General features: G+C 38.5%; 2 protein-coding genes across 2 annotated transcripts; one reads left to right on the top strand and one right to left on the bottom strand.

Annotated features, from left to right (window-relative positions):
- Window positions 1-13,143: 13,143 nt before the first annotated feature.
- Window positions 13,144-131,157, bottom strand: PREX2 (phosphatidylinositol-3,4,5-trisphosphate dependent Rac exchange factor 2). Its single transcript, XM_053468318.1, has 40 exons — window positions 130,691-131,157; window positions 110,199-110,270; window positions 109,437-109,559; window positions 106,121-106,225; window positions 105,365-105,466; window positions 103,003-103,164; window positions 96,960-97,093; window positions 95,249-95,352; window positions 94,047-94,196; window positions 90,791-90,935; window positions 90,529-90,629; window positions 86,782-86,885; window positions 85,917-85,966; window positions 84,307-84,382; window positions 83,618-83,690; window positions 82,904-83,046; window positions 80,427-80,519; window positions 79,394-79,542; window positions 72,415-72,500; window positions 70,357-70,493; window positions 69,333-69,453; window positions 67,448-67,632; window positions 67,153-67,314; window positions 64,228-64,450; window positions 61,315-61,522; window positions 58,423-58,599; window positions 58,063-58,157; window positions 57,069-57,151; window positions 55,980-56,070; window positions 55,098-55,226; window positions 51,655-51,696; window positions 49,563-49,780; window positions 47,045-47,147; window positions 46,220-46,363; window positions 43,343-43,457; window positions 32,279-32,345; window positions 31,540-31,730; window positions 20,519-20,621; window positions 18,375-18,442; window positions 13,144-14,163 (listed from the first exon to the last, which is right to left on the bottom strand). The coding sequence occupies exons 1-40, from the start codon at window positions 130,829-130,831 to the stop codon at window positions 14,118-14,120; spliced, it is 4,821 nt and encodes a 1,606-aa protein (XP_053324293.1). The 5' UTR covers window positions 130,832-131,157; the 3' UTR covers window positions 13,144-14,117.
- A 33,828-nt stretch (window positions 131,158-164,985) lies between these two features.
- On the top strand, window positions 164,986-207,312 carry CPA6 (carboxypeptidase A6). Its single transcript, XM_053468321.1, has 11 exons — window positions 164,986-165,285; window positions 186,721-186,796; window positions 190,751-190,875; window positions 191,176-191,290; window positions 191,816-191,917; window positions 192,330-192,431; window positions 194,828-194,938; window positions 198,416-198,506; window positions 205,091-205,293; window positions 206,160-206,244; window positions 207,055-207,312. Exons 1-11 carry the CDS (start codon window positions 165,191-165,193, stop codon window positions 207,240-207,242), a joined length of 1,293 nt encoding a protein of 430 aa, XP_053324296.1. The 5' UTR covers window positions 164,986-165,190; the 3' UTR covers window positions 207,243-207,312.
- The last annotated feature ends 442 nt before the right edge of the window (window positions 207,313-207,754 follow it).

Genomic DNA, 207,754 nt, shown 5'->3' with positions numbered 1-207,754 from the left:
GAGATGGGGAAAGATAGTGAGAAATAGGGCAGATAGTAAGAAATGAAGAGATAAAGAGAGGTGTATATGGTAGAGATAATAAGAAGTAGAGAGAGAAAGAGGAGGGAAAGATTGAAGGAGATAATGAGGAAGAGGAGAGGTGGGGAGAGATAGCGAGAACAGAGAGATAATAAGAAAGAAGAGTAATAGGAAGAAAGGGGAGCGGTAGGAAAATGATGAAGATAATGGGAAAGAAGAGCAATGAGAAGAAAGGGGAGAAAATGGGAAATATGTTAGATGAGGAAAAGGAGATAATGAGAAAGGTGAGAGATAGTGAGAAAGAAGAGGGGTAAAGAGAAAAGGCAGAGATGAGATAAAGAGAAAAGAGAGATAATGAAGAAGAGGAGAGGTGGGGAGAGATAGTGAGAACGGGAGATAATAAGAAAGAAGAGTGATAGGAAGAAAGGGGATAGATAGTGAAATGATGGAGATAATGGGAAAGACGAGCCATGGGAAGTAAGGGGAGATAATGGGAAATATGAGAGATTGGGAAAAGGGGGAGATAATGAGAAAGGTGAGAGATAGTGAGAAAGAAGAAAAGGCAGATATGAGATAAAGAGAGAGATAAGAGATGGGGAGAAAGGGGATATAACATTAAAAGAACAGAGATAATGAGATCCAGGCAGCAGAATGTCTTGGGCCACCCTGTGCCCAAAGCATCTGCATCTTTGAGCCCGCAACAACACCTGGCAGGATCACAGCATTCATTTTCTATGCGATCAGAGACTGAATGTGCCCCCAAACTTCTTGGCTGAACCGAATTGCAGGGAACAAAATGTGTTGCCTGGAAATGAATGAGCCAAAAAAAATGATTAGACATTTGCCACCTGCGACATACAGTGATCCTTTTTCAGCTTACCTTCATCCATTGCTTGTGATCTAGAAGTTGGAATTTTCTTTCTTTCTATATAAAGTAATTGATTTGTGGATCCAGGGACAATATGCCCCAAATACTTTGATAGTTGTTAAACATTTATATATTCAATATATATTTAAAAAATCAAGTTACTATAATAAGGATATGGTGGTATAGAAGTCGAGTGGGAAACCTAAAATACTCCATGATGGTAGAAATTGAATTCAACTTCATTAATGGGTTATTTTTTACAAGATGTATAAAGGAGAGGTCAACTATAAAAACACTCTCGCCATGTGCTAAAAACGTTGAACATGAGTGATTATATTAAAAGCTTTATTAAAAAAGAATATTTTACTTAACGTATAATGTTAATTCACTTAGTGCATGTACATGGGTTTGTACAGTATATACATTTAATTAGAGTTTACTGTCCTTGACAGTGTCCTGGGTACTAATATGCATTCTTCAACCCCCACCCCCCAAAAATATATATATATATATAAAGGATTTTTCCTATGGTAGAAGCTCCTCTGTTGTCCATTGATTGGCAGGACAAATGTTGCCATTGAAACAAGTAGGATCCCCTGTCCGCAGAGTTTGATCCGCATTGAAATGTGTTCGGCAGGGCACATCTCTTGGTCATCAAAGGGCTGGGGGTGGGGACAGGTGCAAATGCATTTGGGGGAATTCTGACGAATCCTCCCATGCATCTGCAAGGGGGACACCATGAAAATGTAGAGGACCCATTTAGCCTTCATATGCATTAAATCTTGTGATGTACACTTATTTTTATTGCTGCTAGTTGCCATCCTCCAACATTCTAATCAAGTTTGGTTAAAATAATAAGAACCCTAGGAACTGCATTATATGGACAAAAGTATTGGGACACCTGACCAATACACCAACAGGGATTTTTACGACATTGCATTCTAAATACATAGACATTCATATGTAGTTGGTCCCCCATTACAACTGTTACAGCTTCCATTGTTCTGGGAAGGCTTTCCATAATATTTTCTCACAAATTTAATAGCATGGTTGCAGCCCCCACCAGCTCCACACTAAACACACAGTGATGTGCTCTGGAAACTAGAGCAACAGGTCTAAGGGCTGAAATTCCATCACACAAAACTCGGAGGTGCGGATTGCCCTCTTGGGTGGACAGGCGCCTGGGTGTGGCGCTGCTCAATGGACTGGTTACAAGGGAGATCTCTGTTCTCTCCATCTGGCCCATTTACACTATGGAAGACTGTGTCAAGTCAGTATAGCCTCTATAGGATGCATTGAAAGGCACAGTGCTGTTTGGTGAGGGCAACGGCCACAGAAGGAGTGGCAGGATTGGCTGCCCTGGATCAGGCCTAGGCCAGAGCAATGTATATATACCACTGCCTACATACAGTATATGTGGGTCAATCCCTGTAAGTACTGCATATATGATCTAGCTAAAAAAAGTATATTTCTTTTAAAGAGGCATATGCTTAGTTGTATTGCTAGGAGGCCAGGTTCATAACGTTCATGGGTCAACAATTCCATTAAATATTCTATTTCACCTACTCTGCTAAACGTAACACTTTCATAAATAAATGCAGCATTAGAAACCTAGTTTGTAGTGTTACTGAATGTCTATTGACTGAATGTATATTTACTCAATATGTTAGTAAATGGGACAGCACTTTAAACCATAAAAATCACAGAGCAACAACGGAAGACGTACACAACATGCGTCTGTTTAATTTGAATAGTGATCAAACAAAAGTCATATCATGGGCAGACAGGAAGAATTTGCAAATGGAGCTCATAAACCAAAGGGTCTCTTATATGTTACGGATGTAGATTCAAACAATATGATGTTCCATACACAGGGCATCCAAAAACAAACCAAGCAGCCAGCCACAAGACAGAATTGATTCCTTGCTCATACAAAGAGGAATGAAGGGAGATCCTGGAATTGGCAATGATGCATGGATTCTTAGTGTCTCTACCTTGTTTGTTTCAATATTGTATCAGGTTCTGTATCATTTGTCTAGACTGGAGCTCTGGCACTGGACTGCATACTAATGAACCTAACGAACCCTTTGGGAATTAAGTATGAAGAGTAATATAGGTACAAGACCATATAATTAATTGCAGTGGCGACTACACCACATCTAGAAAAACAGCTCTTTGTGAGGTGGCATTGCAGATGTTGACTTACAGCTAGAACTCGACCAGAAGTCGTAGGTAACGGTGGAAGTTGACCTTATAGTTTCATTTTAAAACCAAGGTTAAACATGGCTAGGTCTTATAACACTTTCAATGATTCACTTGAGAAGCATGTTATGGTATTAATTCTTTCGTATACCTGTATAACCTTCTGACCAAAATCTTATCTCCGTTGTAAGAATACTAATAAGAAACACAAAAAGAATGCTATTCTTCAATAAATTCAGGATGCAGTGACTCATAATAGGATAGCATTTTGTCCTTAGAAGAAAAACCAATATATAATATAGGATGACAAGACATGGCAAGGTTGTTGGGTTTATGTTCCAAATATTCGCAAGTTGTCAGTAAATGACTAACATTATTCTGATTTAAAGTATTTTTGTTTCACAGTGTCATAGGGAATTGCATTTATTTATGCAACAGATCTGATAGACAGTGAAGTAAGGCGTAGCCCTGTCATTGAAATGAGGCGAACAGATCAAATTGTATCGCCCCCCCAACAGCTATGAATTATCCTCCAAAGGGGGAATTATGGTTCCCCCTTTGGAGCTGTTCTGGGAAGGTTTTCCACGAGATTTTGCAGCGTTTCTGTGGAAATGTTTGCCCATCCATCCAGTAGAGCATTTGTGAGGTCAGGCACTGATTTTGGACGAGGAGGCCTGTCTCGCAATTTCCATTCCAGTTTATCCCAAAGGTGTTCTATGTGGTTGATGTCAGGATTCTGTGCAGCCGGTCAAGTTCTTCTGCACCCAACTCATCCAACCATGTCTTTATGGAGCAATAGAAAAGGGTCTTCCCCTAATTGTTTCCACAAAGCTTGAAGCATAGCATTGTCTAAAATGTCTTAGTATGCTGAAGGGGACATTATGGAAAATGCTAACCTTCCAAATGGGAACCATTTGGGAAGGACATTTCTATTCCAGCATAGGTGTGCCCTATATAATGTATATAACACATATGGGATCTGGTGATGACAATATGGCTTCAAAACTTGCAGATAAGACAATCTATTGGAACATTTCACACATTATAAACAGGATGTGGTACAAATATATCAAGCAACTTGGAAGGCAAGCAGTGTAGCTATCTTTTGATTATTTTTTTCCAAGTTACAAAGAATATATGAACACTGTTCCCTGCAGCAGTATTTCGAGAACCTACCTGATAAGCAGCCGTAGATAATTAGACTGTTTTTTATTTTGAGTAGAATAGGATTTTCTTTGTTCTTCTTCCCAAGTATTATCTTGTCATTGCAACTATTTTATGATTTGTGCAACTTGAAGTAAGTTTGGGTAATTTATCTCTAATACAAACATGTGTCTGAAGAGATGAACGATACTTAAGAAAGATAGGATTAATAGAAGAGGTGGTAGTGAGTGTTTTATTTGCTAAACGCCATTCACTGACATATATAAGAGATGAGTTAGGGGATGGGCATTCCTATATTAAAGCTCTTTGGGTAGAAAATAATACATTGTTTTCATTGGGAATTTATTATAAGACACCTATAGTGAGCATACCTGGGAACGCCGAGGGGTCTACGGGTGAAGCCCTGCTTCCCCTGAGCCTTTGAGTCATTTTCTTTTTCTCCAAGTAGAGGAGCATTTTATGGCCATGGCTACTCCTCACCCACATTCTGCCTACTCCTTACTCACTTTCTCCTGGTTTCCAACATGTATGTGTCATTAGCCCTTTATAATGGGATGTCACAAATAGTTTCAATTACTTTTTTGTATACAAGCTGTACTGGATAGAAAGCTCACAGAGTAACAATTCTTATAAATGTAGATATTTTAAAATAGTGATAATAATATTTTCAGTTGGCAATTACAATTATTACATAACTAAAATTAGAATATACAGCTAATGTTCAGTTATTCATGCTATTTGTGGTATATTAACACATGTATTAAGATTATTATTTATTGTGGTCATTATTTCTTCTGTGAATATTTTTAAGCTGTGGTGCAGCTGTCCTTTAACCCTATTCCTGCAGCAAAACCTTATTGGGGATAAGTCTTTATAATGCATAGGGAAGAGAAGGAGCTGAAAGCATAACACTTCTGCAAAATATTCCGCCAACCTTCCCTTTAGTGAATAAAACCATGCAAAAAGATGCTTGCTGATAACCACTTTGCAGACAGAGGCCACATCATTTTCTTTACCATATCAGCACTCAAGTGGATCTTCATTTTTTCATAAACAGACAGCTGCCCTCCAAATCACCAGGATTTCCTTCCTTAAAGTATGAACTATAAACCTGAAAACCTTGAGCAAACCCTCTAAGTCACCACCACCAAAGCTGGTAGATGGATATACATGTCATATACAATGTTTGGCCTTAGGTGTTTGAGGCAGGTGCTCACAGGTATCAATAATCATGATCTACACCTTCAGAAATCATGTTTAAGCCACCAATTTAATTCACCAATTGGCATACATTCGTAAAGTTGTCTGCATTTTTACTCACATATACTGTATATATCTTTTATAAAACTAGATGTTTGTTGGAATATGAAGCATATGGGATTCAAGGGAATATTTGGATTGGTGAACCAAAACAAGGAACAAGTTAGGTGGATAAACATTACAAACATACTGTAAGTTCCTGGTAAATTTGTTTAAATCAGTTATAATATGGCAATGATTTATATGTGTTTAACTATATATTTAAAAAAGGCGATCACAAAAGCCACATTAGGATAAAAATGTTTCCAAAATGGGATTCAGCTGAAAGCATGAGATTTTATTGGTGCAATACATCAGAAAGCATCACTAGCTGTAAAGAAACTGCTTTGCGTGCTTTGAAATGCATGAGATCTGAGAGATAATCCACATGACAGAGTTTATAGAACTACATATTTCTTTCTTTGAGGTTATAAATAATTTAGGAGTAGCAGATTCAGAAAGGACACATTCATGTGCATAACCATTCATTCAAGATCATTGAGTGAACAGACTCCAAGGGTTCTATGATATCAGAGCAAAAGATGATTTTAGATATCAAAACCCCTGAGAATCTACTATTCAAGAGACTTGTTTGTTACTTCAAACTGTTTTAAATAGAGTCACGTTGTCGAATTAAAATGGTCCTCTGATGTTATTGATTTCAAAACCGCAAACAAGGATGCAATTTTTTTTGCTTGCTTCTGCTGTAACTTTCATGAATGTTGCAACATATTCAAGTTTGACCTGACCCAGGACAGCACCCCCAGCTGTGGCACCCCTACCGCTAATCGATAAAGCTGCCCATGTTTATATCCTTGATACCAATTGTGGAACCTTCACCTGTAGCATTCTAAGGACAGCTCCCCCAGCTGCCCCTTCCACAGCTTCCATCCTATTTGCAGAGCTTGTGATGTCATATCCCAGCACAACGTGTCTTAAAGGCATGCAGCACCTTTTAATGTATCCTTTGCAGATTGTGACCACTCAGCATAGTTCTTCAAAGTGTTCAAGGGCCAGCTGATGATTTCAGCAATATACCTTGTAAGTATACCTTGTAAGCAACCCAGGCCCTACCCTTGTGGGACATGGCCAGGACTGCTCACTGACGTCAGTGGGCCCACTGACCTCGGGGGCATTCCCACTGATGTCAGTGGGTGTTCACGCTGATATCCCAGGAAACACCCCTATTTAATGAGGAAATGGGTGGGGAGCGGGCCGTGGCATGCCCTACTCCCCGCCCAATTTTCCTCCAAAAATAGCATATGTTCTACCAAGTCAGCACCACCCAGTGACGTCAATAGGAGCATCCATGTCAGCGGGTCCTCTTTCCCGCATTCTGCAAGGGGGCTCCTGGTAGCTGGAACAAGAGATTTCTAAGGCATGCATAGGACTTGCCCAAGAACCCAGATTGCAGCCACAGGACCTATCCAGCACTCAGGTTGGACACGTAGGACAGCCTGCCCATGGCATATTTGCCCCCCCCACTTACACATCTATGCTATCACACACACATACAGCCATACATAAATACATACACATTCACACATACTACTTCATTCACACATACTACTTCATTCACACATACTACTTCATTCACACATACTCGCTCCTGCACCCCATTAGTTCACCTGCAGATTTCTCTCTGGCCATTGCACATTGTGCAAGCAACTACTCTTTTACTTCCCAGGAGGAAAGTAGCAGGGTTTTGATCAGCATTAAAGATGGCCCTGTCAATAGAGGGAGGAGACAGGCAGAAGCCGCAACACTTTACTACCTGTATGGTACATGATACACTGGGGAACATGTTTTTTCTGGGAACATGTTTTTTCTGGGAACATTTAATGTTTTGGAAGCTATATGAGATAAGTATAATAAAAAGTTAAGTTTCTTTAAAACACGAGAATAATTCTCCACAAAGAAATGTTACAGTACACAAAGCCATTGTTAACGCCAAAATGACATTTAAATGTCAAATACTTTTCCTTTAAATAACAACTTGCTGACTAAAATTGATTTTCACCCGCAAAATGGCACACAACACATCCATTTAGAAGGTAGTTACCGTAATTTACATTGTAGAAATTATCAACAAAATAGATAAACCATGGAAAAACACACAGAAACCTTTAATGTGAAATGAGGTGCATTAGGGTGAAGTCATTAAGTGTACTTTAGCCGGTCTCTATTAAATTCAATTCTAAAAAGTGATGATAAAATGTAACAAGCGCATGCAACTGATTCCTGGCTACAACACCAGCAGTTTGAAAGATAAACACGATAAAATTCAGAATGCATTCAGCTGCAACATGTATATATATATATATATATATATATATATATAGTGATTAACCGCAACTATTTTTAAGACATCATGAATACTAATACTTATACCTGGAAACTTTTGCTAGCCGGTGCCAGAAAGTTCTCAGGCATGCTAATACTAATAGGTACATATTAAGATACATATTAAATAAGAAGATTATTAAATATAACTGAGTAGTTATAATACCTAGGTGTGTGAGATTATCAATGGATTCACCTGTGGATTATGTGTGTGTATTTTTCAGCAATTCATATGCATACTATACTGTACATGATGATTGTTTTAGTTAGAATACTTTTACTGCTGTTTGCATTAAACTTATATGATTTATGTCACGCAAAATAAATAATACGAAAACAAGTTCAGCGGTATTAACACTTTACAATATTGTGTTTTCTCAATAAAAAACATAAAAATGATATTTTACTTCAAATAAGCTCAGTAGGGTTCAGTTATTATCATAGCCCCTTGTGTGAGCCAATCTGACTAGAAGTGATGTACAAAGCACCATTAGAACAAAGATCCGAGGGGCTCAGGCCTCCTTTACACTGCCAATCTTTTGAAAATGATTTCTTTCAAGATGTAGATACAATATCTGATCATACATTCCTTTTTGTTTTCGGGGATGAGAACATACAAGCTTAATAATGTAACAGTCTAAAGGCTTAAGAAAAATGACTGAAAGAGATTATAGTATAAAAAGTGTCATCATGTCCATTTTCTCCGAGTATACTCTTTACATCTGTAGTTTACGCAGTGTGAAGTTTAAAAGACTGAGACTTGGAAAAGGTTCTATAAGAGTCAGAGATGAGCTCTCAAGCATGCCTTCTTTCCTACAGCTGTCTTTCATAGATTAAACCATTTTCCTATTCTATTTTATACATTACATGTTTACCAACACCTAGGTTATCTTCACTTGGATACCCAAACATAGGTCCATAAACATGAAGTTGGCGCTGTTGTGATGCTCTCTTTAAATGCAAAATTAGAGCCTGATTTGGCTATAGTGCATCTAATCGCAGAGAATCAGGACATGGGTAAGGACAGCAAACAGCCGCCATGGACTGTCCCAACCAGCCAAGTGGGTCATCCTTTATAAATATACATTAAAATACCTTGGGTAGGAGTTGCAGCTCCAAGGCTGCAGCTCCCATCCTCCATTCTGGTCTGACGATTCAGGCTGTTGAAATCAATGGGAGCGCTTGACACACATGTGTTTCGTTAGAGCCCCTGCAATCTTCTCAGTGCTAGTGCTATCATGTGCTAGGAGATGCTTTCAGCTGAAGCATTTTCCAGAATATATATATATATATATATGTATATATATATATATATTGTATATAGGTTTTTAAGGGCTTGACTACTTATTCTTTAACAACCCAGTTGTTGATGAAACGCTGTCTGGTATACAGCCAGCTCAAAGCTCAGCCAACAACAGCTTCAGGTCCATGAGATGTCACATCCTGGTCAATTTTTCAATATTATTGATTGGAATGTGTTTGCTTCTCTTGGAACATGGAAATGTTTGGAAAGCACATATCAGGATAGGAGGTGATTGGGATTTCACAGCTGATAGTAGCCCACACTGAAACAGAGTTTTTTTTTCTCATCTCTAGAAAGAGACAACTCTAGAATAGATTGTAGTACAGCAAAACTAAGATCAGAGTAAACATTAAAGAATACTCAATCAATGAATTGACTTGCTTATCTGCAGAAAATACAGCCCTAATGTGAACAAAACGTACATAGCTTATTATAAAGTATCTTGTTAAGTTCTTTTTCTGTCTTAAGTTCTCTGGAACAGTATTTGGAAAAAACACATCTTTGGGTACTTGTGAACAACCATCGGGCTAATACTTGCTGCTTTGACCCATAGTGTGTTCTGTTGAAATCCTTTTGCCAGATGTTATAGCACAGAACAATATGACATATTATATCCACCATCCTACACCATTAGACCACACCCAGAATGCATTACCTGAAACAAAGTATTATTAAACATATAGAACATAGAAACCAGCTTACTATCCCCTAAAGAGGCAGTCATACCAAATTCTGTTTTTGGTTCACTGTCCCTACTTAAATAAAATCCAAACACCATGTCAGCGGAAAAGACTCCTCATTCATTTGCCCTGTAGGTGCTTTGGTGTAAAGATGCTGTACCAAGAGTGCTGGTTGTCTATTAACGTGTGTGTGTGTGTGTGCGCCCACATATGCACCTTTGCCAGCACTGGGATGTGTATACACACACTGCCACTATACTGCCCCCTTGCTGTTTAGTTTAGTACTGAAACAGATTGCAGTGCAGAGGTCAGTTATAGGAACCGGAATGTATAGTGTTTTTCATAGAAACATTTCTAGCCATAAACTATACTAGAGGGATTATTATTAGTTTGAAAGTAAAATGTAGTATTAACATGACATATTGATGGGAATGTCATTACTGTTACCAGTTTTGAATATTGCCAAGAAGACATCATCCATCTGAAGAAAATATGTTACAGTTAACAATTTAATTTACCATAGTGAGTAATAGTATAAGCATCACAACAGAAAGCCCTGGTCATGTCTTGGGATGATTATGTCTGGGCCCCAAGTACTGTAATATATATTGTAACTTGAACCCTCGAGAAGTAATACAGGGAGGACCTAAATATTTGCAAAGAATTGTTTGCCCCTCAAAATGTCTGCATGTTCTATGTAAGCTTTACTTTAAATATAAGTAAGATTAATCGTTTTCGTAGGTTTAAAATGCTTTATTTACACTGAAAGATTAAAAAATTTTAAAAGTGGGTATATAAAACAAAATAATCAGAGAAGAGAAAATGTCTGTTTCACAGGTAAAAAATAGAGCATTAATATTCTACCGCAAATCTCGCTTCATGAGAAGAATTCTAGAATAGGTTATGTTATTAATACTAAAATGTTATTAAGTAGAGTTCCAATTAAAACAAACTACAGACGAAAACCATTTACAAGCGCTAATCTGAAGATTTGTTTATGGCTACAGACGATCTCAGAATGTAAATTAATTGCAGCAGTCTCTATGGAATGATCTAAAATATATAGTATAGCAGTAGTGATGAATATTATATCCACTGATTGAATTCTAGAAGAAAAAATAATCTAAAACTACATTTATTGTCAAAAATATTGTGTTACTAAATGTTATTGTTTCAAATCTGGGCCGACCTGGGGAGTGTGTTTTGACTTTTGAAAGGTTTAAAGCTGGGGGTTAGATTGAAGTGAGGTTCAGAAGTATGGGTCGTCACGAGCAAAGTCTTGTAAACATGAACAGGAAAAGGTGATAAGAGACAGGGATAGCCTTAGTACACGGGAAGAACATAAAAAATGGGTAGGGGAGAATTTTGTTATGAGGGCAGAAATATACAGGGCAGTAGTATTTTGGAGGGCTTTGTATGTAAGCATAAGGATTTTGATCAGATTTAATAAAATGTAATTCTTGAGGTAATTGGAAACAAGTAGGAAAGCAGAAAAAGAGCATTGTGTAAGGAAAATATGCCTAGCAGCAGCATTTTGTACAGATTGCAGAGGACAGTTGAGTCGAGATAGAGGACAAATAGCAAACATGGAATTGAGACAAGATGAGGAGAAGACAGGTAGATTTGGGTACCATCTACACTTAGGTGATAAGTGAAGCCAAACGAGTTGATTTGTTTGCTGGGAGAGGATGTGTAAAGAGAGAGAGAAGAGCAAAGGGCCAAGAACAAATCCCTAAGGGACACCAACAACAGTGTAAGAGGTGACAATGCCAGAGAAAGAACACTTGGATAGATATGATGAGATCCAGGAGAGCGTTCTACCTATAGAAGAAGGTAGTGATCAACAGTATCATAAGCAGTAGAGAGATCCAGGAGTATTAGCAGGGAGGAGCTCTGTTTCAATAGAATTAAGGGATCTGAAACTAGAACAAAGAGCTTCAAGGAGGGAAATGAGGAGACAAGGTTAGTTAAGCAATTGCATACTTACTCAAGCAACTTGAAGGCAAAAGGATGGGGGGGTAGGGTAAAGAGGACAGGTTGTTGGGTGTGAAGAAGAAATTAGAACGACAAGTTATTCATTTGTAGGGGAAACCATTTAGTGTATGTGTATTTCTATGATTAGTTAATCAGACTACAGCCTTCTCTAAACTACATGGCATTACCACTTATCACTAGCCAGTAGACTTGTGCATTCAGTCTGTAGCAACAGCAAAGGTTCAGGAGGGTAAGATGTGGCAGAATTCAAGGCAGGACACAATCAGAACCATAACAGAACTTTCTACAGCATAGATAACGGGCTAATTGCCAATGAATTGGAACTCTGCAGTAAGGTATTCATCCAAAGATTCACTGTATACCACTGCCTCCAGACCTGACCTACTACAAACTACTACTCTTGAGTTTTCATGAAAACCCAAAACCATTAAGAAACTCTAAAAGGAGGGTGGGTAGAACCACATTCTCACAAAAGGGTGGAGCCAAGGAGACAGCCTTTGCCACGTTCCACCAATCAGGGGAGAGGGTGTGCCTTTTTCACCAGGAGGCCATGTCTAGTTGTTCACTGAGAACGGGACAAAGAAAGAACAATTTTTGGAGAAAGATGACAGAAGAAGATGCAAGAGAAGAAGGGGGAGCTGCATGTGAAAGAGATAGGGACACAGCAGCGGTCGACCGAGAAGGTTGGGAGACGTACAAAGAGTGACAACAAATTTCTTTCTATAATCTTTGGAGAATCATTAAAGTGTTTTTATGGCAGTCTCATATCCAGCCCCACATATTCCACTTGAACTGCACCAATCTCTGCTAGTGTCCTATAGCAATTTGCACTATACCGTATCCAGACCCGTATTTCTGTACTCAACAGGGTGTTTGGCAACTTAAGCTTCCTCTAAGTATTGGCCTGATTGATACCATGATTTGGGTTGAGTAGATTTTGGTATATTTTTTTATCTTAATATCCTATTTAAGCCAATTTACCACTCGTGTGTCTGGAGTGTAAATGTTTCTTTGGGTTTTTTTGTGTTTGAATAAATTCGAAAATGAACTTAGAGATTGTAAACTCATTAGCTTCATGGGTCCCTTTGGCACCTGGAACCATTCAGAAGGCTAAGCAATCACAGCTCCACAGAGTAGTCCAATTAAGAGAAAACGTAGGTTTTCCAGTTAAACAGTTTCCGCATTTAAGTTCTGGGACAAAAAACGACTTAAGTCACCGTGTATGTGCTGCCAACTTGGTAACCAGAAGAATTAGAGCAAGGCTGGGCAGATAAGAAGTGTTCACAACGCAACATGGTTAACTTTATTCCAACAATATAACAGAGAAAACACAAGGTTATGCAGACAGACATCTATAATAATCACAACTGTACAACACAGAATGAGGACTAAAGATAAATACGATTCTAACAATTTTAAAGACAAACTTATGTTAACATGTGTAAGAAGATTGAGCATTGTATTTACTGTAAAATCCCACATCTAATACTCACATTGTCTTTTCTTTTAGGACACTAACAGAGAGCTGCATTATGTACAGGTACAAACAATATGACCTCTATATAAAAGACTTCTTAACGAGCAATGCCTATCACACATTGGTGCATATTATACATGAGGATGATAAAACACGTATACCGGTATGTTTTTTATACATTCAGTGGGTTAATGTTTGCCCAAGTAGAAAAGTAGTTAAACTTTTATCCATTCTCAAAGCATAAAAATATATTTTTGTACATATTCTGCAATCTAAGAGTACATTATATAGAGTTAAAAATGTGAGGACTTTCAGCATGATCCTAAAATGGTTTTTTTTAAGTATAATTGAATTATGGATATTCTGTAATTTATAATAATAATAAAAAAAAGAGAAATCATTACAAATAGCCTCTGTTTCCAAATAAAAGAACAACTTACAAAAATAGTGTTATATATATATATTTATATTTCCAGCTTTTTGTGAGTGTGATATATATATATTTTTACTGCATTCCTCATATTCAATGTCCCTGTTGGATATTTCCAACACTAAGTGCTTTATCATGCACTGAAATTCCAGTGTAAAAGTCCAAAACATATGCCATGTTCTCAGTTCCCAGCTGTCCCATGTGGATGATTTAGTTACTGGCCTTTCCGATTCAGTTTCTATGTATTTAACAGACAGGTTTACCAAAATACTCAGAAATCCATGTTGATCTTCAGTTTGCAGCAAGGCATCGTCTGAATGATCCCGAGGTGGATATTTTTATGGCTCTCCATCGGCAGGGGGTGGCTGACATAGCTTGTACAACCTACCAGAAATCATACAATACATGTGGGTTTAATGTACATAAGGAACACCCGAAACATAATTCATTAAAGATCACCAAATGGTATTAAAACGACCTGATGAAGCATTTTACTAAACATAAATACAACCATGTGTATGTAAAAAAACATATATATATATATATTTATATATATACACATACATATATAAACCAGCTATCCACTACTCCTGCTCAAATGATTGGATTAATAGTACTTATTTATGTGTATGGGGTCCCCTTCAATATGACTAAAAAATCTTATATTATATGTATGAATCTATCTGAAGATTGTTTTACACACCAGTCATATCTTATTAGAAATGAAAATAAATGTCAAACACTCCCCCCCACCCATTTAAATGAGGGTGTCCTGTGACATCAGCGGGAACACACACTGACGACGATCAGCGGGAACGTCAGCTCTCCCCAGGCAGGTAGTCCTGGCCTCGTCACGCAAGGGTAGCCTCTAGGTAGCCAGAGCCCAAAAGTTTCCAGGTATGCTGATTAGTTTAACATAATTTGCTGTGGAATTCAGGTCTTGAAGGAAAACTCTAATAACTAGAGGTGGGCAAAACAGCTATGCAGGTGCAAAACCCGGGACTGAGCGTGGCTCGCCCATATCCTATCTCTTTACTCAGGAGCAAAAAGTAAAATGGGAAGACCCATATCTCAGTCTTCATGTGCTTCCCACTAGAGGACTGCATTTGGAGGCGGGTCCCAAAACAGTTGCGGGCGGTCTTGCTGGGGTTGCGGGCGGGAGTGGGCGGTCAGACACTGTACCTGCGGGTCCCGGTAATCCGCGCAGTCCCGCAAGGCTGCCTTCTCACTGCTCCCTTACAGTGTCTCCTCTCTTGCTCCGCCCAGTAAGAAAACGGAATCACGTGATGTGACGTCACTTCCCGTGACTCCGCCTTGTTCCTGGGCGGAGCAAGAGAAGAAACGCTGTGAGGGAGCAACTCGAGGGCAGCCTTGCGGGACTGCGCGGGAAATCTGCAGTTCAGGTAAGGAGGTGGGCTTGGTTGGCCACAAATGTGGCGGGAGCGGGTGGGATTGGCCACAAATGTGGAGGGAGCGGGTAGGATTGGCCACAAATGTGGAGGGAGTGGAACACCCCCATTGCGGGAGCAGGTGGGATTGGGCACAAAATCGGCGGGAGCGGGATTAACCCCTTCAATCCCCTATAGACGTACCGGGACGTCCAAAAAACGCCTATAAAGAAAACCCTATGGACGTCTCGGTACATCCAGCCATTCTTGCAGCATCAGGGACACATCCCTGCCGCTGCACAGGAGACCAGGCTGTCGTTTGACAGCCTGGACTCCCCACTGACAGCAGAAGCCAGCATCTGCTGTCCGATCTGCTGTAACAGCTTCCGGCATTCCCTTCCGGGTTGCGTCACTGCTGACATAACCCGAAAGGTCATCGGAGGACAGGATATCCCCTGTAGGGGATATCCTGTCCTCCGATGAGGCGCAGACGCTGCGATCTCTGTGCAGGTCTGTAAGGACCTGCATAGAGATCACAGTGTGATCGGTGCAGGGGGATTGCGGGGAGGGGAGTGAGAAACCATGTCTCTCACTCCCCCTCCCGTCCTGAAACAGAAAAGCTGGAAAAAAAAAGTTTATTCATTTAAAAATACCGTATTGGCTCGGATATAGGCCGCCCCCGTATATAGGCCGCACCCTAAAAGTTTGGTGCTTTTTTTAAAGAAAAAGTTTTTTTCTTTAAAAAAAGCACCAAAAAACATCCTGCCACTCTGTCCTCTCCCCCCCAAGATACGCTGCCACTCTGTCCTCCCCCCCTCCCCGAGATACGCTGCCACTCTGTCCTCCCCCCCTCCCCGAGATACGCTGCCACTCTGTCCTCCCCCCCTCCCCGAGATACGCTGCCACTCTGTCCTCCCCCCCTCCCCGAGATATGCTGCCACTCTGTCATCCCCCCCCCTCGAGATACGCTGCCACTCTGTCCTCCCCCCCCCTCGAGATACGCTGCCACTCTGTCCTCTCCCCCCCGAGATATGCTGCCACTCTGTCCCCCCCCGAGATATGCTGCCACTCTGCCCCCCCCCTCGAGATACGCTGCCACTCTGTCCTCCCCGCGATATGCTGCCACTCTGTTCCCCCCCCACCCCCCGACTTACCAGAGCAGACTCCCGGGTGTCTTACGGAGCCGGAGGGGGACATCTATGCACATCGTGTATACAACTCCCGGTACCGGCACTCAGCGGAAGTGCCGGCACTCAGCGGAAGTGCCGGCACCGGAAGTTGTATTGCGTAGATGTCTTCCGCCGGCCCTGCAAGACACCCGGGAGTCTGCCCTGGTAAGTCCAGGGGGTTCGAATGCATCGTGCGCACGTTCACCGGCAACGGCGCATCGCCGCTGCCGGTGAACGCCCGTGCGATGCACTGGGAAGTGCTGGCACGGGAGGCTGTCTGAGCGTATCAGACAGTAGGATACAGGTCCCCTGCACCGCTGCGGGGGATCTGTATCCTAACCCCGCTGCCTGCCCGGCGCCCGGACTTAAAGTGGGGGAAAAAAGTGCGGCCTATATTCGGGCCAATACGGTAAAAGTAAAAAATCATTAAAATAATAATATAAATAATAATAAAAAAAATAATAATGTGAGCTGTGATGTCATTGTGACATCACTGGCATGTTCAGGAGATCTCTAAGAGGACCTCTAACCTTTTTTGTGTAAAAAAATTATATAAAAAATACAAAAAAAATAAAAATAAAATAAAAAAATATATAAAAAAAGATAATAAAAAAATAATTAAAAAACCTTACGTCCCATTGCCCTAGCATAACATCTAGCCAGTATAACCCTCCTGCCCCCGTTCACAACCCCCAAACGCGTTAAGCCATAGGCATAAAGATTATACAAAAAATGTACACCTTATAGTATGCTCCCAGGTGCTGGGAAAGTATGGAAAATCTATATAAATTAGTTATTTCTGAAATCAGGACACCTGAATTGATAAATTTGGAGGGGATTTTCCATCACTTTACCTAATTATTTCATAATTTTGTGAGGATTCAGAGGGAAAATGTAAAAAAAAATCAGTTTTTTTTCTAATTTTCTCTAGTTTTTACTAAATTTCTCATTCTAAATTTTCAGCTAATCATCCAACTATGGTATCAAACGAAAGCTCTATCTCTCCTTGAAAAAACAATATATAGTTTACATGGGTACACTATTCACAGGAAAAGAGAATAATCTCTGAACCGACATAGCGCAAAAATGGCAAAATTGCTCCGGGCTTTGAGGTACCAAAAACCCCTGGGATTGAAGGGGTTAAAAAAGCAGTCCCGCGCAGGGCTCTACTTCCCACGGAGTGTTATCCTTGTGCCATTACAGACGTGTCCATGTTTATTTTGTTACATCACAATCCACCAGTGCTGAATCTTTATTTGGCTAAATGGATTGCCCTGTTTTTGTAGGACATGCTTCCTTTACTACAATGTATATGTTTACCCAAAAACTATTCCTTAACTACAGAGCTTTGCCCATCATTTTGTCCAACAAACCTTGTACATGCTTAATGTTTATAATACTGTTTATAATTATGTGCAGAGGGTATAAATGGTACAGTTTAGATGTTTGTTTCTTTCGTTTGGGGTTTCTTTTCAATTCAGGTTAAAAAAAACAAAAAACATTGAAGTTTGCAGTAACAAACATATCTCATATATCCTTAGACAATATGAACCCGTAATACATTCATTCTTACTATTAGTCAGTTTTTTCTACACAGCAGCTGGCGCTGCTGGATATGCCTGCTGTTTTATTACATTGTTGTTTTCCATTTGTTTAAAAAATATATTGAGATACTGCACATTTATTACATATAATGCAATAGTCTATATATCATTGTCTTCAATATTTCATAAAGACCAACATAATCACAAAAGTGGCTGAATCTTTCTGAAAAAATGGAAAAACATGGTTCATATCTTCTAAAGGAATCATTATTTGTTCACCGCAGCTAAATGGAGCCAGACCAAAACATCCATTCAATCAGATGAACTACGTGATGCAGAAATAATAAACTATTAATAAATGAAGAATAAAAATTCTGGGTTCGATGTATCAGATTTCCTTGTAAAATATGGTCTACCCCTCTAAAGCCCAAGCAAGGTATATCGCAATTTATTATCGGTTTGTCTTAACACGGTTCTTTAGTCTCATACCGTACCTTGGAGCAGAGGCTGGGGTTCTGTCCCTCACGCCAAGATTCTTTGCTGTATTTTGAACCCTTGCTCCCTATAACAGACGGAAGGGAAAAAGAAGAACATGTAAAATGTGTAAGTTTGTAAAACCTATTTTAATCATGTAGTCGAAAACCAAATAAACCTTTTTAACAGATCCTGAATTGAGAAAACCATTTTCCCCACATTTAGCATAACATTAACATCACATCAAAGCGTATTAGACAGCTGAGCGTATAAACATTACGCTCGCACAAAGGACGTGTTTGCAAATGTGTATTAAACATAAAACATGCCCGGCTTATAGTAGTAAATTTGCTACCGTTTGTGCCAATTGACCAGGACAAGTAACTAAAAATTATTGTTAGATTAATATACCTCAAGTCACTCGAACGACAAGCGAATTGGAAACAAATGCTAAAAACGTAAAGAATGGCATGCCACAAAGAGCAGCGTGAATCAATTTTAAATCAGTAGCTATTATAGCTCTATTGCAATGTAGAGGAAAATGAGTATTTAATATGTAAACACTTTTACACAGGTTTATTTAGTATACAGAATTGCAAAATGTATTATTTTGGGGAAAGTGGCTGAATTAATACCTTTGGGATAATGGGTTTCCTAAACCTGATGCACTGTACACATTTAGTTTTAGAATTAAACGGTATGCTTCATGGTAAAACAATAGGTTAAGCTTCAGTCAATCCTATATACAATCCAAATCCAAATAATACATGGTAAATAAAATAAAAAAGTGCTATATTTTAACTGGTGGAGATACTTTATATGTTACGGTCACACATGGTATAGTACCCTAAATACCAATGCATAGGAAAAGAGACAATAGGCCTTTTTAAATGTGGTTAAATTCTGGCTAAATGGGGTGGAAACATGAAGGGCTCATCTTGGTGGATTAACATGATGAGCTGTAAAGTTAGTACTTGTTCTGAATATTATGGTCCTTTTTTTTAATCCATTCAGCTTCCATGAGTGATATGCCAGACCACAAAATGTTCTTTGACTTTACTGGCAGGACTTTGCCATACAATGAAACTATAGGATCCTTTAGAAGGTCTTGTTTCTACATCAGGCCCTTTATTTTCTATTTTTCTTTATAAACATTTAGAGAATGGCTATTAACCAAAACAAATATTTATCACACCGATCAACTCTTAGTGACTACAAAACCATTTTGTCAAATATATTCAGCAGCGCTTTAATTAAGCTGCTGTAGGTTGCTTCAACCATATAAGTATCTGAAATAAATAAAATATTTAGTATGATTTGTAGGAAAAATAAATACAAAAAATAATTCAAGGCCTTAGTTTTGGGGTGAAATTACAGTTTCTCAATTAATCAGCTCTCCAGTAATAGCAATCAAATCACAATAATAAATTACTTTCTTCCTGAATATTCCATGATTGCAGGGATTTAAACAAGCACTCCGTTGTTGCTTTAAAGTAATTTGGTTTGTACATTCGAATTCAATAGCTTGAATCACATTCTAATAAAATTCATACAATTATACAAAAAGCATTTTTAGCATTCCAAAGATTTATGCCTTAGGATTACTTTGCTTAAAAAAAAAAAAAAGATCAAGCCAAGACTATTGATTAAGCCATCAGTGCTAACAGATATTGCCAAAACTACATTCATGACATATCCATTTCAATAAATGCTGATGCCAATAAACTTTTTTTTCGTGAACCGGTTTCCTTCCATTTATTTCAAATTTCTAATTACATTTGCATGCCAGGATAGCACTGGAACTGTAATAAAAGGGGGGCAATGAGTATGATGACAAATGTTTAAACCACGCCTGGCAATGGCAAGGAAGATCAGAATGCAGGTAACTGTAACACATGGAAAAAAATACTATACTGAAGGCTTCCCTGCAATGGTAGAGGTTAATACAGTAAATGATTTTAAACATGCATGGGGCAGGCATATGGTTATTCCGAATCTAATGAGACCAAGGTGTTTGTGTTTACATCAGGAAAAACGGGCAGACTCTTCTGAAAAATTCAGGAGGAATTAACTATGTTTATGCAATACTAAGAAAAAAATATGTAAAATGTAAATTATGAGCTGTTGGACTATAAAATGAGATATAATTCTGAGATTAGGTTACCTGTTTTCTCATGACATCTGTTGCTTGCATGATGTAACGTGGAGGCAGGCCATGACTTCGAGCAAGAATAAGAGCTTGTTCAAGAGTAACACTCAGTGTGGACCTACAATGGAGGAAAACCACAGCCATCAGTGCAAAAAGGCAGTCGGGAATGTCAGTGGATTATGGTGTAAAAAGCACAGATACACTGTATGGAAACTACCCTGGTACTTCAATCAAACGGACTCTATACCACTATGACGGTTCCTCATACAGGATTTGTGTTGTATGGTGCTGTTCCACCTTCTCGGTCGTTATCATTAAATATCATTCCTAGTTCTGTTTGATACACAAAGCCTTCCTTGAAATATGTTTGGCCTTATTGAAAAAGTTGGCTCCATTTATAATTTTTGGGGAATAGTTAACGGTCATGGGAAACAGTTTCAGGCACTGAGAGGTTGTTGATGCAGAAACTGAACAAAACTCTTAAAAGATTCTGGCTTAACATGCCTGAAGATTCAATTAATGTTTTGTTCAACACCACCTTGGATATCAACCTGGTTGTCCAGTCTCACAGTGCTTGCAATAAATTAAGTAAAGGAGTCATTTTAATCCTGCGACGGACTCATCTTTTTTTTATGAGGGTTTATTCCAGCAGCAGTCATCCTTCCATCTATTTTTACTTGGAAAATCCATATTATAGTAATTGGAGGAGGGCAGAAGTAAAAGGCATTATACGTTTATCACATCTGATTGAATCTATCCTTCCATATAAATCATCACAGTGGGGTGGATTTTACTACCAGTTAAAATGAATTACTGAATTTGATGTTGTTCTTAAAACCATTGGTGAATCTGTAGCTATGGTTGTGGTACATATGTACTCCAGTCTAGCCCTAAGGGGGATTAATTCACAGACATGCCAATAGAAAGGGTGCTAATCGTACCCCGTGTCATTATAGGCTTTCAAACATAAAGTTTTAGGTTCCCCATAATGAGGTTGGCACACAAACAGAGTCATTACTAACAGCATGTGAGCATCTCAACAGCCGCACAATGGATTGAAGAAGAATGTCCTCATTAGTGCCTGTAATGAAGGCTCTGCAGTACTTCAGCCAAAAAAACACAAATCAGCAAATAATCAGGTGAGATGTATCGTTGGTATTACACTTTATCACATTTTATGGAAAACTAAGTAGACGGAAATCAATACCCCTCTCCATTTTTGCACAGGTCATGCAATTTTCCACCGTTCATCTCACTCCTCCATGGTAATATTCGTCCATTATGCCCAGCATTACTAATTAACTATCAAACAAATAATTCAGATAATAATTCAAGTTCTGATGTACAGCTGATCGGCTTGTCTGGGAGAAAATATATTACTAAAAACAAACAACAAAGCCTTGCCGCGTGAAATATTATTTGAAGCTGGTTGATTCAGCAATTCCCTATAATCCAGTATTCCCTGGCTACTAAAAAGTGTCCCCTGATCCACGTTTTGCACTTTGGATTCAAAAATAATATTAATTAATAGTTTTATCACAGTTGTGCAGCAACAGAGAAGCAAAACATCAAAAGAAATTATCTTGCTCACAAATATACGATCCCTGGATACTCTCCTGGACTGTACCTTCCTTTGGCCTGCTTACCCTTGCTTTGAATGCTGTATAGGGAGCCTGACCAGAGATCTGAAGTAAGAGAACCCCTCTCTCTCCCTGCTACTAAAGCCTCCCGCTATACAACCCAGCACCCTGCTTGCTTTTTCCAACGTTTTATTACATCTCCAAAAAATATGTTGTAAATATTTCAGATGTAATACACACATATATAGTATGCATTCTTTATTTCAGGCTTATGTTACAATAAAATGTACGTATATATTGTATGTATATATTGTTAGTATTTACATCTGGAGAATAGGAATCCACTCGTTCACCCCTAGTTTTCTAAAATTAGGGAAAAAATGAATTATACATGATATAACATTAACTATACAGTACACAATTTTGTCATCTGCAAAAAAAATAATGTTCTTCTTTAATTGTCAATTAAATATTTAATGAAATATATCAAACATATCTCAGAAGATGCTACACATGTAAAAGTAAATTATGTAAAAGTAATTACACCAATAGTTATTTTGTATGTAATTTTTATTTAATGAAATAGTGCCACGCTGATGATATCTACAGTACTAAAGGTCAGATGATTATTAGTTGTACCTAAAGTCATGCATATAACCACATCTCGACCTCCTGCGCATCTTAAGAACTTTATTGCTGAGGTTAAAGCGAGATCAGTGCATTTCTGATTTTTTTTTTTATTGCCTGCATGTCACAATAACAAATCGATACAACATAAACCTTACACCCTGTTAACGATCAGAATAAATTACCGCGTATTTAACATCACCTATTTCAACGAGTGCTGTTTTAGATATAATATCACTGTATCACTTTTGTTCTAATGATTTGAGGTGGAAAACTAATGATAATTTTTTATTAGTGTTAGTTTTACAGTGTTGTTCAGTGGGCCTGATAGATGAAGATAATAAAGGGCCCTATTTAAAACATACGTAACTAATCTATTTAACCATAATGAATGGCATCCATATACTTAGATTTCCATGTGTTTCTTTATAATATATATGGCCCTCTGAGAGTACTGGCTGTAGGCCTTTAATCATTTTGCATATTTTCTCCAGAGTTGGGTTGTAGGTAACTACCAGAGGGATCCTGCTTGTGTTTTCCTTTTCTTTATACTGTAAAAGCCTTACCCTTAATTTTTTTTAGATATAGTTTTTTCCCCTGTAGCCCTTCCTCTGCCACTACGCTTAGGTGTTTGTCTCTGTCCTTGATGTCAGAGCTGATAGCTTGGCTGTAGATAACACCTTGTTTTGTGTGATTGGGATGGAAGCTTGTGGAGGTAGCTGTACCTGCCATCGGTGAGAGTTATGGCGCAGTCCAGGAAGCTCACACTATGTTTTAAGAAATTGAGGTTTTTTTTGATGGGTAGAATGAATTGAAAGATTCATGGAAGTTTGAAAGGTTTTCTTCTTTTGTCCATATTATGAAAATGTCATCGATATAACGATAATATTTGGTTTGTGGGGGTGAGTGGTTAGAAATCTCTATTCTAGGTCGGCCATGAAAAGATTAGTGTACTGTGGTGACATTTTAGTGCCCATGGCTGTCCCAGTCATTGGTAGGGAGTTGTTGAAATCGAAATGGTTGTAAGTATAAATTCTGTAAGCTTGGCGATAGTTTCATTATCATATTGCGTGTGACATTGTGGGAGGGGAAGAATTTGATGCCTCAATACCATCTTTATGGGGGATGTTACTATATAAAGACTCCACATCCACCTGCTGAAAATTAAAGTACTCAAAGGGAATTTTAAAGACTCCCAGGGAAAAAAAAAACATTTGAGATAAAGGAGGGACTTAATGTGGATTCTGGTTTCCTGACACACTACCAGAACTTCATATGAACATTCATCTTAATGTCCAATGCGTGTCTAATTGTTAGAATTGTCTCTGATGAGTTAATATGTATATTGGTTTTCCTATGTATTTTTTCTGTCCTCTCAACCACTCTTAGGCCCATCATTTATGACACCCCACTAAACCCCACTCCCCTTCCCTAACACCATCACTTGTTTGAAGTGGTAACCTCTGTCATGCTGATCAGTATTGCTTCAGAACTGATGAAGAGATGATAAATCTCAAAAGCTTGTCTTTTAAATATTATGTTAGTCCAATAAAAAAGGTATCACTGCATACTCTGCAATACTCTGTTTTCTGTATTTTTGGTGTCGTGTCTAGCTATTTTTCATGCAAGAATTTGTTTTATTTTTTTTTTTAGAGTTTTTGTAACATAAACCGTACTTTTTATAGACATTTGTTATTTGTAGTAAATTTTGTTATTTGTAGTAAATTTTGTTATTTGTAGTAAATATGCCACAGGGCAGGCTCATTGCCACAGACAGCTAAATAAGATCAAAGCTTGCCATTTTTCATGGTGACAGAATGTACTTATATGAATACATTCTGCTGAGACTTCAGCACAGAAATGTATACATTTACTTTCAAAAATGTTACAAATACAGCATTTTGCTTTCTGCAATCCACTTTTCTGTTTCTTTTTTTAAAATTTCTTTAAATGAACTATATGAGCCATTCCGAATAGTCTTCTATTCATCCAAGTACAAATTCAGACACTGACCAGAAAAATATGCAGGAAAATACAATATATATATGTATAGATTTCTGTTCCACCCATCCTGGCTGATGTAAGAAGCTGGGAATACTAATTGTTATCTGTGTGCAGTGTTTAAATAAGCAAAGCATGTCCTGACTTAAATAAATATGAATATATTTTTAAATCAACCATTTTATAGGCAATAAATAACTATGAATACATTTTTAAATCAACCATTTTATAGGCAATACATAAATATGAATATATTTTTAAATCAACCATTTTATAGGCAAATGGAAAATTATTCAACTCTGCAAGTCTTTGTTGCCTAAAAAAACTGTAGTTTTTAGAAGAGAGTAGGAAAAAGTTAAAGCCAAGAGGAGCACTAACCGTAAGGGAAGTAAGTAGGGATTAAGAGTCAATTAACTCTGTCCTGAATCCATGGATTAGCAGGAAGCCAAAGAGTTTGGGAGTGGTTGGCAAACTAGAGCGGACTTCCAAGAAACACAAGGCCTTCAATAAGTCATCAAATAACAAAAAAAAACAGACGAGGGTTTAAAATAAAATATGTCCAAGGGCACCTGGCTCATGCAATGTTTGAAAATGATCTCATAGTTACAGTTGAAGGGTAATGTCTCTGTCAACACAGGAAATAGAAATGTAATTAATTCGAGGCTCTGTGCCCTTCTAAGAAAGTCAGAAGAGCAGCATCTGGTCGGATGGGGACAATATTTAACCATCCACAGCTAATGACGGGAGTCAGGACTGAGCAGAATTGGGGTAGAGAGATTATCCCAGAAAAAAACAGCCACAGAGTGATTTCTTTGAATTTGTGTTTGATGAAACATAACATACTCGTGGCAATGTTATATATATATATATATATACAGTATGCTGGTAATCAGCAATGTACTGTATGTTATACTAAATATGTTGGTAGGATTATAGGCACCGACTATTTTTATTATCAGCAGCATTGCCCAAGTTTGGACATTTTTCTTAACATATCTTTAAAAAGAACCAATTGAAACAATTCATACATTTCATTACAGTGGAAGTTCATATGCCATTAATAAAGTGAAGGAGCTTAAGCTCTCTTGGTTGGGCAGGGTTAATGCCTTAAAAATGACAGCCCTCCCGAAACTGTTTTATGTGCTCCGGACGGTCCCGGTTAAACCCCCGCGGGGGCTCTTAGGTTCTATTCAGAAATTTTTTGTTTCCTTCACTTGCATCAGAAGCAGGTCCAGAGTGGCGAATCGTACCCGGTTTGTGCCTCGGCTGCAGTGGGGTTTGGGTGTTCCCCATATAGAATCTTATCATGAGGCTTGCATTCTAGGCAAACTCTCCCTTTTCTTTCGCCCATTCGCCCTCCTACTTGGACGGCTCAAGAAAATAGCGTTATTTCTCCTCTTACTGTTGACCAGCTCTTGTAGCTACCCCGCTCTAAACGCCCGCGCCTTCTGCCTCTGCCCCTGACAACTAAGCACACTATTGACATATGGGATAAGGCGGCCAAACGTTTCCCTATTCTACATTGCCTTACACGTATTACTCCCTTACGGGTTTTGGAGTTGCTCATTCCTGATTTTTCTATTTCCCATTGGGTTCGCCCAGGTCTCTCCTCACTGGGGGATCTCTTTGAGGACGGGATTTTGCGTCCTTTTTCGCACTTCACATCTACACACAACATTCCATGACAAGACTTTTTTCGGTACCTCCAGGTCCGTCATCTCCTGGGCTCTTTGCCCTCGTCGGTGTGTCACTCTACCCCGCTCCTCCGCCAGGTGGCCGCCCTATGCGACTCAGCTCCCAGGTTTCAAGGGGGTATTTCTATTTGGTACTCGGTGTTACTGGCCCGTTTCTCTGCCCATAAGCTGCCTCATATGCTTGCCTGGGAGAGGGAGCTGGGAAAGGAATTCCCACTAGATACATGGCTGGAAGCGGAGGAGGCGATGCGGGGGGTTACTCATTGCACCAATCACATAGAGCGCCAAAAGAAGCTCAGTTGTCGCTGGTATCTTACCCCGGCTCGTCTTTCTCGCATGTGGCCAACCCAATCCAAACTTTGCTGGAGGGGCTGTGGCCACTCTGGTTCTATGCTTCATATATGGTGGAGCTGTCCAGTTCTGAAGCCGCTTTGGTTGGAGATATTTGCCCTGCTACATCGCATTTTTCACTGCCCATTTGATTTTCTTCCGGAATTTGCTTTACTCCATGTGTTCCCCGATCCTATCCCCTCCTCGACACGCAAGCTTCTCATACACATTCTCCTAGCCACTAAATTATGTATTGCCAGACACTAGAAGGCGCCTTTCCCTCCTACCGTCGCTGAAATAATTTCCACCACTGAGAGGCATAGGGTCTTGGAGAAAATGTCCCACGATTCGTCTTGCACCTCACATCTATACATGAAAGTCTGGACTCCCTGGCTTGCTAGCCAAGTCCTCTCTGATTATTGTTGATCGCTCGCCTTCGACCACACCCGGCCGGCACTCCGTTGTTCTGGTAGGACGCCGCGTGTTCTTATTGCGCCCTCTGTTCTGCGGCCTCGGCTGTCTGATGTATCACTGATTCGCTTTTGTTTTGGTTCATTTATGTTACATTTATTTTGTTTTTGTGACCATTTGCGCTACATAAGTCCACTCATCAAACGCCATTTATAACACACTGTATTGCATGTGGTCCTGTTGCTTCCACGTCATGGTTAATGTATGTTTTGAGTAAAACTGAAAAATTTTCATCGGTATCGTTTTCTTTTACGAGTCCGACTGATGCGAACTGTCGTTCCTCTGGGCATTATCTTAATTGCTATTTTACGGTTTGTCTTTTCGATCGCCGTGATGTTTGCCTGTTACAGTCCCGTCCTGCGTGACGGATGTTATTTGTCGTGGGTCCTGCGCGACTCTCTATTTGTTACCCGTTTTCCGATGAATAATAAAAAAATGTAAATTCAAAAAAAAAAATAAAGTGAAGGAGCTAAGCAGAAGGGTCCCCAATGCATGAATCTATAAATGCTCTCCAACCTCTGAAACTTCATTAGCTTGTATGTCCTATTTGCCTTCTCCCACAGGTTTGGGAGATGATGGAGGAGTCGATGATGGAGGAGTCGATGATGGAGGAGTCAATGATGGAGGAGTCAGTGATGGAGGAGTCAGTGATGGAGGAGTCAGTGATGGTGGAGTCACTGATGGTGGAGTCACTGATGGTGGAGAGGTATGATGTCATTTTGTTGGAATTTACAACTTTAGATTTAGTTAAAAGATGCATTGCTGTTAATCCATTGCCAAGTACATAGAAAAGTTTTTGCGCTCAGGAAGGGCATCAAGAGAGGAAAGAGGACACTTGAGGTTTGGTTACTTTTTAGGTGAGTTGAGAAACCATGACAGATCTTTCTGAAGGGTCAGAGACCCCCATAAAATATTTGCTCAGGGATCTACTAATATTAAACATGGCTGATGGTATGAGCCTAATAATACAATTCTGAAATAATCTACATAGAAGTAATGTATTACTACTTATGGATATGATATTACATTCACTTTATCTTCAATTTGACATACAATTAGTCTCCAAAGAAATAATTACAGCTGGCATAATTAGTATTTTTTTTAACATTCTTTATTAATTCATAATTAGCTTTTAAATCTATTTTCCTATGGCCTTAAATATTTCATATCCTTTTTTTGTTACATAAGATTTAGACCTTCAAATTGTGATTATGTGAAGGTTTTAATTAATGTGTCCAATCAGTATTGGTAGATTTTGATATGCTGATATGTTTCACGTACATATTCTTATTGGCACAATGAACTGATTTACACATTAGGAGATAATGATATGCCAAAAGACAGGGCTAGTCCTAACGGCTAGTAATCTACAGTATGAATAATCTACTACTTCTACAATAGAACTAGAGATCCCAATAATAGACTGTAAATAAAGTTTGTTATAGTGACACAATTCAGCAAAATAACCAAAATAACCAAAATAAAATTTTGTTGTTATGACCATCATGGAAACACACAAACCCAAACCGGTCCCTCCATACGTTAAGAAATTAAATATTTACATTTCAGCGATTATAAAAATAAGTATGCAATTGCTGGGGAAAACGACTAAAAAGTTACCATCTCTCATGCGGATAGTTCCTTTGCTAAAAAAAATGGTCTTTTGTCTAACAAAACACAACTCTGTATTGCAATGTGTCTCACTCACATTATAATTTTAAATGATTTACATTATGATCGCTGCTACTAATAATCACTATTTATTATAGCAGCGAAAATTGAACTATTTCTACACATAACTAATATGACACATTTGTGTTGAGTTACACTATTTTTGTATTTAAGGTTTTCATAAGATTAAGAGTTGCTATGGCAGCATTTCCTTATGTCATATGAATGATAATGACCATTTTGATAAGTTTAAAAACTGTGTTCAGCTCATAAAAAAAGAGAACAGGTTAAAAGGCTGATCACATGATTAGTACTGCTTTGCCTTAATTCCCCAACGAGGCACAGTCGTGCATGTTTAGTAACATGGCACTAGAACGTCTGGCTACTGTAGTTTCACCTATCCTTTTCAGTGATGATGTTGACATGAAACCCTAATGGCTCGCTAACATATTTAATTAGCGAGGGGAACCCACAACCTAAAAAGCATAAAAGGCATATACATTCAGATTCCTGGGTTACTGCTAGAATAATAATGACCAATAGTTACACAAAACAAAGGACTAATTCAGTGCATACCCAGCGAATGCCAAAACCACCTATCTAAAGCATAAATATTGGGGATTCTGTCACACTATATGGCTATATATTGGTTAGCCCGCCACTATGTCAAAGTACCCCAAGTTTGGCGAGTCCTATCTAATTTTACATGGCTATATTGCTTACCAGGCAGCTGAATCAGTGGGACTGCACTGGATGTTATCTCAACTAGAATTTAAAATCCTTCTCTGGACACCATTCATGAGGCACCTCCATGGCAGGAGGGGTGTTCAACTAGGGGAGCGTGCAACCTAAAATGCGGTTCTAGTGTTGCATGTCTATATCCCAGCCTGCTATATGGTGTGTATCATATACAGATGCAAGTAGTAAGTTGCACTCATATACAAAGATTACAGGGTAAAAAGGTTAGCCTTTTTTGTATGTATAGTATATAATCTCCAATGTATAACATGTATACTGGCCTCTTCAGTGTTTTAATGCTTTGACCGTCTCCTCTAAAAGCTTCAAGTTTACCGATACCAATACTATTCCAAGACCAAAAGATCCAAAGGCTACTAATACATTTTAATAATGAAACCAAACAAAAAAGTGAGCCCCCTCCAAACCCAAAAAGTATTTAAAAAAAAAAAAAAAAAAAGGGACCACAGCAATAACATACACCTCTAAACAACATCTGTAGTGGATCTGGACTAAAGAGTGCACTTGGATCTCCACATGTATATTTATTCCTTTAACAGTGGGTTTCATTTGTGATAATATTGTATTAAGTTTGGTTTAATAAAACGTAACTTTGTTATTGTTTATTGTCAACTGCAGGTTGGCTCGCAGGGATTATACTGCGGTTAAGCTGTCTCTGGTGTATTATTATTATTATTATATACATTTGTGTTGAGATAGATATCACAAACGTGAAGGACGTGAGTGATCACCTTCTGAAATTCAATCACAGGGTTAAACATGCAGATTCCTACCCATTAGTTCTGTTGATGAAAGGCTCGGCTGCTACAGTCAGATGGTAAACCCGCACGTTAATTGGCAGAAATGTTGTTACCAGCACACCAAAGGCTAAGCATTATTACAGCTAATGGCAAGAAACAAACACTTACAAAATATTTCAGCCTAGTTTAAAAGGCTCATTTCGGAGATCAGTACAGTTTCCAAACTATCATAATTACTGTATTTTACTGTAATAGCAAGAAAGGCAGCGCTTGGCACTCAGCTGCCGCGGACATCAACTCTCATCATGCTGTCCCAACACGGCTTAGCATGTCTTGTTGGCTGAATATATTTCATTAAGATGCAAAGACTGCATCATCGCTGCTGTATATACAACAAACAGGGGCAATTCTTGTTTATGTTGGGGATTTGTATAGAATTTGTAAGAAGAATGTTGTATTTGTTCTTTTTATATTATCATTTACGGGAAGAAGAGATATGGTTCATAATATAATGTCGTTCATTTGTAATTCTGTATCATACTTGTAATGTATGCATTAGTCTGGAAATAATGTATTCTGTCCTTTCAAGAACTCCATCCAACATCCATTAGCTGCTGTGGTTCTCGGTTTGCCACGTGCGGTGAACAAATAACATATATAGAAGCACATAAAAAAGAAACTAGTTCAGTGGTTTAAACATTTTCATTAAAACTGAAGTATCACATAAGGGAAGAGAGGGGTGGATGTAGGGGAACACACCCTGACCTGCTCAGGAGTAAACATTTTGGGCCACTAACTGAAACTTTCTGTTTTAAGCTTGCAATTCCACATGTCTCCACTGGGCTGCCTAGGGTTACAAAAACGTAAGGCAGCATTTAGATCCGGACTGGATCTCTTCAGTGCTCCTTTCTGGCTTTTCCTTTGCTGGTTTTCAATGCATATATTTCTGTAAATGTGTTTTAGACAGGACTGGATATTGCATATTGAGTGTGTTGTTGCTGGCCACTTGGCTGCATGCCCAATCTTCTGGCTATGACTCTGGTGGTATTCAACCATAATCTATTTAGCAGAGTTGATGGAGCAGCCGTCTGTACCGTCTGATGAAGTTCAATATTACATACACTAAAGGTTAAGTGCTTCAGGCCGGGAAAAAAGGATGTACCTACCTGTGGACCCCGCTATTGCACATTATAACATGGCACGCTCCAAGACGGTTGCAGAGTTCTGAAGCCACTGAAAGCAGTCCAACTCCGGAGGCACCGCACGCAGTGTTGGCGCAGGCTGCTGTGCGCTTAGAATGAATAAATGAATCCAGTAACCGATACAGTTCATCCAAAGCATTGAGTGGCCTCATCAGCTACAAGGGATATCAAACAAAGATATTCATGCAAAGCTGTTCATTGGTCTAGATTAGAATAAAACTATTAAGAAGCATATGGATCTCAGCATCTTCAAGGCAGTAGTACTATAATACCTGCAGCCTAGCTTTCTTCTGCTACAAAGCCACTATAACAGTGAAACATTGACATCAACCCCATATGAGCACCTTTTTTTCTTATTTGTTGCTTCTGCATTTCTGTTTACATCAATCTAATATTAGTTGGGGTTCAACAGTTTATCTAGAATGCCAAATGGTTTTCAAATGTTTCCGTGTAGTGAGAGATGCACTAAAATAAGTGACACTCGTTAGCTTATGCCTTAACGCAAGACCTTTTACACATCTCCCATCATTATCCTCCCACAGGTGCTAAATAAACATCCTGACACTAGCATGGAAGAGTCATTAAAGTGCACCTTTCAATAATTATTTCAGGGACCAAACTGGAATAACCCATAAGATTAGACGATTTTTATGAATCTTTAATTATTCTTTAAAATCCACGTTGTATTGAATGCAAAATTTACCTTATCAATGAATGCAGCTTTAGATGTTGTATTTGGGGGAAGGTTTGACTTATCCAAGTAAATGGCCCTAGAGAAGAAAGAAATAGCAATCAATCTAATGCAGGAATCATGGCAGTTCATTGTCAAGTAAGAACAATGGAACCAGCTACAATGAAAATCTATAGCAATAAAATATCCATCTCATTAATGATAAACTAAAGGAATGGCAGTGTCTATTTATACATGTATTGATAATAGAGACCACAATATTATAGAATTATAATTATAATATAGATTATTATAGAAAATCGTCTTTCTTTTTCAATGAATGTAAAATTTAATCTGATTTAATTTCATAGAACAGTGTGTCTTCTACAGGCACACCGATACTACTTGTTGCATGTGCATAATACATCATAATGCTTATTTGATTTGTAACCAACGGTTCTGCTGTTTCCTTGTCCATTTCATTCTTTCTAGCCATCATCATGCTGCTCCAGTACCTTTGAAACTGAGTTCCACATAACCTCATATCATCCTTCCAGCTGTCATCATCTTCAACTATCATAGCAACTATATCCACATATCTGACAAACCTTGCCCTTCTCCTCTACACTACTCCCCCATAATCGTGAGCGTTGCCACCCCATCTTTATCAGTTTGTGAGTAGTGTTTTTTGCATACATTATTACTTTTGTGCCCCAGCACTTTTTTGTGCTTGTCCTAAACTGTTTAAAGGTGCTGTACCACTCAAACAAAATATTAACTGCACTGATTTTTTTTTCTATGATCTTACCATATTTTTATATTACCCTTAACATATCATTTACATTCTTGGTAGAAGTGCATGGAAAAACATTACAAACATAGAAAACAATCTAGCGAAGGCTGTATTGCTCATTAGTTCATTAAGTAATAATTCAGATAAAGCAAACAGAATGTTGGCTTGTAGATTTATTAATATCAGAGAGAGGTAGCAATGTCGCTCTGGATTAACAGGAGTTTCCTCTATCCAGAGACCCATAACTAAAGAGCGGAATGCCCCTTTAGCATGGGAAACAGAGTCCAGAATACATTTGCCAGAAATACATGAAAACTATTTTAATTAGATACAATTTTTAAATTCAACAAATCAAACATATATGGCATTTTTCAGAGACGTATGTCCTGGTTTGAAGTTATAAATCAAACAATGTACAGAAGTTGTAGAGTGAATTACTGGAAAATCACTGGAAAGCCAAGCAGATGTGGGAAAGAGGGCTGAAAAGCAGCATTGGTAGGTATAACATAGCTTTTATTTTTTATTATAGAATGTCCCTATACATTCAAGTATTCAGACTTCCCATAGCTGCCCCCATGTTCCCACCTTGTTGGCTCTGGTGAGAAGAAAGCCTTTATTTTCTGCTATGAAATGTCCCTATAGCCCCTAGTACCCATACAAGTGGCGCTGCCCTAATACCCTCTTCAGATCTCCACAGATCGGCCAAGGGCGCTGTAAAATCAACGGAGGTCTATAATGCTCCAGCACAGACATTAACTGTAGGTCCCACTAGCTGGTGACACAGAGTGCCGCAGGATGGCTATTCAGGTATGGCGGACAGGTGTCCATGCCCCGCCTACTTTCACACCCAACTCCACCCCTGCCTAACTCTGGCCACACCTTTAACACGGAGGTCCCAATTTGGACAACTGAAATGTTGGGGGATATGAAGTACTGCCCAGATCCCTTGAAGCTAAAGAATCTCATTAAACCCGAGCATTACATGTGGAACCCATGAGACACTTAGTGGGTGGGCAAGGCACAATGGTAAATGTAAAAATGAAACTGCCACCAATTCTCTCCTATAAGTAAAAAGTCCATACATTACATGACCCAAAGCCCACACACCGCTAATTGGAATTAGGACAAAGGTTTCTCAATGCTACCTGCATTTTCAGTATCACTTTTAACAGTTTCTCTGTAACCAAAGACAACATAGGTCGTCACTATAAAAACCCCCAACTTTATTTTAATTAAGCGCTGGGCCTGTTGGTGATCTTGTTTGAAAGCATTTTGGATTTTCTACTTTTTCACTTATCATACTGTTCTCTTGGTAAAACCTGATAAATCACATGATCATAACATTAAAAACATTAAAAATTGAACACATAATCTTAGAATGCATACAGAAGACTGATAAAACAATGCTGTCAGGTGTTGGAAGCATTCTCGGATTCCTTTTCTTTCCTAGACATGAAATATAGCCTTTACGCTATAACCAATTATATGTTGAATATTTTAGAACATGACAAACTGTAGACATCCTATACATTTCTAAAGCACTTCACTTAATTACTAAAAGCAGGTTTGGCTACTTAATCAAATTGTGTGCGAATATCCTAATGGGAATGTTGGCTGCAGGCCACTATTGACCAATATCCGGCTCAGTAAATGAATGAAGTCTTGGTGGTTTCCAGAATAGCAGAGCAACAACTCTTCATAAATAACACTGGCATCCTCTGCTAAGTTTAATGTAACATCTTATCATGCAGAAAGAGTGAGAAGGAATGACTTCTGTTTTCTCTCCAGTGTGTCATTTAATGAGCACCTTCATATCTGCAGAGAAAGCATATCAAAGCATCTTAATCATGAAAAACCAAGGTCAAGTGGTGGGGTCCTGTCACTAATGTGGAGCCTTCTATGTATCTTAACATTTGCAGAGCAGCTTATGTCAAACTGTGTTAGTGATGAATATGCCCCTCTTAGCTCTATCATTGTTTTAAGCATTGACATTAACATGGTTCTTTGTCTTCCCTTGGCTTGGCCCAGGGCTACTTAATGGCCTCCACCCTCACTCTGACTCGGCACAGCCTCCATTGTTTAAAAAGGCCATTTGGGGAGATCTGAAATGTCCTTCATAACCGGCCCATTAAGCAGTGATACACCAGGGGGCCTGATGCCCAAAAAGGGTTTTGCCCCCCCTACCGATTTTAAAACAAAAGGGTGCCAAACTCCTTGGATCTGTTTCTTTTGGTTTCCATTCCATCTGAGATGGAATCTGAGATCATGTGATATCACATATTGGGCATATTGGCACTTCATATGGGTGAAAGCCTATGACGGGGAGACAAAGGCCTCGGAGCTGCAAATGGACAGGTTACAAGGCAGATATTTAACCTTCCCAACCAGACCATAAAGCCGTGTCACACTGCAGAACCTAATCACCCAACAGCGTAAAGCGGCAGAGTGCCTGCTGGTTTTATGGTCTAATGTACTAATTTGATTTCAAAATTCATGGTTCGCTTGAGTACAAAATTTGTAGATTTGACACAAATATTTATGTAGGTAGAGAGCTATCCTGTATCCGGAAATGAAATACATCTTTCAATTAATACACCAACACCCATGACATCAATGTGACATTATATTTAATTTATTTTCCAATGCACCAGCAGCTCATTTGCAAAGGAGTGCTTCCTTAGCTGGACACATAGGTTATTTTATACATTTGTTTAAATAATGTACATACCTTAAGCTTAAATAAACATATTCCACAAAAACCCACCATGGAACAATATTTGTCTACAACAGAACGATACATTACACATGCTTAAGGATTTAAATGATTTTATGAATGTTGTAAAATAAAAGTTTTTGGGTGTCTGAACTAAACCAAAACAAACACAAATTTAGTGGCTTTAATTAATTTGTGGTAATACAGATATTTTATTTAGTTTATTGTATAATATTGGCTGCCAAAATTGGCCATTTTATCGAATTAACTAACAGCTCAGCAGAAAATGAATTCTTCCAGAGACATATTGACCCTGTAAATGCTGCTTCAGCGAGATTTGTGACACCAATTAAGTTGATACATGCTATAAACATGTGTGCCAAACTCATTAAAACTGCATATATTTATTTTTTTTGGGTTGGCCCAAGAAAGGCAATTATATTGACACAAAGAGCAGCTCTCTTTCCCTTTTAGCTTGCAGCATTTGTTGAGAAAGTGTGATCAGGTTCAGAGGAGTAAGCAATGCTTTACTCTATAATGAGGATACTAGCTTAAAGGTGCGTTATGTTGGTCAGGACACTAGTTACAGTTTAATGGATTTACCAATCAAAGCTCTATGTCAGTTGCTTATCAGCTTAGTATAATGCATTAATCATTCCGTTAAAAATGGTCATGTCATTGATGGTCATGAGGGACAGTGTGTTCCTCTTCTAAGAATGTTCAATTTAGTCCTTTAAGGTAAATAGTTAAATATTTGATTAATTTTCCCATATCTTACCGTTTATATTTTGGTGCACTAAATATTAACTGTTATTAAATGATGCCTAAGTATACAAAATAAGCAAAATTTATGTGTTACCTTTAAAGGTACAGTTTACAGTCCAATACAAGCAACACATCTACTTTATTATGCTCCACTTTTAGCTGCTTGAAGCAGGAAAGTGCTCACATTGGAGCTCTCGCCTGAACCAGCGCTGGAGGTGAGTATACTGAGAGTGCAGGACATACACTCACTGGCCCCTTTATTAGGTAGACCTGGTCAATTGCTTGTTAACACAAATTTCTAATCATCCAATCACATGGCAGCAACTCAATGCATTTAGGCATGTAGATATAGTCAAGACAACTTGCTAAAGTTCAAACCGAGCTGGGCTGAGTATTTCAGAAACTGCTGATCTACTGGGATTTTCACGCACAACATCTCTAGGGTCTACAGAGAATGGTCCGAAAAGGGAAAAAATCCAGTGAGCGGCAGTTGTGTGGCCGAAAATGCCTTGTTGATGTCAGAGGTCAGAGGAATGGACAGACTGGTTCCAGATGACAGAAAGGCAACAGTAACTCAAATAACCACTCGTTACAACCAAGGTATACAGAATACCAGCTCTGAACGCACAACACGCTGAACCTTGAAGCAGATCGGCTACAGCAGCAGAAGACCACTCCAGGTGTCACTCCTGTCAGCTAAGAACAGGAAACTGAAGCTACGATTCACACAGGCTCACCAAAATTGGATAATGAAACACTGGAAGAACGTTGCCTGGCCTGACAAGTCTCGATTCAGATGGCAGGGTCAGACTTTGGCGTAAACAACATGAAAGCATGAATCAATGAATCAAGCCTTGTATCAATGGTTCAGGCTTGTGGTGGTGGTGTAATGGTTTGGGGGACATTTTCTTGGCTCACTTTGAGCCCCTTAGTACCAATTGAGCATTGATTAAACACCACAGCCTACCTGAGTATTGTTGCAGAGTCCCTTCATGCACTTGCAAGGGAAAGAAAACTATTTTAAAGGGACACAGCTGTCATATGAATTAAAGAGAACACAATGGCTTGCATGTCCCTTTAAATTTTGGTTGCTGGGTTCAGCACGCCATGTACTTATCTGTCCTCTATTGTTCGGTTTCATTGTTTCATTTGTTCAGGTGGTCTTTGTAAGAGTTGGGTGGGTACAATCAAAAGCATGGGTTTTCAGAGATAAAAGGGTTATCAAATCAATTTGATAAACAAAAAGACCAGGAGACCAGTCCTTCATAATGCAGAAAAAGAAATGGCAAACGTCAAGATTGTTTTTCAGGGGTCTCATCACATTGTACATTTTTTTCACTATTTTATACTTGTAATATATTTGAAATTAGATCTCCAAATAGACTATATAACTTAATTCTTAATTCATTAAACAAATTAGTTTGCAGAGCAAATAGTAACATTTTATTTCACTCAAGCTTTTAATTTGGAACCGTTATTTATATTGTCTTAAACAAAGAAAATGTTCATTTGTCTTGCAACAGTTCAGTAAATCAAAAGAGCAGAATGCGTGACAAGCATTTATAGGACCTCTAGGGTATAGTTTAGAAAGAGAGGAAACAGTCGGCACACAGATAAAATCCAAAACCACAGGAGGACAGTCTTTAGAAGGACAGCTTTATTTTTTTATTTAGACAATGGTACACATTCTTATATTTGAGCTGATACTTAGTCCGCATCCAATTACTAAATAATCATTACTTATGTGTGGTCTACTTTGTAACTTGTTTCAGGTAGGAAGCCCTACTTCTAAATTCCAACTATTTAATTGACACCTTTGTTCTTTTATTAGTTGTACTCTATGGCTCTGAGACCGTTAGTTAGTTAGACCAAGTATAGGCAGCAAATGCCTCATATACAATACATAGTGGTACATTCTGGCCTATGCTCACTGCGCATATGACGACAATTTCAGGAGGGTGACTCTCTGTGCATAACTGGGGAGCACACCACCCTTTTGGATGATCAAGTTCCCTCGTGCACCTCTGCTCCATGGGCCGGTTGCAGAGATCAGAGATCTCCATTGTAACCGGCCCATATACACTTTGGAGGACTGTCCCTAGCCATAGTGGCCTTAGTTTGCACCATACCTCTTCGAATATAACGTCATTTCCCGGCATTCAACATATAGGATAGCGGACGCAGAGGTAAGTCGTGGGAGATGGCTGTCCGGCCAAGATCGGTCAGTGCAATAATAACGTGTACAAACCTTGCAACGAACTCTGGTGTCCTTATACATACACTTTCCTTATGCCTGTATGAGACCTGCCTCGAATATGAAGGGACTGCATACTTTTAAAATAGCAAAATGCATTTTTGTTCAGAAATTTCTTCTGCTGTAAAAGTGCTTTGCTAAATGTCTGCCCTGGGTTTGCAATATATGTTTTAATCAACAAAGGAACCTCAGCAATCATTATGTTCATGCTGTTTTATTTCTTAAATCATGAAAACGGTGATAGCTGGCGAGGGAATGTAAGCGTGGATTGGATAGGTATATGGCTATCCTCAATATAAGTCCAAGGACCAAATGAGGTTTGACGTTTTAACAGCAGGCTAGATGGAACTAATGGTTCTTATCTGAAGTCAAATTATATGTTTTCAATACCCTATGTTTCTTTTTGTAAAGCAATGCCTACAATGATAAGGGGCTCTAACTTCATATATTAGTGCATTTATCAGTAATACCAACAGGTTTGGAGAAAGGAACAGGTGCCATGGGATGCAATCCATGTTAGTACAGATGATTCATGTTTTATGAACTTAATAATGATGAAAAGTGTTGGATGTTACAGCTGTTATTAGTACTATATGCACATGGGAGATCGTGACTACAGTGAAAAAAGTACATGCTAAATGAATTCTTATTTTCAATGCAAAACTATGCCAATAGACAATAACTTACAATTAAAGACTGCAGAAGAAAGGTTTGGTCTAATCACCATTTTTATTAGCTAACTGGACACATTTACTAACAAACCATGAAGTCATTTTTATAATGAAAAAGATTATTAAGTGAAATCAGATGCATATATTCTTATATTTCAATGGCTAAATTTCAATTATTAAATAATAGGGACTGATTGAATTTTTGTTTAAAATTTGGCGTGCCAGTGATTTTGTGTGCTATGGTACCTGAAAATCAAACTGTGTATATGTATATGGTACCTTCCTTCCAAACACCTTAATGTCCCTGGAAGAAGAAATCATATTAAAGTACTCTGTAAACACTTTAATATGCATTCTTTAAAATGATTAAAACAACTTGCCGTATGTGGTCACTTCGTCTGTGGTCCTTGTTAGACCCACTTTGCAACTGGGGCTGGAAGTGATTTCAGGGACCACAGGAGGATACATCTGGGTGATCTCTGGGAGTTACTACGGCTGTCTTGGTGAACCTGTTACATTGGTGGCAGTGGTGGATCCTCCTTGCAAATGCCCCAGTGGAGTACCAGACGGTATACCAGTCGTGAGCTACGTGAATGCCTGGATGGAGGCTCTCAGAGTGGACCAGGGTGTCCGGGGAATGGTCCTCCCATCCTACAAGGAATGGTACGTGCCACAACTAGATTGGCGAATGCCGTACCTGGGAGAGCAGCCCCAAGAGGACTTAGTGGCTGAGTTGGAGAAGTTGCTTCCACTTGAAATTACTGTGGATACCGGGCCCTGTATTGGCAGGCTGCACAATGGTGTCCTGAGCTGAAGGATGACTACCTGCGAGAGGGCAATGACTTCTGCGGCCCGGGATTGACAATGGAAAGCCTACAGGAGGACCGAGAATTTGGGAGCCCATGGAAGTATCAGTGCAAGGAGATCCGGGAGTTCAGTGAAGGGATTCTCGCAGATGTGCCCTGTTACCTGCCTGTGGGCTGATTTAGATTATTTGGTGTTCCAAGAATGGATCCAGGAGCAGGCCTACCCAGACCTCTTTGACCGTGCTCAGCAGCGTGCCCCAGAGGAGGTGGATCCTGTAATGTGCCCCCACCAGAAGCACAAACAGCTTGGCAGAGCGCAGCTGGACTCTGCCCGCTTCCTTCCCTCACCCCAGACACTTTGCCCCATTCCCCTCAATATGGCCCAGATACTGACCAAGATGCTGGCATCGAGGCAGAGAGCTGCTGGCCTCATCCCTTCCCCTTGTTCCCAAGCCTGACCACAGCAACCAAGGAGGGTCCGCTCATGAAGCCCCAGAGTTGGTGGTGCCCCTGGATTTTACAAATGCAGCTGAAGGGCTGCCATCGGGGCAGAGTGCCGCTGGCCTCTGCCCGCTCCCTCCTGTGACCCCAATAATGTTGCCTAGAGGGGGTGATTTCTATGGATCCTGTAACCCCAGTAGAAGTGTTGGCAATGGGAGAGAGGCAGGTCGACATATCTCCCCAGTAGATGGAGTATACAGGAGGGGGTGCATGGACTACGGTCGCCACTTGTGGTCCCCAGAGGTGCCAGCCAGTCAGCTCAGAACCCCATATGAAAGGGACCCCAGCCTCTCTGTCTTCTCCCCAGTGGCTTTGAGGACTCCAGTGAGAGGGCGCATTTAACCCTTCTTCCCAGCAGCCTTTACGTTATTTGGGGGAAGCAAAGTGCGGCTGGGTGAGTACTGCTTTTTTTGTTGAAAAATTGTTTTGGGGAGTACCAATTCATGGCTGGCAGTGGTGGTCCAGATCTACAGGCTGAGTTTGGAGTCAAACCGTCCGACATCAGTCTCCCCCCAGAAAAAGGAGATACGTGACCAGGGCCGGCCCTGCTATGGAGCAGAGTGGGGCAATTGCCTCAGACGGCACCTTTGAAGAGGCGGCACTTTGCAGTGAAGCACTGCGGCAGAGCAGGGAGACTCTCGCCTCAGGAACAAGGGGGGGATAGGGTATATAATAGAGAGGGGGGGTAGATTGTGAGAAGGAAGGGAGGGAGAGGGGGTAGATATATTGAAAAGGATAAAGAGTGAGAATACATAAATTAGTGTGTGGATGAATTGTCTGAATGAGGGAGTATGAATTAATGTGTGGATGAATTGTCTGAATGAGGAAGAGTATGAATTAATGTGCGGATGAATTGTCTGAATGAGGGAGATAATTAATGAATTTGTGAGAATGCATTGATGAATATGTGTAAATGATTTGTGTGAGTGAGAGAATAAACGATTATGTGAATGAAAGTGTGAATTAGTGAGTGACTGTAAAAGTGTATCATAGATGGATTTGTGGAAGATGGCACAGGCAGGGTGTTTCTGTGACAAAGATGGCACAGGCCGGGCTGTTTGGGGACAAAGATGGCAGGTCCTATGTGTGTTATCTGGGTGCTTGTCAGGTTCTATGTGGGCAGGGCTGGCAACCCGTGATCTGTGCCTCTAATTTAGGGGGTTTTACCTTTATTGCTGAGTTTTTATGCAAATTCAAATTGATCTGTACCTGCAAAGCTGGGTTTGTGTGTTTATTTGATCTATACCATCAGTGCTGTGTTTACATGTGATTTCCAGTTGATCTATCAATGCTATGTTTCCATACATTATTATTGTATACCTGCAAATACAGGATTTGTTTGTCGGATTCTATGCCTTCAGTGCTGAGTTCACATGTGAATTTCAATTGATCTGTACATGCAAAGCTGGGTTTGTGTGTTAATGTGTTGATCTATCCCTGCTATGCTATGTTTCCATACATTATTTTGTATGTATTTATGTAGGTTTGTGTCTTATTCAGTTGATCTATACATGCATGTGCTGTTTTATGTGTTGTTTATTTGATCTATACCTATTTTGTGGTGCTGGAACGGAGGGGGTGATTGCATGCTAAGGAGCGTGAAGCGGGGCCCAAGGAAATGCTTGCGTAGGGTCCAATTTTTTCACTATAATTATCTGTATTAGCAGCAAGGTCTAATATATATATATACACACACATCTGACAGATATTTGATCTGTGATCTCCGTGGGTGAGCTCTTACACTTTGAAAAAAATATTATTATATTATTTAACTGAGTTGGGTTAATTCCAGGTTGAGCCTGGACATAATAATGTTATATTTCACCTTTCTTTTCACCCCATGGGACTTTTTGCAGCACTTTTTTTCCGGGGCGGGGGGGGGGTCGTAGTCCAGCATTTCACACTTCGCCCCAGGCAGCACAATGTCTTGGGTCGGCCCTGTATGTGACGGAGTGTGTGATGGAACTGTCCGTCACTGGGGCCCCTGGAGAGGACTGAAAGCAAGCCTGCTACCCACAGATAATGGACCCCGTCTCCCTGCCCTGGTGAGTGGGACTGTTGTCCTCACCTGGGACCTGAACTCCCCAGTCTTCAAGTGCACCGCAGTTCTGGTGCAGCTCTCTTTTTGAACCCGTTACAGGGGGGATTCTGCAGAATTTCCCCAATGCATTTACAAGGGGATACCATGTAAATTTAAAGAGACCACTCAGCTTGCATATGCATTAAAGTGCCCCCTTGAGATATCTCATTGTGTAACACCACACTTTTCTTACAGCTTTGATTTTCATTTATGATTCTTAAGCCATAACAGCTTAGGGGTGTGCTGTGGGTCTACTGGTAAGGGTTAAGAACTTATCTTACGGAGAACAGATGGGCCAGTCATAAAGCAGTCTTTGAGCTGATAACAAATGCCTTTGAGACATGGATTTTATACCAGTATATCCTGCAATCTGCTACATACACCTGAATTACAAGCCTTCTTTTTATTTACCAGTTAGCAATGCTGAAATGTCTCTGATTAGCAGAAAAGCATGAGCTGATATAAACTGACAGCCGAGCTATTGAAGATGAGTAAAGATAATTGGGGAACATACCTTAGTTTCTGATTATATTGTTTAACTTTTTCAAGTGAAGCAGCATTAATCTGGGCTTGAAATTCTTCTATAGAAACATTGTCCTTGTAATAATAGCCATCCATGCTCTCCAAGGCTGAAACGAGAAAAATACACTTGTACTTGCTTTTGAAAAGCCGAACATTCTCATGCTATTGTGATTTAATAGTCTCGCTGTGATACAGAGAAACACCGGTGAGCAACCATGAAATACAAGTGCTTTTAAAAATAGGCATAGCAAGAAAATCTATCACCTGGCAGCTCCATATTAGTGATAGACATCCTAAATCTGGAATGATATTTCACCTCCAATATAAACAGCTGTCACTTCCATTTACTGTCTAAAGATCCCTGTTACATTAAAAGAAATCAGTGGTAACAATACGTGATTTAAAGATACAGCCATTTGAAAGAATACTTTAGTACACTATACAAAATGTTATAGTAGTTATATATATATATATATATATATAAATATATATATATATATATATATATAAACTATGGGAGTAGCCGTCTTTCATTTCACATTCTTTGTATGGTTATACCTCCTCATTGGGTTATTGCTGCCATTAAATTAAAGATTTTCTGGAGTAAAATTAAATATCTCTGGAATAATTGCATTGATTAACACAAATTAGCTGAAGTGGGCTTTAATAAAGGATCTTAGTTAGGCTAAAAGCTGTGATGGTGATAGGGTCCCTTTAAATGAGCTTTGAAACTTAATACTCATACATTCAAATGTTGATCTTAATTCTAATTACATTACAAATCACAGGGAATGCATGACAAAATTGGAAAGTTCATATTCCAAACAATAAGTCACATAATGTTTTGTAAAACCATAATATCACCAGACTGCCTAGAAGTGGAGTAGCAAGGGCGAGTGAAGGAGGGAAATCTCATTTAGATAAAAGATCATTTCGCATGGAAACAGTCTCCATCTATTACTTGCCTGTGCCAGACATACTTCATCAAAAATAACAGAATTAACATCAAAAATGTGAGGAATATATGTAATTAACTAATTAGAGAAGATGAATGTACAGTATGTGTTATTTTATGTATAAATATTTCATTTTGCAACAATTTAATAACCTTCGTGTTGCCGCTGAACACGAGGATGGAGCAGAATCTTAAGAAATGTCACGTGTGCATTATTTTCTAAGATGATTATGAAATGCTAGCTTCCTTCTGACTAATACCTTCTTATAACATTACGATAGGAATGGGAAATGCAGAGCCAATCTCGTATTTATGAAACAGATTAAAGAAAGGTAGTCTTCTAGTGGTTTCTTTTGCAAAACATGTTTGTGAAACATACTTAAAAGTTTGCCAAGTCAGTTCTATGCAAACCTCAAAAACAAAATTACATAAAAAAAAGCATATACCGTATTGGCCCGAATATAGGCCGCACTTTTTTCCCCCACTTTAAGTCTTTAAAGTGGGGGTGCGGCCTATATTCGGGGTCTAGCGCCCGACGCCCGGGACATGCAGTCCCGGGCGCCGGGCAGGCAGCAGGGTTAGGATACAGATCCCCCGCAGCGGTGCAGGGGACCTGCATCCTACTGTCTGATACGCTAAGCGCATTGTCTAAGCGCATGGCACGGACGTTCACCAGCAGCGGCGATGCGCCGTTGCCGGTGAACATGCGCACGATGCATTCTAACCCCCCGACTTACCAGGGCAGACTCCCGGGTGTCTTGCAGGGCCGGCGGAAGACATCTACGCAATACGCGTATACAACTCCCGTAAGACACCCGGGAGTCTGCTCTGGTAAGTCGGGGGGGGGGGGGGAGGACAGAGTGGCAGCATATCGCGGGGAGGGGGAGAGGACAGAGTGGCAGCATATCTCGGAGGGGGAGGACAGAGTGGCAGCATATATCGGGGGGGAGAGGACAGAGTGGCAGCATGTTTTTTGGTGCTTTTTTAAAGAAAAAAACTTTTTCTTTAAAAAAGCACCAAACTTTTAGGGTGCGGCCTATATACGGGGGTGGCCTATATCCGAGCCAATACGGTAACTTCTTTGTTAATACCCTCACTATAATCAATTGGTGCATCGTCTGCACATGTGCAATTGGGAGGTTTCTAGACACCACCTGAAACTGGAGGTGACTAGTGGTGATTACGCAATGTGGGCACAGGTAGCGATAAATGCAGTTGGCTGTTCACATCTCTTGCAAGCAAGGGGGGCAGGCTAAAATTGAAATACATGATCATATGCTAACGATGGCTATATTGTCCTTTTAAGGTTCAGGAAGTATAGGTTAAGAAAACTTTACATAGAAAAAGGCTAATAAAGCTCTAAAGCTCAGTTGCTGGTACCTTATGCTCAAGTACAGTTTCATAGGTCTTCCAGTAGCATAAGTTTAGCCTTTTTTTAATTTAGTTTTTTTTTTTTTTTAAATGTTTGCCAAAAGCAATTTGAGAGCTTTTTGCCCTTTTCTTTTCTTAAAATCTTTGGTTTGATAACTCGCTCAACTAATTTCTGATGATTTATTACTTGGATGATTCTTTGCTGTTTTTTTTTATCTTTTTGGTAGTTGCTCTATAATATTATCTATTATTATAAGTGCTAAACAAGACATGTTGAGCCAAGCTGATACTATTATTTTAAGACAAAACATGTCCAATCTACCTTTGCAAAATGAGTTTTCTTTCATACATTTCCCCTAATCATGAAATTCAATTTTCGCCACAAAAGCCAACTTTATATATTTTCTTCTTTTGTGTTTTTCTTTCCAGACTAGACACAAATTGATAAATATTTTAGTGGTTTACATAGGCAGAATGCATTGAAATGTTTCCAGTTTATGAGCGTGTCCTTAAATAAAAACAGAAAATAAATAAGCAGTTCACCTTGCGAAAATAGGACAGGGTGAATTTTAAAGCCTCCTCCGTTCTTCAGCCTTTGAGGAAGGTGTTCAAAATGATAACTATCAACACAGAAATAAATTTTCAAAGCTTGTCGGCTTCCTTCTGCTTGATATGTTATGGGGACATCTAAGAAGACAAATAAATAGAAAGTTATAGTAGCAACACATTTTATTTTTTAGTTCTCTTTTTATTGTGCACAAGTGATATAAAAATGTCAGACACATGTGCATTTTAATCATAAGGAAAAGAAAATATAAGAGAAAATAAAAATTGACTCCAAGGTGAAATATATCATGGATAGGATTATGGAGGATGTAGTTTGATCAGGGCTGCAGGATGGAGTTTCATTACCTCTGGAGGTCTAGTTTTGTGTCGCTCTAACCCATTTAATTCCCTTGGGTTTAATAAATGTCAGAAGGTTCTCTTAGATGTTCTAAATCTAAATGTATGGGGCGTAAACAATTAAAAAAAAGGCAATAGATTGACCTCTGGAGAATCTTAAACCCATTTTATCTCTAGTATCTACAGGGAAACCTGGATCAGCACCAGGCCAAGAGATTTGCTTAACTATTAAAAGTAGTTTGTTTAGAGCTGTCTACGTGACAGTCTTTTGATAAGGTATGCTTAGTTAATGTCAGTTTATGCCGCAATGACCCAGTAGTGAGAGAAACATAAAACATGTAAAATGTAACATTTGGAAAATAGTAATAACGATGTGTCACATAAACATTTTTAATGTTTACTGATTCAATAAATACAATGATTGAATGAATACAATGTTTGTAGGCATTTCATTCTGGCACTTACTTGGAACTAGTGGACCTTGCTCTGACTGTCTGAAATAAAACATGACCTTTTCCAAGTCATGCAGGGCAACAAGCGAGTCCTCCAACATGGCTTGTTCATCTACCTAAAAAAAATATTTAGGAAACCACAGATTAAATCAGAATAACCCAAAGTCATAAGGGTTTAACTGCTAGGATTTAGCATTTGCAGGTAGGAATCATTAGCCTGCAGGGTATAAAGCACAGCACCTGGAAACATTCATTGTTGAGATTTGGGGGAGAGAAATAAAGTGGTCCGCATTAAATCCTCAGGCACTGGGGAAAAGTACCGCTTCACAACTGCAATATGCTGTGTTTGATTAATATGTGTTGGTTACTGGGAACCAGAGTCATTGGCCATTTGGATTAATGAGGGTAAATCACAATTTAGTTAATCTACAAAGTCGCTGATTTATTTGTTATTTAGGTAAAAGCAATCGTTAACTTGTTCACAGCAACCTGTTATACTTCTGGCTATTTCTTCCATATGGAGTTGTGAAAAACTTGGTAACCCTGCCACAGCATATTTTATGTATGTCAGTATGCAAATGATTTTCTTTTAATATATATGATATCTGATGTTCTGTCTCCCTTTACGATGGTGTGATATGATCACAGCCCCACACTAACACCTTATCTGATGCCAAACAAGCAGAACGATCCGCTGTATTCATTAAGAATAATGAAAGCAAGATAAACAATAACAACTAAAGTATAACAATTATTCACGTACACTTTTAGGGTTGGGTGCCATTTAGGTACCTTCATCTACGGTCTTGTGTCCCGTATTGGAGATCTAGTCTCCAAAAGTCTAATAAGTCTAATAAATTAGAGTTAGATCAATATGGAGATCTTTGCAGAAGTGTTTTTTATGTATTATTCCAAAATTAATGGAATTAAAAGGCATTATTTAAATCAATATTTTTTTTTAGATATACATTTTGAATGTCTCATTAAATTCCCTCACTATACTGACTACCATTGTGTTGCATGGTGGTTGGTGATGTCAACACATTAACATTAAACTATCACCTCCTCTCCAAGAATAAATTAAGGGAAGTAAGGCAAATCAATGTTAATTTTTTTTATAAATGGATACAGCAATGCACAAGTGTGAACTTGTTTCAAAGATGGAGAAATCGCGAGTGGATGTGAAAATAAATACTGATTTTAATTAAAAAAAATATTTAGTCTAATCTTTTATATAAAAATAATAACATTATTTTTTACTCTAGACATTAAACAAAGAGAAATAATAAAATCAGCCGCTACTATCATTAAAAATGCAAATCCTAAGCTTCTTTGTTTACACTGATTTTCAACACTCAGGGGCACTCAATGCTTCTGCATTTTTTAAGTCATTTTAAATATTCCTTGGCTCTATCTGAATGTAGGAGTCTTTTTTCTCTTTTTTTGAAGCTATTAATGAATACAGTACATTTCAGTTAAGTGACATAACATCCACTTAGTGTGTATCTGCCCTGGTCGAAGCAAGAATGATTATGCAATCCTGCAAACATAATGAAACATTGGAAGTTAAGTGCAAAGAAAGATGAAGAATTATCCCAAACCTGAAAGGACTATTTGAAAAAATAGATTATACAATAAAAGAGACTGTGTTTAACATTCTCCCGGTGTAAGGGAACACAGTCCAGACCCCTTCAATAATATAACAGAAGAGAATATGGAGTTACTAAAGCAAGGTGAAGGAACGTTCAATAATGTATCTCTTCCTGGAAACACCTGAATTATACTTCTATATCAAACTATAGAAATAGTTTCACAGGATGGATGTGAATTAATAATTAAAAAATTATAACAAATTATATAACTCTGGAAATGATGGTTTTGGCTGGGAAACGTTTAGACGCGGTCTGAAAACTAAGCAGAGTATTCTGTGAAATAACATTATGTCAATGCTTTATCTTTCCAAACATAATAATTGCTTACATGCTGTAGCACTTAATCAACTACTTGGAGAGATTGTACCACTTATATTAGTTATGTTATCACTCTTTAATCTAAAATTACACAAAAAAAGGTTGGGATAAAACTTATAACAGAAAAAAAAATCTATCAGACATCTGTCATATGCATTAAAGTGCATTATAATGGCTGGAGTGTCCATTTAATCCTTTTTCGTGTTAAGTAAACATAACTGGTTAATTTAACATAGGTTACGGGGTGCTGCTGTTAATAAATGTATTCCATCTAAAAAAAAAAAGGCCTCTTAGGTCCAAAAAGCTAATGTAACTTTCCATATTTTTCTGTGTTGGCCCAATAAAAAGTATCAACTAAAGACTCCTACATCTGTGAGTGATTTCTTTTTGTTTGCACTTGTTTATTCTAGACTATGCTGAATTAATATTGTATATAAACATAGAAAAATAAATGATTAATTATTAATCTGTATTCAAGCTATTCTCAAGCAGGACACGTGAAAACTATTTCTTTGCTATTACAGAATACATCATTCTTTTTTTATAGGAGAATTTACTTACCAGATTGGGTGACAGGAGGGACTGGAAGTGGAAAAGGACTCCGGCGCTCGCTATCTGTTCTAGCCACTTTCTGCTGGCCTCCCGGGTCTCCATTTCAAACTCTCTGTTACTGTCAAACACCTTGTTTAAAGCAGCCAGCAGTTGTTCAGAGAAGGCACAGACGGTGGCCACTAGACTCTGACTAAAAACCATATCTCGTCTTAGCTGTATTTCACTGTCTACAATGCAGGAGTAAAAAAAAATTAAGATTAACTAAACATATATAATATCCGTTACAGTCAATTTCCATGAATATATTATTTCTGTTGGCACAATCCAATCTAACACTTGCCCAGCTACTATGTATTAATCTTATAATTATGGTGACCTAAAGACTATCATAAACAAATGTATTTTTAGGCAAATCAATAAACACTAAAATAGATTAAGGTGATCTAGACATGGTAGTAGAGAACATTAATAACCCTTTAGAGTGTTAGGAAGATTGCTTATATAACTATGGTGTGCATTCATTAACCTAGCAGACTGCAGGAGAGTTGAACATTACCCAAGATGACTTGACTATCTATTATAAATGGATTAGCCCCAGTGAAGAAGAGCTGGTCTGGTGTAATCCATAAGTAAAACAGTTAAACACATTAAGAAATCTTCCCAGATAAACATTATGCAGTTCCTATCAACCCCCGAGAGAAGCTCCCTGGGTTTGCCACTCATAAAGCATAGTGTAGGGAGTCGAAATGTTCATCACAAAATTCTGGGTCAGTGAATACATCCCTCGCCTTGAATGGTTATAAGGAAAACATTGTTTCTGACATTGTTGTGTTCATTGTGATATGAGGATACCCAGGAGCTGTCTGAGTCAGATACTATTTGTCATATGTGTTTAGGATGATATTTCAAAATGTCTCTCCTTATGTTTTAAAAATGATTAATTATTATAATACTTCTCTACATGCAGTATTTTTTTTTTAAATGACTTTGGGTCAACTTTAATATCTCTATATGTTTTTTGACATCTTTATAACTGTTGGAGAATTCTACCAGCAGTAGGGTTGCTGGTTGTTTTCACACGATTCACCGGTGATCTTATAACCACACGATGGTATTACTGATAGAAGCAGAGATTTATTGACGGGAGATGGAGGAGATACAGAGTCAGACTATGAATCCATACACCATGGGAAAGTTAATTCCGTGAATGCAGCAGTAAAGGGCACGTTATATTGTGTAGTTTGGTATCTAAATCACATTTTTCATATTGTCAGAAAGTACATTTATAAAAAAAAAGCAACCGCATGGGTACATGTACTAACAGAAGTTTTCATAAACGATGATGGTTAAAAAGACAATATAGAAGACCTAGATAAATTAAAATAACAAAAACAAAATTACTATTCCAAAACTAACACTAGCGCAGAAAATTATTGATTTTTGCATTGGTTTAAAATGTATACAGAAAGGGTTTCTATTTTATACTATGTGTATTTCTAATTGCTTTCTTGCTATTGGATTGAGAGCTGGATGTTGGGTATAAATAGTAAATACACACTCAATCCAGTAACAGTTTATTCCTAAATATTTGTCTAAGTGGACTGAATTACAAAATGTATTTTTCTATGGTAACTTCACAATAAAAGAAGCCGTTCTGCTGGTTAAATGGAAAAGTGTGATGTTTTCCTTTAAAAAGACAAACAATGATGTATGCGTTTGCTTACTATTTTGTCATAGATGCTTATAATAGTTTGTTGTCATAAACACTTATAATACATAAGAGCCCATTCACATAGATTACAATGAGTTAACACGTTTAATTTCTTTATAGCCCATGAATTATTGGCTGCAGTAATATTAAAACTAATATTTATCTTGTAATCAAGCAAAAATAAAAACACCATGTGCATATTTGGATAAAAATATTAATTTCATAATAATGAAAACACTGGTTTACGTATTATATAATATGTTAAATATACTGAAATGTATTAGAAAAAATTATAGTTTTGTGTGTGCACACAAAAAGGAGTGGTAAATTTGAAAACAACATGTAACCGTCCAAAAGGGAAAATGTGTTCGTTCTTGTTTAAAATATTACCTGTATACTCAAGTAATGCCAACAGTATCCGAGTTTTCACTTCTAAAAATAATAAAAAATACATAAAATAACAATTTGGTCATAAAACCTACGTATAAACATTTCATTTATTGTAAATTATATTTTATTAATTGGTGTTTAAGCCATGAATTATCCTTAAAATGTAGATGATTGTCAAACATTAGCTTTTTGCATTTTTGCAACAAATTGCTCTGGTTATCCAAGGACAAAAAATATATAAATACATTACCAACGAAGGTAAATGTGTTTAATAATTTCTTCCCAAATTAAAAAATACAAATATATATATATAATATATATTGTGTATATAGTACATATACTACATTATATTTTTTTGTAAAAAACGAATACAATTGTTAAAAATCTACTAAGTTTTTAATCAAATAAAGGCAATTTCCCCCCAAAATGTAAGTACTTTAAACTGGAGTGCGTGAGTTTCATTAAGGGACATCACACTGTAGAAAGAAGATAACAGCTGCTTTAATCTGCACTGGATCCAGTAAAATAAACATTCCCATAAATCTTTAGAAAAATCATTCCATCACCATCAAAATACATTAGGTTATGTGCTGACCCAGCATTCTGCCTGACCATGTCCTACTAATATATAGAGATTACTTTTGCTTACCGAAGAGTAATAGTTGTAGAGAGTTTATCGTATTTTAATTCCACCAATAGTCTGTCTGACCATAAAGAATGCTTCAAAGATCTATCATGTCATATTCATTTCAAATGAATAAATTAAAAGAATACAATCTTATCAATCAAAGTGGTATGTCGCCAGTATGTTTCAGCCGATAAGGCGCCGAACTATCTGCTGGAATTCTCCTGTATTCCCCATCTCTGTTTATATGCACTACATCTGTTATGTCCCTCAAACATTCTTTACTCTCCTAAATTCCATCTTGTTGAGATAAGATTAAACATTTTATCTCATTTTAATAACTCATTGGGAGGTCAACTCATTTTCTGGCAGGAAGGACCAAGATGGCGGTCAGGGACAGGCAAAGTGTCCGTACCAGTGTCTGTGGCAAGGTTTGTGAGGGTCTATAGAACCCTCGTTGAGTTGTCCACAGACCCCAGTAAATGTCCACCATGAGCAATGCTGGTGCCAATCCCATAAATCGGTATAAGTAAGTATTATCTTAATACACAAACAGGTTACAGGTAGGGCTTTAATCATCTCATTGAAATTTAAGTCTAAATGAAAAATAAAAACAGAACATTTAGTACACAAGAACCGAGATATGGAATTACGACTAGCTGTTCATGCTGCGTTATTGTGTTTCTTTATATAGAAATCCTGTTTCATTTATAGTTCATGACAGATGGTGACACCTACACTGATATATAGTGTGGCCAAAAACGTCAGTTTCTAAGTGATAGTGTGATGTTAGCCCCTTTCTATCAAAGTACAAACATATATAAGATCTATTAAGGTCAACTTAATTATAGCTTTGTTAGGGACTTTAGGCCTAGTGACCCTACATATAGGAGGTTGTTCATCTACCCAAATCACCACCAGGAGACTCTGTGGTTGGTGTAATCTCTGTCCCCAAATGTCCCTGTCATAACTAATGACATGGACATAGTTACATAGTTACATAGTTACATAGGCTGAAAAAAGACATGCGTCCATCAAGTTCAGCCTTTCCTATAGCTGTTAATTTGTTGCTGTTTGATCCAAAAGAAGGCAAAAAACCCCGGCTTTGCTCTTTCCAATTTTGCACTAACCAGGGAAAAAAATTCCTTCTTGACCCCAAAATGGCAGTCAGATTTCTCCTTGGATCAATAAGCTGTTTGATCCAAGGAGAAATCTGACTGCCATTTTGGGGTCAAGAAGGAATTTTTTTCCCTGGTTAGTGCAAATGTCCCTGAAAACATAACCAATAGGTTTCTTTATAAAAATAAAGGCACAGTTCACATTTCAACATAAAACTTGTAATATGCCATAATATTTCATGATTTTACATAATCATAGTAAAGGTTTTAAGTTTTCTTTCAAATTATCATGAAATCATCATTAGTTGAGAGTAAGCAGATGATTCATTATTTATATGAGCCAAATAAATTAATTTAATGGCACCGAAAATGGCATAGGCACAGATACACACCAGTGCCAAGAAAGATAAATGTAATTAAAACCAATACTCTTTCAGCTTATAATTGTGTGCGTAATGTTTCTCCTTAGTATTTGTGTTAGATATCACTTTTTACCGTTTTGTTATATTAAATATATATATCTGTTATATATCTGTTATATATGTACTAATAGAATGTGTCCCTGCCCTCCTATACCAGTTTAATGTTACATATACTATGATTGTGGTTAAAATCTTGCTTTTGATTACTGGAATTATCCTGTTTAGAATCACCAGACACCACTAACCTCCCCTTTAGACAGAGTTAATAATATTTATCTTCTTAGTTCTACAAATGATCTGCTCTTAACTTTTTTCATCTCTTGAGCCTGGAAGTTTTCATCTACTTTTCTTTTATGTGAGGTGTTAGTTAAATATATAACGGTCAGGGAATACCCCGAGACCGTGTGTTGCAGTATATAAATGTTTTTGGCACAGTAATCTTACTTTGTAGCGCTCGAGGGCATCATTTATTTATCATGAAATAAAGTATTGGATTTCAGATAAAAGTGTTTAACCCATCTGGCTGCCCATTCCTTATCCACAATTCTCATTAATTCTTGATTTTATTCTCCAAAATTGAAAGCCATGATACAAATTCCCAGTGATTCTTGAACACCTCTACCATAATAATCTCTTTCTCTTCCAGTAGAATCTGAAGGTAAGGAGGACATTTTTAAGGTTATGCCCTGCTTTACTGGAAGCCAGAGTACCAATTTTAGTGTAGGGATAAATAGCAGAGATAGGGAGAGCTGGGGAGAGATATGGGAAGCAGGAAGGCCGGTAGAAAATTTAAGTTTAATTAATTGGCTAAATATAAGTATAGATTACCTACTTTCAAACGGTCAGAAGAAATGTTTTGTATTAAGAAGCTACCCCCCAGCTATTTAACCCAACTCGTGTTTTTGTGCTTCTCCCGAGGCAATATATAAAATATAACTAACATTTTCTGTAAAATAGTTATTTACATGTATGCTATTGTATTGTATTATTGTATTGTATAATTGTATAATTTAACCTTCAAATGTCTGTATGATGAGGCTACTATCGCCTGGACCGGTCCAGTGGCCCCATGGGAGTGGTATCACCAACTATGGTAAGCACTGGTCTATAGCATTACCTTTCCTATAGGAGACATTAGTTGGGCACTTATAGTTTTCCACTAATTCTATTTTAATTGTGAAAGTGATATGAATGATTTTTATTTAACTCAACCAAACCCCTTTTGTTTCTGTGTATTTTCTGTATCTCGGAGTGGATACAATGATGAGTTTTGCTTACCTTCTACAAATTTTTTAATGTTCTGAGCAAGAACGCGAACGCTGTTGGGTAGATTCCAAGGATCTTGCTTAATATGAAGTCTCAACCGCTTTGGACAACTTAATTTAGGCTCCATTTCCTGTTGAAATTCTGCACACAACGTGAATAAAGTGACAGTTAAAGACACTCACATCTGGAATTACTCATTTTCATATACTGTAGGAATAAGATCAAATTAAATACTGCGAGGAATCCTGATTAATTGTCACTTGACGCTGTGTAATAACTTAGAAGTGACAGGCTTTTCATTGAGAGATTTGTTCCTGTTTCTCTTTTTTTATTTTTATTTTAGTAGTACTGAACATGTCTGAGGCTGTCTGAGCCTGGCGGGCTTGTTAGATGCAGCCATGAATTGGGTTCACAAGCCCTCAGGGAGGCGGTGGCAAGGAGGGCAAATGTCCCTGGGCTGCTATGATTGAAGTATTTAGGGTCACTTTCCGATTGGATAAAGTGGATAATGTACATTCAGCACAAAGTCTGCCAAATGTGTTTTGGGCTGCTTTATTACAGGGCAACTCAGATTGATATGACCCCCTGGGCCGAATAGTTAATGCCCCAATTCCACACAGCAATCAAAAACTCATTACAAAAGCAGTACACAACACATTGACTTAGTTCATACAACATGGCGCATAAAAATATAGCTCTGTCACTTTAAGATGATTAAGTTGATATATCAAGACCTGTTCTAAGTTGTTTTATTTCATGTAAGGTGCCATTATATGTCAGCTTGTTTATAACCTCAAAGTACTACACAGAGCTGCTACCGGACTTTCAGCCTCTTTGATGTTTTATGTTGCCATGTTTACAGGACGAGGGAAAAATATGTTATATATAAATAACCTTGTAAACTTCTCCTTGATGTGAAATATTTGGTCTGTTTAAAGGCCTTGGAGACAGCTGGACCCCTCAGAAGATTGGTAATAGACTCCACCTGATCAAATGAAGAAGCAGATGAAAACAAAACAATTAAAATAAGGCAGTTGTGAACCACATTGTAACATAAATCCTGGCAAGCTTTATTTATTAATGGGCGCTACAATTCCATAGATTCCATTAAGTCGCAGAGTAGCCACTGATCATGCCGGCAGATTAAGGATATTGGGAAACATTAAGTCAAGGACAATGGAACAATGGCAATTTCAGTCACCAATATGACACAAACTCCATCGCCGGGTGGTCTGTGGTTCCTAGACTGGGCTTGTTACACCCATGGCTAACTTCCATTGTGTATATCTACCATGATAGGTAGCACAGCTTGTGTTATCACACCATGGTCATTCCATGGTGGCTTAGCTTTATCTTTGCCATCCTGGAATGTACAGAAATTGTCAGATATTCCATAATATAGAGCATTCTATATGTTCTATGTTAATAATAACAGCTGGGTATCAGAACCTTATTTCTGAGGTCTCATTCTTTTTTTATGAGTTCTCTACATTTCTATTTATACTAAACAGTCTACAAGACAAAGGGTGCATTTCCTTAGCTGCGTGCCTTATGAAGGATTGAACCCATTGAGCTTCTGCTGTAGGAACTGCTGGCTCTGTATAAAGTATAGATAAACCAGTGAGATTTTTTCAGTTTCTTCACCCATTGAACTATACATTATACAGGACCAGCGCATCCCTTCTCGCTGAATAATCCTGCCAGTCCTTAACAACCACAGCTCTCCTTCGCATTCTCCTGCCCCCTCTCCCTTAGTGAATAAATCGCCTATGGGGCCCTGTTTCCTAATATTTTAATACTTTTCTTTACTTTACTTTAATACTACAATTCAAATAAAAAATATAGTACTGCATTTTATCTGTTTCCTCAATATATATTCATACACCGAACAACATACACTACATACAAATATGATCTTATAAACAAAAGTATATTGTGACACATACAGTGCATACATACGTAATGGATTTTACTATGACATACCTGGCTGAAAAGGTGTTCTAAGCAGCTATGTAACTTATCTTGCTTGTCATGTGAAATGCGCACACCCAGAGGAAGTTCATCACCTGCAATTAAAATTGCATTTTTATTGTTTCATTTTAGAAAAAGAAACTACTGAAGTTGGTTGTTTTATCCGAAGTGCAAACAAATTGAACCTTTCTTTAATAGCAGGTATATAAAGGAAGAGCTTTACAGCTTTAGTCACTTGGTGCACCAGAAGAACAAAATGTTGATACATTTGTGAAAATGTGCCTTTTTATCTAAACTGTGTTTCTTTGGTATCATTGAGTGCTTTTTCTGTGTACCTTCCCTGCCCAATGCTGTGTGCTGTAGCTTCCAAAAGCTACAAAATAACCTATAAATTGGGAGGATATCTGTAATCTGGATTGGCAGAGGAAAAGTTTTGGTGGTTTTTTTGTGTGCTTAAACATAACCTGCACAAAAAATACTAACAGCGCCAATGTGTTTTTAATTAAAAAACAAAATCACCAAAAATAAATAATAACTCACTTAGCAGAGGTTGGTGGCCATATGGCTGCCTGACATCTTCCTGGTGAAATACTTTCCGAAAATATAAACTATGTGGGTTATTTATGATTACCTTTATAAACCAGTATACTAACTGTAAAAATAATCCAATACTTTTAAACAGCAATGTATACCTTTTAGTATTTGTACTATAATTGCTACAAAGAGATAATATTCTATACATATAAGGAATTTATATTAATATATTTTGGCGGTATTTCGGCTAACTCAGCTATGACCAATATCATATATATATATATATATATATATATATATATATATATATATATGAAATGTATAATGGGATGTATACTGTTTATATGGATTATTTACAGTGTATTGTGGTTGATGTCAGCATTTCTTCATTAGTCGTATACAATATACAGTTGAAGGCAATATGGCCTCAATCTTGTATGTACCTAAAACAGTAGCCAACATTAAGACTCACCGGAGTCCATTTCGTCGCTGTGCAGGTATGAGCTGCATTGGCTGCTGCAGATACTCGTAAACGAAGCAATGGAATTTCTATTGCTGTTGCAATCACTAAACAATAAAACACATATAAACCCATTATACACATTTTTAGATTAGAATGCCTTGCAGCGCTAGAGGAAAACCGCAATTTCAACAACTGACATCTTAAAACTATTTACAGGAAACAAAATAAAAATGACTGTATACGGCAGTTTAAAATGAAAAATAGAATAGACTGAACAAAATAATGGATTTCTGGGGACTTTTGGATCTCGGACGTTAACTTTAATAACTGCATTTTACAAATTGTATGGAAAAAAATCATTAAAATCACCTATAGGAATCCCTGTTGCTGATGGTATCGTGACCCGAATCCTCCTGTTCATCACCCGCCACATTGAAGCAGACCCTCTTGCCGTTCCTCTCTCCTTTATCGTTGTCACTGTCCGAGGTGATCAAAGTCTCTGCTTTACGTTCCGTTTTTGGAGAACATGTTATTGATGACAATAGGCTAAAAAAACATAAGTAATGATAAATAAACATGGTGATATATTTATCAATTTAATAACAAAAATGTAATTTTGGTCTGTGCAGTAGAGACATTTTAAGATGTAAGAATAGTATCACATACATGATATGTCACATATGTCACATACAAGAATAGTATCCATGTAAATTTCCAACACATATTTTTCCAACATAGCTACTAGAAAATATAAGAGATGTGAAAAGGAAACTTGGGTAACTATTCTGTTAAGCAGTAAAACCTTGCATGCAGAATAGAGTTTTGTATTCTTAATGCGTTGTATAGCACACCCAGTATACACTCCAGTATATAAAAAAACGATGTATCTTTAAAAAATCCAGAATTAAGTGACAGAGATGTTGACTGACACTGTTGCTTGGATAAAATAAGGAAGACTACCATTGACTTGCATGCCATCAGACCTTCACATCTATCATTGAGACATTAATCCTACGTATAGTCCCTGTTCTCATGATTTGCGTAATTATTCCTCTGCATTCCCCTTTGGTGGAACTGATTGTCTCCGACAGCCTTTGTAAAGGTTGGGTGAGAGCTAGAGAGAGAACTTTAGGACAGGCTATGTTTGCCACAGTTTCCCTAATGTAAAGCAAACTCATTTCCACCAAGTCTTCAAACCTCCATCGACACTATCACTTCACAAGCTACATGTGTTTTAATCTAATGATGGTAAAAGCTATGCATTTTTCTATAATTATTGAATTAGAGAAAATAATCTTGATTAGAGCTCTCCAGATTTGGATGCTAGATCATTGCCAGCCCTTGAAGCTCTGCTCATTCACATCCTCTGAACAATAGGTGCTAAATCAACAGTTCACACACCCTGTCTTTGGTAACCTCAGCCTTCCTGTTTTCCCCTGCAGATCCTATAACAGAGACCCTTTGGGGGTTTTAGTTTCCTGAGCAAAATTTGCTGCAACATAATTGCCATACGGGAATAACCCACAAGGAATAAGAAGCCTGACGCTGTCGACACGCTTGCACAGCCTGCCAGGTATTGTTTTTCAATAAGTGGCATTAGCAATTAGTATGATTTATAAGCATGAATTCACCAGGTCCCACGGTGATACAGTATGGTTTATAAAGTAGAAGCAAGGCATAAAATATACTACACATTACATACAAAGATAGGGCATTGATCATCGTAGGGAATACACCAGCCTGCCGACCGAGGTCCCTTGATGGGGACTCTTCTGCAGAGGAGGTCCCTGTTATGGTTTGTTCAAGCTGATTTCTGATGTACTATCCTTACCATAATGCAGAGTAAGGCATCAAATGTTGTCCAGTTTTAAGTACCCCAATTAAGGTCCCTCCTCATTTTCGGATTAAATTAGATTAATAAAATAGGCAAGTGCATTTAGAATTAAAATTTGTACGGATCTCAAATCTAATCTGGACTAAAAAATACCAAAAGCATTTCTAACAGTTTGAAACATAGGGAATATTCTTCTGTGAATTAACTAACACGTTATAAAAATACACTTAATCAAGCAAAACATGCACATAACCACATTGAAACATACACATATGTAAATTTTGACACATCTGTATGGCTTCAGTGATTTTTGACAGCATTACATTTATGAAGTCTCTCTGATGCCCATTTTCCAAACGTGGGACCCAAGTCATCGTACCACCCTTACATGGGTTCTAGGGGTGGAATAGCACCTAGGAGAGGAATCAGAGTACCATCTCCTTTCAAGGAAGCCTGGAAACTGATCCTAAAGAATATAATGAATACACTGGGGATTATGCATAAAGAGAACATCTGGTGCAACAAATCATCTGTAACATTTCATTGGTTGCTACACTGATTGCATGACTTTTACCCCATCAATTCTTTTTTATGCATAACCCCCACCATGCACCTATCAAATAATTGTCTAATCCTACATTTATAATGATAGAAATGATTAGAAAGAGATAGCGAAGATAAACCGCATCTAAAATCATGGAAAAGCATACAAAAAGTAAGAGACAAAGTTGAAGAGAAAAGGCCTGTTTGGTAGGAATTACAATCACTGAAACTAAGGGAATAATGTGCTTTTGTTCTACTCTTTTGTCCTTTTCTTATCTTCAGATCCAGAGCTAACAATAAATCACTAAATCCAATACTGAATATAGAATCCATGCAGAAGGCATGCCAAGATTGACATCACCCTCATCAATAGGTAAACTTTCAACAACAAAACAACGCACGAAATTACAGCACAAAATCAAGCAAATATATTAGGGGTAATCTAAAACAAAGGCAAGTAATTGAAAACGTCAGAACATACCCAGACCTAAGTTGTGTTCGTTACTAATTAAATGCCACAGTAAAAGGCTGACTAGTAAATTAAATTGCATACAGGAAAGTGTTTAGACTAATTAAAATTTCACATATATGCAGATTAAATGGACATCATTATGAAAACAAAATGCACACAAATGATGTAAACCATATAGCTGTTCAATGTTTTTTTTATTATTATAATATTACTATCATTATTATTATTATTGTTTCTTTTATACTACAAACCAGTTGTGTTACCTGAGTAATAACTCCCAAGTACAGGCTCATGACATGGAACAAAATGAGATAAAACCAAGTTTACCGAACAATTTTATGCTTAAGGAGAAACTCATAAATTAAAAGAGCAATAAACCATTTCATCTAGTGATAATGGCAAGAACGCTTACTCATCAATTTGAGAGACGCAGGTTTCCACCTCTGCCAGTGCTGACTGGAGCTTGCACAATAACTTGTGGTAGATATCTTGGGTTTCCAAGTCTTCATCCTTAAGTAGATAGCGTAAGCCATGGTTATCTTGCTGACCGAGAGAGTGTCCAGATGGTGCGGCCATAGTCGTTATTGTATGCTGCACATATACCATTGGGTTCAATTTACCTAAACAATGTCCGAGACAAAGACGTTTATTAGACAAAGACTGTTCTTAAGAACTGGCTTTAAGGATAATACTAAAGCTGGCCTGTCTTCAAATACAATACACATGTTGTATTAAATAGTTCATTTGTTTTCAATAATTGATAAATATATTTTAACATACCTGCTGTAGGGTTCACTTCTAGTCTAATAAATCTCTCCTATTTTTTTCCACCAGTTATTACATTTAAAAAGAATTGAGAAGAAAATTTACCGTATATGGTTGAGAAGAGGATCCCTGTACAGTTTTTCAAAAAATATCTTAGACAGGAGGATCCAGGTCCCCTGAAGCAGCCTGGGAGTGTTAAATGGGGTGCATAAGGCATTTCTGGAGGCAGAGTGCTCTGTGAAATGCCTTTTAACCCCCTTAATGCCACTCTGCCTCCAGAAATGCCTTTTTAACCATCTATATGCCACTCTGCCTCCTGAATGCCTTAAACCTCCCCATATGCCACTCTTCCCCATAATATGCCTTTTAACCCTCTAAATGCCAGAGTGGCATTTGGGGTATAAGGCATTTCTGGAGGCAGAGTGGCATTTAGAGGGTTAAAAGGAATATCATGGGGCACAATGGCATATAGGGTTAAAAGGCATATCATGGGGCACAGTGGCATTTAGAGGGTTAAAAGGCATATCATGGGGCACAGTGGCATATAGGGGGTATAAGGCATTTCTGGGGCAGATGTGCATAACTAGGGGGCAGGTTGGAAAATAGAAGGAAATAAAACCAAAATATTTTTCTCAATCATAGCTTTTATTTAAAAAAAAAAATAGTTTAGATGAATTAACATTTACTGGTAAAACTTTTTCCCTATAGGGTCGTCTTATATTCAGGCTTTTTCTTTTTTTTCCTAAATTAATATTCAGATTTGGGGGGTCGTCTTATAATCGAGCAAATACAGTATTTCTGTGCAGGGTTTGGGTATTCAACATTAGTCACTAATTTATTAAGGGGTTTCTTAAAATAAAATACAAAATAAAAAAATAAAACATTAATTAAAACATAAGCTATTTTGGAAGTTCAGTGGGTCTTTAACTCAAGATAAAGATGATTAAAGTAGGTTTGTTCATCTTGTTAGAGAAATGTATTATGATTTGTGTCATCATAGAACCAGTCTCTTTTACAGATTAATTAACTGGCTAGTATTGCCCACTGTACAGCTCTGTAGAATATGATGGTGCTATATAAATCAATAATAATAATAATAATAATAATAATAAATATACACCCCCCCCGTTTGATTTGGCTAACTATTTCTGCATCCTTTGATAATATAAAACTGACCAAGCTGTATTGAACCAAATTTTCATTCAGTCTTTAATTAACATAGAACATTCAGGAGTAGCTTAAATAATCACATGCCATATGTTGGCTACATCCATGAACACTGGTATACTGATATAATTATCAAATCTATAATTAGAGAGCAGATGGCATCTAATAGTAAGTACCACTTGTGAAAATGAACAATTTGATTCTGACATTTCAAAATGTGTGATGAACATATATAAATATATTTCTTTATTTAAAACATTTCAGGCATTGGATAAGACCTCTTGGGTGTGAGCTTTCAATCAGGACATTGCTTATCTTAGAGTTGTTAGAGTTTATCAAGTTCTACTGAATAACGAGCTGTGTATACAGTTAGAACTACATAAATACATGATACTAATGCCGTAAAGGGATCGTTGTATCTTTATTTATGGCAGTATAGGCGTACCAGAAGTCATATTATATTGGTAAGTGTCAAGCTGATGTATTGAGAGGTTGTTACAAATTCCACATGCATCGTATGTTCAACTATGAAGTCTAGTACATCTACCTTGATCTTCTCAATTTCACTGAGAAACTCAGATGCCCAGAATACAGTGCTGAGTCTATAAAGGAAACAGTTCAGCTAAGACTGGTAGTTAAAATGCAGTTGCTAGCATGGTGGACCCTACATCCTCATTTTGTTACAAACCTTCAAGGGACTTGGCACATAATAAACTCTGTGATCCGTCACTTGCATGATCAGTATGAGCACACCCAACATGAAGGGGTTTACCTAAGCCTAGGGTAGCATATTGAGAGGTAGGGCTGGACTGGAGATTAAAATCAGCCTTCTCACTTTAAGGCCAGCAGCCGATAAATGACGTACTTGTTGTTGCCTGCATGAATCCAGCTGGCACATGCATACGAAGGGATCAGCCAAACAAGGAACAATGAAGGTTTGTGCGGGGCACCATCAGGCACTGGTGCACTAGTGATTTGCCAGGTTAGCTTGATGACCAGTTGAGAATGTAGGATACCTACACCTGCCATGCACCATGGGGGGATCAGTGCTAATCAGGGACAGATCTTTGTCCCTTGCTCCCTTAGGCACCTGCACTAAGCCTATCTACACAGCATGGCCGCTACAGGGCCATCTCTGCAAGAAGAGGCACAAATCTCTAAACCCGGACCACTACAAAACAGCCCATGTGTGCAATGTAAATGTAAAAAAAAAAAGATCATCATGGAATCGGGGTGGGATGTAATTTACCTTTAGCTAACCCTTATGGTTCAGTGAACAGATGTTGTGATTGGGAGCTGTCATGTTACAACTAGGAACAGAGTGGTATCAGAAACTATAACAACAGTGTTTTAGAAAGATATCCCATCAATAAAATGTTCAGAAAAGTCTCACCTTGTTCTGCAGTTCTATTTTCCTTGTCGTGTGATGTTTGCTTTCTACTGTCCAGCTGAACTCCAAAAGCACTACCGAGAGATGTCAAGGTCTTTGGATAAGAAACCTCCATTACGTTGATGTGGCAGTTTGTGGGACAAAAGTCACTGCTATGAAGAGGTGATATCTTTGACTTGGCTTGTTTGAAGGTAGGCCATGCTCTGTTTTTCAAAACCCTTGAAAACTGTTTAATTCAAAGAATGTGTTTTTATTGAGTAAATATTCTTAAAAAAAGAAACTATTCTGCACAAAGGTTTTAGATGCACAGGGCTCAATTGAGCCGTTATCCAGATCATCACTGTGAGATCTTTTGCGTTGTACTGGGTTATTATCCTTAAGGGATAAAGTTTTTATCGACTAGAACTTAAAGCAGACCCGTCACACGTTTAAGTATACCGGTAACTAAATTTACTAATTAAAACCATATTCTTGCATATACTGTATATATATAGAAAAAAAGGGACACATTTTATTGCCTGAATTCTCTTTATAGCCAAGGCATTAAGTTAATTTAACATTTAAAAAGATATTGTCGCAATAGGGTACAGAGCAGTATACGAGCCCACCGCATCTCATTGGTTGGAATTATGTTACTGTTTCATTCCTTTATAGCACAGCGGATTCTGTAGCACTATTACAGTAGGGAGACAGTAAGAAGTAAGAATTCAAATTGACAAAGAACAGTTTGACAATAAGATTAGCACATGCCAAGACTTACTGGTACAAAAGGAGAAGAGTTCCCTGCTTTTGTGAGCTTTTGTCAGGTGGAAAGAAATAAGACAGAAGGAAAGGGAATCCATACATCTAAGTTTAATTTGACTGGTGAGAATCCTGTAATCATATCACTGTTATTACTATCCCTTCCGGGCTCCCTTATATGTTCATGCAATCTTAATCGACAATGCTGCTTACAAACTAAACCAATGTTGACCGTAGCTGAAGTACCGAGCACACATTCATTAAATGTCAGCATAAAATTGCTTGCGCGTCAGAAGCAGCATTATTGTGCTGCACACAGCAGTAATTTGTCTACTGGATGATGGCATCCATCAGGTGTCCATATTGGGAAAATATCAGTATATGCTGTTGTCAAGCTTTTATTGTTTTTTATGTAAGTTCTAGAATACTATTGGGTTATGACGACTGGAAGATTGATGCCCATACAAAGTCACACCACGTTGATGATCTCTTCCAGTCGCCCTTCCGACGCAGCTGCTTTCCGAAAGGAAATTCATTTTGGCATAAACAACATCTTAACAAGAAAACCCATCTGAAGTTACGCTTAAATTGTTGTAACTATTGAAATGCTGGAATCGATTGTTTTCCGTCATACTAAAGCGCAATGATCTTCAAAAGATCATCACGGCACCAAAGGAATCTTATAACGTTAAAATGATGAAAAAGACAGATAAAGGGTGAAAATACAAAAAAGAAAAATACAAATTTAACTCCTTGAGCACCAGAGCGGTGAGTATTACCTCTCTGGCACTGAATGAATTAAAGAGATTATGGCCAACGCATACGTTGAATGGAGGTAAATCATGAAAGTAATCAGATTACCGTATGTCTAGATCCCACTGACGTTCCATTTCTGTGCATTAACCTTCTATTTAACATAACTTCCAAATAACTCAAATAACCATTGGCTGGAAGAACAATATACTCACCCCATGGCACTGAAGGAGTTACTATCTGGGATAACGTGGCATGGATGGGCAGAAACACACATTAAATTGAAAGTATTCTCAGAGAGAGTAATGTGAGATATATTAGAAAGAGACTGTGAAGACTCTTTACTCCCAATAGAACAGACTTAATATTTTGGTCTCCCGCACATCACACGCCAGCGAGACTAAACTCTGCACAGTAATTTAATCAAGTTATATTTAGGAAACACTGAGGATTTTCAGAGATTGGCCTGCAAACATCTGGGAATTTTCAGATGATACCAAACATCGATGAAGAACACAATGTGCAGATAGAACATACCACAGACGACCAATGACCTATTTTTAGAACTTAACGTCTTCATACAAACTAATCTGTGCAAGAGTGCAATTTTAGTTACTATGGTAACACAGTACCTCTCCGCGGAAAGGACATATGAGTATGATTCTTGGAACAAAAGTACTCCTGAACACAGGAATGTGTTTATATTTAGACTTAATTATTCAAGAAAAATATTAAAAGCTAACTAACCTTTTCAACAAAGTTTCCATTAATTCTATTTTTTGCCCATTAATAAACAGTAAACATAAATACATTGCTCGGAGTATAATACTACCACAGCTTACATAGAAAAAATCACTTTTTTTCCACAATGTATGCATTGGTCAGCCCTACCATATAGCTAAACTTGGTGACAGCCTGAGCTCTGAGCTGGTAGGAGCATCGACATGGTGGAAACCCAAGTGGAAACCACTGCCACTCCCATCACCTTAAGCAAGAGACTAGGCACTGGAAGCTGTTGAGTGACCCAAATACACACGAAGAAGAGTATATGTAAAAGTGGTGCTTAAATTATAAACTGTATATTGCATATAACAGACATGCCTTTATATCTTTTAATGTTTTGGAAGAAATCGTATTTTTGAATCAAAATACAAATTGGTGGCTTGCAAGGAATATGAAGTACTTTAAAATGCGGTTGACTCATGGATGCTGAAGACAGAAATAATTTGAACTAATTATGTTTTTGGGAATATAAGTACAGTATAGTATCAGCCTACTGTGAAAACGAATAGCAAAGTCCAAAATGTTGTAAATAAAGCAGCGGACTAGCATTATATACAATACTTTGGGCCATGGTGCTGAAGACCGCTTTCATTTTAGAGACCTGGAGGTTAAACACGCATTCATCCATGTGGAAGACCTGAACGTACATACCTTCCTGTAACTAGTGATTCGCCTGTAGATGTGTTCAATTTTCTCTCTGCAAATGACACTGAATTTACTTTGAAGGTCTACAGGAACGATTTCTTGTAAAGATTGCAAGTTGTTGCAGTTTTGGATAAATTGCTCATCGCTTTTGGCGAGGGCTTCCAGAATCTACAGCGGAATGAACAATAAAAGGATATTTTCAAACACAACCTTCCCTGTAACAAATGAAAGTAAAAAAGAACAAAACCTAAAAAAAAAAAAAGTGTTTGTAAGCTAATGATTAAGTATATCAATATCCTACCTTAGAACTTAAGCTAAAGAAGCCTTTTGGTTCCACCATCTTCTCCACGACATGGCACTTGATTCCGGCAGTGCTATCATACTCATAAATAACGCCGTATTCCAGGTGGACATTATCAACCGTCAGGCTCACATGGTCTTTCTTTCCCTCAATTATAGCCATGGTACTGAATTTATCAATTACCTCTGGAAAAGACATGTACCACTGTTAGTACTGAAACTACAATTGTCTAATGGGGTGTTTGCTTACCAGCAGGCAAGGTATAATGTAAGCTAATTATTATAATAGTTAATATAATTCATATTTTTAGTGATTTCACCGTACATTATTAGGGGTCAACCCGAATGAGCATTCTATAAAATGTAATGTTACTGATTTATCTATGCATTATGTAGAGCTCTTGCAGGACGAACCCGAGGGTTACCGATTACGCTACCATAAAGAACGGACTATGCTAGAGGCATAATAAAATATATGTGCTGCCTTTTAAGCTTTGTCTTGGTTTTGATACTGTCATTTTGCACTAATTACGTCAGTGTATATTAAAATGCAGAATGATCTATAAATTCAAGAACATCGGAATCCTTCTGTTTTTATTGCATTTTAAATAAACGTCTCCTTTCTTGCATTTTTTGTGCTTATCACAAGAATATTTATATTTGTATTATAGTTTAATTGTACGAATGTAGTAATGTAGTTACAGGAAGCTACATGTGTAAGCAATTATATTTCCTAAATGTATATTAATCTAGAATTCTTATTTATAGGGATACAGTTTAGATTTAACAAAAACAGACCAAAAATCTTGGCTATTCTGTGTGTGCATTCAAAAGTATTTTGGGGCATTTCAGATTACCCCTGATCCTAATTCTTACAACAATATATAAACGTAATAATCATGCTTTTCCTCTTTTCACTCAAGAAATATATTTCAAATATGAGCTGTAGGTAAGAGCTGCAATCACGTCCTAAACGCTGCTTCACCCTAAGGTTTTTTTGTGATAATAGCTTTACAGAACAAGTCCATATTTCCAAATAACTGCTGACACGAGAGGCTAGCGTGCAGTTTGCTAAAACAACGAGGTTGAGTCCATGATGTGCATTATAACTTCCGTGGATCAGCTGAAAGTGTGTCTTTAATGAATTATGGGTTAATCACCCCAAACTCTGGAACCTTTGGTTTCTTATAACCCACAAGCTGTTTACGTATGGAAAGCGGACAACTGACAAGATTCCCTTTAAGCGCCTTTACATCCACTGCAGATGTCACCAGTACAATCTAAATTCTAACAGTCCTCATTAATCTTATGTTTTATGTATTTTTTTATGCTATTGCAATCCTTCCAACACTGAGATAAAGCGATGGCAGAAAGATTGCATTCAAATGACAAAGAGACAGCAATATTTTCTAAGGTATAGCATATATCTCCCAAATGTTCTGCAAAAACATAAAATACTATGACATATATGCTAAAAACCTTTTAAAAATCTTACGATTGTAAGGTACATGGAATAGTTTGTAGAGTAATATTTATAAACACAGATTAACATTAGGAATAGTGGACTTTCGGCAAGTACGCCCCCCAATAATGTATATATCACATACTGCCGGCAGTAATGTCACATTCCAAGAGCAAACGTTCATCAAAGCAATGGCGGCAAAAAACATCTGGTCAACCAGTCAGTAATGGCAGATTTGCAGGGCCCAGTGCCACTGGTTCAATCTCATCTGCGTCTCTAAGACCACTGTTTTAACTACACATCAATCAAATACCCAGGGGGCTATGGAAATCCACTGGCAACCCTATAAAAAATTCAGGTATTTTTCCTGTCCCAATGCATCACTTTTGATGACATCCAAACAGATAAAAAGAGAAAGGCTTACCTTCTACTTTACAATCAAAACCATCTCCGCCATTATCTCCCGACGGCTTGGTATGAGTCGCTTTCATTGTATCTTCCTTGGCACTTTCAATGCTGTCGTATATCCACTGTATGGAATCTTGCTAAACAAAAGGAACACAAAGTTATAACAAAGTAACTTAATGTTCACAAATGGAGGGTTCCTTCAAACCCCACACAGACCCCCGTCCTCAACATGCCACTAGGAATCGTATGTCCTTCTCTGAATATATTCATTCTACAACATTCACAAAAAAGCTTATTTTAAATATAACTTGTTTCACACTTTCAATATATAAAACTATGTATTAAGAAACCAATTTTCTGCCTAGAGCCGAACAGACTTTATTAAGGTGCAAGGCAATAAAGATGTTGAAATAGCTATTGTTGTTTCATGGGGATGAGTCTACCAGCATAATAATGCAGCTATATTGACCTAGGTCCCAAATAAGCGCACCAGCGTTCATGTACTACTCAGTAATTTTATTGGTAGTGTTGCCACTATTATTGGTGATAATCCTATTGTATACTTATTTGCAATTTGCAACACTCAAGACTAACTACATCAAATGTTTTTTGTTTTTTTTTTATTTGTACCTTGCACATCAGGGTAGCCACATGATAGCCCCATTATACTATGTTCCATGGGTATATCACATTTGGGCCTGCTTCATAAATCACTTAGAAGACCTATGTAGCTTTCTACATGAAAGCATAACCAACGTATCATGATGGGGAAAACGGAAAATATCCATCATTCCCTATATATATATATATATATATATATAATATGCATGCAGATCTTATAGCCTTGTCTGCTTCATCATATGTCAGGGTTAAATTTCAAATTCCACTCTACTTAATTACATAATTCTCGCCAATGACAATGGGCTTTAATGCATGGGGCCAGGATTTCTTTTTATGTCATTTGAACTTCGCAATATAATGTAATTGACCAATTTTACAGAGTGATTATGAGAATATAGAGCATAGGACAGCTTGCCTACCTGCATTGGGCGCCTGTACTTTCTGCAGGCTGTTACATGGGCAATAACACTAGCATGGGTCTCCTTGCTGACATTAATACCATTAACTTTGATGATGCACTGTCCGGGATGGAGACCAGCTGCTGCTGCCACCGTCCCTGCAATAAGAAACATGAGAAATATCAAATTACAAATTGAAATGACAATTCTGTGTCTGATTTACAGTCCACTTGCTGATTAAGTTGAACGCATCGCTTTTAAGCTGAGAAAAGCTAATTTGAAGGGATGACATTCTGAGATATATCAATTTGAGCACTTAGGAGAAATCTTCTACACCAGTGTAAGGTCAGACCGGCAGCAATGACTGTTTTGCAACCCAGATGACATTGAGTAATAGGATTATTTTACCAAAAGCAAGCTTAATTTAGTAGCAACTGTCTTGTGTGCAGGTCCAGAAATCCTCCAATTTGTCATCTGCAACAAACTATTACTATAAATATTATTTCTGCAAGGTACATGATTTAACAACTGGTTGTGTTATTAGAAAGACGATACTTCCCAGGGAGGACCCCTCAAAATCAAGAAACATCATCAAAGCATTACATTTTATAAGGTACAGACGAGAGTGTGCCAGACTGCCGTCCTTTGTTTTGTAATTAAGTTTATGGAAGAACGTTTATGTTTTTATACTCCACTCGTCCGTGCACTTTTTCCTGTGTAATGTTTCTTATCCCTAATAAGAGGAGCCCCGGTCTTTAAAAAACACTTTTGAAATCCTTATGGAAGTTTTGTGAATTCCCTTGTTGATTCGTGTATGCTGTTTTTTGCCTCAGAACTATTCTTTATTCATGTTACACAAAAAGAGTTAGATATAAGGCCAGTCAATTCTGGTACAAAATGGCTGACCTAACCATGAAGATCGCCACCCTATGTGGAGAAGACCATGGTCAGATTTCTACCCACATCACATTTATATTGTTAGTATTCAACGAATCATACTTTGTTAAAACAACATCTGTTGATGAACACGTCCCAGAGAATCGCTTCTATCAGAACTGAATACATTTGTATAAAATTAAAATTATTTTAGACCCTTCCTCCTGTCAGTATTTCCAGTTTGTAAAATCCAATTACTTTATGATTGATCAAAGAAGGCTTATTCCTAAGCATTAGCTCCTCTGTTTTCTGTGATGGGCAGAAGCATATTTGTTGGCACACAGTGTTATATGTTAGTAACAAGTTTATCAGATTATTTCTAATCTTTCTTCTACCCGTGCCTAAAATTGATGTTATTGACTTGCAGGCATTACTCGAAATGTCTTAAATCACTCATTTAAAGCTATGAGATCATCACTGCTTTGATAGGCTTCCTGCTTTTTATGGATTTTATTTTCGGATTTAACAGGTAATGGCATTTAGACAAGAAAGTCTCTTAATTAGAGCTTTAGACGAACCAATTTAATATTAATGAATATAAATAATACTAACATCTGAATTATATAAAACACATCACGGTATTGTAAACATATCTCTGCATAAAAAAATCCAATTAGTGTTAAATAAAGAAAGCAATGTACCCACTTAAACCTAACGAGTCTATTCCACTGACAGCTAAGCACACGCATGTTTAATTAGAAGTATGTGACAAACAATCCCTTGAAGCCAGTTTCAGAGAGGAATGAGCCTTCCTTCTGATGTAAGGGAAAATGTTAATGGATTTCCAAGAGCTGGAGAACTACATTCATCATGAATTTAATTTTATGATTAGGAAAATCATTTAAAAACACACTGCTCAAATCATACAAAATATTAATTGACCTCCCTAGTATGTTAAGCCAATAAACCTTACAACGTCTGTAATTGTTTCCTCCGAGAGTTTATTCACTTAAAAACAACACAAACGCTGTTATGAAGCTTCGTCATTTGCCATTTAACAACCTATGAGTGCTTGCTTCTGTGTCATATACCAAGTGTTCCCAAAAAATAAGAAATGGAACACATTTCACATGAGTAAGGAATTATTTCTGCGATATTAATATAAAGTAGGTGGAACAGCTTAGTATTCAATATGTCTCTTACCTCTCCCTACAGCATGGACAACAGATGGACCAAAACCTCTGATTTGGAAGCCCAGTCCTTCAGGAGAATCTGGAATCTTCACAGTCCTAAAAGTAAGTATAGGTACATGCTGTAAAAATCTCGGACAACATATAGGATGAAACAATGACTTTGTCTATTTGTTATATATCTTTTAAACGTCCACGCTGGTTGATTAAACCTTATAAATGAGGTCACGTAGTGTAACATAGTATATGGGGTTCTTGGGGTGGCCAGAGTTTGTCACCTTCTATTCATCCACCGTCATCCCTTTGGCACTGCAGGATGGGGAAAAGATGGGGGCCCCAGTTTGGAATGCCAAGTTCCAAATTTCTACACTACAAATACAAGCATACCCATTGTACATCACTGCGGAATATAAAACAATACATACTAGTAATACAGAAAAATATTCTCTATACTATAAGATAACTCTATAGAATGGAGAAGTCATTTATTCACCCATTTTATTTTATTGCAAGCAACCTTCACCCATTAATTGGTAGTATGGTTACTAAAGTAAAGGACAGACTCTTTCATTTCATTTAATATATATTAATAATACTAATATTTCTAATGAAGAGATATTTTTAAAACATCTATTAATGTGGAAATACACCAAGCAATGATTCATTGGAGAGATTTGTGTAAAGTGATATTTAAAGAGCATCATATCCAAGCAAATATGGTTTACAACAATAAGAAATCAGTTTGTCCATAACTTTGTAAATCTTTGTAAAGCCGACAGGATTTTAGTGAAAGAAACCTGTCAATTATTTTTGGACAACAAAAATAACCAATAAAGTTATATCTACTTTATAACCTAAATAACCCAAAGTCTAGAGAGGCTTCACATTTTACACATAAGATAATTACTCCAATGCTTGGTCAAGTGATGTCCTGATGTCATATCACTTGACCAAGCACTTGCCTTTAAATCCTTTTCTCTGATAGGAAAGAAATAAAACATTAGTAAATAAGCATGTTATGAGCTATGACCTGCAACTGCAGCCCTTCATATACAAGGCCCTGATCCGAGCAAAGAGCTGGACTCCAGTTGGACAGACATAAGAACGTTAAAGGATGAATTATTACATACGCTGTTGTGTAAGATGTAGATATATATGTTTGTGTGTCCAAAGTCTTCCACTTAAAGGAAAAGTAAATTAAAGGCATTCTTATGTTCCAAAAGCAGCCACACACTGTCGGGAAATCACACCGATTGAAATCCACAGGAGGACTTTGTGAGCATGTGTGCAGGGTCTCGTTGAGCTAGCACTCAAGCTAGCGGGAGGTGCGTATCTTGTATATGCGCACTTCTGAGCAGGAGATGCCTCTTATGAAACGCATCTCCTGCAACGCAAATAGCCTGGGACGGGGAAACTGCCCAAATGTATACAAAGGTCTGGAGAGTACCTTAAATTTGCTAAAAACTTGCCCAGGTGCTATTTAAACTCACATCAAACCAAGAAGGAGAGAGCACACATTAGGGCTTATATAAATAATGTAATTCTTACTTTCTTCAAATGAAATTAAATGGAACTTTCACCAGAGCCTCCGTGATATAGAACACAGAGCAAGATACACAGATGTTTCACGTTTCTTCAGAAAGCTTTTCTGCAGACATTATAATGTATTTTTGGCAGGGTTCCAGAAGTCCATTTGCTAGGAGATAGCATTCTGTCTTCTTTTTGTGGTGAAGATTAGTCCGTGCCATTGAAGTTTAGATAATTGCAATGTGGTTTTAAGTACCCTGTTAGTGACAGGGTGCTGCGAGCTTCTGAAGCCTTTGGAGACACAGCTTCTCCTAACTTTTTTATTTTAAATGGATGAAATAATACAAAATGAAGTAACAAGACGGTTACAATAATAGGTAGCAGTGCCAAATGCACAAATAATACATTATTTACATCAAGTATGCCTGTTCTATCCTTTAGAAGGCATGGTTATGCTTTTTAAGATTCTGGTTCAGATGTCATATTTAATTCTTCACTGGACTGTAGTTTATTGCCTAATCATTTTAGTCTATATGCATTGCCCATTTAACCAAGATTAGCTACCTATTTCTTTTTCAGATTTTCTCTGGTCATTACATAACTTCTATTTCTATAGCACCCCCAGATTCCATAGTACCGGTACATCAGGGTACAAAGAGAGTAAAAAAGGAGAAGAGGGCCCTACTCTACAATCTATTTGGTCTTTGAGGGGGAAGAGAGACAATAGGAGAGGACTGCGTGCGTGAGGATGGTTTGATTGTAGTGAGGAGAACTGTGTTGATCTTGCAGGTCATTATCAAGATGAAATAGCTAAGCTTCTACCAGACACAAACGCCATTCCATGCTCACCTTGCATGTTGACACAACACCCTGACGCCAAGATGGTGGAATTTGGACAATAGGACTACAAGCAAGGACTTTTATCATGAATGTCACTGCTCATAATCACTATACAATTAAAAATGGTGGCACATTTTACATGACTACCCAACATGGTAAGATTTGCAAAATCAAGATAGATTACCTACAATTACTAGTAACACCTATTGGGCAAATTAGGTCAATATATAGTACAGTGTTGTTGAAAATAGGTGAGCATGAACGCTAAAAATATTTTCTACCGTTATAACCTTTGGATCTTACACACAAAGCTTTCAAAAAGGAAATAACTTTACAGGTGGAAATCGAATTACACAAAACTACTGCAGAATCAATTAGTAGCTAAAGCCAAGACATCTAAGAAGCCAATGGAAAACAGAAATTTGGACCATTAAAGGGAACAATGTGGATATGTCTGGAATATTAATGTAATGAAGGAAAGTACAGCAGAAAATTACTTTGCAGGATTGAAAATATTTTAAACTCTTTAAGTGCAAAATACATTTTTCTTGTTGAAGCATTTTTTTAATAAATCTAAAGTTCGACTGCTCTAAGTATCATGAAGAACTCTGAAAGTAAATTAGTAGACAGAATAAGAGCAGAAAGAAGAATGTGAAATTTTAATAAAAACAGTTAGTTCCCGGTCCATGGAACATCCCAGAACACTCCACATCAGGGGTTCCCGAGTTAATTCTATAAATCAGTTATAGACGTACTAACAAAAACACAGTTGGTGACATTGATTTGTAGAATGTTGGTGAACATTTGATGAGTCCTTGGGAACCTTTGCTATAGCTAATGACATAACTACTTAACTAGATAATCAAATTCTAGGCATATCTGAGAACTTTAGCTAGCCTCGGGAGTCTTCCTTTACCTTTTTATTACCCATCATAAAGATTTGTGGTAATACCTTATACAATATAATGTAATTATAATAATTGATGTTATGCATACCATTACCAGTTAGGGTGTAATGGTATGCTGAACAGTCACCCTCCGGTGTTCAGCATACCATTACACGGCAGCGGTGCGGGGAACTCTGATCTCTGACAGCCGGAAAAGGTCTGCGCGATGGACGCAGACAACCCCCGCTGCTAACCGCACCTCCTTCCGGCTTCAAGAAGTTGCCTACGCGAATCGCGTGGACGTCAACCCGCTGCCCCGGCTACACAGCAGGGAGTCATAAGCACCAGTGAGTTTTTTTGGGGGGAGGGTGTATTATATGGGGGGCATAAGACAGGAGGAATCGAGCAAATATTTACCCCATAACACTTAATGGTACACCTGAAACACAGAGGGTCCAAGTGGGGCATGACCTTGGGGGGGCTTAATAATCTGAGAATGCATATTGATAGGCCCACAGGAACAAGTTTTGGCATTAGCAGCTGACAGGTTATGCTGATATAATAATGGACTTCATGGCCAACAACAGAGAGGCAAACATCAATGAACAGATTCAGCCCCAAAGTCACCTGCTAAAGCCAAGACAGATTGTATAAGAAAGGGAGATAGGTAGTAAGCGTGCAAGACCCTGGCCTTCTTATGCATATGTACCAGTATGCCTTAATGTTTGTAAATTACTGTCAAGTTACTGTTAATTTTCACTGTCCCCCTAGTCTAATAGTGCTATGGAATCTGCCGGCGCTCTATAAATAAATATACCGTATTTGCTCGATTATAAGACGAGGTTTTTTCCAGAGCAAATGCTCTGAAAAATACCCCTCGTCTTATAATCGGGGTCGTCTTCTAATCAGACCCCAAAAAAATGGCTGGGGCCATGCTGCTTACCGGTCGCGAGCAGCGTCTCTTCCGTTAGAAGCAGGAGGACAGGAAGCTTGTAACTTCCTCACAGAACTCTATCTCCCCCTCCCTCCTCTGGGGGCGGGGCCAGAGAAGTTGCTGGTACAGCCGGTCCCCTGCAGAAGTCTTCGAGTGAGAGATCTGCAGTTCAGGTAAGGGGGTGGGGGAGGGTTTTTGGGTAAGTATGTGTGATTAATGTGTGAAGTATGTGTGATTAATGGAATGAATGAGTATTTAAATGTTTGTGAATGTGTGTTTGTGTGTGATAGCATGGATGTGTAAGGGGGGTGGGGGTTGTAGCATGGCATAGGGAGGCTGTAATCCCACTACTATCATCCCCAGGTTCCAGCATGTACTGGCTGCCTTGGCTTGATAGGAGTGTGATTGCTGTTAGCAGCAGTCACACTCCTACCAAGCCAAGGCAGCCAGTACATGCTGGGTTAAAAGGCATATCATGGGGCTGAGTGGCATATAGGGGGTTAAAATGCATTTCTGGACCTCCAGAAATGCATTTTAACCCCCTATATGCCACTCAGCCCCATGATATGCATATATACCTCCAGAAATGCATTTTAACCCCCTATATGCCACTCAGCCCCATGATATGCCTTTTAACCCCCTATATGCCAGAGTGGCATATAGGGGTATAAGGCATATCATGGGGCAGAGTGGCAAATAGGGGGGGTATAAAGCATTTCTGGGGGCAGAGTGGCATAACTGGGGGGGGCAGGTTGGCAAATAAAAGGAAATTTAAAAAATATATTTACATGAATTAATATTTACTGGTAAAACTTTTTTTCCTATAGGGTCGTCTTATATTCAGGCTTTTTGTTTTTTTCCTAAATTAATATTTTGATTTTGGGGGGTCGTCTTATAATCGGGGTCGTCTTATAATCGAGCAAATACGGTAATATAATGTAAGGTAATATGATAGATAGATAGATAGATAGATAGATAGATAGATAGATACACAAACACATGCACATTATGCATTTAAAGGAGGATATTAGTGTACCTGTAAGTATTCCTGTATGTATCCAGTGTAATCCATATTCTAAGTTACATAACACACACTTGTAAATTTGCTTAAAAATAATACTATTTTAACATAAAAAAAAACATGCATGCCAAATCATACGCTGCTATCCGGCACACATTAGTCTGTAGCTGTATCGCTTGCCAGTAACTGATTGTCTCCTGCCAAATTCTACTCCCTGAAGCATGGAAAGACTGCGTCCAATTATGATACACTGTGGGAAACAATGTCAGACCCTCAGTACAGGAGTTTTTCCTGCTTAGCTTAAAACCAGGCAAAATTATTTTATGTTTCCCACTTCATACCGTTGCTACCTTTGCCAGTGGTTGCTTAACCACATTTGAAGCTTCAGACATTATTTTAACAATAAGTTAGATTATATATATATTTAATAAAATGTAAAACCTCATTCTCAACACAATGTTTGCTACTTCATTTGTAAAACAAACACACCCTGCGTTAATATACACACCACAACGCACATTCACATAACAAACACTTACACATACAGACAATAACACATATACTTGTGCGAGCAGCCACACTTTTACCTTGAAGTCGCGAAATATCATGTTATGTCACCACCACTGCATTCCAGCCTCCGCAAGTGGGGTGAACCAAATTGCATGAGTCCTATTTGAAGAATTTCAGACCGGCCCTATGTATTTGTACATGCAAAGGTAATGACCCATGTTGTGTAGCTCCAAACAGTTCAGAGGGACACTCGGTTGAAGTTGAAGTTGTGGTTAGAGGTGCAACTATGGGGCATGGCTATAAAGATATTTCGTATGACTTTGCAACAAGTTCAGTAGCAGAAAGATTGAAGTAATTTAATTTACAAACCTATTTGCATAACCTATACACATTATTGTTGACTTGAGGGCTGTTCAGAACACTGTGATACAGTTACAGCATATCCAGCAAACATTCCGAGCTCTTACAAAAGAAGGGCATTGCGGGACAAAGGTGACATTTTCTATTCCAGAGTGGGACACTTGGGAGATCTGATGTTAGTTTCTTTTGTCACACAAACCAGATGAGCAGTTCAGCAAAGAATGGGAAGTTTCTTTAAGCAACAGAACCATCAACAATGTATCAGTATCAATCCAAACCATATCAATACATAATGATACTTACTTATACTACCCCAACATTTCACCCCAACTGGAACAACTTTATTGGGTCGTGTGGCCAAAGGTGTGAAGGAATGAGACTGCCTGACTGCCTTCCCTGTAGAGGCACCTTGTAACACTCAACTTCAGAACTTAATGAGGGGAGCGTGTGGGAGCCATGATGGAGGTTTGTGATCAGCACAGAGCTCCATCAATTGTACAGCTGCATGAGCTGGTCAAAGGGGCCTGAAAAGCTGAACTGTGCAGCAGAGAACGGGCTGGTTGGAAGGTATGTTTACTAAAATAACCATCTCAAAAATCCAGTATATACAATGCAATTTAAATGAAAGCTTCACATTAAAATCTTATTCAACAGCACAAACAATTCATTTTGCATTTATAACAGATGACATAGACACAAGATTTGTAGCAAATAAATTCCAATTAACAGGAAAAAATGTAATTCTAATTTGGCATATCACTTCCATATATCATTTAAAAAAATAGGCAATACTAACTAAACACAATAAAAACGGAAGCAGGACGACACCACACACTGTGCGGAGGCAGCTATACGTGACTTTGTTCATGGGCGTCCTTTATCTTTTATAAGGAATGGAACAGAGGTGACTTACTCTCTGGGTTTCGTGCTCATAAGTATCCTCAGAGGTTTTCTGCTGTTTAAGCAAGTCTTTAGGAAACAATCCACATCGTGAAAAGGTCTCAGGAAAACTAGGTCACCATTTACAGCATAGATTTTTTTTCCAACTTCCAGTCCTGACAACTGAGTAAAATAACAGATATAACTGATATGGCTTTCTTTTTAAAGTACTTCACCGCCAAAATCATTTTATTCAATGACAAAAAACAATACAAGGTCAGTCAAGGTTAATGGTTCTGCAAGTAGTGATAATGTCATAGTGTAAGGAGGTAATGTTTTTCTGTAATGCTGCATGCTATTATTATAATGATGCACAGCTATCAATTTACTGGATAAGCATGATAGGATTTGCACTCTACAAGAGTAGTTGGTACCTGGCTGGGTGCCAAGGCAACTATGCATATCACAGCAGAATTAGCTAAAACACACTTATAAATTAATTATGGCATTTACTGATGTGAACGTTGGATTGTGTGTTGATTTCATACTTCCGAATGAGATTTTGGATTTACTGGTGGGATTTACTTTTCTTTCATCACCATTGTTATTGTTTGGCTGAGTCTTGTTCTGCTTCGCAGTGGAGTAATTAGTAAATATTACCGTGATCCCCTTAGTCTGCGCCACCAGGGAGTAAACAGATTCTGTACACATTGGAAATTGAGGTTCCTATCTATTCATAGAGTGTATTCGACAAGCTCAATGAGTTCTAATTTCAGAAAATAGAAAATGTAGATGACATTTCATGGACCGCTGGCCGGATACTCGTTGGGGTAGGATCAGGGTCGTAACATTGCCTTACATGCCCCTTTTTATTCATATTTTATATATACGGCTCAGATATATTGCTTAAAAACCTGGATACACTTTAATTTTTTTTTTGTTTCATCAGCAAATATTTGTGTGCATTGCTACCGTTATTTATAACTATTTCGTTATTTAATTTCCATACAAAATATGTGCCATATGCAACAAATAAAAGAACCATTAAATATTTAATAAGTACTTACTTCAGCATTAGAACCTCGCTCAAGGAATTTGACAATTGGCACTTTATTTTTATCCTCCAGGGCAAAGCCATAGCTGCCTTCGCTAGGTTTTATCTGAAAATAAATGTCAAATACATTTATGGTAAACATGTTTTAACTTCAAATAAATTGGGTACACCATACAAGATATACTGTAAAGATTCAGGTCATTAGTTATAAAAGAAATGCATGAGTTCTATGACATGTAGACAAAAAATTGAGAATAATCAGAGCTGAAGACAATCTGTGGGTTTACCTATGCCAGGCTTAAACGTGTTTTGATAACTTGTTGGCATCAGACTTGATGAAGACAGTACCCACCAAAGGCCAAGTCGCAGCTGCAGCTGGGTGATTTATGGACCAGAAAGGTGTACAGGTGCTCTACACCCATCTTGGCCACAAATATTAGATCTAGCATTCACCTGCTTTTATCTTCAAGAAATAAGGACATCACACCTGTACTTTCTGTATCAGGATTATAAATGAGGCCTTGTGCCCAGGATGCCATGATGACAAACAATGGGACAATTGAGTGCATGCTGGGTAAAGTAAAACTAAAACTTCTGCTAAGGGGATACAGAAGTCCCGGCATTGTTAAGAGTTCTTTTATCAGCCTCCTCATGGAAATTTCATTATATACAAATATATATGTATTATGAGGCTGTAAACCCCAAAAGGTGCTTAGTGTAGCATTTGGGTACAGATGCTATGCAGATCATACATATGGGTCCCTGGGGTGCAGCAATTGGAAAGCAGGGTGGGCCAATGCTCCGTTCCCCCATTCTGTGGAAAATCCATGCCGGCTTTTCCAAGAGGCTAGAAGTCTGCAGGATCCGGTCCGGGATTCCTATCATCAGGCACAGGTGCTGGGCATTAAAAAAACCCTGGAGCTTGATAAGTTTCCCTGTGCTCCCAGGGCAAGGACAGGCCCTGAAGAAGACAATCCATGAGCCAAGTGAGGCAATACCTGCCTGGACCTTTTGTGTGCCGTCTGGGGGAGGTCAAGTTAGTGGGTGATTAGGATGGTCAGTCTGGGCCAGCATAGTTTAGTTAGAGAGGGCTCCAAATAGGAGCTAGGTTTTTCTTTTTATGATTTGGTTTTGGGGTTTGGGGTTTGAGCAGTTAAAAATAAAATGCCGTTTTTGCTACGAGCTGGTGTTCCTGACTCTGACTGCCGTAGAGGACTGTGCTTAAGACCCCTAACTGTGGCATTTATGGCCCTCGTGCTACAGGGTTTGTCACAATATATATATACACATTATATATATATATATATATATATATATATATACAGTAAAGGATTTTAGAAAACTAAAAAGTTACATTAGCTTTGGATACAATATCAGTGAATTATTTTAATTATTATTTTAATTCTATGGAATGTAATTAGGATGTTATATGCTCTTCTTATTACCAGTTACACGGAAAAAGAAACTAACAAAAAACTATAAGAATGAAATGGCATACTTATCAAACAATGTTTTAAAAATGAACTGTAGTAATGGTGTGGTATCCGTTAAATCATGACATGACCCAAGGCAAGTATACCCCTGGTTATTAATAATAAAACTCTAACCTGAAATAGGACTTTAATCCTGTTTTATTCTAAACATTTTAAGGAGATATAGGCAACCCAAAATGAGCTGACATTTCTCAGAGCAGCTCAGCTGTGGGGCTTCAAGGCAGGATTAAAGAAAGTCAAAGTTTTGTGGTTGGTAGGGGATTGTTGTGACTCTTTGCCTAGAGTGATGGATCAATTCATACTATAATAAAAGATGATATTCACTATTTGTGCTGTTAGTTAAAAAATTTTAGCTAATCTAGTAATACCAGAAACATCTGCATCTCGGTTCTATTTGAAGCAGATATTGCTGGACTACTCCTAAAAAAGGAGGCTCATGTGACTGCCTCTTGTTCTGGGCTGGGCCATTCAAATATAAGAAAAACTTTTCTAAATAACACAATAAGTAACTCACTATTCACTAGACAGATGTGATATCTCCCCAATTCACCAAAGCTATAGCTCTTACTGGCTTTGAAACTTGAGTACAAGTATTGGCTTTGTAGGAGATTTGCAAACCACTAAAATAAGAACACTAAAATGCCCCAAGGTTTTAGAGAAATTAAATATAATTCTTGTCATTTTCAATGAAAATTATTATTATTACAGAAACCTAAGTATATACCACATACCATTTGCATGCTGGGTTTTGGTTACTGCTTTCTTCTTGAGCTTCCTTTTAAGCTTTAATTCCTTTAAACCATAATCAATTGTTTTATTTTTGTAAACATTTGACTCTAATCTTTCTCTAAATCCTTGGGATCTATGCCGTTCCTTCTTATTGATCCTGTGTGTCTAATCTTGCAGTCTTGCCAATTAATTGTATCAAGTCTCTATGAATATATATTTATATATACATATATATATATTTTACAAATAAACTAATAAAAAGACTTACCACTAAAGACTTTGCAATTACATTCTCAACAATTTTCAAGTCATGCTTCATGAGTCTGTGCTTCATATTTGATCCTTCCATTTCTTCGTCGGAAAAGAATCGAAAAAGGAGGGGTTCGTCTTTGAATTCACTTTTTTCCAAAACTGTATCATATCAGCAAAAAGGAGACAGACAAAGAAAGGTATAGGTAAACCATTAAAAAGTGCCATAACAGAAATAGGAATAAAGGGTGGTACTAGGGTGTTTAGGGTGCGTCTAAGGGAAGCTTCTAGGTCCAAAAAAATATTCTTTTTGCTACATTTTGAAATTATTATTGGCTGTAAACTACACCCAACCTGAACTAACTTCTTGCGGCATCTGATGTATATTTATTAAGTAACCTTCCTTTCCCTATGAATGGCCCTGAGGGAACAAGATAGAAAAAATAGGAATGACCAATTAGGATAGAGAGGACAGGTGCATGCTGGGAAATGTTATAATATAGAGAGCATGCCATGTTCTGTAGCCTAAAGAGGCTACAGGTTGGTTTTACAAAATATTTTATTAAAGGTATCATAAACAAAACTGCTGAATCGGTGACAGGTGCCCTTTATAAGTAGTGGTTCTTATACTTATTCTTGGTCAAAAAATTAATCGGTCAAAAGATTGATTTTTTTTAAGCGGATAACAATGGTAAATAATGGTAATTGCCCTGAAAACAGAGTTTGCTCTTACCATGGTGCATGAATCCATTGTCACATAATGCTACGCCCAATATTATGGCCTCCTCCCGAGTCCGGCAGTCACCCTGTTATTGATTTAAGACAATGATATAACATTATTGGACATATCCAAGAAGCATGCTCTAGCAGAAGAAATATTGGTTATAACAAGAAGACACAATGTTGGCTTTGTGTTTTATCTTTCTGTAAAAACAAAAAAAAGTATGGTTTCTTTGGTGGATTAGTAGACATTGGCAAGATGAGGGCATAGTGCTATAGCATCCAGTGATAGAAGTCCCGTGGGGCTTATGAATACGTGTTCTTATGGTTTCTTGTTAGGCATGTGGACTGGTAGGCTAAGTCACAGGCCCAATGCAGCAACACACATTGATACAAGTCACACATGGTACCATAGAACTTATAAGAAGCGACATCTTGCCACCATACCTAGGAACTTCCCGAGGTGGCTTTGAGAAGGAGAGAGGCTAGCAGCACATGGGCATGGTTAGTCTTGTGTGGGGATGGTGGCTTTAACGGTTGGGAACTGGCAGGGATTAAGCAGAACATGGTCAGGGAGTGGGCATGACCAAGCGCCACTCGCCTATCCAGAGAAAGAAGAAACCCGGAAAGGTTCCAGGTATGCTTATCACTATAAAAATCAATTTTAATGCAAATGGTATATTAACTTGAATACTCCCTTACCTGGGCAATAAGCCAGTCTATGAGTTTGTTTGCCATGACCACAGATTTATATGTTCTGAGATGGTAATCTTTGTCTCTGAAAAATAAAAGATGCAAGTTAGGTTTAAAATAATTTAACAAAATGCTTTCAGGACAAAATAATAATGCTTTCAGGATAAAATCAATAATAATTAGTGTATCTGTCAGCTTTAATTTCACCCAGTTTGCAGCTCAGGGATGCCGTCAATTAACATTTACAGTTTCTCCTAAGTATGGCCACTCTATCTCAGAAGAGATGAACTTCACCAAAACAAATAAAAAATACATTAATAATAGGAGTTATTTTCATTTTAACTAGGCCTTAGTGAAAAAGTTCAATGTGCATTATAAAAAGTTTGTTAAGAAACAGAGTTTGGTTTTTCCCACCTGCTCTTTTTTGCTATTTATATAACCCCCAAAAATAGATTTCATTTCGCTCAATGATACAAAAAAATCACAGCTCATGTACATTTTACCCCCAGGAATTGCAAAATATCTGCTTGAATCTTGAGATTCAAGAAAACCCAGAGGAATTACGGGTCATGGTTTACAGACTCATCACTTTCCAGTTACAGCTTACCCGCTTGACTTGAGACATAACACCGACGGGACATCATTTGTGGCAACAGAATGTTGCTTTAAGCAGACCACAATGAACTCTTCTTCTGATCAACCTATGTGCATTGCAAGACAGAGCGCTCTCTCTGTTGGTGTCTGAGACGTGCTTCGGGTCAACAGCACACTCTGACACTGCCGGCACACTCACATTCTTAACACTTTTGGTGGTCCAAACAAATTAACTAACTTACAAACATTTACTGCAAACCATCTCAAGGGGATCCTAAAAGCTGCCCACAGCTCAGGCACCAGTCTGCCCCAAGGCAGAAAACTATAATGTAGTCAACATTTACTGCTGTGCACTGCTTATTATTGAGTGTCTGGGTTTGCTTACTGTTCATCAAAGAGAACTTTTTAAAATACTTTGTACAATGGTCTAGTTTTGCATGTTAAAGACTTAGATGTATATCAAACTATATATATATATATATATATATATATATATATGTGTGTGTGTGTGTGTGTGTGTGTGTGTGTGTGTTGATGCTTATATGTGCATTATATATATATATATATATATGTATCTCTCAATTTGGTTGCATTTTCAGAATGTATTAAGTAAAATTAATACAAAGGATCAGAACACTGCATTACTTAATTAAACAGTATGTCTTTACATAATTAATAATTATTATAAATGTACATATTGAATGTTTATGTCAATCCATTGTTCCATCCACACATGTTATTATCTGTTTAAGAATACCGTTAATTGATGCACTGATGCAGAATAACCACTCTGTATTGCTTTAATTCTATGGCTGTTTTTCAGTCTCCTCTGATTAATGTATTCATTGTTCATCATTTGTGGTGCTCAATTTTGGTTAATAAATGATTTAAGGCTTTGCTGTTGGGGAGCAGGCAAGCATGCAGATATAATGCTTTTTGGATCAAAACTGGATTGGCCAAGATAATATAAAATGTCAAATATCAAGATCATCTGTTTAGCACAGAGCTATGGCTCAAAATCTTACCTAATGACTGGAGTAAAGAGACTATGAAGACGGCAGTACAGTCTCACACCCTGTAGAAATGGGAAAACATTTCTCTGTTACACTATTGCACTGGAACTACAATATGCAAGCGGATGTGTGAGTATACAAGCTTTTAGTAAGTAAGAGTTAGTAAGCTGTGAGTCTTTGCAGCAGATAAAATTAGCAGTCTAGACGTGCTGAGTGGTTGTAATAACATGTCAAATTCTAGGTTTATATCAATTTACAAGTGCTATTTTGTATTTGTTTTTGTATATATATATATATATATATATATATATATATATATATATATATATATATATATATATATATATGTATAAAGTGGATATAGAGGCAAAGGTGATAATTGTTAACCTTGTTTGCATGTGCCTACCCAGAATCCCTTGTGGTTTTGAAAGCACCATGAGATTTCTGAGGAAAAAGCAAGCCTTCTGGCTTGTCTGGTGTGTGTAGATGAGTGTTTAACAATACTTCTACTACCCCTGATATATATATATATATATACACATACATATATAATCTGCCAGATGTCTGAGATTAAAAAAATGTCTATACAGATGCAGATGGAAAATAGTGTTTATACAACATTTCAGTAGACATAATTCACACATACACAAATGTGGGTCAAAAACAAATATTCTGAAGCAAAATATTAATATTAATGTTAAATATTTATTTGTATTACAATAGTAACCAACCATAATAACAATCTTTTAACTCAATATTAATACAAAACATATAGTCACTTCAACTATTGAAAAAGATATATAAGGTCATAATTTCAATGTTATTACAGAGGCAAATACATAGGACCAACTACACAATGTAAAATTGAAGTGGTTACCTTGGAAATGACATCTTGCATTTCATTTCTTGGGTAGTACGTTCCATCGTCATATCGGAACCTGTACAACATCTGCTCCGACTTAAACTGATGCTTATCTGTAACTAAAATAACATAGTGATATTAGCGTATTTTTCCATAGGGCAAAGGAAATCTAAAACAACTCAAGGGTTTGGAGATAATTTAACAAGACTTACTGACCTATTGGTAAGAAGCCCTAAAGGCATTGTCTTAAGGAAAGCGGTTACTACGTACAATGTTGGAATTACCCAAAGCAGCTGTTTGCTGTCATGTTTAAGATACTTATCAGCAGTCTATGAATGAGCACATCATCTCAAAGCTGGACCTTAGTCTTCTTCTTAGTTTTCTTCTTTTAGCCATAAACTCATTCTCATGTTCTCTACTGAAACAATCCCAGGGCCAGACTTTGAAAACCTTTTCCTATAAATGATATCTATCTATCTATCTATCTATCTATCTATCTATCTATCTATCTATCTATCTATCTATCTATCTATCTATCTATCTATCTATCTATCTAGCTAGCTATACAGATAGATAGATAGATAGATAGATAGATAGATAGATAGATAGATAGATAGATAGATAGATAGATAGATAGATAGATAGATAGATAGATAGATAGATAGATAGATAGATAATGTGCTCTGTACAATGCATAAACATTACAGTCAGTTTTTCTTTGAACTAATTCAGTATAGACATACACATTTTTAAATGTCTAATGACTAATTAAATACCACTCTAGCATTATACCTTATTCAAAAGTACGAAATGCTTTGTTTCTTGTATCAGGCTCCTTGTCTTGCTCCTCACAATTACTCAATTTATCTTACCCAGGTTTTATCTGACTGCCCAGAGGAGCTACATCAACTGAATGGCTCAATCCCTTCACTGAATATTTTGTTGGGTACTAAAAATATCTAAGCATATACATTAAACTGAAATATAACAAATGCCATCATGTAGCAATTACATGACATCACCGCTGCCATTGGGAGGCCAATAATAAGCTGGAACTCTCACTGGAGAAAACCTATTCTGGAACTAAAAACTATGGTAGTTAAAGGCACGGTTTTAGGTAGACACCTTCCCCAATTTCCTAAATACTTAACATTATTATGTACGACTCTTGTATAAATGTTAACTTGTTTTCTGCAGTAGGGCCACTCTTATGCCCTCTGCACTGCTCTGTCCTGGCTGCCTGCCAATCTCTGATCACAGAAGGGGCATTTGCTTTAAGGATTATTAGTCTGAAGGGGACTGGGAGTGCTTGTAGGAGGACAGACTGCTATGATGCAATACATAGGTGAGGGTTTTGGAAGAATGACGGGACTCAACTCTACTATCTCATTAAACCTTTTAATGGAGTGGCAAGGAACATTGAAGACAAAAGTAAAATGGCAGGCAGGTTTCTTTTGGTTCTCTTTGCAGGTAGAACAGCACCTTTAACATGCTAGCTGTATAAATATAACCAATATGTATCTACAGTGTGGGTTCTTAACACCAGTTGAGCACAGATAGTATTCTGTTAAGATGCATTTTAAGAAAAGAATGAAGCAGACAGATGGTTCATTTTCATTTACTTGAAGTATTCTGTTTTCCAAGCATGACAGCTGCACACACTTGTTAATAAAAATTGTTTAGCATACACATCCACTCTTGTGAAATTACCGTTTCCTTTACGAGTTCAGTTAATTATTTTGTTTTAGTAGTGAATCAATAAAACAATTCCAAATCAGTGCTATGCAACATGGTGAAATGCAAAATACAAGCATTATGTTAGTAAGGTGTCATATGGAGCTAGTCGGGCTGGCAGCTTTGAGTCTTGATGGCCCAATAACATGAATATACAAAAAGAGTAGATCGAGATACATTGGCCCTCCCTGTACAATACCCTTCATCTCTTGGACGGCAGCGCAAAGCCCCCATAGTGACCACAGAAAGTATTCAGGCAGGTTAGAAACGACAATGAATCATCATTTCTGATTTTGTTACAACTCTGTCCAGAAGTTTAAACCAAAGACCTGGATAAGGTTTCCCCTTAAAGACAACCAGATTTCCCTCTTAACATTTTAACGGGGAGGCATATATTATTGGGGAACATAAACAAGGCTGAGAGGACAGATCCAATTTATTGATTATCTGCAGAAAATATAAATAAAACCTTATTAATTTCTGGTTTCGGGAACGCCTGGCTCCTCTTTATTTTCTAACTGGCAATGCTAAACCAAGCCACACGCTGCAGCACCCGATCTGCCGCTGGAAGGGGAATTTGCCCAGGGTGCCAGATGGCCAGTCCGGGCCTGTATGCCATACATTCCAAGTGTCCCTTTTTAGTAGTCCTTCTTTGAAATTCAAATCCCTACGTGCATCTTTCCTTCCCTGACATCCCTGTTTCTTTGAAGCTTAAAATGTTTTTAGTCCTAAAAGTTACAACAACGAGTACATAAACAGCAGGAAATATGTTTACAAATGAAATACATTTTTTTAAAAATAAAAATGCCTTACTCAGTTACGTAAATAGCTGCCAGTACTTTACAAAGTCACATGATAAGCTCTACCCACTACAATATGGAATTGTTCCTTTTTGGACAGTAAAGGTGTTGAGATGTAATTGTATGCCAATACGTGTGCATACGTACATTTATTTAGGCGGGATATAGAAGATTCCCATGGAACACATTTTAGCAAGAAGAGACAGTGAAGCAAAACCTGATCTGCTTCACTGGTCATTGAAAAATGCGTGGCTCACTGCCCCTGTAATTGCAGTTTTGGACAACTGTACCTTAAGGGGGTATAAATCTTGCCTAAATCACATTAACCTAAAATAATAATTTCATTATTTCAATCTTATTGAATTAACGTTTCACGGTGGAAATGGGGGGCAAATAAAACCATCTACTTTTATATATAAAAGACAAACTCGTTTTTACATAGATGATAGACTGTCTTCCGTCCCTTAAACAAAAGGACTTTAAAAACCTAGAGAAATGAAAGCCTCTATGTATTAATAACATTTAATGCATTAGTCATGCAGAATAGCAGATAAAAATAAATGGCATCAATTAAAGGATTTGTGAGACTGATTAGAGCTGCTTTTAGTTCCAGTTCAGCAGTGTGTATAAAACTGATGATTATGCCCATTATTATAGTATTAGATATTAGTAATCATTAGTAGCAATAATAATAACAATATGTTACTACGTGTATCCAATATTAACCCCTACTTTACTGAGGGTGTTTTGTGCCTAAAACCTTGAGACCTTTTCCAACATTTTTATACTGTTTCCTTTACCATGATTTTCCTTTTATCTTTTATGATAAAAAGATACAATTTTTAGATGTATAGTCTAACATTTAGTATGAAAAATATTTTTTGCTCTAATATTTAACTATGAAAATGGTCCCCAAACCAGCTCAGTTGACCAAAATACCACAAAATAAGTTAATATAAGTGTCTTTTTGGAAGTCACGGGGCACAAAATGGAACATTACCATTCCCTTTCCCAAACTTGACATTTTTTTATTTTATTTTGTAATGCCTATGTCTCATCTCAGAGGAATATGTATATAGGAAGGTCCACACGGCTTTAGGGCCACAAAGATTAACTAAGTTGTGTCACCATTATTAACTTATCAACATTATAACATCAAAGTATTCGTACAAGCTGACAGGATCTCAACAATTGTACAGCAAATGTGTTATAAGTAATAACGTCTTACCATGATGAATAATGCCATTCTCCAGTAACCCTTGGCCAAGGTTAACCCCTTCTTCTGGCTTCTGGATTTCTCCAATATCTAGCAACCAATCCACAAATTCACTACAGAAAGACAGAGATATATATGACTTATCAATTACAATACATAGATGAGAAAAGGGGAACAGGAAAATCTGGCATTAAGGGGACACAGAGAGAAACAACACAAGAACTTAACAAATAACATGTGTACATAAAACACACTATAAAATAATGTAGATTACCTTCCAAAGAAACATTTCGGAAATGTAGTGAGTTTCTTTTTTCTGTCCTTAATAAGGTTTCCTTGTTTGCACATCATCTTGTACAGCCTTTCTCCTTGTTCTGATATCATCATCCAGGTATCTTGCTCCATACCTAGAGTCAGACCTGCAATATTGGCAGTGTTACTATTTCACTATTTATAATATGACATAGAATATTTGCTTTTAATGGAGTAATATCCAAAATATTTTTCTGCGTCTGTCACAGCGTAGCTTGTAAACTGTTTCAGTGTATAGAGATCGCCATCAAAAAGACCATGTCGCAATTAACCAGATTTAAGGAAGGCGGAAGTACACAGACAACAGAGAGTGGTCAGATGCAAGTTGAGGTCAAGATGGCACACGTACAGAATCAGCAACCATCAAATGGCAATCAGGAAGAATCCAGAAGTTAAGTAAGGAACCACTCAGAGTCAGCAAACCGAATATGGCAAGACACAAAGAGTGTGCAGGCAACAGGGTACCTTAGTACCTACTAAGTGTACCCAGAAAGGTAGTGATAGTGTCCAGTCTATCTGCCGTGTCAACACAACCATGACAAGGAAGTCATGGGAGTGTGCCTGCAATAGCAGATGACTACCACTAGACACCACACAGCAACCTTACTGGTGACTGGGGAGGATGTCCAAGGCATGGGACATGCTGGCCAGGTACATGACTGCCCATGTACCTAATTAATTACCCAAAGGTAATAACCCCATACCTCTTCATTGTAGACTCACAAAAGTGTGTCATACAGGAGACCCACATTCAATAATGTGGGTCTTTGTTTTATTTTACTATAAAGCCTGAATTTGTGGACCATCTAAATTTTGAGACAAATTACTGTCCTACCTCCTTGTATGTTTTTAGTTGCCCTAGAACAGTTTCTGTTTCATTGTCTAACTGTGCTCAAAATATTCTTCATATAATTCAAGCATAAGCCAGAACACATCGGCCATACTGGTTTCGATAAAAGGTAGGGTATTTCATGGAAAATCTAACTACAGCTTTCAATCCATACGGATTTGTCCTAATCATTTAAAAATGTCACACTCTTACCATGGAAGAAATCACATTTTACTTGAATTTTCCAATATGAACATACTAGGGTGAGGGTAAAACAGTAGATGTGTTAATGGTATTTTTTATTTTTTTTTACACCAATCAATGAAAGGAGTTTCAAGCTTTTATAATTGTTGTGCAAACTAGAAATTTAATTTATGTTTGCTATATATTTTTATAGGCATAGTACATTATTGCATATAGATCTGCATTGGTGTGAGTGCCATTGTACAGCGGTGCAGAATATGAGCTATATAAATCAAAAAATAATAATGATAATAATATGTTAGGTGGGCATATGTCTACTCAATACAAGTAATACATTCACTGATACTTTAATGAACAATCATTTCCTGTATTTCCACAATGTCTATTCTGCAAAAGAGTAAATAAACCAAAATCCCCACACTGGCTGAGCCAACGATTAAATTGTAACCAAAAGACAGACTAGGTTAAGCGTCTGGAGGAGTGTGAGCTGCGTTGTCTTGAATGTCACAGGAAAGACTGGCTAATGACACCGAGTGTGGCCTGTCTGTTTTGTCTGCTTTTTATTGCTTTATTGAGCGAGGTTCTATTTGTATCTCAATGTTTATCATAAAGACGACTTTGCATGTCTGAGGTTTAGCAGTGCGCTGTGTGCTAGATGGAATAATATACGGTATATAAAGAATATCTAATTTGGGCAGAATGTTTACAGCTGCTATGGTATTTATACAAGTGGTTTGTTTAGCTATGAGTCACTTTGCATCCTGTGCTGAATGAAATGAATTCTTCGAAAAGAGCCCTTACATTGAAATTACAGGAACCCTGCACAAACATCGTACATCACATTGATCTGGCCAAGTGGGACCTATCCCAGAAACCACCTAACAATGGTTTCCAGCCTAATTCTTAAAGTTAAACTGGCACAGCTTTTAGAATAAAACCATATTTAGTTGGTGCTTTTCGGCCTAATTGCTTTGGAGGTATTTCATTTAACCGTTCACCTTGTGGAAGGTTATACTTGAGTTAGTGCGTGGCAGGGTCAACATTGCCAGTCACCTGGCCTGAAGTTCTATTCCTTCTCCTAACCTACCCTTGCAAAAGGCTGACTCAACCTATGAAGAACATTCAGATTTATGTCCTGTTACCAAATATGTTACCAGTATTAAAAAAGTTTGCTTTCATTACATTGGATGGTATTGCAAATAATATTGTGTTTAAAACGCTGAGTAAAATCAATTTAGTTAACTTCTTCACAAAACAATAAGGTCATGATTTCCCTATGCAGGAATGTTTTACAAGTCATCCATACTCAATGAGATTTTGGTCCATATCAGTGGCCCATACCATAATGCTATCTTTCAATCATTCAGAATAACTTTCCAAAAATCAATACAGTTGTCCCAGAAATACTTGAATATCCTACTTATGGAGATCATTATAATTGCTTTCACTACACTTTTACTTAAACTATTATACAGCAACAGCATCTCTTATTGTAAGAGTATATTATATATAATAAGCGTCTAAACAACTAAATTGCATGTATTCATTGGCAAATGGGACTGGAATAACAAATTAAATGGTTACAAATACTACCTCTGCCTATCGAAGCCCATCCATGAACGCCATTATTATTCTGTCGTGGTTTTAGGGTTTCTCTAATTAACAAGCTATCAACAAATTAGCCTAGGGAATCACATGTTAGGGGATTATGTCACATTGTTTAGGACAAAGGGTTTCCTATGTGATGCTTATCATGGATCTAAATATGCAAATCAGCTATTACGCGCTGCAGGAGATAATTTGCATATGATGTTGCTATGGTAGGACTTGGAATTCTACTATCAAAACATACATAATTTTCTTTATGTCATGCCTAATTATAGTCATAGACTGTCCCTTTGATTTCTATTAAGAAAACCGCATCAGTCTGCAACCATTAGGTGCCAGATAGTCCGCACTTCCTAATTAAGACATTGGCGGAGCCACCTTAGAACTGCAAGGGTTAAAGTAGAATATTAATCAAAAATCTCCTACAGCCATGGAATCAATAGCCCAACAGCGGTATGGATTTTTCTTTGAACGCGGTATTACAAAAATCTTCATCTCTGGCACACAAGTTGCATTTTCCATACTATTATTTTTCAGCCTATTCTACAAGGTGGGTAACAGTCAGTGATAAACTTACTTTTCCTCCTCTCTCGTTCTGTTAAGATAGCTTCCAGCCACTGCTGCTTCTCCTCAGGTGTCTTGGCCATGCAGACAAACCACTTGTTTTTTGCTGTGTTATGTATCTTCCATCCATTGTTCACAATGTTTCCACTGCTGTGGAAATCAGCTAAGTGGGTGACAGAAATCAGAGAATAATAAATGACGTGACAATAATCTGCCCAGAAGGAAACATGGGAAGAGAGGTAATATCTCAGAAGAGAAATGAAGACTTTAGTAGAAAGCAATACATCATGGAAACAAGATATAGATTGCATTATACCATGTGTATGATTTTGAATTGGTCCACAATTTCAGTGTGGTCTGCAGCTCTCATAATCCTCAAAACATGGATTATACTGACTCTTTTACATATTCACGTAGATTCGCGAAGATTATAGAGCTGCTTGTGGCCCCCATTGGGACTGTTTGGCTTTAACATGATCCTTGGGAGGTATGGCATTGCATAAAAAGAGAAGAGTCTAGGGCTGAAATAGCATGAAACATGGAAATTGAATGAGTAAGGATGAGCTGGTGTTGCCCCTTTATTTTAAACCACGTGCTACACACACATGTAGGAATGGATAAAATTAGATCATATGGCATATAAGAGCTAATGGAAATGTAGCTTTTTCAGCATCAGAAAAGCTATAATTTGCACAGTCCTCCGGCACTGAAATAGTTACACAAGGAAGAAGCAAGATAAGCATTGTATGAATAGGGTGGGAAATAGCAACAGACCCAAGAATGTATTATTTAGTCCACCAGGAAGCAGATGACTAAATATTCCCTTTCAATGCTATCCCACAGTTCCCAGGCAGATGTTTGGATGTTTCCAGGGAGCTAAATGCACAACTCCGTCTCTCCTATTGTGCAACCGCAACTTGTAAGGAAGTTACAGCATCTGCCACATTTACTTTACAGGTGACAACCAAGGCCTTTTACGAACATGACAGATATAGAGTGAGAAATACTTAATGGAAGTGCAGCCTATGACTGTGAACAATTTTAAGCACGTATCCTTCTTGGCAATCATGGTGCAGCACCCAGTTTGGCTTGGCAATGGCAAATATACATCAGGCTACATCTGCCATTTAGGACTCATGGTGGTCCTAGAATACAGTAGGTAAACCCAGGCACTCAGAAGGCTAAGTAACAGACATTCAGTATAGTTTTACCAACCTGTTCCATCATCAACATTTTCAACTTCCATCACTTCAGTGTTGATTCTACCACGGAACAGATAGCGGTGTCCATCTGTGGATCCTTTGCTATTCTTCAAACGCCTTAAAATTCATACAAAATGTACATTCAGTGGAAATATTGTATACATCTTTATCTATCCATGAGCACCATAAAAGATCTTACTTGCAGGTTACAAAACAATATAAGACATTTTTCTTGAAATTTATATGCAATTAACTAAAGTTTTGAAAAAATGCCATCAGATCCGATTCCAGCAAGCTCTTGGATAGAAAGATGTGGCAATCAATGGAACAATCTTATGACAATGTGGTCACGGCTTAATTAATATAATGCCCATACCCCATAACTCAACTATGGTTGGTTTCCTGAATGTTCAGGAAACCTGTCCCCATCCAACTGTCTCCTTTCAGTGACAAGCTAAGTAACACTTTTCATGGAGATTTCCCATCTTCTTGGTTACATGTAAATCAGAGTTACAGCCTTCTATACTGTCTAAAAACTATTGTCAGCAAGTCCTGTTGTTATCAATATCCCTTGTTTCCCTAAGGAAATGTAAGAATGCACAAGATTATTTATCTAAAGAGAAGCAGGGGGCGAAATACACAATTCAAACAATTTACATAACTCTAGGAAACTTCCATTCAACTTCCTTAACACGAGATCTAAAGATATCACAAATAGAAAATGTTACACCGACCAGAAAATCTTAGCTGAAGAATCCAAGAGCCGTACCCAGCCTGCATTTTAATGCGCTGATCTAAATACATAATGTACATTTGGTTTGATTTCTCCCCGCAGTACAGACACATACCTTGGGTGTCTTTATAAGTAAATTCATGCTGAGACTTTTTAAAAAACCGTTAAACCTTTTACGATCCATCACAAACATACTATTGTAGCAACTCACTAATGGTGGCAAAGGAATGTTTCTAATAATGACCCTTATTAAAACCATAATTTGTCAGGAAGTAAATATATTGTTAATTCAATAGTCTGTATTTAACAAAAATGTCTACTATAAGGTACCAACGAGAAAAGAAAAAATATTGGATCTGAAGTAATTAAATCAAAGCAAAATATAAAAGAATCAGCTACAGGCGATGTGATTCTGGCCGTTCCCCATGAGACTGGGGCAAAACCATGAGACTCAGAGCAAATATATTTAAGCGGTCTGGGGTATGTCCCAGTGTTTCAATATCGGAACATTGGCTCAAGTACTGTCTTCAAAGCTGACCTGCAAAAACACTGTCTGCTCAATATGACTCCCATATCTGCCTGACTCAGAACAGTCAAAAAGAAAAGAGTAATGAGAGTTTCTTTGTCATTGTCAGATATCCAATAACAGATATCCAGGTCCTATTTTCTTCTCCATTTTTTTCAATGCCACAAGATGTTGTGGCTAAATGTTACCCCCCCCCCCCCCGCCCCCCGACCAGACAGCTGAGATGGGAATTTGACTCTGACTTCATTAGCCAAAGGGCTGTGGCATTAAGAGAGCTTATGGTTTTGATTTAATAACTTGATACATTTAGTATTGGTGTATAGAGTCACCCACACAAGTAACTGAATCCATGCCAAAGCCAGCAACCAGCGTTTTCCCAATTAACTTGTAATAACCACTTCACTCAGACTTTTACATCACAAAACCAGTACAATGAGGAAGAAAAAAACAACTAATACAACATACCTGTGCTTTCTTTTGCAATACACCAAGAGGTTATCAAAGAGAAAAAATATCCGCTCCTGAATATTTCCTGATGAAATTTTTAACAGGACCCCGTGCATGAGCATTTCAGTGCATGTATCTGTTACGCTGGATCCCTAACAAAGAAAAAAGAATAGACAAACATGTCAACTAGTCCGAGAATGAAGAACATTTATGTTTTGCTATTGCAACCAGTGATATTATAGGCTAATCAGCATACTTGGGAGCTTCCCAGGGTAGGTTACCCGAGCTCTCCCTCTTCTGGGGCAATGACGTTGTGTGGAAGTATGACGAGCTTTGTGACAGGCAGGGCTAGCCTGTATTGACTCACGGCTAGAAATAGAGGGGCTAGCCCCAAATAGCCTTAAAATGGATGGTGATAGGAGAAGTGGGTGGAGTAATGAGCATGAGAAGTAATGCACCCCTGCCCGTAGCAAGAGGAAAGTGTCCTAGAGAATCAGGACTTCACCCAGAAACTCCAGGTCAAGCCAGAGCGTTCCCAGGTATGCCAATAAACTAAAAAGTTTCCCCCAACATTCCATTTGCTCTTGTTACAGTGTCATCCAGCATCCTAACTAGGACTAGGCCTAGAGAAGCCCAATACAGTTACTTAACATTACATTACATTAACATTACATTGATAACATTACATTGGATAACATTACATTGGAACATTACATTGGGGGATGGATACCCTCCCCCGGCCTATCCATTTTTACTGCTGCCTTCAGTCCTTCAAAAAAAACAACACCCACATGTTTAAGGACACCTACAACCTTACACTTTAACAATTTTCCTCCCATATTCCTTAGCCTACACTTCCCAGTCCCTCTCCTGTCTTCTGATAATACTTATACTAGTGTGGCACTTTGACCTCTTGTGTAATACACCCTATCTCCCTTTAGATTGTAAGCTTCTTTGAGCAGGGCCCTCCTCACCTGCTATTTCTCTAAGTCGTATTATTATATGCTACTTGTCATGCCCTGTCTACCCGTTCTACAGCGCTATGGAATATGATGGCACTATATAAAATAACAAATAATAGCAACTGACATCATTAAAGCACTGATGTAGACACTGTATATGCAATCTAAAAAAAAAAGGGGAGTTATTGATGATGATATTTTGATGTAATAATTCTAAATTGAATGCTCAGATCATAGGTTTCTGTTCAATCCACGCTATGCGGTTCCGCGGGCAGCCATGCTGGCATGAAACTGGTGAAAGCGTTCACCAAGAATTCCTTTTATTTAGAAAAGAATGAAGACGTACGCTGTGTTTGCTGGGCAGTGAGTTATTACCTACATCAGTCTTCCTATACACATAGAGCCTATACACTTTGTATGGCATGGGAATTTAAGCCACGCTTTGATCTCAACTGATTCTAAAAATACCTTTTTTATTATTATTCTTTACAAAGCCAAGCCTTCTGTTAAATGTTTCCTTCTGGTAGGAAATCGCTTTGTATCTGTATTCCTAAGGTTCAGCTGAAAACCAGATGTTTATTTAATGAAGCCAACAGTGGTACTATACTTTGTTTTATGGGGAACAACCTAACGTTTGTTAGGTTTCATGAAAGGTTGCGTCTTAAAGTATTATGCCCGACCCTTTTTGTTACAGACCTGTCTTCAGAATACGTTTATTCTCAGACTTAAAGGCACTATTTAAATAAAAAAAAATAGTAAAAGAAAAATGGACAATATAATGGATTAGGCTCTTTGCCATCTGTTTGTGAGGCCTGCTTCCATTGTGTGTTCTACTACACCCCATTTGTTGTGTTTTGTGAATTATTTTCTGATAAAGTCGGAGAAGTGGACCCACCTCCCTGAACACTGTATGGTTATACACTGATTGAATGAACATGAGCGAGTACTTCTCGTAACATATGTGCTCCAATATCAGTTTTTACAACATGAGAAGCATGTCATACATTGCCAACGTTTAAGGTGAGACTGGAGCCTCTCCTTGTTACTCCTCTGGCTACATATCTGACATTACCGCAAGTTATCTCCTTTTTTCGTTTTGCTGTGTTGTTTTTATTTTCTCTGTTCTTTCGTATTATTAAAATGTAATACAATGAGGGAATTTAAACATACATGGGAGAGACATAAAGCTATCCTGAATCTAAGACAAGACCAGAGACTGAATAAGGGCTGAGTCTTTACATCGGGGGGAAATGGGCAGACTCGATGGCTTGTATCTGCCGTCACATTCTTTGTGTGTCGGTACAACAGTTGGGGCACATGAAATGTAGGTGTGGTCATATCTTCTCATATGCGGTTAACATTAGGACTGGGTTTTACTCATCAGATGTTCCAATGCACACAAAAAACATGTTGCACAATATTAAACAGTTCTGTATATAATTTGATACACAGAGTTAATGGAAATCCAAATGTTTGCCACATTATCTTGGTCATTCAGGATGAATTGGGTTATTTATTTCCTGTACAAATGCTTAACATGCTCTTGATGTATAAATCAAAGTGTTTCAGAAACCTCCCACTGGATGCTTCCACATGTAAATGCTGTGGGTTTAACTTAATCTCACACGCATACCGTGTTTCCCCGATAGTAAGACACCCCCGATTGTAAGACGTATCGGGGGTTTCAGAGGGGTCGGCTAATATAAGCCGTACCCCGAAAGTAAGACATATGTCTTACTTTCGGGGAAACACGGGGGATTTGCCGGGTCCGCCACTCTAAGGGGCCGGGAAGTCCCCACCAAGGCCGGCCTTACGTGTCTGCGGCCGCACAGGATTTAAATTAAAACATCGGGGTTTTTTTTTAACTTTATTTAACATCCTCCATGTTAAATAAAGTTTTTTTTAACTTTATTTAACATGGAGGATGTTAAATAAAGTTGAAAAAAACCCCCGATGTTTTTATTTAAACCCTGTGCGGCCGCAGACCCCTAAGGCCGGCCCCTTAGAGCAGGGCCGACCTTTGGGGTGTGCGACCGCACAGGGCGCCACACTCCAGGGGGTGCCAACCTGCGGCACCCGGCACCCCTCCAGAGACGGACAGTAATGTCCGCCGCTGGAGGAGCAGGCTCGCAAGGGAGCGGTATCGGAGGTCTTTAACAGACCTCCGGCTCCCTTGAGTGATTTTAAGCCGGGTTCAACCCGGCTTAAAATCACTCAAGGGAGCCGGAGGTCTGTTAATGACCTCCGATACCGCTCCCTTGTGATCTGCACGGCAACAGCTGTTGTGCGCCGGGGTTTCTTGTCAGATCCCGGCGCACAACACTGAAGCCGCGCCCACCGCTGTCCGTGCCCTCTGAACCAGGAAGAAGACAGAACTGAAGAAGAGGAGCGAAGAGGAGGAAAAGAAGCTGAAAGAAGAAAGGAAAGGTAGGAAAGCATTAAGTGAGAGTGGATTGGTGTATATGTGTGTGTGGATTGGTGTATGTGTGTGTGGATTGGTGTATATGTGTGTGGATTGGTGTATATGTGTGTGGATTGGTATATGTGTGTGGATTAGTGTATATGTGTGTGGATTTGTGTATACGTGTGGATTGGTGTATATGTGTGTGGATTGGTATACGTGTGGATTGGTAGGTGTGTTGATTGGTAAGTGTGTGAGAGTGATGGGTGTTATGCTGTACCATTTCCAATGTCTTTTTCATGATCTAATTATGCTCTAAAAGTACATCATAACTCCCATCACTCTCAATTTTTTCCCAATATAAGACATACCCCGAAAGTAAGACATAGTGGGGCTTTTAGGGATAAAAAGAAAGTAAGACACTGTCTTACTTTCGGGGAAACACGGTAGCTTGCAAATTAGAATGTTTTTAAAGGCCACCCAGGAAAAGTTCTGTGATGTCATCAGCTAAGGAATGTAAAAGTGACAAAATATGTCCCAGGTAACCGTTGGGTCCAAGATGAAACGATGTAGGAAAGAAGCATTTTTAACATAATCTACATATCTGAAGCAATGCTTTTTAAATGTTATACATTAAGAGAAATGTATCTGGCTCATAAAGGCCCCTGTCTTCTACTTTCTGATGGGGCCCTATATACCAATGGGGGCCCTAAGCAGCTGCTTTATCTGTTCATATTGTAGCCCCATGTTATGATGAAGGATTACATAGTATTAGTGGTATTAAGGCATTGGTTTAGGACAGTTGGTTGGTGTCCCTGTACGTTTTCATTCTGTTTTCCAGATTCAGCAGACGTCTGGGTTGATGCAGAAATATTGCTCAAGAATATTATTTGAGTGTATTTAAAGATTATATGTAAGACTCCCCCATTTCCTTTTATTTATAGCAGCGATGAAATAAATGCATTCCAAGTTACTGAAGACAGGATATGCGGACTTGACCATATTGACTTATTTAAAATAATACGTGCTGGGATTTTTGAGCAACAGTAAAACCAAAGCATACATGGTATAAATCTCTTTACACAGCGGTATTTTTAAGATGTTAACATACATAATATATATAAAATAAGGGAAGAGGGAATTGTGAGACAAATAGACTTGCGTGTTCATAACAGAACATAACATGGCTGAACACAAAAAGTAACCCTGATTCAGGCTAAACACAGATTTCCCTGGAATGATTAATGGGTGATTAATTGAATTACTTATGCTGGCAAGAGGGCCTGCACTATTGGGGGCCTTGATGAACATGAGAATATGGGGACAATTGATCTAATCCGAATTATCCCATTCATAAAGCCTGGGCAGCCATAGTTCTCATTGTATGGGTAAATGGAGATCAGTGAGCAGATCACATTGTTCGTTTATGATATTATGAGGATAAGGGGACCTCTCAATGGACCGATATGAGAAAATGTGTGATAAACCGAGCAACTCCCACCTAGGAAAGCCTGTGTGGGAACAACATTATCCTAAAACAAATGTTAAAGCACTAAGTTTTAATTAAAAGATGGAGGGATCTGAATACGACCCCCATATTTTATTCTTGTGTTAGAGGCAATCAACAGGTATCAAGTTCATATTTCTTTAAGTATCTATCTTCCGGAAGCTGTTTAGTATTATGTTCTACTGCTGACACGCACCATCCAGTAGGCTAATGATACATGGCATGTAGCATGTGGAATATGTAGAAATAGAGAATATCAATCGAAACTGTGAGTATTGTGTTATGATGGGGGCATAGGACAGGTAGGATTTAGCTGGAAAATGATGTCTCTTGAACACCTTATTTTTTAAATGTAAATTGTAGATGATAGATGATAACCAGGTGAAGCGACCCTGTGCTAATTACATTGCCAGGCATCACTTACTCTATCTGGAAAAATAGTATTTCATCAAAAAAAGATGTTGGTACTTGGTATCATAAAATTAAAATTGTTATTCTATCCTATTTTACTGCTTTGTATGGTATGTATGTTGCTTTTTCTTTATCAATGGTTGTACTTACTGCTTGAATAAGGAACAAGAAGTGATTTTTTTTTTTTTAAAGAAAATGCTAATTATTTTCATAGACTGGGAAGAAGAGAATGAAACATGACGTCCTGCAGAACAAAGCTTCATAGTGTCTGATGTGTAAATCAAGAGAGCAGGATACGTAAAGGGAAGAAACATTTTCTGAATCAATAATTTGCATGACGGCGATGAGGAAGGCACTTTAGAAATAAATATATACCAAAGTTAAAAAAAAAACATATTCAACTAAAGTAATACCATAGAAATGCATTCTATAAAAAGTTAAAAGAACTGAAATGTCACATCAGCTGAAATAAAACTGCATACAGCCACCTTGCTCTGCTTGACTTCCCCTTTATATCCAGCAGGAAATCGCTTATACATAATATGGACAAAGTCACAGTTAGTACAAGAAATGTAATGACTTATTTCCATTCTCTCTGTTACTTTGCACGTACGAACACTCGGAGCAGCTCGTTTTGTTTACTTTCTTACACTACTAAAGCATCCGTTACTGTGGAAAAATGATTCCTCTAATAACACCCTAAGTGCTGTATGTGTCAGCACATAACATAGGAAAATATATCATGGATACAAGGACATTGTGAGCTTGGTGACACGATACCTCCCAGCCTTCTATGTGGCTCTGCCATTCCTCGAGGACTTCTAATTTCTCCATCTGCCTCTTAGCCTCGTTAATGTTGGAACACACAGCTTTCATGGCTTGCAGAGCTTCCACTACATGGGCATGGTCGCCGTGCTTCCTTGGAGTCCTCTTCAGTAGCTCCTATTAAGACATTGTGGAAGTTAGCATGAGATTAGAAAAAGCATAGAACATTTTAAAAATTATGGAATAAAATGCTTTTCAATCAAAGCATGTTGACATGGGTCATTTGGGTGAATGGTACACAGGGAAGAACATTGTTGCCACAAACTGGCTGACTATACACAAGACAGTGACTACATTTACACATGAAGGTGCATTGTACAGTGCTGTGGAATATGACAGCAGTATATAAATCAAAAAATAATAATTACTTAGAGGTTTCATTTTTTTGAGTCTTGGTCGTTAGTCTTTTTAGCTTATCTGCTTTCTGGTTTGCATGACATGCATTGGAATTCTTAGGTGGTGCAGGCGGCTGCATCCATAACTCTTCCCTGCTCCTTCATGTAATTATTCTATGCACGAGGGATGTTGGTTGTCATTTATAACAAAAACAACTCCGTCCTGAAGAAGTTTTACGGGATGCAACAGTGACCAGATCTTTTTTATTTCTACCTGCCATTCTTGATCAGAATTATTGGGATCCATGTAATGGCTTAGATCTTCTTTTCTTGATGGCCCTAATTCTCATTTACAGTTCATCATAAATATAATGCCACCTAAAGGATCCCAAAGGGCTGTGCCTTCCCACTAAGCCACCATGGCTAAGAAAAAACAAAACAAGGACGGCAAAACATTTTGTCTCAGAACCGTTCACAACTTGGTTCCATATCTAATGATATCTATAGTATTTTGGCCTGTTTATCTGAAGCACAATAGTTTTTGAAGTTTTGGAAATGTCTAATTCTGTTTTCCTAAGAGGCTTGGGAGTTTCTTCATTTAGCTACAAAACACCCCACCAAAACGCTTTCCATTATTAAACTTATTGCCCCTGAATGGATACATTTCACATTTTCTGCATGTTAAGAATGTTAAATATTATCTTTTGAGCGTGGTCGTGCCAAATTTTAAAAGTGATGAGATAATAAAAATGAATTATGCATAGCATACTTTCTCTTTTTATTCTTTTTTAATCAGCCACTGATATTACCTACAAGTTATTAAATGAAAATACACATAATCTTATGAAATGTTCTGAATACTACATTTTATAAACCTATTGTAGCCACAAGATCCAGATCTGCTTTCATATTACAATGAATTAAAAAAACATGCGTTATATTGATTTCTTCACTTTCAGACCTACACTGTTACTTTGTTACAATATTTATTTCTGCCACCATTATTGGCGATAGCAGCTGCATTCTTATATAGCTGCACAAACTAATAAGCAGTGGAGAAATGTAGACAACAGTTACTGTAACTAGATAGTATGTGTATAGAATCCTAAGCAGGTAGCCACTTGCAGAGCTTCAACAGATGAAGGAGAGCCAGTGAGGACAATAAAGGTATGGAATTCACTGCCAAGGGAGGTGGTGTTATCCAATACATTAGATGCCTTCAAAAGGGGTCTGGATATTTTTTTTAGAAATGTATGACATACAGGGATATAAATAGAATTAATATTTTCGAGCTTCTTGATCCAAGGAGAAATCCAATTGCCTTTTGGAGTCAAGAAAGAATTTTTCTGCCTAATGGCAGAATTCTAAGTAGCTTAATTAGGGTTTTTTTTGCCTTCTTTTGGATCAAGAGTAGGAAGGTTAGTTAGAAGGGTTGAACTTGATGGACCTAGGTCTTTTTTCAACCTTATGTGCTATGTAACTATGGACACCAATTGCCTAGTGCTTTACTTCTGGAGTGGATCAGATGCATTGGGTTTTTATGACAAAGAAATTATGCGCTTAATTTACTTTGTACTTCAGTAAGTCATGTACTACGTTATTATAAAAACCTGGTTTGTCTATTTGGGCAGACCTGCTTTTATTGCTATGCAACTTAAATAGCGCCAGCCGATTCTGTATTGCCGTTACAATACCAAGCTTCCAACCTACTAAAAGCTTTATAAAGGGCTTAATGTTATAAATATATGGCACATATTTTGCATGTATGAAAAAACATAATGTATCTACTGTTCCTGCTAGGAACTTACACCATGTGTGCTGCAAGATACTGTGTCCTTTGTGCCAAATTTGGTCTCCATAATAGAATCCCTTTTAAAGGGAGACCAAGGAAAGGGAAGTGATTGTATGAAAGAGATTTAAATACATTTAAAAGCATGTTTTAAACCTCTAATAAAATCCCCTAGCAACCAGCGCATACTTACTCGCAGGAGAAGTGGGTACTTGCAAATTCTCTGTATTGGTGCAACCAGATAGCTTTCCAGCGGAACATCTGTGTTCTTCCTCCCACCCAGTAACATGCAGTTCTACGAAACAAACAAATCCAGCTTCGAGACACGATAACATAAGCATTTACACCATACGGCTTTAGAAATATAAACTATTTACATGTTAAATATGTTATTTTAATACTTTTCATAGTTTAAGTTCATAGTTTCACCCTGTACATGCAATTTGTGATGCAATCGGAACCATAAATAAACTGGTTGCTATGTAACCGTACCGCTTTTACCATGTTGAGCCAGAATTGATCGTCATACATGAACCCCATTGACTCACGAGACAGTGTCATTTTCGATTTAGAATGTTGTCACTGATATACGCTTTTTTTGGTCAGCATCATGAGTGCCATGAACTGCATAAAGGCTGAAAGCACCAAATTTCAGCAAACTGCTGTTATGTTGATCAGTCAGTCAATGGGTTAATTAACGAAAGAAATCCAAAAATCCAGTTTAGCGCGGTTACAGCCCTCGGTAATCAAGTTTCACATCTCTAGCTCTGCAGCATGTGCCGTGCCAGCCGCTTCTACATCCACATGATGTGAAAAAGCATAAAGCACGGTGAATATGGCACAAACCCAAGAATACTGTATGTATCCACTATAAAAAGAAATGTAATCTTCCAGTGACTGACTCAATCCATAATTCAGCAAAATATGTTACAGAAGCATCATTTCTTACCAGTAAAAACGTCCTCACTGTTCTGATTTTGTTAAGCTCGAGCAGTAGTTTCTGAGCTTTTTCATGGTTCCTGCAGTACTCATCATAAATTGCAAAGCGATCCTTCTGCGGGTATAAATATACAGTATGCTTAAAAAAATATTACCATCATTTAGACTTCATCATTTATTTGCTGTATTTAACCACTGCGTTAACCAACTTTCCCTACCTTTTCCCATCTGCACCTTCATATCCATAAGTTAATAAAAAACCAATAAAATGTGTAAATGACCAAGTACCTTTATTAAAATCTTACGCAGTCAGGCGTAAGTAAATTTATCTTTTGAAGTTACCCATAGCTTGTGCGTTTTGTTTGTTAAACAATGTAATTGGTCTGTAATTTGATATCAGTGGCAGCCCATGGCAAGGATAGCATTATCGAATTAATTTCATGTTCTTAGATTCTCTGCCTTCTTCTTGCCCATCAAATACAGCAACTTAATGGCAGGGCAGAGAATAGTTAACATACGAGTAATGCAGACCCAGAGAAAAAAAGGTGGGGGTACCACCCCCATGGTGTACATATAGAATAGGTTTTTATTATAAGTATATATTGACTGTTTTAATCTTATATTCATTTTTTAGTGTATAATATAGGATTTGGGGAAAACTTTTTGCAGGTACTAGGTATTAGCGGACTACAACTCTCATCATACCATAGTCTTTTTAATTATTTATTTTCTGGTAATTTGTTTTTTTCTTATTTACTGTATATTGCAGAGGGTAACATTTATTTTACTACATTTGTTTACTTTTACAATATATCCCTAATTCCTTTGATCCAGATGAAAGCAAAAAAAAAAATTTAAAATTGTTCTCATTTTGTTCAAAAGGAGAAAAAAAATAATTAATAAATCCATGGGTAGTCAGAATAATATCTGCATCAACAACCTTTAAAATACTATAAATAGTATGCCCTTGATGGTACTTGTGATTGCCACATAGGTAGTGGATTCTATATCTTTACCATCCTTACTGTGGAAGGCATCACATACTATGTATTAAAACAATATACCGTATTTATCAGCGTATAACACGCACTTTTTTTAACTAAAATATGAAGTTGAAACCCTACCTGCGTGTTATACGCCGATAAATCCTAGAGCTGCACAATCTTCCCCTGCACAGCTCTCTCGCACGCCCTCTCTGATGCCGGGAGCCGGGTGATGACGTCACTCCGGCCCCGGCATCAGCACAAAAAGTAAAATGCTGGAAGATAAAGAGGACCCATACCAGATCTCCCAAACGGTAGGGAGTAATATATAATTTTAATGTGTGTGTCTGTCTGAGTGTGTGTGTATGTCTGAGTGTGTTTGTGTGTCTCTGAGTGTGTGTGTGTGTGTCTCTGAGTGTGTTTGTGTGTGTGTGTCTAAGTGTGTGTCTGGCTGCATGTGTGTCTGAGTGTGTGTGTCTTCATGTGTGTGTGTGGCTTAGTGTGTGTGTGTGTGTGTCTGAGTGTGTGTGTGTGTCTTAGTGTGTGTGTGTGTCTTAGTGTGTGTGTGTGTCTCAGTGTGTGTGTGTCTGCGTGTGTCTTACTGTGTGTGTGTGTTTTTTGTGCTTTTTCTTTATTCTTTATTTCTTTTATTACATTATAATAAATGTTATAATGTTATAAACATTATTCCAACATTAAGTTCATAGCTTCCAAGTTTAAATTTATTTTTGCTTACTCAAATTTCCTTGTTAAAATGGGGGTGCGTGTTATACACCAGCGCGTGTTATACGCCGATAAATACGGTATATCACAGAGAACAGATGGAGGAATATTATAAGACTGTAATATTTCCCTCTTTAGGAGTGAATTGTCTTTTCGATTGCTAGTTGAATGATGTTGAAAGCATGCTACCTTTGCCCACCTGCTATACGCTGAGCTTTGTGGAGCGGTCGTTATTTGGCAGGACACTGAAAGCAACTGGTGAGCCTCCAGTGCCAGACCCAACAGACATTATTTTGCATTTTTCCTGTAAAAGGAAATGTGCCTCTTGTCTTCATGAAACATGGAAATCTATCCAGAACAAGTAATTAGTGAATTCACACTGCAAATCAGAACTGGAGTGTTTGCCAGACCAAAGACACAGCAATTATTCTTTCCATGGGTTCACAGCTTGTTCATCCAATGGTGGAGGAAATTATATGGAGCCATATTGCTATACTAGCAAAGTAATCAAGGACAAAAAAATAAAAACTGGAAGCCAAAGAGATACCAGCACCAAGTAAACATAAAGGAGGAGATATTAGCCGGAGTGACTCTCCTTTTGTTTGCAGATTTCACATTAGATACCTCTAAGTTTTTTTTTATTAAGGTCCATTATGCATTCGGTCCAAACCTCAAATTACTATATTTAATAAACATTAAGGTGTAGTCTGTTCATTCTGTTTTTGGCTGTTTCTGATATTTTGGGGGCGCATTAAATCCATCTTTTGGCACTCCAAAAACCTGCCAGCATCATCTTCACCCAATTGCATGATGGGAAATCTAAATTCTCACTGGATAATATAACTAATTATTATTATTTATTGTTTTATATCAGATTCCGCAGCGCTGTGCTAATGAAGAATAACAGGCATCCACAGTCTTGAAAAACACGCAGGTTCAAGAGCATGACGCAGAATATACCATGACCTTAGACAAACTTATCATAGCACATCAAATCTTAGATGTTTTAATCAATGGTTCTGCAAGTAGCATAAATAACTAATAAAAATGCCGTATATCATTTAACACACTTGTAGGTGTTAAATTTAAATGGGATTCTTTTACCCAGACACTAGGTGAGAAAAAACCATGATTCAGTAATGTCTCTTAGTTGTAAATGGGACAAAAATATGAAACACCTCTCATTTATTTTGTGTACTGCACATGCATTTCTTATTCGGCTAGAGGCAGGGTTCATGGTTGATTTGTCCTGCACAATGGTAAGATAGCCCGCTAAGCATGCTAATGGGCAATCAAGCCAAAGAGGACAGAGCTATGTTGCTCTACTGAGTGTTTCACACAGATACACTCTACATACCAAAAGAAGACCTCTGAGACTGGCAGACGACAGGGAACAGTAATGTCAGACATTTTTTTCCAAACCTTATGCTTTAAAGGTATGCAGAGGTTTTGGGAACTCTTTAACTGTCCCCATAGACTTTATATGCGACGACTGTGTGCTTGCCTGTTCTGGCCACCCTCTAGCCACGTCTAACATGTCGCTGCTTTGCTGACACTCTCAACCCTCTGTACCCATCACCTCTAACTCTCCTCCACTAAAACACAGAGAAAAAAACTTACAAATTCCAGGAAACAGGTTCCAACCTCCTGGTGGGCATTGGGCTCTGGCTGCAAAGATTCTTCAATAAGAGCCAAAAAGTCCTTATGCACTGCAAGTATGTCTTCAATATTAGAAAATAATGTCTACAAAAAAAAAGATAGCAGAATTGCATTATGATATCACATGTCTATATACTGTATGCATTTGGAGAATGCAATTTGTAAAATAGTTTGAAGTTTAAAGTCTATGACACCTGAGAACTCCTTAAAAGAAAATAATACAGATCAAGAGTAACCAACAATTCATGTCTACAAAGAGACATCTAATCTGAATTAGCCTACCTAGAACAATGTCCTAAAGTTACAATGTGGTTTCCACCACATATATGTACATGTGCACACTGAAAATAAAACCAGTATACTACACAAACTGTATGAAACAACGTCATTAGCGGACTTCTCTTGAAGTTGACTGTTTTGCCTTTCTTAGAGCAGCATTAATAGTTTTTCAGCGTAATATGTGTTTCAAGAGGAAACTGCCACCACTTGATCATAAATTTGAATTACAGAATTGTGTCGGTATTTTATTACTAATTTACTAATTGAAGCTTCTAAAAAGTAACTATAATTTTAGCAAGCCATCAAGCTGGTCTAATTTGTTAATTAACACCACTGCCCCGACTTCTTCCACGTTTTCCACATATTGTTTATTGGCCAGCTGGAAATATACAGCAGCGCTTATATCCAAAGGAGAAAACAACCATCATCTGTTTCGAGACTCACCTTAACTGTGTCCTCTGTGACACTTTTATCATCTTTGGAAGCAGCATACTGCATCATTCGATGAAGAAACGCCTAAGAGAAAAAAAGATGTATGAGGGCGATACATAAGGCAGACAATGCAATAAGGGTAAACATTCCTGGCATTAATAAAATATATCTTATCATTTATCATGTATAGTTATACGATGATATATATATTTAGTTTTGGGTAAATCAGGAATGGCTTTCATTTATTTGCATCTCAGGAGATGTAGCGACTAACTCCTGGTTGTATTGCATAAAAATTGTACTAAAATCTTACTTATTTCTCATGAGAGGAAAAGGTTGGACACAGAAGGAATTATCTAAAATGATTTAGTGCGCATCCCTAAGATACAGTCATGTATTATCCCAGAAAAACAATTGAATTTAGTGCCTCCAAATATCATATGTAAAATGATAAAATATCTCATTCACTATAATAGGAAAAATATTAAAGTGACACTTTGACACACATGCAAAGACATAAAAGTGTAATACCAAAATGTTATATCAGTGACCAAAATGTTATATTAGTGGGAAGTATGACAGCAGGAACTGGTCTAAAGTACCAGATACACTTCTTAAAGTTTTATATGGAGAATATATGTTTGTATTGGCCTTGTGCTTAGTCTTTAGACCTGGGTCAACTTCCTCTATGATTACGCAGCATTCAGATCTCACTTTATGACTTTGCTACAGCAGATATTTTACAGGAGTTTATTACGACTATACATCAGAAAATAACTCCAAAGGAACAGACCATATTATTTCTGGGATTCGTTTTGTAATTAGGATACATTTTATAATGAAACTTACAAATGAGAGTTAACTTAAGCAAATACTATACTCAATGAATATGTTGTTGCTTTATAAGTAAATAATAGAGACATGTAAGTAATAACCTGTATTAAAGGGTTACTGGATAGAGAAGGATTTATAGGCATTATGTATAGTAAGACAAGCTGGATGCTAACGAAGAGAAAGTACTCTCACAATAACAGTCATTCATTTTACTCAATATAGTGAATATTGTAATAAATGTGATTTCCAATTACGTGAAACTTCACACTTAAATGTCACCAGGGCAAATAATACAATTCACTTTCTTGCATATTTCTTATTTCTTCAGGAAGAGTGCTCGCGACACACTAACACATTTCCTTTGAAATGTATTCTGCCGAAAACACTTTTTTGTATTCTGCTCAAATGCTAGATGAACTGTTCATTTAAAGTGTTTTTTTTTGTTTTTTTTTAATTATTCAGCGAACTAATTAGAGAAATCCATGAAACGATAGATGCTTCATCGTGTAGTTTGTCACAGCGGTAAGGCCTCTTACCAAATACTTTGTAATTTAGGAACAAAACAAAAGGTCATTAATTTTCTTAACACTTTAAGGATGAACTGTTAACTTTAGGGTTTTGTTACAATAACAGTAATTTATAAAAATTACTCAATAGCCTGTGCTTTTTATTTTGCCATCAATGCAATGGTTTTGAAGATATTTAGTTTAAAATTAAGGGACTTACTTTACATTATGGAAGTCAAGATTTGTGGTAAGAAGGTGTCAGATCTATCATATCTAATATATTTTCTACCTTGGAAATGTCTCCCTTCTCCTTACCCCACTCTTACAAAGGCTATCTGAACCAATCAACAACAATCAGAAAGTTATGGAAGAGATAAATTAATGTTGAGAAATAATCATGCAGAAATAAGAAGTTAAATTGACTGCTCCCATATCCACTTCCACATATTATGTATATAAGAGGGGAGCTAATGCATCTATACAATGTTTACTTAATCTGTTAATACAAATATATAATTTTATTTAATGTATTTAACTGTAAAATATACAATGTAGAAAAAAATATTTAATGTAAAACAAGTACCGTTGTGACATCATGACCTTCACTTGATGTAAGGAAAATATTTTGGTGAGACCCTACACTAGTTTGATTTCAATTTTAAGTTGTTTATGATTACTCTGTGCAAGTTTTTAATTGTCACAAAATCACAAAGTTTTCAATTGTGATAAAGAAGACTTTTGCTTTACAAGATGAAAGCCAAGCTGTGAACTGTGTGTAGGTACTTTCCACTGCTAGGTGACATAAAGCAATAAGGAATCTAAAATGTCTAGAATTGGTGATATGTGAACAGTTACTCCCAAAGTAAGAGAATAAGACAGAAGTGCTAATCATTTCTCATAACATAAAACCATAAAGCCAAACTGAAGACAACACAGCTTGTGGACAGGGTTATGTTTTGAGCACCACGTTTCTTCCACCCTTATTCTTATAGGGCAAAGGTCATGGAGCTCTTTGAAGTTTTGTCCATATTCATTTCTTGAGATGGAGAGAAGGTCAGAGGAAGGCTCAGATGCTGCACAAACTACATTGAAGTTCTTAGGTTTGAGCAGACAGCGGATGTCTGAGCACTAGAAGCAGCAGGAGATGTAGTTATATGGGTCTCTTGGGGTGGAAGAAGAACAACATAGTGAAGTCTTGACAGTTTTAGGTTGCATTTTCAGATATCCTGCAACATATGTCTTAATATAAAACAAAAATTGCTGAAGAACTACATCCAGGTTGTTAAGCAAATACATCCACAAAGGACCTTTGCTTGTGCTCTTCTTGCACCAGGGCAGCGATGGATCTAAGTCAGGTTAACTTTCCCTAGTTTGAGTGTAGGTCCCTCAGGTCACTGGTTTGCCCTTCCGTCACTTACTTTAGGACACTGCACTAGTCATTCTTTTACTGCTTCTGCAGCCATAAGGCAGTGACAGGTGGTGTGCCCCAATGGGCCATCATAAAGTCCCAGAAACAAGGCAGTAATTTCAGTTTAGGTGTATAATGGCTTTCCATAGAACATTAAAGCACATCCACAATGTCATATTCTTTGATTTAGTTTTCAACTTATTGGTGCTCTGCTTGACATCTTGGAGTTGCGTGCTTCAATTCATGTACGCTTCTGTAAATTTTTACGAAAGATGTGTTATATGAAACATGTTTGCCGCATTCCATACCTCATCCTGAAAACCAAAAAGACCTTTCCTTCATCTATAGAATTTTTTTTCTTAAATTTTGTTTTGTGTGAGTGATCCGGTTTCTCTATAGATAAGTGCAAACACAGATCTGTATCTTGTATTGAGTGCAGCATGAATAAAAATGGTCTGAATTCCAGTAAATATTCTCCTCCAACTACTCAAGCTCTTTGGCCAGTATTTGACAAACGCTTACAGAGGTTGAAGAGATTCATTGGTCAGAAACAGCTGACAGAGAGTAGACTGTTGGCTACATCTGCATTAGCCCATTGCAGGTGCCCTTGCTGCTTTATACTTGCTCGGTTTGTGGCAGTTCTGAAAATGGTAGTAGATGAGTGTGGACCTAACACAGCTCCCAAGTAATAAATCTATTTATCATTTCTCAGACTTGAGTGTCTATTTAGAACTGAAAATCGGTTTGCCTCTAGCCACGGAACACTGGCTCCTAGAACTGGCAACACCGCCACAATGTCTGAAGGGTTACATTATAGCAACTTAGACCAGCCCATCACACAAGCAGACTTCAGAGAACTGGAAAGTAGACATCCATAACCCCTGCAGCTAGGCCTGGTGTGAGCTGCTTCATTGTGTTTCCAGACTCCCTTTTTAAGTGCCATAAATAGTTTAAAAATGAAATTTCAAGAATTACTTTGGCAGTATTTATCCACTAAGTTTCCTAACGCTTCATAAGACTATTTGCGCTGGCATTAAAAGACATTAGAAAAGAGGGAAATCAGCAACTAATGTATTTTACATGTAGTTTTGTTTCTTCCCACCACACAGTAGAAACATTTTCTTGTTACGTATTAAACAAAGAATTCTTATTCTGAGAACATAATCCCAGAGCACATCATAGAGAGGATATCCAGGCCTTTAGTCTTTTAGTAGTGAATTGTCACCATGTCCCCAATTCCTGTCTCCCTCTGATCCTGAATCCAAGTGATTGAACTGCTTGTAAAATAGTTGGAGGGAGTTAAGAAGAGTTGGAGATGGAGTGTGAGCTAGAGAATATATTGGCGGACCCACAAGCACAGTTTTGCTTAGGCCCCATTAATAACAAAGGTTACCATTGGCTCATTGGACCTTATGATGTTATGGGGACACTACAGCCATCATATGCAATTTAATGTGTATAATAGCTGAGTATCTTCTTTAAGTTACAGCTTTCTCCATTTGCAAATGCAGACTGACTTGCGCAGGAGTTCCACAGGGTCTAACGAGACCCCCTGCATGCATACAGGCTGGTTCAATGAGGCAAATGTGGTGTAAAAATAGGACCACAGAGGGAACTGCTCATTCTCCTAAAAGTTATTGACTTTTTTCTATCTACAGTTACAGTACTTGCAAAGAACTTTAATGTGCATTCTTTGTTGGTGGGTCTGCATGGGACAGTAACCAGGCCTTTTAACACAATATGCTGATTAAAATTCTGCCAGAGCGCTACATGGTTTATTTGTCTTTTGACTGCCTCGTAGGTTGTAAGCTTGACCCTCATACTCAGGGCCGGCCCAAGGCAAAATGCCGCCTGGGACGAATTTTAAAATGCCGCCCCCCCCTTATCTACCCTTCCTCTCCCTCCGTCCCTCCACCCCCCTTCCCATCCCTTGTACTTACCTTTCAGCAGTCTTGCGGCGAGTCTCCCTGTTCGGTCTCGGTGCCGGCTTGTAATGCTGAGCGCCGGAAATCTTCCGGCACTCAGCATTACAAGCCGGCACCGAGACAGAACAGGGAGACTCGCCGCGGAGGAGAGAGAGAGGGGCGCCGAGCGGGTACTGACCACTCGCCGCCCCTTTCTCTCTCTTTCGCTTTAAAAAAATAAAAAAAAAAGGGCCTGGAGCGGTTGCCCCACTCGGCTCCATTGTCGGGCCGGCCCTGCTCATGCTGTAAAAGCAGGCAGGTCAGGGACTCCCTATTCCTGCAGATCTCATTCACGCCACACAAGCCACTTTCCTGTTGAGTATCCTGCTGGGTTTGAGCCAATAAATGTCGTGCTTAAATGAAAAATCAATATGTGTCTCCAGTGAGTAGGTCACTTTCAGCACTGTTGCACCTACTCGGTTAGCCAAGCCAATTGTTTAGACAATGCAGCCAAGAACATGGTGTTCTTGAGAGCAATTAATAAAAAAAATATAAATTTATGTTACAGAGAAAACTACTTTTGTACTTTTTACAATATAATTAATATGCTTATATATTAAATATAGTTACAATTAAGTATACCCCAACCTTTTATTCACAAATATATTGTTTTGGGTTTTTTTTACAACATTTCAATCATTCTTCATAGAAATATGAAGGACAACAACTCTATGGCTCCTAAAATAAAGCAAGTGCAAAGGACGAGTATCCAAATATACCTGCATTCTTGAAGGTTTTAGCTCTCTTTATGCATTGTAAGTTTTTAAAAGTTGTTGACCTCTTACTTTACTACACTGATGTGATAGGTCTATATAATGCCACTAGAGGGTAAAAAGAACAAGCTAATCGATCTAATCCTCTTTAGAAGCCCCAATGGAAAGGTAAAAACTATGAAATAAGGAAGTCAATATACATAGAATGTAGAATAAGTTGATAAGAGAGAGTTGACCCTTCATTACGCATAATGGAATTGGTGAGCTGAATTCTCAACTCTCATGGAGGCTGTCCAACAAACACCTGCTTTAGTAAATCAGCCACTATCCGTCAAAAGTATAGACTGTTCCCCTCTAACTATAGAAAGAAAGAGGGAGAGAAATAAGACTACTTTGTCCTCTCTTAAACACTGAGACACTTCAACATTGACCACCAGCGCGCACAGGTGCGTTTCTTTCCATCTGTAGCTTGACAATGCTTTTTCCATCTGCTTGACCAAAACTAGTAAGTTATTTTCTATTCATGTAAGGATGTTGAGCAACAGAAAAAAGATAAGTATTTGTCACCTTTCGGTCCCAACAGTGTATGACTCGATTCATAGTTTATCTGTTTTTTACTCCACAAAAGTCAACACAGATTAATGGTGGCTTCATAGTGATATTAGGGTATTAAAAAGTCATTCTGTACATAATTCTGAAAATGGTCATATTGCCAAAAACAATGGAATGGCCCAAACACTCACTTTTGCTACCTTGTGCTTATGCTCTGCAACCGGTAGTATGTATGTGCGATGATCCCCATCTGTGGCTAATAAAGGTATTTGGCCTAATTAGCCATGGTAGTTAAATTATTTAGTGAAGACGCCCCTTGGATTACTACTAGTAACTGCATTTAACAACAGAGAATTAAAAAAAAACACTTTAAAACTGCATATTTATTGGCATTTTATTTCAATTGTGTTACCAGCAGTAATTCAAAAGATTGTTTAATTTTAATTTTATATAAATCTTTGAGTAACAACAATGCTGTGTCGAAAAGGATACAATCCAGACAAGGGTCAAAGGTTACTGACTCAGGAAATCAACCAGTTTCTCCTACTACCATATAAAATTGTTCTTTAAAAAAACTCCCTATGTACAATCAACAAAGTTTGTGCTTCTGCCAGAAAACATTATCCCGTAGCCTTCAATGTCTGTTTGTTTGTACATCAAGAGTGCCAAATATTTTGTTTTGGTAGTTAAGAATTGTTAAACAAATATTTGGTTTTGAGAAAAAACACCAATTGGAACTTAATCAATATGGCCATTTTCTGTTTCCTCAAATACACAAGAAGCACATCTCAGGGTGATTTTGTTCAAAATGTACAAGAGTAATCACCTGCTATATCCGAAGCTATATTTGAAGCCATCAAAGGCCTGCACTATTTGGCTCCTAGAAGTGTTTGATGCATAAATGTAATTATTTTCCAAAATTCAAAATACAACATATCCATTAGCCAACATGACTGCGTGCCCGGTCAAGAAAATTACTTTGGCAAGCCGAAAGCTCCAATAAGCTAAGTATAATGCTATGCAATTATCTGAAATGGTGTGTTTTTCACTTGATTATATATATATATATATATATATATATATATATATATATATATATACACACACACACACACACACACACACCAGTGTATATATGTATATATATATATTTTTTTTTTATTATTTTTTTTTATTAGGATTATTTTTATTATTATTATTATTATTATTTATTTATTTATTAATTTTAATTGTCCAAGCCTCTCAGGTGGAAAAATGTGCCCTCAGCCCCGGCACTCAAAGGGTCCTGGGTAACCTGTATTTAAAGTTTTACAATTAAAATATCTGACTTTATCTCATGATATTTAACTGCCGGAATCGAGCTAAATAAAATAGACTCCGCACAGAGAAAAATGTATAAAAGATTATACTGCTTTCCAGACGGTATTTCCAACATACTTCCCAAAGCGATTCTAGGCTTTTAAAATGACAGACAATATGCTTTTGTGCTTCTCACAGTTTGCTATACACTTTTCATTATTTATTACAGCATAAAAATCCAGCAGAAAATGTGATTTTCTAGTAGATCTGGACATCTGAAACAAAAGAGATCAAAAGAAAACCTGAGAAGGGCTCTGTTTTAATCAGGCATATCTGATTACATTATTTTTACAGACATTGGGAGTCAGGACAACTAACACGGGGGAAGCAGGCAGGCTGGCAAAATAAGCATACAATAAAGAAAAAAAGTGTTTATTATCTTTTCTTAGAATGTCAAATAAAAAAAAACAATGTGGCTGGATTACCTTTTTTGTTATTTTGAGTATTTTTCTTATTTTACTTTTTTTTTTACATTATTGCAAAAGTTATTTTGTAAAATATATCCTATTTTTTTCAACTCTCTCTATTTATTTATTTATATATATATATATATATATATATATATATATGTGTGTGTGTGTGTGTGTGTGTCTTTTGTTTATTCAGTTATTTTCTTCTTCTCCCAATTTCTTTATTTATTGGTATCTCTACGAATTGAGTTTCATGGTTTTTTTATATATTTTACCATGAATTTTTATAATATCTGTTTATTTTCAGTGTATTGTTGCTGTTATAGTCTACTTTAATATAAATATGTATTGTCTTAAAATCTTCTATTACATATACATATTGTATATAGTCCAACAGAACAGGACATTTTTTCCACGGGGAAAAAAACAGTAGAAGGTTCTAGCCACAGACAAGAATGTTTAAAAAATCTAAAATAAAATAACATCTTGCAATTTCATTTTATGAAGAATTTAAAACCTGTTAGCAATTGAATGTCATATGAGAGTAGACGCTTCAATAAAGGTCCCCACTGAGTCATTAGCTTTAAAAGCTCTACGTGCATCAGGCATATGTTCACAAACAGAGGTAGGAATTCATAAGTATTTTATTTTATTGTTTTGTGATAAATTTTACCTTGATCCACAAATGAATTATATCAAATATCTAGAAAAGTATTAGCACTTGAGTTGCACTTAGAAATTAGTTGGAGCAGGTTTGCAAAAACACCGGATTAACTTGCAAAAAGTCACTAAGTTGCCTATATTTTTTTCTTCTGACTACTCATAAAATGGCGACCGACATTAAAACAGAAGAAAAAGTGTACGAGCAATGCCGGTCTGTCGTTGCTTGTTAGCGGCGTAAAGAATGGCTTGTCTAGATTTCCCACTTGTTACACTCCTGTCACACATTGTAAACTGAATAGAGCCCATTCTGACATTGTATAGTAATTGTGTTCGCACTTCCTCTTGACTCCTTCTGACGTCCACAGCCCTTTTTACAGAGCAAAGGAAAAGGAAATCGCAGAGCCTTATCGTTAATTACAGCCAGCCAAAGCCCTTCCCTTCTATTCACCGGCACGCTCTGAAATTCACAGTTATTCCCGAGCTCCTGTTACAGAGCCAGTAACGTATACAGAACCTTATGGAACGTTTATTTCATTTGGACCGGGATGGCATTTGGTCGGAGGGTTATTTGGCCGGTAGAACATATCCTATTTTGGTTACTGTGTCATCACGTTACTGGAGACGCCAGGATAGGACATGGGAATAGGGACAATTAAGAGCGTTGGCAGGAAGTTCTGGAACTAGAGGGCATTGGAAGTCTTGTTGATGAAGAGTCTTTAGAAACTGAACAGAGTTTTCGTCGCCGTCTTTATTTACACATCATTCATTGGTCTTACTTAACTAGCGGGAAGGGGGGGGAGGAAAAGAAAATAGTTGTTTTTCACATATTTTAATTGGACGCTGTAAAACTAGGCATGGCCCCTGGAGCGGGCTGGGCGTTTTGGGAGAAATATATGTTTTTTATCATTGTATGAAAATAAATTCTACAGAATGAAATACTTTATCTAGTGACCAGGCGCCCTATTTTCGGTTATCACGTGATGCTTTGGTGCCACCACCTGCTGAGAAACCTTACTGTACTAAGCACTTTATGGCTGGATGTAAGCGCCGCTTTTTTTTTTTAGGATGAGCGGTATTCCTTTTGGTTCCAAATTCTCAGTCCCTTTTTTTTTGGTGATGATCCACTTTTCTAGAATTCTGAGCGCATCTCATTGTTCTGCAGCCATGTGAATCACAATAATGTGCACAGTGGCAACAGTAGAGTTGTTTGTAAATTAAAATATATTATTCCTCTTCTAAATGCTTTATTCAGTTATATGAATAACCATCGCGAGACAAAGTCCCATGGAGATCTTTGGTAACTCCGTGCCCCCTAGCCATGCCCCTTAAATCAAATGTAAGGAGCTACTTTAATACAATGTCACCACGACCGTCATAAACACATGAATAACGAGTAACAACCAAGTAAAGTTTATCCGCACACGCTGGGTGATACACTTCGTGTCAGTTTAACACATGTGTACATCAGCCTGAATCCCGTTCATGCCATTTCTGGGGTTTATTCACTAAAGAGAGAGCTGGCAGGGGAGTCTGCGTGAGATTTGTTCCTCTAGTAAGAATGTCTGAGCTGTCCCTGTATAATGTATAATTCAATGGGTAAATTCTTGCTGAATTAACTATACATTATACAGGGTCTGCCATGCTCTACCTACCACAGAAGCTCACTGGGGTCGGTCCTTCATTATGTATAGCGTATAGTAAAGACGCTGAACGTACAGCTCTCTGTTCCCAGACAAGGATCTTACATAATGACAGGTATGCATTTTTAACCCTATGAATGCCAGTGAGTCTACAAAGCTTTAATTAACCCTTTGGCAGTTAAATGGTCTGTTAACTAATATGAAATAAAAACACAGAGGAATTTTCCCTTTTCCATGGCGGTATACAAATTACAGGCCCGGGAGGACCGTGATAGAATACACTAGCCGGGTATCATTTTTCAAAGCCTAACAAAAGTCTGGCATACTTGTGCACAAGCACGCGTTCTGACATCTGCCCAATTTCACTGCTGCGTCTTTATTACAAACAAATCTACATTAGCAGACCTCTTTTATTTTTGTTGGCAAATTCTCTATGCAGGAAAACCACGATATCCGGGGTCAAGGAAAAAGAAGTAGGTCTTTAGATGAGCTACCATGTGTTTTCCAGATGCCAAATGTTATAATAAATGTATCATGAACTAATCTTATACTATAAATTATTTCAAGTCAAAGAGTATTCGTATGAGTGGAATCAACGTGACGATCCTGCTTCAGGGTGACTTTGGGGGTCTTTTAAAACTAAATTTGCCTGTATTTAATTGAAATCTTGGGAGGCATAGTTCACGCTCCTTTTCCAAGTGATCCAAGTTAAATTTACACAGAAAAAAATAAATAAATAATATAAAATAATAATAGTGGTTATCTCTCGTTCTAGAACTGCATTCAGCTGTCTCATTCGAAAGGGTTAGATGTGAAGAACAATGCAAAGGTGATATAATGACATTATAATGTAGCGGTGGGCATTTGACATTTTGTGACATCTTAATGTTGTATAAATTATCTTGCAGATAATTTATACAACATTAAGATGTTGTATAAATTATCTGCAAGATAATTTATACAACATTAAGAATATATTATGAATGTATATGCAGTCAGAAAACTGCAAGAGAGTTAAGGAGCATGCCCAAAATACCCATAGAATAAACAAAAACATCCTCATTCCTCTAGATTGTAAGCTCCTTTGAGCAGGGCCACCGTCACCTCTTGTTTCTGTAAGTCAAATTGTTATGTCCTGTTTACCCATTGTACAGCGCTGTGGAATATGATGGCGCTATATAAAACAAATAACAATTTACTTAACCAATGGCTACATACTGACAACAGGAAGGCAGCAGTGTATATATATATATATATATATATATATATATATAAGTGAACCTTCTGGAGTCCGAGCAATGCCATCATCATACCCGATCTACAGACTGACATTGGGAAGAACACAAACTGTAGTGTTTCTCATAAAAAATATATCCTTTTCTATAAGAAAAGGTTCCAATATTTTAATGTAAATGTATAGATAACTGTAAAAAGTTAGCTGCAACTATCCCTTTTAAAACGTCTGAACCATTGAAAGTTGTTAACACAACATACGGACTGATTTTCAGATCTGTCGGTTCTTTTGGGTGTCTGCTTTACAGCACAATACGGCACAACCTGCATTCATCCCATTAACTCAATGTTCAAAAGAAAAGCACTGAGAAAATGTCACACAAGCGCTGGCAACGTACCCGGCTAGCAGGGAGAGGACAACGGAGGCCTAATTAGTGGGAACGACTGTTAGCGAAAAAGGGCCACAATCTAACTACAGCGCAATATTCATTTATCCCTCTTACCGGCTAGCAGTACAAACGGAGGATGATGGGAATTGAAGTCTGACATTGTATAAAAGGATGCAGCTCCCCAATCACGCTTTACAATGGTTTTCATGTTTTAAGATGTTCATATGTGCTAATTTATTTTGACATAACACAAATCAGGAGTACTCTGACTGTTATATATATATATATATTTATATACTCAGTATACGCATAGAAATATAAGGGCCATTTGGCCCATCTACTGAGCCCATTATGGGACCCAGACCTTAATCAGTCCTTGTGTTTTCTTATATTCATGTCTATCCCATCCACGTTTAAGTTTCCCTACTGTTTTAGCCTCTACTATTTCTGCTGGGGGGCTGTTCCACTTATCAACCACCCTCAATAAAGTAAAACGTCCTTACAGCTTAACCTCTGACCCTCTAATATATTAGGGGTTAACAGGGGTATATGCTTCATGTAACACATTACTGAGCTTGCAAGACAAGTTCAGGAAAAGCAAAGCAGCAATTACCTAATCCGATGTGCTATTTATCCTGGGCATTTATGAGCCCTCCATACAGTCAGCCACACAGAAGTGGGATATATCGGTGAAGAATATAAATTTTGATGTGTACAGTACGGCTGCGTTTCACAGAGCTTCTCATGATTGTGATCGGGCAGTCGGAGTCCGGGCCATTGGCGCACTAATCAGTAGACCGACTGCTGCGCAGGTATGCGAGTGCTTTGCCCCCCATAGAGGATATAAAATCTGACCACAATAACCACAGATTTGGGCCACAAAAAGTGGTTAAAAGTAAATGTTTCATTTGGCTGGTGTATACAGTATATACCGTAACATATTTAGATTGGGCACTGCAGCCTCATAAGGACGCACCTCGCCAGGTACTATTTGTGCCAGCTAGGCACAGCAATCCCTAATTTAAATGGGCTGGTGGGGAAGACCAGGGATCTCCTTTGTAAGTGGCCCACCGAGCAGTAGGGCACCAGACAGTCCTGATTTGCCCCGAGTTTATAGGAGAGGCTACTGCCCCCCCCCAACCTGCTGCCATCTAATTCCTAGAATGCTTAGAAAATTTAACACTTTTTGAATTAAGAGTGGTTTTAGACATGCCCATATAGCCAAAAGTGCGTCTTATTTTGCCAAAAGCTTACTGGATCAGCCATTCTCAGATTTACTAAACCAATAGAATAGGAGCCCTAATTAGTTAAAACGTACAGTTTAATTATTTGTAGTATAAGCACCCCCGGAAGGGGTTAAATGGATAACCCTTACATAATCCTAGCTACAATTTAAAAGTATGGTATGTGCAGATAATTAATCTCCCACAGAATGCTACAAACTAACTAAAGTCTGAACCCTGTTAGCAGCTATGACTAAAAAAACTATTAAATAAAAAACAATTTGTGGATGAACAATAACTAATGTTTTATTTGTTTTTTTTTAGCATTTAGTCGTACCTGCTAGCCGGTCCCAGATACCGGTTACTCCCTGCTTTATTAATACTTTATCCGGGATGGAGCTCGGGGTAGATTGGTGCAGGAGACAGGGTTATTCCGCCCCGGTTATGGACAGCCGATACTCCCAGCTAGAATTATTTCATTCAGAATTTAGTTAGGGAACTACTAGTGGACAGGAGATGGTTGTTAACCCTTAAGGCTAACAGGGCTCAGACTTTAGGTAGTTCGTAGCATTCTGAGGGCGATTAAGTATCTGCACAGACTTTTTAATTGTAGATAGGATAATTTAAGGGTTATCTATTTAACCCCTTCCAGGGGTGTTTATTTAAACTACAAATAATGAGTTAAAGGTTATGTTTTAACTAATTAGGGCTCCTATTCTATTGTTTAAGTGTTTGATGAGGGTGCTCCCTTTGTTGTTTGAATAAGACAGATAGAGACTTTCTCTTATTAAAGGAGGTCTTTTTATTCTCAGGTTTGGCTAGATCTGTTCCTATGCTGCAAAAAGAAGTGACCCCAAACTTTTGAATGATAGTGTATATACTGCTATGTTGAGAATTGCGGCTTGCGTCATAGTTGTGTCACAGAACTGAGACTTTCATCTCCGTAGCGAAATCATTCCACCTAATCACACCTTGGCGTACTTCCTTCCATAATTTCCAACGAGGGGGAGCTAGTTCATTAGTGGGGAACGATTTTGTAGAGTCAGGTTTATTATTGCGATGAACGAGACTCGACGAGTCTGAATTGAGCTGCGGCAAGCTTCTACGGCTCGTTTTCCAAGACAGATTAAGAGGCGCAATTTCCATGCGCTGCCGTGTCCTAGAATTTGATGCTTTCAGTAACATCTGCCTTACTTTTTCAATAAGCAAAGTCCGGCAGAGTCCTTTTCATCGGGTGGGCTGTTTTCTAAACGCATTGGTCAAACTCATTCAAAGAGAAGGGGGCCACGGGACTTGAATACAGATGAGATTTAACAAGGGATAAATTCTTTGCACATTTTCAAAAGAGTTTGCAGTTCAGTGAAAGGGGGGGCTGGTAATTTAGAGGAAAAATGCTTTTTATTGTCTTAAAAAAAATGACTAGTAATTCTGCAACAGAAGGAATATGGGATATTGTCGTGAAAATGATCCTCGCATCCGCTGAAGGATTTTACGATGTGTGCACATTTATAAGTCCTAATAAGAATATAATTATTAACTTTCTAAAAGCCCTTGTGGAACTAGAACGGAATATTGTAGCAAACATTGGTAAGTTTATAAAAGGCAGAAGCCCAGTCAGGAAGTCGGATCCCTTGGGGGGTAGAGAAGGAGGCTGCAATTCATTATTGTGTGTTACTGGAGAGGAACACTTCATAGACAATGTCTTTTTTTAAGATACAGCAAATCATTTCCTACTCTGACCTCTATCTTTCATGGTACAAGCTCCAGGCGCACTTTGCTGTAGATCTGTCACGTTACTCAGTGTCTGCAAAATCCCACTGAACTTTAACTTGGTTTCTCTAAAACGTTGTGCAAACTTATATAGGACGGCAGAGACCGATACACATACCTGGGAACTCGGGACTTTTGGACTAGTCTCAGGATGATGGGGCATATTCTTATTGCCCTTCCTATTCTAAGCTGCCGTGGTCATAGCTAAGACTCTCAATTTTTTCCACATACTACTGTTTGCTCCTGGGCATATCCAGCCGCTGGCCACACGCTGCACACGCTGCAGCACCTGATCTGATGCCGGAGCAGCAGATCAGGTGAGTATGTGGTGATGTCGGCCAGTAGCCCACCGGGCATTGCCCAGTGTGCCAGATGCCCAGTCCGGGCCTAGTCACTGTTAGGCTATTAGGTTATTATTTCAAGAGTCTCAGGGTCAGCTCATTTAGAAAGTATCAGGTATGCTGATACATAGCAAAAAACCTTATAATAATATGATAAATAAGCATTTTAAGCTCCTGCTGGGTGAGCATGGCTCTGTGAAACGGCATTAAAATACATTTCAGCGGGCCCATGTTTATTGTATCATGGTACAGAATAAGAACACTGGAACTAACTCTTAAGAGAAGAGTATAAGGTACTTCAAAATGTTTGCAGGCCTACAATTTGTATGTTAAACAGTTTTGGTGTGACTTTCTATAAACGATGCTCCTCTTATTGTAGGAGGCATTCAGTTGCCCTCATCTCACTTAACATGGTCCATGGTTACTGAGAAGTTACACAATCCAATAAAGAAGTAAGAGGTGTCACGGGACCCCAAAACACAGGGCTGCTCTCTATTAAAGCCTATGCATGGAAGCTTGTTTGAGCCGGGCTCGCCTCACCTGTTGTTCTGTGAAATTGTTATGTTATATACTACTTGTTATGTCCTGTCTACCCATTGTACAGCGCTATGGAATATAATAGCGCTATATAAAACTATAAATAATGATGTAAAGTTAGCTGCAGTGAAAGTATATATATAAGTAGAAAGAAAGAATAGCTAGCTTGCCAGATCCACAGGGTAAGTCTCATAAAATTACCAACATTTTAAAAATGAAAGCACATGCTTCATTTCACAGCTGAGCCTGCTTGAACATGTCCATATAGGTTGTTTTTGTTATATAATAATCATACATATTATAAACCGATACATTAGGTAAAGTCAGTCCCGCTCTCATGCTTACAGTCTAGAGAAAATGGGGTTTTGTGAAACGTACGGTTTGGAGAAAGGGGATGGATAGTGCCACAGATAAATGTGAGTTAGTAACAACAAGTTACATTGTTAAGCCTGATCTCTAAGGGTTTTTAAAACTAAAAAAGAAAAAAATCTGGGTTTTTTCCATCCAAATTCCTAAAGTAGAACGTGAAGCAAGTCAAACATCTACCACTAAACACCAACAAACTGTCAAACTGAGAAACAGCAAAGCGCTGCTTCCGGGATGCTTTCCTTATTGCTTGGAATGCAAGCGAAAAATGGAAGTGCTAAGTACAGGCGAACCCTTGAAGAAAACCTGCTTTAGCCAGAGGATATTGGGAAGGAAATTCTCATTTCAGCAAAACAATGACCCAAAGCACAGGCCAAAGCCACACAGCAGCGGCTGGACAAGGAGTGAATTAATACTGTTGAGTGGTCCAGACAAATTCCTGAACTGAATCCAAACAAAACTTTAGGGCCGGGCTGGAAGTTTTATAGTGCTTTGTGAGGGAACATAAAGATTGCAGCACATCGAAGATCTCCAACACACTTATCAGAACACAAGAACATTTCCAACTGAGAATAGTTTTAAAAAAAAAAAGAGCGAGAAAGAACATGTTCCATTTAAACAGCACACCAATTAAAAAGAACTACAAAAATGACTGCTATTAGCAACAAAACAATGGCTCTGTGAGTTCGACCAATAATACTAGCTATATATTCTTTACAATGTCTGCCTATCCCCTAAAATGTTTCCTTATAACCACTACTGGAATATATGAATATCTTATTGCAATGAGTATCCTCTCCTTTGGTGGAAGAATGCTCTGCTAATCACAGCGCTGATTTCCTATTGGCTGGAGTGTTTCACATTTCACCAATATGAACGCCAATATCACTGCTCAAGAGGAATATATATATATATATATATATATATATAATGTGTGTGTGTGTGTATATATATATATATATATATATATATATATATATATATATAATGTGTGTATATATAAGTATTATTTTTCCCAGGTGTGCCGCTATAAAATATGTTGTAACATCGATGTACATATAAACAAGAACGTGTATATGTAGGGGATGTTTGTAGTGTTAGTCATGTCTAAAAATGACTTGTCAGTTGGACGTAAATACCACAAATTTATAAATAGCACTGTATTCTAAATGTGTTTGGACCAAATCAATTGCAAAGGAATCTGGGGAGCATATTGATTAATATGGTTTGAGCCATAGCATTTTCCTTTTAAATGTAATTTATATTTGGTTTTAACTGCTATTATATTGTTGGCACTCAAACCTAATTCTTTATAACTGATCACCAGGACTGGATTTCCTATTAGGCAGAGTAAGGATGTGCGGAGAGTTCAATTTTTAGTGCCTTCCAACTGTCCCAATCCCCCCCCCCCAGATTCTCCGATGTCCCAGAATTTACATGATCGTGTGCATGCACTGTAAGCACTGGGGGAGGAGCTTCAGGGGTAAGCGCTACTGCGCATGCGCACATGTACAGTAGCACATAAATATCAAGCCACACCCCCTGGCATCCCGATTCGCTGGGGGGAATGGTTGGGAGGTATGGTTTTTATACACCCAGTATTCCTTGGGTTTACGTTATTACAAACTATTCCATGGCCAAAGCTTGCCCATCATGTCCAAAAGAGCCATAACTTTAAATCTGAGGCCGGGTCAGAGGTTCTGTCCTCTGCTGAAATCCATACCCGCAAGCACTCTGGATTTGACCCTTTGTCTTGGGGTTTTTACTCCAATCTCAGTGTCTCAGTGTGAAGGGGTAAAATCTCAGGGTCACACAGTCTGGAGCTGACTCATTCATACTCTACGGTAATCTGATGATCTCTATGACTCCTAGTTAGGGTTTTTGCTACCAATATGTCACAGCTGACATCCCTCCTTGAATGCAGGTGACTCAATTAAGTGTATTTAAAATAATGACATAATAATAATAATAAAGTCAGGGTTGCACATTTGATTTGATGCTACATAGAATCTTAATGGTGGGCTGTTAAAGGGTTGGTATTTAAAGAATCTCAGGGTCAGCTCATTTAGACATTTTCCAGGTATGCTGAAATCTTATCCATCCTAGAAGGTGGCACAGGGGCATTGCCACAGATCAGCTCAATGCAGCTGCCCTCCAAAGTTTCTATGAAGTTAAAACAAAGTGATAACTCTTTCCAATCTCCTACTATTACCCCCTAACTTTCTTTTTCTTCTTCATTCAATTTCATTATAATTCTCATTATTTCTCATTATCCTATGATCCGTAAGCCTTATATTTCCAAATACAAATGGGTGGAGTAGTCCATTCTCAGGCTTTACCTAACCCACGACGCTCTGGGACAATGTGTCAGAGCTATATTGGCTGCTCCCCATTATGGTCGCTACTGCCTGTGGACACCAATATTTATCGATGACTCCATATGACTGATCCACATATCTTTTTCAGGTTTTTTTTTTTTTTTTATCTGTCATTTCTTTAGTAAAGTTTCTGCTTCTAGCTTTTAAAATTTCTCCAAGTAGCAGTAACGTGCTATTCTCTATTTTTATTTTTCAAGGAAGAAACAGGAAGCAACTAGGATTTGCTGTTTCAGCAGCATATATTGTCCCGCAGGGCCAGATTTCAACACCTTCTGACCCCCTTCCTGTTCCCTTCATATCTTTTGTATTAGGAAGGGTATATGTCAAAAAATAGCATGTCTTAGCGAGTCACCCAATGCCACTGCCTATCTTGGCCTTATGGACGGCCTGGCCCCGGACGGTGGTGGTCTCAGTGGTGTCACACACCTCTTTTTATCAGTACATCAAAAACACTCTGCATACCACGCAGCCAGAACTCTATTGATTAAAGTTGTCACCTTTACAGATAAAAAATAATGGCCACAGCATAATAAAGGTTATTAAAGGTAACCCAACCCAACCTGCCATAAAATACCAGCCAGGTCGCAACATTCCTAGAGATCCACCATCGAACATCCAATTAGAAACAAGTGAACAAACTGAACAAATTGCATAATAAATATAGTTGCCATGATGTCATTATAAGCTCCAGCAAGTACAATCAATGGCAAGAATAATCAAAACTAGTAAAATGTCAATCTGTATGTTCTGTAGCATAATAATTTTCTTTTACAATAAAAAAAAGTTTATTTTGGGAAAGTTTGCACATCTCCTTTCTAGAAGAGAGTGGACGGTGGTGGTGCTACCAGATTAAGCAACTGAGTAGGTCCCCCACTGATCTAGGGGCTCCATACAGTGCAAAGGGGATACACCTATGCAAAGCTGTAACTGATACCATGTTAATCACTGTGATGTGTTTTTATATAAAATACATTTGTTATCATTAATACTCTGTCCTTTAGTTTTGTACGTAATTATTATTATTTGTATTACTTGTGTTACAGGTTGGGGTCTCAATAAGTCTTTTTGCTTAAGGCCCCCAAAAACCTACAGCCATCCCTGGACAATAAACTAGCCATGTGTACTTTGTTTAGAGCTGTGCAAGCCACCTACAGCTTTATTGCTCTATAACTCTCAGCACCCTTAGCCATTATTACAAGAAACTTTATTTTATAGTACAAGTCCCATATTTGATGTGAAGAAATTTTATGGACAGTGTGTGAATTAGACTCCGACAAAGAGATTTACAGTAAGATGATTTGAATGCATTGTAGGATCCATCTATATTATGGAGATATTAAACCTATACACTGCAAACTTTTTCAGGATGTGCTAATTTTATTTACATCTCTTGTAGCCTCTTATACAGAATGCATCTTCCTCCATGCATGTCCCAAAAGAATCACACTGTTTCTTTATGCTGCTCAGTACAATTGGGCACTGTTCCCTTTGTGTTACATGGGAACATGGCATCAAAACACATTCACATGGATCACAAAACAAGTAAACTAAGACATAACCCAGGGGTGAATACCAAATGCCTCTAATGCTAACCAGCTGCAAGAGTCCGCACAGGTCTGCCCTGAAACCAGTTTTCCTTTATGATAAGGATTAAAAACTCCACTTCCCTACAATTGTGAATTCAATGCATTGCTAAATGATTACATAACCAGCAATCTCACAACCCTACCAAAATTCCTAAAAGTTAGTAAATAGTTCGTAAAATGTAAACTAAGCCATATGACACCTCCTGATGATTTTATATAAAAGGATGGGGGGCACCAATAGTGTAAAAATGTAGGAGATGTTTAAAGAGCTGGTTACTTAAACCAAAGCTGTTCCAGTTTTGAGGCAATTATATGATTTCTGCAAATATATCCAAAATAAAGACTTTATAGGTTCTGGTGAGTGTTTTAGAAAACATGCTGATATATGCAGCTGTCATAATCTAGCCTTAAACATGTGTAGTAAATAGTAGTATCTATTTTCACCTTACAAATAAACATCTGCTCCTTCTTTACACACTAAGAAATAATTCTCACCAGCTCTGATTCAATGCTGTCACCCTTTGTGGGGACTGTTTTTTTTTTGGGGGGGGGGTCAGTAATCCAGTTACTTTGGTTGGCTAAACATTTATAGAAGATGTCCCCAGCACCCTGACCCCATCATAAATACTCACCGACACAAGGAACTCCAAGGTCCCCACATAATCCCTCTCGGTCTTCAGGAGCTCACTTAGGACACACACTCTCAGCCGAAGCTGTCTCTCCAGATCTTTCCCACTTTCTCCTTTACTGTCAGGTTTATTTTCCTCTGTCATCTTAATGTCTTCTTCGATAATACACCATCACCTGGTACCCACCAAAGTCTAAAAGATCCTATGGAATGTTGGAGATGTCCAAAGGAAAGTCCAGAAAGTTAGCAGATCTTCCAGGTTAAAGTGTTTTCCTCCTCTTCAAAGAAAATGCCATGCTTTGGAATCCCACAAACAATTGGTAGGTTTCCAAAATGAATTAGTAACAAAAAAGTTTTTTTTTTGTTTTAATATTTTGTGTTAAACAAAAAAAAACCACAAGTTTCCACCAGCCTGCAGATCCCCAGTCAGTAGTTTCACAGCACAGCTAGTCATTTGAACATTAATCAAAAGATTGTGTCCATGTGACTCCAGCCCCTTCATCCTGAAACCAGCCTCTTTCCCCATCACCCACCCTCTACATTGTTATTCCCTCCTTCATCCCCTCCAATGAATGTCAGGAAAAGGAAGAAAAAAAAAACTAACCTTGGGAATGATTTGCGTGCTAGTCCTGCAGGATTCAAACAATCACAGATCAAGATAGCCCAGGACTCTAGAGGGGACATCCAAGTCAAAAGGATGCCCTGACTCTCTAATCTGCAAACACCGGTTCAGATATAGGACAGGATCCTAGACCTGATCTTAAACTTTGTCTTCAAGAAAGATGCCTACATTTCCCTATAGATACTATTCTTTCCTCCTCTGAGAACTTACTTTCTCATATTAATCAGTCCACCAGTCCTATCCCTGGAAATGTAATTTAAGCAAAACACAGGGGGGAAAAAAAGTAATTCAAAATAAATTCAACTTTGCCATGCTTTAAATCATGGAATTTGTTAAATGCTAGCAGATGTCTGCCCAGTAACACTGTATTGGAGACTAAGTTTTATTTGTATTTAGTACATTAAGGACTTGTAGAAGTAACAGAGTATCAAAATAAACCAACAATTATCTTCACTTTTTGTATATTTAGCAAAGATTTTAATTTTTATTCTGCTTTATGAAAGTATGTATGCTTTTTGATTCTGAAATGTTAACACCAGGCTTTACAGTGTGGTGTTTAACAAAATATTAATTATATAGCTCCAAATATTGTTTATAAAAAATCATTTAAAAATCTCTTTACTACAATACAACATTCTGCTGTAATGACAGATATGTGTGTATTGTTTTCTCAAAGTACCATAAAATAATACATTTTCAGACATTCCTGCATATGTGGATTTAACTCTTTAATTAGGGAGTCACATACTGCATGCTAGTGATATCTTTTCTCATGGACTTTCAGTCCAAGTGCCCTGTTTAGTATATTTTTTGTTTTCAACACTAGACGTCTAAGTCACCTTGTGATGGCTGTAATATGTCTTTTAAGGCAGGGCATGTGGTTTCTTTTGAAGTCAGTTTTGTGGGATAAACCAAAAACCAGATGCTTCAAAGGAGGACAGGACGCCTGCTATGAGCTTAGTGCAGAGGTCAGTGTGATTCTGTGTAACATATATTGTCAACCTATACCTTGCCAGATTTTCATATACTAAATAATGCTGCAGCTATAGGTAACGGGTTTGATGTCTATATTTATATCCGAATACCTGGACTCTAGAATAGATTTGATACATCAATATTGACAATATTGCTGGAATTCCATGGGTTTCTGGTTCAACGTATTACCGGTATTCCATATTTTGGTATGTTAGTACCACAATACTATTACTAGTATGCCTAAAAATTCAAGATGAAAAAGTTCAAGATGATTTTTTAAGTTCTACAGTTTTCTAGCATATCCCAAAACTGCCCATTGATCTGATTCCCGAAAGCCAGCTTCACTGCGAGCATGTGTGGCCGCATTTTCTCTCTTTTATCACTCATATAACCTGTGACGTACAGAAGGGGTATAATTTGAGTAGTATGGCAATATATTTAATTGAAATGCCACATGGGGCACATAAATGTTGGAAGGAGATGCACGTTATTATTCGATTCACTTTTTCTTGTAAAAAGGGAATTCATGTTTATTTAGCACATTAATGAGTATTTTTGAGTTGAAATCATTTACCCCCACCCCCATCTGCCTCTATTGAAAACAGGAAGCATACTTTAGTACACTCCTTGCACAGGCTTAGTAGAACTCCTATTCCAGGCAATGGGAGATGAGCTCTCACAGTGTTTTGAGTACTTCTTTATTGTCTTTATAATCTTTTGTACAGCACTACAGAAGCTGTTTGCACATAATAATAAAAGCCTTTTCCTCACAGGCCAGTTTGAAACTCAGTGCACCTCTGAAGTAACAATATGGGAATTTCCACATAGGGTGTTGATTGACCAAGGGGAATCTCGAACCTACTAGCAGCAGCACTTGCACCCAGTTCATTGAAAAGTCAATTGACAGCTACCATGAGCAGATGGAGTTCATGGTCACAAAAATGCTCCTTGCATGAACCTCTGTTTTCCACCAATGAGACTTGTTTTCCATGTTAACATTTTTTTGGTACACCGTGAACAAATATGTAACCTACCTGTCGTTTTAGAAAATGTTCTCTATTTTTATCACGGCACATCTTGCCTCTTCCTTCTATGCACTACGATACCCCCTCACTTCATTTAATTACCATTGCACCATTCAATTACCATTGTAAAGCTACAACTTGAATCACCGTATGCCAAACTTTAACCATTCCACGGTAGCTCAATTTGATACTTGGCTAACTGTCATATAATGGATTGCAAGCTTTGGAGACCATCTAGGTCTCTTCTTCAGGGATATTATCGTTTGTTTTCTTAACGGGCAGAATTATATGAACATGGCTGGGCAGAGGTGATTTGAGTTTTATCTAAACGGCTGCAATCTTTTCTACATAGGGACTATGGAAAATCATTGGGGAGGCCAAGTGCAAACCTCCTTGAAACTAATACTTTAATCCGGGTTATTGCTCTGCCCCTCTGATTGCCAGAATAAAACTGAGCTTCTGTTTGTTTTTTGTAATTGTTGCTAACTTGTCATGTTATGCACTACTTGCAATGTCCTGTATACCCATTGTGCAGCGCTATAGAATAGGATGGAGCTATATCTAATCAATAAATGATATAGTCCTTATTATATGAATAATATAAAGAAATAATGATACATAATACAGTGCCTTTTTCTGCAACCCAGCCAGAGATTCATACCTGTTCCTAATCAGTAAGCATCTTTTTTTTCTCTATATGTGCAGGGAACCAAATCATATCCAGAGTCAAGACCAAAATTCAGATTTAGTTTTAAAAAAACAGCCCTGATCTCGCTCTAAGCTCCTGAATGCACTAAATGCGGCATTCAAATATTGAACAGCGCAATTTGCATGCAAATTCTTTCTTGAATTCTATCTGTATCTAGAATACATGAGAGGGCAGATGATTGTTTGCTAATCACCCCCATTTGTTTAGTCTTTGCAGGCTCTGGCATTTTGTCCCCTTTTATGTTTTGTGATCTATGTTATCACACTTTGAGATATCTCCTTTACTGCATGTTAACTGTTTAAATGAGGCTATATAGACTGTTTAGTCTGATAACAGTTTCATCTGGTGCCATAACATGGGTGCATACAGACTAGATTAAAATGCAGCCTAAAAGACTAGTCATTGTAGAGTTCCCCTTCATGCTAACAAGCCGCTTTCATCTGCTTTGGGATTGAAGCGGGGTAATTGGTGGACAAAAGTAAATATATTACATATAATGGACAAACACCGTTTGACCCTGGGTTGGCCTTGACAGCGCTGTGTAAATGGAAACTATAATAGAAAATCCAGAATTATACTAAAATATTTGCCAATAATGATGTTTCTGGCAGGAATATATTACAGATTTTTTTTTGTGTAAACACACATTATATATGCTTTATATATATATATATATATATATATATATCTTTTTTCTCAGAAATCAGAGTGAGTAAATAAGCAATTACATATTTAACTAATAAATATATTATGGGACAAAAATCATGCATATTTAGGTGCTCGTGTACCTTACATGGATAAAAGACTTTGCATTGGGCACGATGTCCATACAGCAAGTTGGCTCAGGATGTGGAAGCGCTTGATAAGGCATGTCAGTGTCTGGTCGCAGTTCTGCATGAGTGGTACCATGGCTGGTTTGTTCGCCCCTACGTGCTAGGATTTAACGCAAGTAGCACGCTAGGCAACACATCTGTCACCCTATATTGGCTGTTACTCTGATAAAGAAACTCAATGGCGAATGGAGAATAAATGGAGCGCTAGTAAACCTTTAGGACTGGCTCGTAGTAACTGCTCCCTTACAAAGACATTAAAGACTTTGTAGAAATGGCATGAAGGGTCATAGGTGATCATGATACCTAATGTATTCACAGTGACCTGAGCAGCAGGAAAGTAAAGGGTAGCTGTGAATGAATAATGTCTTCAAAGGTTGACTGTCCAACAATAGGTTGCCTGGAGCATGTGTAGGGGCAGTAGGCGGCTTATCGGGTGGATTGCTAGCAGCAGGGTGCTTGTGGAATAAGATGTGTTTAAACCATCAGAGTGCTGTGGAGTGCAATCTGGCAATCAGATTGTAATATTACTAGCCACTTAAAATACAGTGAATTGCTCTGATGCTGTAGTTTTCTAAATGGCTAAAGGGATCACATTCACAGTCACTACTCTTAGAATCCTGTATTTTACGTTTAGCAAAACCTTGTAACCGATGTTTTTTTTAATAATGCATAAACATATCAAATGGACACACTAAATTTATTGCACATAAAATATTTCAAATAAATTGCTTGATCTACGTAAAAAAAAGAGGCTGCAGCTTATTAAAAGTATGCATACAGTAAGATAATCCTGCCATGGGAACCTTGCATTGATCAATGTAATATGGAAGTACTCCAGCATTACCTAATATGTTAAGTTATATGCTTATTATTACAAATGTAGTAAACATTACAGTAAAATACCCTCCTCCTTGCACAGATCTGTTATCATACAAGTGTAACCACATCAGCCGCTTGTTTGTACTAGGACACATACTGTATGTACTTCACTGTACATTGTACATTGTTCCCCTCCAGTCAGCGACGTATGTACATACTGTACCTGGGAACTTTTGGCCTCCGGCTACCTGAAGCCTTACCTTGTCGGACGCAGCCAGGACCGCCCACTAATGGCGGTCCAGCTGACATTGGGGGTGTTCCTGCTGACATTTCGGGAAACACCCCATTTAAAGGGGAAATGGGTGGGGAGTGGGGTGTGTCAAGATTCTGGCCAAATTCAGAGAATTTCCAGGTATGTGTAGGTATCGTCAGTGCTGTCCTACGCATGATCTAGGGCAGTGTCTTCTGCAGCTAATGTTGTTACTGCATAGTGCCTGATATGATAGACACATCATAAGGACATGCAGTTCCAGGGAACTGTAGTTATGGGAGCTATGCTGGCCAGCCATTGTCTCCTATAGTGTAAATGGGCTGTTGTGGAGATCAGAGATATTACCGTATTTCCCCATGTATTAGAAAAATTTGGGGTCTAAAAATCGGGTGCGTCTTATACAGTGGTGGTAGATTTAAAAAAAAAAATGTTTTACTAAAAAGGGGACATGCTGCTTACCTGTTTTGATCAGCAGCGTCTCTTGATCCGTCGCAGCTGCACAGGAACCCAGTGGAGTCACGTGAATGCACATCACATCACATGACTCCGCTCAGTTCCTGTTCCTGCTCGAGCAACGCAGGGAAACAGCGGCCCCCACGGAAGTCTGCAAGCGGCAGCAGAAGATCTGCAGTTCAGGTAAGGTGGGGGACTAAATGAATGTGTGTGTGTTAGCATGGATCTGTGTGTAGGGGGGACAGGGAGGGGGCACAGGGAGGCTGAAAGTGAGGTGCATGTACTGGCTCCCTGAGCATTATAGGAGTGCGATTGCTAGCAATTGCTAGCAGCTAACATCAATCACACTCATATCATGCCCAGGCAGCCAGTACAATAACTTTATGTAATATATATATTTTTTAATTTCGTCCCCCAAAATTAAGGTGCGTCTTATACAAGGGAGCGTCTTATACTTGGGGAAATACGGTACTTGAAACTGACCCAGCAACCAGCGGCCCCCCGGGAAGCCTGATTGTCCACAGAGTGACCTGCTCCTGGTTTGGTTGTAAAGAGAAGATGCCTAGTAAACCTAGCAGAATACACCACTGCTTGCAGTATGCATGAAGCATAAACTCCCCACGTAAGAACTGTATTGTACATTTCCTGGTTTATATTTTGCTAATTGTTACTACTAGGTCCCTCCTAGTGCTGCTACGTGCAGGCGGCACTCATCCTAGGGGCTGCAATAATGTTTATTACGTCTGCAATCTTATAAAATGGTGATTGTACTTCTACTAACTCCATAAAATTCCAGATTTATTAAGTGCCTTGTGTCCTGAAGGAGAAAGGATGTGCAGGTCTAGTAGCTAGTTAGTAATTAACTCTTACAACCACCCACCCACCTTACTAATTAAGGAGTTACAGCCTTCTTGATAATAGCAAAATACTAGCAAAGTATATAAATCTGTCATCTGCAAAAGCATTGCTTTGAACAAAAAAAATCAGCAACCTCATATCAAAAAGAATACAAATAATTATGACAATAAAATGAAAGTAAAATCAGTCAGCCTAACAAGAACATGGTGACAACGGGTAGAGAAAAAAAAGAAACATATAGAGAGATAATGAAGAAGAGAAGGAAAGGGGCAAGATACATGTGTGCAATCTTGGTGCTGAGGCAAGTCCGATGAGTGCATTTGGGTGCTGGGCAAGTCCTGTGGATGTAATCTGGGTGCCAGTGCTGGTCTTTGGGGTGTGTGACCTGTGATCTATGCCTGTGAATACTAATGTCAATTTGTCACTTGATATTCTGTTTTGTTTTTCTAATTCTAACTTTGTTTCCATCATACAAATTGAATTTGTTGATCTGTGATGAATGAGTGTTCATATTCTTAATTGTGACTTCTGATGGGCCAACCTTTTATAGTTCTTCCTGCATTCATGGTGTAGCTGGTCCTTTCATATATTTAAATTGGATTGCTTGTTTTACCTACCTTACATAACTACTTTTAGGTTGAAGATATGAACTGGAGTAGGGACAAGAGTAGATGAAAGAGGCTGAGTAAGAAGGGATTGGATCAAGGGAACATGTGGTTGGACAACAGGAAAGAAGAAGAGCATGAACCTCCTCTTAAGTGACAAAAGAGAATTGGTGTCAGGATTCCAGCCTGAACTCTGCATTTAGTTATAGGTGTCATATCTGTGGCAGCCTCTAGAGGCTGCCTGTTTGATCACAATAGAGGGGCAGTTTTTCGGGAGTTGCGGGCGGTCAGACTATGTACCTGCGGGTCCCGGTAACCCTGCGCATCCCTGCCGTGTGCCCCGCCGCGTGTCCAGTGCCCCGCCGTGTGTTCGGTGCCCTCTCTGAGGATCTTCTAGCCATGTGTCCGAGGCCCTGTGCCCTATCCGTGTTCCTGCTGTGTTAACATTCCAGCCACAGACAGATATTTCATATCTGATAGTTTCAATTTTATTGAAGTATGTGGGAAAAGTCATTAAGGTTAGTGGAAGGGGTAGTTATAATTGGTCAAAGAAGGAAATTGAAAGTACTGAAGAGGCTTTTAGGGTTATAAGACAGGGAGGAGATGAAGGAGGTGAGGTAGGTTTACCTTAGCAATGGTGAGAGCAGAGTAGTAGTAACTTCTCAAAATAACCTCTGTTAAAATATAGTGGGGGGGGTGCAATCTCTGTTATTGCCTCGGGAGCAAAAGAAGCTAGCTACCGCTTTTGCCCCTCTTGCTTGGCGTCACTGATAAGCTGCTTGGGGCAAAGTTGGCACAGTGGGAAGTGAGTGACATGCTACACATGGCGAGATCGGGGAGCCCAAAGAGGTGGCGTGGTCACCATAGAAAACGAGAGGAGTTATGGTTAGAGGAGTTATGTTAAGGGGAGGGGTTAGCAATATAGCCACACCCACCTGAAAACAATTTTTAGGCCAGGCATCAGTGACCCTAGGCTCGGCCCTGTAGCAATATACCAGTGTGTTAAACGTTAATGTAAAGGATAGCTGCTGTGTGCAGTCCTTGGACTAGGTGTTGGTGAGTAGCTACTATGGCATTACTTCTTTGGTATGATATAAAACATTTTCTTATATTCTAAATATCTAAAATTCCTGGCTTGTCTACTCATTTTGCTTATGTTTACAGCTCTGATAAACTGTTGATAGTTCAGTGTTAATGATTTTCTAAATGTTTTCCTTTCTTTTTGGTTCATTCAAAGATGACTGCTGCTTGTAGTTATGTTTTCCTAAATCTCTTTAGTCTAATCGCTGCCAGTTCCCAGAGTAATTTTAAGCCAACAGCTTCTGTACACCAAATGTATTGATATGAGACAGACTGAAAAAGTACAGTATTACCTTATATGGATTGATTGTGTAAACATATCATTCTGTTCACTATCTGCCAATTGGAATTTTCTCAGTGAAAATAATGAATAAAATACAACCCGTGACTTTTACTTCTGTTAAACTTTGGGACCAATCTATGTTGCGTGTTCAGACTTATTTCCTTTATAGAACTTGGGTAAGTTCATTATATTGTGCATTACAAATATGGTGAATTCAACTGATTCAACTATGCAATACGAAGGGTCAGATTGGTCCATCGTGCAAGACAAACTCACCATGTTTGGAATTTATGATATAATATGGATGTATCAGGGTCAGGCTGGTGATGTTGAGGCAGTCCTTGTACTTTATGGTCAGCGGCCGCCTCATGATGTAATTTTCTTCCTACCAGAGTTGCTGCAGCTATAGCTCAGTTTTACCCCATTCGTGCACTAGGTAGGCAGTTTTTTAACCAAAACCTCTCATTAATATTATGTTTATATATTTGTTGCCAACTTTATTAGGGTAAGAAGCGCAGACAGTTTTTGTTTTTTGTATGAAATCTAGCTTGTTTTTTCCCTTTTTTTTCATTTTTTAGTATTAACACATTTAGTGCTTTTGTAACATGTTTACCTCAGAAATACCGGTATTAAACCAAAAATTCCTCTATACCCTGAATCCAGAAAGATCACAAAATGTGAAAGTGCCTTCTTTTTCCGAATGAAAAGCCAGGGCAAAAGGAAAGATCACCGGACAGGTGGTCATGGAGCAGACAGAAATTGTAATGCATCTTCTGTCTACATTCCAAGCATAAATTCACAACGTCCCCAGACTGGCCAGTATTCCTTATACACGGGTAGACTTTTAACAATAGAATGGTCCTTTTCAGGAGACAGGCATTCAGCGAAGTCACGTAATGACATGTTACATGACCCTGCACAAGTAGCATATAAACAAGGAATTTCATGGCAGATAAGAACCGACTACTCTGTCCATCTTTTACCTGCTATAAGAACCTCAAACTTTATTCAGCAGTTGGTCTTATCTACAGGTCTTGTCTACTACAACAAAGAAAGAAAAATAATTCTAAACTAAAATGTAAACTTTTAAAATTACTAAAAATGTGGGGAAAATGTATCCAGTTCCCAAGGTAGGGCAGGATATCTTAATAGTAATATGAGCTAAGTGCTGTGTAGTAATCCGATACTAGGACACATCTCAGAAGTCTATCCTAAATTGCTACCAGTGGTGGAACATCCAGGGTCGCAGGGGTCGCGACTGCCCTGGAGTTCTGCCAGTCAGGAGGGGGGCCAAGGGGTGCCGAGCGGTCGTTTTCAGCATCCTTCTGTCTCCTCTGCTCCCGTCCACAACCTGCCTCAGCGCTGCCCCGACTGCAGTGGTGGGAGTGTGAGGCGTCTGTCTTGGTGACGGCGCTTCACGCTAAGCAGTGAAGCCGCACGCACCGTGGCAGAGCAGCGAGACAGAGGCCTCGCGCTCCCACCACAGGACTGCGCGGTAAGTGACATACAAAGGGGGCTAGGGAGAGGGTATATAGTGAGAAGGGAGGGGGGTAGGGAGAGGGTAGATAGTAAGAAGGGAGAGGGTAGATAGTGAGAAGGGAGGGGTAGGGAGAGGGTAGATAGCGTGACAAGGGGGTGAGAGGGGGTAGATAGTATGACAAGGAGGTGAGAGGGGGTAGATAGTATGACAAGGGGGTGAGAGGGGGTAGATAGTGTGACAAGGGGGGAAAGGTTTAGATAGTGTGAGAAGGGGGAGAGGGGTAGATAGTGTGAGAAGGGGGTAGATAGTGTGAGAAGGGGGAGAGGGAAGATAGTGTGGGGATAGGGGTAGAACATCACTCTATCTTAACCTAACTTAACCTAACACGCCTAGAATCACTTTCAGTGGTGGAAGCACCACAAGATTTGGTTTTTCTGGTGGTTGCAGATTTGTGTCTGATAAAGCCTCTGCGACCCCTTTTTAAGTGGAGAGGTTTTTCATCACTTTTACCCCACCACAACTCATGTTGTGTAAACTCTTCAATGAGGTGTTACAAATGAAAAGTGGACTGTGAATTTGTATTAACACACAGTTAAAGGGACACCTCAATGTCAAATTAATGGGTGTCATTTCTATGCATGTGTGCATGGGTCTTGTTAACACCTCCCTTGCTGAGCCAGCTGGTGATTTCTTTACCTCAGCAGCCACCCCCCTCCACTCCCCCCCCATGGACGGCATTCCTAACACAATAAAAGGCGCTGTACACCTTTAAGAAACGGAGCACTGGGATATGAAGTGAATGTCATTACATGATCTCTCATGGAACTGGCCCATTGTGCAGCAGGACACCAGAGCTGACTGGCGGCGAGTTCCCAACGAGGGTGCAGTCTGCAAATATAGGAGATGAGGGACGGGTAAAGAGACAAATACATATGTAGGGATACTGCAGAATCATATGAAAATTTAAGGGGGGGGGCAAAGTGACAGATCCACTTTACATTCTCACTGCAATGATCCATCTTGACACTTTCAAATTACATATAAACATCCTATGATAGAAACATCCTATGATAGAAACAATCTGCAATGATGACCAGGCTATCTGGAATAAGGGGGCCCTTGAAAATATAAAAGACTAAATAGAATACCGCTTAGTTACTGGGAAATAACACCCCCAGAGGAGATCAAGCACACAACACAACAATTCTGCCAATGCAGGTATAGAATATATTCATTCTGGGTTTACCATTAAGGTTTTCCCTTTGAAATAGACATGCATAGTACGGTAATGTAAATTTTATGTATCCCATTTAGCCTGACAGTGACCAAATAAACTTATATAGAATGTACTGCTGATGAAAAAAAACATGATCATGGTAAATTCCATGGTGGAAATGTGTTCTCCTAGATTTCTTTCGATGCTTTCTCCCTGGGAAACCAAACAATAATATATAATCATAGTGTCATGCTATTTTGTCACAGGTCAGTGAAGCAGACATTGTTTGCTGCACTGATGCCCATCTTTTATGGTAACAAGAAGTGGTTCCCTAATTCATCCAACAAGAACTGTTAAAAGTCCTAGATTGCACCACCTGTTTTGTCCAACAAGTTCTTAGCTCAAGAAAGATACCGCTATAAATGTGATAAACAAAAAATATCAAATATACCAACCACAGCTTTTTAAACATATTGTCTTTATGAATAAAGAGCTGCCATCAAATAGATTTTAATTTTGTAAAAAATTGCAATAGAGAACAGTATTTAAAATAGTGTAACAAATAATATATTAAGTGATTAAATGTAAATGCAGCATTTAATTTTCATACCATATTTCAGCCTTTCTGAACTGATTGACTAAAATTGTAACTCGTGCTTCTTGTTTTGTAATCATTGTAATTTATTTTGAAGATATTAGTCTACATTATGTGGCCAAAGGTGTCAGAACTGGCATATTAAATATTACTCTTGAAAGTAGCTTTCCTCATCCAAGCCTTTACATAGAAAGAATAGGTGAAAAGAACTATATGACATAGAATAATCATGCTATTCATTTGAACAGGCAGTCAAGAGATCCCATGACGTGCGTAAGTTGAGTGATATACATGAGTGCGTGTGTATATGATATATGCAGGGCTTGATAAATTTGGTTTGCATCTAGCAGTCATCCCAAAAATAAGACATTTTACATTTTTTCCCCCACCAATCATGGTTTTATTTTCTGAAGTTGAGTATCTCCCTTCTCCTTTCTAAGGTGACGTTCCTCCATCATATGTTCACCTAATATTATACATATATATAATAACTTAGAAAAATGCTAAATATAGCTATGTCTATACCAAGCAGTTCTGATTTTCTTTGGACCAGAGAAATACAAAATTAAGAACTAGCACAACAAATTATAAGATCCTAACAAGTTAATTTATTGTGAACTACAAGGGTTCAAACCACCTAACATTTAGAAGTTGGACGTTGAAATTAAGTTGAAATCAAGCAAGAGATCGTCCCATGTGATAAGGAGGGCGAAGCTTGGGCCTCTGGGTTCCTATTGGAGATGACATCCCAAATACAGTAGGACCGGTGGCTTCCACAGACTCTGCAGGAAAACTAAAGGTTTTCTGCAGGAATTCACCAGGGCGACGGAGCTTCGGCCGCTGATATCCAGTGGGAGCTGGTCTCTGAAATATCGCAGGACCGATGGTTTTCTCCATGACGGCTTTGGTTTCTGCTTGCTCCTGATACAGAAGCCTTAGTTGTTCTTCCAGCCCTGAGTATGAGTTTGTCATGTCCCTAAAATTCTTCTCTAAAGCTTGTAACTCAGCTTTTTTCTCATTCACCTCCTCATATAGTGAGCATGCCGCTTTGAACCATCCGGTCAGCTCCCTCTCTTTTGAGAGAAGGCGGGCATACACTCTGTCCGCTTCATTCCTCAGCTCTTCTGGATCCTCTTCAACTAGTTCAAAAAATAATTTCTGGACTATATCTTGGCTGCTGCCTACCACGGTTCGGCACTGTGGACAAGTTTGTCTTGCAGCCGCGTAAAACCATTGCTGCACGCACTCCTGATGGAAAAGGTGTCCGCAGCGAAGGGCCGTCACATTGCAGGTGTTATTAAAAGTGACGCGACAAATACTGCACAGTGCCCGAATGGACATGGTTGCACTTCACTCCTCTCGATACCGTCACCTCTACACTACAAGGAAGATGTTTACACGCATCTCTCTGATCCCTACTCTGAGTGTTCTAATGCTTGTGATGTCAAATAGCAACTGCTGTGTTTACCGTGACGGGGATGTAAACACTGCTCCTAAGACTCAATAGCATATTTTCTGCGTTTATATTTATTTATGTATTTATTGTTATCTGTCTATAAAATAAAAAAAAAACACTGAAATTGTCAGGCTTGTTGTAATGCAAGTTATATTCAAAATATGTAATCGCTAATAGATGGTGTCATGATGATAACAGCACCACTTCTATGTGATATCAGAACAGGATTAAGACATTACCCAGCTAACATGGGAACATTAATGCACATGATAATCTAACCCCAAACTATCTCCCTGATGCAAAATTATCTTCAACTTCCCAAATCCATTCATTTACGTGAATGAGTATTACTACCACATACTGTAAATGGATGTTTTCAAATAATGAAATTTAATCATAATCATGTCCCAAAAATGGTTGAATAATTCACCTTAATTTAAACAACAACAAACACCACGTTGATATTATCAATTGTCATTTGGTTTATAAATGTAGAAAATGAGTAAAAAATAAGGTGCAGGCCCTAATGGTTTTGTAACATATCATCTGAATGCAATTAACTAATATATCATCAACAATCGCTGCCCATGTGTGTGATCATAACTATTAAATACATTTAGTATTTAAGTGGTACAGTATACCTATACCACATATTTGACAGATTAACCAGCAGTAAAAAGGGAGTGATCTTCTGCATTAACATGCACTTACAGGGGTATTAACATTTACAATTCCTAGTCTTTAGAAAGATAGTGCAGATAGCAATATAGGACTGAGAGCAAGGGATAAGAAGATGTCTTAGTATTGGATTACTACATAGCACTTAGCTCCCATTACTATTAAGAATTCCTATTAAGATGTCTTTTTAGTAATTTTATCAGTTATAAATAAATATAGAATTTTAGTTTTAGAATTCTTTTTTTATAGTATTCTGAGATGCTCAGTAGCACTCATATGTAACTCATGAAGCATGTATACTAGTAGAACATCAATGTTCAGATAGTTACATGTGATTGGCCGACTGCATTTACCTAATTTTAGACGACTTGCGGATGAAAATTGAGGACTGCCCTGGGTCTGGCCTAGTGCAGCTTTCCAACCACTCCTGCACCCATCTGTCCATCAAACACCAGTATATGGCCCATCACATGTTTATACACTATTACTATTTAATGAGGATTTTTGTGAATATCAACAGAGGTGATATGGTAGAGGTGAAAGTGTCACGATTTTTCTATTTCTGTAAACATACTGCACATTTCTTAAAAGATTTCTTGTGGATACGAAAGTGCTACTTTTCTCACATTTATGAATACGGGTGGGAATTTTCATCTAGCTTTAATATTGACCTACTACCCCTTATTTGATAAACCTCTTTGGCTTCAATGATTTGATTTTTAGGATTGAAATAAATAACCCCAAGTATATCTTTCTATCATACCAAAATAAGCATGTTTTAGAAAAAAGAATTACCATATACTTGCTTTCACTAAAAAATACATAAAAAATGTAATAACTAATTTCATCCCTGGGCCATGGTGATGTTTTCATATGAAAACTAAATGTCCTTTTTTCAACCTAATTTTAAGCCACCCACCATTGGAGTTTAAAAGATAAATTCCAAGGAACTGTGCTCTCCAGCGACATACTGTACCTAAATACTTTCGAGAGAGGAAGCAAGTCATTATTGTCAGTAACTTTTTTTTTCTTAAGTGAATTGAGGTTTGCATAGCAAACATTGTTTAAATTATTCACTAAGCAGCTTGGACAAGCAAATCCATAAACATTATTATTTTTAACTTTGTCCATTCAAAATCATTGGACTATATCCAAATTCAGCAGTATGTTAATCAGATAATATATCCGGCATTCACTTACAGTAATTTCTTGGCCCTAAACTAATGTTCTCTAATCACAAAGTTTATTCACAAATTGTATAATCTAGGTTTTGTGTCTCTCGGGTCCCACTTTAAGCTCTCGTCTGCTTACCAGTCGCCCTTCTTTGCTAATTTTAATAGATTTTAAATCTAAAAAACGTGTATACAATCTGTGTATATAATCTTAGAGTGTAAGCTCACAAGAACAGGCCTTAATGTTAACACATGTTAATATTATAGCCAGATGGCTTATGAAAAGTTTAAATTGTTAATTCTCACTGTCCATCTACTGTAAAAGCACTATGGAATCTGCGGGCGCTCCATAAATTACTTGTAACAAAATGTAGCAATATCTACCAAAGACTGAGCGGGAGGGTAGAAGACCAGGGGATAAGAAGATGTCTTAGTCATCTTTGGGAAGATGCAAGTAAATCTTTTCTTCAGCTGCCTGCTAATGAAGTTTGATGTCTGCTGTATGAACTGGAAACAGAGTGATGTTGGAATAGTAGCGGCAGGACACGTGGATCTCAAAAACAAACTGAACTCTATTTGGATCATGAAGGCCAAAAAGGAAAAGGACCCAGACCTCAAAATGCAGACTTTGCATATGAAAACAAGCTCAACCGTCCAGACAGATTCCAGAACTACAACCATCCAAATAATAAAACAAAGCCGCTTGAGTAATAATTTAATAATACCTATAAATGTATTGTGTTATCCTATTGTACAACACGGTGGGATAGCTAGACACTATATAAATTAATAAATAATAATTATGTTGTGTTGATCAACGTAACTCAGAATGATATACATTTTGGGGTCTATATAACTGTTGACATTAACAAAAGTAGAGAGAGGAGAAGTCTCTATGTCCTCTTGTGCTCCTTGTGCAGGTTGGACATTTCAGTGCTTCATCCAGAGCTCTTAATTCCAATATCTCAGCCAACAATTTCTGGTATATATATCTATTTAGGGTGTTTCCTACCCTATTCCTCAAGGACACCAACTGTCCAGTATTTTTTACATCTCCATATTGGAATAGAATGTGGCAGTAACCAAATCACTGCACTGTTACTGTACCTTTGATGCACGGGTTGGGTGCTACTGCAATGATCTTCAGACTGCTAAGCTGAAGATGATTTCTACTATTTTTTTTTCAACAGTCATCAAAAAACCTTTGGCAACCGTTGGGAAGAAGGCCAATTTTATGGCTGAAAAAGATTGGTCTTCGCAAAGGAAAAACTTTGGAATTTTGGCTTGCTTTGTTATTTTAGTACCTCTGAGCAGGATGAAATTTGACATTAAAGTGGGTAGATATTCATGTGGGATTCCCCTTAAAAAGGTCAATGTTGCTATGCACAGAGCTCACGCACATACTGTTTCCTGTGATGTGTATTCCATCAGAGGACAGACAGGGCAGGACAGCATAAAGTAAGGTCTAATGTAGAATGTAGAACCAGGTCAGACTTCACAGCAGGTAACAAACTAGATTAGGTTATTGAAGTTTAAATCTACTGATGTCTGATGTAGTGATAAATAAGTATCATTGCTTCAGAACTGATGTTTTCAAACCACTGCATGTGAAGAAAACAGTTTTCCCAGGTTTATAACTCATGACCTGGTGGCTTTGGGCTTATGCCTTCATTCCATTACTCATGAGGGAGATTGCTGCTATATTATTGCATTAAAGCCTGATTGCTGATGTGATTCACACCTGCAGGATATTTTTCATTTGGACTGATTGTTGGACCTATACATACACCTGCCTCACTCAGTTCATTGTGTGGTTTAGCATTCCTGGCGTCTCTTTGTTAACAAGTCTAGTGTCTGCAACTCTGCTCTGGGGTGTCCTGACTACTTGTCTCTTTCTTCAGTGATTGACCTTGGTTAGTTTCACATTCATACGCTTCTCCATTCTCTCTGTTTTATCACCGTGGCTTTCTTCTGACCATGGTCCATTTAATTTCTTCTTCCGTCGGGTTTCTCTTGGACCATGCAAAATGATGTAACATGCTGACTCTGCCCTATCATGTTTTGCCTCACACATTTTATTTGGTAAAGAATACGCAGCTTACCTCTTTCATCTTTTCTCTCATGTTTGATCACCAATTAGCTTTTTTCCCCAGCTGGAGATAGTGTCGTGCTGCTTGTTTTATTGTGTCATTCAACTTAACTCTGTTCATCTTATTTAACAGTTACTATTTGCACTTTCGAGAACATTGTGCTGACATTTCTTTGTACTCTTGAACCCTTAAGCACTGGTACTAAAACCAATTTTGGGTACTAGTAAATACTAAAAAGGTTAACTTACCTGCTTATTGACCTTTGTCCGAGATTGACGTCAGCATTTCAGATTAGGGTCTACGTAGCCTCGTGAAGTATATGCCCTAAAATGGGACTGCATGCAAATTGCCATAAAATATGACTTTGAAGCCAACTCACAAATTCACTAAAGCCAACTTGCATTTGTACTTTGCTTACTTGCCAGGTCTGACCAGGAGTCTCAGGGTACAGCTTCCCCAGGACACCAATCTCCAGCAGGTAACAGGTAGAAAACAACCAAGAATGACAATATTTGAGAAAAAAATAAATTATATTGTTTTGAATGTTTTCCCTTTTTCTATTATACATTATAAAGTTGTGTGAAAATAACTGTAGGTACCTGATAACTAAATATATTAATCATAATTAGAATACTTGTTTGAAGTTTCATGTATATCATTTTAGATTTTCAATTACATTTTTCTGTGAATCACAGATTATCGTTTTTCAAGCTGTTTCCATGGAGCGCCAAGAGTGTTTGTATTACAGAGTGAGTATTTTATGTCACATATCATAAGGGAGTCAGGGCACATGGTAACAGCTCTCCCTACATTGTAAAAGTTAATGAAGTGTATTCATCATTCTGCTTTTGAAATCGCAAATCTTTTTTTACGGGCCTAAAGAAGAAGGCTTGCTTGGCAGCAGCAGCAGAGATATATTGCCTAATTCTATTCAGGTAAATATGTTAACGGAGTAGAAATCTAAACAGCACAGTGGTTCTACCACACAACATGATGAAAGGTTGCATATATTTTGCTGAGTGTTATATACCTCCCAGATGACCATTTCACCAAAGCTATTGCCTCTTCTTGCAAATTAAATGTGTCTGTAACTGGTCAATAGAACACTCTTATGTTATAAATTTCACAGATGGAATGTAACTATTTAAATTTGTCTAATCTAGATTCATGGATAAGAATTGTAAAATGTTTGTTAATGTGCTCAATGAACTAAAGTACACAAAAAAACCCACGCTATTGGAATTTAGAAACATAGAAAGTGACGGCAGATAAGAACCATTCGGCCCATCCAGTCTGCCCAACCTCTGAATACTTTCCTTAGTCCTTGGCCTTATCTTATATCTAGCTTAGCTAGAAGGCTTTTCCATGCATTCACTACCCTTTCAGTAAAGTACTATTTCCTGATGATACTTTTAAACCTTTGCCCCTCCAGGTTAAGACTGGTTATGTCCTCTCGTTGTGGTAGTATTTGTCCTTTGAAATAAACGTTCTTCATTTATCATGTTGACTCCCTTTAAATGTTTCTATCATATCCCCCCGTGACATCTTTTTTCCAGGCTATATATATTAAGATCCCTTAACCTTTCCTGGTAAGGTTTATCCTGTAATCTGTGAACCATTTTAGTAGGCCTTCTCTGAACTTTCTCCAACATTTCTATATCCTTCTGGAGATACGGTCTCCAGTACTGTACACAATACACCAGTGCTCTGTACAACGGCACGAGTACTTCCCTCTTTCTACTGCTGATACCTCTCTCCCTATACAACCAAGCATTCTGCTAGCATTACCTGCTGCTCTACTGCATTGTCTGTCTACCTTTAAATCCTCAGAAATAATTACCCCTAAATCCCTTTCCTCACACGTTGAGGTTAGGACACTATCAAATACTCTATACTCTGCCCTTGGGTTTTTATGCCCCAGATGCATTACTTTGCATTTATCTGCATTAAATGCCAGTTGCCACCACTCCGACCATTTTTCCAGTTAACTTAAATCATTTGCCATTTGGCTTCTTCCTCCAGGAACATCAACCCTGTTGCAAGTTTTTGTGTCGTCAGCAAATAAACATACCTTTCCATCAAGACCATCTGCAATATCACTAATAAAAATATTAAAGAGAATGGGTCCAAGTACAGATCCCTGAGGTATCCCACTGATAACAAGACCTTGTTCTGAATATACGCCATTGACTACAACCCTCTGTTGTCTGTCACTCAGCCACTCCTTAATCCATTCAACAACATTGGGATCTAAACCCAGAGGATTGCAGTTTATTTATAAGTCTGCTATGTGGGACAGTGTCAAAGGCCTTACTGAAATCCAGATACGCAATGTCTACTGCACCACCTTGATCAATTACTTTAGTCACCCAATCAAAAAAATCAATAAGATTCTTTGGCTGATCTTCCTGAGGAAAACCCATGTTGTTTCTGATCTTGAGACCCATGTGACTTCAGATGTTCAACAATCCTATACTTTAACATAATTTTCACTAATTTCCCCACTACAGATGTAAGACTAACTGGCCTCCCTAACTCCCTACTGCCTTTCTTGTGAGTGGACACAACATTCGCTAATTTCCAATCCCCTGGGACAACTACCGTTAATGATAACAATAAATAAATAAATCCGTTAACGGTTTTACTAGTACGCCACCCAGTTCTTTTAATAACTTAGGGTGTATTCCATCAGGCCCCATCCATTTATTTGTCTTTACCTTAGACACCTGAAGTAGAACATTTTGGTGTGTTACTAACTTTTTTTAAGGAGGGGGGTCATTTTCGGTTTTGGTTCGGTTTCAGCCAAGTGAATCCAGAATTTTCAGTTTCGGTCCAGAATTTTAATTTCGGTGCATCCCTTAAAAAATGTTTTATCTCCCTTTTTTCCCTTTTTCTGTGTGGTTTGGCAGCTCTTATGACGTTCTTTGCTTGTTTCTGCCTAATCTTATTGTATTTACTATTCTGGCCACTTCTACAACAGTGGTTTCTTTAATGTTTTGTCTTCAATAATTAAATTTTTAAATAATCCCATTTCTCCTGGACTGCATTGAAATGGTCCCAGTCTGATTTATCCTTAACACGTAGTCTCATTTTAGAAAAGTCAGTTTTTCTGATATCTAAAACTTTTGTTTGTGTGGTGTGACTCAGTGACTGCTTGTATATTAACCCACACAGACTGATGATCACTAGATCCCAAACTTTCACCTACAGAAATATCCGTTGAGGACATCTCTACTCAACTACTTGTTTTAAAGATAATCCCAGTGGTGAGTTTAGAAGATCTGCACTCTTGGAGCAACCAGCTACTTTGATTTTCCAATTCACATCCGAAAGATTAAAGTCACTCAGGATTAAAACTTCCCCCTTCGCTGTCATTTTAGTCCTTAATTAATAGATTATCTAGCTAACTGTAATGTAACTCAAACTGACTCAAAGGGTCTATGTTAGTATGTGCGTTAGTTCCAGGGGACCACTAACCCTAGGGTCATACCTGTGTCTCCAGATCATTTTCCTAGAAAAAGCAGTGAATAATTTGGAGAGGAGATCAAGGAACAGTCAAAAAACACGAAATGACTGTTACTTTAAAAGGCGAATCTGCTGTCCCTATTATGAAGTCCCTAATCAAAATAATGAGAAGGAACTGAAATGGAGGAAATGACCCAGGCATCAACAATAACTTGCATACATTGTATAAAGTGCTACCATTTGTAGATGAATTGCTTCTACTGTGGATTATTCTTTGCAATTTCCCTTTTCCTTCCTAAATGCCAGCATTCCTTACCCTGCACTTATGAAAAACAAACACATCACCATTAGTTTTCATATGCCAAATCTTAGCATTTGTAATTGTATGTAATCTGGTACCACTATGTTCTAGAATACACGTACCTATAAATCTTGGTTACTCAAATGAGTTAATTAATTTAAAAACCTGTACATGTTGGATATTCTGCTATTTGGAATAGTAATGTGTATCTGATTTTAAGTAGTTTCAGAACATATTCTCATGTAAAATTTTAAGCTTCTTCTATTAAAAGCAATTGAGAGAGAGGCATGAGGACTGTGAATGGATTGGACGGTGAACATTTTCAGTATGGTTCTCCCTCAGTAGGCCAGTTGCTTCTAGAGACAGACTAGGTGTGGAAAAGTATGCCCCATCCTGCCCCAAATTCACAACAATTTGCAATATTATTAATATCCAGAGTGTATAATAACGTTTAAAAACAAATAAAAAAACCTTTAACTTTAATAATCAGTGACCTAAATGTGTCAGTAATAATTGATCAGGTTTTTATTCATAATTTGTATTTTACCTTTCTTTACCTTGGACAGCTGTCACTTATGGGAGGGGACATCAAATGATCTAATCATCATCAACTCACTTCTGATTGGCTCTACAGCAGTTTAAACTGCTGCAGAGTCTAACTGACTGCAATTGACCTGGAAGCACCTTTAGTTCCAGGTCATTGCTGCTAAGGACTTTTTTTTTTTTTTTTTTTTACTCTTTCAGTGCTAGTGTTGTATGGGAGCACAGCATGGTCTGTGATTTGGTCCCCACAAGCTTATTGGGACTGAAGACACAGAACTTTAACCCTTAAAATGCCTCAATATTGAAGGGGTTAATGCTGCATGGACACTATCATGGAGCTGGTATTTGTCACTGAGCTGCATCACATACCGCTGCCCCCAGGAGCAGCTGCTACATTTTAATACAGCATGCATATATAAATTGCATGGTCCTCAGACACCTTGATGTCTGGTGGGCCGCATGTTTGATGCACCGATATAGATAATAAATCAGAATAAATGTAGATATACAAATTACAAATAATAAAATAGTTTTTGAGTTCTGCATATTTCCTCTGCCCATCATTTCATTCTTTTACCCCCTCCCTTGCCATAGTATTTTAAATTATCTGCACATCATTGGGTATGTATCCTCTGATCCAGTGTGATTTAAACATGGTTGTGATGTTATTAAATTAATTATGAAATGTTTTATATGGGATGTGTACATTTGCAAATATAAACGGGTGACTAAAGCTAATCCATAGGAGGTAATTCACTAAACTCGGCGGTAACACGTGAGTTTGTAGGAGAGTTTCAGTTTCAACTCTGCTGCTTTACGTGTGCTGATATTTTTAATACTATTGTGTATTTCAATGAATGTAAGTTTATTCTTGTTGTTTTTTGTATCATTGTGTGCATACTGAATATTGTATAGAAAAACAGAAACATAGACTTTGACTGCAGATAAGAATTGTTTGGCCCGTCTAGTCTGCCCAGTTTTCCTGTTGTAGAGACTCACTTCTTAATCAGTCCTTGGTCTTCAAAAAACCAAAACCTTCTACATAGTGGGCAGTTTATACTGCTACCAAAACCTTATTAATGTGTTAGGGGAGGTGCAATTAAACCTCCTCCCAATTAACCCCTGGACAGCAAACTGCAACCAGACTGATAAGGAGCCAACAACCTCAAATATGTACAAACAGGGAAAAGAAAAAATGTTGGTGCGCTAAGCTAATCTCAGGCTCAAATAACAGAAATGTATAAAACGAGGCCTACCACCCTCTAAGGAAAAGTAAAACTTACATTACATCAAAACCTTAATTTCCTGTATGTTGGTAGATCTCTAAGTATTTAAATGTTTCTATCTAATCGCCTCTCTCTTTTTTACTCTAAGCTATACATATTGAAGTATTGCTGACCATTATTCTGCTTTGTATCTCAAGTGCACCATGGTCCCTCGTGAGAACTCTCTGTTCATGACCCTCAGGTTTGAGTCCACAAATACTTCAATGAAGACTCGGCTCAGGGGCTCTATTCAAAAGGGCTATTGAGGCATAGTGCTACTGATGGATGAGGAACAGCTAAATTTAGTTCTTGGTTTGGCCAGAGTTTGCTCACATATTATATAAGCTTACAAATTTGTAAAATTAAGCCCATGATACAGCCCTGGATGGTAAATGATAAATGTTTTGTGTACGGCCACTTAATGTTAATTAAACAGCATTGTTTGCAAAAAGGTCAGCTTGCAATGATTATTTAGTAACCTTTTTTCTTTAGTATTTTGTGTACCTATCTGTATTTGTATGTGCCTGACATTTATTTGAAGAACTAGTTAAGTCATGATTAAACACTGCCCCCTAGTGGATAAGTAATGCAAGCGCTACACAGTTCTCTTGTACTGTACATCTCAAAGACAAATGCTGTTTAATTTTGTATTGTTATTGGTCAGGTGCTGAGTATCTTTCAGCCTCTTATCTTATTCAGATGGGCATACCATGCAGTCCTAAACTAAATCACCAAAACTGTCTATCATTGATCAACACAAAGAAACAGGAACTAGTGAATTTATTCACTAAAAGCAGAGTTGTTTCAACTCCTTGACTTCTCTATAGGTTATGAAGGGACAACCTAAGATAGCTTGTGTTTTAGGAAGAGAATGGCAGGCCCTGAATGATGCATAGTTAAACCAATGATATCTGTCCTCAGCCATTGTATTATACATTAATTAGGGCCAACTCGGTTTTTGCCTGTAGTTAATAATCCACTATGAGTGTCAAGCTTAAACTGAGCCAAACCTTGACTGAGGGTCAGAGCCTTAAATGTCATGTAAGAAAGTTTTACTTTACTGAAAGGATGGTGAATATGTGAATCAGCTTCCCAGCAGCAGTGGGGACTAATACAATGAGGGAATTTAAACGTGCATAGGTTAGGCATAAAGCTATCCTGAATCTAAGACAAGACCAAGGACTGATTAGGATCCGATTCTCTAAATCAGGAAGAATATGAAGACTAGATGAGCTAAATGGTTCTTATATGCCAGAGGCATCCAATTTGTTTCTGCAGTGGGCCATTTCATCAGAAATGGATGTGTACATGGGCCTCATTAATTTTTTATCGAGATAAATATGGCCCAAAATTCACAACAATTTGCAGTGTTTTTAATATGCATAGTGTATATAAAAAAAGAAAAATCACTTGTATGTGACAGGTTTAGGCTGCTGTCATTGATCGGTGAGAGCGATCAATAATCACTGACCTAAAGTGTCACTAATAATTGATCAGGTTGCAATAATTATGTATTTAAAAAATTAATTGTTTGGGGGTTTTTTATTCATCATTGGAGTGTGTTTTTTTTCTCTTTACTTTGGATGACCACCCTCTCTGTAACAGCTGTCTATCACACACACACACTCATTCACAAACATTTAAATACTCATTCATTCCATTAATCACACATACACACACACTCAAACACCCCACTCCCCCACCCCCTTACCTGAACTGCAGATCTCCCACTCGCAGACTTCTGCAGGGGCCCGGCTGTGCGAGCAACTTCTCTGGCCCCGCCCCCAGAGGAAGGAGGGGGGGTAGAGTTATGTGAGGACTGTGCTAGCTTCCTGTTCTCCTGCTGCTAATAGCAGAGACGCTGCTCGCGACCAAAGCCCGGTAAGCAGCACGTGCCCAGCAGAATGAGGTCTGATTAGAAGACGACCTCGATTATAAGGCGAGGGGTATTTTTCAGAGCATTTGCTCTGGAAAAACCTCGTCTTATAATCGAGCAAATACGGTATTTAAATCCTTAAGCTAATCACTTTAACAAATGCTAATTTGCTGGAGTCAGGTGTGAACAAATCCTGAGTCCAATCGATGAATAATACTCAAACATTTTGTTTTTGCTATTCTCAAGAAGCATCTGCTGATGTGAACCATGCCTCCGAAAAATTAAAATTCAGAAGACCTACAGTACAATCAAGAATTGTTGATTTCCATAATGTTGGAACGGGTTACAAAGTAATCTCAAAGAGTTTACATATTCATCAGTCCACAGCTATACAAATTGTTTATAAATAAAGATTATTTAGTACTGTGGCTACTTTCCCTAGAAGCGGGAGCCAAGGAAAATGACTCCAAGGATACAACACAGAATGCTGAATATGGTAAAAAAAAACAAAAAAGGACCCCAGTGCAACAGCTAAAGACTTGAAGTAATCATTGGAACATCTCTGATCATGAGTCCACTAAATGCAAAACATTGAACAGGCAAAACTTTTTCCACCAGCACTGCAAATGTTTAATGGGTGTCTTCAAGACATGAACGATTAATATTGTTTGGATGTTATTAGCTTAAGCACATTGTGTTTGCCTCTACTTGTGACTTATATGTAGATCAGATCACTTTTTATGAAAAATTACTGCAGAAAATAAGAATTCCAAACAATACTTTTTCTTGCCACTGTATATTAGATTCACGGATCATTCGGACATTGCTAGATATAGACACTGGATTTAAACAGGTTTATAGTGTTGATGGGCACGGTAAGACCATTAAAATGCATTATTAGATTTTTTTCATACTACTAAACAAAGTGTGCAGTATTTGGAGCTGTCTTATTTTAAGTCACTGGTCCTTTCCTGTCCAATACCAAGATATTTTGTTAGTAGGTAAAGGTTGGGGTGGTACCATTGGAACATTTACATGCATGGACTTGTTATACTCTGTATAACCAAAAGTATGTGGACACCCCTCCTAATTGTTGAATGTAGGTGTTTCCGCCACACCCATTGCTGACAGGTGTATAAAATACATTTTGGTAGCATTCCCAGAAAATGTGGCCAAGGCTCAAAGTGGGTCCAATACATGTAGCAGGTGCTGCTTATTACATATTAACAAATTCAGCAAAGACTGTATTACAGGAGTGTCCAAGTTTTTTCTGCAGTGGGCCACTTCATCAGAACTGTATACGTGCGCGGGCCGCACTCATTTTTCACTGCGTGAAAATATGGCCTTTAATAAAATATGCAGATTAAAATAAAGTAAATGACACAAAACCTTTACTTTTCCTCTCACTGATCTCTGGGCCTAGAAAGTTTTGTGACTACAAATTCAGGATTCTGGATAAGTTAAAATGAAATAGTTCTATTTATTTTAGGGATACACCGAAATGAAAATTCTGGAGCAAAACCGAAAATTCAGGGTTCACTTAGCCAAAACTGAAAATGACCCCCCCACACACACACACACTTTTAATAAAAGTAAGTTGCACACCAAAATTGTACAAAAAAAATTATATATTATGATTGTTAACAGCAATCTCAGGCATACCCAGATTCCAGTATGTACTGGTTGGCTGGGCATTGTACCAGTAATTTTTGTCCAATGTAACCACACTTTTATTAAAAGTAACATACCACAATTGGACAAAAATTCAGCAATCACAGCATAAACAGTGAAAGGGGCAGCGAGCAGTGGGCAAATATCCTGAAGAGTAAAACACAAAGGACATCCCCCACCTTGGTTTTATAGTGATATTTTTATTACTCACTTCAACAACACACATGGGCAGATCCAGGGGCATGCTTCATGAGTGGGGATAAAGAGGTAAGTCCCAAGTCCTGGACTTACTTCTTTATGTCCCTAATTTCAAGAAGAAGGCAGGGTTGTGTTTTATGACCCCACAAGAATAGTGCAGCAGCTTGTGCTGTGTGTGTGTATGCAAGCTGCACTGAAGTGTCTGGTTATGTAAGTGTGTGGGGGTATGTTAGTGTGTCTGTGTCTAGGTAAGTGTGTGTCTGGGTGCATGTGTGTCAGTGCGATTGTCTGGTTGTGTCACTGTGTGTTAGTGTGAGTGTCTGATTTTGTTATCCTGCCTGGTCCCATTTGGACAAGATAACCCTGAGGCAGATTCTCCCAGTTTTCAAGATTCCTGGCCAATTTATATCAGATTATAAACATATAGCTTGTTAAAATAGTTTATCAATCTTGCATGTGCAAAATATAAGCTGATTGAAGGTACAGATGTGGTACAAATGTCGCATTTCCACCTATTGCCTCCAGCCACCAGAAACTATATATGACACGTTTTGCCAGAGGGTCAGCATGTACATTACTATGAATTGTCTATGTACCACGTGTGTGTATAACAGATCATTTATGATTTTTCTGTTCTATGAAATCATAACATGACAGAATCATTATACTAAATGCTATTTAGTATAAACAGCTTTTTATGAATCAGCAGATGGTTAGCATGGAGGATGATGGGTCTTATACTGGTCTGAGATAATTATGGATGGACTTATGCACTTTGTCATATTTCATGTTTGAAGTAAAATGTATACTGAAACATAAAGCACTCAGAACTTGCCATTTAAACCGTTGTAATGCTTTTTAGTGCCAAAAGATAATTTAAATGGACACTCAATTTGTGTCCATTCGTTTTTGTTTGTTTTTAAATTGCTCGGCATTCAGCTATTATACATTTGATTGGCAGCCGCCATTGGCAGGTGGAGGAGCAAGTGGAATTTTTAACTTATTAAAAAGATTGCATGCAACAATTTACCTGTAGTGAAATCTAATATGCATTTTATCTAAAAGTAGGATTGGAGTATTAATTTAAGGAAATTAACCTTAACCCAAAGGAAAACACAGTAGATAAATCAATATCAAAATTATAAACGCTAACAGTCATGCAGTCTTTATCCTGGCTAAAGTATTTAAAATTAGTGTGTACTATTGGCAATGATTTTATGTATTCTGAATAAGATTCATTTAAAAACACCCACACACTGTCAGGGTTCCTCCCTGCTTGCCGGAATCTTGTCTATTTCATACATTCTGTCATGCCTACCTGCAGCCACTAGTGGCCACCCTTCCCTCTCAGGAGCACCCGTTACTTATTATTCTGGACAACTAAGCCATGTTACCTAGGCATTAGCCCTGCCTTTAAATATCTGCTCTACCCTCCGGTCTGGGGCTTAGCATTGTGGTGCATACAGCTCTGCTGTTTCTCTGCATCCTGGCTCTGTGTTGTTTTTAGCATTGTTCTCTTGGATTATACCCGTTTTTACCTGGCTTGTCCTGATTTTGCTCTTAGCTTCTGATTTGGCTCTTGTTCCTCTGATCTTCTGATTCTAACCCAGCTTGCTTGACCATGTGTGCCCTGCCTGAGGGTTCCCTGCCGTGTGCCCTGTCAGAGGAGTTCTAGCCTTGTGCCCTGCCAGAAGAATTCCAGCCTTGTGCCCTGCTGGAGGCCTTTAGCCAAGTTCCAGTTTGTGTGGGCTATTCAGCCGCATGGACTTTCCTAGCTCTGCCTGTGCCAAGTTCCCTATGCGCTCCGAGATCTGTATCCTCTCTGCTCCAAGATCCGTGTCCGAAGTCTGTATGCTCACGTGCCACTGTCTGTTCATTAGCCCTAAAGTGTAAACCAGTTCTGTTCGTATTTACCTGATCTGCCAGCACACTCCAATATAGACTGTTAACTATGTATGCAAACAGGGAAAAGAAAAAATGTCGGTGCGCTAAGCTTGTCTCAGGCTCAAATAATACAAATGTGTAATACGAGGCCTACCAAACAGGTGTAAGCATGCTGCAAGAAACAGTGTATTGGCTGTACAATGTATACAAAAAAACAAAAACTGTCTGCGCTTCTTACCCTAATAAAGTTGGCAACAAATATATAAACATAATATAAATGAGAGGTTTTGGTTATATGAATTGGCCAAAGCATAATTAAGCTCACCCGCCACGTCAAGGTTTATATGTTTGTTGCCAACCTGCTTACACCTGTTTGGTAGGCCTCGTATTACACATTTGTATTATTTGAGCCTGAGACAAGCTTAGCGCACCGACATTTTTTCTTTTCCCTGTTTGCACATATTTGAGGTTGTTGGCTCCTCATCAGTCTGGTTGCAGCTTGCTGTCCAGGGGTTAATGGGGAGGAGGTTTAATTGCACCTCCCCCAACACATTAATAAGGTTTTGGTAGCAGTATAAACTGCTTTGTGTGCCCACTATGTAGGAGGTGAGAGTAGGTTCTCACCCTATTGAGAGTGTGCCTTGACGTGGCGGGTGAGCTTAATTATGCTTTGGCCAATTCATATAACCAAAACCTCTCATTTATATTATGTTTATATATTTGTTGCCAACTTTATTAGGGTAAGAAGCACAGACAGTTTTTGTTTTTTGTTAACTATATATATCCAGCAGAATGCATTTTCTGTTTGCCTGTCCATACCTACCTACCATTCATTATGCAGACAGAGCCCCTGATATCCCCTGCAACTGAGCTCCTACATGACCTGCTTACTTGAGTCCTGACACGTACTCACCCTCTAACTCACTTTTACTCATGCTCTCTCACGCTCTATCACTCTCTACCTTTTTCTGTTGACCACTTCCGTATGCATAGGGGGTGGGAGATATTGAGAGAAAAAGGAATTTCCAGGAGACTTGGGACCTCTGTGTGACAGTGTGGCACCCCCCTGATAAGTGGCACCCGGGCGCACTACCCCTCTAGCCAGCGTAGCCTCCATATCTAAATATCTATCTATCTATCATATAGTAGATATTTGGAGGGTGATTATATTTTATAGGTTGGGGCATTTACCAATTCTTTTAATCATACACTTGGTTTGTAAACCCAATCCTTTCGTCTAGGACAAACAGCAGCTTAGCCACAAAGTGGTGGACCACGGACAATCATAAAGTGGGGCCCTCGAGTGCTGAAGCGTGTAGCATGTAATATTGCCTGCCCTCTGTAGCATCTTTCACTATAAAATTCTAAACTGCATCTGCAAGCAACAACAGCACAAGCACTTGAAGACAAAGATAACTATGAGCAATGACAAGCGACAGCTGGAGTGGATTAAAGCACACCGCCACTTTGGACAATGCTATACTTCCAACTTTGTGGGAACAGTATGGGGAAGGGCCTTTTTTATTCCAGCATGGCTGTGCCCCAGTGCACAAAGCAAGATTCATAAAGACATGGTTTGGTGAGTTTGATGTGGAAAAACTTGAGTGGCCCGCACAGAGCCCTCACCTTAACCCTATCGAGCACCTTTGGGATGATGTGGTACGCTGGGTTGTGAGTTAGGCCTTCTTGTCCTGTAAGAAATTATGACCCTCTTACAGGGTTATTCTTTTAGGGAATGTGTGACGAATAAAGCACAAATACAAGTGTATAGAAAAATGTATATTGATATTGCATTAGATCACTGTTACAGGTTATAAAACATATAACATACAGAATACATTTGATAATAATACAAAACAAAAGGGATACTCAAGCACGTTCTTGGGAAACCTCTCTCAGATTACAGGCTTCTTCCAGATGCCATCTTGCGCAACTTCCTTCTGAGTCTCCTGACCTAGAACACTTCTGTTCACTGTGCTCTCTTTTCTTTGACTGTTCATTGCAGCTCCTAACTAGTCATTCCAGAATTTCTTGTACCTCCTAGAAAGTAGTTCACCCGACCCCTTATTTCCTGTATGACCCAGTTTTGGAGGAGATAGGCAGTGAAAATACACACGGCTATCTTAAAATATATCTCCTGCTTGAGTTGTCTGACCCCCTGGGGTATCCCACCTCTGTTGGAGCCTTTGTTCCAAACCCTTTTGTAGTGCATTACTATGCAAATGACCTTACATTGTAAAACCAGATATCTTACCTTACAGAAACCCAAATCTTCCCAAAAACATTATGTATAAAATGTAATATCACATTTAAAAGGCACCCTTCATTTCTTACAGTCCAACATCAGTTCCCGACCTCACACATTTTAATTTGATTGAATTGAGCACAAATTCCCACAGACGCACCAAAGACCAAAGTCTCGTGGAAAGCCTTCCTAGAACAGAGGAGGATTTTATATCAGCAGAGGGAAGGTGCAAACCCATATTAATGTCCAGTGGGATGTACAATAAGCTCATATGATGTGATTGGTTGAACAGACACTTCCTGTGGTTTCATAATCAGAAAAAAATAAGAAAAACAAAATGTCATCTCAAAGTTTTATTTTCTACCTTCTCAACCCACTCTGTAGGGGATAGCATATAACTGACTGCCAACTCAGTTCACTTGACCTTTAGTGAAATAACCACATTCTGTTTTATTGAAAAAGATTGCAATTATTACATTGTATTGCTAGAGTGCCAGCAGATTACAATGTACAACAGATAATGTTCTTAATGATGCATACAGAACCTGTGAACTAAAAGTTAATTTATGATTACTAACAATTCCTTGAAGGAAAAGCAAGCTGTATCTTCCACAGCTTGCCTTTCCACGGACCAGTGATTTGATGGGAATTATTTCTACCCTGCTTTGGAATATCAAGCTTGATTAATTCACCATATGCTTGCATGGCAGCAACATGTTCCATCATACGGCCTAACAGCATTAAAAGGCAATAGCATAAGCCAATGCAGGCTAATCCTCACTATGAAACACCATTTGAACAAAGTAATTTTAAAATTCTACAACAGAAACAGGTTTTGTCATCTCAAGAGGGATTTAATGCTGAGCAGAACACTTACAGAGGTAAGCATAATATATATATATATATATATATATATATATATATATAGCATCTCATAGTGTACACCTCACATTTTTGCAAATATTTTATTATATCTTTTCATGTAACAACACTGAAGAAATGACACTCTGCTACAATGTAAAGTAGTGGCTTGTAGAAAGGCTAGCTAAGACAGAGTTACAATAGTCATGGTGGGAGGTAATGCGGGCATAAACAAGAGCCTTAGTAGCATCTTGTGAATCCTGGCAATGTGCCAGAGACAAGTGTGGTAAAAAGCCAGTGAGCATGAGGAGACAGGGAGATGATTGCACCACTGATTGAGGGACCTGTTAAAGGAATGTTAGCATTGGAGGAAGAGAAGACGTTTGGTTATGGAGAGATTGAGTTTTAGGAAGCCTGCAGGCATCCAGTTAGAAACAGTAGCAAGGCAGTTAGTTACATTAGAGAGAGCGAGCGAGCAGGGAGGCTGTGCTTTAGGTGACCCTGCGATAGTAGAGACACTGGTGTTAAAGGAGACCCCACCAGCTCTATCAACCTCCCCTGACATACCACTAGGTCAGCGTTGCAGACTCTGCCTCTTCAGGCCCAAAACACAGAGCCTGAACTTTGGAATATGATCTCATTTCCCGGCACTCAAATGTAGCATGTTAGGACCTTACTCCCTTCTGAGTTAAAAAAGTAGGTTGTTTGTATGCAAGTGTAAATAAGTGTGTTAGTGTAAGTATGTTGCTGTATGTGTGTATGTTAGTATGTGTACGCATGTGTATGTTGTAAACATGATACTGTGTGTAGGTATGTTAGTTCATGTGTGTATGGTTAAGTATGTTAGCATGTCACTGTGTCTGTAAGTATGCTAGAGTGTGTGAAAATATGTTACGGTATGCGTATGTAAGCAGGGCCGGCCGAAGACTTAACGCCGCCTGGGGCGAAGTTTAAAATGCCGCCCCCCCCCGCGTCGGGCGGCATTTTAAACTTCGACGACGCCATTTTTTACCCCCCCCCCTGGTACTTACCTTTAAAGAGTCCTGCGGCGAGTCTCCCTGCTCTGCCACGGTGCCGGCTTGTAATGCTGAGCGCCGGAAATTGACGCCACTTCCGGCGCCCAGCATTACAAGCCGGCACCGAGACCGAACAGGGAGACTCGCCGCAGAGGAGAGAGAGAGGGGGGCGCCGAGCGGGTAAGCGAAACCCACTCGGCGCCCCTCTCTCTCTCCTCCGCTTCAAAACGAGCAACAAAAAAAACGCTTGGGGCGGCAAAGTGCCGCCCCTTCTAAAGTGCCGCCTGGGGCAATTGCCCCAGTCGGGTCCATTGTAGGGCCGGCCCTGTATGTAAGTATGTTAGTATGTTACTGTGTGTGTAAGTACATAAGTTAGTTTGTGTGTGTTTAAGTATGTTAGTGTCTGTAAACGTGTGACTGTGTGCGTTCGTAGGAGGAGCTTAGAAGTCCTAACGGTACATCTTGCAGAGGGGACCTGGCATTTTTAGTTACACCACTGAGTAGAGAGGTAGCAGGGTGGCAGCTGCAAGCTGCATGGGAGACAGATAAGATAAGAATGCCGCAAGATTTCTGATTGATGGATGTGAACCAAGAGAGAGCAGAGTCACGGAGACCAAGATTGTGAAGAGATTGAATTGTGATCTACAGTGTCAAAAGCAGCAGAAAGGTCCAGTAGGATTAGCATAGAGTAGTGGGCCTTGGATTAAGGAGTGAGTAGGTCATTAGTAACTTTAATAAGGGCGGTCTCAGTAGAATGTCATAAGCGGAATCCAGATTGAAGATTTGGAGTCAAGTAACAAGTTGGGTGTACACACAAGAAGCTTGGAGGTGAGAGGAAGTAGACAGATGGGACGGTTAGTTGGACAGGGAGGGCTTTTACAAATTTGGAGTTATGGTGGCATGCTTTAAGAGAATGGATAGTATCAATGGGACATGTGGTTGGACAAGAAGAAAGAAAAAGACCACAAACCTCATTCTCAGTGTATAGGAGGGGGCAGAGTAAGAGGGAGCATATGGGCAGAAGGGCACGGTACAAATATTTCACATTTCATGGTTTGAATTTTATTGTTAAAGTATGTGGCAAAGTCAGAGGCAGTGGGGTAGTTATGATTGGGCGAAGAAGGGAATTCAAAGAACTGAAGAGGCATTTAGGGTTATGAGAGACATGGGAGATAAAGTAGGTTTCCTTAGCAAGGGTGAGAGTAGAGTAGTAGGAATGTAGCAAAAGGAAGGAAAGATGCTACCTTAATCGCAACAATGGAGCATTGAAATGTGCTGTTTATCCAGATAAAGATGCCACAAGTACAATATGTGGGACAATAACTGACAGGGGAGGTGACTTGCAAATTGTGAATTCTAAGGCATTTAGAAGAAGGGCTGTAGAGCACTAGGAAACACTCCTAACCAGCGATCAGGCTAGAAAACAAGGGGACTGTCCTTCCTAAATAGGGACACTTGAGTGGTATGTTATAGCACAATGGGAAACCTAAGTTCTAAAATGTAAGGAATTTTCTGTAAATGTAAATACATTTTTTGAACTAGGTGCCAAATTTCCAAGAACCACACTGTACTCTATGAGCATTAGCTATGCCACTGCTGCTGAAGAAGTGGGAACTATCACACAGACCCTACTATTGAATTGCATAAACTTCCAGGTAGTGGAGGGGTCCTGCAGGGGGGCGTGTCCTCCCTGAGGTCACATGTCATCGTGCCCCTCCCCTGTGTGAGTTGCGTTAAGACTGGCTCAGACCTTTCGCTTAAGTCCAGATTTTCTTACAAGCTGGCATCTTCTGCTCCTGTGGAAGTCCTAGATCGATCTATTGCATGTATAACCCAGACTCCAGTCACCAGAACAACCTCCAGCAGCTGTCGCAGCCCTTCCTATAGCATGGTATAGCATGTGGATGTATAACACAGCTGTCTCATTCATCTAGCCCCACGGAGCCCCTCTCTGTGACCATGGAGTGCACATGGAGAGCTTCTCAGATATTTCTGCTGTGTCTTCACACTTGGCTGTCTGGGGATTGCCACTCGTACAGCAATCGCTATGCTGGGTAAGATGCTCTTATTACACATGATTACTTCGCAATTCTTTTGTCTGCCGTTACTGTGATTCACATCTTTGTTCTGTATAAGTCTTTGTAAGTCTTTGCTGCTTGTCCTCATTTACACCATGAAACTTCAGTTATAACCACTATATAATCACTATTACTACATTGTCTATAAGTATATTTCTGCTACTTCTAATTCATATATATATATATATACCGGTGTGTGTATATATATATATATATGACTATACATGTGCAGACACATACATAAGGACCTAAATTGAATACAATATATATATATATATATTATAATATATGAATAGTATTTGATCATTAATAGCTTTAATTTGTAATCATAGAAGACAATTTAGAGATGTTTCTATTTAGTTGGGATGCCTTTGTGGCAATCTGTCTTATAGAAATCATATTGCCAAAGGCAACCAGAGTTGACAAGATTCAAAACAAATGTTCTCACAAAAGTTTGTTATTTTATGCTGAAGCAACACAGAAGGCCACCAGTTTTATGCGACTGAGAATTGTGGGAGTTGATGCTTGAGAATAGCTATAACATTCAGCTCATCCTTCCTCTATATTCACACTGCCAGCTGTAAACTTTTGTTGTACTGTCCAGCCATGCTGTTTATTAAGTTAATTTACTATATTCAATCATCCACAGTTAGGAGGTAGTGTTCCTCATGTACCCATCACTTAGATCTTGTTTAGTTACCAACAACACAGATGCTGCTGGGCAGAGGTATGATGTCACAACACTGTTACGTGACATCACAACAACATGTTGTTTTGCAAAGTATAATCATTAAATAAGGCATTACACACACCCAGCTGTTAGCAGGAGGAATGGCATCCACTACAAAGATCTGTCAATACTGGCTCCACAAATCCAGTACTTCTGATTGCTATAGATCTTACTTAACTGATTCCTGTAAGATTAAATGTGATAGATTATTGCCAACTCATTAAAGTAGAAAACCCAAATCAAATACAAATGTCACCCTATAACATGATTATGTTTCTAATCTGAGAGCTCTCTGCGTTTTTTTGCCCTCCAATGTCAGGACAAATGGACAACTTTTCAGGGTCCAGTAGTCTGGGGCTAACTTCTTTACATTCTGCTCTGAATAAATTATATCTGAAGATCCTATTAGCGATCACAGCTAAAATCCCTGCTTGAGTGGAATTTATTGAGACTTTATTGAGAATATCTGTGTTGAAACCTTTTAGAGTAGTATTGGATATTTTCCAGATCATGCTAATGCAAACGTTTTATCGTGCACCTGCCATGAAATATGATGAATTGGCACTTTTTAAAGCAGTAAAGTAAATCTATAGACAGTGCCTTAACTATTTTTCTAGAAAATATTTTGATGAAATTTTATACTGACCTATTTTATGTTTGCATCCTCAGGCAACTCATCAGTCCCAATCACAGAATGTAACACATGCGGCCACTAACTGGTATAAAAAGCAAACCGCAACATATAGATTGCGTTTTACACCTAGATAAGTATCATGTCTGCGGGTGACCAGTCCGCCATACATCATAGTTGTGACTAATAGAAAACACAGCACTAGTGAGCTCTGGTGGCATACTATTTGTTACTTTGTATTTGCTGGCACTGGGGAGGCACATACTTACCAATGATGCTGCTCCAGTGTGCTGAGCCACCTAGACATCCCCAGTCTGGCCCTGGACACCAACATATAATTAAGCCAGAGCCGACAGTGCCTCTGGACCATGGTGGGAACCATTTGGTCCCTTCACGGTTCACAGACCTATAGAGGTCTGTATGTGAATTGTGTTTCTTAAGTAGATCTGTAACGTTTCCAACTTCTACATTGTATAGTTTTGTTTATTTAGTAAACCTGTATAAGAATGGTTATAGATTCAAATAGGCAATGTATAGGCATTAAAAGAAAGCCCACATAACACTTAACACCCTGTTCTCAATGATCTGTATGTTGAATCATCCTCATTAAATTACTCTTCCGGTTTGGTGGAAGATGATTGGTTTAGAAAACCTTTGCAGGGGCTGTGAATAGTATGAATAAGAATACAAAGCATCAACCTAGTTATCCATCTCGAAAACAGTTACACTGATTAAGAAATAGTCAAAAAACCTGACTGTAGGCAGTTTTGTACAAAAAATTTAATGATGGTAAAAGTTACGTGACTCACAGATCTGATATAATAGTTTAGGTATGGAACCCTGTTGCTAATTAAAATATGACATGTTAATTAATAAAGCATGCAAAAAGTCCAGAAGATGAGAGCAACATGCCTCATGAGTAAGATTTTCTTTTTTGGGGTGAACTTTTTAAGAAACTAACATCTTGTTTATCAATGAAGAACTCTCGCATGGAATGCGGTGGCTTTTCTGGCTGGACGGCCAGATCATATGCTTAGCTAAGATCTGATGTTAAGTACAGTGTTCAAAGACCCTGTAGTTCTGATGGAATTAACACGGTGACCTAAATCCTTAATCTAATATATTATGCAGAATGGCATCTTTAAAATATAGATCAAGGTTCTACTGAATCAGCACAAGCTTGGGCTGGTTGAACGCAGATAATATAGAAGGTTTTCTATCGTAAAAAAAATAAATGTGCTATTGTTTATTAGTGGATAGTAGAAGCAAGTTTTACAGATATAGTTTTATATTAAATATTGCAGGACATGAAGCAGAATACATAACCCTGTAAAGAGAACATGTCTCTAAAATCTATTTGGCTACAGTTGGTGGTCGGTTTAAAGAGCATTTTCAGAACTGTAGTCTACCTAAACGTCATAGGAATTAAAGTCTACAACAGCTTGAATAATGAAGGGTTAGTGATTACTGTTGTTGGTCACTGTCACTCAAATGATATATCCATTATCTTATCCATAGGTTCAAATGTGATATGTTTTTGTAACCTCAGGTCCTAAAATTTTATGGGAAGCACCATAATGAAAGCAGAACAAGTTTGCTGTAGATAAGGGACAAAAGCACACTTGCATTATTATTCCTTAATTTCTATAGTATGGTGCACTGTAGGTATCATATGTCCATCTTTATGAGGGACATCCCCTCTTTGGGATCTAAATGACTCTGGCATGAAGCTTGTGCTGTTGGAAGAGGCATCATTTTCTTGGATCCTTGGACAAGCAACATAAAAAGTGCTCATGACATCAAAACAGGTTACATTAGGTCATAAGTCGTGCCCAGAACCTGAAGGGGTAGAGAGCAGACTTGGCCAGTGGAGGGGAGGACAAAGAGACACACGGCTTTGCCTATGAGTGGTTTAAATAAGCCTTAAATGAGGAAGCTGCAAAATGTAAGTTATGGTCCTGCTGCCAAGGTCCTGAAGCCTGGAAGCTCTAGCTAACAATGTCTTCCATACCTTATGTCTCAGTTCATTTAAATAGGTATAGCCCATATTGCAAAGCTCTGCAGAACATACTGGTTTAATGAATTAAAAAATCTAAGTACATTACGTGTTCTGTATTGCTTGACCAATAGAGCAGTATCAGCTGGTAAGAAACCAATGTTGGGCAATAACTGTTTCCATCCGAGGCACATAAATTCCTCCTGTTTTGCAGATAAACAGCTGCCCCAGCAAGCTTTTCCGAAGGTCTCTGTGGGGTTACTTAGGTCATTCTTTGTAAATTACCATGATTTATTACTTACTGGATTTTACTAGGGATATTTTGTACAGCTTGTTACAAGATAAAATGGAACCTCCTGTGTGGCATATCTCTCCAGCTTCCTTAAAAGGGAATCTAAATACATGTCCATCCAATCTGACTGCAATAAAAATAAAACAAAAAATGGCAATAAAAGGCAACATATCATTTTACTCCTTAATTGGTGGTCAGGGCTGATTTTTTCCTGTGGGTGACAGGCCCAATTTTTATGGTTTGGCTATAGTTGGATTTAGGTGACTTTACCTGGGAAAACCTACACAGCATCAAACCTAAATAACAACACCTAGGAACCCTCCGGATCTGGAGTCATTCAAAAAGGGAAATCAACCTTGACATACTGTTAGCAAATTAGTAGTTGTAGGTAGTATCAGATCAACGTAGAATATGAATGAGTCAGCTCCAGACTATGTGACCTTGAGATTTTGCGCCTTCACCCTGAGATTGGAGGAGAACTCCTGGAGAAGGGCCGGAACAGAACCCCACACACACACACGTCAGCAGGACTGCCCACCAATGCCAGTGGACAGTCCTGATCGCGTCCTGCAACGGTAGGCTCTGGGTAGCTGAAGCCCACAAGTTCCCAGGTATGCTTATGTAGCTGACACTCTTAAGGATTAGAGTTATTGCGTTTGTTATATGCATTCTTTGTTGAGAAGATTAGGGCCCTCCCTTTCAGGTAACAGATGTATTTTAATGGGGTAGAAGCACAGACCTCCATTGATTTTACAGCTCCCTGGGTTAATTAGGGCAGGTCAGTAGATCTCCCCAACTAGCATATTATCCCCACTGCCTAAAGAAGCAGGGAAAAGGGGCAGCTACTCAGGACAGTGGAGGAAGATTGAGACTTCCCTATGCAAACTAGGACACTTGGTAAGTCTAGGAATCTGCAGGTGTCAGCCTACTTGTTTAATAAATATTTTTAACGCTAAGATCTAGAAAAGTTTCTGTTAATACATAGATAAGACATGACTAGTTGTTTCTCACTGATAACAAAGAGATTACAATCAATCAACATATGGTAAAATTTAGACATGGGCTAAATTGCACATATATTTGTCATAAGTGCCCACGAGAGATCAAAGCTCATTTGTCTATTTCTGTATTCTGGCTAAATGAGGCCTAATCAACTATATGATCACTTACATGTAGATAAAGTGTCCTAATATTTAGGGGTGACTGTTGCTGTCGCAGTCTCTAACACTAAAGTAAACTAAGTATATTTATTAAATCTACCTAAAGCGTTGTACATTTTTGTTAATGAATATAATTGCATAGTAACATAATAATTTAGGGTAAAAAGAAAATGTCCATCAAAGTTCAACCTTGTTATTTGTCCAGAAGAAGGGGAAAAAGCCCACAATGAAGCAATTTCTAACTACACCATTTCCTGATTCCAAAATGGTGATCTGATTTCTTATTGGATGAACAAGCTATAATTAATCATGCACTTATGAACCGCCTCGTGACCTTAGGACATACTATTACGTCCTATAAAACAGGCCCTAGATGACCGAGGATGTAATAGTACGTCTCCTCCGTCTGCATGAGCTAGCATCCCTAGTTTCCTGCTGGTCGTTCCCTTGTAACAGTGCTCAGTGGAATAATTGAGAACCTGCCGTATGTGTCAGTACTGACCCAGATGGAAACAACATAAAAATTGAAGAGGTTCCCTAAAAGTCTATCCAGACTCTCATGAAATCTCTGATGAGCTCCTCCTGCTGGCTGATCACGGGTGCTCAAATGCCTCTTACCCCCTATTAGAAATATACATTTAAAATAACCCCTTCTTTGACCCCTGCCCAAAGTTAAAAATTAAGTAAAAATAATGTAGTATGTAAGTGAGCATTTTGCTCCCTTATAAAATTAAAATCCTATGCATGTGGGATATTATTCTACTCAAGAGGTTGCCAGACCTGAATTGGGGTATTTTTATCAGTGGCACTTAATTTGTGGATGAAAATCTTAAGTAAAAATGGAGAGATACAGGTAATCATAGAGCAGTTTGTATTGTCTCCTTATATTGTCTTTTTAGCAGGGCCTTTCTCACCTTTTGCTTCTGTAAGTCCAAATTGTTGTGTGATGCTCTGCTGTGACCTGTTTACCTATAATACAATGCTGTAGAATGTGACGGCATTATATAAATATTAGTAATGTCATATCCTCTCTAAGAGGTACTTTTTCTAGCATGAAGAAATGCTACTTTTCTACCCCCTCTCTCCCCCTTAGTTATGTTGTAGCCATCAAATTTATGCTTTGGACCGGCAAAAATGTAATTGTCAGCACATTTTTCAGTATTTACGCAATAAATGCCTACATAAAAAGGTCATACTTTTATACATGTTAGGCATCTTTTTATTGCTTTCTCAAAGAACAGGAACTTTAAAAAAAATTGTAGAATTTATTAACCATATATAATAAACTGCACACAATTTTACACATTAAAATGGTGTAAATATATTCTTGAAAATCAAATATTAATAATAAAGTAAATTATAAACCTTGTTTCAAAAACAGTCCCATTGCCAAATGTGTCCAAAAAAACATCTTCCCGGTGCCAACCTTGTCCCATAAAAACAGCTTCCCAGTGCCAACCTTGTCCCCTAGCAGCTTCCCAGTGCCAACCTTGTCCCAAAAAAAGTTTCCCATTGCCAACCTTGTCCCCAAACAGCTTCCCAGTACTAACTTTACCTCAAAAAACAGCTTCTCATTGCCAACCCTGTTACCATAACAGCTTCTCAGTGCCAACCTTGCCCCCAAAAAGAGCTTCTCATTGCCAGCCTCGTCCCTTAACAGCGTCCTAGTACTAACTTTGTTACAAAAACAGCTTTCTATTGCCAACATTGCCCCTAAAAATATAGATTCCCATTGTTAACATTATCCCAAAGATCAGCTTCCGATTGCCAACCTTGTTAAAAAAAAACAGCTTCCCAGTGCCAACCTTGTCCACTAATAGCTTCCCAGTGCCAACCTTGACCCAACAAACAGCTTCCTAGTGCCAACCTTGTCCCAAACATAGCTTCCCAGTGCCAACCTTGTCCTAAAAAATAGCTTCTCGGTGCCAACCTTGTCCCAAAAAACAGCTTCCCATTGCCACCCTTGTCTCCTAACAGCTTCCCAGTACTAGCTTTACCCCAAAACAGCTTCTCATTGCCAACCCTGTTACCATAACAGCTTCTTAGTGCCAACCTTGTCCCAAACCACAGCGTCCCGTTGCCAACCTTGTCCCTTAACAGTGTCCTAGTACTAACTTTGTTACAAAAATAGCTTCCCAATGCCAACCTTGTCCCAAAAAACAGCTTCCCATTGCCAAGCTTGTCCCCTAACAGCTTCCCAGTACTAACTTTAACCCAAAAAAAATGATTCTCATTGACAACCCTGTCCCCAAAACAGCTTCTCAGTGACAACTTAGTCCCAAAAAGAGCTTTCCGTTGCCACAGATTCTGCAGCGCTGTTACAATCAGAAGAACAATTTCACATACAAAAACACATACAATAACAAACTGGTACAAAGGAGAGGAGGGCCCTGCTCTTGCGAGTTTAAAATCTAGTCGGTGGTTGAGGGGGAAGTGAGACAATAGGAGAGGACTGTTTGGATGGGGATGAGTTGATCTGGTTGCGATGATGTGTTGTAGCCGCTTTCTGCAGTGGTACCTGGGATGTCGTTTCCCTCCCGTTTAACTCCAGTGTAACTCTGAAATAGCCACTTACGATGAGGGCACAGCGGCTACATTTCCAAGCAAAGGAAATGTACTAACTTTGTTACAAAAACAGCTTCCTATTACCAAGATTGCCCCTAAAAATCAGCTTCCCATTGCCAACCTTGTCCTAAAGATCAGCTTCCCATTAATTACCTTGTTAAAAAAAAAACAGCTTCCCAGTACTAACTTTGTCACAAAACATCTCCCCATTGCCAACATTGTCCAAAAAACATGTTCCCATTGCCAACATTTCCCCCAAAAAAACAGCTTCCCATTGCTAATCTTGTCCTAAAAAACAGCTTCCCATTGCCAACCTTGTCTAAACCCCAGTTTGCCAGCTTGTTTGGCTGAAGACTTCAGGAGACTGAGCCTCGCTGTGGACTCACCTATATTGGAGTACTTTGGCGTAGTGGTGGGCTAAGCCCAAATGGCCATATAATGTGACTAAATCTCCAATTTTGTTATCTTGTTTTTAAACTATAGTTTTGAGAGTTTGCAACCTGTTTGATGTGTGCTGAGATGTTTGGACTGTGAACAGAAATATGGATGTCATGATACTGTAACTAAATTGTCTAAATTATGTTATAATAAGCTAATGTATATAGTATAGATAAAATGGAAATATGGCTGTTGAGTTGGTTGCATGTGAATGTATGTTTTCTCAAAATGCTTGCTGTGATGTCATGGCTTACATGTAGCATATCCTTATTTATCAATGCTGTCATCACGCCAGTAAAAGCTGCACACTGATATCACAAGGGCTTTGCATTGTATTTTTCTTTTTTTATAAATTCTAGTTATTTATAGGTTTTCATAGGCCAAGGGATATTACAAAACATAGGTACAAAACGTAATAGCCCAAAGCAAACTTAAGGCACAATACAAAGCTGAATATAGAGATTATCCCTTACAAAAGAGTAGGCTCCATTGTAAAGATAGGTACGAGAAACCAATATCATCATGAAACATGTTGAGATTTGTTTCTGAACAATGGAAGACCAGAGAAAGAAAGAAAGAAAGAAAGAAAAAAAGAAAGAAAGAAAGAAAGAAAGAAAAAAGTGGGGAAGAAACAGGGCAGACCAGGAGGAGGGAAAATAAGTACCCAACAATAGACCTTACAGAGAAAAGGCCAACCATGGGGACCAGACTTTCTTGACTGCTCAGAGGAAAGGGATGTCTGGCTTGTTCCACACTCCGTCCCGGGCTGTCCGAGTCGCCAGTGCCATCCTAGCAATGAGGGTGTTTTCCGGCTTTGTAATTATAACTATTGGTTTAGATAGTAACATTGTTGAAGGAGATAGTGGCAGCAGCCTTATAGAGTGCGCAAGATAAAATAATTCACCCTGGATCGGAAGGTTTGTACTTTGGGACAGGGCCACCAGACTTGGTAGTAGGAACCAGGAGAACCGCTGCCGTTTCAACAGGTTGGCGATGTGGACATCCCCATATGATATAACTTTTGTAAGCCTGCTCCTTATGGGAGATGCAGGAGACCTTTGTAGTCTCCCAAATCCTCCCCATCTAATGTTTCTCCAATCTTGTTTTCCCACTTCTTGGTGTATTTAAGGGCAACGTTATCTTTACTGACTAGGAGAAAGATAAATCTGTGAGATTAGTCCGCTAGTGTACTGTGCCAGGGAGCATCGGCTCTCTAACCACGTGAGGGGTCCGCAAGCAGCAGCCTTGATCTCAGAGGAGGACAGAAAGGCACATAGTTGTAAAAGTCTGGGGTATCGAAAGAGTATGGCTTTAGTTCATTACATTTCAGAGTAAACCTGAGTAAACCTGGATACATAAGCCTCTCTTTTAGTTTGGGGAATGGTGTGGCAGTTACACGCTTTCCAATATCCTTTAATAGATATGAAAAGAACTGGACAACCATCTGTTTTGATCATTTCTGCTACTCGCTTCCAATCAAACATTATTAAACTTGCTCGTATGAAATAGTAAGCTCTTTATGTAAATAGCATGTAGTATTTACTATGTGTACTGTGTTTAATTTACTAAACTCTATAAATGATATTTCATGATTCCTGCAAACATTTACAGGACCATTCTACGCCACATAAAAAGAAGCGACCCCTTAGGGAAGAAAATGCTCAGAAACTCATTTTTATGTCTATGGTAAATCCTGACAGCGGTTGTTAAACTAAAGCAGATGTGATTATTATTTTTCACTCCCAATGTCTCAATTTACAGATTGTGATCTCTGCATCAGGAATCAGTAGCTCAACGTGTTTTACACAAATCTTGCTTCGGGCTCTTATTAATCCTTTAATCTACAGGTGTCAAGGGACGTTTTTGTAGTTGTTCTATAGATAGGATTACATGCCAAGCAAAACCTATTTTTATTTACACTCAGGACAAGGTAAAGAGTTTATAGATAAGGCAACCGTGCATCTGATCACATGATATAGTGGTAGAAACACACAAAAAGCTTAAATTTCCCCTATTATTTACCTATAAATTCTAAACTAAATTGTAAAAGTAACCCATTAGTAATGCATCCAATAGATGTGGCTATACATACCGTTATCAGGCCCTAAGCCCTGCTCCCACTTGGGGGGTCTCCTACCTGCTTGTGGCCACGATGGTGGCGCACGCTCACGGGGTAGGTTCCATCACTGGCCTCGCATTCCACCAGCAAAGGTTTGTTTGCCTCCTGATTGGTGGTTCAGCACTGATGCCTCTATTGGATGGTCGGCCTCTAGACTGCCCCGGCTACCACCTACCCCAAGACCTCAGCTTGTCTGACCTTAGTGAACCTGCGATCCCTGCCCTGACCACTGGACCCTCCGATTACATGTGTGCTCATCCCCTGGCTGTCTGTTGGTCATGCCTCACACTCCCAGTCGTGCTCCTGACATCCATGTGGGTGAAAACAGGGTAGACATACATCAAAAGGTGTTAAATTCTACAATGATGCTAAAAATATACGTCTACGAGTGAAAAATATACATGTCTACGAGTGACATGTCTCTGCTGCACTCGCTTTTGAAGGTGGAGGGTGATGGAAGTTCTACTCCACACAAGCTCATTGGTCCATTTTTTAAGTAAAGAAAAAATTATTTTTATGTCATCCTCTATTTTTATATGTCTTTTTAATGAGGGAAGGAGGGTTTGGATGGTGGGAGTGCATCTGAGGTGTCAGAGTACCTGATCCCGTCTGTGCTGATTCATGTAACGCATTTCTTTATTCTGTATCTTTTTATGCTATGAGTGCACATCAATTTCTTTTGGCAATAAATGGAATAAACGTGATTTGTATGGACAGGTAGCTAAATTTCAATAATTTCCATGCCTTGACTGTCATTCTTCCATAGTAGGTTTATACTTCCATCGACTGAAAGGCCTTTCCTACTAGTGTTGACAGGGATGGAATGTTTGAAGTTCCATTTGAAAATTGTTGCATCAGTGCAAACATGTTGGGTTTATTGTGTTTGACAGAATTGTAGCCTGGAGTAATAAATACAGTTGAAAGATTTTTTTTGTTCCTTTCTTCTGCTAACCTTGGGTGATCTAGATGATATCACCAAGATTGTTTCCGTAAGCTGTGACATTTACATGTATATCAACAGTGCCATAGAGAGTTTTGGGGCCAGTGTTAAGTTTAAACCTGCTGGATTGTACATTTATACAAATCCTTATCCATTGATTTTATATATACCGGTACATCATTTGCAACGCCTCCAAGTTGAACTTATAAGAAACAGTGTTGCCTGTTCTGGGTTGAACTTGTCTAATTTCTTTATGTTATAGATGGACGCTTATATATGTTCATTCATAACAGTGCCAGGCTGGTGATGACGACCAAGGGCTGCGTATGCATGGTCAATCGCTACGTTTGAATGCTAATGTAACATGTGGCCAGGTATATCCAGACAATGGTCACATAATGCAGCACCTGATCTGCCGCTGGAGAAGAGTCTAGGTGCTCTTGGCCAGCGAAATGTGCCAGATGGCCAGTCCGGGCCTGATTCATAATATAAAACCAACTTACAGCCTCTTTTATTGATTGCTTGAGATTTTAGATCAAATATGCCTTTGTTGACTTTGTCCAGGAGGAAAGGTAATGGAAGAAATGGCAAGTAAACAATAAACCAAAAATTGGCGCACAGGCTTTCCATTAGGAACAATCTATACTGGCCGTAACTTTACATAAAGAAACTCAACACAGAGCCTGGATAAAGATATCCATTAGTAATTTGTTGGCAGAACCAACCCAATTATTCCAGGTACCCCTCACTAGTTCTATTTGGCACGAAATGATCACTTTAATTTTAAATTGAGGGTACAATTTGCTTTTAGCTCACTCTGTCTTCCCATTATTGGAAGATTGATTTGCACAAATAGCAGAATTATAAACAGAGTTTTGCTGTTCTGCATTACGTGATTCTCACCTCCCTGCCTTTTAACTTTCCATTCCTGTCTTTGTGATCAAACAAATCACTGATCTAAAAATAATGATATGCAACTGTGGAATAATGCTCCTTTTACATTTATTTCTCTTGATTTATTTTATCACGATTCATTGAAATGGAAAGTGTAATTTAAGATTTTGAGTGCCAGGCGATTTTTTCTTAATCCTAGATTCCAATTTAAAACATAGTTTCCATCCTTCATATTGTTAGAGAATGGAATAATGTGTATTCGAATAAATAACAAAGTGTCTTTTTTAAGCCTCTCTGAGTTATTTTGGTTAACCATCCTTCAGATAGTTAACTGACGGTAGCGCAGATTAGCACTTCTATTGTAAAAGTCAGATGGTTTTCACTGAAATTATATTTTTTGGCCAGCAAGACAGATCTCGATAAACCTTTGGCTTCTACATGCAATGAATAAACCCTAAGCTATGCAGTATTTCCACTTGGTGCAGATTTAATTCGCAAATACAATTGACATCTACCAAGGAGCTGACATCCAAGGCTTATGATTCCATAGTATAACCACATGAAAAGTAATTGGTTTCAGACACAAAATGAGACTGGTGACAGGCCAGCGTTCCGTCCATGTGCTTACTAGCTGTATGAAAAATCAGCTAAAGATACCAGTATTTAAGATGCAAAAACAATAGCAAAGTAACATCTACATGGTTACATAGAAACAAAAAGTGACCACAATATTCCACTAGTTGGGGGAGTAATGATTGCCCAGCATTCCTTTGAACTTTCTGGCTCTGGCTCCCTGGAGCTCACCCTTGGGGGATGCGGGTAGGTGGTCCCGTTGACTTCGGTGCATGGCCCGCCGATGTTGTGAAGAGCCTCATTGATGTCAGTGAGCTGTCCTGCTAATGTAAGTAAGATGTCCCACAGACACTGCAAGCAATCTAGCTAATGTCAGTGTGGGACACACAGAATTGTTGGAGGGGAAGTGGGTGGGAGTGGGGCATGCTGCAATGCTACTCCCACCAATCAGAGATTTCCTGCAGTGACCCAGAAAAGTGGTTATTCACCTGGAGTCTCCAGGCAAAACCAGAGAGTTCCCAGGTTTGTTGCCACAATGGCATTAGCAAAATGAACATTAAATCCATATTTAAATATGCGCTGGTACTCCTCTACTACTACATGCCGCTCGTTATTTGCTTAAGGGTGCTGTTCTCCTTAGACAAAACCTTAATTGCTCTCTTGTGTTAAGTACAAAACCTTCGCAGACCTGACGTTTTTTTTATTGCACCGAAGATTTAATCACATAAAAACAACAGAAGTGATTTTTAGAAGCATTCTTATTTTCTAGAGCAGTACATGCTTTTTGCGTCACAGAGTATCTCTCAAATTATTTTATTATTCTGTGTTTTAGCTTTGGTTTGGCCAAACTTTGCTTGAAATAAATATATCTAATAAAACTTGTATCCAATACATAGCTATTGCGGTATGTCTTCTGTTAATAATATATAATTTAGGACCCTGCATTGATTTCCAATGGTAAATTGTGGTATAAAAATGGTATTCATAATGATATATGGCTCAACTCTTACTCAATCACCCCATAGATTCTAGACTAACAAAAGAAGGGCTTCTCCTTCAATACCAGATGTGCTAATGTTATTGCCCCCTTCATTTACAGTAATTGTCTTCAGATTCATAGTTTTTCTACAGACTTGGAATGTCAATAACAGTGAGAAGGAAATGTTGTTTACTTTGGGAATTCCCACAACCCTGAGCCCTTTAATCTTATATTCAGTATCTCAAAAAGAAGCGGTGAGAGAACATAACATGTAGGGTAATTAGAAAAATGTAAAAAAAAAAACATCTGCCAAGTAAAAATCACCTTCTGATGAGAACAGACATATAATTGGAGAAAGCTGCCTCGCATTGTAACATTAGAGTTCATATATAGACTCACAGAATTAGTAATTCAGTATGAAGGGGAAAGATAAGTCGCCTCTAAAGGTTCTTTGGTATCTGCCTGGGAACGACGAACCAGAGCAGGAACTCGTCAAGGTCCAGAGACAAGTGAAAGACGTGCCCAGGTTCAGTACAGGCAGTGCAATTTCAGAGATCAGATTGTTGTTGAAGTTAAGTCAGGGTTCAGTAGACATGACAGGCAACAAATGAAATAGTGTGAAGTAAAGTGCACCCAGACCAGTGTCAGAGGGTTTCGGTGTGCTGAAGTTCTACTAGAGATTGCTGCAAACCACCTCCCTCGATTTTATATCAAAAAGTTTAGTTCACTTTTCACATTTTTGTAGCCAGGTTAATGCCTGGCTTAATGCCTGATGGGCCACTAGCTGATATCACTTCATACTACAGCGGCTGCAGCGTGCGGCCACTGAGTGGATATTAGTAGTCACACACACGCTGTACAAGCATAAGAATGTAGTGCGCAGCATGTCATATACAGCCGTTGGTTCTACTTATGTTATTGGTAGACTCCGGCCTTAAAGTGTCAGAACCACCTTGTCATCCAAAGCCCAGACCTGCCTGTAGCTAACAGAATATGGGTATTGTAACAGATGCTGGACCCCTTTTTAAGGAAGATTACCGTATTTGCTCGATTATAAGACAAGGTTTTTTTCAGAGCAAATGCTCTGAAAAATACCCCTCGTCTTATAATCGGGGTCGTCTTCTAATCAGACCTCAAATAGAGGTCTGATTAGGAGACTAAGATCCAGATCCCCCGCACCGCTGCAGGGGACCTGGATCCTCCTGTCGTCGCCCCCCCCCCACACACACACACACTTACCGGTGCTTCCGGAGGTGAAGTTGGCAGCGGGGGTTTGTATGCGTCCGTCGCAAATACCTTCCCCGACTGTCAGAGATGAGAGTTCCAGAGTTCCTGATCTCTGACAGCCGGGGAAGGTATTTGCGACGGACGCATACAAACCCCCGCTGCCAACTCCACCTCCTTCCGGCTGCCGCGGAATGAGACGTCAACCCGCTGCCCCGGCAATACAGCAGGAAATTGGAAGCACCGGTAAGTAAGTGTGTGTGTGTGTGTGTGTGTGTGTGTGTGTGTGTGTGTGTGTAGGGCATTTCTGGAATGCCTTACACCCCTATATGCCACTCTGGCACTTAGGGGGTTAAAAGGCATATTATGGGGCAGAGTGGCATATAGGGAGGTATAAGGCATTTCAGGAGGCAGAGTGGCGTTAAGGGGGCATTTAATAGAGCACTCTGCCTCCTGAAATGCCTTATACCTCCCTATATGCCACTCTGCCCCATAATATGCCTTTTAACCCCCTAAATGCCAGAGTGGCATATAGGGGTATAAGGCATTTCTGGAGGCAGAGTGCTCTATATAATGCCTTTTAACTCCCTTAATGCCACTCTGCCTCCTGGAATGCCTTATACCTCCCTATATGCCACTCTGCCCCATAATATGCATTTTAACCCCCTAAATGCCAGAATGGGATATAGGGGTATAAGGCATTTCTGGAGGCAGAGTGGCACATAGGGGGTCAAAAGGCATACCATGGGGCACAGTGGCATATAGAGGGTTAAAAGGCATATCATGGGCCACAGTGCCATATTGGTGTGGCAAGCCTGGGGGCAGATGTGCGTAACTGGGGGACAGGTTGGAAAATACAAGAAATAAAAACAAAAAAAAAATATTTTTCTCAATCATAGCTTTTATTAAAAAAAATAGTTTACATGAATTAACATTTACTGGTAAAACTTTTTTCCTTTAGGGTCGTCTTATATGCAGGCTTTTTCTTTTTTTCCTAAGTTAATATTCAGATTTTGGGGGGTCGTCTTATAATCAGGGTCGTCTTATAATCGAGCAAATACGGTATTGGGACCGCAATTTTACATTAAATTGTATTTTGTGTTGTCGTCCTCTTGAGGTTATCTGGTGCTGTTCTTGTCTATGTAATCTGTTCCCATTGTGTTATGCGCTAATTATGTTCATCTGTTCCTGTTTCCGATTGTATGTCAACTCCCTTTCCCCTTGCAATGTGGCTTTATAAATCATGTCCGATGTTCTTTTGGATCTTTTGGATACCTGTGTTATTACTGATGGTATGGTTCTTTGGGTGACCTTTCCTTGGAAGAGGACTTTTACTCCAAGAACTGAAACCTTTACCTATCTTGTAACCGGCTTTCACTGTAGAAAAGTGGCAGCGATGGCCAGGGTCCCTTGACCATTTACCTTGAGCATTAAATTAAGTGCTTTATACAGTAATTCAATTTGGCTTTGAAAAAAAAGTGTTTTTTATTTGAATGAAGATACCAAAGATGGAGCACATATACATACGACTAATATGTATCTGTCTAAAACGTTATGTGAAACTAGAATTGTTTTAAAACAGAAGTGAATAAAAAAAATGTTTTTAATGAAAATTCAATTTTGAGTATTTATTTACTACCCATGTATAAAATCCTATAATTTTCTACTTCATGCAGTTATAGAGGAATTTATTAAGGGTTTAAGTAAAACAGTTGATTTTGCTATCACCTTAATAAATAAAAAACACCCTACTGTCTTCAACTGACTTTTGAATTTTCCCGATTGGAAACAATGAAAACTTGAGGTCATTTGGTGTCAGTACAGTCAGGATTCAGTATCATTGTGCAGTTATTCAAGATCTCTGTCCATTTTTTATAGATGATTTTCCACCTATTTTATCCCTGTTCTTTCCATTGCGATTTATTTATAAGGGATGGTAATTTATTGTCTTTTCAGGAAGTCACGGTGATCAGTGGGAGGCTATATCTGAAATGTGTCTGCTTCATCCTTCTTTTGTACATCTGTGAAAGTAAAGATATGAATATTAGGGTGGTATCAGTTAAATATACTGATCCTCAGCCAGATACAGATCAATATATTTCTGCCTAACAAACACGACCTCAAGAGTCATGGTGTAGCATTCATCTTCGAATGAAACCATGAAATAACCATACCTGGGGACTTACTAAATTGACTGCAATTGGAGATCTCCTCCTTCATGTGCATCATGAACACGTTATGCTGAAATACATAAAAAATGAAAAACCACACCAAAATCCTGCTAAACTAGTGGATCTGGGAATTAAATCCCTATTCTAATTCTCAAAAGAAGAGAAAATAAATTGATAATAAAACATAACTAATTATTAATATGTATTGTAAGTACACCCTTAAGAATGAAATTCTAACTGAGATATTGTGTATCCTGTATACACTGTCCTTCTACTCATAGCTTTCTTGATCTCCTAATAACTCCACAGGGCCAAGAAAGGTGAAGGAGCCTTAATACTATAATTGAAACATTTTTAGAATGAAAGAGTGTAGGAATTTTCGTTTGGTAACTGGAAGGATAGAATAGGGCTTATACCACCTTATTTTAGACATTCATAGATTTCCCTTTATTAAGAGTTGTAATGCATATTAGTAAAAGTTAAGCTTTATTACAAATTTAATATATGTTGAGTGAACTAGTAGCAATGCTCGTACACCCTTTAATGCTTCTGGAAGAGGATCTTTATCGGCGCCTTAAGATTACTCGTCTAGGACCTGCTACAGGTCCTTCACAAGTATCTTAATAAACATTTATAGGTGTTGATTGTGGAAGTGGAGCGAAATGATTTGCACTGCATGCGATATATATATATATGTATATATAGATGTATATATACATACAGTATACTATTATAATTATTATTGTTGGTCATTTGTATTCAATTATAATGCTCCCATCACCCTATCTTGCTGGGCTCTCTGCTCCTCTGCTCTGCTAGTTGTAGACTCTAATCATTTCATGCTAATATAACACTCTTTATTCTCTTTATCAGAAGTTTGAAACTTTATAAAGAGTTAATGTTTTTTCGTTTCACCAGTTGTTGCCATGTCGAAGTTGTCTACATTTCAATATCATTTTTCCTTAGACAATTTGATTATAAAGTCTCAAACCAGCCATTTAACTTATATAAATATTATTTATGATCACTTTGTCCTGTGCACGAAATCCAACCTATGTTTCCAGAAATATACAAAACCTGTCATTTTTTTAAAGATATTCTCATTTGCTGAGTAACAATTTCCATATTTTACAGATTATTATCAAAACCGCTGTGCTGAAAACCATTTAACCACAGACAGGACACAATTATGTGCAGTTTCATTATGTACTTTCTTCATGTACACTTCCTATAGTAATCCAAACAGTCTCTCAATATTTTTAAGCTCGTTTGAGCAGGGCCCTCCTCACCTCATAATAATAATAATAGTAATATGTTTTCCCATATCCATTTAGAGTATGTAACTAATACATTTCACCTCTAGGTGGCGCTGATACCTAAATTTAACTTTATATTTAAAAACGCCCTTTTTTTATCCTGTTGCCTTTGAATCCAACTTTGTAATATTATTCTATATTATGTTTGTCTTTGGAAGCAAAATCAATTATGGTAATGTACAACAATGTTTAGCAAAGGCATAAAAAGGATAGAAGGATGGGGGAAACGAAAAAATAATACTGTGTTGAAACATGATAATAAAAATACCAAAATGTTATTTTTTAAGGGACATTCTGGTGTCACAGGGAGGCCCTGAGCAATTAATGTTTATGCATTGCTTCTTAAAGTACCTATAGTCAAGTGGGTCGGACAAAAATAGCACTGACCAACTAAAACAAGTAGGTAAATTGGACCCTGCTTGCAAGCTTACAATGTAGAGTGTTTTAAAGCCTTTAACAGCTGTTTCATTCACAAAGGGAACTTGTCAGTAATATACCGTACAAAGGTCTTAATGCTGAGCAATCAGAGCTTTGGCCAAGCCCAGAACCTCCCCTAACCGAGTGCAGTCTAATTCTTAACTAATAATCTTATTTTTTGGAGTGCCAGAAATAATAAATTTTAGATTTATTTTTCCAACCCTAATAGTATCACAATTGAAGTACTTGTCACAGTTACACTTTTAAGTATCTCCCTTTCAATAAGCTGGTTGTGGATGACAGTCCATCATGGAGGAGACGGCTGATGGTGAATAATGTGTATAAAAAAAAATGACCAAAAAGTAACGACATCACTTTTAGAAGTTCATTTTCTGCCAGAGTGAACAGTGTGCTTCCTGCACAGTTAGTGGAAATATATGTTTAATTAAACGTTAAACATATCACTCAGTATACTTTTTACTGTGTAAAAAGCTGTTTGGCTGCCTTGATAGTTTTAATTAAATGCTAGCGTATGTAACGATGTTAATAGGTGGCAGAGAGTGTTGTATCTACATTGTATGATGACTCAGAAGTTGTTACATTGAGAGTGAAAGTAACAAAGCAAGCCCGTCACCGGCAGATAACCGGCCTACGCATTAATCGTTCACATAATTGCTGCCCTGCGTCTGTCGGCGCCTACTCAACCTGATAGTTCTGCAATCTAATGCCAATGTAAGTCCGGTGCATTTACATATAGGATTGTTCTTTCATATTCTGTTCCATAGAACATTTTTATAAATTCTGTATCCAATGATAATTTAAAGGCTGTAACTTTACTGATTGAAAGCAGAGATCCTCATGTTCTTTTTCCTCTCTTGTTATCCCTCAATGAATTTTTTTTTGCTGTTTATTAGAGTATCACAGTGTGTATCACGGTGTGTATCACGGTGTGTATCACGGTGTGTATCACGGTGTGTATCACGGTGCGTATCACGGTCTATTACTTTGTATAGAAAAGCATTTGTGGACAAAAAAGGCCATATTTGAAATATGGGGTGGTGCATTCTGAGTTACTAGGTTAGAGTGTTTTGTATTGTTTCAGAACAGTACATCTCCTTTACAGATAATATGAGTGGCCCCATTCCATTCCTATCCATAATGTGTTTGCCATAATCTATTTTTTTTTTACCCGGGGAAGTCAGCAGATATTAACCAGTTTTTGAGGCAAATAGTGTTGGATTTTATGTAATCAGCTCCATTAGAGATTCATATGTGTTTCTTAGCATGCGCCATGTGTGAAGAAGTAGATGCGTACTAATTGATTGACCTCAGAAGGAAAAATGGCTGAGTTGACCTGACCCTGGCAGGATTTGAACCTGCGAACTTAACATTTGAACGGGCTCTGTAGTCAGGGCATGTCACCAACTGAGCTATCTAATTTTATATTAATAAAGTTATTACTTAATTTATACGTCAGTGTCATGATGTCATGACGTCAGTGTGTGATGTTTTCCTGCTCTCCAGCTACTTTGGCTTGCAGGAGATGTGTTTGATCAAAGTCATCTCCTTCTCAGCAGTGGACTAATGCTACTAAGCTCCAGCTGGCTACAGCGCTGGCTCGCGGGAGATTTCCAGGGGATCTAAAGAGACAGGGAAAAGAAAAAATGTCGGTGCGCTAAGCTAGTCACAGGCTCAAATAATACAAATGTATAATACGAGGCCTACCAAACAGGTGTAAGCATGCTGCAAGAAACAGTGTATTGGCTGTACAATGTATACAAGAAACAAAAACTGTCTGCGCTTCTTACCCTAATAAAGTTGGCAACAAATACATAAAAATAATATAAATGAGAGGTTTTGGTTATATGAATTGGCCAAAGCATAATTAAGCTCACCCGCCACGTCAAGGCACACTCTCAATAGGGTGAGAACCTACTCTCACCTCCTACATAGTGGGCACACAAAGCAGTTTATACTGCTACCAAAACCTTATTAATGTGTTGGGGGAGGTGCAATTAAACCTCCTCCCTATTAACCCCTGGACAGCAAGCTGCAACCAGACTGATGAGGAGCCAACAACCTCAAATATGTGCAAACAGGGAAAAGAAAAAATGTCGGTGCGCTAAGCTAGTCACAGGCTCAAATAATACAAATGTATAATACGAGGCCTACCAAACAGGTGTAAGCATGCTGCAAGAAAAAGTGTATTGGCTGTACAATGTATACAAGAAACAAAAACTGTCTGCGCTTCTTACCCTAATAAAGTTGGCAACAAATACATAAACATAATATAAATGAGAGGTGCCTTGACGTGGCGGGTGAGCTTAATTATGCTTTGGCCAATTCATATAACCAAAACCTCTCATTTATATTATGTTTATGTATTTGTTGCCAACTTTATTAGGGTAAGAAGCGCAGACAGTTTTTGTTTCTTGATCTAAAGAGACACCCTGAGTACAGGTGCTTGTGGCGCTTCCAGACAGTCATTGGCTGCATCTAGACATCACATTTTTTACTAGCAGATTCCTTAATATCTTTACAATATGGTTCACTGATAATTAACAATAACATTAAAATTGACTATTTTACAATAAGATTGGTGTATGTTAACACATTCTGGTGCAGAGGCAAAAGAGGACCCTGCTCTTTTGAGCTTACAATCTTTTAGGAGGTTGAGAAGAATAACATGGAAGGAGAGGGCAGCAAAAACTAGCAGGAATTACAATGAGTTGAGTTATGTTTCAGCTCTGACTCTACACAAAGCAGAAATGCACATTAATGTTCGTACTGAGTAATTTATTATACATTCATGATATGTGAGGCTGTTTGGAGAAGAATATGTTCAGTAAATGGACTTCATAAGATAATGTAACATTTGGATAAATATATCTCTCTCACAATAGAAAGGGCCCTACTATCACATTTGATTTTTATTCATTTTCTTGAACTATTTATTTGTTTTACAGAGATAAAGTAATAAGGATTGTGCCTAAGAACGACGTAGAAGCTCAGGAACTGAAGAATCTCTATCGCCAGCTTCAGGTATGATCCTAGAAATACTGTTATGTTTGAGAAATGTATTTCAAACCAATTCAGTGTATGTATTCATATACCGATTATTTATGTGTTTAGGTTATATATTATCAATCAAAACATTTGATTTGGTCTAAATAATCATCAGACTTTAGTACTTTAGTTTTAAATGGTAAAAGTGGTCATTCTGATAACAGATATCCTAAGAGAGGTAAGAAAAGAAGCACCAAAGCGGGATATATCCAGCCCAATTGACTACCTGCAATGAGAAGTGTTTAAACCTTGATCACCAATACCAATTACTCCTTCATTAAGGATTTCAGGGCAAATAGATAAGGTTACTACAAGTTTCTGTTCCAGGGGACAATTGATTGGAAGGTCGTTAAGGTCTTAATTTCGTGATTGTGACTATTCACAGCCAAAATTCACAAGGACACCCAGTGTTCGAAATTACTTAAATATATATAATATTCAATTAGGATTGTCAATTAAATTGTGAGTTTTGGCTACTGAATTTAATAGCTACAACTACATCTTAAGGGCAGCACAAGTTCACTACGAGGTCAGTAGCAGAGTCAGCCTAACTTATTTGGGTTGAATACCCTTCTTGTATTTGAGACTCTGTTTAGTTCACATGGACTCAAGTAGCGCTCGTTACTTCCAAGTAAGCAGAGGCTTCTCCAGTGTTAGTTTGTTTGCAGCAACTGTCGGTTAACACTGAACCCAGCTGGGTCTCATATGTATTTGAAGTATATATATAGACCTATTCTAGGAATGATGTATTCAGATTTTCCATTATGATTATTTTGGTTTTATGTTTACATGAAAGGGGTATAGTTTCTGATGGTATTATATGGTTTAGTAAATAAAGCACCTGCATTCTCAGCCCTTTCCATTAACTTACCCGCTTCTTTTAACTATATTTCCTAATAGCGACCCACTTAAATACAGTAAGGCTATGTTTCTTGCAGAAATACAATTTATGCGATGTGACAAAACGTACATTTTGTTCTATTCCGTCCTGCTATTTCTGTGCCCATTTTGCAAATAACCACAGCAATCTTCTTATATATGAGTGCATTGACAAAGAATTTCTTTGCTTTGGTTTCCTGAATGCAAACTACCTTTGCTCAGCAATGTCCTTTTTTTTGCAGCTGTCCTAAAAGTCATTTCAGGTTTACTGTTAACATATGTTGTTTGATGTTGATGGTTATACTGGCAAAGCCTTACATTTCTCGAAATTTTAATAAAACTAATTAACTATTTCTGTTGTTCTGAACCTGTCTATTTTAAGAGATATTATTTAAGCAAGATAATGGAAAGATTGCTTTTTGTAAGCATATCTATGTAAATAGATACGATTTTCTTTGTTAATTTGTTAATAACAATAACTACATCAATGTAAAAAATTCAAGTCTCTTGGCCGCAGTCTGTGTTCTCTCTCTTTAATGTGGTTTTACTAATTGAGAACCACTACATTTCCGGCACGATGCCCATAAGGCTAGGTTTCCACTTGGGTTTTTGTCCGGCGTTTTTTTCTTGATGAAAAACGCCAGGAAAACTGCCAAGAAAACTGCCACTGCATTTACCTGCGTTTTGGCGTTTTTTCTGCAGTTTTTTCTGGCGTTTTAGCCTTTCTGTGGAAATTGCTTTTTTTGACCTTAGGCAGTTTTTCCAGCCTTTACAAGTTAGAAGTTTCACCCAGCTAAAAGGGATTAGGATAAATGGCAAGTATCTGCCCTCTCCTGATGTCATTTACTTGGTAGACCCTTTTGTCTCTTTTCTGTGGTTTGTAAGGCATGCTTTATTTCGAATGTCTGCTCCTCTGGGAAGATTGGCCCCAAATGATGGTGCAAATTGTTTGCTGTTGCTTTTGGCACGCAGGATCCGGTCGCGTATGTTTGTTTGTAATGGCATGTTTGTTCCAAATGGTGTAAAATTCAATATGAACCAGTCCAGGACTTTGTTTTGTGTGAAACTGTTTGTTTTCAGCCTATTTCTCGTAGGACACACAGATACTGGGTCCATCCTCTGCATTGTAACTGTGGAAAAAAACGCCATAAAAAACGCCAAGGCAATAAACCCACATGGCTTTTTCAGGCTAGGTTTCCACTTGGGTTTTTTTAGCTAAAAACGCCTATAAAAACGCCAATAGCGCCACCTGGCGTTTTTTTGTGAAAAACGCATGCAGCCAGATGTTAGCTGTAATTCAATGGGAAATCGCAAAATGCCATTTCCACCTGGCGTTTTTCTGTTTGGCGTTTTTTCAGTCCTCTTTGGCGTTTTTCTGCTTTTTTGGGCTCTGTGGCAGTTTTTCAAAACTGCAGCATGTTGACACTCTGGCGTTTTTTGCAAGAAATCTTGGCTTTTTTTCTCCAATAGAAGTCTATGGGAGAGAAAAAACGCCATGAAAAAGCCATGTGGGTTTATTGCCTTGGCGTTTTTTATGGCGTTTTTTCCACAGTTACAATGCAGAGGATGGACCCAGTATCTGTGTGTCCTACGAGAAATAGGCTGAAAACAAACAGTTTCACACAAAACAAAGTCCTGGACTGGTTCATATTGAATTTTACACCATTTGGAACAAACATGCCATTACAAACAAACATACGCGACCGGATCCTGCGTGCCAAAAGCAACAGCAAACAATTTGCACCATCATTTGGGGCCAATCTTCCCAGAGGAGCAGACATTCGGAATAAAGCATGCCTTACAAACCACAGAAAAGAGACAAAAGGGTCTACCAAGTAAATGACATCAGGAGAGGGCAGATACTTGCCATTTATCCTAATCCCTTTTAGCTGGGTGAAACTTCTAACTTGTAAAGGCTGGAAAAACTGCCTAAGGTCAAAAAAAGCAATTTCCACAGAAAGGCTAAAACGCCAGAAAAAACTGCAGAAAAAACGCCAAAACGCAGGTAAATGCAGCGGCAGTTTTCTTGGCAGTTTTCCTGGCGTTTTTCATCAAGAAAAAAACGCCGGACAAAAACCCAAGTGGAAACCTAGCCTCATGGCGTTTTTTCTCTCCCATAGACTTCTATTGGAGAAAAAAAGCCAAGATTTCTTGCAAAAAACGCCAGAGTGTCAACATGCTGCAGTTTTGAAAAACTGCCACAGAGCCCAAAAAAGCAGAAAAACGCCAAAGAGGACTGAAAAAACGCCAAACAGAAAAACGCCAAGTGGAAATGGCATTTTGCGATTTCCCATTGAATTACAGCTAACATCTGGCTGCAGCCGTTTTTCACAAAAAAACGCCAGGTGGCGCTATTGGCGTTTTTATAGGCGTTTTTAGCATAAAAAACCCAAATGGAAACCTAGCTTAAATGGAACTATTTGCCGCAAAATCACAAGTAGTAGGTACACAAAAAAATGCTTCCTATGGGCTAGAAGTACAGAAATTATAAGCTATTGCGAAGAATAAGGAATGGCAATTACCAGTTATTATTCAGGGCCAGCTCTGCCCTTTTTCCAGGAGAAACCTGATCAGGGATGGTCCTTCATACTGCACAAAGAATCTAAAGAGATACAAATGCCACTTTAGTGACCAAGACCTCACACTTATGTTATATTTCAATTACCTTTAATAATGAAAATATTGCATCTATGCCATTTCATAGAACATATTTCTGTTATTCTGTTTCTTTGTAGAGGGGAATTAACAATAATGACTATGAGAAATTGATACCTAGTGATCACATGTACATTTTCTGGTTCACTGAAACTTACACTCTGGGATAATTAAACATGATTTGCGAATGATCCTGTCCCCACACTATATTTTGTGTTAGTAAAATCAAACTTGCTACATTTTATTGTTAGATTCTAATTTAACAGACTCAGCAATAGATAAGCATGAGCATATCAATTCCCCCATAATAAGGTTATAGTTTAGGTAGTGTAGAGAAGCGATTACTGATGTGTTATCATTGCCCTCTTCAGATGAATGTGTATTACTGGTTGGCAGGTGGATTTGTGGCATCCGAGCAGCATCAGCTCCATCTGGACAGACACGTTAACCGATGTGCACGTTTCAAGAAACAGCTCCCAAGTCCTGCTCACCTACCTGAGAAATGCCAATGTACAGCATGAGTAAGAATCATCTCCTTCAGGCATACTATACATCCATGTAACATATGCCAGCAAGGCATGCTTTAAGGATCAATGGGGACACAAACATTAATTGCATTTTTCTTACGTGCAACAATATGAGTGGTATCTATGAGCTATCTAGTCAACAGTAGACTGTGTACTGTAACTCTTGGAACGGGGACCTTCACCCGTTGGTGTTCTTTAGTGGGGCTGTCAGAGAGAAGAAACAGTCTTGGTAAGTGCCATACCATATATACATGTCTAATGATCCTTCTCCTTCTTCTTCTTTCTGTCCTTTAGGATTCTTGTAGATAATATACAGAAGGTACTTGAAAAGCAAAGTGTTTCTAGAGCACCCAGAAATCGGAGATCATTGTCAAGATATAATTATGAAGTATACCATTCACTGGATGAGGTATACAAAAATAACATTTAGTTGTTTTTTTGTCTTCAGGAGACTGGTAAGAATAGTGTCCGTGGAAACATATAATTTTTGCATTGCCCATTTGAACTACACTATATTGACAAAAGTATTGGGACACCTGACCATCACACCAACAGGGACATGTATGACATTGTATTCTAAATACATAGACATTGATATGTAGTTGGTCTTTTTTTATTTTTGTCCATTTATCCAGTAGAGCATTTGTGTGGTCAGGCATGATTTAATCACAAACATATTAGAATTTACCTCTGGCCAACAATACCACATGTAAGCATAAAAAAGTAGCATGCACATGTACGGCCGTTGGCCACACTTATGTCATCAGACTGCCTTAAAGTGCAACAACGGCCCCTGTCATTTAATGGCAGTCCTGTGTGTGATAATACTGAGCTATATTTGAATTATAATGTAAAATCATGAAACTATAAAAATCACATGTAGAATGTATTGGCTTCTTATATTCAATATAATATTGGTATTCTATTTTTCTAGATTGAAAGCTGGATGCATTACATGAATCATACTCATCCTCATCTTATTTCTATGTTCTCTGTTGGGAAATCATATGAAGGCAAACCCTTGCATGTGCTAAAGGTAATGATTATGAAAAGACTAGTTAAGCAAACAGACAAACATAAAAAACAAAGTTTAAATAACACTCCGTATGACTGTTTTTTCCTTTGCATTTTAATAAATTTGCACATCTGAAGATATACAAAGATACACATTATGTTATTATGTGAAACCAAAATCAAAAAGCTTTGTTACAAAAAAAGTATTGACTTTGGAATATCTTACCAAACATGGAAAATGTATTGATGGTGATACACTTCTCTGAAAGCAGTAAAATCAGCTATTGTGTCACTGATGTGATGTTTTGCATTAAGTAGATTACATTTCTCCTTCCCATTGCTATCATCCCCATGATCTATTCTGTGCAACAATAAGCGCGTTTTAGCTTTTGCATGTAAAATAAGTGATAAGATTATTTTTCATTATTTTATAGTTGGGGAAAAATGGTACAAAGAAGAAAGCAATTTGGATAGATTGCGGTATTCATGCAAGAGAATGGATAGGACCTGCATTTTGTCAGTGGTTTGTGAAAGAGGTACTGTTTGTGTAATTACGGTACATGTCTGTAGTCAAGTCCATGCCTGTTTATGTATGTGAGTATTTGTATATACATATCTATACTGGAAGAGAGAGAGGTGCATTCACGAGATGAAGTATATAGTCGCCAGGGCCGGACTTAGGTGTTCGGGTGCCCTGTACTTCTCTGGCGCCCCTCTCGACAAAAAAGAAAGGGAAAAAGGGTAACAAACAACTAGTTTTAATTAGAGATTATTTATGTGCAAGTGCAAACAAGTACAATAATCTATAACTGGAAACACTGGTAACAATAATGTACACCAAATACATTAAATATAGCTAACAGTGAAAAACATTTTTCTTTAAATATTGAAAAAATTGGACGCACCCTAGCATGCAATCACTCCCTCCGCTCCCATACCAAAAAACAAATTTGCCACACTGACTGCAGATTAGGGGAAGACTGTGAGAGTCAGTGCAGTCTTCCCTCCTTCTGACCCAACCGTGACTGTGAAAGGTTCTCTCTCCCGTACTCTTCCCCAGAGTTCCTTTGTCCACTCATTCACTAAGCCACACCTCTCTTTTCCTTCCTCCCTGTAGTTCAGGTATAGATCAAACAAACAACACATGTAAACAACACTTGCATGTAATGCATTGCAGGTATAGTCCAACAGAATAACACACAAACCCAACTTTGCAGGTATAGATCAACTGGGGATCACATGTAAACTCAGCACTGAAGGTATAGATCAACTAAATAAGATATACCAACCCTGTATTTGCAGGTATACATAAATAATGTATGGAAACAGAATAGATCAACAGAATAACACACAAATCCAGCTTTGCAGGTATAGATCAACTGGAAACCACATATAAACTCAGAATTAAAGGTAAAGATAAAAAATAGATCACAGGTTGCACACCCAAAAAGCCAGCACTGGTTTCACATAGAACTTGACCAGCACCCAGATTACACACACAAATTACAGCCCAGCCTGAGCCATCTTTGTCCCCAAACAGCCCGCCCTGTGCCATCTTTGCCCCATAAACACCCTGTCTGTGCCATCTGTGTCCAATAAACACCTTGCCTCTGCCATCTTGGTCCCCAAAGCTCAAACACTCTGCTTGTGTCATCTTTGCCTTTCCCCAAATCACTTATACATCTATGATACACACAAAACACTTATACAGTGACTCACTCATTCACTCTGTTATTTACAAAATTTCTTCACACAATTATTCATTCTCTCACTCATTCACACAAATCATTTACACATATTCATTAATGCATTCTCACAAGTCATCCACACATTAATTCATTAATTCTCTAATTCACTCACACAATTCATCCACACATTAATTAATTAATTCTCTCACTCACTTACACAATGTATCCACACATTAATTTATCCCCCTACTCACTATCTACCCCCTCTCCCCCTACTCACTATCTACCCCCATTGCACTATCTACCCCCCCCTTTCCAGTTCACTTACCCTGGTGAAGTCCTGTGGTGGGAGCACAAGGCCTCAGTCTCGCGGAGCGTGCAGCTTCACCGCAGAGCATCCGGATATGACGTCATATTCATGATGAGCGCCGCACCGCAACCAAGGCCTCACACTCCCACCTCTGCAGTCAGGGCAGCGGTAGTGAGCAGAGGAGACAAAGGGAGCAGAGCGGTTGCCGAAAACTTTTTCATGTGTGACCACTCGTGCCCCTCTCACCCCTCCTCTCCGTGCCGCCTGGGTGCGGTGCACCCGCCTCGGCGTGGCCCTGGCCTTGGTCGTGAGACGGTCGCATGGAGCCCCTGCTGCCACGGCGCCCTGCGCGGCCGCACAGCTCGCACACCCCAAGGGCCGGCCCTGATAGTCGACTAACAGACAAATGTGTTATAATAAACAGTCATGCTACCTTTACTGTAACATCACAGGAGCTTTTAAGATCGGATGTCTTTCATTCAGATGTCATTTAGACTGTATGCACAATGGTCCACAAAAGGGTATCACAAACTTATTAGGTTTATCTTCTCTGCACTCAGTATGGTAAGATCTATTTTAGGGAAAGAGACATTATCTTCTTGTTCAAAATGATCAGATTTGGTCATGTGTCTCATTATGTTACATGCTTATACAACAAGCAAGTACAGAATGCATTCAAAGAATGTTCACTTTGTAAATCCACAGTAATTTCCAAATACCTTCTTCACATTACCATAGGTTGCAAGCAAACCTAATTTTGTGACGGAACAATTTATAAGAAATTATCGAAGCAACACAGGGTGTGAAACTCCCTGATGCCACTCTTCAGATATTAATGTATATAATAAATATAATAAATACAATTTTCTGACTATAATGTTGATATCTAAAAATGCTTTAGATGGTTATTATTTTACTTTTTTGTTTTTAACAGGCAGTAAGTGCATATAACCGTGATCCTTCTATGAAAAAAATTCTGAGTATCTTCTATATTTACGTCATGCCAGTGTTCAATGTGGATGGTTACCATTATAGCTGGACTACAGTAAGTTAACAATCTAAATGAGTTTGTATACACCAAAATGATTCCTTATGCACATACCTGGGAACTCTCCGGGTTTCACTTGGAGACCTGTTTCATCAGATCTCCGTCTTGGTTTCTTCTTTCTCACAGCTTGAGGGTGGTGTCTGGCCACACCTACTCCTTGCCCACTTCCTGTCTACTGCCTGCCCACTTCCTGTCTACTGCCTGCCCACTTCCCTCCCACTCCACACTAAAATCTGCCTGTGCTATCATCGTCCCTACACGTGACTGACTCGTCAACTAACACCATAAGATTGGCAACTATTTAATAATGTAATAGAGGTGCGCAAAAAGGTGTTCCTTAGGAGATTGTCTTTTAACTATCATACCACATTTAAAAACAAATCGCTAATTAAAAATACATACAATAAAAAGAATACCTTCTAAAGCCTCCAAATTAGACAATGAATGTGATCTCGATGGTAACGTATTCAGGGCAATTATTATTTTCAACAAACTTAAAGCTCAGACTCATTGTTCTGTAACAAGAGTTACCAGGTGCAAGTTAGAGCTTGATTTGATAATGGAAGTGAACACATTGTTCCAAACAATTGTAAAAGGAGGCAATTCATTTTCTTTATTTTACAATTGGGAGAAATGAGATTTGGATGGTTTGTGTTCTGGGCCAGAGTTTATTGAATAAGCCTAAAGCATCTGAACATAACAAGTTTTATAAGTGCCAAACCCCACCGACCTACGCATTTTCAAATCTTTATAGCGTACATGTCTATTTAACAGGGTTAATTAAACGAGAAAACGGCTCAATTTCCCGAAGCGTGCTGTAGTGACAAAATCACAAAATAAATTGACTCAGTACAGCAGTTAATTGAAGCAGGATGTGTTTAAATCCTTGGCGATCAAACTATTAATTATATAGCTTTAATTATGCATTTGTATTGTATGCTGCTAAATTATTAGCCGTTATTAATTTTAATTGACTTTGTCAAAATGGAATTTATTGCTGTTTCCTAGAGGTATTCCCATCATGCCTCATTAGCTCCTAGGATCTGGTCAGTTGACACCTTGTGCAGACTATTATGCAATATGTCTTCCTGCGTATTTTACATTCAAGTTTCTTTTAATCACTTAGTTATCTGTTTCATACAGAGTGCTGTATATCTGTCCTGATACCATGCTGAAAAATAATTCATGAGAAATGATACCCCATTAGGCACATTTCTTTTAAAAATACATAGTGTCTGTTGCCGCTAGCTTTATAATAAATAATTGTATGATAATAATTTACATTTTGTGATTGTAAGGTGAACAAAAATCTAGTACTAGGTACAGTATCATTCTTTTGTGACAAACTACTGAAGCAGCTGTATTATTGTTAGCAACCACTATAGATTAAGTGTACAATAAACTTCCATGGGAAAGTTGCAAGGGGAAAACTACTGCTGATGAAAAAGAACAGAAAGGCCCATGTCACATTTCCCCAAAAACATCTAAATGACCCCCAAGATTTTTGGCATAATATTCTGTGGGATGATGAGTCAAAGGTGGAACTTTTTGGAAGACATGGATCTCGATACATCTGGCTTAAAGCTAACACCAAATTCCACAATAACAACATCATGCCAACAAACATGGTGGTGGAAGTGTGATGCTTTGCTGCTTCAGGACCTGGACGACTTGCCATAATTGATGGAACCATGAATTCTGCTCTCTACCAGAAAACCCTGAAGGAGAAAGTCTGGCCATCAGTTTGTGACCTAAAGCTCAAGCGCATTTGGGTTATGCAGCCAGAAAATGATCCGAAGCACACGAGCAAGTCGACTTCTTAATGGCTCGAAAAAATAAATAAATAAAGGTTTTTGAGTGGCCCAGTCAATGTCCTGACTTGAATCCAATTGAGTTGCTGCGGCATGACCTTAGAAAGGCAGTTAATGTACAAAAACCCTGCAATGTGGTGGAATTAAAACAATTCTGCCAAGAAGAGTGGGCCATAAATCCTCCTCAGCGATGTAAAAATACTCATTGCCATTTATAGCAAACATTTTATTGCAGTTGGTGCCACCCAGGCTTAGGGGTGATTACTTTTTCACATGGGTCTTGATTAACTTTTTAAGTTCAATAAGTGAAATTATCATTTAAAAGCTGCATTTTGTGCCTGTTTTATTTGTCTCATATTAAAATTTGCTGGAACATTTAAATGTGACAAATAAGCAAAACTTTGAAAGGGAACAAGTACTTTTTTCACAGCACTGTAGATGTAATTATCTGTACATGCAGACTGTTCATGAAGCCCATGTAAGTGGCACAAATATGACAACCGTTTTTGCATCTCTGGTGTGCCTGTTTTTGAAGGCTAAACTCCAATCACAAGTATCATCTTTCTGGCTGAGGTTCATAGGAATTGTATTCAACAAGAGGTCATCAGCACATTTTTTAAAATGTTAAACATGTAAAGGTGTGACTCAGTATAGAACTGATCACATTAAAGCGGATCAAAAAGGGGTGACTAGATGGGAATATATATATATATATATATATATATATATAGATATAGACTGTAAGCTTGTTTGAGCAGGGCCCTCCTCACCTGTTGTCTCTGTAAGTCAATTTGTTATGTTATATACTACTTGTTATGTCCTGTCTACCCATTGTACAGCGCTACGGAATTTGATGGCGCTATATAAAACAATAAATAATAATATATTAATATGCATGCGTTGGCTCGCCTCTGTCATGTAATAATCCCAAATCTCGACAAAAGCTTTCCCCTTCTCAATCTTCACAGTTTAATACTATTATTACTTAAAAAATAGCTTTATAACAATATCTGTGTATATTCTAGCTCTGGTATCCAAACTCAGTTTACTAGATAAACACAACCTTGTACTTATACTGCCTTGTGGTAAACAAATTAAAGTCTCAGTCTTAATCATCCAGAAGAACCCTTTAAACCCTTTAAAGCCTAAGTGGGAAAGGACTTAATTAGGTAAGCAGGACTGCATTCGGATTGCCTAATCAGCTGGTTGTGGTGTTTGTATAGGAAATGTTATTTCATCTAATTAAGGGGGTATATTAAAATAATTGGGCTACAATATCAAATGCTCAAAAAATATTTTTTCCAACTGGTACTTCCCTTTTAATAGCCAGTTTTGATCTCTCCTACATATAACGTATCTGAGATTCTCAATTCATATTGGCCAGGTTTGTAACAATAGTTTGCTATTGTAATCTTTTATCTTTCTGAAAATGATTTTTGTAGATCCTGGCCACTCCTGAAAAGGTAATTATCTCTGTTATTGTCAAATATCTCTTTTTGTCCAGTAACATGTCCACCAAGCTGTGTTGACCATGTATCCTTCAAATCCCTTTTTCTGGAATCAGTGTTCTGCGCTTTTTCAAAGCCTGGGAGCCATAAATATCAAAATAAAATGTCATGTTCTCAGTGTAGGACTTAAAGCACTACCTTATCTTTTTTCTAAGGATCGCTTTTGGAGGAAAACACGGTCTAAAAATCGGAGGTACAACTGCCATGGAGTAGATGCCAATCGTAATTGGAAAGTCAAATTCAGCGGTAAGTAGAAACATTTAATAGGTTACATTAGAAAATAAACCTTTCCGAAAGTATGATCAACATTCATACAGTGTCTTTATAATAATACCATATCAAGATGCTAAGACAGTACAGAGAAAACACAGACATACATACAACCAAGAATATATGTATTTCTTTGTTTTACATAATTATACTGATGATTTGGGGCTCTTTAAAACATAGAATGATTTCTTTCATAAATGTTCTTTGAGGACTTCGTATGAAAACATAATACATGCATTTTAACATCTGAATCTCTGGTCACCATAACCAGGTCCGGCCCAAGACTTAATGCCGCCTGGGGCGAAGTTTAAAATGCCGCCCCCCCCCGCCGACGCCGGGGGGGGCGGCCTTTTAAACTTCGCCGCCGCCATTATCTACCCTAACCCCCCCCCTGGTACTTACCTTTAAACAGTCCTGCGGCGCGTCTCCTTGCTCTGCCACGGTGCCGGCTTGTAATGCTGAGCGCCTTAAATTGACATCAATTCCGGCACGGAGACTCGCCGCAGAGGAGAGAGAGAGGGGCGCCGAGCGGGTAAGCGAAAACCACTCGGCGCCCCTCTCTCTCCTCCGCTTAAAAAAAAAAGCGCTTGGGGCGGCAAAGTGCCGCCCCTTCAAAAGTGCCGCCTGGGGCAATTGCCCCAGTCGGCTCCATTGTAGGGCCGGCCCTGACCATAACCTATAATGTGCATCACACGAATGTTCCAAGGGCATGTTTGATCTCCCCAGTCCACCCAGCACACCAAGGAGTCTGATGGCCCAATAGGGCATCTGCCTCTAGTAATGTGTCCCTTCTTGTCCTGCCATCCTGGAACTAGTCAGCCTAAACAAGCACACTTGGTTTATGACATTTAGAACATAAAACAAGGTTTATAAGTGTAACGTAAACATTATGTTGGCAGATTGCAAACTGCAGTCATCTTATGTTCATGTGACTGGATTATGACTTTATTTATTCTGCTGTGAAACACTTTAAAGTTTGTTCCCTAAGGCCCAGATTAGGTAAAGTGCAACATTAATCTCATAAACAGCCTTTTTTTCAATGGTCTCCATGCTCCAGGAGTTAAAGGTCCGTACAAATGACCAATAGAGTCGATCGTACAGACTTTTAAAATCCTGGTGCCAAAACTGGGCCGGGGGAGGTCTCCCTGCTCCAGGAGTTAAAGGTCTGTACGACCATTAGTCGCTCATATGGAACTTTAACTCCTGCAGTGGGGAGACCAATGGTTTCCCCAGGCGGAGTTTCACCGTCAGGAGTTAAAGGTCCATAAGAGCGACTCTATTGGTCGCCTGCGGGTGCTTCCTCTGGCATCAAGATTGTGGCTGAACCACGAAAACACTTCTGACCTGCTAATATGCCCTGGTCCACTGTGCTATTATTGTAAAATAGAAGCAGTTAAGTTCAGCCGTGTAGCAGTAGACCATGCACAATTACAGAGTGGGGCTGTTGAGTGCAGAAGTGCTTAAATTCACCTGTCCTCTGTAGCATATTTCACTACAGAGTGCCAAACTGCCTCTGGCACAAGCACTGTGCGTCGGTAGCTCCATGAAATGAATTTCTGTGAGCAGCTACACACAAGCTGAAGATCGCTATGTGCAATGCTAAGCACCAGCTGGAGTGGTATAAAGCACACCGCCACTGGACCCTGGAGCAGCGGGAACATGTTCTCTGGAGTGACAAATCACGTCTCACTGTTTGGAAGTCCGATGGACGAATCTGGATTTGGCAGATGCCAAGAGAACACTACCTACTGGAATGCATACTGCGTAACGTAAAGTTTGGTGGAGGAGGAATAATGGTCTGGGGCTGTTTTTCAGAGTTTGGGTCCCTCAGTTCCAGTGAAGGGTAATGTTAATGCTAAAGCATACAAACACATTTTGGATGATTGAACACTTCCAACCTTGTGGCACCAGTTTGTGGTAAGGCCCTTTCCAGTTCCAGCATAACTGTGCCCCTGTACACAAAGCAAGGTCCATAAAGAAATGTTTTTTTCATGTTTGGTGTGGAAGAACTTGACTGCCCGTACAGAGCCCTGACCTCAACCCCACTGAACACCTTTGGGATGAATTGGAACGCCTTCTTATCCAACATCAGTGTCTGACCTCACAAATGCTCTTTAGGCTGAATTTCCATAAACACACTCCAAAATCCTGTGGAAAGCCTTCCCAGAAGAGTGGAAGCTGTTATAGCTGCAGGGGGGGGGCAACTGCATATTTGTATTTATTTTATTAGAAAGTATATTAAAACTTACAGATTTAACGATTTCCAAGTAAATACATAAATATATAGTTATTACATAGCATATCAGATTAGATATTAATAAACGTGTACAATTATAATTATTATATATAATTATTTCATAATTACATAATAGGAGACCCAAACACCTGTCATACAGCCAGACTACTAAACCATTTTTCCACGTGACATAGAGCAGTAAACACAATGTAACAGTGATATGTGTCAAGGAACTTTAGCAGAAGAAAGGGGAAAAAACCCATAAATTATTGCATATGGTTTTGGAATGTCCTATAGGTGTGATGGTCAGGTCTCCACATACTTTTGGTCATTTTTAATAAAGGTAACAACCTCTGTTTTCAATGCGTAGGATTATTTATATCTATGAATAGGATTATCTATGCACAGGATTATTTATATCAATTTATTTAACTATGTAAGAACTCAAAATGGTTTCATTATATTTTTTTCCTGCTAGTTAACATTGAGTGGTCCATGCCTCGATAATATTTAAAAAATCCAAAATTAGTCAACACCAATTAAAAAATGGCTGTTGCTGTGACAGTTTATAACGTAACTGACTTGATTAGTTATAACTACCTACAGTTTGTGATTTTTCTTTTGTAATTGTTTAGGAGGGTATAACTAATTAGAACTAATTAGAACTAATTAGTTCTCCCTCTTCCCCAACCCACCCTTAAAAAAAGTCCACCAATCACCAACTTAACAATAAGTAAGAGACATAAGTTAATAGGGAGACATAATAATCAAGAAGATCCTACAATAAGGTAGTTAGAATACCTTGATATATTGTACACATATCAGGTGGGTTTATATTTATTGTTTTAATCAGTACATGTGATTGCATACAGTTAGTTTAGTTACAGGTACAGAACTGTAAAATGTAAGATTTGGGAAAAGTGACAGATCTGCATTACAGCAGGGCAATTCACCTGAAAAATTATTACTGTATTTAAGAGGAGTACATAATAGCTATTTAAGTTTTTCAAACACATATATTGTATATCACTTGGAAGATAATTACCACTGTGCAATTTCTTGTGCTTGTGAGTCATTTTGAAAAAAGGCAGAAATGTCTTGAATGTACATTTCAAATCACACTTTTCTTATAAGAGAATCACTTAAACTACACTTATAAAATATTATTTAATTTCTTGTTTCAGAACAATTATATTTTTCGCATTATGCAATGTGTTCTAGCTCGGTTATCTTAATGCATTCAACTACACAAACCCTGACTCCTTAGAGGACTTGTGCACATGGACCAAAAACCATTCATTTTTGATCCATTCACTTTCAGACAACATATTTAGTTTCCTGTCCCTCTCTGTGTCATCCTACCTTCTCTGTAACTCCTTCCTTCTTTTTTATCCTGTCCTCAGCTTTTTTATTCTTCTTTTCTCTCTGGTGATCTGCTTCTCCCAGTGATCATCTGTGTTACCTCAGCCTCCTGGAGCACTTCTGCTCCAGCCAGGTAGGTTGTTCCAAACATCTTGGAAAAATAACTACAGTTTTCTGTGGATTTAGCCTCAGTTTCTTTTCTTTTCATGACATCATATATAGACTCGATGATGTTGAGATCATGTTTCTGTGGGGGCCATACCATCACCTCAAGGACTTCTCGTTCTTCTTTATACTGAACATATAATGCATTTTCATTCCGCAAACAAATTTGGGGGCACTCAGATGCCTCCCTGATGGTATGACATAATGGATAAATATCTGCTTGCACCTCTCAACATTAAGAGACCATTAATTCTGACAATCCCAAACTCCATTTGCAGAAATGCAGCCCCACATTTGCAAGGAACCTCCACCATGCTTTTCTGTTGCCTGCAATCACTCATTTTTGTTCCTCTCTCCAGCCCTTTAGCAAACAAACTGCATTCTGCTACATCCAAATATTTTATGATTTTGACTCTGTCCAGAGCACCTGCTGCCATGTTTCTGCACCCCAGTTACTATTTTGTTAATAGTTGAGTCGCTTGGCCTTGTCCTGACTTCGAAGGTATGGCTTGTTGGCCGCATGTCTTCACTGAAGACCACTTCTGACTAGATTCCTCCAGGCAGTAAATGGGTGTACCAGGGTCCCACTGTTTTCTGCCAATGCTGAGCTGATGGCACTGCTTAGTATCTTTGTGATAGAAATAAGCATGATGTGCTTCTTCAAAAGAGGTTGGATAGAATGTCTTTAAAATCGTCTGATCCTTGAAATTTCTGCTTGGGAGAGACGTGGCTGATGCAGTATACCTACTTTGGGTCTTGTTGCTGTGCTCAGTCTTGTCATGGTGTATGAGTTTTGACATTAAAGTCTTCAGAAAGGTGAGGTTGTATTCCTCCCAAACAGCTGTTTCAGTTACTAATTGTGTTTCAACCTACATATTAAATTGATGATCATTGGCACCTGTTAGGTTTATGATTAAACAATTATACCTAACTATATGCCTACAAAATCCCTGACTTTGTGCAAGTATACCTAGATGAAATGCTGCTGTTTTGAAGGTAAATGATGGTCACCCCTTTGTAAGTGGTCACACCAAATATTAATTTGATTTAGATTTTTCTTCTGTTCACTCACTTTTAAATTTAAATAATACCAATAATAATAATAATTATTATTTATTGTCTTATATAGCACCATCAAATTCTGTAGCGCTGTACAATGGGTAGACAGGACATAACAAGTTGACTAACAGCAACATAACAAATTGACTAACAGAGACAATAGGCCCCTGCTTAAACGAGTTTACAATCTACAGGATTAACATATTACCGTATTTGCTCGATTATAAGACGACCCTGATTATAAGACGACCCCCCAAAATCTGAATATTAACTTAGGAAAAAAAGAAAAAGCCCGAATATAAGACGACCCACAAAGGAAAAAAGTTTTACCAGTAAATGTTAATTCATGTAAACTATTTTTTTTAATAAAAGCTATGATTGAGAAAAATATTTTTTTTGTTTTTATTTCTTGTATTTTCCAACCTGTCCCCCAGTTACGCACATCTGCCCCCAGGCTTGCCACTCCAATATGGCACTATGGCCCATGATATGCCTTTTAACCCTCTATATGCCACTGTGCCCCATGGTATGCCTTTTGACCCCCTATGTGCCACTCTGCCTCCAGAAATGCCTTATACCCCTAAATCCCATTCTGGCATTTAGGGGGTTAAAATGCATATTATGGGGCAGAGTGGCATATAGGGAGGTATAAGGCATTTCAGGAGGCAGAGTGCTCTATTAAATGCCCCCTTAACGCCACTCCAGAAATGCCCTATGCCCCCATTTAACACACACACACCCTATACCCCCATTTAACTAACACACACACACACACACACACACTCTCTCTCTCTCACCCCTCTCTTACCGGTGCTTCCAGCCGGGGCAGCGGGTTGACGTCGCCTTCCGCTGCAGCCGGAAGGAGGTGGAGTTGGCAGCGGGGGTTTGTATGCGTCCGTCGCGTATACTTTCCCCGGCTGTCAGAGATCAGAGTTCCCCGCACCGGTGCGGGGAGCTCTGATCTCTGACAGTCGGGGAAGGTCTACGCGACGGACGCAGACAACCCCCGCTGCTAGCCACACCCCCTTCCGGCTGCAGCGGACGTTGTCTACGCGGATCGCGTAGACGTCAACCCGCTGCCCCGGCAACACAGCAGGAAGCACCGGTAAGTGTGTGTATGATGGGGGGGGTGAGACAGGAGGATCCAGGTCCCCTGCAGCGGTGCAGGTCTGATTAGAAGACGACCCCGATTAGAAGACGAGGGGCATTTGCTCTGAAAAAAACCTTGTCTTATAATCGAGCAAATACGGTATATTCTTAACTTATAGCATTTTTCACACCTGCAAAAAAGTATGTGTATATACTATATATATATTATGATAAACTTAAAAGAAAATGTCCTGTGGCAATCTCTTGGGATATTTCCTATTATACTAAATTTGACAATATGACTTGATAACACCCCTACACCTGCTCTCCTGTCTTATCATGTGCTGGTCCTTCAAAAATCTGAAATGTATTTCTTGTTTTACAGTATCAGCCCCTAGTTATAGTTCTCTGAAGCTCTTGAAAACAACCTATTGAGCTCCATTATTCAGTTCCAGCTACCCAGAGACAAAGTAAGCTGGGAGTGCTGTGCTGCTATATAGGGAGGGGACAGTTGATACCCCTAGGTACTCTAAAATGGTAGCACACAGATGTGCTTAAAATATAATTATACATTGTAAAGTCAAACTTAATAGGCTAATTAATATTTCATTTTTGATTAACCTTTTATTGAATTCTTTATAATATGCAGAGGAAGGTGCTTCTCTGAATCCATGCGATGACACGTACTGTGGGCCATATGCTGAATCTGAGCCAGAAGTTAAAGCAGTCGCTCAATTTATCTACAAGCAGAGAAAGCACATTAAGGCATACCTCTCTTTCCACGCTTATGCCCAGATGCTGCTGTATCCATACTCTTATCAGTATGATGCCATTCCAAACTACCATTGTGTGGTAAGTTACTGAAATAATCTGGAATATCCAGACAAAAACTTACACATACTTTTCTGGGGTTCGCCACATGAGCTGCAATATTAGTACATGGGAGGTGACATCAGACACTAGCTTACTGGGAATTTGTCCTGCGTGTCCAGTGGCCAGTCTGGGCCTGCTTGCATGACCTTATTATTATTATTATCTTTTATTTATATAGCACCAACAATTTACGCTACGCAGAGTTCACAACTCTCATGAACAAGTGCTTAGAACATCTTTCTCCTGCTTAGTTCAAGACTCAAAGACTGGACCTGTGCCGTCTTTGCCCCACACTTACACATGCATGATATCACACACACACACATATATATATATATATATATATATATTCACTCATTCACACATACTCATTCATACACTCTACCGCACACCCTTACCTGAACTGTAAATTTATCTGGGGTGCTTGCACACTTCTGCACAGGCCCACAGCTTTTCTCTGTGTTGCTCTCACATTGTGCGAACAACTTCTCTTTTACAGCCCAGGGGAAGCAGGAACACAGCAGGGTCATGTAAGGTGAACAGTTAAACTGCCGAGCCATGCAGAAGTGGTCGCAGGAGTCACATGGACCCCTAGAGTGGTACACCGTGTTGCAGCTGTGACCCCTGCAACCATGGCTGTTGCAAGCTCAAGGCATCTGGTATGCCCCCCCCCCGGAATGACGGAGCCCAGGACAGCTGCCTCTTTTGCACCGCGCTAAAGACGGTCCTGCATCTCATAGATCTACTAAAGAAGAATGCCCTTTATAATTTCAGTCTCTGTTTGCGCTGTCTCTTTTTTACTTCAATGAAATCAAATTAATTAAGATTTGTTTCCCACAAAACAGGAATCGGCTGCATATGATGCTGTAAATGCTATACGATCTGCTTATGGTGTGAGGTACCAGCATGGCCCAGCATCTAGCACGCTATGTAAGTTTCTAAAATGAAATAAGTATGGCACTTGTAACAATGTTGAATTAAATGTGTGGTGAATACTTCAGCTTCTTTGTTTTTACAATATAGTTTAAGTGAAAATCAGGGTTACGGATGATTGTTACTATAAGTTATTACCACTTCCTGTACAATTTGGAAAACATGGTTTATGAACTTTTCAACCTACTAAATGCCAAGGATTAAATTAATTAATTTCAATGTATTCCTTTTAGTTCAATGCTTACTCTATTGTTCTGTAAGTAGTGAAATAAAAGGCTTGCAAACATTTTCAAACGGTAATTCCCACCAACCATACCTAGGATCTTTCCGAGTTTGAGTCTCCAAGTAAATTCCGGCTGTCCCAGGGTCTGCTGTTTCTGGGTCTGCTTCTTCTTTTTCTCTGGGCAAGATGCATGGGGATAATCCGCCTCTACACATGGCTAGTCCTGCTTCCCATAAGAGGGAGAGCTCTGGGTAGCCTGCCCTAGGTAGCTCCCAGGGGATTCAAACCCGATTTCTAGATCTAGAGTGACTATAGCAGCTTCCCTAGACTGAAGTATGCAAGTTTGCTCTTTGCTCTCATGCTTACGGTATTGCTTTTTTTTCCTTAAACACATCGTAAATGTCACACTCGAAAATAATATAGTCTGTACTTACCATCACCTCATGCCTCCTTCACTTGAACATGCGATAACACATTCCACCCAGTCTGTGACTCTTTTACACCATGCTAAGATGGATGTTGAGGGGGTGGCTGAGGCTCTGTAATTACAGAATTAATTGCTGTTGTGTTACTTCATTTTTCAGACATGAGTTCCGGCAGCTCCATGGATTGGGCCTACAATATTGGCATACCCTATGCATTTGCATTTGAACTTCGAGACACTGGATATTATGGATTTCTTTTACCCGAGTCCCTCATCAAACCCACTTGTACTGAAACAATGCTTGCTGTTACAAAAATTGCAATGCACTTACTTAAAAAGTGCCGCTAGAGTACAACAATAATTTTTAATATTCACTTGCTTTCAAGGTTCCAAAAATAAAAGTAATATACAAACATCTTACCAAGTCTACTCCTGTACATATCCAGGTGATAGATGGCAGCTATCTTGCGCCATTTCCAAAAAAACACAACCACTCCAATATCTCCTGGGTACTAATAATATTGAAAAATTGTGCTTTGAGTAAGTACCATCACCCATTTTTCTAGTTATCCTTGGATTACCTTGGGTGAGAATACAGATTCTTGCTATTAACTGGATAAAGGGTACCCTTTCTGTCACACTTTTACTGTAAACAGTGCCTTCAACCACGTCCTTCGCTACTTTCAGATACCCCATCATCTCCTACTAACAGTAGGTTACCCATAGCGTATATGGACTATAGTGACGTTTTCGGTGAGAAAGGAGCTAACACCTTATTCCCCACCGAAGAACCTACTACTGTCCACACAACCTTCTTCCCGGAGCCCCTATTTCAATTGGAAGAATATTTCCCTTATCAT

The sequence above is a fragment of the Spea bombifrons genome, chromosome 5, assembly GCF_027358695.1.
Source record: "Spea bombifrons isolate aSpeBom1 chromosome 5, aSpeBom1.2.pri, whole genome shotgun sequence".
Taxonomy (NCBI): domain Eukaryota; kingdom Metazoa; phylum Chordata; class Amphibia; order Anura; family Pelobatidae; genus Spea; species Spea bombifrons.
Note: the sequence above shows the minus strand (reverse complement) of the source record. Positions and strands in the feature narration are given on the sequence as shown.

Bases quoted from the DNA above. Each gene is read 5' to 3' on its own strand.
- PREX2 (XM_053468318.1), bottom strand. From the start codon at position 130,831: ATGACAGAGGAAAATAAACCTGACAGTAAAGGAGAAAGTGGGAAAGAT. The intron at 56,071-57,068 runs GTATGTCATAGT...TCATTTGATCAG, and splicing joins TAGAACACCTTTTCAGCCAG to GTGGAGTCTATTACCAATCT. The intron at 55,227-55,979 runs GTTATTTATATA...CGTTGTGTGCAG, and splicing joins ATCAAGGAGAAGTTTACAAG to AATTTCAACAGGAAATGGAG.
- CPA6 (XM_053468321.1), top strand. From the start codon at position 165,191: ATGGAGTGCACATGGAGAGCTTCTCAGATATTTCTGCTGTGTCTTCAC. The intron at 191,291-191,815 runs GTATACAAAAAT...CTATTTTTCTAG, and splicing joins TATACCATTCACTGGATGAG to ATTGAAAGCTGGATGCATTA. The intron at 194,939-198,415 runs GTAAGTTAACAA...CTTTTTTCTAAG, and splicing joins ACCATTATAGCTGGACTACA to GATCGCTTTTGGAGGAAAAC.